The sequence below is a fragment of the Schistocerca nitens genome, chromosome 8 (assembly GCF_023898315.1).
Source record: "Schistocerca nitens isolate TAMUIC-IGC-003100 chromosome 8, iqSchNite1.1, whole genome shotgun sequence".
Lineage (NCBI taxonomy): Eukaryota > Metazoa > Arthropoda > Insecta > Orthoptera > Acrididae > Schistocerca > Schistocerca nitens.
In genome coordinates, this window is record NC_064621.1 from 607,347,869 (window position 1) to 607,636,226 (window position 288,358).

The following is a 288,358-nucleotide window of genomic DNA, read 5'->3' on the forward strand; positions in this document are numbered from 1 at the left end:
ACCGCTACGGTCGCAGGTTCGAATCCCGCCTCGGGCATGGATGTGTGTAATGTCCTTAGGTTAGTTAGGTTTAAGTAGTTCTAAGTTCTAGGGGGCTGATGACCTCAGAAGTTAAGTCCCATAGTGCTCAGAGCCATTTGACCCATTTTTGTATTATTTGAAAGGTAGTACATCGTATATATGAATACTTAAAGGAGACTGATATTATTCCATAAGATTTCGGGATTGCAGCCGGATCTCATCGACTTCTTTCCACGATATTTCGGCTGCCAACTTTACAGCCATCTTCAGGCGAGTGTTTGACACTGGAGATTGCTAGTGCAAGTCGATCTATTTATACTTAAAAGTGCCGCAGGCGCGCATGCGCAAGTTACCGTAGCATGCGCGCCACCTGTCGATTCCAAGGCCCTCTACAATATTACTGCATCTATGGAGCGCCAAGGAATGCATGAAAAAAGTAAAACATGCACACAGATGTGTCCAAAACAATAAAAGGAAAATTTCAATATTAAATTTAAAATTACTTGTCGCTCGACATGTCAGAAGCCATAAAAAGTTTTCTTTTGGTTGAAATTAAAGAAATCAATGGGTCCCAGGCCTTATTCAATAAAAAGCCGCAATCACGATTAATGAGATTTTCGGCTAAACGTATTTCGACGGATTCCTTCACAACTGAATCCCAGAAGGATCTCGATGGGGCCAAGATTTTCGTGGCCGAATAATCCATAGTATGTCCTGTGGATATACAATGTTCGGCTATGGCCGACTTACTGGGCTGTAAAAGGCGAGTGTGGCGCTCATGTTCAACGCAGCGGTCGTGTACTGTGCGTGTGGTTTGACCAATGTAGGCTTTCCCACACTCGCAAGGTATTTTATAAATTCCAGCCTTCCGTAATCCCAGATCATCCTTGGCTGAGCCCAGAAGAGCACGAGTCTTTGTAAGTGGCCGGAAGATTGCTTTCACACGATGTTTCTTTAAAATTCTGCCTACTTTCGATGAAATGTTCCCGACATATGGGAGAAATGCTCTGGACTTAAACACCTCCATATCCTCTTGATCTTGAGGGTGGTCACGATTTTTCCTCCTTAAAGCAGTACTGACCTGATGTTTTGGACACATCTGTGTGCATGTTTTACTTTTTCATGCATTCGTTGGCGCTCCATAGATGCAGTAATATTGTAGAGGGCCTTGGAATCGACAGGTGGCGCGCATGCTACGGTAACTTGCGCATGCGCGCCTGCGTCACTTTTAAGTATAAATAGATCGACTTGCACTAGCAATCTCCAGTGTCAAACACTCGCCTGAAGATGGCTGTAAGGTTGGCAGCCGAAATATCGTGGAAAGAAGTCGATGAGATCCGGCTGCAGTCCCGAAATCTTATGGAATATTCGATACGCCGGGAAAATTTCAAGAGAGACTGATATTGTCACATACGCCTTGTAAATAATTGTTAACGCTTATTGCGTGAAAGGTGACGGAGTGTCTTTATTATCATACTAGTAGGGGTTGGAACGACAGTGGAAATGGAAAGGCAGACAGAACTCAAGCCCTGGGTGGAAGGCCCACACAGGTGTGTTGCTCCTGCTTAAACACAGAAAAGAGCAAGACGGACGTCGTAGCACCTAAGCGCTGGAGCACAATAGAGTCGCGACCGGCCGGTGTTGTAGCCGAACCGGAAGGATTATACTTCGGAAACTACGAAAATCTTGGACGCAGGTGAGAGGAACGAAGAAGCGGCACCTCGGAAACCACGGAGGCTGGGTTATTTCCAAGGATTTTTACTCAGAAGCGTACCATTGTACGTCTATAGGTTTTTCAAAAAATGGTTCAAATGGCTCTGAGCACTATGGGACTTAACTTCTGAGGTCATCAGTCCCCTAGAACTTAGAACTACTTAATGCTAACTAACCTAAGGACATAACACACATCCATGACGGCGTTTGGAAGAATCTGTGGAAAGGGAGAATATTCCGTGGTTTCAGGAATATGATTCGTTTTTGGAATTACGGTGGTGGGGAGCCGAGCCTTGCTGGGATGCCAGCGGTGGAGAGAAGAAGTCTTCCGTTGTGAGCGCTCATGTGTGACGGTCGCTCGATATCAGCATTGTTGATACAGACAGACTTGCTGTCTTTGCTCTTAGGAGAGTTTATAGTTAGAACAGTTAGGCACTGTAATGTTGCGAACCTATACGGTTCTGGACTTCACCCCCCGGGTTGGAAGTCGTCATTGAGTACGCAGCGTTCAGCAATTGAGAGCACTTCCTCTGCCTATACTTACGTTGAGACGTTGTCTGAACTCCGTCCTTGTGGCTGGGAGTTCGCGTTTCTCGTCTGTAGAACACAGAGAGGAGAAGGCAGTATATTAGTCAGAGGACCGCCTTCTGCCGTCCTAGTGTTTGAAAGAGTTTATTTGTCGCCGGAGTTCTTCCATCTTCGCAGACGAGTACGAGAACCATCACCTTGACGCACCGGACGCAGTACATACGGTGATATCGCAAATAGCTTCGGCTTATTGGGGCTATAAAATCTAAACAGCTGTGATCACATTAGTTTATTTCCACTGAGGTTCCACATCACTGTAGTTCATATTTGAAAGTAGTGTCTTCTAGTGCTTGGTATGTAGATGATGTCAGTCATTTCGCGTTATTGTTATTAGACCGCGCAGTCATAATAAGGGACAGAGTTGGCAATTGATTAGTAATGTTACTTAGGAAATGAAAACTTCGTAATATAAAGCTTTATTAATCTACAATAAATATGTAAGCAGGAACAACGTTTATCATTTAGTAGGATTAGTTGCGTTCATCATTCATCTATGTTTAGATTGTAATTTATAGAATTAAGAGACCCTAACATTTGCTTCAGGGGGTAGTCAGAGAGGGCCAAATCATCATTTTAGCGTTTATTATTTTCCGTTGCGCACGTTCATTTTACACCCGCTGGGAGTAACATCTTTGATATGGCTTACCCCGCCAGGACCCTACTTAGAGTCTTCTAATAGTAGTCATAAAGTGGTTTGAAACCTCGGAAATTTTGAAAAACTTTTTAGCATTTAATGTTTAGGTGTTATTGATAGTGATCACCAGCTTACGTGTATAGTTTGCAGCGGTATAGTCACGCATTAGGCCCCTAATATTAAAAATAATATTTGTGCATTTTAACGTATTTCTTTTCAGAGGCGTTGCCCATCAGCCTGCTGGCTGCAATTTTTTGATATTTACGTTATATTGTGTGTCATTGTATTTGCTTGGATTGTAGCGACACTGCTCGTTCACGAAGTTGCCCTCAGTTTAGCTTCTTTGTTGTAGATATTTATCTTACGTGCCGTTACATGATAAAGGTGGCTATTGTAAATTGTGTGTATTTTAAGAGAGAATTGCTATCAGGTATCAGTCCATGTTAACCAGGGCGAAAGCACGCTTAGTAGCACAACAGAGAACGTGTTGTAATATAGAAATGGCAGATAAACGGGGTAGTCGAGAGAGTCTATGGGATGAGAAAGAGTTAGCTATGTCAGCAGCACAAGGCACTGGTGAGGGGAACACCGATCCAAGGGAATTTTGTGAGGATGATAGACACAGTCAAGTCCGTGGTGGGCAATCTGATAGCGAAGATGAGGAACAGAAACACACTGAGGCAGTCGTAAAGATACGGGAATATAATGCAGGGAGACCAAGTCAACGCAGAACAACTAAGAGTTGTGGTATATCGCCGTCACGAGGCAGCATATCAAGGGCACGCGGTAATGACTTTCTGAATACCAAGAAATGAAAAGGAAAAAGGGCAGAAGATCACCTAGGAGTAGAGAAAATGAAAGCCACCATAGGAGAGAAGATTTAGATAACGCAGGTGTGTTGGACATCCTTGCATACCTAAAAGAAATGGGAAATAAAATTCAAGGGGTCAGCTCTGAATTGGGAGAGAAAATAAAAAAGGGGAATGATGAAGTACGCGCTGAACAGGCAGATCAAATAAAAAGAGGGAATCATGAAATACGCTCTGAAATGGGAAGTAAAATTCAAAACGTTAGTGTCGAAATTCGGCCAATAAAACATGAAACGAGGGAAGTGAAAAATGAGGTAGGGACGCTCCGAGCCAAGCTAGAAAGAGAGATTGCGGAGGTCAGAAGAACCACGAACGAGGCACGATTACTAGCGAGGGGCGCAAAGCGGATTACTATTGAAACATTAGAGAAAACAGAAAATACGACAAAGATAGGTAGATGTGAATTAACGGAGTTGTAAATGTGCGTGAAACAAGAAGAAATAACGCAGCTGCAAAAGACGGAAATTGCACCAAATAAGGCACTGACCGAGGAGCTCTCCCAATTTAAACAGAACGCAGAGAGCGAAATTAAGCAATTATCTCAGGAAGTCAAGTCGCAACGAAGGAAAAATCACCTCTCAGAAAAGAAGTAGTAGGCGATTTGGAAACAACAGAAACCGAAAGAGCCAGTTCAAACTCTACACGACCATGTCCAAGCCCAGACGATATTAGGATGTGCTCGAATGTAAGAGTTGCTCGTCAACTACAGACTGAAAGCGTATCTGCAGAGCAACGAAATATCGCTAGAGATATGGTCCCCGTGTCTACACAAGGCACGACTGGATCACAAATTGCGAATACGGAGAACAGCAATGAAATATTTCATGTGCTTAGTTGTTATGCGAGAATGCGCACCACGGGACATTTTTCCAGACAGGAAAACGTGACAGGGAATAGAAGAGGGGATGTCCAAGGTAGCGGTAGACAGGGAACGTTAGCGCCAAGTGAGAATGTGATAGGCCGAGCGGGAAGAAACTCTAATGAAATTTTCGATTTTAAGCATTTTATCTCTGTACGAAAATTTCAGCATTACAAAGATGAGGGTAATGTTTTACACCCGAAAACTTTTATTGGTCAATTTGATTTATCATTACCTCCTCACTGGCCTCTGATGTACAAATTGTACTTCGTATGTTCACATATCGAGGGAACGACGGCCAGATGCATGCGAAACATTGCAAAAACGTGCACGTCATACAAAGAGTTTCGTGACGCATTTTGAAACAAATACTGGTCCAAGGAGACGCAGGATGGGATGAAGCAGGAAATAATGGTGGGTAGAGACTTGGAGAGTTCAGGGTTCCGTAGTCCAGCGAAGTTTTTCGAAAACTTAACCAAGAAAAAGCAGTATTAGGACGACCCATGCACACCGGTAGAGATCATAAGATTGTGTTACATGAAGTTGCCAGTTTCCTACCAGCAAACGCTCGTCGGCCGATGTGGAGGTGATGCAAAAAGATTCAAGGGTGTCGTAAGAGAGAGTTCGCTTTCAACCAGCAGTAGGCGCGAGAGAAACGTTGGCAGAGAGACGTGCAAGGTGAAAGAAGGGAGAACAACGGAGGGAATAATAGAGGCCATAATTGGCAAAACAATGTAAATCGTCCGCCTCACCAAAAAATGGACCAGAGAGATCGTATCGGGAATAATGGACAATGGAGGAACTATGGCAGAGAATATAGGCAACAAAATGACCAGAGATGGGAGCCACAAAATAATGGCGCATCATGGGGTAATAATAGAGAAAATAGTCAACGGTCTGATCAAGGATGGGGTGGAATGAATAGCAACAGGAATCGGGAACAATCAACCACCTAACCCTGGGAGAGTACGCCAAGGTAACATGGAAAATGAACAATGACTAAGCCAGACGACGGGCACTAGAGAAAATGCGCCCGTAAACCATCTCTGAAATAATAATATAAATCCAGAATGAGATTTTCACTCTGCAGCGGAGTGTGCGCTGATATGAAACTTCCTGGCAGATTAAAACTGTGTGCCCGACCGAGACTCGAACTCGGGACCTTTGCCTTTCGCGGGCAAGTGCTCTACCATCTGAGCTACCGAAGCACGACTCACGCCCGGTCCTCACAGCTTTACTTCTGCCAGTATCTCGTCTCCTACCTTCCAAACTTTACAGAAGCTCTCCTGCGAACCATGCAGAACTAGCACTCCTGAAAGAAAGGATATTGCGGAGACATGGCTTAGCCACAGCCTGGGGGATGTTTCCAGAATGAGATTTTCACTCTGCAGCGGAGTGTGCGCTGATATGAAACTTCCTGGCAGATTAAAACTGTTTTCAGGAGTGCTAGTTCTGCATGGTTCGCAGGAGAGCTTCTGTAAAGTTTGGAAGGTAGGAGACGAGATACTGGCAGAAGTAAAGCTGTGAAGACCGCGCGTGAGTCGTGCTTTGGTAGCTCAGATGGTAGAGCACTTGCCCGCGAAAGGCAAAGGTCCCGAGTTCGAGTCTCGGTCGGGCACACAGTTTTAATCTGCCAGGAAGTTTCAATAATATAAATATTTTAGAATATCAGGACATGAGGGATATATTAATTGAAGAAAAGGAAACGTTATCCAAACAGGACATCTATCCGGTGGTAAAAATACAAACTGGAGGAATTAGGGGTACTGCTGTAATAGACAGTGGAAGTGAGCTCTCAGATATTCCAGATAGGCTGTTCGCTAAATGCAAAGAGTCAATTAATCTACCAGTGCTCACAGCACAAAAAACAAAGGTATGAGATGCGTTAGTAGGAAAGGCTATGGAAATATCGCAACAAACACGTCTAGACTTTGATTGCCAAGGACACCGTATGACTGCGAATCTGTTCATAATGCCGAAACTAACAGCTGATATAATAATCGGTGTAGATTTTCTTTCAGTGCAGAAAGCTACCATCTATCTAGGAAGAGGGGAGTTAACGTTATGAAAAGAGACTAAAATAAAAATCAGATTTGAAGAGAAGGCAATAAAAACTCAAATTCCAGCGACCTGTTTACAACTACAGTTCACGGGCCAACATGCAGTTCAAAGGGAAGAGTGTAAAAAAGATAATGACAATAGAGCAGAGTTCAAGTCATAACGTGAACACATTAATGAAATTAATAGTAGGATTGATTCGAAACTTGAGAATCTGGATAACATAGATAATAAGGACAGAAATGGTTGGAGCTTGCACTAAAAAATAACTCAGAGATCTTCGTACCCAAAACCGGATGCAATAAGGGGTATCGATATAAATTTGAGGTAAAGAAACGTAGACCATTTCGGGTACCTCCTTATGCCATCCCATGGTCATACAGGGAAAGGGTTCTAAGTGAACTACGAAGAATGGCGGACGGAGGTGTAATTGAGGCCGCGAGATCTGAGTATAATAGACCACTACGCATAGTAGACAAAAAGGACGGTGGAATTCGACTGGTGTTAGACTCACGGCAAATAAATACCATTATTGAGCAGGAGACGGATCGCCCTTAAAGGCTTGAGGAGCTGCATCAAAGATTTCACTGGGGGTTTCGGTGTTTTCCTCACTTGATTTGCGCTCGAGCTTTTGGCAGATAGAGCTTCGATCCTGAATGCCGAAAATACACGACCTTTATTGCCTTCGGAAGGTGTTTTCAGTTCAAAAAGTTCCCTTTTGGATTGAATATATCTTCAGCTGCATTTATCGGGGTTTTTAGCAAAATATTGAGTCAAGAGCAAAAGACAAGCTCATGTGTTATGTAGACGATGTACTGGTAGCAGAAAAGACCTCGGAGAGACATAACAAACTCTTAGAGGAGGTGTTAAGCAGTTTTAAAAGATATAGGGTGCCCGCAGACATTGAGAAGTCTTGTTTTAGGAGCAGTAGGGTCAGCTTTCTGGGACACGTGATAACAGGAGAAGGGATTAGTCCCGACCCAGAGAGGATGGCAGCAATTGCAAAGTTTACCATTCCTACAACCAGAAAACAACTGAGAGGCTTTCTACGAATAAAAAATTTCTATAGGAAGTTTATCTATGTGGAAACATTAGCAAGTCCCCGACTCTGTCAATAAACAGGAAAAGGAACACCCTGGGTGTGGGATGAGTATGCAGACCGAGAATTCAATAATTTGAAGGCGGCACTCGTCAATGCCCCTATTTTATCACATCCTGATTTATCACAGGATTTTTGTATGCCCACTGACAGCGCGAAGACCGGTCTAGGAGTCATGGTGTTTCAGGAGTTTGAACAAGATGGCAAATTAGTACACAGAACAATCGCCTTTGGTAGCAGGGTACTATCCAAAAGTGAAAAAAATTACTCTGTTGCCGAACTTGAAGCCCTTTAAAAAGTTCAGATACTTTTTGTTTGGTAGAAAAACAAAAGTCTATACGGATAAAAGGCACCTAGAGTTTCTCCTAACCGCCAAACTTCCGCATGGAAGACTAGCGAGATGCGTAGCTGTGCTTCAGGAATACCAGTTTTCAGCGGTCTATGTACCTGGTCCGACAAACGTCAGCGCTGACGCCCTGTCCCGCTCACCTATTGGCATAACAGGAGAGACGGCTGAAGCATTAGAGCAAGAGCACTTTTCGTTGTTCTACCTCAAAGACGTGGCATTTGAAAACTTTGTTATTGGAACGATGCAGAATATCCAGAATGAGCAGGACAAGGACCCAGATTTAGTCAAAATAAAAGAAAAATGGAAGGATCGGACGCAGGCCCGCATAAGACAGCACTACCTTTTGAGAAAAGTGATTCTGTTTTATAGGGCAAACGTTAATGATTCGCTGTGGGTAGTGTGCATACCAAATGAGTTAATAAATAAGCTTTTATGGTACACACACCTAAGTTACGCACATTTCGGTCCACGAAAATGTTTTATGAAAATGAGGAGTGTCTGCTACTTTAAAAACATGGAGAAACGCATACAGAAAATACTAGCCATCTGTAAAAACTGCCAAAAGGCGAAATACATAACTGTAGGAACCCAGGCTCCTTTATACCCAGTTATTCCAGAGAAGCTAAGGCATATGGCAGCGACGGATTTAATGAGACCATTACCCAAGACACCGAGGGGCCATCAATATATATCGGTAATATTCGAGCTGACATCCAAATCTGTGACGCTAACACCACTAAAAAGGGCGACTGATGAAACTGTAAGTAGAGCTTTGTGTAGAGACTTCGTAAACCAAGTGGGAATTCTAGATTGTATTATCTCAGATAATGGACCCCAATATAAATCTGAGGTATGGAAAAGAACACTAAGGAGGTATAAGATAAAACCCATATTTATTAGTAGGTTTCACCAGAGTTCGAACCCCGTAGAGAGAACGATGAAAGATTTGAGCAATTTATGTAGATTATAATGTGGAAAGAATCATGCTAGTTGGGATGTGTTTCTTAAAGATTTTCAGGATGTGATAAACGAACGAGCTTCACCACAGTCCTACACTGATGTCACCTATGGTGGTGCTGAAGAATAGGGACTCTCCAGATAAAATTCGAGGACGGATCGATTTTCCACAAAGGACGTCCCAGCAGCATAAAGTCATAGTGGAGGAGGCTTTGAGCAATATTCGGGTCGCTGGTGAGAAGCGCAAGGTGCGCGCAGACCAAAAGGCGCATGTAAGGGAATTTGCCGTTGGACAAAAGGCCTTAGTTAAGTCTTATAGGTTGTCCAACAAACAAACGAAACTGTGTCAAAAGTTCTTCAAGAGATTCAGCGCCCCTGTACGTATAAGAAGACTCACACGCAAATGCGATTGAAGTTGAGTCTGTAAAAACAGGACAATCTTTGGGACTCCATCATGTGAGCCATCTCAAGCCATTTATAGAATAAGTAGGGAGAACTGAAGGGAGATTGTATGGCAAAAGTATAGTACTGTATATAGTTAGCAATTAAGTATTACACTGAAGGGATCTGTAGATTTATCAAATTTTCTCTAAGTTTTTCATGTTAAAAGAGGTACTACAGTACATAAAAGGGCAGCATGTCGTGGGTAAGAAAATTAGGGTACATTTCTTGGTAGGTTATAACTATGTGCACAGCAAGCTGAGCGTACAATTTCAGAAGATGTTTAGATTTTAAGATGTGCTATCTATCCATGAAGGAATAAAGTGAAATTGAGAGACGTGTGGTACCACAAAAATGTTGCAAAGATGTGTGAATAGATAAAAATTGTTAACCGGTTGAGGTGGAAAGTTTTAGGAGAGAAAGTCAGTAAAAAAAGTTTTAGAAATGAGAGTCTATTTTACATGTTTAGCAATAGGATCACAAATGAGTGACTTGCTAATAGAGTTTGCGGTGACACGCAGGTGTGTCGCCCAAGTATGATTTGTTTCCATTCAGAAAAACGGGAGTTCAATAGGTAGCCAGCTCCACGTGTCTACGCGAGAGCGCACCGTTATTTGTATGGGAAAGTTGTATTTATGCTGTCCAAAGAGACGGAATAATTGCGTACATGGTGGCCAGTTCTGCGGAATTCCGTATGAGCGCACCGAAATATTATTTGAATGTTAGAGGGACATGAAATGGAAAAGTAATGAGGGTATATAGACACGTAAAATGCAATAAAGGAAAAGTACGAAGCTTTACGTTCAAAGCACAGGACACAGAGGGTAATACAAAAGGGCATGGCAGTCGTGTTGATGAGCAGTGATTTTATATAATATACTAAAATCTTTATATTTCCAGGTGCCACTAATAAAATAAAATGTAACTTTATTAAGATGAAAAGAAGAGACCACTAGAGAAAGGTAACAGCAGCAGATCCGAAAAAGGGGGACAGAGAAGAGAAGGTATTACTGAGTAAAACCATGAGAAAAGGTACGTGAAAACGTGATTAAATAAAAATCCGTAATTGCACTAAACTTGCTATGTAGTATGATTCTCCACAGGAAGCACGCCAGGAGCATGAAATGAAGAAGAGGCACACCTAATCATTCGGTTGGGTATGTTTGTGTGTGCAGATGTGCAGTTTATTGTTCACAGATATTCACGACGACAGCCACGATGGAACCAAGAGCCATGAGATCGGACGATCTTGTGATAGCCACGACAGTGTAGTAGTTAGACTTATACAAACATCCTACTGGCCAGTAGTTAACAGTAGTTTAACAAGTAATTTAACAAATAGTTCAACAAGTAGTATTTGCAACTATTAACATTGGGATTTGGTGAGGGTTAATTCTATTATTGTATGAATAACTAATGAACATGTATTTTTATAGGTATACAGGTGCTGACAGACATTTAATAATTCATTGACGTAGGTAGAGGCGTATTCCTTCATAAGTAAGATTAACTTTGTACATAAAAAATAATTTATCAAAATAATAGTAAATACGTTAGTGTCTTGGATAATTATACAAATAGAACAACAATAAATGTAAAGGTAAATGACCTCACAAGTGAATGCATCTTAAAATTTTATTTTTCATAAATGTCAATAATGTTGTATTGTGTATTGTATAGTATTTGTTGTAAATCAGAAACTAATTGTGGGCGTTAGTGAGCACAGGACGCGCAAAAAAAGAGAAATTTTGCGAGACAGACTGGAAGGAACAGCATGGCGTGCGGACGGAACGGGAGGCTAACGGGAAACCATCTGTAAACCAAAGCCCGGTCGCGGATGTGGGCAATTCATCTGCTGCCTGAAGACCTCGGCCAACGACAACAGAGCTGGTATCAAGCGACCATCAACAGCAGTCCTTTTGATCGGGGCAAGATGGGTGTTTAAACGGCCACTAATGACTTGACTCCACTGTTGTACTACACGATGGAGACGAGATAAACCAACTGCACACATAATACAGTCAGTTAAGCCTACAGTGGAACTGCTAAGAGCTGTAGAGAACGGTGGACTACATTTGCTTTTCTTCTGTGGTCCTCCACCAGACAGAAGCAAAATCTATAGTAGTCAGTCACCTGGCACTGACTTCCGAGGAATCTGAGTCACACACAACGACTCAAGTTCCATGTATAGTGTCAGATAACCTACCTGTCCACAATTACCGATATCCTTATCCAAAATACAATAGTTATATCAAAAGAAAGAACTGAAATGAAGAACAGAAGAATAGGAACACAAACATAGTAAAAGAAGAAACACGAAGAACTGTAGACTAGGCACAATTACACTTCTCTTAGCCGACGCAGAAGAATTCTAGGTGGCCTATAACGATCTTACCTGACTCTACCTCCCTCATACTGTGTGCAAATTCGACGAAAACTTGGCTGTTTCAGATCATACACCCACTTTCCTGGCTGTATAATCCGAATTGGATTGATCTGGGGGGAAGAGACCAAACAGCGAGGTCATCAGCCTCATTGGATTAGGGAAGGATAGGGAAGGAAGTCGGTCGTGCCCTGTCAAAGAAATCATCCCGGCATTTTCCTGAAGCGATTTATGGAAATCACGGAAAACCTAAATCAGGATGGCTAGACGTGGGATTGAACTGTCGTCCTCCCGAATGCAAGTCCAGTGCGCTAACCACTGCGCCACCTCGCTCAGTGTATAATCCGAGGATCCTTCCACATCATCAATTCTGCGAGACACTGATAACCTGACAAGATCAAAAATCGGCTGAGGATCCAAAGACTGACTTGTAAAGGCAACATATCCCATCTCGAATATTCTTTGCGGCCTCAACTTCACAAAAAAACTGTAGCTTCCAACCCCGTACACAAATGAAGACAAAAGTGTGTCGTGAAATCCGAATCAGTGTGTGACTCTTGATCAAAAAGGTGCATAATGTCGTGAACACTGAACAGCTGCACCCATAAACTAACAGTTTCCTATATCTATCATCATGTAAACTTTTTGTACATATTTTTCAGGGTAGTCTTAAGAAAATATTTGTGTATGTATTCATTTAAAAATATTGTTTGACAGTATTTTTGATAATGATGCGATGTCCTTACTGTTTTTGTATATTTGTGTATTTTCAGAATGGTATTAGTGTATGTATTTATGTAACATTATTGTTTGTCATTACTTTGTTAAAGATGATATGGGTTTTTAATGTTTTTATGTATTACATTTAACACACTGTCAACAAACACATTAGTTAAAATTGGTGGTCGATCCGAACTGTTTATTAATTGTCACAGTAAATGTAAATGCAGGTCGTCAAAGAACGCTTTAGAACATAAGATTTTGTAAATATTTAAAGAGTATACACGTTAGGGTAACACTGGACTTGGTCAATCAGTTTGTGAGATGAGGTTTTTTTTTTTTTTTTGTACTATAGGCCAAGAACATAAATATGACCAGGTAAAAATTATGCAGAATGTTTCATAGAATTTTATATATTTGTATAATGAACAATAGATAACCTCTTGAATAATTGACATAACTGCTTGTCTTGCATATTAATGGCTAAGTGAAGCACATTTAATTTATTGGACAACCACTTTCAAAAGATTAGGATACTTTAATATTTGCTGCCTCAACCTACGTCTTAGGGATGCATGAATGACAGAGAGCGTGGGTCTTAAGTCTAAACAAAGATGGGAACTGCCATTTTTGAAAGAGCATAAAAAATTTTCTAATGTTAGATAATTTATTTTGATATTGTATATTCCAATTGTCATGTCTCAGAAAAATTACCAAACATAAAGGGTAGCCAGATTATAATAAACATGTAATAAGTAAATTTATGGCAGTAAACCCATGAATGAATGCAGAATGACTGTAGAACACATCATGATTCAAGTGTTCCTTTGACCTTGTATTCTTATTAGTTCGCTTCTACAGACAGTTGATGGTATATGATTTTGTACTGGATGAGATAATGCTATAAGAATTACCCTATCCTAATACAAAATAGTTCGTTACGTGGGGGTATTGTAAGGTGGCTATAATTTCGCACCTTACAAGCACTCATCCACATACTTTGCTATGATGTACAACCACATCAGGTATTATTTGATAAGTAGTACATCGTATATATGAATATTTAAAGGAGACTGACATAGTCATGGATGCCTTGTAAATAATTGTTAACTCTTATTGCACGAAAGGTGACGGAGTGTCTTTATTATCATACTAGTAGAGGTTGGAATGACAGTGGAAATGAAACGGCAGACAGAACTCAAGCCCCGGGAGGAAGGCCCACACAAGTGTGTTGGTAATGCTTAAACACAGGAAATAGCAAGACGGACGTCGTAGCAACTAACTGCTGGAGCACAATAGAGTCGCTACCGGCCGGTGTTGCAGCCGAACCAGAAGGATTATACATCGGAAACCACGAAAATCTTGGACGCAGGTAAGAGGGACGAAGAAGCGGCACCTCGGAAACAATGCGGGCTGGGTTATTTCCAACGATTTTTACTCAGAAGCGTACCATCGTACAAGTTTTTCCTCGCAAACTTTCAGCGCTGGACGACAAAAGACTAAAATATGGTTGGTCGGCATTCGGAAGAATCTCTAGAGAGGGAGAATATTCTGTGGTTTCGGGTATGTGATTCGTTTTAGGAATTACGATGGTGGGGAGCCGAGCCTTGCTGGGAGGCCAGTGGTGGAGAGAAGAAGTCTTCCGTTGCGAGCGCTCATGTGTGATGGTCGGCCGGTATCAGCTTTGTTGGTACAGACAGACTTGCTGTCTTTGCTCTCAGGCGAGTTTATAGTTAGAACAGTTAGGCACTGTACTGTTGCGGATTTATACGATTCCGGACTTCACCTCCGGGTTGGAAGTCGTCGTTGAGTAGCAGCATTCAGTAATTGAGAGCCCTACTTCTGCCTATACTTACGGTAATACGTTATCTGAACTCCGTCCTTGTGGCTGGGAGTTTGCGTTTCTCTTCTGTAGCACACAGAGAGGAGAAGACAGAGTACATTAGTCAGAGGACCGCCTTCTGCCGCCCTAGTGTTTGAAAGAGTTTATTTGTGGCTGGAGTTCTTCGATCGTCGCAGACGAGTACGAGAACCATCACTTCGACGCACCGGACGCAGTACACACGATGATACCGCAAATTGCTTCGGCTTATTGGGGCTATAAAAGCTAAACAGCTGTGATCACGTTAGTTTATTTCCACTGAGGTTCCACATCACTGTAGTTCATATTTGAAAGTAGTGTCTTCTAATGTTTGGTATGTAGATGATGTCAGTCATTTCGCGTTATTACTATTAGACAGCGCAGTCATAATAAGGGGCAGAGTTGGGAAATTGATCAGTAATTTTATTTATGAAATGAAAACTTTGTAATATAAAGTTTTTCTGTAATCTACAATAAGTATGTAAGCAGGAACAACGTTTATCATTTAGTAGGATCAGTTGCCTTCATCATTCATTTATGTTTAGATTGTAATTCATAGAATTAAGAGATCCTAAGATCTGCTTCAGGGGGTAGTCAGACATGGCCAAATCTTCATTTTAGCATTTTTTACTCTCCCTTGCGCTCGTTCATTTTACACTGGATGGGAGTAGCATCTTGGAATACCTAAAGTACACTCCTGGAAATTGAAACAAGAACACCGTGAATTCATTGTCCCAGGAAGGGGAAACTTTATTGACACATTCCTGGGGTCAGATACATCACATGATCACACTGACAGAACCACAGGCACATAGACACAGGGAACAGAGCATGCACAATGTCGGCACTAGTACAGTGTATATCCACCTTTCGCAGCAATGCAGGCTGCTATTCTCCCATGGAGACGATCGTAGAGATGCTGGATGTAGTCCTGTGGAACGGCTTGCCATGCAATTTCCACCTGGCGCCTCAGTTGGACCAGCGTTCGTGCTGGACGTGCAGACCGCGTGAGACGACGCTTCATCCAGTGCCAAACATACTCAATGGGGGACAGATCCGGAGATCTTGCTGGCCAGGGTAGTTGACTTACACCTTCTAGAGCACGTTGGGTGGCACGGGATACATGCGGACGTGCATTGTCCTGTTGGAACAGCAAGTTCCCTTGCCGGTCTAGGAATGGTAGAACGATGGGTTCGATGACGGTTTGGATGTACCGTGCACTATTCAGTGTCCCCTCGACGATCACCAGTGGTGTACGGCCAGTGTAGGAGATCGCTCCCCACACCATGATGCCGGGTGTTGGCCCTGTGTGCCTCGGTCGTATGCAGTCCTGATTGTGGCGCTCACCTGCACGGCGCCAAACACGCATACGACCATCATTGGCACCAAGGCAGAAGCGACTCTCATCGCTGAAGACGACACGTCTCCATTCGTCCCTCCATTCACGCCTGTCGCGACACCACTGGAGGCGGGCTGCACGATGTTGGGGCGTGAGCGGAAGACGGCCTAACGGTGTGCGGGACCGTAGCCCAGCTTCATGGAGACGGTTGCGAATGGTCCTCGCCGATACCCCAGGAGCAACAGTGTCCCTAATTTGCTGGGAAGTGGCGGTGCGGTCCCCTACGGCACTGCGTAGGATCCTACGGTCTTGGCGTGCATCCGTGCGTCGCTGCGGTCCGGTCCCAGGTCGACGGGCACGTGCACCTTCCGCCGACCACTGGCGACAACATCGATGTACTGTGGAGACCTCACGCCCCACGTGTTGAGCAATTCGGCGGTACGTCCACCCGGCCTCCCGGATGCCCACTATACGCCCTCGCTCAAAGTCCGTCAACTGCACATACGGTTCACGTCCACGCTGTCGCGGCATGCTACCAGTGTTAAAGACTGCGATGGAGCTCCGTATGCCACGGCAAACTGGCTGACACTGACGGCGGCGGTGCACAAATGCTGCGCAGCTAGCGCCATTCGACGGCCAACACCGCGGTTCCTGGTGTGTCCGCTGTGCCGTGCGTGTGATCATTGCTTGTACAGCCCTCTCGCAGTGTCCGGAGCAAGTATGGTGGGTCTGACACACCGGTGTCAATGTGTTCTTTTTTCCATTTCCAGGAGTGTATATATACACTGAAGCGCAAAAGAAACTGGTGTAGACGTGCGTATTCAAATAGAGGGATATGTAAACAGGCAGAATACGGCGATGCAGTCGGCCTGTATAAGACAATAAGTGTCTGGCGCATTTGTTAGATCGGTTCCAGCAGGACAGTGTGTCATTCCATACGTCCAGAATTGCTACAGGGTGGCTCCAGGAACACTCTTTTGAGTTTGAACACTTCTGCTGGCGACCAAGCTCCCCAGACATGAACGCTATTGACGTAATTGAGCATATCTGGGGCGGCTTGCAACGTGCTTCTGAGAAGAGGTCTCCACCCCCTCGTACTCTTACGGATTTATGGAGAGCCCTGCAGGATTCACGGTGTCAGTTCCCTCCAGCACTACTTCAGACATTACTCGAGTCCATGGCACGTCCCGTGCGGCACTTCTGTGAGGTGTTGCGTATCTTCACAACAATGAGATACAGGTTTTACTCAAGTCATGGATTATTTTCACCTCGCCTCCAGAAACCCTTTCAGTAAGATTCTGGGAAAGTACAATCAGTTGACAAACGATATCACACGTGTGACCCATTCTGGAATATTGCTCAAGTCTGAGTGTGACGAGTACCAGCAGGACTAAGACAAAATGTTGAATACCTACAGAGGAGAGCAGCACGAATCGTCACAGGACTGTTTCGTCCACAGGGGATCGTCACGGGCGTGCTGGAGTGTGTCAACTGTAAGACGCTTTGTGACTTGGGGGCCTACTTATAAAATTTGAAGAATCTCTTTAAAGTTATGAATATAGGAATCTACTACAGTGTATCTCTCCAGTACGGACGGGGACGGCAAGATCGAACTGATTACAACGCGCACAGAGGCGTTCTGGCAGACATTCGCGTAAAATACGCGACGGGTGGAGTGAGAACATCTCCTGATGCGTGATTGAATCTGAAGTACCCACTGACATCTGCTTCAACGGTTTGGCGATAGTGGATATACAGCGTGAAAAGCATTTAAACCGACAAACACAGGGAGGTTGTAGGAGACATCAAAATATTTTTCCCTAATGTCATTTTTTCCTACGAGGAGTATTTAAACCAGTAGAGGAAGATTTCTCTGGCGGCAAATTAATTAAACCTGTGGTGTCACCGCCAGACACCACACTTGCTAGGTGGTAGCTTAAATCGGCCGCGGTCCATTAGTACATGTCGGACCCGCGTGTCGCCACTGTCAGGATCGCAGACCGAGCGCCACCACAAGGCAGGTCTCGAGAGACGTACTAGCACTCGCCCCAGTTGTACGGACGACATTGCTAGCGACTACACGTACGAAGCGTTTCTCTCATTTGCCGAGAGACAGTTACAATAGCCTTCAGCTAAGTCCATGGCTACGACCTAGCAAGGCGCATTAACCATATCTGGAGAGAGTCTCACTTGTATTATCAAGAGAAATGTACCAAAATGAATTAAAGTTAAGTATACGAGAAGCTCCGTTCTTTTCTTTATAGCTTTCATCACGTATCCTGTTTCAGACTTAACGCCAGTCGGCGTGTGTGTACGCGTGCCTTTCGGTTACCCGTCACTGTGGACTGGCTGCCTTGTCAGTCCACTACAAAACCAACAAACACTTTTCCATTTTTTTATGACCAAGGGACAACACATTAAGACAACCCAATTTCAGTTACAGTAGATTTTCAAAAATGCCTCCATTGACACGTAAAGGATGGTTACACCATCGGATCTTGTTCTGTCTGACATGGGCAAAAACCCCAGGAGTATCCTGAATTGTTCCTGCTGCTTCTACTATCCGGGTAACCAGATCCTCTTCTGATGCAACAGGAGTTGCGTAAACAGGGTTGCGCATCTCTTCTCACACAAAAAGTCCAGAGGGGACATATCTGGGGATCGAGCAGGCCATGGTACTGGACCACCTCTGCCAATCCACATTTCTGGGAACCGTCGGTCCAGGAATCTACGCACACGACGACTGAAATGTGCCAGCGCCCCGTCATGCTGGAACCACATGTGTTGTCTTGTAGGGAGCGGATCGTCTTCCAGAAATTCTGGCAATGCTCTGGCGAAAAAACTGTAATATTGCCTGCCATTTTATGACCTAGGTAGCAGATACGGCCCAATTAAACAGTCCCCATCAACACCGACCCACACATTAACGAAGAACGGCACTTGATGAGCGCTAGTAACTGAGGCATGTGGATTATCCACACTCCATCACGCCCGAACGTTGCTTCATCGGTAAACAACACAGAGGATGGAAATGTAGGATGCATTTCACTCTGTTCCAAGTACCACTGCGAAAACTGTGGTCTGGGTGCATAATCAACTGGTTCCAGGTTGTGGACACGCTGTAAATGAAATGGACGTAACAGTTGCTCTCGAAGGACTGTTCTTACATTCGTCTGATTCGTCTCCATGTTACGTGCAATTGCACGAGTGCTGATTGAAGGCTTCCGCTCCACATGCTGTAAGATAGCGTCCTCAAATTGCAGCGTTCTTACCGTGCGACGGCGTCCATGTCCAGGAAATCTGCTAAATGACCCGTTCTCACGCAGACATTCGTACACAGCAGCAAAGGTCGTATGATGCGGGATACAGCGATTAGGATATTGTTGTTGATAAACCCGCTGTGCAGCTCGTCCGTTGTGGTGAGCTATGTAGTACGCACCAACCATATCAGTGTACTCACTCCAGGTGTATCGCTCCATTACTAAACAGAGACAATGCGCTACTACACTGGTGGACAGCAGTTGCCTACAACTGAACGTAATATCCCCTCTAAGAACTGAAGATCGTAATACGGCCTCCACCGGTTTAAATAATCCTCATAGGAAAAAATTACATTAGGGAACAACCTCCCTGAGTTTGTCGGTTTAAATACTTTTCACCCTGTAGATGCAGAGACAGACGGGAAATGAATAAGTCAGGAATAGAAATAATGAAACAAATAGTAAGAGAGACAGAAGAAAGCGCCAGATAGAGGAGCGGGTGAGGAATGCGCTACGTCGTCAGATTAACGGACATGCTGCTTCGCCGTCCTGTCCGAGACAGCTGCCTGCCACAGGCCGAGAGGCCCTTTCGCAGGCTACCCTTCCCCGTAGGAGTGGGGCAAAGTTGGGGAAGGTGGACTTTCTTGCCGCCGAGATTCTGGGGCATCAGTCACGTGTTGGGTAACGACTTCCGTACATCTGCATCATACTCCGCCAGCCACCAAACGGTTTGTGGCGGAGGGCAGTTCTGGTAACACTAACTGATCCACCCATTCCTGTTCCACTCGCCAATCTCGCGTGGGAAGAATGATTGTCGGTAAGCCTCCAGTTTTTCGAATTTTATCGTCGTGATCATTTCGGGAGATGTATGTAGGAGTGTGTGTGTGTGTGTGTGTGTGTGTGTGTGTGTTCCAACATGTGCAAAGGAAATGACGATGTCCAGTCCTAAGGAAGGTGTGGATTTGACGCGGAATACTGTGACAGCAAACGGAAGAGTATGTCAAGTCATAAGAATGGTACGGGTATTTCTGTTTCCAGAGTCACAGCCGTCAGCAGGGTGTATTTCCGGTATTTCGCTCATTGTCGAATGTCATTCACTTGAGACCGCAGTCGTAACATTTAATTGTAACCGTAGCGATCAAATATATGTGTGGCCAGTTTCCTAGGAGGATTCTCATTCTATCTGTGTGTGCTTGGCGCACAGCGACGGAGGCCTTTGGCAGTATTCACGTATTCACGTTTCCCGCTAACAGCAGGAGCTGTCCGAATGGAGAGGCCTGCCGAGATGCAGGAATGTAGTTGACTTAACCGTGTCGTCCTCTAGACGGCGGAATAGCGAACTAATAGTTAGTATGTGTTGGATAGCTTTCGTGACTGCGTGGAAATTTGAGAAGATTTAATATCGAATTGTGTTTCCGCTGGACCATTATTCCCTCCCACGTAAATTGTCTGGTTGACCTTCACATTTCCTATATTTATTTGTTTGAGAGAACATCGATTGTGGTGTGCGCATCTAGCAAGTTAAAGGTGGCTGGAAGACACATTTGCTGGTTCTCTAGACATGAGAAACACCTTAGTTGACTTTGCATATTACAAGGATGATTTGGGATCTGTTATATCACCGACATTGGGCTTCGCAAGTGGAAATATCAGTTTCCTCTATTTTTTTTAGAGACGATATCAGTTTGTAGTTACTCTGTGGTTTACAACACTCTCCATCTCGCTAAAATTTCAGGTTCTAGAGAAATAATTTCCAGTCTATATCTTCCAAATTTTGTTGCACAAGCGATCGGTAGCATACTCCCATGTGCTTGATATAGAGAAGTATCGCGAGAATGGTATGATATTCTGGCAAGGCATGTGAAGTTAGATATGTTCCTGTAATCCCAGAGTCTGGTGGCTGGTGTAGGAAACAAGCAAGCAAGCAAATAGGTCAGGACCAGAAACACTGACGCCTTTGTGCTGAGATGAACAGACCCAGCCTTTGTACAAAAGTCTTTGCGGTATGTGTACGAGTGTCCGGTGATCGCCACTGCGTGTCCTATCATGAGGGAGGTATAGATTCAACACGTTGATAGCCGTAAGGGAAATCAAAGTTTTTTTTTTTTTTCTTTTACGGAAAATTATGAGCATGCGCGGCCCAGAGGCGTCTCACATATGGGACCGGCGTGAGCGAGCCACCTGGCATGCTCGCCTTACAGTTCTGTAGGGGGCAGTTCGCTAATATGTCGCTGTTGACGACAGTTCGAAAGAGTTTTATTACGTGTGCAATGAGTGTTTGTGCACTGCATTATTTTCAGCTGTTTAAGTGTTGTGAGCGTGTTTGCACGGTGTTACACATACTTTATCTTTTGACAATTTACTGGTTGTTTTCGTGTCTGTTGCCTTATTTTGTGAACAGGTGCCCAGGCTGTGCAATGCATGATTTAGACAGTTGACAATTAGTAAGAGTGTTTGCAGAGCCTTTTCCATGCATTATTTTGACAATTTACGAGTTGTTTGCGTTTCTGTACATCAGTGTACTGCATTATTTTGGTGATTTACGAGTAGTTTGCAGTTCTGTAGGTTGTTCATTGCATTATTTCGACAGTTTACAATTAGCAAGCTTGTTAGCAGAGCATTATACATGCATTATTTAGACAATTTACTGGTTGTTCGCGCGTCTGTACATCAGTGTATTGCATTACTTTGGTGATTTATGGGTAGTTTGCAGATCTGTAGGCTGTGTATTGTGACCCCAAGCATGTCAGAGCGAGTGTTTTGTTTCAGTGTAATAAATAAACTATGTGAAATCCGTCCCTAAATGATTTGTTACAAAATAAATAAAGTACACTCCTTCCTCTCTCCAGCAGACCAGCACAGGCTGAGTTCTTTTTCCGCCATTCCCTCCCCCCCCCCCCCACCTCTCCCTTCAGACCGCCATCTTGGATTATGTCACAGGAGGGACGACAGTGCTCTTTGGTGACAGTATTGTGCACTAGGTCAGTTGGACTCCGTACCTCATAGTGAACACACTGGATGAAGCTACTGCCTCAAATTATTTAAATAAACACTGCATGCAAAATAAAGACTGACATCCATCCTATCCAGCACAGGCTGAGTCCTTTCCCTCCAATTCCTAGGAAGAGGTGGCGGTTGGATGAGTTAGGTTAGCGGAGATTGCCCAAGAGTCCTTTTTCCCCACCATTTTCTTACGTTAGTGGGGGTAGCTGTGGTGTGTTGCTTTCCCTTGCTGGAATCTGGTTTCCTGCCATTTCCTGAGGAAGGGGAGGGGGAGGGTTTAGGTTAGTACAGGCAGCCCAATTGACCTATTTTCCCACCAAATTAAAACTTCCCACCATGACGTCATTGTGACATTTCCATATCTGTCGCCGCCATATTGGATCCGCCATACATTTACATCTGTAGATTTTTTTTCGTTAAGAGCGACGTGTCTATCTGAAAGGAACTCTTAAATCCAGTCTCTAATCTGGTCTGGTACTCTGAAATCTCGTGTTTTTTTCACTAAACGCCAGTGCAGGACTGTTTTAAAAGTCTTTGTTTGCGGACGTACTGATTTTTATAGACGAGATTTTCGCTCGTCAGAAATATCATAATTCTGAGCATAAACATGTTCCATAATTCTACAACAAACTGACGTCAACCAAATCCACTTATGATTATGTGCCTCTGTCCTACGACCCTTCTTAAAAACGGGAATGACCCAAGTTTTTTATTTTCCTGTGGCTAGGTACCCTTTGTTGCTCCAGCGATCTACGATAAATTGCTGCTAGAGAGGGAGCAAGTTCTTTCGCATTAGCTTCGTAGACATATCTCATGTGATCCTGATGCTTTTCCGCTACTAGACGATTGTAGTTGCTCTTCTATTCCGCGATCGACTACCTCAATATCTGTCATTTCGGCTTTCGTACGATGACTGACAGGAAGGACCATGTTACTATCTTCCGCGGTGAAAAAATTTCGGCATTCAGTATTTCAGCCGTGTCTCTGTTATCTTCCGTTTCGGTGACAGTATGGTCACTATGAATAGAGGATTTCGAAACACTTACTGATTTTACGTAACGTCAAAACGTCTTAGGTTTTTACTCATATCGGCTGACAAAATTTTACTTTAAAAGTCATTGGACGCTTCTATCATTGCTCTCCTTACGCTCATTTTCGCTTCGTCCAGCTTAAGTTTGTCAGTTTGTAACACCATAGCTCTAATGCTGTGCTGATTTATTTTGCTTTTGTTTCATTTAATGTTACATTGCTGTGCTTCTGTAAATGTGTTTGTTTGAATAGATAACACAAAACTGTATACTTCTTTCTTTGTTAAAACTTTGATGTCATGATTTGATTGTATGCTGTGTAGCATATCTTTCATTTATATTCTTTGTCCCATTTGGAGGGAACAAAACTTACTATATATAATTGTAATTTCTGTGTGAATAATTTTTTGTAGAAATGTCTATATGTGCAAATGTTCTGTTTTGTTTAAAATGATTGTTTGCTGTTATGTAAACTGCTGATCCTCACTTAGGGTTCTTAGTTAGTTTGTATGTAAAAGGTGTAGTGGTTCCCCTCGGGAAAGAAACTGTGTAGCGCGCGCAAATTGTGGTTGGCCTAGGTAGAAAAGGTGGAACTGATAGTCAGTCGGGGACGAGCTACGAGTCCGTGCACTGCCATGTAAAACATGCATATTGTGCTGGTTCCGAGAGAGGCTTTTCCTGCCGCTTTCCAATGCCTCGGAAGAATGGATAAATAGCTGGAAATATTCTGGGATTGGTATCAATCATCGCCACCAAGAAATGACAGAGTCCAGCATTTCTACCTGCGATTCCACCGACCAACATGCAGTTGCCACCACATTGCGCAATCATTGCATCAGAATACTATAATGATGTACAGTGAAGGATCAGCTTAATGCATGTGTTAGTGTGTTCAAATATAAGGTAATTTATATCTAAATTTATATACCAACCTTGATTTTTCTCCTCATCATAACACCTCTCAGGTTCCTCTCCGTTTGAACTATAGTGATTTCTGAGTGTCCTTATTTTTTTGAAAGAAATTAAAGCCTAGAGTCTTGCTAATTGATGCCTCTTGAACATAGTAAAAAGAAAGTTAAAATTAATGTGGCAAGAGAGTGGGTTAAAGTTAATGATGCTTGCTGAAAATAATTTTCCTAGTAAAACTGTTTATTAATGTGTTGTTGCCTACTTCAAAATTAAAAGTTCTTAAGATTGAGGCTTATAAAGTTTTGCTTAATGAATGATCACATTACTGCCTGTTGTAAATCGCAGAAGGTGAGTCAGTATCTTACATATATGTTAACTTTGTGTTTCACTGTAATAAAAATGGAAAACTGCAGTTGTGAAACATTATATACTCATGTTTGCTAAGTGTATGTTTCTCTTGTGTATAGGAAGTGCATATTAATAATATAACAGGATCCACTGTTTGTCTATTGTATTAATGCTGGGAAATTAGTAACGGAAAGACCACTAATTATAAAAAACCATAATTTCTTTAAAGCCTGAAAGTAATAGGATGTTTCGGTATCTCTTATAATTTTGCAAATAGTTTCTGCTGCTCTAACTGTTAGTTTCAGTCTTACCGTAAACATATGTATGTGTCAGAGTTCATTGCACTCGCGTGTGACAAAGTATAGGTTGTGTTTATTCGTTAAAATTACTAATAACTATTTTCTTAAACGAGAATGTTAATCATTCTCTTGCCTAGTTAGGCTGGCGACCGTTTTCTTTATCAGTTGAACAGTACAGATAGGCAAAATTTTGTTCGTACTGTTCAAATATTTACGTAATTCTGACTTTCATCTACATCTACATCTACATCTATACTCCGCGAGCCACCTTACGGTGTGTGGCGGAGGGTACTTATTGTACCACTATCTGATCCCCCCTTCCCTGTTCCATTCACGAATTGTGCGTGGGAAGAACGACTGCTTGTAAGTCTCCGTATTTGCTCTAATTTCTCGGATCTTTTCGTTGTGATCATTACGCGAGATATATGTGGGCGGTAGTAATATGTTGCCCATCTCTTCCCGGAATGTGCTCTCTCGTAATTTCGATAATAAACCTCTCCGTATTGCGTAACGCCTTTCTTGAAGTGTCCGCCACTGGAGCTTGTTCAGCATCTCCGTAACGCTCTCGCGCTGACTAAATGTCCCCATGACGAATCGCGCTGCTTTTCGCTGGATCATGTCTATCTCTTCTATTAATCCAACCTGGTAAGGGTCCCATACTGATGAGCAATACTCAAGAATCGGACGAACAAGCGTTTTGTAAGCTACTTCTTTCGTCGATGAGTCACATTTTCTTAGAATTCTTCCTATGAATCTCAACCTGGCGCCTGCTTTTCCCACTATTTGTTTTATGTGATCATTCCACTTCAGATCGCTCCGGATAGTAACTCCTAAGTATTTTACGGTCGTTACCGCTTCCAATGATTTACCACCTATGGCATAATCGTACTGGAATGGATTTCTGCCCCTATGTATGCGCATTATATTACATTTATCTACGTTTAGGGAAAGCTGCCAGCTGTCGCACCATTCATTAATCCTCTGCAGGTCTTCCTGGAGTACGTACGAGTCTTCTGATGTTGCTACTTTCTTGTAGACAACCGTGTCATCTGCAAATAGCCTCACGGAGCTACCGATGTTGTCAACTAAGTCATTTATGTATATTGTAAACAATAAAGGTCCTATCACGCTTCCTTGCGGTACTCCCGAAATTACCTCTACATCTGCAGATTTTGAACCGTTAAGAATGACATGTTGTGTTCTTTCTTCTAGGAAATCCTGAATCCAATCACAAACCTGGTCCGATATTCCGTAAGCTCGTATTTTTTTCACTAAACGTAAGTGCGGAACCGTATCAAATGCCTTCCTGAAGACCAGGAATACGGCATCAATCTGCTCGCCAGTGTCTACGGCACTGTGAATTTCTTGGACAAATAGGGCGAGCTGAGTTTCACATGATCTCTGTTTGCGGAATCCATGTTGGTTATGATGAAGGAGATTTGTATTATCTAAGAACGTCATAATACGAGAACATAAAACATGTTCCATTATTCTACAACAGATTGACGTAAGCGAAATAGGCCTATAATTATTCGCATCTGATTTATGACCCTTCTTGAAAATGGGAACGACCTGCGCTTTCTTCCAGTCGCTAGGTACTTTACGTTCTTCCAGAGATCTACGATAAATTGCTGATAGAAAGGGGGCAAGTTCTTTAGCATAATCACTGTAGAATCTTACGGGTATCTCGTCTGGTCCGGATGCTTTTCCGCTACTAAGTGATAGCAGTTGTTTTTCAATTCCGATATCGTTTATTTCAATATTTTCCATTTTGGCGTCCGTGCGACGGCTGAAGTCAGGGACCGTGTTACGATTTTCCGCAGTGAAACAGTTTCGGAACACTGAATTCAGTATTTCTGCCTTTCTTCGGTCGTCCTCTGTTTCGGTGCCATCGTGGTCAACGAGTGACTGAATAGGGGATTTAGATCCGCTTACCGATTTTACATATGACCAAAACTTTTTAGGGTTCTTGTTTAGATTGTTTGCCAATGTTTTATGTTCGAATTCGTTGAATGCTTCTCTCATTGCTCTCTTTACGCTCTTTTTCGCTTCGTTCAGCTTTTCCTTATCAGCTATGATTCGACTACTCTTAAACCTATGATGAAGCTTTCTTTGTTTTCGTAGTACCTTTCGTACATGATTGTTATACCACGGTGGATCTTTCCCCTCGCTTTGGACCTTAGTCGGTACGAACTTATCTAAGGCGTACTGGACGATGTTTCTGAATTTTTTCCATTTTTGTTCCACATCCTCTTCCTCAGAAATGAACGTTTGATGGTGGTCACTCAGATATTCTGCGATTTGTGCCCTATCACTCTTGCTAAGCAAATATATTTTCCTTCCTTTCTTGGCATTTCTTATTACACTTGTAGTCATTGATGCAACCACTGACTTATGATCACTGATACCCTCTTCTACATTCACGGAGTCGAAAAGTTCCGGTCTATTTGTTGCTATGAGGTCTAAAACGTTAGCTTCACGAGTTGGTTCTCTAACTATCTGCTCGAAGTAATTCTCGGACAAGGCAGTCAGGATAATGTCACAAGAGTCTCTGTCCCTGGCTCCAGTTCTGATTGTGTGACTATCCCATTCTATACCTGGTAGATTGAAGTCTCCCCCTATTACAATAGTATGATCACGAAACTTCTTCACGACGTTCTGCAGGTTCTCTCTGAGGCGCTCAACTACTACGGTTGCTGATGCAGGTGGTCTATAGAAGCATCCGACTATCATATCTGACCCCACCTTTGATACTTAACTTAACCCAGATTATTTCACATTCGCATTCGCTAATAACTTCACTGGATATTATTGAATTCTTTACTGCTATAAATACTCCTCCACCATTGGCGTTTATCCTATCCTTGCGGTATATATTCCATTCTGTGTCTAGGATTTCGTTACTGTTCACTTCCGGTTTTAACCAACTTTCCGTTCCTAATACTATATGCGCACTATTTCCTTCAATAAGCGATACTAATTCAGGAACCTTGCCCTGGATACTCCTGCAGTTTACCAATATTACGTTAACTTTTCCTGCTTTTGGTCTCTGAGGACGGACGTTCTTTATCAACGATGCTGATGTTCTCTCTGGTAAGCCGTCAGGTATTTTATCGTTTCGCCCAAGGGGGGGTCCCTCTAACCTAAAAAACCCCCGTGTGCACGCCACACGTACTCTGCTACCCTAGTAGCTGCTTCCGGTGTGTAGTGCACCCCTGACCTGTCTAGGGGGGCCCTACAGTTCTCCACCCAATAACGGAGGTCGATGAATTTGCAACCATTATAGTCGCAGAGTCGTCTGAGCCTCTGGTTTAGACCCTCCACACGGCTCCAAACCAGAGGACCGCGATCGACTCTGGGCACTATGCTGCAGATATTAAGCTCAGCTTGCACTCCGCGTGCGATGCTGGTTGTCTTCACCAAATCAGCCAGCCGCCGGAAGGAACCAAGGATGGCCTCAGAACCCAAGCGGCAGGCGTCATTCGTTCCGACATGTGCTACTATCTGCAGCCGGTCACACCCAGTGCGTTCAATAGCTGCCGGAAGGGCCTCCTCCACATTACGGACGAGACCCCCCGGCAAGCACACCGAGTGCACACTGGCATTCTTCCCCGACCTACCCGCTATTTTCCTGAGGGGCTCCATAACCCGCCTAACGTTGGAGCTCCCTATAACTAATAGGCCCGCCCTCTGTGACTGTCGGGACCTTGCCGGAGAATCGGCCACTGGCCCAACAGGCGAGGCATCCTGTGGTGGCTCGGAAACGATGTCATCACCACTAGGAAGCACCCCGTACCTGTTGGAAAGGGGTAAGGCAGCTGCCACGCGGCCAGATCCCACCTTCGCCTTTCGGCCAGGCACGCGCGAGCCCACCACTGTCCGCCATTCACCCTGGAGTGATGGCTGACCGGTAAGATGCTCACTACCGGAAGACGCAGCGACATCAGGGGTTCCATGCGATTCCACGGCCACCGAAGTAGGCATAGGTCTCACCACAGTTGCCCCAACGCCACTACGAGCCGACGCCTGCGCCTCGAGCTCGATGAGCCTAACAGACAAAGCCTCCACCTGCCCCCGAAGAGTGGCCAATTCTCCTTGCGTCCGCTCACAACAACCACAGTCCCTACACATGACTATGTTTACCCTACTCTATACGGTGACAAATTCCCAAGATAATCTTCTGATGAGCTACTCTGATAATCAAGAAACACTCACTGAAATACGAGACGCGAAAACTACGCTAGGTTTTCCCAGAAAAACTATTTAAAAGCTAAGCGCAGCAAATAAGTACAAAATAAATTTCTCTCCTAACGATCAAGAACTGTTAGTTTCTATGTAGAGCAGATAAACACAAATAGAATCCCTTCCTTAGTGGAAGGTCGTAAACAAAATGCAAAATAAACGCTTTATACAAACAGTACTCGCTGCTGCTGGTGCTCTCGCTCTGGCTGTCACAAGACAACTGCTGATTCAAGTGACTAGTGGCTAACGGCCGCGAAACAAACAAAAGACGGTTTTAGGGCGCTTTCTGTTCCAAACGATCAAGAAAACACTAAGAAATCTAACACGAAAACTACGTAAAGTTTTATCAAGAACTGTTAGTTACTATGCAGAGCAGATAAATACTAATAGAATCCCTTCCTTAGTGGAAGGTCGTAAACAAAATGCAAAATAAACGCTTTATACAAACAGTACTCGCTGCTGCTGGTGCTCTCGCTCTGGCTGTCACAAGACAACTTTCATTTTCGATAAGCCAGTCCCGTTAGGTACAGCACGGTCAACCTAGCAAAATTCCTCTCAGAGGGTAACACTGCTCTGTTGCGTTATACCATAATTACTTTAACATAATAATTCTGTTTGCAAACTGCCTCCAGTTTCGAGGTTATGGTATAGCAGTAGCAGACGGTAGTGTTATAAGTTGGGATCTGACTTCCCTTGAATCTGCGATGAAGCTCTCTTTGTTTATGGAGCAATTTTATAAACCACGGTGCGTCTTTCCCATCCCTTAAGACCACGCTCCGAACATTGAACGATGCTTTTGAATTTTTACCATTTGTGCCCCACATCTTCATCCTCAGCATTGAATACTTGATTATGACTACTCAGACACTTTTCAGTTTGTATCCTTTCAGTCTTGCTAAGCAATTATATTTTCCTACCTTTCTAAACACTCTTCATAAAACCCGAAGACATAGTTACTATCACGGTCATATAATCACCCATACCCTCCTCTACATTAATTAATTCGAGATGTCCAGGTCCGTTGTTGATAGGAGGTCTAAGACGTTACCTTCTCTACATAGTTTCCTAATTATCTGCTCGAAATAATATTTGGACAAGACATTCACGATAATGTCACACGATTCACTGTCTCTGGCACCAGTTTTGATGACATGACTCTCCCAGTCTATACCTGACAAGTTGAAGTCACCCACTTTTACAACGGCATGATCAGGAAAGTTATTAATGATATTCTGCAAGTTCCCTCTGTCACTAGCTCCCAGGTGGTGTGTAGGTGCCACATATCTCTCTTCGTAATTCTGTGTGATGTTGCTGCTCATCTTTTCGTCATCAGGCATATTTTGAACAGCGCGTGAACATTAAGTTGTCTTTCAAGTTGCAAAAAGTAGCAAAGAAACTCATGAAATTTTGCAGTTGGTGTATGGCGATAATTCTGTAACTCTGAACACTGTTTACAGTTTTTATGAGCGATTTAAAAGCGGAAATGAGTCGGTAGAAGACGGGGAAACTTCGGGACATCCATTAACCTCAAAAAAGAAGCAAACGTGCAAAAATTGTTCACTCAAACAGGAAAATAACTATTCGAGAGCTTACCGAAAAACTTAGCATTTTGCACGGGTCCATGAACAGCATTTTAACCCATAATTTGCAAATGAGGTGAGTGAGTGCAAAATTTATTCCCAGACTTTTGAGTGATGAACAGAAGGAAAATTGCGTGTCTATTTGCACGGAGTTGTAGGACCATCTTCATTTAGATCCAGACTTCATATCCAGAATTGTAACTGGAGATAAACCTGGGTCTATGGGTATGACCCTGAGACGACAACTCTGAGTTCTCATTGGAAAACCGAGCGAGGTGGCGCAGTGGTTAGCACACTGGACTCGCATTCGGGAGGACGACGGTTCAATCCCGTCTCCGGCCATCCTGATTTAGGTTTTCCGTGATTTCCCTAAATCGTTTCAGGCAAATGCCGGGATGGTTCCTTTGAAAGGGCACGGCCGATTCCCTTCCCCGTCCTTCCCTAACCCGAGCTTGCGCTCCGTCTCTAATGACCTCGTTGTCGACGGGACGTTAAACATTAATCTCCTCCTCCTCCTCAATGGAAAACCAGTCTTTTGGCCCTAAGAATGCACGTCAGTCAAAATCGAATAACAGAGTCATGCTCAGTGTTTTCATCGTTATTCAGGACAAAGTGCTATCAGAGCTCGTTCCAAGGGGAACAACTGTAAACGCGAAATTTTACAACGGCTTACTGCAATGTTTGCGAAACGGTATACAGAGAAAGAAGCCAGAAAAATTGGCCAATGGCTTCTTTCTTCATCGCGACAACGAGCTGTGCCACATCCCTCTTTTGATTCGCGAGTTTCTGCCCCGAAAAAGTGTTCGGGTCTGTCTACATACTTTCTGATCACCAGATATAGTACCTTGCGAGTTCTGGCTCTTCCCAAAAATTAAAAACCGTGCTTAAAGGAAAATGTTTTCATATCATTCCTGGCATTGAGAGGGCGATGACACAGCAGCTAAACGCCCTTCCAAAAGAAGCCTTCCAGAAACGCTTCCGGTCATGGATTCAGCATTAGGATACGTGCATTGTTAGTCAGGGACAACACTTAAGGAGATTAAATCAAAATCTGTGTAAGCTTATTACGTTGTTCTTGGAGGTACGTACCGTATATGCAGCCAAGTGAAGGCAAGTTGTATGTTGCCATACGCGTTTCGCTTCACTTGTTTGAGAAGTATCATCAGTGGCCTGTAATACATGTTTCCTTGTTTTACATACAATACACACTTGTCAAATCGCATATATCACTCGCATTTTCCATTTTGTGATCAACGTATGTGTTTTTTCGGTGTGTAGTGTTGCTAACTGTTGTGTGTTTGTCTTTCTTTTGTTTGTATTGTGGTTTGATAATTTTTTTCTATTGTGTGTGTGTGTGTGTGTGTATTTCCTGTGTGTAATTGTGTAATTCTTTCCTGAGAGGGTGATTTTTTTATATTTTTTGTGTCTGTGCGTGTGTGAGTGTGTGTGTGTAAATGTTATTTATTTTATTTACTTTTGTATTTGTGTATTTATTTTTTAATATATATATATATATATATATATATATATATATGTATATATATATATATGCCTTCATGTGTGTGTAGGTGGGGGGGGGAGGGGGGGGGGAGAGAGAAGGAGGAAAAGTAGATTCATTAATTATTTCTCCTGGTTACATTTCGGTTTGTCATTGTTCTGGTGGCTAGCATGATCAGAGAGTTATTACTTATATGGATTTGGTCGTTGAGTACCTTCTTTTCCATTGCAATGGCTCTTTGTATGTGAAAGGTTTCTTGCAATGTCAGGAGCATTTTGTTGTGATTATTCACTCAGGTAACTATCACGTCACACTCCATGTTGGATGGTTCATGTCCATGTGTTATTGGGTGTCTGGCGAAGGTAGTATGGCTATTTTCATATTTCCAACTTCTTATATGTTCTTTATATCTGGTTTTGAATTTCCCACTTGTTATCCCCAGATATACTGATTTTCATTCTTGGCACTCTAGCTGGTATCTACCTGCTCCTTGGTATATACCTGGTTTGTCTGTTGTTTTTAAATGTGACTGGATTGTCTTTCATGTTCTGTAAGCAATGTGTAGTCTCTGTTCCTTTAGCATATTTGCTGTCTTGTGTGTTTCTTTGTGTTTGTATGTAAGATTGTACCATCTGTTTTCTGTTATTCATGTTATAAGTGTTATTGTTTTGTGTTTCCGTATGTGATGTAGTGTGTGTGGGGTTCTTCGGTGTCTGTGTTCTCTGCTTGTTTTGATTTTACTTTAGTTGTATTTTAATTTTTTGATTGAGTTTTTGTACTATGAGTGTTGTAACCATTGTTTGTGCCTATGACTTGAATTGTTTCTAATTCTTTTTCATAGTTTTCTTTGCTGAATGGGATGTTATTTAGTCTGTGTAGCGTGTGTCGTAGTGCCTGTAATTTTTCATTTCGCAGATGTCTGGATGAAGCATGTATAATTAAGTCTGTGGCTGTTAGCTTTCTGAAGACGTCAAATGTGTGTTTATTGTTGTTTCTCTTTATTGTTATATCAAAGAAATGTATTTGATTTTGTGTTTCTTTTTCCATGGTGAACTGAATATTTTTATGTATGTTGTTTATGTTCGTTTGAAGTTTATCAATTCTCTCTGTTGGTTCATCTGCCATGCAGATTACGTCATTCACATATCTGTACCAGTAAACAATTTTGTATCCTTGATATATGCGATGTGACAAGCGTGGGTGAAGAAACGCCCAAAATCGGCCAGCTGGAGTATGGAAAGTAACGAATACATCTCCAGGACCATACACAGGAGTTAACAGCGCTGAAAATCGTAAGTAACACCGAACGATAAGTTCACATTACGAACTTTGTGCTACGAAAGTTGATTTTCATCTAAAAAACAAGAGAAAGACACCACAAAATGTAATATATAGCAGCATATTGTATCTACCACATTATACGTTTATTGTATGTAAAAAAAGGAAACATGTATTACAGGCCACTGATGATCCTTCCCAAATAAATGAAGCGCAACGCGTATGGCAAACAAACAAACTGCCTTCAATTGGTTGCATAGACGGTATATATCTCCAACAAGTTAAAGCAACTAAAGGAAAGACGGAAAACAGAAAAAAATGACGAGTATTACTTTGTTTCTAATAAAACTATCCATCGTATTTTTTGATCACACCTCCTGTTTCGATGTCCTACAATGACCTAGCGGGCCTGTAGAATTTCCCTAACAGTGCACACACTGTCGTTTCACATCACATCTCCTGGCACCATCTATAGTGACCAGCAGAAAGAGTCGCTGCCCAAGCGCCCTTGTAGGAGGAATCATACAGGTATTCATCGGAAAATGATTCAGAAACCCTTTGGAGGCGTGTAAGCCTGCTAATAGAAATCCCTCTACCACACAAGTCTATTACGAGTATGTTTCACATATCGCTCACATCTTGAGATTCCTCAACTGTCATCATTTAGAAATCTGCTGAAAATGCTAGATTTCTTATTTATACTGTAAAACACTTACAATACATATGGGTAACCTTCTAAAATCACTTAAAATGCAATTCTGGCGCAGAAATTAGATTACTTTCTGTTTACAGGAAGGGTTATTGGAGATATTGTTTCGTTTAGATCGATATCAAATTTCCATCATTTCAAGGCATAGCTTACCTACAGCGAAAATGAGTGTTTGTTAAGGAATAATGCTGTCAATAATCAACTACTGTGTGGTTTTTGTGGTATGGCTAGATGATAATCTTTGATATGAATCTGCTGCTACAACTAGTTGGGAACCCTTTCCAGTAGGAATCTACTGCGACTACCTTAGCAAATTCGCCATGGGACCTACTGCTTGAACTTATGGAATGAATGTAATAACTAAAGCAACAACCACTGGTACTCTACGAGCTGAGCCACATCGACCACATGCCTTTAAGAATTCGCTTATAATTGACTGTGGTATAAGACACAAACGTGCTATCGTGGTTTGACGTGCATTCGCGTTGATGTCTTAGCCATCAAAGTCGTCTACTCTGAATGCAATGGGACGCTATTGGACACTAGCCCTACACCTCCACTTTGTGGAAGTTGTGTGTAAATGAAACCGGTCTAGAACTGATTCGTCTTCATGCTATATCAGCCAACAATTGTAAGCTTGCATGTGGCATGTAAAGTAAATTGTAAAAGCAGGCCTCTCTATCATGTCTGTTTGCAACTTTAGTCTGCAAGATATCCAACACAAGTGTTTTGTTGAAGGAACCACACCCTCATTCGTCAGAAATGGTTTAAAAATCCTGTGGATACATGCGATGTATATGTCTCACAGTTAACTCACTGGGATAGCTCCAAACGAGTGTAGTGTGCTACCGTCTGTCTTCGGTACTTGTCACCGTTCATCTAGTACGTAGCAAGACGAGATTATCATCAATCCAGAGGATTGCTCTTTCAAATCTAGAGCTATTTGCAGCACTTGTGGCTGCAAGAGTTTGATGTTACTTCTGTCAAACTGGAAACTGTGATCTTAGACAGTACTCATCAGGAATAATTTAGAAACCCCATCGAAACGTTCGATGTCTATGTGTGTCGTGTACATATACTGAGATTCCGGACATTCGCAGACTGGTATAGCGAACCGTCTTCCAGCAGGATGAGTATCTGCGATACAAGGAGCAATTCGTGCTGCTGTTGTAGTCTGCTACATGCAGTCATCGCAATTCTGCTACCCGCTATGTTAAATGTTTGCTATTCGATGTAGAGTGTTGCAATTATTTATAGAAGAGCAACAGGGAATGCTCTATTGTGAAAAGCTGTATCAGATTCTCAAGCCGGCTGGGGTGGCCGATCGGTTCTAGGCGCTACAGTCTGGAACCGCGCGACCCCTACGGTCGCAGGTTCGAATCCTGCCTCGGGCATGGATGTGTGTGATGTCCTTAGGTTAGTTAGGTTTAAGTAGTTCTAAGTTCTGGGGGACTGATGATAAGTCCCATAGGGCTCGGAGCCATTTGAACCATTTCAGATTCCCAAACAATCTTCTCTGTAACACCTGGCATACTTGCGGGGAGTTGAGGTATAAATCGAGTCATTCAGTTCCATAGTTACAACAATTCTGAGTAGGGGACTGGGATTTGGTGAGATTCTGTCAGCACTATTCGCACATTTCTCCACCTGTATGCAATTCACTTGCAGGCCTCTGGTCCTGCGTTGATACATTTAAGTCTTGAGCATATAGTGTGAGAGGACTCACTGCCCTCTCCTTGTTTCCACTCATAATAATTAGACAGAAGACAAGCTTTTTGACATACAAACACTTTATCACATACTACATTACAGTTGATATTCAGCAATATCTGACAAGCGCACGAGGTGCCCGTGAGCTGTGGCCCTTGGCTGGACGATCTACATCTACATTTATACTCCGCAAGCGACCCAACGGTGTGTGGCGGAGGGCACTTTAGGTGCCACTGTCATTACCTCCCTTTCCTGTTCCAGTTGCGTATGGTTCGCGGCAAGAACGACTGCCGGAAAGCCTCCGTGCGCGCTCGAATCTCTCTAATTTTACATTCGTGATCTCCTCGGGAGGTATAAGTAGGGGGAAGCAATATATTCGATACCTCATCCAGAAACGCACCCTCTCGAAACCTGGCGAGCAAGCTACACCGCGATGCAGAGCGCCTCTCTTGCAGAGTCTGCCACTTGAGTTTATTAAACATCTCCGTAACGCTATCACGGTTACCAAATAACCCTGTGACGAAACGCGCCGCTCTTCTTTGGATCTTCTCTACCTCCTCCGTCAACCCGATCTGGTACGGATCCCACACTGATGAGCAATACTCAAGTATAGGTCGAACGAGTGTTTTGTAAGCCACCTCCTTTGTTGATGGACTACATTTTCTAAGCACTCTCCCAATGAATCTCAACCTGGTACCCGCCTTACCAACAATTAATTTTATGTGATCATTGTTCCGCTATCATATAATCATACAATAAAGGATCCTTCTTTCCGTGTATTCGCAATACATTGCATTTATCAATGTTAAGGGTCAGTTGCCAGTCCCTGCAGCAAGTGCCTATCCGCTGCAGATCTTCCTGCATTTCGCTGCAATTTTGTAATGCTGCAACTTCTCTGTATACTACAGCATCATCCGCGAAAAGCCGCTCGGAACTTCCGACACTATCTACTAGGTCATTTATATATATTGTGAAAAGCAATGGTCCCATAACACTCCCCTGTGGCACGCCAGAGGTTACTTTAACGTCTGTAGACGTCTCTCCATTGATAACAACATGCTGTGTTCTGTTTGCTAAAAACTCTTCAATCCAGCCACACAGTTGGTCTGATATTCCGTAGGCTCTTACTTTGTTTATCAGGCGACAGTGTGGAACTGTATCGAACGCCTCTCGGAAGTCAAGAAAAATAGCATCTACCTGGGAGCCTGTATCTAATATTTTCTGGGTCTCATGAATAAAGCGAGTTGGGTCTCACACGATCGCTGTTTCCGGAATCCATGTTGATTCCTACATAGCAAATTCTGGGTTTCCAAAACCGACATGATACTCGAGCAAAAAACATGTTCTAAAATTCTACAACAGATCGACGTCAGAGATATAGGTCTATAGTTTTGCGCATCTGCTCGACGACCCTTCTTGAAGACTGGGACTACCTGTGCTCTTTTCCAATCATTTGGAACCCTCCGTTCCTCTAGAGACTTGCGGTACAGGGCTGTTAGAAGGGGGGCAAGTTCTTTCGCGTACTCTGTGTAGAATCGAATTGGTATCCCGTCAGGTCCAGTGGACTTTCCTCTGTTGAGTGATTCCAGTTGCTTTTCTATTCCTTGGACACACATTTCGATACATACAATACGTCTGCTCGCTGCAGTGTTTGCGGGCTACCTGCTGGCCCCTTACAACAACCGACCACTTGACCTGCTTGCACAAAAGGACCTGAGGAGTCCACTGCCGCATACACAGTTATAATGTTTCCCGGACAGTCTGACCTGCCCAGTATGCAAACTGCCGCTAGATGGCTCTTACAGTGGCACGTGAGTTATGGAACTCAATACCACCAATGATTGGCTGCATTCACTCATTGTCATGCAAGAACGGAGAGCTGAAATAAGGATCTTGTGTGCTCGTCAAACAGCCCTGGAAAGTTTTGCCTGTGTATTTGCCACGAGAAATCGTCAGAAATATGCCTTGCCATCAAATAGAAGTTCCTCATCCCGTCAAATGATTATGATCAGTGACAGGTGAGTGCAACCCGTACCAGTCCTCCCACCTAGGAAGAGTTCCTGGCGGTATGGGGAATCGAATACAGGTCCTCTGTGTAAGAGCTGTCTGCGCTGGCCGCTCTGCTACGCTGTAATGCATACCGACATAGTACTAACAAGGGAACCTCCCCATCGCACCCCCCTCAGATTTAGTTATAAGTTGGCACAGCGGATAGGCCTTGTAAAACTGAACACAGATCAATCGAGAAAATAAGAAGAAGTTATATGGAACTATGAAAAAATTAAGCAAAATATACAAACTGAGTAGTCCATCAGAAGATAGGCAACATCAAGGGTAATCTGAGCCCTGGAGCGCCGTGGTCCCGTGGTAAGCGTGAGCAGCTGCGGAACGAGAGGTCCTTGGTTCAAGCCTTCCCTCGAGCGAAAAGTTTTAATTTTTTATTTTCAGACAATTATTATCTGTCCGTCCGATGCGACCAATTTTTTGGGAGTGATTATCAGATCGACAAGAAAACCTAAATCGGGCAAGGTAGAAGAATTTTTTCCCATTCGCCAAGTGTACAAGTTAGGTGGGTCGACAACATATTTCTGTCATGTGACGCACATGCCGTCACCAGTGTCGTATAGAATATATCAGACGTGTTTTTCTGTGGAGGAATCGGTTGACCTATGACCTTGCGATCAAATGTTTTCGGTTCCCATTAGAGAGGCACGTCGTTTCGTCTACTAATCGCACGGTTTTGCGGTGCGGTTGCAAACCACAGACACTAAACTTATTACAGTGAACAGAGACGTCAATGAACGAACGGACAGATCATAACTTTTCGAAAATAAAGAAACTAAAATTTTCACTCGAGGGAAGACTTGAACCAAGGACCTCTCGTTCCGCACCTGTTCACGCTAACCACGTGGCCACGGCACTCCTGATCTAGTATTATCGCTGTATTCGTTATGTTGCCCATGGACTACTCAGTTTGTATATTTTGCTAATTTTTTTCATAGTTCCACACAACTTCTTCCTGTTTTCTCGATTGACCTGTGTTCAGTTTTTCGAGGCCTATCCACTGTGCCAACTTATAACTAAATCTGAGGGGGGTGCGATGGGGAGGTTCCCTTGTCAGACACACGCATGTTGGATGTAGTATCAGTGAGCGTGCTGTCCGTCTGTAGAATGGGGAAGGTGCGCGGTCTACCTAAGTTTGACTGAGGACAGATTGTGAGGGGCCAGAGGTTCCTCACAAGCATTTCGGAAACTGCACGACTTACCAGGTGTTCGAGGAATGCTGTGGCGAGTGTCTTCAACGCGTGGAGAAACCAGGGTGAAATCACGTCCAGAGGTTGTGGGTTGGGTGGCCATCCCTCTTTACAGATATCGGACATAGTAGGCTGGGCAGACTGGTAAAACAGGACAGGCGGCGAACTGTAGCGGAACTGACATCACACTTGAATGCTGGGCAGAGTACAAGTGTGTGAACACACAGTACACGGAATACTGTTAACAATGGGGCTCTGCAGCCGAAGACCGGTGCATATGCCAATGTTAACACCACGGCATCGGCAACTGCGACTGAAATGGGCACGTGACCATCGGTACTGGATGTTGGCGCAGTGGTAGAGCCTTGCACGGTCTCATGAATCCCAATACCTTCTTCATCATGTAAATGGGGGTGCGCGAATCCGTCATCTTCCAGGGCAACAACTCCGTGACACCTGTACTGTGGGACGGAGACAAACTGGCGGCAGCTCCATTATGCTCTGGGAAGCATTCAAGTGGACATCCATGGGTCCAGTGGAGCTCGCGCAAGGCACCACGACAGCCAAGCAGTATCACACACTGGTTGCAGACCACGTACACTCCCTTATTACGATCACGTTTCCCGATGGCAGTGGCATTTTTCAACAAGATAATGTGCTATGTCACAAGGCCATGAGTGTGATGGAGTGGTTTGAACACAGTGACGAATTCCAATTGATGTGCTGGCCATCCAACTCGCCAGATCTGAACCCAATCGAACACATCTGGGATGTGATTGAAGGTGGTGCCAGAACTCACTGCCCTCCCCCCTCCCCCCTCGCCCGGAATTTACGGGAATTAGGTGACTAGTGTGTGCAGAAGTGGTGCTAGTCCACTCCAGCGAGCTACCAAGGCTTCATTGATTCCATGCCATGACGAGTGGCAAAGGAGGGCATACCCACTATTAGGTAGGTGGTCGTAATGTTCTGGCTGATTAGTGTATGTGCATCTTCAAGAGATACATGTGGTACTGTCTGGCTGGTATTACAGGGTGATTCAAAAAGAACACCACAACTTTAAAAATGTGTATTTAATGAAAGAAACATAATATAACCTTCTGTTATACATCATTACAAAGAGTATTTAAAAAGGTTTTTTTTCACTCAAAAACAAGTTCAGAGATGTTCAATATGGCCCCCTCCAGACACTCGAGAAATATCAACCAGATACTCCAACTCGTTCCACACTCTCTGTAGCATATCAGGCGTAACAGATTGGATAGCTGCTGTTATTTCTCGTTTCAAATCATCAATGGTGGCTGGGAGAGGTGGCCGAAACACCATATCCTTAACATACCCCCATAAGAAAAAATCGCAGGGGGTAAGATCAGGGCTTCTTGGAGGCCAGTGATGAAGTGCTCTGTCACGGGCTCCCTGGCGGCCGATCCATCGCCTCGGGTAGTTGACGTTCAGGTAGTTACGGACAGATAAGTGCCAATGTGGTGGCGCTCCATCCTGCTGAAATATGAATTGTTGTGCTTCTTATTCGAGCTGAGGGAACAGCCAATTCTCTAACATCTCCAGATACTGTAATCCAGCGGTCGCCATCTTAGCATCAACTGACGCTGACGCCTAGTCAACAGCGCCTCAAGCGAACAAATGTACAACTAAATGAAACTTTATAGCTCCCTTAATTCGCCGACAGATAGTGCTTAGCTCTACCTTTTGTCGTTGCAGAGTTTTAAATTGCTAAAGTTGTGGTATTCTTTTTGAATCACCCTGTACTTTAAAATATGTACGTATGGACTGCAGGATTATGCTAAATCATTGCCTCTTTCAAGTTCCTAGCTCGTATTAAAAATCACAATTGACGAAGCGTAATCGGACGTGAATTTTCTAAACATTTGTCTTTATATACCTCCGGAAACCTAACAAGAGCTTGTGCCACACAGCCCAGCTTGCGCCCGTCTGGCCCTGTGCACCATCCACCTGCGATGGGGTGTGGCGTGAGCGGCGGTCACCACAGGCAGCCCCAGGCCCGTCTGAATCAGGACATCTTTGTTCAGCACCCAGTATCTAGATGGGGCTGCACTGTGTCACTTGTGATAGCTGCGTTCACCTCCCATCGGCTCGCACTGTGTTCTCCTGCAGATAGAGCAACGGATTTCTGTCATGAAATGTCTTGCTTAATTAAGTGACCGAGCTCTACTCTTGTAAAAATGTCATTATCTTTTAAATATAGGTGTATTTGAGAGTTTTTGAGGGTTACTATTCGACTTGTAAATAGGAGTAAGCATGCTTCATTCTCAAATGTGCTTGATACATGAGGGTCAATCAATGTAAAGTGATCCAATGAGGGTTGCTTGACCATTTTGACTTTTGTACATGTGATTATCCTATAGTTGACAAGTTCAAAACAGTTTTTAAAAAAATTACCTTGCATCATTACTGAATGGCGGCATTTTTATTTGTAAGCTCACGACGGTTTTACAATTTGGAGAATATCTCTGCTCTGGGTCAAGTTACTACATTGCAATTGACTTGATTCCTTTCAGAAATGTCAACTCTACAACGTTGTTTATTACCCAACATACCCTAAATTCAAAAATAACTATTCAAAATGACCTCTAAAGTTTGGTATTGACAACTTAGAAAATTCACTTTTTAGACCCAAAAATAACAACGAAGTAGAGTTTTAACACAGTGTATTTTTTTCTCTAGTTAGATATCATAAACTACTAGCCTTATATAGAGGAAGAGCACTGTCAAATGTTTTCTTAATTTTTTATAAATTTTTGAAATTTGAAAATCTTTATATTTCGTCAAGTTTGGGGCTAGTTATCTCTGGTGCTACTGAATACAAAAAAATACACTCTGGTAAACCACTCCTTAGTTGTTATTTTTTGGGTCTAAAAAGTGGATTTTCTGAGTTGTCAATACCAAACTTTAGAGGAAATTTTCACTGGTTATTTTTGAATTTAGGGTATTTTGGGTAATAAAAAATTCTCTACAAGGAATCATGTCAGTTGCAATGTTGTAGCTCGAAGCAGTGCAGAGGTATTCAAATTAACACTAACGTCCAAACAATCGTGCATTTAAAAATAAAAAAGGCTGCCATTCAGTAAAGGTGCAAGACAATTTTTTTTTTAAAACTGTTTTGAGCTTTTCAGTTTAGGGTAATACCAAAATATTTAAAAATGGTCAAGCAACGAACTTACTTTTTATTGGATCACTTTATTTGGATTGACCCATGACTGCTGATTATAGAACGATTAGTTTATACCAGAACTGTACCCATAAGCCCGGCGCTACCCACCCTGTAGTTTCCCCGCTGCCCACTGATCCTGGTAGTCTGCCGCACATCTGCCACCACGTTCCCCCGACACGACACCTCCATACTTTCCGCATCCTCTCCCAACGGAACTTTAATTGCCTTCTCTTACCTGGCCATGAAATATGCCCTGGTACATACCCATCTTACCAGATCTAGCAGGTCCCTATCATCCACCCGTCATCAGGGCCCCCTTCCCCTCCAAACTTCTCCACTGACTTCCTAAGTCTTGGTTCAGAACTGCATCCATCTCCTCTCTTTCGCCACCCCTTCTCCAAATATCCACCTACAGACCCCATCCTACGCACAACCTTCAAATGCTTCGTTCCCCTGATATCCTTCTTCTTGGAGTGTTTCCACTCATCTCTTCACTCATCGATGTATCTCTTTTAATAAGTTAGACATCGGCCTTTCTATTTTACTTTGTGCAGCTGTCTATCTGTTTTTATATCTTCGTGTATGACACTCATATTCTATTCATTTATACATACTATAATTAATTACCGAATCAACCATTTATATTTAACTTATGCAACAGACGATTTGTCTTTTTATTGTACAAAACGTTTATTTTTGTCAAACGCCATGATCAGTTTTGGTATTATGTTTTTTAAAATTTTCATCTCATGTGGCTGAAAAGCGGCAAATCGTATCCGCTGGCAGCCCATTCCCTGCCTATATGGCGTGGATGGGATGAATTAACATTAAGGGAAAAAAAATAGTAGAACTTCAACTGGTGTGGCAGGATATGACCATAGCTTCCATCATAGTTGCCATCCATCGCACACGCAAATTTTGTATGGTGAATTTTAAAAGCATTGTACCTCAAACTACACTCCTGGAAATTGAAATAAGAACACCGTGAATTCATTGTCCCAGGAAGGGGAAACTTTATTGACACATTCCTGGGGTCAGATACATCACATGATCACACTGACAGAACCACAGGCACATAGACACAGGCAACAGAGCATGCACAATGTCGGCACTAGTACAGTGTATATCCACCTTTCGCAGCAATGCAGGCTGATATTCTCCCATGGAGACGATCGTACAGATGCTGGATGTAGTCCTGTGGAACGGCTTGCCATGCCATTTCCACCTGGCGCCTCAGTTGGACCAGCGTTCGTGCCGGACGTGCAGACCGCGTGAGACGACGCTTCATCCAGTCCCAAACATGCTCAATGGGGGACAGATCCGGAGATCTTGCTGGCCAGGGTAGTTGACTTACACCTTCTAGAGCACGTTGGGTGGCACGGGATACATGCGGACGTGCATTGTCCTGTTGGAACAGCAAGTTCCCTTGCCGGTCTAGGAATGGTAGAACGATGGGTTCGATGACGGTTTGGATGTACCGTGCACTATTCAGTGTCCCCTCAACGATCACCAGTGGTGTACGGCCAGTGTAGGAGATCGCTCCCCACTCCATGATGCCGGGTGTTGGCCCTGTGTGCCTCGGTCGTATGCAGTCCTGATTGTGGCGCTCACCTGCACGGCGCCAAACACGCATACGACCATCATTGGCACCAAGGCAGAAGCGACTCTCATCGCTGAAGACGACACGTCTCCATTCGTCCCTCCATTCACGCCTGTCGCGACACCACAGGAGGCGGGCTGCACGATGTTGGGGCGTGAGCGGAAGACGGCCTAACGGTGTGCGGGACCGTAGCCCAGCTTCATGGAGACGGTTGCGAATGGTCCTCGCCGATACCCCAGGAGCAACAGTGTCCCTAATTTGCTGGGAAGTGGCGGTGCGGTCCCCTACGGCACTGCGTAGGATCCTACGGTCTTGGCGTGCATCCGTGCGTCGCTGCGGTCCGGTCCCAGGTCGACAGGCACGTGCACCTTCCGCCGACCACTGGCGACAACACCGATGTACTGTGGAGACCTCACGCCCCACGTGTTGAGCAATTCGGCGGTACGCCCACCCGGCCTCCCGCATGCCCACTATACGCCCTCGCTCAAAGTCCGTCAACTGCACATACGGTTCACGTCCACACTGTCGCGGCATGCTACCAGTGTTAAAGACTGCGATGGAGCTCCATATGCCACGGCAAACTGGCTGACACTGACGGCGGCGGTGCACAAATGCTGCGCAGCTAGCGCCATTCGACGGCCAACACCGCGGTTCCTGGTGTGTCCGCTGTGCCGTGCGTGTGATCATTGCTTGTACAGCCCTCTCGCAGTGTCCGGAGCAAGTATGGTGGGTCTGACACACCGGTGTCAATGTGTTCTTTTTTCCATTTCCAGGAGTGTATTTTTCTGGTTCATGAGCCACTATACAGGTCTCCCTCCAGGAGGACAAACAAGCATCTGTAACTTTTCGAATTTTCCAGCAGAATCTCAGTGTGGGCTAAAGATCACATTCAATTTCCCGCCAATTTTCAATGCGAATTAAGGTCCAAGTGTGCCGCTTGCATTTTCAGATTTCCCCACTATTTAAACTTAGACCACGTGGGCTGTGGCTACAGTGCTATTACAAACAGCACACCAGTTGTGGGAATCAGAACGACTGCTCTCCAATTCATGCCAGACAGCTGAATGTGTCATGTAGTGTCTCTGCGTACTCACCTGTCACCGGAAAGGACCCGGTGCTCTGGCCTCCAACTCTGCAGTGGTGTGGGTGAGTTAACTGCACACTGGCACCTCTGAGCTCCCTGCTGGGCTCCGGCCTCCGGTAACAGCACATGTGAATGGGGGTGGTGGCTTTACAGGAAAAGGCCTTTCCCTGCAAGGCATTTATTTAAATAAAGGCAGAACTGTTACTATTTTATCCCAGCAGTTGTTTAAGCATGACACAAGCGGATGTAAATTTAGGGCAAGTGAACTGTAACGTCAGAGGAATGCGGAATGTGTAAATAACCCTGCAGGTCCCTAAACGTCTATTTGAATAATAGTTTAGGATTCCATACTTAGCACACATGATCTGGTAGCTGTACAGGCTGCATCCACGTCCCCAGGCTCACCACCTTGAACTCTGATGTCATAAGGGTGGGGAAATAGGACAATCATTCAGACCGCACTCATACTGTACATGTTACCATTTCAAATTCAGACATCATAGGGCTGCACTTGTGTTCCACAGGACTTCTATTCTTAATTTTTTTTAATTTCACACCATATTGGATTTTTTAATTTCCCACCAATATACAGGGTGTTACAAAAAGGTACGGCCAAACTTTCAGGAAACATTCCTCACACACAAAGAAAGAAATATGTTATGTGGGCATGTGTCCAGAAACGCTTACTTTCCATGTTAGAGCTCATTTTATTACTTCTCTTCAAATCACATTAATCAGGGAATGGAAACACACAGCAACAGAACGTACCAGCGTGACTTCAAACACTGTGTTACAGGAAATGTTCAAAATGTCCTCCGTTAGCGAGGATACATGCATCCACCCTCCGTCGCATGGAATCCCTGATGCGCTGATGCAGCCCTGGAGAATGGCGTATTGTATCACAGCCGTCCACAATACGAGCACGAAGAGTCTCCACATTTGATACCGGGGTTGCGTAGACAAGAGCTTTCAAATGCCCCCATAAATGAAAGTCAAGAGGGTTGAGGTCAGGAGAGCGTGGAGGCCACGGAATTGGTCCGCCTCTACCAATCCATCGGTCACCGAATCTGTTGTTGAGAAGCGTACGAACACTTCGACTGAAATGTGCAGGAGCTCCATCGTGCATGAACCACATCGTACTTGTAAAGGCACATGTTCTAGCAGCACAGGTAGAGTATCCCGTATGAAATCATGATAACGTGCTCCATTGAGCGTAGGTGGAAGAACATGGGGCCCAATCAAGACATCACCAACAATGCCTGCCCAAACGTTCACACAAAATCTGTGTTGATGACGTGATTGCACAATTGCGTGCGGATTCTCGTCAGCTCACACATGTTGATTGTGAAAATTTACAATTTGATCACGTTGGAATGAAGCCTCATCCGTAAAGAGAACATTTGCACTGAAATGAGGATTGACACATTGTTGGATGAACCATTCGCAGAAGTGTACCCGTGGAGGCCAATCAGCTGCTGATAGTGCCTGCACACGCTGTACAAGGTACGGAAACAACTACAGTAGTTCTCCCGTAGCACTCTCCATACAGTGACGTGGTCAACGTTACCTTGTACAGCAGCAACTTCTCTGACGCCGACATTAGGGTTATCGTCAACTGCACGAAGAATTGCCTCGTCCATTGCAGGTGTCCTCGTCGTTCTAGGTCTTCCCCAGTCGCGAGTCATAGGCTGGAATGTTACGTGCTTCCTAAGACGCCGATCAATTGCTTCGAATGTCTTCCTGTCGGGACACCTTCGTTCTGAAAATCTGTCTCGATACAAACGTACCACGCCACGGCTATTGCCCCGTGCTAATCCATACATCAAATGGGCATCTGCCAACTCCGCATTTGTAAACATTGCACTGACTGCAAAACCACGTTCGTGATGAACACTAACCTGTTGATGCTATGTACTGATGTGCTTGATGCTAGTACTGTAGAGCAATGAGTCGCATGTCAACACAAGCACCGAAGTCAACATTACCTTCCTTCAATTGGGCCAACTGGCGGTGAATCGAGGGAGTACAGTACATACTAACGAAACTAAAATGAGCTCTAACATGGACACATGTCCACATAACATCTTTTCTTTATTTGTGTGTGAGGAATGTTTCCTGAAAGTTTGGCCGTACCTTTTTGTAACACCCTGTATATTTTGGACAAGAGCACTAATTCCTTGTTGACAAGACATGAAGCTTGTTCATCAAAAGCCACCCATAGCATCTGAAGATGGCCACTGAAGGCCAGAACCGATTCTGATTGTATCATAAAAATTCCTTGTGTAAAAAGATGATGATGATAATAATAATAATACTTGCAATAAGTCTAACACCATCTCCACACATGGAATGTCGTTTTCCCGAATTCCATAATTCCAACACTGACATAATAGCAGTGGACGAGAAACCTGTACCATAATTGATCTATTTTGAATTTCCTGTCATTTTTTTTTTAATTTCTCGAGATATTATTCATAGGGCGGTTGGCCCACCGTCAGAGGGGGTGGGAAATCTGACAATAGTGCGGAGGCCGGCCGAAGTGGCCGAGCGGTTCTAGGTGCTACAGTCTGGAACTGCACGACCGCTATGGTCGCAGGTTCGAATCCTGCCTCGGGCATGGATGTGTGTGATGTCCTAGGTTAGTTAGGTTTAAGTAGTTCTAAGTTGTAGGGGACTGATGACCAAAGAAGTTAAGTCCCATAGTGCTCAGAGCCATTTGAACTATTTGATCAGTGCGGAGTGGGCTCGAACTCTGCTTGTTACACTACTGTTGTGTTAAGCATTACTAACTTATGGGACAGTAATTTCCTTGTGCAGCTGCAGTTAGGCTGTGTGGGATGAGAAAGAATGTTCCAGGGGATCCAGTACCTGTTCTGAGATGGCAGGTGGAGATGTGAAGTGTTGATCTACGTCTATATCTACATGGATACTCTGCAAATAACACTTAAGTACCTGGCAGAGGGTTCATCGAATCACCTTCACAATAATTCTCTGTTATTCTACTCTCAAACATCGGGGGGGGGGGGGGGGGGGGGAAACGAAGACGTATAACTTCCCGTGCGAACTCGGATTTGCCTTATTTTATTACGACGATCGTTTCTCCCTCTGTATATCGGCGTCAACAAAATATTTTCTCATTCGGTGGAGAAAGATGTTGACTGAAATTCTGTGACAAGATTCCGCCACAGCGAAAAACGCCGTTCTATTAATGACGTCCATTCCAAATCCTGTACCATGTCAGTGACACACTCTCACCTATCTCTCCATAATACAAAACGTGCTGCCCTTCTTTGAACTTTCTCGATGTACTCTGTTAATCCTATCTGGTAAGGATCCCACACTGCGCAGTAGTACTCCAGAAGAGGACGGAAAAACGTAGTGCTGGCAGTTTCTGTAGTAGATCTGTTGTATCTTCTAAGTGTTGAGCCAATAAAATACGGTCTTTGGTTGGCCTTCACCGCAACATTTTCCTTGTGTTATTTCCAACTTAAGTTGTTCGTACTTGTAATTCCTAGATATTTAGTGGAATTTGCAGCCTTGTGATGTGTTTGCACACGATATGGCGGACTTTTCCTATAGTGGTTAGACGCGGACAACTGCGAACCGTCCGTCTGGTATCCACACAGTCCAGTGTCGGGCCAGCGTCACGTCCGAAGGCCCCACAAATCTGAGTATTGTAGAAGACAGGATCCCGATATTGCACCAGACCGGCCAAATGAGGACCCACAGTGAGTCCCCCTTCAGCCTCTGTCAGCTGCTGATAAACGCCGTGTCGCACGATTGCGTATAATCTCCGAGTGCTACACAGTGATCGCGCGACATCTGTCACTCCACACCTTTACATACACTGCCACTAAATATCAGCGGTACTGACCCAATCTGGTGGCTGCCCTAGCTGGCACGCCTATAGCGTGTACGTTATGTGTACGATGTCACAGTACCATCACACCATTTCTCCTTAGTGCTTCGCATTATTTGTCCGGTAGTATAATCGTTTAATCCAGAATATCGAATTGTTTTTCAACAGCAGTATATCCTGCGTAGCTGGCTGATTAGTCTACTTCGAAAGCTGCCCTCTGTTTCAGTGGTAAAGGCTCTTTCACACATCCAGTTGTTGGTGACAAAACGTTCGCCAATTCTCCACGCGGGAATAGGAACGATTTTCCCTCATTTTTATGTTTCCTGGATACTCTTAAATATCCATATTGTTGGTGTACAGTAATTTGTCGCCAGTGATCACTTCGCACTTCTTTCTACAACGCAGTGGACAATATTTTTAAACATATCGTCATTCACAAACCTCCTCCTCCTCCTCCTCCTTCTTCTTCTTCTTCTGCTTCTCCTCCACTTCCGTACGAGTTTACTAACATCCAGAAGGAAACAGTGTTCTCTCATTATTAGAAACGTTACAAAGGTACTGATAATCTTCGTCACCGTGCAAACTAAACCGCCAGTGCTGATTTATATACATTATTCGTGTAAAACGAGAAAACCTGTTTGTGATCGGGCTAGGAAAAAAATGTTCAAATGTTTGTGAAATCTTATGGGACTTAACTGCTAAGGTCATAAGTCCCTAAGCTTACACACTACTTAACCTAAATTATCCTAAGGACACACACACACCCATGCCCGAGGGAGGACTCGAACCTCCGCCGGGACCAACTCACAGTCCATGACTGTAGCGCCTTAGACCACTCGGCTAATCGCGCGCGGCATCGGGCTAGAAAAATGGACCGAGACCTATAACGTGTAAAAACGACACCATAGACATCGGATTCCGAGTTCAATTTTCTGCAACTTGTGTCTCACCTAAAGGTGGAGCGTATTGAAAGATTGAAATTAAAAACGGAGATAAGTGTAGCTACATGTGTTTTATTACTTCTGTAATAGGCTTTAGGGATTGTAGAGGGGAAATAGTAGGTAAGTTTTCGTAAGGACCACGAGTCTGGGAATGTATTGTTTGGGTGTGAGATAAGTCTGAAGCCTCCCGCTCCACGGTACGCGCACATCGGAGACAAGGAGCTCAGACCCCGTGTGCCCTACACGAGTCGTTGCCTCCGGCACTTGTCGTCGTGTTCTCTTCTACGCGCCGGAGGGCGTCCGCCCTTCTTCAGAGTCGTGAGCGCGTCGCCAGTCAGCCCTCGTAGCTAGAGATGTGTCGTTCGCGAACTAACGGGTCTAAAGGAACGGTTCAGCAAGATGAAAGGAAGGAGCGAGGAATGAATTCTAAGGAACGGTCTTTTATAGTTCACTTCGGTCGCGGCTGTCTACTTATAGTTTCCGGGAACGGCAAACGGTCCGTCTCCTTCCCGCACCGAGCCGTCGGCCGGTCTCGTTCCAGCCTCAGTCGCGTACCCGTCTCTCTCTCTCGCTCTCCGTCTCCCTGTCCTTCTTCGCGTGGCCACTCGTCGCAGTTTCACTAACAACTGCTGACAATTCGTTCAGTATACGAGTTGTTGTTCGTTTCGTTCGCTGTGCACACTCGCGACACTCACTGCTGTAACAGTTGTTACCGTTTAACAGATGGAGCGACACTAGCGCTCCAAGCGGCGAGTAAGGTGAACATCAGACGCGTCGTAAGCATAACTTTTGTTTTGCATCCATTTCCTACGTAATTTACGAAATATTTGAGTTATTTTCTTGCCTCTAAGGGTTTGTGTAGTATCAGAAGGCATACATATTTCTAAAAGTGATTCTAAAATAAGCGCAAGTATGGACAAAAACCATGAATCGAGTTGCTAGCTACAACACATTCGTGAAAAACACTTGTGACGTTGGATAGAATTGCAGCTTACCTCGTTGATATCAAAAGAATATAAACACACAGATTCACACGTAAGAAGCACAGATATGTATCTCTACATGCAAAAGTGATCGACAGCTCATTTATCATTCGGTAGGCCTACTGTGTTTGTCATTGTCGCCTGTTGCCACAAGTACGACCTTCATATTATTCTAAGTGGGACAAGCAACTGCCAAATAGTGGGTGAAATACGTTGAAAACATTATAATGAGCTGATTACATTACATTTCAAGCAAAACCAAATATTTTAATAATTTTTAAACAATGTGTCAGTGAACAAGGTGCTAACAAAATAATGTCATCACACGAAGGAAGCAAGGAAAATTAAGTGACTAACAACAGAAGTGAATGAAATACATACCAAACATTACACTTTTGTAAGACACGAATAACTGCACTTAATCTAACAACTTCATCGTCAAAGCAGGTCTGTGTTGATTCACACGAATCTGGCACTGATACATGGATAGCTAAACTGGCTGCTTCTGTGTCACAGTACTGTTTTACAGCTTTGGATGGATTGTCGAATCTTTGTGGCAGTTTCCTCTTCATCGTCAGTTGAGGTGGCTTATTTGGGATGTCAAACAGTGTGGGTACTGCGTTCCACACGAGTTTATTACTGTCTGCGTTCATGGTTTTGTTCGAAATGTAGCGAACGAAACCTAATATTATTATTCAGGTAAGCTGGGTCTTTTTTCATAAGGTCTTCTCGTCTGCTATTAACTATCCATTTTCTGCTCCTAAAACGAAACATTAATCATTAATGCACATGTAGTTTGCAAGTTAATCCTAACGATACAGTTTAGTAACATGATGGTATATACCTCTCAGGATCCTTAGGAAACCTAAAAAAAGACAGCTGTGGAGTCTTCTTCCTGCTGTTGCTGCAATTTATTGTGCTACAAACTGTCCCACTTGTAAAAACCATTGTAGAAATCAAAATAAACAACCACTATTTGCTTTCACGATCGCGCCAAACCCACAGTTCAAGTTACTGGCCGCTTGGAGCGCTGCTGCGGCGGTAGGCAACAAAATCGAGACGAAGTGTCGCGACTGTTATGATAGACTGTGGCTCGCACGCCCATTCTAGATCTGTTTCAAACCTTTCTTGAACTCTGGACGCCTGATTCTTTCCGTATTCTATTCAGCGTCCACGACTGGTAATTAAAATGTATTTTGTAATTACGTAAATTACATAAAAATTACGTTGTATGTAATACATGCATCTTTTCAGGTAACAAAAGGGCATATCAGCTTACTTCATTATTTCGATAAACAGCAGAAGACATAGTTATAAAAAGGCAATTTTTTTTCGTTATTACACATGTAAAGAAAGTCGGTACGCCACACACGAGTGGCCATTTTCCATCCTTTTTGATCCAAGGTAAAACAGCATGTTCATTGTTGTGGAAGGCAGACCGACTTACAACCGTCTCAAATTTTGTAAAGAGAATATGATAACTTCTACAATATTATTTCAGTGGCACAGGGTGGCGGACGAAAAATCGGCCCGAGTACTAGACTGCTCACTGCCGCCCACCAATCGTCATCTATTATTTCGAAATTTTTGTTTGCATTAGTTTATTTGTTATTTCTTTACTGCCTAATTATTACATGTTTATCTATTCTGCTAGTATCGGTCAACAAATCGTGTGTAATTGGCGACCAGTCTGGACTCGGAGCCGGTTTTCGTGCGCCACCTTGTATTATTTCACTGCGATCAGCCACATAATGCTGCAGTTGGCTAAACGAGAGGTTTTGCAGAATCACGGAAATTACTTCTACTGTCAGTAGACTGTTTAGGTTTTTATGTTGGTAAAGGCACGTAGTGTGAAAGGTCTCTCTTGGATTCCTTTCATGTTAATTTCTTAAATCTGTTGTCATTTACGGCATAAATTCCTCTTCTAAATTTACTGTGGCGTTTCTGACTATCTGGGAGGAGACTGAGTAGTGAAACGTGTTACTTTTACACATAAACAAGAACGATCTGTCACACTACTACACTTTAAAACACAGTTTATATGTAATTCATGTCACACAGTCTCATACGGAACCTACATCCGCTTTCTTTTATATACTGTATATGATAAGATACTGTCATCCCCCTTCCCTTCTGTGTGAGAGGATGAATGAGCAAATGTATTTCTAGTTGCATGCTTGAGGGTAGCAGACAAGCCTGTCTGCTAGAGAACAGTAGAACCAACGTCAGAACAGGTAGCTACGCTTTCTAAAAGCAGAGAGGTTTCTATTCTTAGTATGGTCCTGTCCGTCCCTTGTCATGTTGGTATAGGAAGCTGCCCCTCTGGCCACTTCCGTTTGTATTTGTGAGCCACCCTCAGGAAGGGACCACGGCAGTCTGTCCGCGGCGAGCGTCTGAAGTGGTAAGATCTCCGTTAAGCGCGTGTCTGCTAAGTCCGTAGGACAATGGATTTCTTAAGTTCAGCCTAACTGAAAATTTAATCACCTTTATTTCAGGTTTAGCTCTAAAATATCTAATGTTATCTTAAATTGCAACGCAGTGTGATTCGAGTGTACAGTTCAGAATATCTTCCAGTAGTTGCTTTGTCACTACTTTGTGAGTAAAGTGGAACCATGCGTTGATCAGTAACTCTAACTAAGATCATCAATTCTAAATGCGAATGTTCGTGAGATTATAACGTCTCGTCTTGACAATATTTTTCAATATAGCAACTTTTCTTTATGTTCAACCCACGTGGGGTGTACTTTGTGAGACCAGTACCACGTGCTTCTACAATTGTTTGACACATCAGGTTAATAGTAAGAGGATAGTAACCAGTTCGAGGTTTTTCTTTTGTAAATTGTTTTTCGGCCTAATTTATTTTAATTATCAAAATTATTGTGGAGTTCCACTCTTTGTGTAAACCAAGTTGAACACGTGAAGCAGGTGGCGTTATCATAAAAGTAGCCCTCAGCTATGCTTTTCGGGAAGATTTCGGGAAGATTACCAGTGTGTGGTAATCACATGACGGACAGGATTGTGCTACGAACGTAACTTCTTTGGGTGAAAATTGAATCGGTTGGTTGTGGTTAATTTCCTCTTGCATATGTTTCAACGTTCTTCGTGTGTTATTTTATGAATGCAGTGTTGTATGCAGTGTGGTGTCACCGCCAGACACCACACTTGCTAGGTGGTAGCTTAAATCGGCCGCGGTCCATTAGTACATGTCGGACCCGCGTGTCGCCACTGTCAGGATCGCAGATCGAGCGCCACCACACGGCAGGTCTCGAGAGACGTACTAGGACTCGCCCCAGTTGTACGACGACGTTGCTAGCGACTACACTGACGAAGCCTTTCTCTCATTTGCCGAGAGCCAGTTAGAATAGCCTTCAGCTAAGTTAATGGCTACGACCTAGCAAGGCGCCATTTGTACCATTGCATGTATCTCAAGATAGTCTCACTTGTATCATCAAGAATGCTGTATACCAAAGGACGAGATAAAAGTTAAGTGTTCTAGTAGCTACGTTCTTTTCTTTATCACATTCATTACGAATCCTGTTCCAGACTTCGCGCCAGTAGGCGTGTGTGTACGTGTGCCCTTTCGGCTACTTCACTGTGGACTGGCTGCCTTAACAGTCCACTACATGCAGTCTCCCAATCTTGGCTTCATATTTGATGTGTTCCGTAAGATTACAGACTCACATTCTCACAGTGCTAAATAAGGCACCAGCTTAGTTATGACTCAAGTTTAATGTGCTGAAATTTCAATGATCAATGTTAAAATAAATTTCCAAATATAACCTGATTTATTTTTTTTATTTAAATTCTCTTTTATATATATATATATATATATATATATATATATATATATATATATATTACCGGTTGTTGTATGACTATTAAAAGATTATAATTAATGTTAGTCTGGTTGGGAATTTGGTAAGCTAGACTGGATACCTGGTGAAACAGTTGCTCAGTAATGCAAGGTTAACTTCCCCAGACAACTCACAGCTTTTAATCCACTTTTATGGTCTTGAATAGCACCACCGCTTACATAACAAATTAAACCAAAAACATTACAAGTGCTCTATGAAAATCACTGACTGCGCTGTGTGCAGTCTGTGGCTGGTTGGACTCATTGTTAGAAATATTCGCTTGTGTTGTGTTGGCCAGTTGGACGTGAACAGCGCGTAGCGTTGGGCGATGGTGGATGTGGAGAGAGAGATGTCAGAGTTTTGATAGGTTACTATAAGCGGACGATATGGACGTGTGTCCGCCAGAAAAAAGAAAATTGTAAAGATGGATGTCATATATATATATATATATATATATATATATATATATATATATATATATATATATATATATGATGACTTTTGAACACTATTAAGGTAAGCACATTGTTTGTTCTCTATCAAATTCTTTCATTTGCGAACTATGCCTATCAGTAGTTAGTGCCTTCAGTCGTTAGAATCTTTTATTTAGCTGACAGTATTGGCGCTCGCTGTATACAATAGTTACAGTAACGAAGATTTTTGTGAGGTAAGTGATTCATGAAAGGTATAGGTTATTGTCAGTCAGGGCCATTCTTTTGTAGGGATTATTGAAAGTCAGATTGCGTTGCGCTAAAAATATTGTGTGTCGGTTTAGTGATGATCAGAATAAGTAAAGAGAAAACTGTTTGAGTACGTTGAGTTGTGCTCAGCTGTTTAAAAAGCAAATAACGTAGTTTACCAGCACAGTCATGCTTAATTGTTAAAAGGGGGTGTTTAACTACGTCCGCAGCTCGTGGTCGTGCGGTAGCGTTCTCGCTTCCCGCTTCCGGGTTCCCGGGTTCGATTCCCGGCGGGGTCAGGGATTTTCTCTGCCTCTTGATGACTGGGTGTTGTGTGCTGTCCTTTGGTTAGTTAGGTTTAAGTAGTTCTAAGTTCTAGGGAACTGATGACCATAGATGTTAAGTCCCATAGTGCTCAGAGCCATTTTTTTTTGCTTAACTACAAGTGTGTGAAAATTCTGAAATGAATAAAAACTCTGTACAGGGGGGAGGCAAGTGTCCTCTCTTGGCGCCTTCTACTCTTAAGTCACGTGTGGAACTAATTTTTAATTTTTCATAAGAACCATATACCGTGCACAAATGAACGGTGAACGAGTAAAAATGAACTGTTCCCAAAAACAGCGATCACCAGTGAACTAGTTCCCAAGGATGAACGAGTCTGCCCATCTCTACTCCTAGCTAGTTGCGATTGTGGCCAGTTTCTCGCAGCCGTCGTTGTAGGCGGGCGAAGACGGTATGTGACGTCATAATTACAACAGAGAGTGGTGGGAGGCGCTTTCTTTCCAGCCTGTGTGCGTACCGTGAAGAGCGAGATCTGAAACTGATTCGACCTTCAAACTTACTTTACACCCGAACGGTACATTCGCGGACGTTCGGCTTCCTTATCGGAACTTTGTGTACTGAGTCCCCTCTACAAGCTCCAGAAGCCTGTAATAGAAATTATGAAACGCCCGCTGTCAGTTACAGTCCATATGCGTCTCGGAAGTTTATAACTCCGCCATCAGGTGAATTTGTTTAAATTAACTTGACGCAGACAACTCGAACACGCGACGTTTTGGGCTACCTGCAGCACGTAACATTTTTGAAAGGTAAAGATAAAGGTACAGTTGTGATGACATCGCCATCCACAGTGCAAGTGAGGAACAATTACAGGCTATCGTTGAATGGAACTTGCAGTCTCTAATGAGTACAGGATATGGACTCAGAGTAAAATGGGAAAAGTCGAATGTAACGACGAGTAGCGGAAGCGAGATTAGCGATAAACTTGTGTGACGTCGGGTGGCATTCGTTGCGTCATATACAAAAGAAATTACATATACACTCCTGGAAATTGAAATAAGAACACCGTGAATTCATTGTCCCAGGAAGGGGAAACTTTATTGACACATTCCTGGGGTCAGATACATCACATGATCACACTGACAGAACCACAGGCACATAGACACAGGCAACAGAGCATGCACAATGTCGGCACTAGTACAGTGTATATCCACCTTTCGCAGCAATGCAGGCTGCTATTCTCCCATGGAGACAATCGTAGAGATGCTGGATGTAGTCCTGTGGAACGGCTTGCCATGCCATTTCCACCTGGCGCCTCAGTTGGACCAGCGTTCGTGCTGGACCTGCAGGCCGCGTGAGACGACGCTTCATCCAGTCCCAAACATGCTCAATGGGGGACAGATCCGGAGATCTTGCTGGCCAGGGTAGTTGACTTACACCTTCTAGAGCACGTTGGGTGGCACGGGATACATGCGGACGTGCATTGTCCTGTTGGAACAGCAAGTTCCCTTGCCGGTCTAGGAATGGTAGAACGATGGGTTCGATGACGGTTTGGATGTACCGTGCACTATTCAGTGTCCCCTCGACGATCACCAGTGGTGTACGGCCAGTGTAGGAGATCGCTTCCCACACCATGATGCCGGGTGTTGGCCCTGTGTGCCTCGGTCGTATGCAGTCCTGATTGTGGCGCTCACCTGCACGGCGCCAAACACGCATACGACCATCATTGGCACCAAGGCAGAAGCGACTCTCATCGCTGAAGACGACACGTCTCCATTCGTCCCTCCATTCACGCCTGTCGCGACACCACTAGAGGCGGGCTGCACGATGTTGGGGCGTGAGCGGAAGACGGCCTAACGGTGTGCGGGACCGTAGCCCAGCTTCATGGAGACGGTTGCGAATGGTCCTCGCCGATACCCCAGGAGCAACAGTGTCCCTGATTTGCTGGGAAGTGGCGGTGCGGTCCCCTACGGCACTGCGTAGGATCCTGCGGTCTTGGCGTGCATCCGTGCGTCGCTGCAGTCCGGTCCAAGGTCGACGGGCACGTGCACCTTCCGCCGACCACGGGCGACAACATCGATGTACTGTGGAGACCTCACGCCCCACGTGTTGAGCAATTCGGCGGTACGTCCACCCGGCCTCCCGCATGCCCACTATACGCCCTCGCTCAAAGTCCGTCAACTGCACATACGGTTCACGTCCACGCTGTCGCGGCATGCTACCAGTGTTAAAGACTGCGATGGAGCTCCGTATGCCACGGCAAACTGGCTGACACTGACGGCGGCGGTGCACAAATGCTGCGCAGCTAGCGCCATTCGACGGCCAACACCGCGGCTCCTGGTGTGTCCGCTGTGCCGTGCGTGTGATCATTGCTTGTACAGCCCTCTCGCAGTGTCCGGAGCAAGTATGGTGGGTCTGACACACCGGTGTCAATGTGTTCTTTTTTCCATTTCCAGGAGTGTATATTTTATATATTTGTATTTTTAATTTATCGGCTTGATTCTTTCTCTTAGGGATATTGTGTTTGCTTATCACTTTTACTTACGTGAATAAGTAAAGCCGGCCGCGGTGGCCGTGTGGTTCTGGCGCTGCAGTCCGGAACCGCGAGGCTGCTACGGTCGCAGGTTCGAATCCTGCCTCGGGCATGGGTGTGTGCGATGTCCTTAGGTTAGTTCGGTTTAAGTAGTTCTAAGTTCTAGGGGACTTATGACCTAAGATGTTGAGTCCCATAGTGCTCAGAGCCATTTGAATAAGTAAATATGAAACGGGTTCTTGAAGGGCCTCAGTTATTCGTGTACCAACTTTAGATTTTGAACATGATGACTAAAATATAGTTGCCGTTAACTGAATTGAATGTAATTTTGTTAATTGCTATTTATTGGTTGCAAAGCAAGGCTCGAGAGAATTTCGATTGTTGCTGTGGAGCGGCCAAGATAAAACTTACTGAACTCATGGAATCTGTATAATTTAAAAAAAACACGAACTTTAACGTAAATTAGTTATCTGTTGCAATTTAAAAAGGTTCTTATAACGAAATCTCTCGCATTTACAGTTACTGTTAACACTTTGAAAAGTAAATTAATACTTCGGCGCGTAATGGCCGACCAGAGGCTGCATCGGAAGATGAGCTTCTCGCAGCGCAAATTACTGAAAAAATGCTTATTAAATATAGTTAGCCACTGCGAGCATTTGAGGTGACAACTATTACAAAGAAATTCATTTCGTGATAATAATAACAATTTTATTTTAGTAATAAATACGAATAACTTACATAAAATATGTGTAGCCGCTCAATGGCTGCCTTCCGTATAGCGAAACAAAACAGTGTGTGTCCCATAAAATACGTCCTTCCTCCTCGGCAGTACAATCGCGTCTTTTTCGATCCTTTTTTATTTTCATAGACATTAAATAAAGATGCTACTCTTAAATTATCGCTGCATATCAGTTGTTTCAAGAACATTAACTGTATCTTTTATATTAATTATATTCATAAAATACGTAAACTACGGTTTATAACCGATAAAAATGTCAATAATTATGTGACGTACCGTCACACTTGACATAAAAATCTGGGAGAACGGTGTAGACGACAGAGGTCTGCTACGCTGGAAGAAAAATAACCTACCGGGGGCGAAGCAAGGAGGATATGGGAAGCAGACTGGCGCAGGCAAAAGAGGGCGTGGTTCGCTAAAATAAGGCTGTTAGTATCAAACGTAGAACTCAAATTGAGGAAGACATATCTGACACTGTGTGTCTGTAACACGAAATTGTATCAAAGAGTCACAGACTGCTGAAAAACTGGAAGAAAAGAGAGTCGAAGCGTTTCAGACGCGGTGTTACAGAAATAAGTTGAAAATTATGTGGAGTTGTAAGGAAAGAAGTGAAGATTTTCTCCACAAAATAGGCGGGGAAAGAAATGTGTGGAAAAGACTGAGTATTAAAGAAGGAACAGGATGCTGGGATACCAGGGACAGCTTCCACGGTACTAGAGGGAGGTTAGACGGCTAAAACTGTAGGGTTAGACAGAGACTGGAATATATCCTTCAAATAAACGAGGACGGCGGGTTGCAAGCGCCGCTCTGGGGTGAAGAGGCTGCCTCAGGACAGGCAGTCGAGGTGGGTGTATGGAACCAGTCAGGAGACTGGTTTTAAAGAAGCCACGCCGTCCAAATACAAGTACGAATCGATTTAATTTGCCTCTAATTGACTCCTGCCTGGCGATGAAGACGTGAAGGGAAAGCTGCCATCAACGCAGGGGTTGCTTTGGGCAGATCAGGGCCTCGCTGGACCCCCTCCAATCCTAAGTTGCACACCGCCGCCCCGCCTCCGGCTTTTGGAGTGACTTAGCCGCATGCCGGACATTTGCCACGCCGGACATTTGCCACGCCGGACCTTTGCCACACTTGCCCCTTCTGCAGGTAGCTTGAGTAGCGATCCCTCAGGTAAGGGACGCCCTTCCTCGTACTTCTTCTGTCCGCTTTCAAACCGCCGTCTCTACATCTTACTCGATACAACCAGTACGTAAGGGACCTTCTTCTTCGACATTTTGGCTAAGTACAGAGTTTCTTTTCCGAAATCGAAATATTTATAGCTTTTGGGAAACCGACGATTATGTCAGTATGTAATTAGTTCTGCCACGTATAAATATAGATCCCTCTGTCTGTACGGTAGCTTCCTTTCACGCTTACTGATTGCGATAGAAACAGTCCATCGCCATGGGAGCAACAAGAAAGGAACGATGTAACGAGAATGCGAATGTACGCTAATCATTTCTTTTTGCTCACTACTTTTGTGCCTACTTTAATTACTACAACTGCACGCCTAAAAGACAATAAGGAAAGAAGAAATTGGTATGTGAGTGTTCGAAAAGAAGAACGACATACTCCATATTAATTTATTCTCTAAAATCCGATATCCCTTGCGGCGAAACATTAGTTAATAGGGTGTAGCGGGACAATGTTGAAAACATGACTGAAAATACGTTCAGTAAATAGAGATAAGAACATTTATGATTGACATGTCATCTAAAGTCGACGTACAATTTTAAAATGTTAGAAATAATTAAATGAAGTAATACAGAATGCTATGCTTGTAACGTACGTTGTTGTTCTACATTGTTTAGCTCTGGTATTTACAGGGTCACAGAGAAAGTATCCTAGGTTTTGGAGGGAAAAGCCGTAATTGAAATGGTCTGCACTACAACAGAAACAAGAAGCACAACTTAAGGAAAAATAATGTAATGTGTGTTTCAGCTCACAAGCGACATTGAAGCAGATAGTTTCTGTGACTTAGTATGGGCAGAGGTTGTATTCGACAACCGGAATAAATTAATAACTGGCTCCTTTTACAGACACCCGGTCTCAGATGAAACAGTTGCTGAACAGTTCAAAGAAAACTTGAGTCTCATCACAAATAGGTACCCTACTCATACAATTACAGTTGGTAGTGACTTCAATCTACCTTCCGTATGTTGACAAAAATACTTTTTCAGGCACTATTGTAGATAGAAAACCGCTTCCGTAATTGTTCTAAATACTTTTTTTAAAGTTATTTTGAACAATTAGTTCACGTTTCCATTCCAATTGTAAATGGTTACGAAAACACACTTGACCTCTTAGCCACAAATAATCCTGAGCATAAAGACGGATACAGGGATTAGTTAACACACAGTCGTAGCGAGGCTCAATTCCATAACAAAGAAATTCACCAAAACTAAATATATCTGTTTATAAAAGTAACTAAAAATTCGGTTGGCGTCTTTCTAAGAGACAGTCTCCAATCCTTCCAAACTATGTAGGTGAAGAACATACGTGCTTAAGTTCAAAGAAATAGTATCACAGCACTCGAGAGATTCATACCAAATAAATGAATAAGATACGGAACTGATCTCCCATGGTACACAAAACATGACAGAAAGCTGCTACACGAGCACCGAAAAAGGCACGTATAATTTAGACGATCGCAGAATCTCCAAGATTAGCGAAGTTTTACTGAGGCTCGAAATTTGGTGCGGATTTCAGTGCGAGATGTAATTAATACACTCCTGGAAATGGAAAAAAGAACACATTGACACCGGTGTGTCAGACCCACCATACTTGATCCGGACACTGCGAGAGGGCTGTACAAGCAATGATCACACGCACGGCACAGCGGACACACCAGGACCCGCGGTGTTGGCCGTCGAATGGCGCTAGCTGCGCAGCATTTGTGCACCGCCGCCGTCAGTGTCAGCCAGTTTGCCGTGGCATACGGAGCTCCATCGCAGTCTTTAACACTGGTAGCATGCCGCGACAGCGTGGACGTGAACCGTATGTGCAGTTGACGGACTTTGAGCGAGGGCGTATAGTGGGCATGCGGGAGGCCGGGTGGACGTACCGCCGAATTGCTCAACACGTGGGGCGTGAGGTCTCCACAGTACATCGATGTTGTCGCCAGTGGTCGGCGGAAGGTGCACGTGCCCGTCGACCTGGGACCGGACCGCAGCGACGCACGGATACACGCCAAGACCGTAGGATCCTACGCAGTGCCGTACGGGACCGCACCGCCACTTCCCAGGAAATTAGGGACACTGTTGCTCCTGGGGTATCGGCGAGGACCATTCGCAACCGTCTCCATGAAGCTGGGCTACGGTCCCGCACACCGTTAGGCCGTCTTCCGCTCACGCCCCAACATCGTGCAGCCCGCCTCTAGTGGTGTCGCGACAGGCGTGAATGGAGGGACGAATGGAGACGTGTCGTCTTCAGCGATGAGAGTCGCTTCTGCCTTGGTGCCAATGATGGTCGTATGCGTGTTTGGCGCCGTGCAGGTGAGCGCCACAATCAGGACTGCATACGACCGAGGCACACAGGGCCAACACCCGGCATCATGGTGTGGGGAGCGATCTCCTACACTGGCCGTACACCACTGGTGATCGTCGAGGGGACACTGAATAGTGCACGGTACATCCAAACCGTCATCGAACCCATCGTTCTACCATTCCTAGACCGGCAAGGGAACTTGCTGTTCCAACAGGACAATGCACGTCCGCATGTATCCCGTGCCACCCAACGTGCTCTAGAAGGTGTAAGTCAACTACCCTGGCCAGCAAGATCTCCGGATCTGTCCCCCATTGAGCATGTTTGGGACTGGATGAAGCGTCGTCTCACGCGGTCTGCACGTCCAGCACGAACGCTGGTCCAACTGAGGCGCCAGGTGGAAATGGCATGGCAAGCCGTTCCACAGGACTACATCCAGCATCTCTACGATCGTCTCCATGGGAGAATAGCAGCCTGCATTGCTGCGAAAGGTGGGTATACACTGTACTAGTGCCGACATTGTGCATGCTCTGTTGCCTGTGTCTATGTGCCTGTGGTTCTGTCAGTGTGATCATGTGATGTATCTGAGCCCAGGAATGTGTCAATAAAGTTTCCCCTTCCTGGGACAATGAATTCACGGTGTTCTTATTTCAATTTCCAGGAGTGTAGTTTCCTCAACGGAATGAGGCGGAAAATCCAAAGAGATTCTGATCCCATGTTAAGTAAACCAACGGAAAGGCTCAGTAAGTACCTTTACTGCGCGACAGCGACGGTAATGTTACTGATGACAGTGCCACTAAAGTGGAGTTACTAAATGCAGTTCCAGTGGTCGGGCGGCGGGTAAGAGGAGGAGGAGGGGGAGACAAGGGACGCAACCCTTCGGGGCAGGTAAAATCGTGGCAGATGTCCGCACACCACTTAGCCACCCACTTACAGGAATTACAGGACCCGGAGTTAAATGCGTAATCACGGCCACGCTGCTGCTTCTCGGCAGTTTTCAGTTCAGCAAACTCTGACGGATTGGAAGGAAGAGGTAGGTGACAGATACACGGTAAAAAAAAAAAAATAAAGAGGCAATAATAACTGTCAGCTCACCTTGCTTGTTCCAATTTACAGACAGTGTATGTCACGTGAATACGTCTCGAGAGGTACCGGTGCTCACTGAAGTCTGCCGGTGTTTATCTTAGTGCTCAGCTTTGCAGTCAACAAGGCAACGGCTTTGCCGCAGTGGATACACCGGTTCCCGTGAGATCACCGAAGTTAAGCTCTGTCGCGTGTGGCTGGCACTTTTCGGGGTGCACTCAGCCTCCTGATGCCAATTGAGGAGCTCCTCGACCGAACAGTAGCGGCTCCGGTCACAGAAAACCATCATAACGACCAGGAGAGCGGTGTGCTGACCACACACCCCTCCTATCCGCATCTTCAACTGAGGATGACACGGCGGTCGGATGGTCTCGATGGGCCACTTGCGGCTTTTTGCAGCCAAAGCATCCGCACAACTTTTGGCTGTGAATTAAAATGCTTTATCTTCTCTGCTACCAGGCACTGTCAAAAGTTGCCCAGAAACCGATATATAGCTTCCTCCTTCTGGCATCTTGCGAAAAGACCACAATGGTCTCGGTTGGAGTCATTAAAACAAAGGCGTTTCTCGTTGCGGCGAGATATTTCAGTCACCAGCTTTCTCTTTCAAATACGAAAATATTTCGTTGACTCCCACCTACACAGGGAAAAATGATAATCGTAATAAAATAAGAGAAACCGGAGCTCGCATGGAAAGATTTAAGTGCTCTTAATTTCAATTTTAATAATCAACAGCCTCAGTTGCACAGTCTACCTAGAATTTACCTAGGTTTCAGTCGGGATAACCCTACCTTCTTCAGAATAACAGTAACTACCGTTTGTCCATAGTGGACACCGTCAAGCTAAAACTACAAATCCATAAATTACCTTCAGACTGTAAAAACTTATCTGAAAGTGACTCGGCCCCACTTCGCGACCGCGATGCGGCAACCACGAGTGTTGTACTGGATTTGTAGTTTTAGCTTGACGATATCCACTATGGACAAACGGTAGTTACTGTTATTCTGAAGAAGGTTGGGTTATCCCGACTGAAACCTAGGTAAATTCCAGGTAAACGGTGAAACTGAGGCTGTTGATTATTAAAATTAAAATTAATATTTATACATTTGGTGATACGGCCGCGAAATGTTGAAGATATTTAAATTTAAGTGCTCGTCGTTGCCGCGTGCTCTTCGAGAGTGGAACGGCAGAGAGATAATGTTCTGATTTGCAGAGCAATGTAGATGTAGCTGGTAAGACTAGAGAGAAGCGACCTGAGCCGGAAACCCGCCAGCAGTCAGTCGTTCTTCCCGCGGCCTGTTCGCGACTGGCACAGGGAAGGGGAGCAACTGACAGTCGTGCGCGAAGTGCCCCCCGCCACGCACTGCAAGGCGGCTTGTGGGACACAGATGTAGGTGCTGATTTAAGCGAGGCCTCCCCGGGACAGTTCTTCGAAACGCGAAACGGGAAGAGCAACTAAAGCAGTGGCTCCCAACCTTTCCTAGGCCGTTACTCCTCAGTGCAGCCACACATCCACACCGCCCTCTTCCCCACATTGTCACCAATTTTAGCATCTAACTGAACTGTAGAACGAAAGACTTTTTTCTTGGTACACTTTTATTTTTAAAATGATGAAATATGAATGATATTTAGCTTGTGTGTGTGTGTGTGTGTGTGTGTGTGTGTGTGTGTGTGTGTGTGTGTGTGTACGTGTGTGTTTTAGAATGAATGACAGAGGAATTTGTGGTACATCGCAGATGCTGTCCACAACTCTTTCTCAGATAAGAAAGTTAACTATCCACAGTGAATGTAGACACCTGTTACAAAACATACTTCCCCTGCATTACTCGTCTTTACTGTGGCACTTGCTTGACCTGCACGCTGCAACCCCATTTAAAATCAACCAAGTTCAAATTTGTTAACTATATCTACTATTCGTAAATAACTTCATTGCAGCACTTCTTACTTCTGAACTGGCAGAAAACAGCTGTTGATGCTTTCTGTCTGACCACAGCTTAGTAGTAGTAACAATAATAATAGTAATAATAATACTATGTACAGCAGTAGTGGACACCAGAAGATCCTGAGGAAGATCCCAGCAGTGGGGTTGAAACGTCGTTCATTTTAGAAGAAATATGACACAGCCTAATAACCCAGAAGATTTTTAACTTTAGAGTTACTTGTCTGTACTACCAAAAATGTGCGTCACCTCTAGTCTGGTGGCAGGTAATAGAACGCAGTTGCACGTCATTTGTGGAAAATCGGCACATACTGTCATCGAGATCTTTCGAGTTTCTTGTTCGTTTTACAGTTTGTCTTTCATTAGCTAAGTGATGCGAAATATTTGACTGCTGATGTGTACGACCTCAGCATTATGTAAGTAGGCTGTTTAGGTTTTTATGTTGGTAACGCCACGTAGCGCTCTGTATGAAAATCACTGGCTGTGCTATGTGCAGTCTGTGGCTGTTTAGAATTGTTGGAATATTCGCTATTGTAGTGTTGGGCAACTGGATGAGAAGAGCGAGTAGCGTTGCGCAGTTGGAGGTGAGCCGCCAGCAGTGGTGGATGTGGGGAGAGAGATGGCGGAGTTTTGAGAGCGGATGATCTGGACGTGTGTCCTCCAGAAAGAGTAAATTTGTAATACTGGATATCATGAACTGATATATATATATATAACTTTTGAACACTATTAAGGTAAATACATTGTTTGTTCTCTATCAAAATCTTTCATTTGCTGACTATGCCTATCAGTAGTTAGTGCCTTCTGTAGTTAGAATCTTTTATTTAGCTGGCAGTATTGGCGGTCGCTGTATTGCAGTAGTTCGAGTAACGAAGATTTTTGTGAGGTAAGTGATTTGTGAAAGGTATAGGTTAATGTTAGTCAGGGCCATTCTTTTGTAGGGATTATCGAAAGTCAGATTGCGTTGCGCTAAAAAATATTGTGTGCCAGTTTAGTGTTGATCAGAATAAGTAAAGAGAGTAATGTCTGAGTACGTTCAGTTTTGCTCAGCTGTTTGAAAATCAAATAACGTAGAGGTTTATAAGCACAGTAATTCATTAGTTTTTCAAAGGGGATGTTTCAATTATAGTACGAGGACTGGGAAGGTTTTTGTTGTGAGAGGAGTTCGTTTACTGGGCGCCTCTTGGCTTGTTGTGTACACAAGCGTGGCCGGGCTATCGTGTGATCCTTTATGTTGTTTACCTCTCTCCTCGCCTGTACGCCGTGGTGTGCTGTGAGGGAAACAGATTTCTCCTCCGAGAAAAGTCGTGGGGGATGAAGTGTGGGTGTGATAACGTGTTTATTTCGGGGACGCTGACACTCTGCTAACGCATTGGAAGAGTTGGCTTGTGGATACTGGCGGAAGAGGTCTGCAAGAATACCGATAGCTGTTTAGGTGTTCCACGACTGGATTTTTAGTTCAGAGGCGATTTGGAGAGAATCGCGGGAGAGTGAGGGGAAACGTTTGCGGGGCAGGATCTCGAATCATATGTGAAAATAAACACATAATATTCCAGATAAAAAATTCTGCGTGCCATATAGAAGGCATAACGCGACCGGAAATTAAATATTACACTCCTGGAAATTGAAATAAGAACACCGTGAATTCATTGTCCCAGGAAGGGGAAACTTTATTGACACATTCCTGGGGTCAGATACATCACATGATCACACTGACAGAACCACAGGCACATAGACACAGGCAACAGAGCATGCACAATGTCGGCACGAGTACAGTGTATATCCACCTTTCGCAGCAATGCAGGCTGCTATTCTCCCATGGAGACGATCGTAGAGATGCTGGATGTAGTCCTGTGGAACGGCTTGCCATGCCATTTCCACCTGGCGCCTCAGTTGGTACGTCCACCCGGCCTCCCGCATGCCCACTATACGCCCTCGCTCAAGGTCCGTCAACTGCACATACGGTTCACGTCCACGCTGTCGCGGCATGCTACCAGTGTTAAAGACTGCGATGGAGCTCCGTATGCCACGGCAAACTGGCTGACACTGTCGGCGGCGGTGCACAAATGCTGCGCAGCTAGCGCCATTCGACGGCCAACACCGCGGTTCCTGGTGTGTCCGCTGTGCCGTGCGTGTGATCATTGCTTGTACAGCCCTCTCGCAGTGTCCGGAGCAAGTATGGTGGGTCTGACACACCGGTGTCAATGTGTTCTTTTTTCCATTTCCAGGAGTGTATTTTGCAGCAAGGAAAGGGGTCTAATTTTATAAAACGGGCGTGTAAGTTCAAGTCTGTCATTGTTGGGCTTGGTTTATCCAGTCAAAGATTTTTGGTAAATCTCTTACAACAGCTGGGACCACAAAATACATCGCAAAAGAACGTCAGCACAACGTAAAGTATTTTATAGAGCGTCTCTTGTAACATATTTTTGACAAAGCTATTTTACAATCCAATTCGGGCCTTACGAAGAGCTGGCCGATGTGGCCGTGAGCTTCTAGGCGCTTGAGTCTGGAACCGCGCGACCGGTACGGTCGCAGGTTCGAATCGTGCCTCATGCATGGATGTGTGTGATGTCCTTAGGTTAGTTAGGTTTAAGTAGTTCTACGTTCTAGGGGACTGATGACCTCAGATGTTAGGTCCCATTGTGCTCAGAGCCATTTGAACCATTTTTGAGCCTTACGAAGATCAAGCGAGTACACACACGTAATGGTAGGCAGTCTCTTTAGGTCAGTCGTTCCCCAGAGGGGTAAAATGAAATTCTCTGGGGTGTAAAAACTAAACGATTCAGTTCTGTTTCAGCCAAGTAACTAAATTATTTTGAAAAGGTAATTACTGTATCAAAATTTTGTAAGACTATGAATAATTTTATAAATTATCGATATTACTTTTTGTCATTTAGTTGCCTTAATGCAATGGAATTTGCAGGTCCCTCGCATAGTTCAGCCATTACACACGTTTTGTGTTTTGTCCGTACATCGCTGATGTTGAAAATGACTCATGTAAATAACAAATGCTAAATATCTCAAGAAAATGTCATCTCCAAGTTGTAGATAGTACCTGCAATAATCCAGAAATCTAGCAGTAGGGGATACCAGAAGATCCTGAGGAAGATCTCAGCAGAGGGGTCGAAAAGTCGTTCATTTTAGAAGAAATATGACGCGGCCTAATAACCCAGGAGATTTTAACTTCACTGACAACGGCCACGTAAGCCTGCAGACTTACATACGTAATTCTAAGCTACATTATATTTATATCTAATTTATGACGTGACTTGTTCGAATCTATAACAATCACACGTAAGAACAGAATTGTAGTTTTCGACAAAGAAACCAACTTAAGATATGTTAATATAAAAGGTGCAACGTCGGTGATTACTCTCCAGTTTACACGTAAGTGTTTCCCGCTGTAATTCGCCTTCTCCATTTTTATAATCTTGCTGATTATTCCGCCAGTCGGTGCAGTAATTTACAAAACGGGTTTAATTATAAAGTCGCGTAATAATTCTCGCCGTGAAGGAGCGTTGAGACAATAGCAATATACACAAGTGGAGACTATGCCACAGAGTATTAATAAAATGTAAGTAACATTTAACACCAGACTGGCTGCAACAACGACAAAAGGCGCATACATTCGCGAGTGAGTGGGCTGTCTAATAACTGCTACATTTGGGAATGATGGTAAGAAATAAGGAGGGAAGATTAGGGTTTGATGTCCCGTCGACATCGTGGTTATTAGAGATGGAGCACAATCTCTGATTAGGGAAGAATGGGGAAGGATATCGGCCGGTATTTTCCTGAAGCGGTTTAGGGAAATCGCGGGAAACGTCAGTCTGGACGCCTGACTCACATTTGAACCGTCGTCCCCCAGAATGCGAGTGTCGCGTGCTGACCGCTACCTCAGTCATCTCGCTCGCTGCTTCCTTGGAGTACTTCTGAATACTTTCTGTTTCGGTAGATGACCAACTCGCAGTTACTACGATCTGTGGGCTTCCTGTTGGGAAATCACGAATCCAGTTGCACAAGTAAGACGTTACTTCAGAGGCACGCAATTTGATTAGAAGGTGCTTGCGAGGAACGATGTCAAAATGCTCCTGGGAGTCTAGAAAGACGGAATGTGTAACCTCCCCCTCGCTTATCGACCTTAATGACAGTGAAAAACTAAACCGCGTGTACCTAATGGAAATTTGGGAAAGGCAATCGTCACCGAAGTTAATTTGTCGGTAAAGAGGGAGGAAAGGGTTACATCTATTGAAAATAAAAATGCAAATGAAACTGGTGGAAATTAATTTTGAAAAGGGGTAAAGTTAATAAAGAAAGTAAATGTGCGGTCGTCGCGTTAACAATTAATTGGCGCTAATTAGATATTTGAGATTTGGGAGAAATTACGGTCGCCAGTCCTAAGGACAATTACTATAGTAACTGAAAAAGAAAGGTTAGTACACATAGAATTAGCACTAGGAGCGTGGCAACTGAAGGTTGACACGTGTAGTGTGAAAACTGAAAGTTTGTCAGAAGTAATAAATTTCGCTACACTTTGACTTAATTTAGCAAAAGAATTAATAAAACCGGAAAATCGAGAGTTAATTTAGTGACTAAAGTTAATAGTGAGCTTTCTTTCTGAAGCACATCGAAATTCAGTAAGATACGGTTAGTCTTGGACTACCTCAACAATCATTTCAAAAGCTACTTGAATCTACGCAATTTAGAAATAAGAGATTCAACTTTGAACTTGAATTAAATGATTCTGACCAATTAACAATAGTAAAATTTAGTACGTACCAAGCTGAGCTGCAGTCACAGGTAAGCTAAAATACGGTAACAAAACTCGCACTCTTAATTTGTGCTTGTGTAATCTAAATACTGTAGCCAGCTATGAATACCTTAACTGAACTTTGAAATTAAAGCAGTGAAATCGAATGATGCTGGCGTTCGAATTTCAACGACACTCGGGTTCATTCCGGAAAAGGAAGGGACCCTGCTTGGTAATGCAATTGGGACAATGAGCAACAAAGGTTCATGCTACGTTGCTGTAATTTTGTGATTTGAACAGTTTGTAAAGCTGAGGTCTGCCATACAGTTCTAAAACTTTACGTGCTTCCAGTCTTCCTCGTTGGTTGATTGAAGGTTTGAAGCCGTCGATGGAGGAGGTGGCGACAGTCACTCATTGTCGGCCGTCGCTGTTGCAGAAGCTGGATGTTGGCGCGCCTTCTTCTCGACACAGTCACCAGGCGAAACGGGCTCTTGATGTGCGCCAGCTAATGCTTCCCGTCCGCGACACCGTGTCAGAAACTATCATAGCAAGTCGAGCGCAATTACATGCTGCTCAACCCCGAAAGCGCGGCAACTCGCGGGAGCGTCACACAACACCCCTGCTCTTCTGCACTACCCCAGCCAGACTCCCCCTCTGCCCGCGCTCCACGCGACAGAGTTAACACTACCAAAGATCCTAAACACTTTGGTTCTCCACACGACCTATCGATGTATTCGTTCGATAGCATAGTTTTCCCTAGGGCAGACCCAGCGTATAAATACAAATAATATTCACAAAACAAACCAACATAAATGCATAAATATATATATATATATACAAACAGTAAAACAATTACAATATATAAAGAGACAGAAATGTCATATCTTCAGGTGACAAAATAAGGAAAAATCTATAGTACAATAGATGGAAATACACTCCTGGAAATGGAAAAAAGAACACATTGACACCGGTGTGTCAGACCCACCATACTTGCTCCGGACACTGCGAGAGGGCTGTACAAGCAATGATCACACGCACGGCACAGCGGACACACCAGGACCCGCGGTGTTGGCCGTCGAATGGCGCTAGCTGCGCAGCATTTGTGCACCGCCGCCGTCAGTGTCAGCCAGTTTGCCGTGGCATACGGAGCTCCATCGCAGCCTTTAACACTGGTAGCATGCCGCGACAGCGTGGACGTGAACCGTATGTGCAGTTGACGGACTTTGAGCGAGGGCGTATAGTGGGCATGCGGGAGGCCGGGTGGACGTACCGCCGAATTGCTCAACACGTGGGGCGTGAGGTCTCCACAGTACATCGATGTTGTCGCCAGTGGTCGGCGGAAAGTGCACGTGCCCGTCGACCTGGGACCGGACCGCAGCGACGCACGGATGCACGCCAAGACCGTGGGATCCTACGCAGTGCATTAGGGGACCGCACCGCCACTTCCCAGCAAATTAGGGACACTGTTGCTCCTGGGGTATCGGCGAGGACCATTCGCAACCGTCTCCATGAAGCTGGGCTACGGTCCCGCACACCGTTAGGCCGTCTTCCGCTCACGCCCCAACATCGTGCAGCCCGCCTCCAGTGGTGTCGCGACAGGCGTGAATGGAGGGACGAATGGAGACGTGTCGTCTTCAGCGATGAGAGTCGCTTCTGCCTTGGTGCCAATGATGGTCGTATGCGTGTTTGGCGCCGTGCAGGTGAGCGCCACAATCAGGACTGCATACGACCGAGACACACAGGGCCAACACCCGGCATCATGGTGTGGGGAGCGATCTCCTACACTGGCCGTACACCACTGGTGATCGTCGAGGGGACACTGAATAGTGCACGGTACATCCAAACCGTCATCGAACCCATCGTTCTACCATTCCTAGACCGGCAAGGGAACTTGCTGTTCCAACAGGACAATGCACGTCCGCATGTATCCCGTGCCACCCAACGTGCTCTAGAAGGTGTAAGTCAACTACCCTGGCCAGCAAGATCTCCGGATCTGTCCCCCATTGAGCATGTTTGGGACTGGATGAAGCGTCGTCTCACGCGGTCTGCACGTCCAGCACGAACGCTGGTCCAACTGAGGCGCCAGGTGGAAATGGCATGGCAAGCCGTTCCACAGGACTACATCCAGCATGTCTACGATCGTCTCCATGGGAGAATAGCAGCCTGCATTGCTGCGAAAGGTGGATATACACTGTACTAGTGCCGACATTGTGCATGCTCTGTTGCCTGTGTCTATGTGCCTGTGGTTCTGTCAGTGTGATCATGTGATGTATCTGACCCCAGGAATGTGTCAATAAAGTTTCCTCTTCCTGGGACAATGAATTCACGGTGTTCTTATTTCAATTTCCAGGAGTGTAGAAGGATATGCATTTCCGGCGTTACAAATGAACTTTATATTATAAACATTGTATTGTTAGTCAGAAGTGTCATTGATCATTTTACGGATTTTTTGTCGAATTGATGTGGAACGAGTCAGTTGACAAGATATGTATAAATAATTTGTTTGTACATTCATCAACTTGTACATAATTTTCAGTTGCAATTATGCAGCTTTTTACTGTCTACCAAGCTTTAAGTTAAAAATTCATCTTTGTAGTGGAAGGAGGTGTCCGGGTAGGAATGATTCCGCAGTGTTATATCTGGTGTTTAATAAACCACATGTGAGATTTTCTTGTTCTTTCGCGCGCTACGCACAAACTCTTAGTCCTACAAAAGAAATGAACAGGACATTTCTGTAGGAAATTTAGTGCAGTTACGTTTTGTATTAGGATACGTTTTCGCTGTATGCCGTACAGAGAGAAACGTACAAAAGTGACTTTCGAAAGCACGCCCACCCTCACACTCAGCCCCCACCGGCCAGGATGTCTGGTATGTTGTTCACCGGACTCCCTCCTACCACTGTACAAAAGTTTGCGTTAGCACCAATTACTTCCCACATTCGATCCTTTCTGGTCTCCATTGATTGGCCTTATTACTCCACCGGCTTAGTCGAGCACTTGCAAATTGTAAAATTGGCGTCTGTGTAAAATGTACCTACATGTTTTTTTTTTATTTGAACAGAATGAAATAAACAATTATGTCGTTGTATTCGCCAGACCTACTGACTACGAAACTACCGTATTTGTAAAGATTAAGGTTCAATAGAATTGTCAACGCAATTAGTTGTAGGCGCAATATTTACAAAAGTCGAATTATCTTTCATTATTCTCGTGTGCACGTTTACATTAATAATGTTAACGAATTAGACGACAATGGTGGTGCCGTAATAGCCCGGTCAATAGAGAAAAAGAGGGATCGAATACCGAGAATAGTTCGTGTAGTCGGAAGTTTCTCTACAGTGGTAGGAGAAAGTGTCACGAACGACGTACTGGAAATTCTGACTGGTGAGGGGTGAGTGTGGGGGATGGGGGTGCGTTTTTGCTTGAGTAACTCGAAAACTGTGGCCTCCAGCGAAAATGTATCCCAAAAAATGGTTCAAATGGCTCTGAGTTCTATGGGACTTAACATCTGAGGTCATCAGTCCCCTAGAACTTAGAACTACTTAAACCTAACTAACCTAAGGACATCACACACATCCATGCCCGAGGCAGGATTCGAACCTGCGACCGTAGCGGTCGCGCGGTTCCAGACTGAAGTGCCTAGAACTGCTCGGCCACAGTGGCCGGCAAAACGTATCCCAGTACGAAAATGAGCTACATTAAATTTGCTACATAAAACTTCCAGTTCATTTTTCTGTAGCACTAATAGTTTTTGCGTAGCGAGCGAGTGAATATGAAAATCTCGTGCGTGGTGTTTGAATGCCAGATATAACATTGCGGGTTGCACAGAACAACATCTGTAGAGGCAACTGTCACACTATGTACTGAGAAGATGCAGTTAAAATGTCTAACAGCTTAAGGAGGTACCTCGAAGACGACGACAGGTCAACACAACATACCACATATTATTTTTACTCTCGCTTCCGTGTAATCAGTACTTTCTTTCTAAGTGGTGAGTTACATTAGAAAATTTTTCAGTAATATATTGTTGTGTGGAAATAGGCTGTACAAAATATACTAAGAGGTCGATCTCGTTTTTCCAAGACTAGCAATCACACGAAACGTAGAAGGAACTGTACTTCTTACGGCAGCTCAGTAATATGCGTCTTCCAGTTCAATTTTTCGTCAGAATTTACACCGAAAAATTTGGAGCGTTCTACACTGTTTACTCACGCCTGTATAAGCGCTACATTAATTGTTGGTATGACACTATTTGTTGTACAGTGTGTTTTCTCAAAATTTTGGGAGACTTCATTCTCGCGGAACTACTTCAAACTTCTTTGTTAAACACGACTAAGAATTTCTTTTGTTGATTTCTCTCTCGAGAAATTTAGTATGACACTAGTACCGTCTGTCAAAAGTACCAACTCTGCCTGATGAGGTCATTCACATAGCTTATATAAAGAACCGGTAGGGACCCAAAACTGAATCCTGTGGGACTCCCTCTGTGATTTTTCCCCCATCACAGGCAAGGCGCTTACATGTATAAGACGAATGTACTGCTGCGGTAAGTGGCGACAGAAACACTCGTTAATCAGAAATGTTGGTATCGGAAGCAGACGCGTGGAACGGGTGTCGTGAACGCAGAGGGTCGCTGCGGGTCCGCGTCTGTCAGGAGAGGCTAGCGCCACACTAGGTGGACGTCTCCGGCAAAATCGAACGACACGTCGTGTCAGAGAGACGGCACTTGGCGCCCTGGAATGGAAGTGCGGTTCTCGGTCGGAACTGCCGCCGGGTATTGGCCCGGCAGATGTCGCCATTCCCACAGCAATAGCATGTTTTTATCGCAAGTCAACCACGAGGTTTGTCGAACTCTGTTTCGCCCATGTATCGTAATGTCTGACAACTCTGAAGTAGTTCTCATTTGAAGTATATTAGCAGTGATTAAACAATGAACATGAGTGAGTGACATAAGCTTGTTCTCCTGAAACAAATGAGTGCTGGTTCGCAGGAGAGCTTCTGTAAAGTTTGGAAGGTAGGAGACGAGGTTGTGGCAGAAGTAAAGCTGTGAGGACGGGGCGTGAGTCGTGCTTGGGTAGCTCAGTCGGAAACCATTTCTATGAATTTCTGGCGGCGCGGTTTGCCGGCACGGTAGCTCGGCGTGTGCGGTCAGAGAGCCGATTGGCATCTGTAATAAAAAAACTGAGTGGAAGGATCAACAAAATGCAGGCACGATAACTCAGCGTGTTCGGTCAGAGGGTCAGCTGTCCTCTGTAACAAAAAAAAAAAAAAGAAAAAACTGAGTTAATGGATCAACGACGAACTGAAACGAGTGTCAGGCGACGTCCGCCCCAAGCAGATACAAAGAACGAAGACGAACAAAATTAGATTAAAAAAAAAAAGTTGGCAGAGCAGTTGCCCGCGAAAGGCAAAGGTCCCGAGTTCGAGTCTTGGTCTGGCATACAGTTTTAATCTGCCAGGAAGTTTCATATCAGCGCACACTCCGCCGCAGAGTGAAAATCTCATTCTGGCTCTATAAACTTGTTAATTACACCCTGGTTAAGTTTATGTTATGGAATTACTTACTCTATTTAATAACAAAACTTAGTGCAGTGTTGCTGCAAGTTTTACCTTTGCACCAACATAAACAAGGAACTTTGTTTTTTTTTTTTTTTTTTTTTTTTCTTTTGTAAGTTAGTTCAAATGTGTGTGAATTCCTGAGGGACCAAACTGCTGAGGTCATCGGTTTCTAGACTTTCACACTACTTAAGCTAACATATGCTAAGAACAAAACACACACACCCATTCTCGAGGGAGGACTCGAATCTCCGGCGGGGTGTAAGTTAGTCTTAATATTCGAAGATAGTTAATCAGAAAACTTGGAGGGAAGTTACGGCTTATACAGGACACATTTTGACTAGTTTAGTTGTTATCCACGGTGTCTTACGTAACTGCTCTTCAGTTGTTCTCAGGAGCCACGAAAAAAAAAAAAAAGAAGAGCTGTAACAGCCGAAAGATGAATACTAGGTCGAAAGAAGACATACATAATCGGAAGTAATCAAAGAATTCAGCATATGATCCCTTACACGATTAAAAGTGTGTGGCAGACCGGGACTCAAACCTCGGAGCTTTGCATTTGTTGGGCGAGTGCGGTAGCGGTAAAAGTCGAGCTTGGCATAGACCATATATAACGTAGACCGCGCATGTCCCTATCTCTGCCGTGTTAATGCTTGAAACCAACATCTAAGTCACGTGACTCAGGGCAGGAAGCCGAGTTTCTGTCATTACCCGCTGTGTTACGTGGAGCTGGCAGTTACAGTTTCTGTCATTTATAGCTGAAATCAATGATTGATTTTGACAGTCAAAGAACTGTAATACTACTCTTACACATGCAGTAGTGCAGTTAACCTGCTTTCTCCGATATTCCTCGTAATAAAGCAGTTTTTTCCTTTCTTTTTCCACTATGAATTCATGTAGTTTATCGATTCCACAGAAGTGGAAGAGAAAATAACAATTTCGAACGTAGCATTAATTTTCTAACGATTCCACAAGAATATGTGTGAAATGTTTTAGTAAGCTTTCGTAAGTAAAGAAATTCGGTTATGTACATAATGTCAGGTATCTACACAAAATAAGTACGTATGTTTTCTGACTTTTGCTTAATGCAGTACATATACCGAAATGATATCAAGATAGGAAGCGAACGTTGATTATACTGGTGTAGTGAGCTAGATATTAACGATATGTCGGCACAAAATCTTAGTGAGTGACCAAGTTTTACGTCCAAGGACCAGTATCCATACTATCAACTTATGGAAATACTTCTGCAAGTATTTTAAAGTAATTCACTTAACGCCGCTGAGATTTTCGTCACTTTACCTAATATGTAGGATACAAAACAACTATCTTATCTGAGCATATGTGAAAGTTTTTACTTCTGCATCTAGTAAAAGGCTCAACATTTGATCTTTAACAAAAATGTCATAAACTGTGCACTATAAACGCATGATGACTTGCTCGACTTCATGCCCCGAGACACGTGACTGAGATGTTGGTTTCAGTAAAATGACGTCATGCGCAGTCCATGTTATCCATGGTCCATCGTGGTTGGGTAGCTCAGTCGGCAGAGGACTTGCCAGCGAAAAGAAAAGCTCACTGCTTCGAGTCCTGATATAGCACACAGTTTTAATACGTCACGAAATTTCAAACCTTTTTTTAAAAAATTAACATATTGCCAAATAGAAGTATGCGACCTTTGTAAATGTGTATATAGTAATTTATCACACGATCGCTTAGATGTATGAAATATAATCGTAGTGCCAGTTTCCGGAAGCAGTTGCGACTTCAGACGTGCTTAACTCGCTAAAAGATTCGTAAATATGTATAAACAAAGATAGTTGGCGCTTTGAACATCATAAGGCCTTTAACATTTTAAGTGCTTTAACTTAAATCTTTTTATACTGGGTTTTCACAAAAAAATCGGTACGCCTCATGCCCAAAATTCAAGTAACAATGAATTAACTGAAAAAGAATAGATAATAGCAACGTTAGCAACATGTAGTTATCCGTTTATAAGTGGTTGGCTTGGGCACCCATGCATCGCTGACTTTGTGTGATAACGTTACCGGCAAAACACAGTTATTATGCGTGCGTGATGTTGTTAACATCTCTAGCAATGTTCCGTTCAAGATCGTCTATTGTACGACGATTGTCAGCACACACTTTGCTCTTTAGGGTGCCCCATAAATAAAAGTCACAAGATTTTAAGTCCGGGGACCTTAAAGGCAAGAGACCTCTACTGACAAGTCTGTCTTCAGGGAAAACGTCGGTGATGTGGGCCGTACTTTTGGTTGGGTTTGTTAGCGGTTGCTCCATCTTGCTCGAATACTGCACACAGTTTCTCTGCCTCTGCTGATTGTGCATAGAAAGAGTCAAAGCTCTCTAGATATATGGCACCATTTAAGGCGCAATTGAAAAATATGGGGCCAATAATCTGCATGCTGGACAACGCACGCCAAGCACATATCTTCTCTGAGTGGAGAGGTTCCTCGTGCTGAATGAGCTGATGTCCTGTAACCTGGCCTATGAAGCCAGGCCTCGTCTGATATGAAGTTAAATAAGGGATCCAAGTAAGCGTTAGCAAGAGACGTTAACAGCCAGTAACAGCAATGAACTCTTTTATCATGATCCTCAATATCAACTCTTGCACAACACTCGCACGACAGGATTTTACTTTCACGTCTTCCAGTCCACGATGCCACGATGTACGAGATACACCGACCTCCTTATCGATGCGCGGGACTTGTCGTAACGTCCCTGTGAATACTGTCTGTAGTTTCAGGGATGCACACCGTCGGTCGCCAGTTCCTCTGCACGTTCTGAACAGATCCTGCAGACCTCCATTTCTTTTACAGATCCTGAACAGTCTTGGTCGTGGGGAGTTTCCTACCAGGATACTTCGCTTGAAACATCTACTTACATTCCTGGATGGAGCCTGTCTTATGTAACACTCCAAAATATCAATTCGCTGTTCTAATGCAAAGTGCATTTCTGTAACAACTCGAGAATACCAGCTTCCCGCACCAACTGACGCACGAGTACACAGCTGTACTCAAGTTTCCGATGAAAAGCAGTGTAGCCAACCTTCGAAACAGTGTTGACACTTCAACAAGCAATTCGACTAGAAATGATTATGTGAGACACTGTATATCTGAACGAAACTTTTCAATGGGTTATGCACATATGAAGACACCAACTACTTGCCGAAACCAGCAACGTGAACGTTTTTTATACGAGGGTAATCCCAAAAATAAGGTCTCCTATTTTTTTTATAATTACATAGACCTGTTTATTTCTACAATGGTTTACATCAGTATACAGCTTGAACATTTAGCTATTTTTCGACATAATCACCATTTCCGTCGATGCATTTTTGTAGACGCTGTGGCAGTTTTTGTATGCCCATCTAATACCAGCCCGCCGCCATGCTGTTCAGAAAGTTATGAACCTCTTCTTTCACCACGTCGTCGCAGCTGAATCGCTGGGACCACAATTAACGTTGACAGGTACTGTGAGGCTCTGAAAAAACTCAAACGGACAATTCAGAACCGGAGAAGAGGAATGTTGAGCAAGGGCGTACACCTTCTCCATGACAACGCTCGCCCACACATCGCTCGGCAGACCGTTGCTCTCCTGCAACAGTTTCAGTGGAACATAATCACCTATAGTCCTGACTTCGAGCCTAGTGACTATCACCTGTTCCCGAGGTTAAAAGAACATTTCGCCGGAAAGCGATTCAGCTCCGACGACAAGGTGAAAGAAGATGTTTATAACTTTCTGAACAGCATGGCGGCGAACTGGTATGACATGGGGATACAAAAACTGCCACAGCGTCTACAAAAATGCGTCGACAGAAATGGTGATTATGTCGAAAAGTAGCTAAATGTTCAAGCTGTAAACTGATGTAAACCATTGTAGAAATAAACAGGTCTATGTACTTATAAAAAATAGACCTTACTTTTGGGATTACCCTCGTACATCTACGCCATCGTAATAAATCATGACCGGAAAGTTTCAAACCGGTGCACACTCCGCTACAGGATGAAAATCCATTCTCCAATCCCTAGGCATCCTGATTAACAACAGGTTTTTTTTCTTCAATGTTAGTTATAATCCGCCTTGATTGAAAAATTTTTATTCATATGACCGGCTTCGTTTCATCTAGAACCACCTTCAGATCTGTAACGAGAATGATACTAATTTACTATTTCACGAATGCAAATCTTTTTCATCCTATCAAATCAACATCAAATGTACCAGAACGTACCAGATATTTCGGTTACAAGAGTAACCCGTCCAAATCCAGCAACTTTCACATGCTGTGTCACATAAAATTGGTTGGCAGAATGCACGTCATTTATATTAATTATAACACTACTACCGACAGGTGGAGTCTGTTACATTTGTTATATTACATATGCACTTACTGTATTCAGTAGATTTTTGTGATTAACTTTTATCTCCAAAAATACTTAATTAAAATCTGTAGATGTCAAGGTTAAAATCTGTAATTATCAAAATTAAAAAAACAGTAAGATTATCATTTTTATACGATATATATATATATATATATATATATATATATATATATATATATATATATATATATATATATATAATTTTGATAGGTACAGATTTTAACCTTGACATCTACAGATTTTAATTAAGTATTTTTGGAGATAAAAGTTAACCAAAAAAATCTACTGGATACAGTAAGTGCATATGTAATGTAACAAATGTAACAGACTCCACCTGTCGCTAGTAGTGTTATAATTAATATAAATGACGTGCATTTTGCGCAGCAATTTTATGTGACACAGCATGTGAAAGTTGCTGCATTTGGACGGGTTACTCCTGTAACCGAAAAATCATGTACTTTGGTACAGTTGATGTTGATTAGATAGGATGAAAAAGATTTGCACTCGTGAAATAGTAAATTACTGTCATTATCATTACAGATCTGAAGATGGTTCTAGATGAACCGAAACCGCTCATATGAATAAAAATTTTGGAATCAAGACGGATTATAAGTAACATTGTAAAATTCACTGATTGCTGCTATCCCATCAGACATTATGTCTCTTTTTGCAAAATTTCTTTCTTCACTTGGAACGACTTATCTTAGAAGAAAGATTAAGGAAAGGCAAACCTACGTTTCTATAATTTGTAGACTTAGAGAAAGCGTTTGACAGTGTTGACTGGAATACTCTCTTTCAAATTCTGAAGGTGGCAGGGGTAAAATTCAGGGAGCGAAAGGCTATTTACAATATGTACAGAAACCAGGTGGCAGTTGTAAGAGTCGAGGGACATGAAAGGGAAGCAGTGGTTGGGAAGGGAGTGAGACAGGGTTGTAGCCTCTCCCCAATTTTATTCAATTTGTATATTGAGCAAGCAGTAAAGGAAACAAAAGAAAAGTTCGGAGTATGTATTAAAATCCATGGAGAAGAAATAAAAACTTTGAGGTTCGCCGATGATATTGTAATTCTGTCAGAGACAGCAAAGGACTTGGAACAGCAGTTGAACGGAATGGACAGTGTCTTGAAAGGAGGGTATAAGATGAACATCAACAAAAGCAAAACGAGGATAATGGAATGTAGTCGAATTAAGTCGGGTGATGCTGAGGGAATTATATTAGGAAATGAGACACTTAAAGTAGTGAATGAGTTTTGCTATTTGGGGCGCAAAATAACTGATGATGGTCGAAGTAGAGGATATAAAATGTAGACTGGCAATGGCAAGGAAAGCGTTTCTGAAGAAGAGAAATTTGTTAACATCGAGTATTGATTTAAGTGTCAGGAAGTCGTTTCTCAAAGTATTTGTATGGAGTGTAGCCATGTATGGAAGTGAAACATGTACGATAAATAGTTTAGAGAAGAAGAGAATAGAAGCTTTCGAAATGTGGTGCTACAGAAGAATGTTGGAGATTAGATGGGGTAGATCACATAACTAATGAGGGGGTGTTGAATAGAATTGGGGAGAAGAGGAGTGCGTGGCACAACTTGACTAGAAGAAGGGATCGGTTGGTAGGACATGTTTTGAGGCATCAAGGGATTACTAATTTAGTTCTGGAGGGCAGCGTGGAGGGTAAAAATCGTAGAGGGAGACCAAGAGATGAATACACTAAGCAGATTCAGAAGGATATAAGGCTGCAGAAGGTACTGGGAGATGAAGAAGCTTGCACAGGATAGAGTAGCATGGAGAGCTGCATCAAACCAGTCTCAGGACTGAAGACCACAACAACACTTGGAATTCACGATAACTGGATAAATCCATCCTTTTCGTAAGCGTTCAGGTCTTCTACGATGACAAACAACGCACGATAATCTTCTGCTAAATATTAAAGCTCGGAATGACACCTCATCTCGGGAAGTGTCACGTAGGTTGGTTACAACTCAACTGTGAAACCCGCAGATTTGTTTCGCAAGGCTGTGATACTCGGTTTTTATTTTCGCGCCACTACATCCGCTGCGACGTCGTGCTTATAAGCGTTCCCAAGTCCGGTGCCCGTTCGGCGACTGTTTCAACAGCGTAAATTGTCGAACGGAGAAAAATGACCCGTAATGCGGCATTAGGCCGACGGCAGACGCGAGGCGGCGCGCAGCTGGGTGGTCTGCCTGCGGCCGGCGCGGCGCGGGCTGCGATTGGCAGCCGGGGGCGTGGCCCGCGCGCAGCCATGCTGGCGGCCGGCGCTCGCGGTTGGCCGCGGCGCCGGCGCGTCCCCGCCCACCGGCGGCCGCGGGTGGGGGGCGGGCGCCGGCCGCGGCCGCGGCGCGCGCAGTCGGGCAGTAGCCGTCAGAGCCCGAGCGAGAGTGGGCGTGTGCGCTGCCGCGGCCTCGCCGTCGACGTCGCCGTCGCCGTCGCCATGGTGTCGTACTACAACCCGCTGGCCATGTACCGCCACCACCAGCAGCCGCAGCCCGCGCCCGCGTCGCCCTCGCCGGCGCCCGCCCCCGCGCCGGCCGCGCTGCAGCACCAGGCCGCCGCCTCCTCGGCCGCCGCCGCCGCCACCGCGGGCTGGTACCCGTACCACCAGCACCACGCGCAGCAGCACCACCACCACCAGCAGCAGTTCCTGGGCTGCGTGCCCGCGCAGGACGACCAGGCCTGGCCGCCGCACCACCACCACCACCACCACCACCACGCCGTGTTCCAGCCCGCGCCCGACTGGGGGCCGCCGGACTTTGTGGGCGCCGCTGGGGCGGCGGGGGGCGGCGTGGTCGTGGTGGGCGACGCGGAAGCGCAGCTGCCGTCGCCGCCCATCACCGTCTCCAGCAGCGAGCTGTCCAGCCCCGGTGCCGTGGGCGGCGTGGGCGGCGGCGTGCCCGGCGGCGGCCTGTCGCCCCACCAGCACCAGCACCACCAGCAGCAGCACCAGCAGCAGCGGCCGCTGCCCGTGCGCAGCCCTTACGAGTGGATGAAGAAGCCTTCCTACCAGAGCCAGCCCAACCCAGGTAGGCCGACACTCCACCGTCCACTGCTTCCTGTCGCTAGAGAGGCTTTGGTGGCCGCTTCTTCACGTACTACCTCTCGACTTCTGTCTCGGGAATTTCGGCCGACATTTGTCTAACGATTTTTCTGACATAAGATCAGTGCTAGTGGCAGCCGCCTCCGTGGCCACCCGGCTCGGAGGCAAGACGTCTCGACCACTTGTGGCGGGTGAAATTTTCGCGGCCAGTATTTGACCGGCAGCGAAAGGAGAGGTGACGACGTGTAGTTTCTGATCACTACCCTTTGCGCCCATGTCCTGGATTAAGTTCCAGTCCTCTCCACAATGTCTCAGGAATGGAGGGCATGTGACGCTGTTGAAGGCGATCCGTCTGCAACACATGGGACAACAACTTAATAAACCACGGAATAATGTAGATAGAGAGGTAAAAACTGACACACATGCTTGGAATGACATGGGGTTTTATTAAAACCAAACAGGAAAACAAAGTTCACAAAATGTCCGACAGACGCGTCAAAGATCTCTTGCGCGCGTCGTTTGGTGATGATCGTGTGCTCGGCCGCCACTTTCGTCATGCTTGGCCTCCCAGGTCCCCAGACCTCAGTCCGTGCGATTATTGGCTTTGGGGTTACCTGAAGTCGCAAGTGTATGATCGACCAACATCTCTAGGGATGCTGAAAGACAACATCCGACGCCAGTGCCTCACCATAAGTCCGGACATGCTTTACAGTGCTGTTCACAACATTATTCCTCGACTACAGCTATTGTTGAGGAATGATGGTGGACATATTGAGCATTTCCTGTAAAGAACATCATCTTTGCTTTGTCTTACTTTGTTATGCTTATTATTGCTATTTGGTCAGATGAAGCGCCATCTGTCGGACATTTTTTTGAACGTTTGTATTTTTTTGGTTCTAATAAAACCGCATGTAATTCCAAGCATGTGTGTCAATTTGTACCTCTCTACCTACATTATTCCGTGATTTATTCAGTTTTCAAATTTATACTGACTTTTTGATCACCCAGTATATTACAGCCAACTGCACTCAACAGATACACTTGCACACACATTTCTCATGATTTGCGAAGGAAAAGTGCCTGCGGGAGCGAAGGACAGGGAAAACGTTTCCATTTGTTGCCTCAGATCGCCCTTCGCGGTCTCCCAGCTATTCTTGCAATACGACTTTACTCTTAGCGCCAGAGGCTGCCACGCGACTTCAGTTATAGCGCGAGTGCGACTACTGCAAAAGGCTCATCCTGCATTGCTGGTGGCTGGTCGTCTCTTGGACAGTGTCAATCACTCGTGCCAGCGAAATTTCAGAAAAGTCGTAAAACAAATATCATAAATTTAGACACCATTGTCTATGGAATGCAGCTATCTGGGGCTATACTTACATTAAAATCGACAGTCGAGATCGCAATAATATTTGTTTATTTACCGGTTTCGGCTTATGTACAAGCCATCTTCAGAAATTTTGGCTGCTGGCGGCTGGTCGGTTTTCTCGTGACACCACGTTCGTACACTGGTATCACGAGAAAACCAAAGAGCCGCCAGCACTAGCCACATGGGGCCAAAAATTCTGAAGATGGCTTGTACATAAGCCGAAACCGGTAAAGAAACAAATATCATTGCGATTTCGACTGTTGATTGTAACGTAAACAAATATCAGCCAAAGACTCCGAGAAAAGCGCCAACAAGCAATAAATACTCTCAAAAATATTTTACGTGCGACTGCAGCACAGCTTGAATACACTTAAGGAAACCATCGAACGACGCCCTTATAAAAATACCAGAAATAGTCATTAAAAAATATTTTATCCACTAGAAACGGTGAAACCAAAGGTTTTTGTATAACATTTCCGCGGCGTTACGGGTTTGCTTGATTTTTTTCTCCAGAACGCGTTGCAGGATATAAATCCTTCTCTCAGGAACGTTTTTCGTATGCTGTCGTGTTTTTAGCCACCGTGTTAGCCTTGCGCGAAATGCACTGTTATTCCGGTAACTTTATCATAATACGAGTATATATACTCAACATTTCGTTAATTAGTGCTGTATTTTTCTCTATAGATAATTACAAATTCGGAAGCAGGTTTTATTTGCACATTTCTTCTCATCTTACGCAGAAAGAAACACATATTAAATCAGTTATACAAGTGACGCTCCGCAGTACATATTACAATCAGAAAGATACCGTAACAACAGTCACGAAGGTATTTTACACATAGTCGACACAGATACTATTTTACACATCGTCCACAGAGTATGTACACTATTATTCGGTGCAGAGGATGTTTTTCGTATATAATTCAGATTATGTGGGAAAAATACGATGCGCACTGCGTAATTAAAATTTAGATAATGTACGAAAAATATCCCATTGTCTGAAGAATAGTGTGCATATTATTTTGGATGATCTGTCGCATCATATCTTTGTTAACAATACGTAAAATATCTTTTCGGCTGTATGTTTCTGTCAAGTTATGTTTGATTTGTGTGAATTTCCGCATAAGAGCAAAAAAGGTTTGTGTATCTGAAAGTAAATTTCCAAATTCGACATTATCTATAGAAAAAAATACATAATTAATTATAAAATTGCGCGCATTTGTATTTATATTACATTACTGTAAACACGACAACAATGCAGCGCATCACACATCGCAAAAATAACGCATAGGTATCCTCCTAATACATAAAAAATGCACTCGAAAGTGGGAAAATGCGTCGTTCAGGGATTTATTGCAAAACAATCATAGATTTTAATTGTCAACTCCAAAAGCTCAAGCTCTGACCATGAAACGTTGGAGGCATAAAACACAGAGCCACCAAAAGGTGTTGCAGCGATGCTTAATTCACAAAGGAGTTTGTCATGCGACCATCATCATCAAGTTTACGGAAGGTTCATCCGTATCAAATAAGTAATTGTTTTAGTTGCAGCATCTATCAAATACACACACGTGTATTCTCAGAAACATTTTCCATCAGTCGCCAAGAGCAAAAAAATGGCAATCGAATAGTGTTAAAAGTGTCTGCCGCCAGGAATCCTTCGTTAACCTTGCTATACTGTTAAGCCGTGACTTCAATGTCGTTACTTGCGCGAAATCACTCCTTTGGGAATAAATTTCCAGCACAACTGACACCGGAGGTTCCACAAAGCGGTACTTTCAGAACAACGCTGCGTTTTATGCTTCTAACGCATCAAGAAATAATACGCTATCAAATCAGCTACACCTAACACTTCAGTGACAGTTAAAGGCGATTCAAATAATCGAATTACTGCACAGGTTTTTTTTTCTTTTTGTTTTCACGCGTAGCACAATGCGCTTCGAGAATTTATTCGCGTCTTCGAGTGCCGTTGCAGTTTGCGTAAGAAGTGCGTACGATGACTGCATTCCGTTGTTCTGCATCTTTTCCCTGCAGTCGGCTTCTAATGTACTCGCTGCAGTTGGAAAATACAAATCTTGCAGGATGAATTGTTTTTTGTATATTTAAAGTCAGATTTTGTGTGTCCTTCGCCACAAAGAAATTCACATACACACGACACCTCATTCACAGTGTTTGTCTACTTAAATCATAACGCAAGGACAATAATTATGTTTGTACCACAACCAGCTGCAACGAATTTATTAGCGATTCGTTTCGAACTCTCCTAATCATTCTACTGAACGTAGGCCTACAGAAAACATCAAATTATCGATAATCTATTGTAGTTAACTACCAGTACCATAAATACTGTAACTGATTTCTGCGCCTTACCCCTGATGACGTGGGCTAGTGGCTATATGGCTTCTCTAATGAATGAATATCGTAAGGTAAATAAATACTGCGGTACACACATATAACTTACCGCAAGTATTATAGCGCAGTTACTGAAAACTAGTCTGCCATCATGGCCAACGATACTACGAGATAGGCTCATACCTGTAAGTAAATATAGAAAAAATTCTGTCCTACAACACCAGCATCTGAGTTCCAAGATTTCTATCTCCCAATTGCAGTCACAACGTAAAACGACAGCAGCGAAAGGGATGCAGCACAACAAGCATGCAGTCATCTCGCCACAGTACTCCACATTTGAAATAACTTCTAGAAACACGTTGTGCTGCATGTGAAAAAAAAAGTAGCTAACTGATGCAGCAACTAGTTCATCTGAATCATTACTGACAAAATGTATTCACTCTGCACCGAATTGTGTGCTGATATGAAACTTAATGGACTATTAAAACTGTGGGCCGGGCCGAGACTCGAAGTAGGGACTTATGCCTTTCGCGGGCAAGTGCTCTATCATCTGAGCTACTCAAGCACGACTCACGATCCGCCATCATAGCTTCAATTCTACCAGTACCTCGTCTCCTACCTTCCAAACTTCACAGAAGCTCTTCTGTGAACCTTGCAGAACTAGCACTCCTGAGAGAATGGATAATCTCCTTTCTTTGAGAAGTGCTAGTCCTGCAAGGTTCGTAGAAGAGCTGTGAAGTTTGGAAGGTAGGAGACGAGGTACTGGCAGAATGGAAGCTGTGAGGACAGGTCGTGAGTCGTGCTTGGGTAGCTCAGATAGTAGAGCACTTATCCTCGAAAGGTAAAGGTCCCGAGTTCGAGTCTCGGTCAGGCACACAGTTTCAATCTGCCAGGAAGTTTCATTATTGACAAGTTTCAGGTTTTCCAAAATCTTCGTTTATGGCGCATAAAATTAAGGTGGTTTTTTCGTGGGTTTAATGCCACCTGCGAAGCGACCAGAAAGTGGTCACTGGTGGTCGACTATTACCTCTACAGTCTACACGCACCTACAATGCGTGCTACACGTGTCGTCTGCTGTTTTCATATGACAGATGCTTTATCGTGCGTCGCGTCTCTTTGGATGCACAAAAATCGCGCTACAGAACGACTACGACGCCGAAAACTAAAGTTCCCTTAGTTAGGATATACCATTACCTTCGTAACTTGCGTTACCAACTATAACATACCCTGCGTCATTTCGTCACTTCCTATTCGTTCTCTTCATCGTTTAGTCCCCAGAAAACGTCGGCGAGGATAAGGTTTATTACATAATTCGCCTCTCTATAACTTTTTCATTATTATTACACAATTAATTATATAAATAACAAATGCGGAACACACTATTTTACACATTTTATGGATGAACGTCCGTCGACTGTCTGTACTTCGGATTTTAGATTTTCATTTCCGATACGTAGTTGAAAATGCAGTGTTTCCTCCGCTGTCGTGAGTTGACAATGTGAATGTGGAGAACCGAGATGACGGAACCTTCGCCTAAAAATACGTATAGGAAATAAAAATCAGAAAATCGAAATTCAGCCTGTTGACGGACTATTATTTATAAACTGTGTATGTTTTACTGTCTCTGAGTGCCACGTGAAACCATTATGGATTTATATCCTATTTTATCACTGATTTGCCGGCCGGAGTGGCCGTGCGGTTCTAGGCGCTACAGTCTGGAGCCGAGCGATCGCTACGGTCGCAGGTTCGAATTCGGCCTTGGGCATGGATGTGTGTGATGTCCTTAGGTTAGTTAGGTTTAATTAGTTCCAAGTTCTAGGCGACTGATGACCTCAGAAGTTAAGTCGCATAGTGCTCAGAGCCATTCTCTCACTGATTTCTCTATATTTGCGTTGTTACGATAGGCTAAAATTAATAATTTGTCTTGCTTCGTGTTTGAACTCTGCTAGCTAGTGAAAGAAGATGACATTAACTTTCCGTGCCGCGTCTCGAAGGTAACAAGTGAAGTAAAGATGCAATGCGGCTACTCACGAATCCAAACGAAAGGAGCTGAGGACCGTAACCGCAAGACGGCGCGTGGATAGACTACTTGACTCTGTGATCAAACTGTTCCTCGATTATCCACCGTGTGACGCTACCTGCAACAGCTGTAATAATTACTCACACATCAAGACAGAAGCCGACACTCCGTTACGTGTTGTACCATATAGCGAGATCGCATAGCTGTCCAAAAGGAGAAAAGAAATATACCCGTAAAATATACACCGTACTCTTGTCGATTCATTTAATTAGTCGTTGCACATGATTTGTACAATGACACTTCTACAACAAAACAAAGAAGTGTTTTACTTTTTATAATAATGACACGAACCATTTAACAATTTTTGTAACGCTTCTAAGTCTTCCTCCAGACAGAGGTACGCCAGAGGTCTTGTCAATAATTTAAAAACACGCATTTACGTAATAATTTGTTGGAGAGAAAAAACTTATATTATACATATTTATTGAACGCTAATAGGCACTTCGCTTCTTTCATTACCGAGCGAGCTGGCGCAGTGGTTAGTACGCTGGACTCGCATTCGGGAGGACGACGGTTCAAAGCCGCGTCCGGCCATCGTGATTTAGCTTTTGCCTGATTTCCCTAGATCGCTTCAGGCAAATTCCGGAATGGTTCCTCTGAAAGGGCACGGCCGATTTCCTTCCCTAACCCGAGCTTGTGATCCGTCTCTAATGACCTCGTTGTCGACTGGACGCGAAACATTAATCTTCTCAGTCTACTTTCATCCTAGAGGAGAACATCTACAACTGCATTCTGCATAGCCCGAAAACTAGCTAAGAGATAATAAATGCTTCATTTCACGAAATTGTGAATTTTTAAAGCGTATTCTTTGTTCTTTTGCTAAATTGCCGCAGCCTTCTGAAACAAAACAGTCGTAAAATGAATTGTTATGAATTGCTCACGCGGGACCGATACGAAATTAGCTTCCACGATTGTTTCAAACACTAAAACTGGCTTTCTAGAGTCGCAGTATAGGAGTTGTTAGCCTAGACAAGATTCTACATTTATTTAAAAAGGTTCCGCAGTGGATTTGAATTAGTCACATGGGGAAATTCATCAGGAAATTGATACTTTTCTTCAGCTTGAAGAACTATACAAGAACGCATTATTTCGTAATTCTAAAATAAGCTTCTTTTCAGGTAATGAAATCAAGGATCTGGTGATGTCCCCTACGGAACAAAACTTGACCACAAACACTTATGACGGTTGTTCGGATCTGTAGCTTGTGCTGTCCGATAAGCTGAGCGTAACGCTTAAGTTCCTGGTCTGCTTTTCGCAGTCTTATGCCGTTAATATTTTTTTCGATATTTCGTCTTGTCTCTGCTCAACTTGAGATCGACACATTTGAGCAATAAATCTGGCTCTGAGCACTGAGCACTATGGGACTTAACATTTGAGGTCATCAGTCCCCTAGAACTTAGAACTACTTAAACCTAACCAACCTAAGGACATCACACACATCCATGCCCGAGGCAGGATTCGAACCTGCGACCGTAGCGGTCGCGCGGTTCCAGACTGTAGCGCCTAGAACCGCTCCACCACCCCGGCCGGCGAGCACAAAATCTATCTTCCTTAATGGTTGACTCGTTTCTTTTTTATTTTTAGCCTTTTATTAATTCGTGTCTTGATGGCTGCACACGCGCGAGGAAAGTCCTGTTCTAAGCTGCTTCGTAGCACCGTGACTGTCGAAAATTTCAACAGTTTAAATCGTGTGTACTTCTTCTGACGTCGGTTTATAGATTTGCAGAGCAGTAGTTTCATAACAGTAGATGAGGCAGAGGAATACGCTAATACCAAGCGTCGCTATTCTTTGATCTGCATGCGTAACACTTCCGTCGAGTTTCTACTGGAACACAGACGTCCCTAAAGCTACTGTAAGGAATGGACACGTCCGTAACAAATTGAATTCTAGGGCGATTACTGGAATCAGTGGAGCCGCAGGAAGTCAGCAGGAGACAACACTCTCGTCAACTGCTAGCTGAGGCGATTTTTTTCGACTCTCAACAGCTGTTGACAGTCCTGTTCACAGAGGACGTCAATCTCTTCACGCTGGCGCTTTATTGTGAACTCGTTGGACTGTCGGATTGTCTTCCACGGTTGAACAACAATTATCCAGAAGGAGGAATGTTTTTGTGAGAAACCTAGTTGTGGTACGGCTATTACAACCGAACAAAATCTGTGAACTACTTCGGATATAGATAGCTTATGTTGAGTGAGTGATGACCAGAAAGTCCACGGTGGAACCCATTTATTCTTCAACTAAGTGAAGATCAGTAACTGTATAAGGAGAATTACGTGATTGTAGTAGCATAAATGCAAACGTTTGCAACGTAAGAATGAAACGAAACGTTCTTTAGAGACGATTTTGTGCACTGTACCTTGTGGCCTGCAGAGCGAAACATGATTTCCATGTGTGTATGTTTGCAGCTAAGTCAATGTCGTCGGTTTTTCCTTGCTCGGCGTTTTTCGCTCGGTTCTGAATTTCTGTTGGCTGTTCTTTTGTTTAATGGCGCACAGCTAGTCCCGTTCGCAGTCTGGTCGAGTTTAAACGGTGAGCGCCCTAGCGAGACAACTGAGGAAGCTGTCGGAATATCGCGCAAAGAGAAAAGTTAACTCTGCTGCGAGTCCGTGCGCTTGCAAATCGGCGCTCTCCCTTAAGCCTAGAAGCGTACACCAGGGTTACTTTGTGCCTGCGGTTCTATTTATTGGTTGTTTCCGTGCGTGCGCCACTGCACGTACACACACCGCTGCCACCAGTAGAGGACGGACGTTCCAAGTTGTGAGACACAGCTGTTTGATTAATTTTACAGAAATATGTTTTGATGGATCACTGTGGCCCTGGAGTACGCCCTGTGTTAAGTGTTCTGTTTGCTGAGTGCGAAGTACATTTATGTGAGAACGACACTTAGGAATGACGTTTTACTAACGGAAGATGCTACACGGCAAGCGTTGTTGGATAAACTCAGTCGTGAAACTTATGCAAGTGACTTTCGTGATGAAAGTGATTGCTAATCTGATGCTCCTGCAGCAGTTATGGACAGTGCCGAAATTGCTCAGTCTGCCGAGTATTCAGACAACTACGAAGAAAATAAAGTCGTCCACGGTAAAAAAATGTCAGTGGTGGAACACACAGCTGCTCCTAATAGAAGAGGTCTGCCAGTTGTCGATAAACTGTGTAGTCGATACTCCCAAGAGCGTGGAAATATTTGTGTAATATGTGCATTTCATTAAATGAATAGTATATTCACGTAATTAAACTGAAAATAAAGTGTTTGTATCCTGATCAGTTTCAAATTCCATCACTGAAAACCTTCCGTGACAGTTTTTACTTTTAAAACAATAAACTGGTAGCCAAGATCGCAGGAATTCTTTTTATTCCATGATTACCGGTTTAGGCGAAACTAAAGCCGCCATATCGGACCTTAGGACACGTACAGGTTACAACATCAAGGCAAACAATGGTGATTACAAGTGCAAGCTAGGTACTTGTATGTGATGGAGACACTTAACATTTATAATGTCACCTGTCTTATACGCCTATGTGCTACTTACGACAATTTTGTAAGGCCAGCGTGTTATAGGCAACTATTAATATCACCATTGTTTGCCTTGATGTTGTAACCTGTATGTGTCCTAAGATCCAATGATGGCGGCTTTAGTTTCGCCGAAACCGGTAATCATGGAATAAAAATAATTCCTGCGATCTTGGCTACCAGTATATTGTTTTACAAACATCTAGATCGCTCCCACATGAGCACAATGTGCTCCCTACAAATTTTTTGCTCTGTCTCGATTTTTGGATTTTTGAAGAAGTACATGACAGAGGTGAAGTAAATCGAGAAACAGTTTGACCACAGAGTCAAGTAGTCTACGCATGCGCGGTCTTGCGGTTACGTTCCTCCCCTCCTTCGTTTGGATTCGTGAGTAGCCGCATTGCGTCTTTACTTCACTTGTTACCTTGCATTGTAAAATATTCTGTGTTCAGGCAGTTTTCCCATCAGATAATTGAGGGTCAGTGCGCCCCTGGTACACAGTTCGTGTGGCAGTTTCAGGAGTGTGCTCTACTAGGGTTAACTGCGACGTTTGATTTCGGTACGACGTCGGAGCAGATGCATATGGAACACTCCGCAAAGTGATTATGAGATCCCCACAGAGATAAGTCACACAGACAGCTAACATCCAGCTGAGAAGCATCTGACAGCTGAGGTGAGGGCAAAAGCGAGTAAAGGCGGAGAACGCGACACAGCGAGGCAGAGAACGCACGGAGCAGCTGGACAACGAAACATTTTTTTCCCCTTGCCAACTGCACAATGTCAAAATTTATATGTCAGTTAATTTTATTAATCACAATCAGCAAACTCCAGTGGCAGACAAGAGATGCATTCTGCAGCACGGGGTTTATTGTTTAAGTTCCGACAACGTTTAACATGTGCATTTCACAACTGCCGTTTCAGCTGAGCGGGATGCGAACTGTTGATGTCTCCTGCTCAGTGTTTCCACTTAGGATGCTGATTTTACTCTACGGTAGTTTCTTTCGGAATTATCCCTAAAATACCCTCAAAAATCTTAAAAGTCCCTAAATTTAGGGCGTATAATTATAAGAAAGAAGAACATATTATTTTACGTACTTAATAACAAGAAATACTTCCACTACACTACACAAAAATTTCATAGATTTACAGGATCAGAAGCTGAAGCATTACTTTTACACAGTTTCCCTATATTTAACATGGCACTCTTGAGTTTTAAAATCGGGTAATTGTGTGCTAGCATTTACAACTTTGTATTAAGGAACTCATTAAGATTTTCATTGTTAAATCTATTTCTTTTGTCTCTTCATAGATTTTTAGGAACAACGAATAATCCTTCTATCTCAGTATTTGAAGATCTAACTGCTAATAAAGTGAAATTACCACTTCGAAATTTTCGTAAATAAGACTGCCATTATGATCTTTACAGCTTAGTGCCGGCCGCGGTGGTCTCGCGGTTCTAGGCGCGCAGTCCGGAACCGTGAGACTGCTACGGTCGCAGGTTCGAATCCTGCCTCGGGCATGGATGTGTGTGATGTCCTTAGGTTAGTTAGGTTTAAGTAGTTCTAAGTTCTAGGGGACTGATAACCACAGCAGTTGAGTCCCATAGTGCTCAGAGCCATTTGAACCATTTTTTACAGCTTAGTACCTTATTCTAGTAAATTTCATCTGGCAATTTATTTTTATTTGTTTCTTACCTTCAACCACAAAATGCTTGGCTTTGAAGAGAGCTTGATGTCTTCATTCACTGTTTGCTTTTTGCATGTTGCTTTTTGTCACCAAGAAGTTAAAGTGGTTTAACACGTATTTCACAGCCTGTTGCTCCATATTTCGTGCTACTTCAGAATCTACATATTTCAATAAATTGAAAGGTTTTTCATCGAAGTCGAACCGCCGTTGTATCTTCAGCATTATTTCCGTATGAAATTCCTGACAAGCTGCATAAAATTTGCTCATTTCTTCTTCTGGGTATGGAGTGTAGCATTACAACAGCCTTATTTTAGTTTCATATTCCTTCCTACGCCTCACTTCCGAAGGTGAGAGTCTGTGTAATACGAGTTCACAAAACCGTGTTATTACATGTGTTGTTTATTCCATGCCAGCTCATGGATACGAGGTGCACACGCTGAAAGTTGTAAGCCTGGAACACAAACACTAAAACATTTCCCTTCTCACGTCCCGACACCGGCAGTGGCTTAATATCAGCTTTTCCTGTATACTTATCACGCCCCTACGTAATCGATCAACTTTTCATGCTATTACTTTGGGTATAAGACGACTAACTTCTGATGTCGCCGTTAAGAACGGCAATACTACAATTAATATAGTAGGCTAAAATTAGATGGAGTGTAGTCAATAGGAGTTTGAGGAAATCTCCTTCAATAAATCGGTGGGGCCATGGAGGAAAGTAATACATTCAGTGGGGCCTACTGTAAATTCGTTCGATTTTACCCTAAATTTCCCTAAATAAACCACATATAATTTAAGACGTTTCATCTAAAACAAGAATAAAATTTCTAAAAGTGTAAACTTTGGTTCTGCTAATGGTCGTTTCGAATGGCGCACGAGCGGTATAACTACACTAATCAAAATGTAATACAGTTCCTGAACTGTACTTGGTATGCTGCAGCAGATAAAACAAACATACAATCTGTTACCACGTTCTTCTGCAGAAAAACAATCGAAATGAACAATAGGAAAATAAAACTGCTGTTTTACGGCCGCACAATGCAATAATGTGCAGACGACGACGGTACATTAGCTTTTAATATATCCTGCTACAGGAAAACGTAGGAAAAATTGGAAATTTGTGGTAAGGTCTTATGGGACCAAACTGCTGAGGTCATCGGTCCCTAAGCCTACACACTATTTAATCTGACTTACACTAACTTACGCTACAGACAACACACACACACACATACACACACACAGACACCCATGCCCGAGGGAGGACTCGAACCTCCGACGTGGGGAGGCGCACGGACCGTGACAAGGCGCCCCAGACCGCGCGGCTACCCCGTGCGGCTGGAAAACGTAGGAAACGAAAAAAAGAAAAAAAACTGGTATGTTACGACATAATAATCGAAGCGAACGTTTAATACATTTGCTATTAATACTGTCTTCAACAGAGAAGCATACAAAATTAAAATAAAACTGTTGTTTTACGGTCTATTAACAGAGTTGGGCGAGTAGCAAACAGAAATACATTCGGTATTAATACATTACTCTACAGGAAAGTGTAAGAAATGAAAATAAAATAGGAGATCTAGTAACTAATAAAGGCGAACAAACATAAAACTGCATTTGCTATTAACAAATTATTTTACAAAAAAATGGTTCAAATGTCTCTGAGCACTATGGGACTCAACTGCTGAGGTCATTAGTCCCCTAGAACTTAGAACTAGTTAAACCTAACTAACCTAAGGACATCACAAACATCCATGCCCGAGGCAGGATTCGAACCTGCGACCGTAGCGGTCTTGCGGCTCCAGACTGCAGCGCCTTTAACCGCACGGCCACTTCGGCCGGCTAATTATTTTACAGATACGCGCGGGAAATTAAATTTGCTTTATAATCAAATAGTTAATACGTAAAGCATTATGTGGCGAGATGGTGCATAATAAGCGTGCGCAGTACCTTTACTATCCCGCGTCCGGCCATCCTGATTTAGGTTTTCCGTGATTTCCCTAAATCGCTCCAGGCAAATGCCGGGATGGTCCTTTGAAAGGGCACGGCCGACTTCCTTCCCCATCCTTCCCTAACCCTATGAGACCGATAACCTCGCTGTTTGGTCTCTTCCCCCAAAACAACCAACCAAGTACCTTTACTCCATGTGTAAGGGCTGGACACCTAGTCCTTCTTCTCGCAATTCTGGCGCATCTGTGGGCTCGGTAGAGCTGTTGCTGATGTCCGAAACAGCGGTCTTTGTCCAGTCTGAATCTGCCTCGTCAGATACATCCTCAGAACTACGCGATGAAATTTCACTGTCACTGTATTATTCAAGATGAATAATTACGCCAAGCTTCGTCCATCAGTGCGTCTCTAGACCGGTATTCGTCTATAACAGTCTTCGTTTTGTCACAGGCCTTCTTCCAGTCGCCTTTTGTAATGCTCTGTACTGTAGTGTTAGTCATTTGTTTACGTTGGGAAAGGGTAACGCTGCTGGCATTGTTCGATGACACTCACTGTTTCACTGAATTCCAGATAACTTAGATGGGGGTTCAGATCACGGTTGTAGTATGGAAGGCGTAACTCTGTCAAGTTCTTTCCCGCCTTCTTTCAGTACTCTTTATTTGCTGTATATTATGACTCGGGTTTGTAACGTTTCACAACTTCTTAGGGCTCGTTCCGAGTTAAATCCGCACTGAACGGAATTTTGCGTTTAGTCAGCCATGACTGTATATCTGCTTTACGAGAATATGTGTTGGGCTCTTTATTTTCGTGTACACAATGGTAGGGTGCATTGTCTAGCACATTGTCTGTACCACAATACTTCCAGCTGGGATATCTGGTATTAGGCGCTCTTCCAACCATTTCATATAATTGTCACTATTCATTTCGTTTTGATGCTCTTCAGATGCACCCACACTGAACCATTTCTCCTCCCTCCTGAACCACTTTTCCTCTTTGTCCAGAACTTTTATTTTCCTCACACCCCGTACGTCACTATGCTGCCATCGTTTACTAACAGTATAATGTGTGTACACGACGGGTTTCGTCGCACATTTTTTCTTTTTCTGTCATTGTTCTAAGAAAGCATGCACGCCATGCTAACGTGTTATCGCTCTGAACCAGAAATATTGTTCTATTTTTACTTTTTTTTTTAAACGTATCCTTCAAAAATTTCCAAAATGTGATTCGTTTCTCTGTGACATTAATGTCTGTATCCTCCATTCACACAACTGTAAGGCTTTAGAAGAGTCGATATTTCACTTTTGACTATGCAATAGTTTAAGAACTTTCTTTTCACTAAACGCTTATCAAATTCGTAGAGACACTTTCTTTTCTTCTTCAATTTCTTCCTTGGAGACAACACTCCGCCTGGCTTCCCTAACTTTGTTCACAACAGTACGCGCTGTTCTTTACAACACTCCTTCCCACTGCGGCTGCTGCCTCTGCATAACTCTTTCTAAGGGTGTTAGCAAATATTTCCGTCTTTCTTCTCGGCAGAACTGAACTACGTTATTTATAAACACCTTTCCACCTGGGCGCACTTTTTTAGCATCATATATTTACGCAATGACTGTCCATTCCAAGAGACGCCAGGAACACACAGCAGATATACCGCACTACGACTGATCAAGAACTTGACTGCAGAATGCCTAGCCACGTGCCTCAGTCGTGTACTGTCGAGTGTTGTCGGTTGCCTTCGGTTCCGTCTGTAGGTAAACAAAGTTTAGTTCCGCGTTCCGCCGTCGGCAGTTGTGAAATGAACAGCTTAGCGTTCCTAGAAGAGTCAACAGATATACTGCTTCCTCCTGCGTATATCTCGCGAAAAATTCATGAAGATAGAAAGATTCGAGGCCACACGGAAGCCTACCGGCATTCCTTCTTCCCGCGAGCTATTCGTGACTGGAACAGGAAAAAAAGGGGTGGGGGAGTGACAGTGGCAGGCTTCCTCTTTCATTCCTTTCTACCAGTCCATATTCACCTGCTACTTTTTCTTCCCTCCCTTTTCCTACTATCGAATTCTAGTCACCCTTGGCTATTAAATTTTCGTCTCCCTTAACTATCTGAATAATATTATTATCTCATCATACATTTCTTCAATCTCTCCATCATCTGCGGAGCTAGTTAGTCTATAAAGCTGCACCACTGCGGTGGGTGTGCGCTTCCTATCTATCTTGGCTATAACAATGCGTTCACTACACTGTTCATAGTAGCTTATCAGCGTTCCCATTTTTTGATTCATTATTAAACCTGCTCCTGCATTACCTCTATTTGATTTTGTATTTGTAACCCTGTATTCACCTCACCAGAAGTCCTGTTTCTCCTATCACCGAACTTCACTAACTCCCACTATATCTAACTTTAACCTATCCAAAAAAAAAAAAAAAAATGGCTCTGAGCACTATGGGACTCAACTGCTGAGGTCATTAGTCCCCTAGAACTTAGAACTAGTTAAACCTAACTAACCTAAGGACATCACAAACATCCATGCCCGAGGCAGGATTCGAACCTGCGACCGTAGCGGTCTTGCGGTTCCAGACTGCAACGCCTTTAACCGCACGGCCACTTCGGCCGGCTAACCTATCCATTTCTCTTTTTAAATATTCTAACCTGACATTTCACGCTCCGATCTGTAGAACACCAGTTTTGTTTCTCCTAATAACGACATACTCCTGAGTAGTCTCCGCCCGGATATCCGAATAGGGAACTATTTTACATCCGGAATATCATTTAACCACAGAGTAGAGCTGCATATTTTCGGGAAAAATTACAACTTTAGTACCAGCACAGCAAGGCCGTTTTGGTTGATGTTACAAGGCCAGATCAGTCAATCATCGTGACTGTTGCGCGGCGGAATAAAGGTATAATTAAGAATACCAGTAGACGAATATATGGAACAGTAGTTAAAAGTACGGATAGGGCAGAATAAAAGGAAATTACAAACTGGAATAGAAAAAAGAGCAATGGAAATGGAAGGATTGGGTAAGAAGGTATGAGAAATGTAGCTGACTGTTGAGAAGACTGAAACGAAGCGGGTCAGACGGTATGGCATGGCTTTGGATATGTGGCTCGAGAGTATAGTAATGTTGGCGAAGTGATGGGAGAGGGAAATAGAGGACTACCTTGACAGAACTGCAGTATGTAAAATTGAACGAATGCACTTTATATTTCAAAGTCAAAGTGGTGCATTACTAACTTATTTCAAACCAACATATTTTAAATGTTTAGAAATGTAAAATTGTTCGCTTCACAAAACGAAAAACGTAGTTTCCTCTAACTATAATATGATCACAGCTGGAATTGGCCAACTCAAATATTTGGGTGTAGCACTATGTGCTGATATGAAGCCGAATGAGCACATAGGCTCAGTTATGGGTACAGCTGGTGGCAGACTTCGGTTTATTGGTGGACTAAACGCAGCCGGTCTACATAGATTTCTTACAAATCACTGGTGCAACCCATTCTAGAATACTGCTCAAGTGTGTGCGCTGCATACCAGGTACGGCACAAAACGGCAGCACGAATGGTCACGTGTTTGTTTGACCCGTGTGAGAGTGTAACAAACTGCTGAAGAAACTGAACTGGCAGACTCTTGAAGATAGACGTCAACTATTCCGAGAAACACTGCTTAAAATTTTTTTAACAGCCGGCTTTAAATGATGACTCTAGGAATATACTACAACCTCTTACGTATTGGACACGTAGGGATAGTGAGGACAACATGAGATTAGTTACAGCACGCACAGAGGCATTTAAATAATCGTTTCCCCCGAGCTCCGTACGTGGATGGAACAGGAAAATGGCGTAATCACTGGTGCAGTGGGGCGTACCCCACTTAACTGTCGTTCGCAGAGTATAGATGTAGTTGTAGATACAAGGGGCAGTCGTTTGAAAACGAGACAGATGGAACAATGTGAGTAAACTGTTTATCACTTCAAACGTAATCGCCATGATTCTAAATACATTTATCCCGTTCTCACACAAGACGGCCAGTGCCTTGATGGAAACGTGTTTTAGAGCCGTTGTAGTATCCAGGCGTGCACCTCTTCGTCCGAAGCAAATCGACGGCCACGAGTATCTTTTTTCAGTGCCGCTAAAGGATGGAAACCGCATGAGGAGAGATGGGAACCGTGTGGAGGATGTGTAAGGGATTACCAGCGAAACTTCTACATCTACACGAATACTCTGCAAATCACACTTAAGTGCCTGGCAGAAGGTTCATCGGACCTCCCTCACAATAATTCTCTATTATTCCACTCTTGAACAGCGCGCGGGAAAAAGAACACCTACAGTGTATCTTCCCGTATGACCTCTGAATATGACGATCGTTTCTCCCTATGTAGGTCGGCGTCAACAAAATATTTTTGCGTTCGGAGGAGAAAGGTGGTGATGGAAATTTCGTGAGAAGATTCCGCCGCAACGAAAAACACCTTTATTTTAATGGTGTGTGCCCCAAATCCTGTATCATGTCAGTGGCACTATCTCCTCTATTTCGCGATAGCGCGACCGCTACGGTCGCAGGTTCGAATCCTGCCTCGGGCATGGATGTGTGTGATGTCCTTAGGTTAGTTAGGTTTAAGTAGTAGGGGACTGATGACCTCTGATGTTAAGTCCCATAGTACTCAGAGCCATTTGAACCATTTCGCGATAATACAAAACACCCTGCCCTTCTTTGGACTTTCTCTATGTACTCTGTTAATCCTATCCGGTGAGGAACCCAGACCGCGCATCAGTACTCCAAAAGAGGACGGACAAGCAAAGTGCGGGCAGTCTCTTTACTAGATCTGCTGCATCGTCCAAGTGTTCTGCCATTAAAGCGGAGTCTTTGGTTCGCCTTTCCCAATTTTTTTTTGTGTTGACAAACTGCCTATTGGCTTCTGTCTCGGGTTCTTCGTGTTCTTTTCAAATTAAGATGTTTGTAATTGCAATTCCTAGGTACTTAGTTGAATTTGACTGATTTATCGTGTAACAGAAACTTAATGGATTCCTTTTAGCACTCATCTGGATGACCTCACATGTTCCCTTACTTGGGGTCGATTGCCAATTTTCGCAGCATTCAGATATCTTTTCTAAATCGTTTTGGAATTTGTTTTGATGTTCTAGTGAGTTTACTAGACGATAAACGACAGAATCGTCTGAAAACAACCTAAGACGGCTGCTCAGATCGTTTCCTACATCTTTACATACATAAGGAACAACAAAAGGCCTATAATACTAGCTTGGGGAACGCCAGAAATCCCTTCTGTTCCACTCGATGACTTTCCTTCAATTACTACGAACTGTGACCTCTCTGACAGGAAATCATGAATCGAGTCTTGTAACTGAGACGATATTCCATAAGCACGCTTTTCTGGTACAGTGTCAAAAGCCTTTTACCGAGCGAGGTGGCGCAGTGGTTAGCACACTGGACTCGCATTCGGGAGGACGACGGTTCAATCCCGCGTCCGGCCATCCTGATTTAGGTTTTCCGTGATTTCCCTAAATCGCTCCAGGCAAATGCCGGGATGGTTCCTTTGAAAGGGCACGGCCGACTTCCTTCCCTGTCCTTCCCTAATCCGATGAGACCGATGACCTCGCTGTTTGGTCTCTTCCCCCAAAACCAACCAACCAACCATCAAAAGCCTTTTAAAAATCTAGAAATACGGAATCAATGTGAAATCCCTTGTCAACAGCTCTCAGCGCTTCACGTGTGTAACGAGCTAGTTGCGTTTCACAAGAACGATGTTTTCTAAATCTGCGTTGACTGTGTGTCAATACACCGTTCTCTTCGAGGTAATTCATAATGTTCGAACACAATATATGTTGCAATACGCTGCTAAACATCGACGTTAATGACATGGGCCTGCAATTTAGTGGATTACTCCTACCTTCGTTCGCAGGAGAGCTTCTGTAAAGTTTGGAAGGTAGGATACGAGGTACTGGCAGAAGTAAAGCTGTGAGGACGGGGCGTGAGTCGTGCTTGGGTAGCTCAGTTGGCAGAGCACTTGCCCGCGAAAGGCAAAGGTCCCGAGTTCGAGTCTCGGTCCGGCACACAGTTTTAATCTGCCAGGAAGTTTCATATCAGGGCACACTCCGCTGCAGAGTGAAGATCTCATACTGAATGAGAACTTTCGTGGTCGTTGGATAGGACCAAATTCTGTCGCCAAATGGCCTGCGAGATCCTCCGATTTGACTCTTCTTGGGTCAACTGGCTCTAAGCACTATGGGACTTAACATCTGAGGTCATCAGTCCCCTAGACTTAGAACTACTTAAACCTAACTAACCTAAGGACATCACACACATCCATGCCCGAAGCAGGATTTGAACCTGCGACCGCAGCAGCAGCGCAGTTCCGGACTGAAGCGCCTAGAACCGCTCGGCCACCGCGGCCGGCGACTCTTCTTGGTTTCTTTCTTTGGGGAGCACTCAAAGATGCAGTCTGTGACGAAGCCCCAACTACGCCAGATGATACGTGTCGTCGAATGGTCAGTGCACGCTCTGTCATACAATCCATTGTAATTGCACCTGTTCATCGTTCTTTCGAACAACGGTTTCAAATGTGCCTTTCAGTCCATGGTCAACAGTTTGAACACATTCTTAAATAAGGGATAAGGCTATTTTTTGGAAGATAAAATTTATGTTATATGATTTGTGAGTTACTACACCACTGTTAGTAAATTGTTTATTTCATTTACATGTGTACAAAATTACATTGCAATGTCAAATAAGCCGACGGCGTGTATTGTACCTAGCTGCTGTCGTTGTCATTATGCGCTTACGTTCAGCATTTTCGACGTTTCGTTAAGAAGAATATTTATTTTGCGGTCTACAGATGGTCACCAAAGTATTTTTCAATAAAATGTTTATTTCGACGAATGTATCCCATATGATATAACTTAGAGCAGTGTAGGTAGACAGTTGTCCGGCAGCATGTATGTTACCTCTAAGAAGCGCACATTAACCAAACAAAAGCATACGTGCCCCTCGACTCTCTAACATTTGCCGAAAACCGCGTTTCGATATGTGTAACCGTTCACGAAAAAAAAAAGGGTGTTAGGTCTTACGTGTCTCACCCTGTTTATTGTATACAGGAACGGCCTTACCACACTTCCTTGTGGTACTCCTTAGCTTACTTTTAGAATTATCGATTGCGTTCCGTTAAGAGCGACGTGCTGAGTACCATCTGCAAGGAAGTCCTGACTCTAAGTCACAAATCTGTTCCGATACTCTTGCTAAGCTCGTATGTTATGGACAAAGAGAGTGACCTGAGTTTAGCGATATGTCTGTCTGCGAAATCCATGTTGATTTTTATGGAGGAGATTTTAGTTCTCTAAAAAGTCATAATACGTTAGCATAAAACATGTTCCATAATTTTACAACAGACTGACTTTAGCGATATAGGCCTGTATCTACGTGCATCTGTGTTACGGCTCTCCTAGAAAAGGAATGTCCTGCGCTTCTTTCCAGTCGGTAGGTACCCTTTGTCGCTCCAGTGACCTCCTCTCTGTAAATCTTACAGACACTGAAATTGCTTTTCTACTCCGAGAGTATTCCGCAAGCAATCATTTCAATATCTGCCATTTCAGAGTTCCTGCGATGATCGAAAGGAGGGACCGTATTGCAATCTTCCGCTGTGAAACAGTCGCGTAAGACCGAATTCAGTATTTCGGCCTTCTCTCTGAAATCTTCCGTTTTGGTGCCAGTGTGGTCGTTGAGTGTCTGATTACAGGATTTCGATCTTCTTACTGACTTTTACACAAGGCCAAAACTGCTTACGGTTTTTACTCAGATCGGCTGGGAAAGTTTTACTTTCAAGTTCGTTGAACGCTTGTCTCACTGCTCTCCTAACGCTTATTTTTGGTTCGTTCAGCTATCGTTTACCAACTTGAATTTGACTTCACGTAAATCTCTTTGTTTTCGTTGCAGTGTTCTACCACGACCATTGGACCACAGTGAGTCTTTCCCACCCCTAAAAAACCTTGCTCGGTACGTACTTGTCTAGTGCGTACTGAACTAGGCTTTTGAATTTTATCCGACTGTGCACATCTACGCCCTTAGAACTGAATATGTGACGTCGATTATATATAAACTCTGCATTTTTCGTGTTGTAACTCTTACTGAGCAAAACATATTTTCCTGCATTTCTTAACATTCCTTTAGCACCCGCAGTTACAAGTACCACGGCCTTACGATCACTGATGCACTGCCCCACATTAAAACAACTGATTAGAAAAGTTGAGGTCTGTTCGTCGCTAGGAGGTACAAGGCGTTACCGTGAAGAGTTGGTTCTCCAGCTGCTCTAAGAGCGACACCACCGTAAAACCGATGGGAGTGGCCATCCCCTGCGACGTGGAGGTCCACGTGAAACAAACTGAGGGAAATCACCTGCCAAGCTAAGCTCCACTGGAGAAATCCTAATGAAATAACTCATTCGCGAAATTAGTTGCTTACAAAACACTTGTTCGACCGGTTCTTGAATATTGCTGATGTGTCTAGGATAGGATCGAGAGAAGAGAGAGGGAGAGAGAGAGAAGATCCAACGAGAAGCGACGCGTTTAGTCACGGGCGAGGGCGTTCCAGAGATGCTCAACAGGCTCCAGTGGCATACGCTACAAGAGAGGCGCCGTGCGTCACGGAGAGGTCCAGTGTTGAAATGCCGAGGGAGAAGAGAACGTCAACACGTTACTTCCTGCCACATACGTCTTGCGAAATGAGCACAACGAGAAAATTCGCGAAATTTAGAGCCAATACAAGGGGTTACCGACAATCATTCTTTCCACGCCCGCTTCGCGAATGAAAGAAGGGCGGTGGAATCCGATAGTGATACCACACCGTAAATGAGTTGCGTAGTTGTGCATGAACGTACAGCTGTGGATGTTGTACACTTCTGCGCCGCATATTCCCTCAAGGTTATTAAGAGTGTAGTGAATAGTGTAATATGCAGTTCATTAACATAAACTGTTTCTTCGTTAAAGGCCATCTTAATTTGTGGCATGTCTTGAAAGCAGCAATCTGCTTGTACCGTGAACATTCATGAGAGCCGGTTGACGCGTCAACTCTGTTACGATAACAGTGTTTGTGGGAAGTTCGCCACAAACAGTGCAGTTTCAACAAGTCTGTGAGACAAGCACTGAGCGAGACAAAGCGATTTAAGCAGCCAAGAAAGTACTGCTGACATCCTCTTCTTGTTCTCTTTCTTCTTTTTCTTCTTCTTCCGCACACGGGAAAAGAGTAGTCAGACCACTCGGCTGGAGACGTCCACCGACGACGCCTGAAGCTGACCCTGACGACCCTCACCCTAGACAGTGAGCGGGGATGGCATGGCCTCACATCACCGGCGTGCTCGCTACTTCTACATTATTACTCTGCAGTTCACACGTAAGAGTTTGGCAGAGGATTCAGTCAATCACTTTATACACACTTCAAAAAAAAGTTTTGCATCAACCCGTTTCCCAGAACTCCTGAAGATAGACGTTGACTGTGGATATTGTACCACAGACACAGCCCTTTGACTGTTCAGAGATGTCACTAAACCTGCCCAGAGATGTAAACAACCATGCATGAACGGCGCCTATTAGACGGAGGGGGTCCGACAGCTGATCAGTTCCAGTCACTACACCAGGAAAGAGGTACACGGCTCGTGTTGTCTGTAATTCAACCATACCTAGACGGTCAACACCGCCGTTCGATCGCGTCCGCATTGTTACTTCGCGCCAGGAAGGGCTCTCAACAAGGGAAGTGTCCAACGTCTCGGAGTAAAGCAAAGTGATGATGTTAAGACACCGAGGAGATACAGAGAGACAGGAACTGCCGATGACATGGCTCGCTCAGGCCGCCCAAGGACTACTACTGCAGTGGATGACCGCTGCGTACGGATTATGGCTCGGAGGAACCCTGACAGCAACGCCACCATGTCGAATAATGCTTACGACCGATAGTGCAACCATATCGGCGGCATATTGGCGAGTCATTCGTCTTCGTGGACGACAATTCGCGCCCCCATCGTGCATTTCTTGTGAATGACTTGCTTCAGGATAACGACATCGCTCGGCTAGAGTGGCCAGCATGTTCTCCAGACATGAATCCTATCGAACATGCCTGGAATAGATCGAGAAGGGCTGTTTATGGACGACGTGACCAAGCAACCACTCTGAGGGATCTACGCCGAATCGCCGTTGAGGGGTGGGACAATCTGGACCAACAGTGCCTTGATGAAATTGTGGATAATATGCCACGACGCATACAAGCATGCATCAGTGAAAACGGACGTGCTACTAGGTATTAGAAGTACCGGTGTGTACACCAATCTAAGACCACCACCTCTGAAGGTCTCCCTGTATGGTGGTACAACATGCAGTGTGTGGTTTTCATGAGCAATAAACGGGGCGGAAATGACATTTATGTTGATCTCTACTCCAGTTTTCTTTGCAGGTTCCGGAACTCTCGGAACCGAGGTGATGCAAAACCTTTTTTTGATGTGTGTATTTCTCTACTGTTACAGTCTAGAACAGCACGTACGACAAACAAACACTTAGATCTTTCCGCGCAACTCTGACTTCTCGTACGTTATTACGATGACAATTTCTCTCTGTGCACATGTGAGTCAACGAAATATTTTCGCATTTCGAAGAGATAACTGGTCACTGAAATTTGGTGAGGAGATGTCGCCAAAGTGAAAAACGCCTTCGTTTCAATGATGGCCACCCCAACTCGGTTATCATATCCCCGACACTCTCTCCTCGATTTCGCGGTAATACAAGACGAGCTACACTTCCTTGAACGTTGCCGCCGTCGTTTTCAATCCTATCTGGCAAGGATCGCATACCGTACAACATTAATCAAGCAGAGAACGGACATGCCTAGTGTAGGCACTAAGTGTGAAAACGCAGTGCGTCGTTCTCCTTCCCCACACAATTTTCTATGTGATAGCTCCAATTTCACATGTTCTTAATTTTAATCCCTAGCTATTTAGTTGGACCAGTAACTCGAAAATTTGTGTGGCGTAACGTGTAAGCGAAATTTACGGAATTTTTGTGGTACTTGTGTGAAAGATTTCCCAATTTTTATTATCCAGGAAGAATTCTTCTTCTTCAGTAGCTCTACAGCCCTTGGTGAGCCTTGGCTTCTTCAACAATCTTCCTCCACACTTCTCGGTTATTTGCTGCTCTTTTCCACCCCCGGACTCCCATATTGCTGATATCCATTATTACCTCATCGATCCATCTTCTTCTAGGTCTCCCTTTTCGCCTAACTGAATGGATCATACCTTTCATTATTTTCTTTGGAATTCTATCCTCTGCCATTCTCTCCAAGTGTCGTACCCATCGTATTCGCTGAGATTTCACAAATTTTACTATGTCCCTGCCTTGTATTAACTCTTGTAATTCGGCATTGTAGCGTATTCTCCAGCCTTCTTCCTCCCTTATTGGCCCATAGATTTTGCGTAGTATTTTCCGCTCAATGCTTCTTAGAGCATTTTTATCGTGTTCTGTCAACGTCCATACCTCTGAGCCGTATGTGATAACTGGGCGGACTAGGGAATTATATATTAGCAGTTAATTTTTCTTGTAACAGGGCTATATTTGAAAAGCTGCATATTTGCGAAGTAAGCTCTGTTTCCTGCTTGTATTCTTTCCCTTATAGCCTTTCCAATACTGTTATCATTTGTTATTAGGGCTCCCAAGTAGTTAAAAGAGGACACTCCATTGAAGCATTTCCCATTGATGTTTAGGTTTTTAGGGGTTCTTCTGGCCTCAGATTGTGACATTACCATATATTTTGTTTTGTTTTCGTTTACTATGAGGCCAATTTTTAAGGCTTCTGTTTCCATTGCCCGGTATGTTTCTAGGAGTGTATTGGTATTTCTTCCTAATATAGCAATGTCATCAGCGTATGCACATATCTGGCTAGTTTTCATAAATATGGTGCCTCTTTTGTTGATTTTATTTACTGCACTATGCAGGGCTATGTTGAATAGGACAGTGGAGAGACTATCCCCTTGTTTCACACCTTTATTAAAGTCAAAGCTATCACTTGTTCTGCTAAGGACCTTTACTTTTGCTCTTGTCTCTGTCATTGTCATTCTGATTAGTCTTATTAATTTAGCACATATACCAACTTCTTTCAGTACTCTGTATAGTTCTTGCCGATTTATGCTGTCAAAGGCTTGTTTGAAATCGATGAATAAGAAATGCAGATCTATATCATATTCATAGAACTTTTCCATCATTTGCCTTATCACAAATATTTGATCCGTTGTTCCTCTGCCTGGTCGAAAGCCACACTGATATTCCCCTAGTATGCCTTCTGCACACTTCTGTATCCTTTCGTTTAATATACTTGTGAAGATCTTATAAGCTGTACTTAGGAATGTTACACTTCTATAGTTTTCACATGCTGTTCTGTCCATCCAGGAAGAATTACTCCTTTTATTACCACGCAGATTCTTGTGTAAATTATTTTGTAATTCGTTTTGATGTTCTGATAACTTTACGAGACGCCAGACGACGTATCATCTGTAAAGGTTTTAAGATTGCCTCCTAAATCGTTAATACAAATAAATAACAGAAGACGCCGTATAACGCTTCCTGCCGTTTCAGCAGATGACTTCCTTCAACTATCATCAACTGCGTCCTACCTGACAGAAAATCACAGATCAGTCGCATAACCCAGATGATACTCCGTATACACACAGTTTGGTTAGAATTCACTTGATAGGAATGGCGTGAAAAGCCTTCTCGAAATCAAGAAGTATGAAATCAACTTGCGATTCCCTGTCGATGGTACTCACTACTTCTCGTGTTTAAGACGTCAGCTGTATTAGACGAGAATAAGATTTTCTGAATTCCTGCTGGTTTTCTGACAATTCGAGGTATTTCATAATGTTGGGACACAGTTTATGTTGCAAAATGCTACCAGGAATCGATGTCAGTGATATATGTCTGTAATCCAGAGGATTACTTTTATCTGATGTTTTGTCTATTGGTGTTACCTGTGCAACATAGCAGACATGGTTTTCTGATCGAGCGAGTGGTTGCGTACGATCACTGGCAGTGGAGATATTTCATCAGCACACGCACACTCCGAAACAGGAGCTTCAGTTAGACAACATAGTTGTGCGGAGATAACAGCGATTAATTTACCAATAATCAATTATTCAAAATGACAGTCACACTCGCGTTATTTATTTTGCCACCAGCCAGTTTCAACCCGCGATGGGGTCATCTTCAGGGCAATTTACAGCATTTTGTCGCTCGCTGGAGTCGTCATCCCAGTTGCCAACCGTGCACAGGCAGGGTGACGACTCCAGCGAGCGACCAAATGGTGTAAATTGCCCTGAAGATGACCCCATCGCGGGTTGAAACTGGTTGGCGGCAAAATAAATAATGCGATTGTGACTGTCATTTTGAATAACTGATTATAGGAGCTTGAGTGCAGCCTCGGGTGCCCCAGGGTGAGTACATAGATGGGGGCCTTCCCCCTCACCCACCCCTCCCCATTTCCAGCTCAACACAACGTCGCCCACACATCGTCTCCCGCAGTCCCCCCCCCTCTCCCTCCCCCTCATATAAAACACACACACACCGCGTTAACATATTCCGCCGCCATTTCCCTCCCACACGAGGCAAAAAGAGAAGTTAGAAAAATTAAAAAAACAGTTTTAACCATTTTTGAACGATCTATCCATACACGAATCAGCTTTTCCACCGTATGTCATTGGACGTTACAAGGAAGTGTTATAGGCCCTATATTGTTCCTGATCTATATTAACGATATAGGAGACAATCTGAGTAGCCGTCTTAGATTGTTTGCAGATCATGCTCTCATTTACCGTCTTGTAAAGTCATCAGACGATCAAAACGACTTGCAAAATGATTTAGATAACATATCTGTATGGTGCGAAAAGTGGAAATTGACCCTGAATAAAGAAAAGTGTGAAGTTATTCACATGAGTACTGAAAGAAATCAGCTAAATTTAGATTACGCGATAAGTCACACAAACCTGAGGGCTATAAATTCAACTAAATACTTAGGGATTACAATTACAAATCACCTAAATTGGAACGTTCACATGGATAATATTGTGGGTAGAGCAAACCAAAGACTGCGATTCATTGCCAGAACACTTAGAAGGCGCAACAGGTCTACCAAAGAGACTGCTTACACTACGCTTGTCCGCCCTATTCTGGAGTATTGCTGTGCGGTGCGGGATCCGCATCAGGTGGGACTGGCGGATGACATTGAAAAAGTACAAAGAAGGGCAGCTCGTTTTGTATTATCGCGAAACAGGGGAGATAGTGTCACAGACATGATACGTGAATTGGAGTGGCAATCATTACAACAAAGGCGTTTTTCGTTGCGACGGGATTTTCTCATGAAATTTCAATCACCAGTTTTCTCCTCCGATTGCGAAAACATTCTGTTGGCACCCACCAACATAGGGAGAAATGATCGTCACGATAAAATAAGAGAAATCAGGGCTCGCACAGAAAAATTTAAGTGCTCGTTTTTCCCACGTGCCGTTCTAGAGTGGAACGGTAGAGAGACAGCATGGAGGTGGTTCATTGAACCCTCTGCCGGGCACTTTATTGTGAATAGCAGAGTAATCACGTAGATGTAGATGTAGATGCAGAAATACTGCACACTACTGAAGGTAGATTTTTATTAAACACACTCATGTTAGGGAAAAAAAAAACAGAACACCCCGAACGACTACGTATTCACAGGACATGTACATTACTATGTTTTGCAGAAATGATTAGTATTTCAGTCACCTCGGTTCAGCATGTGTCCTGTTGCCTAGAAGGTACAGGGTCAGACATGGGCCATGATAACATGTTCCATTTGTGATGGCATCGACGCGTATAAGGCGCGAATACCGTCCTGTGGTAATAGGCATCCATGCTGCCTTCACCAGGTTCCAAAGTTCACCTGTGATGGTTGGCACTGGGTCACAGCGCTGCAGCCGTCGGTTCACCACACCCCACACATTTTTGATTGGCGACAAGTCTGTTGATCTGGCGGGGAGGGCAAAAGGCTGACATCCTGTGACACAAAGAAGGCACGTGTTCGTGCGGCAACATGTGGCCGTGCGTTGTCTTGCTGAAAATGGCGTCTGGGGTTTTATACAGAAAGGATATGGCTACGAGTCCGAGGATATCATTCACGTAGGTCACACTGGTCACAGAGCCCAGGACACGGACCAACTATGAATTGTGGTTGTACCCGATAGCACACCTTATGGTCTTGAGTTGGTGCTGTATATCTTGTACGAATGCAGTCTGTGATGCCGCTCTCGCTGTCTGCGGCGAAACAAAACGAGGCCATCATATTCAGACAAACAGAAGCTGGCTTCGTCCGAAAACACCATCTGATGTCTTTCCTGTCCTCAGTGACGTCGTTCCACACAGGGGGGCGCAGAAAGCTATGCGCAGAAAGCAACGTGTTTTCTCAGTTGTGCGCATGACGTCACGGTGGAAGCAGCTGTGCCGAACAGTACACAGTTCGAATTGTGTGTGATTGTTTTTCTTATGTTGTTTTGTGTTTGAAGGAGTATTTTGACTGAGTTCTTTCTTCTGAGGTACTCAGTCAACAGCGGAAATATTCGGAATTCGGGAGTGTTAACGGTTTTTGCTGTAATTAATATTTGATTCGGAACTGAAATAGTTAGCGATAGTGGACAGCGGGATCAACATTGTGTTCGCCAGCTCTATAGTCTATGGTTCGTCCTGTGAAATTCTTATTGGAGAATCTACAAGTGAGTGAGAAAATTAATTTTTACAATGCCAGGCTGTGCTGTTACGGGCTGTTTTTCTTACAACCGGAGCAGAAAGGGAACTGATGTAATGTATAACAGTTTCCCGCGTAATGAAACATTACAAAAACTATGGTTGTCGAAATGTTGTAGGAAAGACAGTGTAAATGTTGCGCATGCACGAATATGTTCTCGCCATTTCGCAGAAACAGATTACTTAAGGGATTTACAGTCTGAATTGCTTAATTTGCTCCGAAAAAAATGCTCAAGCCAGATGCAGTTCCTTCGTGCAATTTGCCGTGCAGTAGTGCGACTGTCAATGTGTCACCCGCAACAGAAGACAGAACCAAACGGTATAAGAAACGAGAACTACATAAGAGATCCCTGGAAACTCTGGAAAAGCTGTCACCGAATAAGAAACATCGTAATAAGAGCACATGTACCGATAACAGTTTTTTTTTCAGACACAGATAAAGTTACTTTGATGAATACTATAGCGGCTTTAGAAAGAAGGAATGCTGTCCTAACAAACAAGTGTGTACATCTTCGAGCTCTTAAGTAAATTCATTTCAATGCGATTAAATGAATAGTTTCTGATTTATTTGAGCCGAGGTTTCGAATTTCAAGTGTGTGTCAGTGTGGTTGTGATCTGATATTTTACCGATGTGTGAGGCATAAACTGCGAAAGAATATAACTCATCAGTTTTAACTGTAATATTTTAGCAGCAGAAAAGCAGTTTAGACATCTCAGTTCTGGTATAAACAAAATCTTCCGCCAAAAACTTGACGTAAACGCGCATGCCGTGTCGTCTGCTTGTGAACGCTTGCTTCCACGCTGACGTCAGTAGGCCAGCCAATGGCAGAGCAGAGCGCTTACTGCCCAACCTTATTATTTAGTAACCTTGGTTCCACACACCGTTGCCGTCTAGGACTTTTCTGCACATTCGTCAAAGGTAGGCGGAGAAGTGGACGACGCGCACGTAACCCGTGCCGTAATAGATGACGACGGTCACCCCAGATAGTGTACGATGGATCAAACTATTCCACTGTTGCGCCAGAGCCGAGGAGAACACAGATCTGTCCTGCAATGCCATTCGGATGAGGTGCCGATCTTATCGGGGGATGGTCTGGTCGGTGCGACCTGACCCATCTCATCGTGGTGTACGGCCTCGCGTGAATCATTCTGCATAACACCCGTTGCACTGCCGTAACACTTTGTCCCACACGAGCAGCAGTTTCCCGGATGGATGCATCGCATTCTCTCATGCCAGCAATGCGCCCTCTTTCAAGCTCACTCATTTGACGGTACGGTTCGCGCATACGTCTGCAAGGCATCCTGCGCGTCTGCTTAATTCACACTGATCCATTACCTTCGGTTTGTAGCGACAACGAGAGCTGCAGGCACATTTTACCGGCAGGTGGTGTTGCGCTGCGATACCGATGTTGACCTCGAACCCGTGAGCGGACACGGTTCAAATGCTAATCATTTATGCAGAAGACACTAATGAACATGTTCTGTGAATATGAACGGCCTATCTCTAGTTGTTCAAAGCGTTCTGTATTTTCTGAACTTGAGCCTACAATAGCAAACTGTTTCTCAAGGGAATCAGTACTTAACTAGTAAGACAATCTTAATTAAAAATTAATTAATTAATTACAGCGTTCAATAAAGTCACAAAATGTGAAATAATATCTTATACAGAACTGCAAGACAAAACGAGAACGAATATACGTACAGTTTCAAAAAACTGGCTCAAATAAATTTAATGTTAACGTAAAACTGTAAAATATTAATGAACCGTGTGTGCTTTGTGATCTAGAATTCTAGTCTTACAGAAAGGATTATAAATGCAGGATTATACGGTCGGTACTGACGTCCTTGTGTGACTGGGCATTAGGCCGCGGTACGAATCACGTCCCTGTGCTCGACGTTTCGTCTCCAAACGCAGTAGACGTCGTCAGAGAGTATAAAGACTCGGGTAGCAGTTTCAAACAAACTTAGCAAGCCGGATATTTTACACGTATCCGTGCAACGGTGCAGCTCTGACGTCATCACACGACAGCCAAGATCGCGGATTCGCGCCGACGTGTGCTCGCTTTGGAATGATCCTTTCCTGTTAAAGGATTGCTTTCTGTTCTCGTTGTTTTTGTGCTTTTGAAGGATTGAAATCACACATGTTGTGGGTCCTAGCTCTAAGGCAAACCGTCTCAACCATTCTCCGTCACAAGCTTCGTAACACACATCGGCGCGGCTCATAGAGCTTAAACAGTTCGGATTGCTGAGGTGGCTTAAGTTTCTGAAACTGCTGTCTGAGTCTTCGTAGCCTCTGACGATATGCCCAGCGTTAGGAGACCAAACGTAAGGCATCGCAACATGCCGTGGACAGCCGCCTAAAGCCCAGAAAAAATCAGAGTTCCCTCGCTCTTGTATGTGCAAAATGGTCAATTATTTTAGAAAAGTCAATATTACGTGATCTTCCACTTTCTGCGTAAGTGTCTACACGTGAATCTTTATCTTTACTTTCGACTCACTGTAAACTACATGGCAGTGGAGGCTATTCACTGAACCTGTTCCACTCGCAAATGAGCATATAAAGAGCGACCCTGCGAAACAGCTACGTAAAGGGTCTGACTACTTTTGTCGTTTCTGCGTCGAAATACGAGTCTCGCAGTTTTCCACCGACGTTCTAGAGAGACGAACGGCGTCTTGTTTCGAGTTCCTCTGGGCTCTCTCAGCGGTCACACAAAGCTGCAACATATCTACATCTACATCTACATGGATACTCTACAGGGGAGTGTCATGGGACCGTTGCTGTTCACAATATACATAAATGACCTGGTGGATGACATCGGAAGTTCACTGAGGCTCTTTGCAGATGATGCTGTGGTGTATCGAGAGGTTGTAACAATGGAAAATTGTACTGAAATGCAGGAGGATCTGCAGCGAATTGACGCATGGTGCAGGGAATGGCAATTGAATCTCAATGTAGACAAGTGTAATGTGCTGCGAATACATAGAAAGATAGATCCATTATCATTTAGCTACAAAATAGCAGGTCAGCAACTGGAAGCAGTTAATTCCATAAATTATCTGGGAGTACGTATTAGGAGTGATTTAAAATGGAATCATCACATAAAGTTGATCGTCCGTAAAGCAGATGCCAGACTGAGATTCATTGGAAGAATCCTAAGGAAATGCAATCCGAAAACAAAGGAAGTAGGTTACAGTACGCTTGTTCGCCCACTGCTTGAATACTGCTCAGCAGTGTGGGATCCGTACCAGATAGGGCTGATAGAAGAGATAGAGAAGATCCAACGGAGAGCAGCGCGCTTCGTTACAGGATCATTTAGTAATCCCGAAAGCGTTACGGAGATGATAGATAAACTCCAGTGGCAGACTCTGCAGGAGAGACGCTCAGTAGCTCGGTACGGGATTTTGTTAAAGTTTCGAGAACATACCTTCACCGAAGAGTCCAGCAGTATATTGCTCCCTCCTACGTATATCTCGCGAAGAGACCATGAGGATAAAATCAGAGAGATTAGAGCCCACACAGAAACATACCGACAATCATTCTTTCCACGAACAATACGAGACTGGAATGGAAGGGAGAACCGATAGAGGTACTCAGGGTACCCTCCGCCACACACCGTCAGGTTGCTTTCGGAGTATGGATGTAGATGTAGATACTCTGCAAATCACATTTAAGTGCCTGGCACAGGGTTCATCGAACCACCTTCACAATTCTCTATTATTCCAATCTCGTATAGCACGCGGAAAGAACGAACACCTACATCTTTCCGTACCGAGCTCTGATTTCCCTTATTTTATCGTGGTGATCGTTTCTCCCTAATGGGTTGGTGTCAGCAAAATATTTTCGCATTCGAAGGAGAAAGTTGGTAATTCGAATTGACAAGATTCCGTCGCAACGAAAAACGCCTTTCTTTTAATGATGTCCAGCCCAAATCCTGTAGCATTTCTGTGGCACTCTCTCACATATTTCGCGATAATACAAAACGTGCTGCCTTTCTTTGAACTTTATCGATGTACTCCGTCAGTCCTATCTGGTAAGGATCCCACACCGCGCAGCAGTATTCTAATAGAGGACGGACAAGCGTAGTGTAGGCAGTCTCCTTAGTAGATCTGTTACATTTTCCAAGCGTCCTGCCAATAAAACGCAGTCTTTGGTTAGCCTTCTCCACAACATTTTCTATGTGTTCCTTCCAATTTAAGTTGTTCGTAATTGTAATACCTAGGTATTTAGTTGAATTTACGGCTTTTAGATTAGACTGATTCATCGTGTAACCGAAGCTGGCCTTTGTGACCGTGCGGTTCTAGGCGCTTCAGTGTGGAACCGCGTGACCGCTACGGTCGCAGGTTCGAATCCTGCCTCGGGCATGGATGTGTGTGATATCCTTAGGTTAGTTAGGTTTAAGTAGTTCTAAGTTCTAGGGGACTGATGACCACAGATGTTAAGTGCCATAGTCCTCAAAGCATTTTTTTTTTTGTTTAGCGAATTCCTTTTAGCACTCATCTGGATGACCTCACACTTTTCGTTATTCAGGGTCAACTGCCAATTTTCGCACCATTCAGATATCTTTTCTAAATCGTTTTGCAATTTGTTTTGATCTGCTGATGACTTTTTTAGTCGATAAACGACAGCGTCATCTGCAAACAACCTAAGACGGTCCTCAGATTGTCTCCCAAATTGTTTAGATAGATACGGAACAGCAAAGGGCCTATAACACTACCTTGAGGAACGCCAGAAACAATTAAATTTATATGATCATTCCACTTCAAATCGTTCCGTACGCATACTCCCAGATATTTTACAGAAGTAACTGCTACCAGTGTTTGTTCCGCTAACATATAATCATACAATAAAGGATCCTTCTTTCTACGTATTCGCAATACATTACATTTGTCTATGTTAATGGTCAATTGCCACTCCCTATACCAAGTGCCGATGCGCTGCAGATCTTCCTGCATTTCGCTGCAATTTTCTAATACTGCAACTTCTCTGTATACTACAGTATCATCCGCGAAAAGCCGCATGGAACTTCCGACACTATCTACTAGGTTATTTATATATATTGTGAAAAGCAATAGTCCCATAACACCCCTGTGGCACGCCAGAGGTTACTTTAACGTCTGTAGACGTCTCTCCATTGAGAACAACATGCTGTGTTCTGTTTGCTAAAAACTCTTCAATCCAGCCACACAGCTGGTCTGATATTCCGTAGGCTCTTACTTTGTTTATCAGGCGACAGTGCGGAACTGTATCGAACGCCTTCCAGAAGTCAAGGAAAATGGCATCTAAAAAATGGTTCAAATGGGTCTGAGCACTATGGGACTTAACTTCTGAGGTCATCAGTCCCGTAGAACTTAGAACTACTTAAACCTAACTAACCTAAGGGCATCGCAAACATCCATGCCCGAGGCAGGATTCGAACTTGCGATCGTAGCGGTCGCACGGTTCCAGACTGTAGCGCCTAGAACCCCTCGGCCACTCCGGCCGGCAAAATGGCATCTACCTGGGACTCTGTATCTAATATTTTCTGGGTCTCATAAACAAATAAAGCGAGTTGGGTCTCACACGATCACTGTTTCCAGAATCCATGTTGATTCCTACAGAGTAGATTCTGGGTTTCCAGAAATAACATGATACGCGAGCAAAAAACATGTTCTAAAATTGTACAACAGATCGATGTCAGAGATATAGGCCTATAGTTTTGCGCATCTGCTCGACGACCCTTCTTGAAAACTGGGACTACCTGTGATCTTTTCCAATCATTTGGAACCTTCCGTTCCTCTAGATACTTGCGGTACACGGCTGATAGAATGGGGGCAAGTTGTTTCACGTACTCTGTGTAGAATCGAATTGGTATCCCGTCAGGTCCAGTGGACTTTCCTCTGTTGAGTGATTTCAGTTGCTTTTCTATTCCTTGGACACACATTTCGATGTCAGCCATTTTTTCGTTCGTGCGAGGATTTAGAGAAGGAACTGCAGTGCGGTCTTCCTCTGTGAAACAGTTTTGGAAAAAGGTGTTTAGTATTTCAGCTTTACGCGTGTCATCCTTTGTTTGAATGCCATCATCATCCCAGAGTGTCTGGATATGCTGTGTCGATCCACTTACTAAGTTAACGTAAGACCAGAACTTCCTTGGATTTTCCTCAGTGTAAACGACATATATACGTCTATATCTATATAAGCACTCAGCAAGCCATCGTACGGTGCGTGGCGGAAGCTACTCTGTACCACTACTAATCATTTTCTTTTCTGTTCCTCTTGGAGACAGAGTGGGCGATAAACGACTGTCTGTATGCCTCCGTATAAGCCCTAATTTCTCGTGTCTTATCTTCGTGGTCCTTACGGGCAATGTATGTTGGCGGCAGTAGAATCGTTCGGCAGTCAGCTTCAAATGCTGATTCTGTAAAGTTTCTCAACAGTGTTCCTCGAAAAGAACGTCGCCTTCCCTCGAGGGATTTCTATTTGAGATTCCGAAACATCTCCGTAATATTTGCGCGTTGTTCGAACCCACCGGTAACAAATCTAGCAGCCCGCCTCTTAATGACTTCGATATCTTCCTTTTATCGGACCTGGTGCGGATCCTAAATACTTGAGCACTACTTCGGAATAGCTCGCACTAGCGTACTGCATGGGGTCTCCTTTACAGGTGAACCACACTTTCCCAAAATTCCCCCAATAAACCGGAGACGAGCATTCGCCTTCCCTGCTGCAATCCTTAGACACTTGTCCCATTTCATATCGCTTTGCAGCGTTACGCGCAGATATTTAAACGATGTGACTGTGTCAGTAGGATACAACTGACGCAGATCCGTAGATTACGGGTTTGTTTTCGCTACTCATCCGCATTGTCCACAATAGAGCTGGCTGCCATTCATCATACCAACATGAAATTCTATCAAAGCCATTTTGTATCCTCCTACAGTCACTGAACTTCGACACCTTCCCTTACACGACAGCAGCATCAGCAAACAACCGCATGTTGCCACTCACCACGTCCGCCAATGCATATAGAGAATAACCGCGGTCCTATCACACCTGTCTGTGGCACTCCTGACGACATCCTTGTCTCTGATGAATACTCGCCCCCGAGGACAACATAATTGGTTCTATTATTTAAGAAGTCCTTGAGCCACTCACGTATCTAGGAACGTATTCCATATGCTCGTATCTTCTTTACAGTGGGGCACTGTCTCATATGCTTTTCGGAAATGTAGAAGTATGGAATCTGACTGTTGCCCTTTTTCCACAGTTCGTAGTATATCATGTGAGAAAAGGGCAAGCTGAGTTTCGCACGAGCGATGCTTTCTAAGACCTTGCTAATTCGTGAACATAAGCTTCTCGGTCTCAAGAAAATTTATTACACATTAGAACTGAGAATTGATTCAAGAACTGCGCAGCAAACTGATGATAAGGATATTGGTTCAAATGGTTCAAATGGCTCTGAGGACTATGGGACTCAACATCTTAGGTCATAAGTCCCCTAGAACTTAGAACTACTTAAACCTAACTAACCTAAGGACATCACACACACCCATGCCCGAGGCAGGATTCGAACCTGCGACCGTAGCAGTCCCGCGGTTCCGGACTGCAGCGCCAGAACCGCTAGACCACCGCGGTCGGCGATAAGGATATTGGCCTATAACCTGACGGGTCCGTTTTGTTAGTCTTCTTATATAGTGCATTCACCTGCGTCTTTTTCCAGTCGTTTGAGACTTTGCTCTGGACGAGTGACATATATCGCGATGTGTCCAATTGTCAACAATAGAAGAGTGTTTGCATCGGGCCGTGCCGTTGCTTAGCATCAATGTGAGACGAGGTGACTGGCGAGCAACACGAATGTGTCCGTCCCCATGCAGCGAAGTCTTAAGAAATCCGTAAAATGCAACAGAAACGCGGAGCAGCGGTGAGCCATCAACAAACGTCTTATTCCTGCCGATACCACGCACCCAAAACTCAGGCGCCAAAGCGATTGCATTTTTCTGCGGACGCCTAACTGACAAAGGGACCCTCCATACTGTAAATCACGGATTCAGGTGCGCTTCAAGTATGTTGTAGAGGCACTTACCCCGAGTACCTGGCTATCCGGTTTCTTAGCGACGTGCCTTGGTTTTTGAGAAAATCGATTTTGAAGTTCAAAAATTCAAATGGTTCAAATGGCTCTGAGCGCTATGGGACTCAACTGCCGTGGTCATCAGTCCCCTAGAACTTAGAACTACTTAAACCTAACTAACCTAAGGACATCACAAACATCCATGCCCGAGGCAGGATTCGAACCTGCGACGTAGCGGTCGCACGGTTCCGGACTGCGCGCCTAGAACCGCGAGACCACCGCGGCCGGCCAATTTTTTTTTGAAGTTCATTGCGCACTTTGTATACCTGTAACATTAGACATATTTCGAGCAGGGCAGCGTAGCGCAGCGGTAAAGGTTCGCGGCAACCGCGCTGGAGGTACTGTATTCGAATCCTGCTCGTGCACTTTTTTTTTTTTTCAAAATCTACCCAATTTTATTTCAAAGAATATCAACAAACAGTGCAAGTTGTGCGAAATTATAAAAGATATATTCAGTTATTACTTTTTTCAAATATTCATTCCGTTTGTGGTTCACAGTTGGAGTTCCAAATTTTCGTACAGCGGTCGCTTCTTGTATTCTTGAAATCGATCTCCACCCATTATCGTCCCCTCTTCCGTGAATACCGTTAGCCGTAACGGGAACCCCAGCTCCTAGGCCAATGAGAATGCGAGCTGCTTTCCTTTACGTTCGCATCTAACTACAGCGTCAGTTGCTCGCAAAGCGTCTCTAGTGTCATGTGTTAGAAAAATTCTGTGAAATCGGAGAACCAAGTTTTTCTGCAGTAGTGCAGCCAGAAAAAGATCCACAAGTAGAGGAGTTGGACGAAGAATCAAAAGGCAAAATCACAAATGTCATTAAATACGCCGAAAGTCTATTCCGCGATTTGAATCTCGTAACGAGTACACCGCCTAGCGTGATCTCTGCCAATTCCGCTGCAATTGGCGAGCCGGCCGCGGTGGTCTAGCGGTTCTGGCGCTGCAGTCCGGAACCGCGGGACTGCTACGGTCGCAGGTTCGAATCCTGCCTCGGGCATGGGTGTGTGTGATGTCCTTAGGTTAGTTAGATTTAAGTAGTTCTAAGTTCTAGGGGACTTATGACCTAAGATGTTGAGTCCCATAGTGCTCAGAGCCATTTTTTTTTTTGCAATTGGCGATGAGATATGTATCGCAATACAGGATTTCTTTGCCGAAACACAGATCATTATTGATGATTAATTGGTAGATTTCAACGAAAAAGATGAATTGGGAGAATATTATGCGAACCACAAACGAAATGAATATTTGAAAAAACTACTAACTGAATATATCTTTTATAATTTCGCACGCCTTATACTGTTTGTTGATATTCTTTGAAATGAAATTGAAAAATTCGTTCGATTTTGAAAAAAAGTACACGAGCAGGATTCGAACACAGTACCTCCAGCGCGGTAGCCGTGAGCCTTTATCGCTGCGCTACGCTGACTTGCTACAAATACGTCTAATGTTAGGTTAGGTTAGTGGTATTTAACGTCCCGTCGACAACGAGGTCATTAGAGACGGAGCGCAAGCCCAGGTTAGGGAGGGATGGCGAAGGAAATCGGCCGTGCCCTTTCAAAGGAACCATCCCGGCATTTGCCTGAAACGATTTAGGGAAATCACGGAAAACCTAAATCAGGATGGCCGGAGACGGGATTGAACCGTCGTCCTCCCGAATGCGAGTCCAGTGTCGTCTAATGTTACAGGTATACAAACTGCGCAATGAACTTCAAAATCGATTTTCTCAAAAATCAAGGCACGTCGCTAAGAAACCGGATAGCCAGGTGCTCGGGGTAAGTGCCTCTACAACATATTTGAAGCCGAGCAGAATCCGTGATTTACGGTATGGAGGGTCCTCTTGTGAGATGAATACGGAAATTTTCCACACTGCAGTCATATTGACAGTTATTTAAGTTCGCGAACCAATCGTCGAGACTGTTTGTCACGGTTTGTTCCAGGCAGTTTGTGTTGGAGAAGCATGAAGTTATAAATGTTGGAATATATTACAGATAAACTGGAATATTACGAAGTATACGTTCCAGTACGAGGCCGCCGTGTCAGCTGCTCCCAGTATCCGCTCCTATAACCTAGATGTTCTTTGCCAAGTGGAATTTCTCACTGTAACGTCTTGAAACACGCATTCTCCATGCTCGTACAATAACGGATAGCACATTGTTATAAGAATTTCTAACGCATTATAGACAGATTCCGAGGATTACGGTGTATTTGTGTTACAAAATTAATTTGCTTTTTAAATAATAGTCTTCGTATAAACGGAACTAACTGCAGTAAAATTGCTGTTTCACGTTACGTATAATTGAATGAGGTTGTCGTCTTTATCGTTTCTGTGCCGGTGCAGAGTATGTTGATTCCCCTCGCTGCCAACTCTGGCAACCAAAGAGGCGGCAGATACACCAGATCTTTAATGTGTCCTCACAGCAAAAAGTCACACGGAGTGAGATCTGGTGATCGGGGAGGCCATTTCATGAAACAGCTGTCCCCTTCTGTAGCACGGCCGATCCATCGATGCGGCAGCTCCGTGTTCAGGCACCCACGAACTTCACGATGTAAATGGGGTGGAGCCCCTTCCTGCTGAAAGATGAACGCAGAGTCCGATTGCATTTGAGGCACTAGCATTGCTCCAACATGTCCAAGTGGGAATATCCAGTGACAGTACTCTCAGCGAAGAAGAATTGCCCGTGTAGTTTTCGACGTGACAAGGCACAGAAAACATTTACCTTTGGGGAATCACGAATTTGTTGTGCCAGTGGTGAATGGGTTTCCTTGTTGGTGGCTTCTTACCATTCTCGGTTCTAAACATCCGTTGAACAGCTGTAGCACACTTGTTTTTGTCGAACTCCAACACACAGAAAGCTCGTTCCGCATCTGAACTTGCCATGTTTGCGACTAGCGCTGACTATCGGCAAATGACCAAACTCAGCCGTGGCGGTATACACAAAATAAATAAATAAAAATTAAAAAAAAAAGATCAGGGTATCTCTTCAAAAATTACATATGTGTGATATCTGTACAATATTTGATTCTTATGCAATAAATAATTGAAAGTGTTCCCGGACTGTAAGTAAGCCCTGTACACGAGAAGAGTCCGACACATAAAAGGTAATATGTTGTTCGGCTACTGAGTAACTCTTAGTGTGCTGTTGACATATTTTGATAAAAAACAAACTCTTCAGTAATTCTTTTTAACACAGCATGTATTAGTACTTATGTCACTACAATGTATAAAGCAAGATTACGAATTCTGAAATTACAATATTTTAAGAAATAGACGTGACACATGTTAACAAGCAGGTACATTACGTAAAATGGTATGATAGTAGCTGATGAGATTACACAATTTTTTAAAAAAATATATTAAACATTCTTTAAAATTATATATTGAGTGGAAAGTATCTTGCAAGTGAACATTACTGTTAAAAGAAAACGCTGAACGTATTCAGCGAGTTGTATGGTGTAGATGTTCTCGCGTCCGATCGGCGGAGGGCACCGAGGCATTTTAATTTCGAGTTTACCTGAGTAACTTTTCCTTCAGTTTTTAAACTTATTTGTCTTCATGGTACCCGAAAGCGCTCATTCAATTACAAATAAAAGTGATTTAGTGCGGTATAATAAATTATTTTCAGAACAGTCAACCGCTGTGATCTTCAGCTCGACAGAAATGTCATTCTATTCAGAACGTTTACGTGTTGTCTCGTATTTGAATCATCTGTTCACGGAAAGAACCTATCGAACATGTGTACGTGTGAGGTTAATGTTCTACCGGTGTTTGGGAACTGGATTCTAAGCCCGCAGCCTGACTTGTTACGCAGACAGACAGGGGAAGTAGAGTCACTGTTGCGCATTTGCATTCTTCAATTTGTGCTTGCGCTCGCGAGCGACATCTGCGGCCCTGACCATGTACTTCTGTTTTGCACAGACCCGAGCGACTTTGCATACGAGCCACAAACCCCAGGGTGTGCAGACAGAGGCACGCTATACGATGGTGAGTGCCCACTCAGAATTTCTGCACGTACATTACACTTCATACCGCGGTCAATTGTGTTTTTGTCGGCTCCTCTTAATAGCGGTAGCACACTAACGTTTAGGACTGCATCTCATGTGTGATTCGTGCATCTTCATCGTATTTTGCATGACTTTCGTTAAGTCGACACTGGCAAATCTTCAAACAATACGCAAAGATAATACTGTCACGAAAAGTTGAAACGTCCCCTTAGAAATATTATACATGACTGTGTTTAAACTGACACGCAATATTTTTAGCACAACGCAATCTGACTTTCAAAAATCCCTACAAAAGGATGGCCCTGACTAACATTAACCTATAGCTTTCACAAATCACTTACGTCACCAAAAATCTTCGTTACTCGAACTACTGCAATACAGCGAGCGCCACTACTGCCAGCTAAATAAAAGATTCAAACTACTGAAGGCACTAACTACTGATAGGCATAGTTAGCAAATGAAAGATTTTGATAGAGAAAAAGCAATTTATTTACTTTACTAGTGTTCAAAAGTCATAATATATATAGCAGTTCATGACATCCAGTCTTACAAATTTCAAAACTCCGCCATTTCTCTCCCCACATCCACCACTGTTGGCGGCTCACCTCCAGGCTCCAACTGCGCCATGCTAGGCGCTATTAACATCCAGCTGTCCAACACTACAATGGCCAACAACAATGCAAACCAGCCACAGACTGCACACAGCACAGCCAGTGATTTTCAGAGCGCTACGTGGCGTTACCAATATAAAAACCTAAACAGCCTACTTACAAAGTATACCCCTATCGTTTCTATAGGCGAGAGCAACGATGAGAAGCTGTGTATCTACATCTACATCTACGTGGATACTCTGCAAATCACATTTAAGTGCCTGGCAGAGGGTTCATCGAACCACCTTCACAATTCTCTGTTATTCCAATCTCGTATAGCGCACGGGAAGAATGAACACCTATATATTTCCGTACGAGCTCTGATTTCCCTTATTTTATCGTGGTGATCGTTCCGCCCTATGTAGGTCGGTGTCAAAAAAAATATTTTCGCATTCGGAGGAGAAAGTTGGTGATTGGAATTTCGTGAGAAGATTCCGTCGCAACGACAAACGCCTTTCTTTTAATGATTTCCAGCCGAAATCCTGTATCATTTCTGTGACACTCTCATATTTCGCGATAATACAAAATGTGCTGCCTTTCTTTGAACTTTTTCGATGTTCTCCGTCAGTCCTATCTGGTAACGATCCCACACTGCGCAGGAGTATTCTAAAAGAGGTCGAACAAGCGTAGTGTAGGCAGTCTCCTTAGTAGGTCTGTTACATTTTCTAAGTGTCCTGCCACGAAAACGCAGCCTTTGGTTAGCCTTCCCCACAACATTTTCTATGTGTTCTTTCGAATTTAAGTTGTTCGTAATTGTAATATCTAGGTATTTAGTTGAATTTATGGCTTTTAGATTAGACTGATTTATCGTGTAACCGAAGTTCAACGAGATCCTTTTAGCACTCATGTGGATGACCTCACACGTTTCGTTATGTAGGGTCAACTGCCACTTTTCGCACCACTCAGATATTTTTTTAAATCGTTTTGCAGTTTTTTTATCTTCTGATGACTTTATTAGTCGATAAACAACCGAAGACGGCTGCTCGGATTTTCTCCCAAATCGTTTATATAGATAAGGAACAGCAAAGGACCTACAACACTACCTTGGGGAACGCCAGAAATCACTTCCGTTTTACTCGATGACTTTCCGTGCGTCTCTGTTAGTGGGGGTGGGGTTGGGGGGAGGGGTAGGGAAGACTGGAATAAGTAATACACGCAGCAGTTATGGTGGGGAACAGATTTTAATCCGAGTGATAGCATTAAACACGAACAATTTAGGATAAGCTTTTCTGTAACTGTTAACAAAACACATATTACGGGGTTGTTCAGTAAGTAATGCAACACACTTTTTTTCTGAATGCAGGTTGAGCATTCCAATACATCATATTATTCCCCACTCTTTGGGCTAGAAAACCGTATTTCTCAACACAATCTCCGTTCAATGCGACGGCCTTAAGTCCACCTTACTGGGAGGGCCTCTATGCCCGCATGGTACCACTCTACAAATCGACGTCAGACCCAGCGTCCTGCTGCGACATACCACTCTACTAATCGACGTCAGAGTCCACGTCTCAGTTGGTCAATAACCTCCCCATCATGCACGTACTGCTTCCGCGGAGTGCATCCTTCATTGAGCCAAACAGATGGAAGTCGGAGATGCGAGATCCGGCCTGAAGGATGGATGAGGAAGAACAGTCCACTCTGCCGTCGTCCGAACCACCTCTATACCACTTTCAACAGAAAAGTTTAATGAGGAGATAAATTTACTTAAAACCATAGCAGTCAATAATGAATGTACGCCTAACATAGTGGACGATGTCCTAAAAAAGAAAACTGCAAGAACTACCACGCTCAACACCCCATGCACTGAAATTAACCCAAAAAAACGTTTTTCTATTCCTTTCGTAGGACCCATTTCCTATCAGATTCAGCGCGTGCTTCGCAACAAATACAACTGCAATGTTGCCTTCTCTACTAATAATAATCTGAAGAGAAACTTCATTCATAATTTGAAGTCCATTCGCTCCCCTACAGAAAGTTCTGGCGTTTATAAGATCATCTGCGATACCTGCTCCTCCTATTATATAGGGCAAACTGGGCGTGCCTTCACCATCAGATATAAAGAACATCTTTTAAGAAAGAACGGCACCAGTCCACTAAATTCATCCTTTGCCGATCATCTCTTAATTACTGGGCACGTGCCTAAAGCCATAGGCGATAGCAATATTCTGCATACCGAAAAGAAGGGGCGTAGGTTAGATGTTTTAGAGGAATTGGAGATTTTCAAACATCTCTCTCGTCATGATGGCCTCATTCTCAACGAACAGCTGCAGCTGCGAAATAAAAACTTTTTCGACTGCGTAAAACCATTGCTTGATCTTTGATTCAGATTTCCTCGTGCAGTTTGCCGAAATGTTGTTTTCCTGTTACATCTTTGCTGTTTTCTTGTATGTCATAACTGACGTTTTTTTTTTTACGTTACAAAATGTATCTCCGTTTAAAGCAGATAAATGTGTAACTTCATCCTATTATTGTTAGATGAATCAGCTTCATCACCATTTCATGCGTCTAATTTTAAATGTACAGTAGCCTAGTCGTTTCTGCGGCTACTAGATGGCGCTCGTAGCAACTCCATGTTTACTTGCCCACACTTTCTAACGTGGGCACCTCAGTCTTGTTGCAACCCTTGTTCACTCAGGTACGAGCAGCCCTTAGCGGCTCGCCATCTTATTTACAACTATTCATGACGTCGCCTTTCCGGCTTAGATTTTTTAAAATGTGACTTGTAAGTACTGCATCTCTTTCCAGTCAGTACAAACTTTAATTTTATTAATGTACTATATACCTAATATGTTCTAGAACAGTTCATTTAATTCTGAAGACGACGCTCGTAGTAGCGTCGGAACCTGGTCAATTTTGACTTAATATTTGTGACCGAGGGCTTATTTGTTCTAATATGAAATTTTACGAGCTCCTCTCGGGTTCGCAGACTTGCGTTAGGCCTCGCATTGTCATGGAGGAGGAGAAGTTCATTTTCATTTTTGTGGCGACGAACAGGCTGAAGTCCAAACTCCAGGAGTCACAGCTGTGTGCGCGGTCGTCCGGCACGCGGGAAATCGGACAGGTTTGTGCGACCTTCTTGCGATAACAAACGCCTCGCCCAACGGATCACCGTGCTTTTGTTCACCATCAATGCTCCATAGACATTCTGCAAGCGCCTGTAAATAACTGCGATGGTCTGGTTTCCCGCCAAAAGAAACTCATTGACAGCTCTCTGATAGGGACGCACCTCAATTACAGACGGCAATTTTGAAGACTACGAGTTGCGCTGACACCTATTAGAACTACATGCAGCTATCGGGGTTGAAGCGGGAATATTCCACGATGTCCCACGACAAATTACTCGTTTTTTTTTTTTTTAAGCGAAACTGATCGAGAAAAAATGTGTCATGCTGCTTACTGAACACCCCTCGTAATAACCACTCACTAAGGACAGAACAATACACGTGACTGTCTACAGTAGTTTTGTATTTTTAGTTGACCAAGTGATACCATTCTGCTGCATGAATAAGGGGTTGGTTGGCTGGTTGTTGTTGTTGTTGTTGTTGTGGTGGTGGTGGTGGTGGTGGTGGTGGTGGTGGTGGTTGTCATCAGTCCGAAGATGGGTTTCACGCAGCTTAGCACCCCAGTCGCTTAGGCTGGAAGCATCAGCTGAGTTGCCTTTTTTACGCGACAAATCCTCGTTCATTCCCCCTGCATTTTCATTTTGTAAGAGAAAAAAGGAGCGCGTGAAATGCTTACCAGAACGCTTGCGGTAGGGAGCTGATGCTCACAAAATATTACCCTCGAAATTCCGAGATAATGCAACATGCTTTGGACTCCGTCTTCTTGGCTGTTCTTGTGGTCTTGAGTCCAAAGAACATTTATTTGGTGCAGTTTCCAACGCTAGTAAATCCTGGACAAGTCTGTTCATTTCTTCATAACAAGAGCAACTTGTATCGATTTGAATCAGCTTACTACATTCGAACCTAGGTGTTGCTCTACAATACCTATCTCCTCACATCACCTTCCACTACAAAATTAACTTATGCAGTGTCACATGCCGAAAGCATCTATTCTCTTCGTGGTCGCAATGTTTATTATGCATGTCTCTCTTCCGAACAGAAACTTCCAGAAAAAATTCCTAGCCTTAACTTGATTCCATTATCAAATCAGCTATTTTCATGGTCTCGGAATGTTTTGCATCAACTTATTGTTTCTTGTAATTCACTTTTCCCATGAAGTTATTTTCTCCCCAGTTAGATTCAGTACACCTTTGCCAGTTAACCGATCTTATTATTTAATTAGTCCGCATCTCGTGGTCGTGCGGTAGCGTTCTTGCTTCCCACGCCCGGGTTCCCGGGTTCGATTCCCGGCGGGGTCAGAGATTTTCTCTGCCTCGTGCTGACTGGGTGTTAAGTGCTGTCCTTAGGTTAGTTAGGTTTAAGTAGTTCTAAGTTCTAGGGGACTGATGACCACAGATGTTAAGTCCCATAGTGCTCAGAGCCATTTGAACCATTTTTTTGCTAACGCGTAAATTTATATACGCTGTTCAGTATCTCGTTTCCAGGAAACTTTTTCTCTTTATTGTCAGTCTGCATTTTATATCCTCTCTAATTCTACCAGTGTCGGTCCTTTCGCTGCCGAAGTAGCAAAACTTGTCAGTTACTTTTAGGCCTCATTTCCTAGCCTACTTTCCTCGTCAGGACATAATCAGACTGCAATGCATTACTCGTGTTTCAGTTTTATTGTTGGTATAAGACAGCTGCTGAAACATATGAATGTTACCAAACTGTCGCTTTAATAAGACACGGTTGAAAAATAATAATACAAATTATTTACGTAAGACTGGAAGAACCTCTGGGTAGGTCAGTGTGGGTTCGGGAGAAATGAGGCAACTCTCACCAGGCACGTTATCTTACAAAATACGTTAAAGACAGCCGAAGTTACGTTTATAGCATTTGTAGACTTAGTGTAAGCTTTTGACGATGTTTACTAGACTGCACTCTCCGAAACTCTGAAAAACAGCAGAGATAAAATAGAGGGAGAGAAAAGTTGTCTACAACTTGTACATAAATCAGACTACAGTTATAAGGGTTGCTAAAGAAAGGAAAGCAGTGATTGAGAATAGAGTTAGACAGGGTTGAAGTCCATTCAGTCTGCAGACTGAGCAAGCAGTAAACGAAACGAAGGAGAAACGAAAGAGAATTAAAATTCAAGGGGAAGAATTAAAAACTTCAAGGTTTGTCTATGACGTTGCAACCATATCAGAGACGGCAAAGGGCTTGGAAGAGCAGCTGGACGGAATAGACAGTGTCTGGGAAAGTGGTTGTAAGACAAATATTAACAAGAGTAAACCAAGGGTGGTGGTGTGTAGACGGATTAAATCAGCTGATGCTGAGGGAATTACATTAGAAAAAGGGAGGGTAAAAGCAGTCGGCGAGTTTTGCTATTTAGGCTGCAAAATAATAGACGATGGCATAAATAGAGAGGATATAAAATGCAATCTGGCAATAGCAACAAATTTGTTAACATCGTAAATAAATTTAATTGTTTGGAATTGTTGTCTTAAGGTACTTTGATCTGAGATATATCTCTGTACGGAAGTGGAACCTGGATAACGAACAGTTCGGATAAGAATAGAATTGATGCTTTTAAAATGTGAGGCTACAAAAGAACGTAGATTATATGGCTAGATCGGTTAGTTAATGAGGGGGTACTGAACATAATCGAGAAAAAAGTTAATTTATAGCCCAATGCGACTAAAAGAAGGGATCGATTGATGAGATACATCTTGAGGCATCAAGGAAATGTGAGTTTTGATAGCAGAGGGAAGTGAGGGTAAAAATTGTAGAAGGAAACCAAAATTTCAGTACAGCAAGCATGTTGAACCAGACGTTGGTTGCAGTAGTGGCACAGAGGTGAAGAGCCCCGCACACAGTAGACAACCGTTCATGCCCTCACCAGCTGGTCTTCGGACTGTGGAAGTACAGTAAGGGCAGGTGGCGCTACGGACTTAACGCTGTGCATTGGTCTGCAGTGTTAGGAGCCCCTGAACGTTAGCAGATTACTGTTCGTAGTTGCTTCTTGTTCTGAATTTCGGTCGTGTGCACGTACAGAGTAGATATTACAGCGTTATTCGTGAATAGCACAGTGTCAGGAAGGTATTTTCTGACATTTTTCTAGTCTTAAAGGCATATTTGATCCAGCAATAGGACACATATGGCTTTGTTAACGTAGCTTTCCTTTTGTTACACGTTTTGAATAACCAAAAAACTAAGTACGTGACGTTGGAAAGCTGCTTTCGTTGTCCAGCATCTTCCTTAACACTGAATGACGAAACTGCCATTCCGTCTGTGCTCTCTTCTCGCAAATGCTGAAAACATATTTTGCTTTGTATGGACGATTTGCAATATTTTCTTCTCACAGCGTCCAATCAGTATCATTACAAGTTCTAATGATACGAAATATAAGGTCAAATTACAGAAGGAAAAATAAACAACAGCGAAAGTAATCAGTGCAACTAAAATTCATGTATAATAAAAGGTAATATTGCTCGAACAAGTCCACGTACAAATGAAATGTAATTCCTTTACGCTTTACACTATAATGAAGACGACTACACTCCGATTAAAATAACTTGACAGTTGGCACTTCACCAGCTGGAACTGGTTTCCTCCAACCGAGCGCTCAACGTCACGCCCGAAGCGTTCGCCGTTGCAAAACTGCTGCAACTAGTTGGTTCACTTTCTATGGATTTCTTTCTTGTTGTGTTTGGATCCCAAATCCTGGTTCAAATGGCTCTGAGCACTATGGGACTCAACTTCTGAGGTCATTAGTCCCCTAGAACTTAGAACTACTTAAACCTAACTAACCTAAGGACATCACAAACATCCATGCCCGAGGCAGGATTCGAACCTGCGACCGTAGCGGTCTTGCGGTTCCAGACTGCAGCGCCTTTAACAGCACGGCCACTTCGGCCGGCCCCAAATCCTGGATTGGCCGTGTAATTTCGTATTTCATCACACGTGATAACCATAAAACAACACACACACACACACACACGCACATTCTGACACACAGCGATGCTAACGATATAAACGGGTTTCATACACAGCGCTAATCAAACACTAGTAGATCCTTCCCCACAAGATCCGATTCAGCGTCACATACACAGTTATTATAATTACAGAGATCGGCTGCATTATAAAAGTTTCGTACGACGTCATGTGAAGGCAAATTTTTGAAGGCTGCCATTCATCGTTGCTACTGGAATGTGAGTCGTAAATGTAACAACGTGGTAGTAATGTCATAGTGTAGTGGTTGGCGCATAAACTTGTCGTATAGTAAGTTGTAGATTAGAAATTCCTGAAGGACAGCGAATTTTTTTATTTTTAAATCTAATCAAAAGATTTTCATTATCGTATTTATTTTTCTTATTTGCTCTTATTTTTCTTCCCGCCATTCTTTTTTTTCGTTCGGAATCTGCCAGTGTCGTCTGTAATCTACAGCCAAGTGCGAAACAGGACTGCTTATCGGCTGGTAAAGTCGCGGTTCTCGTGGCCAGTGTAAGGATGGTTTTATGTAACCAATGAATAACAGCGAGAAATTACAGTTTGATTTTTAGCGCTGAAACTGAATTTTTTTTGTCTTGAATTTCCTCGTAGAGGTTGACTTTAACAGGCCGTGAACAAAGGGATAGTGATTTCAATTTTACCACGGACTATTGACTGCTGTTTTCTGGGATACATTGCACATCACGAGGTTGTGGTCGGGTCAGGACAAGGGTTTAAATTCAGGCCAACGAAACGCGTCGTCTGCCGCGGTTCACTCATCGGTCTCTTAAAATCAGTCGACAGAGCATCTCCCATTTGCGTCACAGTTCGCGGCGGCTGCTTCCAACATTGCTCCGCGTTACACATTGACGGCATTTTTTACGCGACCCGCCGGTTTCTGTGTCACTTATAGCCGAGCGGTAGCCGCCAACCGATGTGTCAACACTGCAGCGGCAAGCGCCAGACGTCAACTGTCGAGTAATTTTAACCAAACTATAGCAAACCTGTAACTGATGCAAGCTGGCATCTTTTTAACAAAACAATTCCACCAGAAGCTAATATTTGGCCGCACTAATATGGCGGTAGTCGGCTTCAAGTTTGTGACGTCATAACAACTCCCCTTATTATACTCGTACGTCCATGCCTTGGAACGAAGAACACAATACAACAACTAGAATGTGGTCACCACTTTTAGAGACGCTATTCGTTCCGTTCAGCTTTGCGTATTAGCGCCGTAGCAGAGCATAGTGATCAAGGTGTAGAGTACCGTGCAATGCCCCTGTCTGGGGGCTGGTCTCGTTTAGGGGGGTTCATTTCCTGATAGACGTCACGAGGATATGAGAAACGGCCTGTACACTTCATCCATTATGAAGGTCTTCGCCAAGCAGGGCAGTAAATTAAGTGCCTCTCGGAGGGATTTCCACCGGAATCGAAATCGCAGTACGGCCGACTGTCATGTAGGTGTTGTAGTCGGGGGCAGAACGGTACTTACGCAATTATCGTGTCTGAAGGACAAGAGCACTGCGTAAAATTGTTAGCTGTTTTATTTATGTAAAAAATCAATTTTATCGCAAAGCACTTTCGTAACTAACATTTACAATATATATTGGATGTACATGTTATTGAAGTAAAAAGAAAAACTGTTGTATGAATTAAATCAAACTGAAAATTTCTAAGAGCGGCAAGTTCTATTTCGTAAACGTCAACGTTGCATCGCTGTGATCTGTTTCTTAAGGTGTGGTACATTAAGCTCGTCCCACTGAAAGGTTACAAACTTGCCGCTGAACATGGCGGACAAAAGTGTACTGTCGTACTACAGGAAGAAACATTTGTGTTTACTTTCCACCAAGACAAACGAGCCATACGTCTTAATTTGTCGCAGTAAGCTTTTTCTTATCTACAGAGTTGTCTTTATCACCGCCAACGTCTCTGTTAATTGAAATACTTGACAAGAGAGATTGTAAGTGTTCAGAGCTAGATCTGGACTTAGTACTTTCTGCTGCACCAGCTGCCGAGACGATTCTGGCATCGTTCTTTATTCAGGCAGTGACGTGAGAACCTCCGGCTTGATTAAGATACCATCAAATTACATCGTTTTGCACCTTTTGTTTAACGGGTGCAGCGAAAAATGCCATTCTGTAATGTGGGCCTAAGAATGTTGCAAGCACAAAGAAATTATTACAATGCAGTTTAGCGAAAATTCTTAGGTAGTACTTTCTGTTAATGTTTTCAATTTTTCGTTTTTTTTCGACTTGTCACCTTCCAACTCCGGAATGTCTCTCGAAACGGGAATTACTGGACTCAGCGATGAGTAGGTCTCTAGAAGAACCTATCGTTCCAAAAGATTGGAAAAGGGCACAGGTCATCCCCGTTTTCAAGAAGGGACGTTGAACAGATGTGCAGAACTATAGACCTATATCTCTAACGTCCATCAGTTGTAGAATTTTGGAACACGTATTATGTTCGAGTATAATGACTTTTCTGGAGACTAGAAATCTACTCTGTAGGTATCAGCATGGGTTTCGAAAAAGACGATCGTGTGAAACCCAGCTCGCGCTATTCGTCCTCGAGACTCAGAGGGCCATAGACACGGGTTCCCAGGTAGATGCCGTGATTCTTGACTTCCGCAAGGCGTTCGATACAGTTCCCCACAGTCGTTTAATGAACAAAGTAAGAACATATGGACTACCAGACCAATTGTCTGATTGGATTGAAGAGTTCCTAGATAACGTAACGCAGCATGTCATTCTCAATGGAGAGAAGTCTTCCGAAGTAAGAGTGCTTTCAGGTGTGCCGCAGGGGAGTGTCGCAGAACCGTTGCTATTCACAATATACATAAATGACCTTGTGGATAACATCGGAAGTTCACTGACGCTTTTTGCGGATGATGCTGTAGTATAGCGAGAGGTTGTAACAATGGAAAGTTGTAGTGAAATGGAGGAGGATCTGCAACGAATTGACGCATGGTGCAGGGAATGGCAATTGAATCTCAATGTAGACAAGTGTAAAGTGCTGCAAATACACAGAAAGAAAGATCCTTTATCATTTAGCTACAATATAGCAGGTCAGCAACTGGAAGCAGTTAATTCCATACATTATCTGGGAGCAGGCATTAGGAGTGATTTAAAATGGAATGATCATATAAGGGTGATCGTCGGTAAAGCAGATGCCAGACTGAGATTCATTGGAAAAATCCTAAGGAAATGCAATCCGAAAACAAAGGAAGTAGGTTACAGTACGCTTGTTCACCCACTGCTTGAACACTGCTCGCCAGTGTGGGATCGGTACCAGATAGGGTTGATAGAAGAGATAGAGAAGATCCAACGGAGAGCAGGGCGCTTCATTACAGGATCATTTAGTAATCGCGAAAGCGTTACGGAGATGATAGATAAACTCCAGTGGAAGACTCTGCAGGAGAGACGCTCAGTAGCTCGGTACGCGCTTTTGTTGAAGTTTCGAGGACATACCTTTACCAAGGAGTCAAGCAGTATATTGCTCCCTCCTACGTATATCTCGCGAAGAGACCATGAGGATAAAATCAGAGAGATTAGAGCCCACACACAGGCATACCGACAATCTTTCTTTCCGCGAACAATACGAGACTGGAATAGAAGGGAGAGCCGATAGAGGTACCCTCCGCCACACACCGTCAGGTGGCTTGCGGAGTATGGATGTAGATGTAGATGTTATGGTCACTCCTATTTTTTGTGATTTTTTTTTTTCGGTACATTGTAAGGAATGAAGGAAGATTTTGGTGCGAGGGCGCGTCGATGGCAGTTGATTGGAGACGTGGCATAAGCGGTGATCGGGGAGGGGTAGGGCGCCCCTCTGTAGAGCGCCTGTGAGGAAATCACAGGAAACCTGAATCTGGCCTGACGGGGACTCGAAGCTCCGCCCCCAGCAGTGCGAGTCCAGCGCGCTGCCGACCACCGAGCGAACCACATCGCCCGGCCGAATGAATGGAGGAGCGCCGCTATCGCTTATCAGTTACTGGGGTGGGGCGTTGCGTTCTTCAGAGCTGATTTATGGGCTACTAGATTCATCAGAGATAGCTTTCGTGCTATTGCAAAAACAGCTTTAAAAAAGGAGTTTTTGGTATAAATAGTTTTATTATTTCTCGAAATATTTCCCTTTAAAATTCCTACATTTTTGTATGCATTCCATCCGATTCTGGAAACATTTATTTCCAATTAAATGTCGTCACGTCAAAAACCGTGATTCCCGAGGTGGTGAAAACCGCTGCCCGTCCATTCTTAACTTTTTACGCGAGACGACAAAAATAAGTCGTTTGGCAGTAAAGCAGACGGATAACGGCAGCGAGACGTCAATGTCATGCTTTTCTACGTTATATAAACAACTGCCTGCAGCTGCCGTGCTCTGTGAGAGTTGCCATGGTCATGGTGAAGAATGGCGCGGGATTTTTTATCTGTCGATTTATTTATTTGCCTATTCCACTGATGGCTTGTGGCAAACTAATATGGCGAAAGCGACACACACACACACACACACACACACACAGTGACCGCGCTAAGCCGGCCGGTGTGGCCGAGCGGTTCTTGAGTCTGCAGCCGCGCGACCGCTACGGGCGCAGGTTCGAATCCTGCCTCGGGCATGGATGTGCGTGATGTCGTTAGGTTAGTTAGGTTTAAGTAGTTCTAAGTTGTAGGGGACTGATGACCTCAGATGTTAAGTCCCATAGTACTCAGAGCCATTTGAACCATTTGACCGCGCTAACAGTAACCTGGCCGGCCGGGGTGGCCGAGCGGTTCTAGGCGCTACAGTCTGGATCCGCGCGACCGCTACGGTCGCGGGTTCGAATCCTGCCTCGGACATGGGTGTGTGTGATGTCCTTAGGTTGGTTAGGTTTAAGTAGTTCTAAGTTCTAGGGGACTAATGACCTCAGAAGTTAAGTCCCATAGTGCTCAGAGCCATTTGAACCTTTTGAACAGTGACCTGACACGGCTGTCCCTACAAGTATAGACTGTGTGTGGCGTTTTAGGGAGAACCGAAAGCGGCGAGGAGAGAACAACGAAACAAGCAAACAACTCAAATATACATTGGTCCGGGAACCAATGATTTCTTCGACACGAGGTATTACGACTGAGTACTGGAACACCCAAAGACGAGAGTCTCCGAGTATCCATACTGGAGATGTGCGCTTGAGCACAAACACGTTGCAACAGGCGTTCCATTCCAAGTGTGGACAGGTTTCGACATGACATGTCCGTCCTCGTTCAAAAGTCCTAGACATGTTCTGAATGCATTGACAACCACCCGCTATGCGCTCCAGGACTTCTTCGGCGCTTTAAACAGGGCTGGAATACACCAGCCCTTTTAAATATCCTAAACAAAAAAAGTAATACGGGTTCTAGTCGGACGCCAAGGTACTGGCGCGCCACGGGCAATACACTTGTCGTTGAAGATTCGTGCCACGTATTCCCGCACAGCGGGATGAGAGTTTGCAGTTGTACCCTCATGCATGTACCTCATACGCATTCTTTCACCATAAGCAGTATCATACAAAAGTAGCGTACGATTTTAACAGCGTGACTACACTCGTGCATAACTCATATCAGGGAAACTTATGTTTGTTAGGACTATTATTTCCTGTGCTAACGCCTTTCGTTTAATAGTCAGAAACCTTGTACGGTAAGTACTTAGTTATTTTACAACGAATTCGTTTTGACGTCTTGGGGGTCTACGTAAAACGCGCATATTCTTGCCTGTAACTCCATGAAGTCGAACAACTCGATTGAGAGGCACCCACATGCCTTGCTCATACTGTGGCATCAAGCAGTCAGGCCTGCAAGATGAGTGGTCTGCCAAGCGAGTGGATTCATTCTTATTTATCGAGTAACATGAACTCTGGTACTCACACTTAAGTTACAAGTTATCCTCCTATATGATTAATACGCAACGGAAACACGCATCTGACTATCAGTAATTTACAGAACTCTGACTGTACACTACGCACTGGCAATACCACATTTTCTTTCTTTTTTTATTTAACGGCTTTTGTCAACACGTGGCCACCGCACTGAATATGAATGGCGCACACATTATAAATTTGGGACATTATGACAACATACAATTCGAAGGAAAAGTCCACCAATCTTTTTCTTTTCACTATCTTATTTATTCCGATAAATTCTCTAACCTAAACACACAAATTCTATAACCTACAACAATAACACATGAGAAATTCCGCCCAGTGGGCATGGCTTTACATTGGTGAATCTCTATATTATGGTCTCGTAATTATTTAACGCTACAGTGCACTTTCTGGATAGGATGGTGGATCTTTTATTATTTCTCACACTTCGACTCTCACAATCATCATCACGAAACTATCCTCCAGACCGAGCGGTACCGAAGGAACAAGCATAACCCACTAATCTTTTGAAACTACCTTGCTACTCTCCCATGCAAACCACACATACCCAAATTACATGACATACATCACACTACAATATGAAATACAAAACACTAAATCGTCACAACACTATCACTTTCAGCTTTCCCACTTCAATTAATATTTATCCCAGTTTCACACGACACTGCCCCACTTCGTAATTCTACTTTCCTACTATGAACTCTGGAGATATATGCACGTCTTCCTGTGCAATGCAAGCCAAGTGGTGTTGCTGGATAGATGGCTGACTCACCTTGCTTCTCTCTCAGAGTATTATAGTTTGAATCAAGCGTCACACGGGAACATAACATGCAAAGTAATATTAAGAGCATATTCATCACACACGCGAGTCCTCAACTGATACCATGGACGAGTACTTCTCTTTATCCTTTGTCTCATACACAGTTTGAGACTCACACAGTACTCACCACGTGGAAGTACTCGTCTCTAATTTCCTTAAATATTTCAACTTATAGTACACACGCTAGTAATTCAGCTTAACTTAAGCACACGGAAGTATTTCAACTTATTGCTACACGTGGTTTCATTGTGACCGTTGGTCACTTCCGAAGATTACTACAATCCCATTAATATTACCTGCCTGACATTTAATTCTCCCCACAAAAGTTCCTGAAATAGAGAAATTATTATTTCAAACTACTCTTAAATATTCCACATGCATACCATGTCTCCACTCTTTTGTCATTACGGAGCACAACTAAAAAAGGTCTTAACAGCACAAGATCCAGCGGCAGAGTGCTGAAACATGGCCGTTCTCTAGGTCATCTCGCACCTCTGTCGAAATGGGGGAGCACCTTGCTACCGTATTGGTCAGCCACATCTCAGGCGCTCAAAGCTCAGGTAAATTTCATCTCTTTGGTCCCACCAAAGGTGGCCAAAGGATCGTCTCAAAGATGATGATATATTCACATTCACTATCTGCGGTTAGCAGACGACGATACATTCATTCATTTCACAGATCTCACCAAACTGGATGCAGGGATTTACTTTGTGGGAGTGCACATGTGATCAATTAAATAAATAAATTGTCATTCTTTCCCACACTGGTATCCGGCTTCGCTGTATTAATTGAAATTGAGTTATTTTACAAAAAAAAAGTGTTGTTCTGACAAAAATAATGAAGTATGTTGTACCTATTTTCAATGTCGGGCGGTACTGTACCCTTTCACGATTACGTATTAAATGACGTTTAGGTCGTCCGTCTGTCTCGACCCCCGAGTCTAGACGACGCCCTCACCTCTACACGTGGAGACATGCGTGCGTCTCCATATGTTTAGTTCGGCCGGTCAGTCGAGTCGCAGCGGCAAGGAGTGTGAATAAGTGGAATAGGGGGTCCCTCGTCCATGTTGGTTTATTGAGTGTGATTTAAGTTCCTTACTTACGTTAGCGTAGTGAGGCGCGGCCCCCGACAGAGGTGTGCGGAACAGTTTGCGAGAAACGACTTAGGGACGGGGTGGTAGAGAGCACCTTGGAAAGAATTTGCGACAGGCGCAGTAGGCAGCGGCGCAGCTGTCTCACAGCCGAAGCCCGCGCCCTCATCTCTCCTCCTTTCCCTGGCCTCTGTCCCGTGTCTTCACGGGGTCGGCGTGTTCGTTTTCGGACAAGGCGCAGCCCGGTGGGGGACACCCACCCTGCCGCCATCGGCTCCCACCAGGGCCGCAGATCGTGTCCCCCACTTGCGTGCGTCTCGTGTTATCCCACTTGAAAGTGCGTGGACGTTTTCTAAATCTTTGCGAACCGTGTAACCGTGGGGGGACAAAGCATACCGGCCCGGTATGCACCTGTTGGGATGTGGAAAACCGCCTAAAACGACACCCGGGCTGGCCTTCACGCCACCCTTCGCCGCTAGTCCGCCGCTATCCGGGATCGACGAGCCTCCACAAATCCCGGAAGCAGCGAGCTAACGCACGTCACTATCCGGGCAGCTCACGTGAAGTCCACGTGAAAAAGAAACACACACATCCCTTGTACGGGTTTTGTCACTGCAGCAGCAAACAACAAACGAAATTCCGTCAGTGTAACTACAGTATTAAAATGAAAACACACACGGTGTGGTCAGTCACACGTGGCGTGGTCAGTGTCTTAAAACTCGGGCACAGTAACAACAACCACATGAGTGTTGCGTTTTTTGTTCCTTTCGCGCTTGAACTTCACGCATGAGATAGTTGTGCCCGTAACTAGTATGGCTCTGCGAAACACTTGGCCCAAAACTACTGAGTGATCGAACTTGGACAGTACATCCCTCTATCGTGCCGGACACCTGCAAAACCTTGATCTTACCCATCACCTCCTATGCGTATGTTGTATGGATCGACGCTCCATCTAAATTCTGTCAATCCCGTCAAATTCTCGAATTTCGTGCTCTCCGATTTGCTTTCCGCATAGTTTTACCTTCCTGCACACGGATCCTATACCATCTCATTAAATTCGCACCTCTCCTCACTCACACTGGACATCATCAAACATGGTTCAAATGGCTCTGAGCACTATGGGACTTAACATCTGCAGTCATCAGTCGCCTAGAACTTGGAACTCCTTAAACCTAACTAACCAAAGGACATCACACACATCCATGCCCGATGCACGATTCGACCCTGCGTCCGTAGCCGTCGCGCGGTTCCAGACTGAAGCGCCTAGAACGGCTCGGCCACACCGGCCGGCCTGAACATCATCGATCAACCTACACCATGGGCAGACTTGACTTACTTTTTGTCCAGTTCATTTCAATATCCCCTCATTAGTTAACCGATCTACACATCCAACATGCGGCGTTCTTTCACAGCACCATATTTCAATAACTTCTTTTCTTGTCCGAACTGTTTATTGTTCACGTTTCGCTTTCGTACAAGGCTACATTCCACATAAATATGTCTTCAGATAAGTTTTCCAGAGATTTAAATTTATGTTGGACGTTAACAAATTTATATTTTTTACAAATGTTTATCTAGCTAATGCCAGTCTGCGTTTTGAATCGTCTCCACTTCTGCACCAGCAGTTATGCTCTAAGACAAATACAAACAAAAACCAAAAAACCCACAAAAACAAAAACTACGCACCACAAAGGCACTATCTGACTGCGAGAAAACTCGGTAGATGTGATCTGCATAAACGGAAAAAGGAATCATTACAATTTCAGAAAAACTGTATGATTTGTTTAAGAAAAAGAACTTCACAGATTCAGCAGGCCCTTACGCTCTGGCTCTTACGCTAGCAGTTATTCGGCTTGGCGCTTATTGACAGAGTTTTCGAATATCCTCCTCAGGGATATCGCGTCAAATTCTGTCCAGTTGGCGCGTTAGATGGCCAAATTCCGAGCTGACTGCAGGGCTCTGTCCATAACGCTCGAAACGTTATCAGTTGGGGAGATCCAACGACCTTGCTGGCCTAGGTAGGGTTTGGAAAGCTCGAAGACAGGTAGTAGAAACTCTCGCCGTGTGCGGGCGGACATTATTTTGCTAAAAAAAAATGTAAATTTCGTGTGACGAGGGCGTCCCATCGGGTAGACCGTTCGCCGGGTGCAAGTCTTTCGATTTGACTCCATCTGGCGACTTGCGCGTCGATGGGGATGAAACGATGATGATTGGGACGACACAACACCCAGTCCCTGAACGGAGAAAATCTCCGACCCAGCCGGGAATCGAACCCGGGCCCTTAGGATTGACATTCTGTCGCGCTGACCACTTGTTTTTTTTTTTTTTTTTCATTTTATTCGTTGTTGATCGTTGTGTTTGGTCGTTGCGGACGTCGCAAGACATCCTGTTCAAGTTCGGTGGTTGATCCTTCCACTCAGTTTTTTATTACAGAGGCCAAATCACTCAGCTACCGGGGGCGGACGTTATTTTGCTGAAATGTAAGCCCATGCTGGGTTCCCGAGGAGAGCAACAAAATGAGGCGTAGAATATGGCGACGTACCGCTGTACCGTAAGAGTAATGACAACCAAAGGGCTCCTGCCGCCATAGGAAATGCTACCCCAGACCACCACTCCCGGTTGTCGGGCCACGTGGCGAGCGACAGTCACGTAGGTATCCCACCGATATCCGGGGCCTCTCCAGACACGTCTTCGGCCTGGGATGTCATTGACTGGAGTAGAACTGTCTCCAGTGATCAGTGACGCTGATGACCAGGGAAGACGTGTCTGCAGGCGCTCCGGGCAGCGGTGAGCTACCACACTGGGTGGTCTCGGGTCCTATTTCATTCACTTCACAGCAGGACCGCTCTGGTTGGCATCTGCGGCGCCCTTACAGTACAGCGGAACGTCGACGGTATCCCACGCCCCGTTCTGTTGCCTTTCATCGCAAGCCATCCTGGGCTTACATTTCAGCAAGATAATGCCCGCCCGCACACAGTGAGAGTTTCTGTTGCTTGCCTTCGTGCTTGCCAAACCGTACCTTCTCCAGCAAGGTCGTCGGATATCGGCGGGCAGAGCCAGCTCGGGATTTTGACGATCTAACGCGCCAAGTGGACTGGGGTTGGCACGAAATCCTTCAAGAGGATATCCAGCAGCTCTGTCAGTCGGTGCCAAGCGGAGTGACTGCTTGCATCAGGGCCAGAGGTCGACGAAAGCGTTATTGACTTGCTCAGTTTGTGATGCTCTTTCTCTTGGAATAGATCAGATGTTCAGGTGTGTGTGAATTCCTAAGGGACCGAACTGCTAAGGTCATCGCTCCCTAGACCTACACACTACTTAAACTGTCCGCAGCTCGTGGTCGTGCGGCAGCGTTCTCGCTTCCCGCGCCCGGGTTCCCGGGTTCGATTCCCGGCAGGGTCAGGGATTTTCTCTGCCTCGTGATGACTGGGTGTTGTGGGATGTCCTTAGGTTAGTTAGGTAAAAGTAGTTCTAAGTTCTAGGAGACTGATGACCATAGATGTTAAGTCCGATAGTGCTCAGAGCCATTTTAACCATTTGAACTACTTAAACTAACGTATGCGAAGAACAACAGACACACACGCCCATGCCCGAGGGAGGACTCGAACCTCCGGCAGTAGGGGCCGCGCTATCTGTGACGTGGCGGCTTAGACACCGCAAGCACTCTAAGCGGCTCTTGGAATAGATCACCCAATTTTTTGGAATTGTAGTCATTTGCGTGTCTGCCCTGTACATCACCTATTTCCGTCCCGTTGGATTAATTCCTTCGTAGTGGGACTTTCTTTTTTTTTGTCTTACAGTGTGTTTTGATACCCAATTTACAAAATTTTTCGACTGCTTTTACTGTCTCTTTTCTAATGTAATTCCCTTAGCATGACCTGATTTAACTCCGCTGCTTACCACTATCCTTGGTTTACACTTCTTAATGCTCGTCGTTATAAGCTCTTCTCAAGACTCTATCAATTCCAGTTGCTCTTCCAAGTCCTTTGCCGTCTCTGACGGAGTATAATGCAATCGCCAAAACTTAATCTTTTTATTTCTTCCCCATAAACTTTAATTCCGTTTCTAAACTTCTCATTAGTTTCGTTTGCTGCTTGCTCAGTGTACAGAGTGAACAGACTTCAAACCCATCTTACTCTATTCTCACTCATGCTTCCCTTTCTTGTCCAAGTTTTATAACTGTGTCTGATTACCATACAAATTGCAGATAACTTTTCGCTTCCTGCATTTTATCTCTGCTCCATTAAGTGTTTTTGAGAGCGTAGTTAACACCGTAAAAAGCCTCCACTTAATCTACAAAGGCGATTAACGTAGCTTCGGCTTTCTTGCAAGATGAGTCGTCTGGTGTGATTGCCTAATTTCTCCCAAACTTGTACTGGCCTATCCGCAGGTTCTTCCAGTCTTATGCAAATAATTTGTCTTGTTGAAACTTCCTGGAAGATTAAAAGTGTGTGCCGCACCGAGACTCGAACTCGAGACCTTTGCCTTTCGCGGGCAAGTGCTCTGCCAACTGAGCTACCCAAGCACGACTCACGACGTCCGTCCTCACAGCATTCATTCCCCCAGTACCTCGTCTCATATCAGCACACACTCCGCTGTAGAGTGAAAATTTCATTCTAGAAACATCCCCCAGGCTGTGGCTAAGCCAAGTCTCCGCAATATCCTTTCTTCCAGGAGTGCCAGTTCTGCAAGGTTCGCAGGAGAGCTTCTGTGAAGTTTGGAAGGTAGGAGACGAGGTACTGGCGGAATGAAAGCTGTGAGGACGGAGCGTGAGTCGTGCTCGGGAAGCTCAGTTGGTAGAGCACTTGCCCGCGAAAGGCAAAGGTCCCGAGTTCGAGTCTCGGTGCGGCACACACTTTTAATCTTCCAGGAAGTTTCATATCAGCGCACACTCGGCTGTCGAGTGAAAATTTCATTCTAGATATTTGTGTTGTTGTTTATCAGCCATGTCTTATTGAAGCGACAGTTTGGTAATATTCGGCTGTCTTGTAGCATCAATACAACTGAAACAATGGTAGTGCATTCTGGTCTAATGATGTCATGATGAGGAAATGAGGCCTGAAACTAAATACCAAGTTTCGCTACGTCGGCAGCGAAAGAACCGACAGCGGGAAAACTAAGAGGGCATATAAAGTGCATACTGACAATAGAGAGAGTTTGCCGAAAGCGAGGTACTTTATTAACATCTAGTACGAATTTAGGCGTTATGAGGTTTATTGTGAAAGTATCTGTGTGGACGTGGATCTGTAGGCAGAGTTGGGGGAAAGAGAACAGAACCTGTAGCGATGCGGTGCCACAGAAAAAAGTGAGTCGGGCGCAACAGTTTATTTTGGCGGCTGCAGCGGCCTGCTGCGGTACGGCGAGGCCATCACTGAAGCGTGTACCGCGACTGTACGAGTATACACACAGTCAGATTTGCACCCAGCCAGAAATGTGTGAAATCTGAGCGCAGTGTGCCTCTCACCGCTGCTGCCCGAGTCCTCATTCAGCTGCTGCCGCCGTCGGCTGTGTGCCGTTTCCCTAGCCCTGTCCCTGCTGCGTCGAAGACCGAGGGGCAAGAGCGCCACCAGCTGTCCGCATAACGCTCTACGATATTCCGTCTTGTGTACGCTTATGACACTGGTTCTACCTGTTTTACTGCTTACATCCTACTTCTTCTTTTACGATGCATGTCTGCATCTACGTATATACCTCTACATTGCATCTACACGACTACTCTGCAGTTATGGTTCAAATGGCTCTGAGCACTATGGGACTTAATTTCTGACAAGGGAACCTCCCCACCGCACCCCCCTCAGATTTAGTTATAAGTTGGCACAGTGGATAGGCCTTGAAAAACTGAACACAGATCAATCGAGAAAACAGGAAGAAGTTGTGTGGAACTATGAAAAAATAAGCAAAATATACCAACTGAGTAGTCCATACGTATGATATACAACAACAAGGCTCACGTGAGCCCAGGAGCGCCGTGGTCCCGTGGTTAGCGTAAGCAGCTGCGGACCGAGAGGTCCTTGGTTCAAACCTACCCTTGGGTGAAAAGTTTAACTTATTATTTTCAGTTTATGTAACAAACGCTTATATTTTCATCAATTTTTGGGAGTGATTATCAAATCCACAAGAAAATCTAAATCGGGCAAGGTAGAAGAATCTTTTTAGCCATTCGCCAAGTGTACAAGTTAGGTGGGTAGACAACATATTCCTGTCATGTGACACACATGCCGTCACCAGTGTCGTATAGAATATATCAGACGTGTTTTCCTGTGGAGGAATCGGTTGACCTATAATCCTGCGATCAAATGTTTTCGGTTCCCATTGGAGAGACACGTCCTTTCGTCTACTAATCGCACGGTTTTGCGGTACGGTCGCAAAACACAGACACTAAACTTATTACAGTGAACAGAGACATGAATGAACGAACGGACAGATCATAACTTTGCGAAAATAAAGATACTAAAATTTTCAGTCGAGGGAAGACTTGAACCTACGACCTCTTATTTCGCAGCTACTCACGCTAACCACGGGACCACGGCGCTCCTTGAGTCCTATACTCATTGATGTTGCATATCTTCGCATGGACTACTCAGTTTGTATATTTTACTAATTTTTTTCATAGTTCCACACAACTTCTTCCTGTTTTCTCGATTGATCTGTGTTTAGTTTTTCAAGGCCTATCCACTGTGCCAACTTATAACTAAATCTGAGGGGGGTGCGATGCGGAGGTTCCCTTGTGAGATCAGTCCCCTAGAACTTAGAACTACTTCGAACCTGCGACCGTAGCGGTCGCGCGGGTCCGGAGTGAAGCGCCTAGAACCGCTCGGCCACTCCGGCCGGCTTACTCTGCAATTCACAATCTAGGTATCTACAAACGACGGGCTTATTTCAATAGTGGTACGAGTCCATTTTTGTTCATATTGAGATACAGAGTCCTAAATGGAGCGCTGAAAAATCTGCAGTTGAGATACCAGAAATATTCTAGCATATGGCTTCTTGCTAGAGATGAACCTTTCTCTCTGTTTCTTTGGCTCATTAATTTCAGAAGCATTATAAACAGAAAAGTGGAGGTAATGGACTTGTACCTTTATTGAAATAAGCCCTTCAAATATGCAATCAGTCTGAGCTCCACTGTCGATAGCAGTCATCACTTCTTGCGAATAATGATCTAGTTGTGTTTCACAACAACGATATTTTCTGAACCCGTGCTGACTATGTCTCAATGGATCCATTTCTCGGAGTTAGTTCATTATTCTCGAATACATTATAATTATGTTCCAAACTTCTACAAAAAGAGATTAAAATTCTTATGGGTATTATGCCGCGTCATTGCTAAAAACTAACAACAATAATAAACTAAAACCACAGGGCACGAGGAAGGCTGTTCCAATTCGGCCGAAACATCGGTTTTAGTTTATTATTGTTGTTAGCTTTTAGCAATGACGTGGCATAATACCCAGAAGAATTTTAAACACTATGACACCGGCCGCGGAAGCCTACGTTCTTATATCCTACAAATAGAGTCCGTGACATAGGTCTGTAATTAAGCGGATCACTCTCGAGTAGTCTGTAATTAAGCGGATCACTCTCGAGTATTGATGTTACCTGCGCAACTTCCCCGGTTTTTTTTTTTTTTTGTTTTTGTTTCTTTTGTATGGATCTTTCTTCGAGCGAGATGTTTTATATGGTACCTTAATATGGAGCCATTACACTAGTACACTGTGAATGGAACCCAATTAGTATACAGTTTGAACCGGAAGACTTGCCTTCGTTAACTGACACATGCTTTTCGCTACACCGAGGATATCTTGTTGTAAGTTACTCATGTTGGCAGCAGTTACTAACTTTCAAGAACCAGTTTCAAATGCTGAATCTAGGATTATACTACAACGCCATTACGTACATTATCGGCCATGTAGGGATAACGAGGACGGCCTAGACTAATAAGAGCGGCGTCTAAGGCGTTTCAGCAATCATTCTTTCCGCGTTCCGTACGCGGATGCAAAGCTAAGAAACTTAAATAACTGTTACAACGGAAAGTACCCTCTGCCACGTGGTTCACAGAGGTTTGCACAAAGATTTTCACTTGTTAGGAGGCACACTCGTGGATTGTCACACTCATACCGCAAACATTTTGTAAGATGTGTGTTGCTGCTTCGTTGTTTATTTCTAAGATCAGGCACTCGCAGTGCAGCCTCGGTAGGCCGGGCTTGAAAACGGACCTGTAATGTTCGAAACCAGTCGCCAAAATAAGTACAGCGACTGTTGACACATGCTTTAATAAACGCTTTATGAAGTTTAATAAAGTTGCTGATTCCCTGTCAACAAAATGTTGAAACTGGAAAAAGAGTTTGAATATTTTGGCACAAGGGAGCCGCAGCCTCCGGTTGTTCGTTACAGAGCAGTTGCATTTCGTGTGACTCCGTGTCCTGATTTGTGTTTCCATCTTATTGCACTGGACAAACGTAGGCGCTACGTACTTTTATCTTGCTTACATACTTCCATTCACTCGCAACAGCAGTGCCCACTTTACTCTTCGCCCTGAGGCTTGCAGTCAGTGGTGTTCTGTTCCGTCTCAGGTTCGTTTATCCGGCTGTATCAGCTGTACGTTAACAGGGAGACACACCAGTACTGTGGCCAGGTTTAGTGGTGGAGAGTTGTGTGTGTGTGTGTGTGTGTGTGTGTGTGTGTGTGTGTGTGTGTGTGTGTGTGCGTGTGTGTCGTCTAGCGGCTTCTGCACTATCTATTCTACAGCTGCACCTGCAGCTACACGATTACCCTACAATTTGCGATTAAGTGTCTGGGAGAGGGTTAATCGAACCATTTTCGAGCTGTTTCTCTACCGTTCCACTCTCGAACTGCGCGCGGGGAAAACGAACACACAAATCTTCCTGTGCGAGCTCTGATTTCCCTCACTGTATTATGATGATTATTTCTCCCTACGTAGGTGCCAGGCAACAAAATATTTTCGCAATCTGAGCAGAAACTTGATGACTGAAATTTCGCGAGAAGATCGTGCCGCAGTGAAAAACGCCTTTGTCTTAATGACTGCCATCCCAGTTCGCGTATCATATCTGTGGCCCTATTTCGCGACGATTCGAAACGAACTGCCCTTCTTTGAACTTTATCCACTCCGTTGATCCCATATGGTAAGGATCCTACACCGTGCACCAGCACTCCAAATGAGGACGGACATGTGTACTGTCGAGAGTCTCCTCAGCAGACCTGTTGCACTTCCTAAATATTCTGCCAAATCTTTGGTTTGCTTCCCCAGCAACATTATCTGTGTCATCGTTGCAGTTTAAGTTACTCGTAAATGTAATCCCCGAGTATTTAGTTGGATTGACAGATTTTACGTCTGTGTGATTTACTGTATGAATGAAGAGTCTCGCGGCGATAACATTGAATAAAATGTTCTCGGGTTTCCAGCCGCGTCAGTTGCTTAGAACTACCCGAGCTTTCGGCCAAGCACTCCTTGGCCATTGTCAAGTGGTATGACTGCCAGTGGGCTGTTGGTGCGCCCTTATATACGCTAGCTGCCGGCTGTGACGTCACTGGTGCCCGTGACATTGCCATATATGGGCACGTTTTGAGTCGGCGTTCGATGTGCCCTCTTCAACCGCGCGATCGCTGGATCCCACGCAGCGCTGAGCTGCGAGCCACCGTCTCTATTCAGTGTTTTTGCGGTGATTTACTCTATAACCGAAAAATAGCGAATATAGCGGGTTCCTTTTAGTGTTCACCTGAACGATTTCACACTCTATTAGGCCGTATACGCTCGCGAACATCAACCCTGTTGCTCGAAACCAGCAATAGATTAAGACGCTCTCAAGCGCACGAAAGGGGGCGCGCTTTCGAACATTTTGTGCACCCTCAATACACGGAAACAACCTTACCGGTCCCTGACTACCAGCTTCAGAAATAAGCCTGCACACCACCTCCGCCCCAGACCGCACAAACTCGCCTGCTGCACCATACCGGGACCACCGGCCGACTACTGGAATTCCCCAAGCCGCCCACAACTCCACAACGTTAGTTTCACCTGCCGACATTTCGGCCAGCCAGACAGCTGGGCAGACAGCTGGGCCGAGCTGATCCCACATTTCAGTACTCTACCACCTGTCTGGCGGTTACTCGACTGTTCTATCTTTTGTGTAGTACGTCCTGTTGACTGCATATTACACGCTTTCTCACTTTCCTGGACGTATATACACAGAAAGAAAGGTAACTGCTGTGACAGCCCGAATAGACCATAGTCGCATTAGCTTTTCTTCAGTCAGCCACTGGAGACAACCAACCGCTTTTGTCAAAATGATCAGAGAATACCCCTCAACAATCTCCGAAATTTTGTCGGTTAATTCCAGAGTCGTCGTTTGTATGTGCTTGTGCAATTCTAAGTACATACTGGTTTCTTAAATCTGTGTCCTGTAGTTCCCATTACTTTCTCAAATTATAAGGATTTTTTCACCAGTGGTCTAACGTGATAGCGTTACGGAGATGTTTAGTAAACTCAAGTGGCAGACTCTGCAAGAGAGGCGCTCTGCATCGCGGTGTAGCTTGGTGTCCAGGTTTCGAGAGGGTGCGTTTCTGCATGAGGTATCGAATATATTGCTTCCCCCTACTTATACCTCCAGAGGAGATCACTAAAATTACAGAGATTCGAGCGCGCACGGAGGCTTTTCGGCAGACGAACCATACGCGACTGGAACAGGAAAGGGAGGTAATGACAGTGGCACGTAAAGTGCCCTCCGCCACACACCGTTGGGTGGCTTGCGGAGTATAAATGTAGATGTAGATGTAGATCCACTGCCTTTATACACTCCTGGAAATTGAAATAAGAACACCGTGAATTCATTGTCCCAGGAAGGGGAAACTTTATTGACACATTCCTGGGGTCAGATACATCACATGATCACACTGACAGAACCACAGGCACATAGACACAGGCAACAGAGCATGCACAATGTCGGCACTAGTACAGTGTATATCCCCCTTTCGCAGCAATGCAGGCTGCTATTCTCCCATGGAGACGATCGTAGAGATGCTGGATGTAGTCCTGTGGAACGGCTTGCCATGCCATTTCCACCTGGCGCCTCAGTTGGACCAGCGTTCGTGCTGGACGTGCAGACCGCGTGAGACGACGCTTCATCCAGTCCCAAACATGCTCAATGGGGGACAGATCCGGAGATCTTGCTGGCCAGGGTAGTTGACTTACACCTTCTAGAGCACGTTGGGTGGCACGGGATACATGCGGACGTGCATTGTCCTGTTGGAACAGCAAGTTCCCTTGCCGGTCTAGGAATGGTAGAACGATGGGTTCGATGACGGTTTGGATGTACCGTGCACTATTCAGTGTCCCCTCGACGATCACCAGTGGTGTACGGCCAGTATAGGAGATCGCTCCCCACACCATGATGCCGGGTGTTGGCCCTGTGTGCCTCGGTCGTATGCAGTCCTGATTGTGGCGCTCACCTGCACGGCGCCAAACACGCATACGACCATCATTGGCACCAAGGCAGAAGCGACTCTCATCGCTGAAGACGACACGTCTCCATTCGTCCCTCCATTCACGCCTGTCGCGACACCACTGGAGGCGGGCTGCACGATGTTGGGGCGTGAGCGGAAGACGGCCTAACGGTGTGCGGGACCGTAGCCCAGCTTCATGGAGACGGTTGCGAATGGTCCTCGCCGATACCCCAGGAGCAACAGTGTCCCTAATTTGCTGGGAAGTGGCGGTGCGGTCCCCTACGGCACTGCGTAGGATCCTACGGTCTTGGCGTGCATCCGTGCGTCGCTGCGGTCCGGTCCCAGGTCGACGGGCACGTGCACCTTCCGCCGACCACTGGCGACAACATCGATGTACTGTGGAGACCTCACGCCCCACGTGTTGAGCAATTCGGCGGTACGTCCACCCGGCCTCCCGCGTGCCCACTATACGCCCTCGCTCAAAGTCCGTCAACTGCACATACGGTTCACGTCCCCGCTGTCGCGGCATGCTACCAGTGTTAAAGACTGCGATGGAGCTCCGTATGCCACGGCAAACTGGCTGACACTGACGGCGGCGGTGCACAAATGCTGCGCAGCTAGCGCCATTCGACGGCCAACTCCGCGGTTCCTGGTGTGTCCGCTGTGCCGTGCGTGTGATCATTGCTTGTACAGCCCTCTCGCAGTGTCCGGAGCCTTGTCCTCCGTTTCTACATTATTGGAAATTGCAGCAGACACTGGTAGGTAAAGAAACTACGGCCAGGACATATAGCTAAAATAGTGGTAGGTTAGGCTACTGGTACAGAACGCGAGGTAGGAATAAAAACATGGAGAACGGTCGGCCTCGGGACTTGCAGGCGGCCAACTGCTACATATTCACGACGACCGCTGGTCCCCGCAGGCTATATTTCAAACCTCAAACGCGAGGGCTCCACTTAATAGGGCACCGCCACACTCTAAATGACATTCACTGACAAGTCAGGCTCAGAGTCTAACAATATTTTTAGCCTAAACGCGAGCCGCCAGAGGTGTGAACCGTATTAGGACTCTGTTTAGCGAACTGTAAATGCGCCCACTTGTGAAGCGTGTTGTTGACATGACGGACTCGTTTGAAAGGGAAATAGTCAGTGAGCACAAACGAGAGAGAGAGAGAGAGAGAGAGTGAGAGAGAGCGTGAAAAATAAGAGTGCGTTACTAACAAGGGCAGTACTGAAGCCTAAAACCATACAGAAATGATGTCAGAGCACGCAGATTTAACTACAAAATGTCGGTTTGTGTACAATCAATGTTTGAAACCTACATAAACCTGCAGATGCGGAAGTCGCTGAAGAAACACTGCCTTCTAACAGAAAATTATCGCCAGCACACTGAGAACAGTCACTAATATACTGCTTGACTGAAGTGGTGTGAGGTGTGGCTACAAAATAACGGGACCGGTATTGTCATACAATCACAGCACATGTGCCAGAGGTGAACGAAAATAGCTGGGAAGCGCGAAAGCTTCTCAGTCGAATGCGGCTTCTCTGGCGTCTGTAGACAAAACTTGGAAAAACTGCTACTGAAAACTATCTTTTACTAAAAGAGGTGTATGGCGAAGAATGTTTATCACGTACGCGACTTTTTGAGTGGTTCAAGCATTTGGCAAGTGACCGAGAAGACGTTGAAGATGACTCACTCGTGAGTCGCCCTTTAATATAAAAAACGGATGAAAATATCGAAATAGGAGGTAATCTGTTTCGATTTTCCCGTTAGTTGGGTATTCAATTGGTTGCTGAAACAAAGGAATTGACAAGGAACGCCTAAGACAAATTTTACATAACCAATTTAACACGAGAAAAGTGTTTGCGAAACTGGTGGCGAAAATTCTCACGATCGAATAAAACGAAGCTCGTGAAAATGTTTGTACTGACACTCTGAATGCCACTGAAAATGATGCTAATTTATTCAAAAGATTGGTAACATATGAGGAATCTTCGGTTTACATTTATGAGCAAGGGAAAAAGGTCGAATGAGCAAATCAAGATTCAGAGCGGTGATGATTGGTCTTTCCGATATTCATGGAACTGTTTATCTTCACTAAGTTCTTGTTGGTCAAACTATTAATGAACATTATTACCTAGAGGTTCGTGCTCAACCTCATGAGAAAATGAGAAAAAAAACTAGCCGGTTCCCAGTATGACACCTATACTGAGGATTCCGTAGAAAATGAATTATGGTATATAACCGCTCCGGGAATAGAGGGTCTTGGCTATTTTTTTTTGCTGTTATCGACATTGATACTGCTCCAACATCAGTCACAGGGTTTCCAAGACTATCGGGGATGTTTTAGTGTCAATTTTCAAGTCAGATAACAAATGACAAAAGGAATATTTGTTTTTCGTGTGATATAATTACAAATTAGCAATTATTTGATTTTTTTCCTGTACTTGTATTGTGGATCCTTTCTTCTTGCCAAGGGGAAGCAAGATATAAGTTTTAATGAATGATAATTGGCGAATGACGTAACCAGCTACAAATAATTCTTAAATTTTTTATTTCAGTGCCGCTTTCGGGCTATCATGCCCATCATCAGATGGCTAGTATTTTTCGTTACATAGATGTTTAGATCAACGGCACGTCGTCTGCTCCACATTACACAAGAATATTAGAGTATTTAGTGCAACTTTATCAGTTGATTCATTAATAAAAATACGCTATATATATATATTTCTCCCGAAGAAACGTGCAGCGGAAGTGCAACCTCTTGCTTTCTTCTCTCAAAATCGCGAAAGCTATAATACTGTTTTCTCCATGCGGGAACTCCAACATGCACTCTCTTCTTCTCGCTCCTCCGCCCCAGGACCGGATGGTATCCACATCCAAATGTTGCTGCATTTATCAACCCATAGTCTGCGTTACCTCGTTCGCATTTATAATCGAACCGACAGTACTTTTCCCAGACGATGGCGGGAAGCTATCGTCGTTCCTGTTCCGAAACCTGGAAAGGACAAACATCTCCCCTCGAGCTATCGCCCCACGAGTAGTGTATGTAAGGTTTTGGAGCGTATGGTGAATTGCCGTTTAGCTTGGTGGCTGGAGTCCCGCAGTCTTTTAACACCTGCCCAATGCGGTTTCCGAAAGCATCGTTCTGCAGTTGACCATCTTGTTTCTCTCTCCACTTATATCATGAACAATTTTCTCCGGAAACGCCAAACAGTAGCAATATTTTTTGATCTGGAGAGAGCATACGATACCTGTTGGAGGACAGGCATCCTCCGCACACTGTTCTCTTGGGGCTTTCGAGGTCGGCTGCCACTATTTCTTCGCGAATTTATGGCAGAGCGCACATTTAGGGTGCGGGTGAACACTACTCTCTCCCGTACTTTCTCCCAAGAAAACGGGGTACCCCAGGGCTCCGTGCTAAGTGTTGTACTGTTTGCCATTGCCATAAATCCAATTATGGACTGTCTCCTTCCCGATGTCTCAGGCTCCCACTTTGTGGACGATTTTGCGATCTACTACAGCTCTCAAAGGACCAGCCTTCTTGAACGACGTCTTCAAGGCTGTCTCGATCGCCTCCACTCTTGGAGCATCGAAACAGGCTTCCGCTTTTCTCCCAGGAAGACCGTTTGTGTTAATTTTTGGCGTCGTACGGAGTTTCTTCCACCCTCCTTACATCTAGGACCTGTCAACCTTCCGTTTTCGGACGTCGCTAAATTCTTGGGTCTTATGTTTGACAGAAAACTGTGCTGGTCCTCCCACGTTTCCTATCTTTCGGCTCGCTGTCTGCGATCCCTCAACACCCTCCGTGTCCTGAATGGTACCTCCTGGGGAGCGGACCGAGTGGTCCTTCTCCGCCTCTATCGCTCGGCCGTCTATTCTTCGTCGTCTTGACTCTATCCACCACCGTGGATTACGTTTAGTGTCTGGAGCTTTTTACACCAGCCCTGTGGAAAGCCTTTATGCTGAGACTGCTGAACCTCCGCTGTCCAATCGGCGAGCAGTCCTTCTGAGTCGTTATGCTAGCCATCTGTCTTCCATGCCTGCTAATCCACCCCATGACATTTTTTTCGACGCCTCCTTTGATGTAGGGTATGCAGGCCGCCCCTCCTCCCTACTACCACCGGGAGTCCGCTTCCGTCAACTGCTCCATTCTCTTTCCTTTCGCTTTCCTAAAACCTTCTTGACAACTTGGGGTACAGCACCGCCTTGGCTCCGTCCCCGGATCTGCCTGCTCCGTGGCCTTTGTCAATTTCCCAAGGATGGTACCCCTTCACTTGTTTATCGTCGGGAATTTTCTGCTCTATGTGCACAAATGAAGGAAGCCACATTTATTTACACTGATGGCTCGGAAACATCGTTAGGTGTAGGGAGTGCCTATATTGTTGGCGACACCCCAAATCAATTTCGGCTTCCCGACCAGTGTTCGGTTTATACTGCGGAGCTTTACGCTGTTCTCCAGGCTGTCCACTACATCCGCCGCCATCAGCGGATACAGTATGTTATCTGCTCAGATTCTCTCAGCTCTCTCCTCAGTCTCCAAGCTCTTTACCCTGTCCACCCTCTGGTCCACCGGATTCAGGACTGTCTGCGCTTGCTCCACCTGGGGGGCGTCTCGGTGGTGTTCCTCTGGCTCCCGGGACACGTTGGTATCTGTGGAAATGAGGCGGCCGATATAGCGGCCAAGGCTGCTCTTCTTCGGCCAGCTTTTCAATCGATTCCCTTCACCGATCTACGGAGCGTTTTATGTCGTCGAGTTGTTCTTTTATGGCACGCACATTGGTCGACACTTCCCCATAATAAATTGCGGGACGTGAAAGCTCTTCCTTGTGCTTGGACCTCTTCCTTCTGAACGCGTCGTCGGGAGGAGGTAATTTTAACTAGACTCTGGATAGGGCACTGTCTTTTTAGCCATCGACATCTTTTAAGCGGCGATCCTCCCCCACTCTGTCCCCACTGCTCTCAGCTGTGGACGGTAAGACACCTTTTAATTGAGTGTCCCTATCTGTCGCCTGATCTATCGTCGATTTTAGCAGATGACACGCGCTCAGCCGACCGCGTTCTCCAGTTTATTAGTACCAGTGAAATGACGTCAGTGATTTGAAGTTTTTTTGGGGACCACCAACCCCTTTCTGTAGTGGATTTTTAAGCCTTCCTTCTGCTTTTAGTTTCTCCAATTTTTTGAGTTTCGTTCCCATTTCTGCTGGTTTCCATTTGCCGGCCGAAGTGGCCGTGCGGTTAAAGGCGCTGCAGTCTGGAACCGCAAGACCGCTACGGTCGCAGGTTCGAATCCTGCCTCGGGCATGGATGTTTGTGATGTCCTTAGGTTAGTTAGGTTTAACTAGTTCTAAGTTCTAGGGGACTAATGATCTCAGCAGTTGAGTCCCATAGTGCCCAGAGCCATTTGAACCATTTTTGGTTTCCATTTTCGGTTTTTGTTTCCTAAGTCACGGACCGGGCGCTAATGACCATAGCAGTTTTGCGCCCTAAAACAAAAGAAAAGATAGAGAGTATGATAACTTGTGAAAACATTGGATATAATTACGAATTAATGAAGTTTGGATATTTGCCTTTGGTTGTACTGTGAAACCTTGCTTCTTGGGAATTTTCATGATTCAAAGCCAACGGTAAGTACCCTGTAGCTTTTGATGAATAAGTTTTCGAGTATCAAAACCCGGGACATAAATGGCCGTAACTTTTGATCGCACTTACTTAGAAGCCAGCCGTTTATCATAGTATCAAGGGCTATAGACCTTAATGAGTACCGAGCGAGGTGGCGCAGTGGTTAGCACACTGGACTCGCATTCGGGAGGACGACGGTTCAATCCCGTCTCCGACCATCCTGATTTAGGTTTTCCGTGATTTCCCTAAATCGCTTCAGGCAAATGCCGGGATGGTTCCTTTGAAAGGGCACGGCCGATTTCCTTCCCCATCCTTCCCTCACCCGAGCTTGCGCTCCGTCTCTAATGACCTCGTTGTCGACGGGACGTTAAACACTAATCTCCTCCTCCTCCTCCTTAATGAGTGACGTCCACCCCTTTCTGAGAAAAACGGTTTGGAACAGTCGGAAACAGATAGACGGACCAACAGTGAAGTGATCCTACGATGGTTCCGTTTTTACCGACCCGAATTGTGGAAGAACAAGTCTTGGCTTCTGCATGAAGACAAGGCACCTGCTCATACCGCATTCTCTGTTACGAGGTTTCGAGCCAAGTATAGCATTCCAGTGTTAGGCCGCCCCACCTTATTCGCCTGACCTAGCACCATGTGACTTTTACATGTTCCCTAGGGTCAAATCTACATTAAAAGGAACAAGATTTCAGTCCGTTGAAGCAGTGAAAGAAAAAAGCGGCACGCGTTGTCAGGGCGACGTCACATGGAGACTTCCAGCACCGTTCCCATAAATGGCAAATTCGAATGGGGCGGTATAATGACAGAGGAGGCGAATATACTGAGGGTGATAATAACTAAATATGTACGTTTTTGAAATAAAATATTTTAGAGCAACAGTTCCGTTATTTTACAGTCAGACCACGTATTTATAAACACATAAAATACTTAGTCATATTTCTCAAAACTGAAGTAGTCCTGCAGTCATATTTCTCAAAATTGAAGTAGTCCTGTTGTCGTACTTTCTTCCCTTACTGCCGTTTTAATGAAAAGATTGTTAGTCCGTGGAATAGAACGGGTCGTGGCAAAGATTCAGGCAATATGGTCAGTGTGGCGCTTGACAACGGACGACTGGAGTTTGGATACAGCGAAAGTGATGCAGGATACGCACGCGTTGACCTTGACAAATGTAGGTACGTACCGTCGCAATTCGCTGTGTTTTGATCGCTCTCTCTGTCACAGCTCCATTGTTCAGTTGTTACGTGAGAACCCTGCTTCCGATGTCAACACGCCAGAAACGCGGATCTGTTTTAGTAACAGAGTACACTTAATTGCGAAACGGTGGTATAACATATATAGAATTACTGAAGGACACATGTAGATTATTCTTAAAATTTCTTTTATACCTACGTATTTTGATGTTGTATTTGACTACAGAATGTAGTAGTTCCCACATATGTTTATACTGTTATTGGAACACAAATTTAGGAAGATCACACTACAAGTTCAAAAGAACGTCGCAAACTGCAGGGATATTTCAGCGATAGAAAGATAATCAATAATATGTCTAGATGTTTTAACACAACTTAATCTTTAAATCAATATTTAAAAAAAATGGCTCTGCGCACTATGGGACTTAACATCTTAGGTCATCAGTCCCCTAGAACTTAGAACTACTTAAACCTAACTAACCTAAGGACATCACACACATCCATGCCCGAGGCAGGATTCGAACCTGCGACCGTAGCAGTCCCGCGGTTCCGGACTGCAGCGCCAGAACCGCACGGCCACCGCGGCCGGCAAATCAATATTTAGTTACGCTTTCCACAGAGAAAATAATGATATTGTCTTTTACTGTCAATAGTTGAAATTATACAAGGTGGTGCAGAAGGTCTCAATCATTTAATGTGTGAATTGTAAAACGACCAAGACAGATAATTAAAAAGATTTTCATTTCTGAACAGTGCATTCAGTGCCGTTTTATTTTCATTACGTTTTGAAAATTATATCATCCAGGTGACGACCTTGGCAAGGAATGCATATTCTGAGTCTTTCAAAAAAGATTTAGAAAACTCTTCTCGGCTTATCTGGCGTTATTCCAGCGATGTCATCTGCAATTACCCGCCGGCCGCTGTGACCGAGCGGTTCTAGGCGCTTCAGTCCGGAACCGCTCTGCTGCTATGGTCCCAGGTTCGAATCCTGCCTCGGGCATGGATGTGTGTGATGTCCTTAGGTTAGTTAGGTTTAAGTAGTTCTAAGTCTAGGGGACTGATGACCTCAGATGTTAAGTCCAATAGTGCTTGGACCCATTTGAACCATTTTTCAACAGAAAACAATCTAGCGTTTGGGTACCCAACTTTGTAGGAACGATGTTCAGACTGTGGGTTGCAGGGGTGGATTGTTAGTAGCGTTAGTGTCATGACTTGCCGTTGGCCGACGTAAGGTTGAAACGCAAGCACCAGTGTGTTTTGCAGTCGCAGACAGTCATCATGGGTCTGGACGAGGTGCACTGGAGTTGGCTCGCAAAGCTGTTTTATCAAAACGACAGAAATAGCGCTGTTGCCATTCGTGTTAAAGGAATACGGAGAAGTCCTGTTTCCACAACGGGGTTGAAGAGTATCAATCGGAAGTTCGAATTAACTGGCGATTTGGGAACTACTCCTGGAAGAGATGGTACGGTCTTTGTATTAATTACAGAATATCATGCATTTGAAAAAGTAGTTGTCTGCGATTGTACTAAACCGCAGATCCGGCGTTATCGAGCGCAATGCGAAAATCTGTCATAGTCACGAGCTTTACATGGTTTCCTTTTGTTTGTTTGTCGGGCACTTGTTGAATGGCGCAACATTCTGAAGTCATTTAATCAGTTCATTCTATTACTAAACACACATAAAATATCGTCCTTGTCACTGACTCACAGTCACACATGAAATGTACATATCAGTCTCAAACAGTCTCCTGTCTGCAATGGTTCTGTAACGTAAACTCTTTGGTTTTAAATTAATTCGAGGAAAAGTGTAACCTCTTTATTATATAACAACAACATTTCGTGACTGGTGTGCAATAGGAATCGATTGCGGTTTTCGGCGGCAGAATGCGGCACAAATAATACTTCACTTGTACTGTGAGTAGTTTCAAGATCCTCAGTGCGTCTGCTATATTATACTCGTATGTATAAGCTCTGTGGCTCAGTTATCAATAGCGCAAGCCACAAGATTACCTCTGGCCGACTCACAAACTGTTGCACAAAATCACCAATGGTGTCCACTTACAACAACCATGTAGAAGACACATTCCACCTGATGATGATGCGTAACCACTGATACGCGCAGTGGATAGCATAAATCTTCACGAATGACGCAGAATTATGTTTTTTCAGGTAAGAAAATATTCTAATTACAAAAAAAATTACATAAATATTAAACGTCTGAAATAGAATAAATTTTGCCTGCTTCCTGTTAAATTTAATTCTTACGAAACGGTACGTTCTCCAACTCGCATAATAAGTTACGTGAAAAATGACCATTTTAGAAACTCATCTCCTGCTGGATAAACGTCTGTGGACGCCCAATGTTATTTATTTATTTATTTTTATTTATTTATCTATTTAACCTGGCAAGATTAGGGCCATCAGGCCCTCTCTTACATCTAACCAGGCATTCTACTTATTTTACGTTCATATGTTTTAGTAGCCATGTTAAACTACATCTAGTACAAAAAGTGAAAGAAACAATTACAAAGGCACACTTGGAAAAATGCATACATATAGAGTTTATATTCGTAGATAAGTAATGTTATAATTAGACATTATGGAAGAGACAGATTTTAGATAGGAGTGCTAGCAGCAGGGAGTGTGAGGGAGACTGATGGTGAAGGGAGGAGAAGAATAGAGACATGATGAAGCATAATTAAGGAAATATAAACGAAACGAAGATTGCGTGGTTAGTAGAGATAGACGAAGAGGAAGAAGAGAAAGGAACAAGATAGGAGACACTAGCTCTCCTAGAGGAGAGGATTGGCCTTGTACATTAATTTTGTGGAAAACATTATGAGGATGATAGTAGGAAATGCTTCAACTTCTTCTTATAAATCAGCAGGGGATTGAATTTTGCGCAAGGTAAGGGGCAGTTTGTTCCAGAGGCGGACAGCGGCAACTGAGAAGGAGTTTGCAAAAGTTTTTGTTTTGTGAATGGGCACAGTTAGGATACCAAATAAGAGTGACTTCGTGTTACATTCCAGACAAATACTTTTGAAAAAATCTTTCCGACACTTGAATTAATATTCGACAAATACAGTACTCTTTTTCCGAATGTCCTTTATTATACGCATTTCGTCTGCATTACGTACCGACTTTACTTCTGCCATCGTGCGTTATCTCGTTCGCCAAGTAGCGAAGCTCCTATCCTGCTTCCAGCCTCTCATTTTCTAATCTGATTCGTTCAGCATCACCTGACTCTTATCTGCACTCTGTGATGATACCGAAAATAACGCCAGTCCTTGATCACAAGAAAACGCTAGGGACGCTTTCTTTACACGTTGTTAATGGCAAAAACCCGTTGCCGAGCTGCTGGTAAAGCCGTCGGCACACGGACCGTGCTGTCGAACTTTAACGTTGAGCGTGCAAAGTTCAACGTGCTGCTGAACGCTCAAGAACGATGCGACTTGTGCATACGGTACGTGGGCCCCAACGTGGTATACGCGATCGCAACGCACTCCAGCGGCAGTTGAGGGATGTTTCTAGTTCGTAAATCACACTGTTTACTCAACGGGCTCGCGTAAAATTCCCACGTTAGCTCTATTAAAACGCACATTTCCTCCATCGTCCACGAAAAGGAAAGTATCATGTCCAATCAATAAGGACACAGGCTTATAAAAGTTCCATTACAAACAGTGCGGTACAAATTTGGAATACTTCTCCACATAAGATAAACATTATTTCATCATTCCCACATTTTAGTAAAACTCCAAGGTCAGTCTTACTTGATCACTGTTCCTACCCAGTAGCAGAATCTTTGCAACATGTGAATTACGAAACGTAAAAGAAAAGGAGCAAAATATCTTTCTATAAATAGCGCAATCTGTTCTGTAGATTAAGCGAATCGAACAAAGTCACCCCTCAAAAAAAGGTGAACTTATATTTACATAACATCAAATATTATAGCATATACTTATATTAAACTAATAATAAAGTATGGCGAAAAACGCGAATCTTAGGAAAAAAAATTTGAAAGTATGATGACGCAATCATCACCCCAACATATACACAATACTGGACAGAGACGCTACTCATTACGCTAAACCAATAACAAGCTCTTCCTACATATTCATAAAAAATGGTTCAAATGGCTCTGAGCACTATGGGACTCGACTGCTGTGGTCATAAGTCCCCTAGAACTTAGAACTACTTAAACCGAACTAACCTAAGGACATCACACACATCCATGCCCGAGGCAGGTTTCGAACCTGCGACCGTAGCAGTCCCACGGTTCCGGACTGCGCGCCTAGAACCGCGAGACCAACGCGGCCGGCTTACATATTCATATTGTATTACGTCTTGCTAAAAACGTTATCGTATATAATTATGTTACTAATTGAAATTTAATTATTACAAATTGTACCAAGAACAATGCGTTTTGGGTGGATCTTCAGTGTTCCGCTGCCTTCGAATAGCCTACTCCCATAATACGCAAGTTGCAATAATTCTTTTGCCACGAATATGATGTTTCTCATTATCTTATTGGAACGAATCACACAACTAACAACGGGTTTTCCAGTGCTTCTCAAATTGCTGGTGCTCAGAAACGGCATATATACATATAAGCTTGAAATGACTGCCAATATGGCGCCTCACAACCGGCGTGCGTGTGACGTAGTGGCGTTGTGCCATCTCATTGGTCAACGCTCAGACGCACGCCCAGAATATCTGACAGGCCAGATATTGCTCTGCACGTTTGGAAAGACCCCCGAACGTGCTATTCCACGCTGTGGCGTCAGAAACTAGGCACGCTCAACGCTCAACGTTCGGATGCACGGTCCGTGTTCCGACGGCTTAAGTAAGGTATCAGGACAGCAGGGCCACAGCAAAGCCCCTGTATCCCCACCGTCCGCAGACACACACACGCGTACACACACACACACACACACACACACACACACACATACACACACACACACACGTGCGCGCGCGCGCGCGCGCACGTCCACGCACCCGACAGACCCCCAGCAATCTCCGCCAGCCCCACGGGACCCACTCCGCTCGCCCACACTGCCTCTCAGCGTCCTTTACCTTACGTAACTCACTCACACATAAGACAAGGCACGCCAGCACGGGCGCTATATATATATAGCGAGCTGCTTCTTTCCACTGCTCGAGCAGAGCAAACCGTCCCGAGGCGTCCATCGCTTGCTTGCAGCACTAGCTACTCTCCTGTTAAAAAACACACGCTTGTCTGAACCTCAGGTCTAAGTGGTGAAGCGTGCACGCAGATGTCGAGATCCGGACGTCCTCAACTGCACCACACGAAATCGTACATGGGACCAAAAGCGAGACTAGCTACCGCAGCAAGTAATCGGAGAGTGGCAAAGCTAGCTGGTCTGATTGCCAAAACTGAGCAATTGGAGTTTTTAGTCCCACGCTACAGGGAGCGAAAGGCTATTTACAATTTGAACACGAACCAGACGGCAGTTATAAGAGTCGAGGAGCATGAAAGGGAAGCAGTGGTTGGGAAGGGAGTGAGACAGGATTTTAGCCTCTCCCCCATGTTATTCAATCTGTATATTGACCAAGCAGTGAAGGAAACAAAAGAAAAATTCGGAGTAGGTATTAAAATCCATGGAGAAGAAATAAAAACTTTGAGGTTCGCCGATGAGATTGTAATTCTGTGAGAGACAACAAAGGACTTGGAAGAGCAGCTGAACGGAATGGACAGTGTCTTGAAAGGAGGATATAAGATGAACATCAGCAAAAGCAAGACGAGGATAATGGAATGTAGTCGAATTAAGTCGGGTGGTGCTGAGGGTATTAGATTAGGAAATGAGACACTTAAAGTAGTAAATGAGTTTTGCTATTTGGGGAGCAAAATAACCGATGATGGTCGAAGTAGAGTGTATATAAAATGTAGACTAGCAATGGCAAAGAAGGCGTTTCTGAAGAAGAGGAATTTGTTAACATCGAGTGTAGATTTGAGTGTCAGGAAGTCGTTTCTGAAAGTATTTGTGTGGAGTGTAGCCATGTATGGAGTGAAACATGGACGATAAATAGTTTAGACAAGAAGAGAATAGACGCTTTCGAAATGTGGTACTACAGAAGAATGCTGAAGATTGGATGGGTAGATCACATAACTAATGAGGAGGTACTGAATAGGATTGGGGAGAAGAGGAGTTTGTGGCTCAACTTGACAAAAAGAAGAGACCGGTTGGTAGGACATGTTCTGAGCATCAAGGGATCACCAATTTAGTATTGGAGGGCAGTGTGGAGGGTAAAAATCGTAGAGAGAGACCAAGAGATGAATACACCATGCAGATTCAGAAGGATGTAGGTTGCAGTAGGTACTGGGAGATGGAGAAGCTTGCACAAGATAGAGTAGCATGGAGAGCTGCATCAAACCAGTCTCAGGACTGAAGACGACAACAACAAAAGCCGAAACATTCGCAAATGACTGCCATCTGCTTTCTGTAAAAATTGTAAATAGCCCTTCGCTCCCTGTATTTTACCCGTGCCACCTTCAGAATTTGAAAGAGAGTATTCCAGTCAACATTGTCAAAAGCTTTCTCTAAGTCTACAAATGCTAGAAACGTAGGTTTGTCTTTCCTTAATCTATTTTCTAAGATAAGTCGTAGGGTCAGTATCGCCTCACGTGTTCCAACATTTCTACGGAATCCAAACTGATCTTCCCCAAGGTTGGCTTCTACCAGTTTTTCCATTCGTCTGTAAAGAATTCGTGTTAGTATTTAGCAGCTGTGGCTTATTAAACTGATTGTTCGGTAATTTTCACATCTGTCAACACCTGCTTTCTTTGGGATTGGAATTATTATATTCTTCTCGAAGTCTGAGGGTATTTCGCCTGTCTCATACATCTTGCTCACCAGATGGTGGAGTTTTGTCTGGACTGGCTCTCCCAAGGCCGTCAGTAGTTCTAATGGAACGTTGTCTACTCCCGGGGCCTTGTTTCGGCTCAGGTAATGATAATGTGGCCACTAAAATTTCGACACTGTCATACGGCACAGAGCGACTGGTATGGACGCAGTGGTCCACCACAGCGTGTTCTACAAAGAGTCGGGAACGCGTCGGCTGTCCCGTACACCTCTCACGGACTGCGTGTGAGATCTCACAGTCGCAGGATCTGGCAGTGCCGAGTCGTCCTGCCGCGAATGGTGGAGGGCGAGGAAGATGGTGGAAGGGCATAGAGAAGCAGTGTCAGTAGTTGGAAGCACTGAACGCGCCGCAGAAATGTACACTCCGTCGTTGGAAACACTGCCTGTGTTTTGAGTCTGCTCTGGACGTACTCGCATCACCTCGACTCCAGTACAGCTGCTAAACCAAAACGGTGACAATTTTCTGTGGACAGAGTCACGACCAAACATTCCCAAATCGTGCAGTGACTGCTAAGGCCACGCTGTTTCAGGTTGCGCCACGGAATCGCTGACAATCACCGTTAGAAGTGAGTGAGAATTTTGTAAAGAATTAATGTTCCGTACTCCCGTGTCCAGGAGGGAGATGGTGGCCCCTCTTCCGTTTCCCCACTTGCGGACGCACGTGATTACGTCTCACCGAGAAAGCGGTCCGAAGGAATGGCAACGAAAGTAGACGGGCAGACGGAACAGAAGCGGCGGCGAGCAGAACCCGTGGCGCAGAAGACGATGCGACGCGACGCGGCACGCGACCGAAGGCGCCGCCGCGGCCGCGGTCCGCCAGGTGGCGCGGGCTGGCCGGGTATTTGCGGACGCAGACACAACACGGCGGGCCTAAACAAACGGCGCCTCCAATCGGCGGCCGTTTATCGCTTTATGGGGCGAGTCGCCGCCGCAGCGCAGCGCAGCCGCTGCGTCACGCGCCACGCGACACAAATATAAACGCCGCGACTCATGTGGTCTGGCCGCGACGTAAACACTGCGAACCTCCTCGGGACCACCAAAATCTATACTCGGCAGGCCCCCTTACCGTGACCGCGTGTGTCCCGCACCTTGGTCCTCCTCTCCTGTTCCAGTCGCGAATCCTGCGCGGCAAGAACGACGGCCGGCAGCCCTGTGCGTTGTTGTGGTCTTCAGTCCGACCGGCCTGACGCTGCTGTCACCGCTACAACTTACAAGGGAACCTCCCCATCGCACCCCCCTCAGATTTAGTTATAAGTTGGCAGAGTGGATAGGCCTTGAAAAACTGAACACAGATCAATCGAGAAAACAGGAAGAAGTTGTGTGGAAGTATGAAAAAAATTAGCAAAATATACGAACTGAGTAGTCCACGTGCAACATATGCAACTTCAAGGGTGACAAGCAACCAGGAGTGCCGTGGTCTTGTGGTTAACGTGAGTAGCTGCTGAATTAGAGGTCCACGGTTCAAGTCTTCCCGCAACTGAAAATTTTAATTTTTTGTTTCCAGACAATTATTATCTGTCCTTCCGATGCGATCACTTTTTTGGGAGTGATAATCAAATCCACAAGAAATCCTAAATCGGGCAAGGTAGAAGAATCTTTTTACCCATTCGCCAAGTGTGCAAGTTAGGTGGGTCGACAACATATTACTGTCATGTGACGCACATGCCGTCAACAGTATCGTATAGAATATATCAGACGTGTTTTTCTGTGGAGGAATCGGTTGATCTATGACCTTGCGATGAAATGTTTTCAGTTCCCATTGGAGAAACACGTCCTTTCGTCTACTAATCGCACGGTTTTGCGGTGCGGTCGCAAAACACAAGACACTAAACTTATTACAGTGAACAGGGACGTCAATGAACGAACGGACAGACCATAACTTTGCGAAAATAAAGAAAGTAAGTTTTTCACTCGGGTGAGGACTTGAACCGTGGACCTCTTATTCCGCAGCTACTCACGCTAACCACAAGACCACGGCGCTCCTGGCTGCGCGTCAGCATTGAAGTTGCATATGTTGCACGTGGACTACTCATTTCGTATATTTTGCTAATTTTTTTCATAGTTCCACACAACTTCTTCCTGTTTTCTCGATTGATCTGTGTTCAGTTTTTCAAGGCCTATCCACTGTTCCAACTTATAGCTAAATCTGAGGGGGGTGCGATGGGGAGGTTCCCTTGTTAGAGAGATGCTTACTGTAGTCAAGCGTCCGTGTCTTTCGACACAACACACACACATACTTACGTCCATCACCAAATTCGCAATGCCTTTCTTCCTCAGGACGTGTCGCATCTACCTATCTCTTCCTTTAGTCAATTTCTGTCATATATTAGTCTCCTCACACCACACCACACCGGTGTTATTTATGTTTTAATGTCAGACCTTTTGAAGAACACTGTGTTTTTATTTTAATGTATGACTTGAGTAACTCGGCTCTTAAATCACTGTACATCTTGGACCATATGTTCTTCATGTAATTACCTTAACGTCTGATGAAGTCACCCTTAGAGGTGACGAAACCTGGTCAAGGTATATAGAAAACCTATGCAACCGATTGGCTGATTTTTACATATTTTTCAAATTTGTGTATACGGTTGCTGCAAACGTCAGCCATGTTCAAAGCTGTCATATATTTCAAAAATCGCTCTGAGCACTATGGGACTTAACATCTGAGGTCATCAGTCCCCTAGACTTAGAACTACTTAAACCTAACTAACCTAAGGACATCACACACATCCATGCCCGAGGCAGGATTCGAACCTGCGACCGTAGCAGCAGCGCGGTTCCGGACTGAAGCGCCTAGAACCGCTCGGCCACAGAGGCCGGCTGTCATATTTCCTTTTTCCTCAGTCCTCGTGGGGGTTGGGTCACAACCCTGTCTCACTACCTTCTCAAGTACTGCTCCCCTTCCATGGCTTTCGACTCTTATAAGCTCATTGTGGTGTCTATACAAGTAGTAGATAACCATTCTCTCATTTTATTTTATCGCAGCTAACTTCAGAATTTTCGATGAGTGTATTACAGCAAACACTATCGAAAACGTATTGTAAACCTACAAATTTTATAAACTTACTCGCACCTTTCTTCGCTCTGCCTTCTAAGATCAGAATTAGCTGTCGTGTTTACACGTATCTTTGGGGGCCCGAACTGATCCTCCCAAACCTCCGTACCAGCTTCAATTTCTCTCATTTTTTCGTTGCCGCTCGTTTCGGGTGACATGTTTCTGGTATAATATGTTTCCTGACGGTTACCACCAAATTAAAACTGCGTGTCGTGGCGGGACTCGAACTGGGAACCTCAGTGCTGTTGCCGGACGAGCTTCCACACCCTCAGTTGTGCGAATGGTGCGGGAGGTGGAGTGGGGAAGGGGGCTGGGGTTCGCTGCCGGGCAGCGACGCTGAGGCGGCCGTCGTGCGCCGACTGCCCAGCTGCTGACTGCACCGCCCGCCAGGACGAGCTCCCGGTCCGGCGCACAGTTCTAATCGGCCAGGAAGTTTCAGAACTACGCATACTATGCTGCAGAGTGATTAATGTACCTGAACATCTGTCAGTGGACACCAAAACGGGGTGTGTCCACCCTTCATGACAGCTCGAACTCTGCTGGGAGCACTTTGGACGAGATGTCTCAATGTCTGGAGGAATGGCAGCCCGTTCTTCCTCAGCAGCTGAAACTAGCGAAGAAAGAGATGTCAAGCGCTGGGAGCTGGAATGAAGTCGACGATCTAACGCGTACCACAGGTGTTCCATTACGTTCACGGCGGAACTCCGGGCAGGGCCGTCCAGTTCAGGAATGCTACTGTCCACAAACCGTTCCCTCACAGATGCTGGATCATGACATGATCCATGGAACGAGCAAGTGAGAGTTGTGGGAGCGGAAACGACTGGTCGACTTCGGTTTTTTGGAAGGATTTTGGGGCAGTGCGATTCAGCTGTAAAAGGGACCGTATATAGGGCGCTAGTGCGACGTACTCTTAAGTACTGCTCAAGTGTTTGGGATCCGCAACAGGTCGGTTTAAAGGAAGACATCGAAGTAGTTCAGAGGCGGCCTGCCACATTTGTTACCGGTAGGTTCGAACAACACACAAGTGCTAAGGAGGTGCTTCGGAAACTCAAACAGGAATCGCTGGAGGAAAGGCGATCTTCTTTATGAGGAACAATGAGAAGGAAAATTAGCGAACCGGCATTTCAAGCTGACTGCTGAACGATTCTACTGCCGCCAACATACATTTAGCGTAAGGACCACGACGACAACATACGAGAATTTAAAGTTCAAGTGGAGGCATACAGACATTCGCTTTCTCACGCTTTGTGAGCGATCGGAACAAGAAAGGAAATGACTAGCAGTGGTACAAAGTACCCTCCGTCGTGCACCGTACAGTACCTCGCGGAGTGTGTATGTAACTGTAGATGTGGACTGTCATGTTGATACAATCATTGCCTCTGAAATGTTCCTCTAATGACGCTATACACAATGCTGTAAAAGGTGTTCATGTGCTTCCGCATTTAGCTTTCTCTTAAGCACAGTAACGGGACCACACCCTAACCGAGAAAACCATCGCAGTATCTCCTCCGTACTTCACTGTTGGCCCTACGCGTGATGGTAGGTTACGTTCCCGAATCATTCGGGAAACCCGAACTGTTCCATCACATTGTAAAACGGTATGGCGTGACCCATCACTCCGTATCACTTGTTTCCCGTCGTCCACTGTCCAGTGGTGTCACCGTTCACACCACCACACGCGTCGTTAAGCACCGACTGCAGAAAAGTGTGGCTTATGAGAAACCGTTCGAGCACTGTACCGCACTGTTTTCGACTCCACACGCCCAGTCTAATTTTTCACAACCACCATGCGCCACGCTCGACGGTCCCTGTCCGGCTGATTGTCAGCTCTGCCTACACTCGTTCCTTCGCATTTACACTTCACAATCACATCAGCGTCTGTGGACTTGGGCGACTGTAAAAGGGCTTAAAAGTGCCTGATGCATTGCTTAGTCAGCGGACATACAGTGAGTGGTCCACGTTCGAAGTCCCTGAGTTCTCCTGCCGTTGCTGCATCTCTACTGACACCCCCTGTACTACGATGCCTTCTGTTGTACTGGCAGGACAGGGCCGTATGTCCAGTGGCACCTGGCGCTCAGTTCCTCCTCGTTACATAGGGTTGTCCGTATACTTCTGACCAGACAGCCCACGTCGCCCGAAGGTTCTCGGAACACACGCTCACGATATTCGAACACTAGCCCTGTCTGTGCTGCACGTCTGCTACTGGAGTTTGATGAACGTTCGCTCAATAAACACGCTGAACGTTCTCAGCACCGCCTATTGACGCCAACTGACAGGGGGTGCCAGATCGACGGGCTGTAGTGAAGAAGCGGTGGACCGAGTGTTTTGCGAACCGTCTCACTGCTGGATGAATTACGTCTGCATCCACGTACACGGCGCGGTAACAGGCGCTCGTGCAACTTCTAGTCACTCCTTCCCCCTTCCACTCACAGACGCAGCCAGGTAACAGTGGTTCTCCTGTATGTAGGGTCCTTTCGGGAGATGAATGTTGCAGGGAGTGTCATCCTTCTGCAGCCTGGCGCAAGTAGTGACTGTCTCAAAATCCTCAGTGGCGTTTTCCGAAAAGACCGTCCGTCTTCTTCCCTACGAGGATTCTCATCAAATCTCATGGAGCATTTCGTAATTCTGTCGTACTACTCGAACAACCGACTGTAGCAAATCTGGCAGCACGCCGCTTATGTGCTTCGGTGTCTTCCTTTAATCCGGCCCGACTGGAATCCCAAACACTAGAGCGGTTCTAAAGAATAACACGTGGAACCGTTCCACATTTATACCTAGCAGCACCTCATCCCCTCAAACAGAAATTCTTTCATCCTCTGTCCTCATACAGTTCTTTTACACCCGCTCGGCCTTGTACAGCAGCTTCATCCGCAGGCAGCCGCACGACTTTACGATGTAATCTACAACGGTATCACATTAGGAGTAACGGACTGTACGAACACAATACCAGGACTTGCCAGAGCTTTGCAACTCTTGGATAGAAAACAATTCGGCGCAAGCAAGAACGCCTACACAGAGGAAGGCCTGAAGAACGCCGTTGCGGGCAGTTCTCTCTCGGACTCGCAAAGAATGTAAGGCTTCGCCTCCAAAATGTGTGCATTACTGTCGAGTACAGGAATGTTCGCAAGTGAGATTAAGTTTCAGGGTGAAAGGGTATCTGTGATAAGATTAGCTGACGACATTGCTATCCTACGTAACGGTGAGAAATAACTGCAGCACCTGTTGAATACACTGAACAGTCTAGTAAGCACAGAAACAAACAGACTATGAGGGCTACGAGAAAACTAAAAAATGGGCGAAAGTTGCTAGGAATCGAAAAAATGAGGCTAGCCACGTACTTCATATCAAAAGACATTCAACTGATAACGAGGAGAGAGCGGAAGTCCGTTTTTGTTGCACCGTAGCACGTAATTGGTTTTTGATGAGGGCTGCTTTGGAGAATTCTCTCTGACTCACAATTCGCGATTGGTATTGAGAGGAAAATTCGGTAAGCGACTGTTACTTTTGGGAAAACATCACCAAGATAATGATCAAACGTTAATTTATATAATGCGACTGGTAAAATGTTTTTCGAGGGAACACTTCAAATATTCACTAAAATGAAGAATTTCAGAACCAAAACTTTCTTCATCGAGGTCACTTCGGTATTTTTCACGAAGTTTTGGCGTTTCCGTTAGTAATTTTTTAGCTTCTTGCTTCATTATATTGTTTGTTAAAAGTCGAAAGAGATCGACTATTTCGCAATACCTTATTCCTCGTTTTCTTACTTCTGCTTCTAGTTTACCAGCAGCTGTAATAAGTGCCACAGAAAATTCATCATATCCACTCAATTCTTCTAATTTTTCTCCAGCAGAGAATCTTCATCTTATTTTCGTTTCTTTTCGTCGCTAAATTCTTGGCACAAAGGCTCACTTAAGCTCCTACTTTGTTCGTCATATTCATTAAAATTTTCCCTAACACGGTTGAAAAACGGAAACAATGACTGCAAAGCTTGACATCCGCTAATTAAGTCCATTCAAAATACTTTTTGTTCTAATGTAGCTGTCTTCAGTTTCTTTAGCTTCTTCCGAAGCGGTTCGGCCTCATTTCTGGTGTCTGACTTTTCTTCTTTGTTCTTGGCAATTTCTTCAAGTTATACGTAAACGGCATCGAAAATCTGTCGAACAGCCGAAACTGCTTCCTCACGGCACGACTATCTAGTAGGTCTATCGGACAATGTCTTACGTCGCCCATTATTCTTCACAAGAATGTGTCAACGATGAGTAGAAGCTACAGAAAAGTCTTACAGTTCTTATCAAACTTGGAAGACATCTACTGATTCTAAGGATTCCTCTGCGCTGTTTCGGGCTAGGTAAGCGCGAAAGACAGGGCACAGAAATTGCTAATGAATTCAATTCCTTGGATGCGTTGTTTCAAAAATAGGTCAAAACGATTAATTAATCCAAGGAAACCTAAATAGTTACCATTATTTGGGCGAGCGAGGTGGCGCAGTGGTCAGCGCACTGGACTCGTATCCGGGAGGACGACGGTTCAGGTCCGCGCTGGCCATCCTGATTTAGGTTTCCCGTGATTTCCCTAAATAGCTTCAGGCAGATGCCGGGATGATTTCTTTGAAAGCGCACGGGCGACCTCCTTCCCCGTCCTTCCCTATCCCGATGAGACCAGTGACCTCCCTATTCGGTACCCGCTCCCCAAATAATCCAACCAACCATTATTTGGGGATACAAAAATTTCGCTATCACCGTGAAAAGCAACTATCCAAATGTTTAACTGCTCCTTCAACGCGCCGAAGCACTTCTTCCTCATGATCCTCCATTTTAATCATATGCAGCAGTTGACTATCTGTATGTCCCTCATTCTTCGATCGCAGATGTCATGCCACAGAATTTTTGCGATTATAAGTACTGTTTTCATGAGAAGTCACTTATTCTTTCCTCATTCTTTCAGTTAAAAAATCCACATGTTGAAAATGGAGTACGCATGTTGTTTAAGTCCATGCTGTCAGTGAATAATTTACAAGAAATACAAAACAGATTTGCTGTTTATTCAGAACACAGAAGCCATTTTCTTTCTTTTATCTCCGCATTTAGCAGTTTTCTAAAGAACCAGTTGTTGGCTGCGTACCTTTTTTATGATACGTAGACGCGGTCAGATATACTTACATCATCTCAATTGTTCTTAAAATAGTCTAAAACCTTTCGCGTTACAGTCCCACAAATTCGTTTTTAATAGTTTTCCATTTCGACGGATGTTTCCCGAATATTGGCGACTTCACTAATTCAGCGGACAGTACGTGTCACCGGTTTCTGTTTCACGATCGCCTAGTTTAACACCTGCATTCAACACTGCGTGACGGAGACAATACTGTTGCACAACAACATCAGATTCACCGGAACTTGTCAAAAATTCGTTAAAGAACGAGGCACACGTGCAGGAGATTCTGGTTCAGTACAAATTTCACTAACGTCACCAATGGAGTAGTCTTCTTCATAAAGTACGAAGTCATTTTTTGGCAGTTTCTTCAGAAATCCAGCTACTTTTTTTCTGTACTTTTCTTTTGCTGGCACCACTGGCAAACTTTCTGACACGGCGAGATTCCATTTCGAATCGTGAATATCAGAAATGAAACTCAAATATGAATTAGACACTAACTCATTATAATAAACCGTGTCACCCCACTTACTGACCACAGCCACTCTCCAAATATGCCGGCCGCGGTGGCAGAGCGGTACTAGGCGCTTCAGTCCGGAACCGCGCGACTGCTACGGTCGCAGGTTCGAATCCTGCCTCGGGCATAGATGTGTGTGATGTCCTTAGGGTAATTGGGTTTAAGTAGTTCTAAGTTCTAGGGGACTGATGACCTCAGATGTTAAGTCCCATAGTGCTCAGAGCCATTTGAACCATTTGAAGCTCCAAATACACTCCTGGAAATGGAAAAAAGAACACATTGACACCGGTGTGTCAGACCCACCATACTTGCTCCGGACACTGCGAGAGGGCTGTACAAGCAATGATCACACGCACGGCACAGCGGACACACCAGGAACCGCGGTGTTGGCCGTCGAATGGCGCTAGCTGCGCAGCATTTGTGCACCGCCGCCGTCAGTGTCAGCCAGTTTGCCGTGGCATACGGAGCTCCATCGCAGTCTTTAACACTGGTAGCATGCCGCGACAGCGTGGACGTGAACCGTATGTGCAGTTGACGGACTTTGAGCGAGGGCGTATAGTGGGCATGCGGGAGGCCGGGTGGACGTACCGCCGAATTGCTCAACACGTGGGGCGTGAGGTCTCCACAGTACATCGATGTTGTCGCCAGTGGTCGGCGGAAGGTGCACGTGCCCGTCGACCTGGGACCGGACCGCAGCGACGCACGGATGCACGCCAAGACCGTAGGATCCTACGCAGTGCCGTAGGGGACCGCACCGCCACTTCCCAGCAAATTAGGGACACTGTTGCTCCTGGGGTATCGGCGAGGACCATTCGCAACCGTCTCCATGAAGCTGGGCTACGGTCCCGCACACCGTTAGGCCGTCTTCCGCTCACGCCCCAACATCGTGCAGCCCGCCTCCAGTGGTGTCGCGACAGGCGTGAATGGAGGGACGAATGGAGACGTGTCGTCTTCAGCGATGAGAGTCGCTTCTGCCTTGGTGCCAATGATGGTCGTATGCGTGTTTGGCGCCGTGCAGGTGAGCGCCACAATCAGGACTGCATACGACCGAGGCACACAGGGCCAACACCCGGCATCATGGTGTGGGGAGCGATCTCCTACACCGGCCGTACACCACTGGTGATCGTCGAGGGGACACTGAATAGTGCACGGTACATCCAAACCGTCATCGAACCCATCGTTCTACCATTCCTAGACCGGCAAGGGAACTTGCTGTTCCAACAGGACAATGCACGTCCACATGTATCCCGTGCCATCCAACGTGTTCTAGAAGGTGTAAGTCAACTACCCTGGCCAGCAAGATCTCCGGATCTGTCCCCCATTGAGCATGTTTGGGACTGGATGAAGCATCGTCTCACGCGGTCTGCACGTCCAGCACGAACGCTGGTCCAACTGAGGCGCCAGGTGGAAATGGCATGGCAAGCCGTTCCACAGGACTACATCCAGTATCTCTACGATCGTCTCCATGGGAGAATAGCAGCCTGCATTGCTGCGAAAGGTGGATATACACTGTACTAGTGCCGACATTGTGCATGCTCTGTTGTCTGTGTCTATGTGCCTGTGGTTCTGTCAGTGTGATCATGTGATGTATCTGACCCCAGGAATGTGTCAATAAAGTTTCCCCTTCCTGGGACAATGAATTCACGGTGTTCTTATTTCAATTTCCAGGAATGTATACTGTACACTACTGCCGCGCGGGATTAGCCTAGCGGTCTTAGGCGCTGCAGTCATGGACTGTGCGACTGGTCCCGGCGGAGGTTCGAGTCCTCCCTCGGGTCTGGGTGTGTGTGTGTTTGTCCTTAGGATAACTTAGGTTAAGTAATGTATAAGCTTAGGGACTGATGACCTTAGCAGTTAAGTCCCATTAGATTTCACACACATTTGAACATTTGAACTGTACACTACAACGCTCTAAACAATACTGTCTCACGAATTGACAGCTCCAGTCCATAACAATAGACAAGCAATAAAAGCAGCGAGCAAAAGAAGGAAGGGGCGAGGGGTGCGTGTATCTCACAGCGCACGAATGTTTTTGAAGTAAACCACCTATTATAGTGCTCAAAAAAATTCTACGCGACTCCGCGTATACAGAGTTTATGAACAGACGGAACTTTTATGTCAAAAGGAACATAACGTATTGTGCATCTACGCAATGACTTAATTTTTCTGCTGGATTTGAAATGGATGTTCTATAATTACATGAGACCGCAGAACACTTCTGTTCAACGAGAAAATGTGAATCACGACACCCATCCGCTATATATGACCTTTTGGAAAGATGATTTATGCTGAAAGTTCCTGGCAGATTAAAACTGTGTGCCGGACCGAGACTCGAAGTCGGGACCATTGCCTTTCGCGGGCAAGTGCTCTACCACTGGGCTACCCAAGCACGACTCACGCCGCCCCGTCCTCACAGCTTTACTTCTGCCAGTACCTCGTCTCTCCTCGGAGGAGAGCTTCTGTAAAGTTTGGAAGGTAGGAGACGAGGTACTGGCAGAAGTAAAGCTGTGAGGACGGGGCGTGAGTCGTGCTTGGGTAGCTCAGATGGTAGAGCACTTGCCCGCGGAAGGCAAAGGTCCCGAGTTCGAGTCTCGGTACGGCACACAGCTTTAATCTGCCAGGAAGTTTCATATCAGCGCACACTCCGCTGCAGAGTGAAAATCTCATTCCTGATTTATGCTAATTTATTAAGACAGTGGATGTAACAAACTAAGAAATTTGTTTTCATATTTTCGGTCACATCTTATGATGATGAATGTACCTTGTATGATTCTTTTTAGACAGGCAGTTGAGATTTTGATGGGAGTGGAGCCCCGCCCCCGTCCCTCTGCAGGCCCCCTCACCCCCTCACCCCCTTACTGCGGCCCCTGGGTACGGTGGTATCGCAGCCACACCCACACACACACTGCTGTAGTCGACGCTGAACAACGCCTGACACGGTGCGAAGACTGACGGCGCTGGAGAGTGAGTGACGGGGAGCCAGAGACTGGAGTGATGACGAGTCACGCTGCACAGTGTCACAGTCTGTGACGTCACCCGCCAGCGTGCGTAGTTACAGCAGCGAAGTGCGGGGGACGAAGTGGCGTCGCGGCATGTGGAGGTGGTTTTCGCGGTTAGGCTGCGGTCGCGTTGTATTTGAGAAAACGCTCAGTGCGAAAGCGTGTCAACACATGTTACAGCACCGTGTATTGCGTACAGTAGAGGAACAGTTCGAAGACTGTGACTGCTTCTCGTATCGGCCTCACAACCTACCCTGGCTGTCATGAAGAAGCATTTGAAGGGCAATGCTCTGTATAAGTTACTTACATGGATCATCTGAACGATTAATCGTAGTGATGCGGAACGAGTCATTTTACGTTCACAGTGCACATTCTGGTCATTTACAACTTCTTTTCAAAATATATCTCTGACTTAGTAGTTGCTACCCAATACCTTTTACACATTACGAAAACATAAGTTCTTCTGCGCAATAGAAGGAGTTGTCAACGAGAAACATTTCAGTTTGTTTTCAAAATTACTTTTGTTGTCTGTCAGACATTTCATATCACTGGATAAGTAATCAAAAATTTTAATGACAGCATTCTGCACCCGTTGTTTGTGCTACAGACAGCTGTAATGCGGGGTAATGAATGCCATTTTTTTCTGGTGTTTGTAATTATGTACATCGCTGTTCCTTCTCAACTGCAGCGGATTATTTATAACAAATTTCATAGTGAATAAAAAATGTGAAGCAGTAGTGAAAATGCCCAAGTCCTGACCGCGTCCGGCCATCCTGATTTAGGTTTTCCGTGATTTCCCTAAATCGCTCCAGGCAAATGCCGGGATGGTTCCTTTCAAAGGGCACGGCCGACTTCCTTCCCTAACCCGATGAGATCCATGACCTCGCTGTCTGGTCTTTTTCCCCAAAAACAACCCAACTCAACCCCACGTCCTGAAAAACATGCCTACAAGATGATCATGGGTGAGTTGCAAGTACTATTCTTATAGCACGTTTTTAAGCAATGAAAACTTTTTTCTTAAAGATAAGTTACTTCACAACATTATTCCATATGATATTTTTAATGAAAACGCGCAAAATACGTCACCTTATTAATCTGTTCCTCCCCAGGATTTACAGTGATTCAAAAAAATTCTCATCAATATGGCCACTTCAAATTTTTGAAGCTTATATCCTAGTTATTTCGTCACCATGTCTCGCACTTACCTTCGGTGTAGTATCTATAGACGCGCAGAACGAAGTATGCTGTGTCTTTTTGAAACTGAGAGTCAGACCATTCGTAGAAAACCATTCAATAATATGTGTAAGAACATTATGTACCATTTTTCTATTGCTACAACCATATTTGGATTGACTGCATTACTAGAGACAACCTGAGAAATAACTAATTCTGCTTGTTGTATATTGCATGGGAGTTCGTTTACATATATGAGAAACAACAGTGGACCTAACATTGAGCCTCGTGGTTTCTCTCTAGTCAGAAGAATTTCCCCTGGTCACATTAGTTGATTTATTTTGGGTAAATTACTGCATTCTTACGTATACATTGCTTGGCTATACTATCAGTTCCATAAAATCCCAGTTTATGAAGATAAATGGTGATTTGCACGGTCTAATGCCTTAAATAGGCAATACAAAATACAACTGATGCTATTTTGGTATTTAGTGCTTGTAAAATTTAGTGAGTGAATGTGGAAATGGCAGTCTCACTTGAACAACTATTCTGCAGTCCAAGCTGTGTGGTTTACGTAGGATATTGTTCTTGCTCAGGTGGGAAACTATTCTACAATACATGACTATCTCAAAAATTTTGGAAAATGATCTCAACAGTGAAACGGATCAGTATTTTCGACATCTCTCCTATCATCTTTCTTATAAAGGGTTTTAACAATGACATATTCCAATCGATCTGGGAAAATGCCTTCACTTTGTGATGCGTTACATATTTCAGAAAAGACAGCGCTGATCACACGGGAACAGGTCTTTAGTGCTCGTCGGAAACACCATCAATGGTGGATCTTTAAGAGAATACGTAATTCTCGTCATTTCAGAAGGAAAATATGTTCAAATGTTTGTGAATGCCTAAGAAACCAAACTGCTGAGGTCATCGGTCAGTAGACGTACACACTACTTAAAGTAACTGATTTATGCTAACAAGGGAACCTCCCCACCGCACCCCCCTCAGATTTAGTTATAAGTTGGCACAGGGATAGGCCTTGAAAAACTGAACACAGATCAATCGAGAAAACAGGAAGAAGTTGTGTGGAACTATGAAAAAAATAAGCAAAATATACAAACTGAGCAGTCCATGCGCAAGGTAGGCAATATCAAGGAGACTGTTGCCTTACGAGCGCCGTGGTCCCGTGGTTAGCGTGAGCAGCTGTGGAGCGACAGGTCCTTGGTTCAAAGCTTCTCTCGGGTGAAAATTTTAATTTTTTATTTTCACATAATTATCAAAGTTCAGGCACTCACACATAATCAACTTCGCTCTCCAAAATTCCAGGACATGTTCATATTTGCTTGGACATATACAGAATTTGACGGTCTACGCACGGAAACATTTCAAAACGTAAAAAACATATGTTTTGACAGAGCACAGGAAAAACTGTGCGACTCTGAAACTGTTGCATTCATTTGATGCAGTTTATGTGACAAACTCTTATGTTTTCATCACTTTTTTTGGAGTGATTATCACATCCACAAGAAAACCTAAATCGGGCAAGGTAGAAGAACCTTTTTACCCATTCGCCAAGTGTGCAAGTTAGGTGGGTCGACAACATATCCCTGTAATGTGACGCACATGCCGTCACCAGTGTCGTAAAGAATATATCAGACGTGTTTTCCTGTGGAGGAATCGGTTGACCTATGACCTTGCGATCAAATGTTTTCGGTTCCTATTGGGGAGGGACGTCCTTTCGTCTACTAATCGCACGGTTTTGCGGTGCGGTCGCAAAACACAGACACTAAACTTATTACAGTGAACAGAGACGTCAATGAATGAACGGACAGATCGTAACTTTGCGAAAATAAAGTAAGTAAAATTTTTACTCGAGGGTGGACTTGAACAAAGGACCTCTCGTTCCGCAGTTGCTCACGCTAACCACGAGACCACGGCGCTCATTAGCTAACGTTGTCCTTTGTGTTGCCTATCTTGCACGTGGACTACTCAGTTTGTATATTTTGCTTATTTTTTCATAGTTCCACACAACTTGTTCCTGTTTTCTCGATTGATCTGTGTTCAGTTTTTCAAGGCCTATCCACTGTGTCAATTTATAACTAAATCTGAGGGGGGTGCGATGGGGAGGTTCCCTTGTAAGAACAACACACACACCCGTGCCCGAGGGAGGACTCGAACCTCCGGCGGGAGGGGCTGCGCAATCCGTGACATGGCGCCTCAATTTCAGGAGGAGAAGTGGATGAGTCATCCAGATGATTAAATTTCACGAGAGTTGCTTTTACCACATACTAATGTCATTTTTCTCTTGAACTGATTGTCCCTATACTTTACTACATTTGAGATGTGATTACTAAACGTACCTAGTACCTGTCAGCTTTTATTCAGAGATGATGTTACCCTGTTCTGTGGTCTGCTGTCCTGTCGCTTCACCACATTCCACACAGACTTGAACCGGTTGTCCGACATCATGTGCATATTGCTTGATTTTCAACAACTTTTCTTACAAGGGAACCTCCCCATCGCACCCCCCTCAGATTTAGTTATAAATTGACACAGTGGATAGGCCTTGAAAAAATGAATACAGATCAATCGAGAAAACAGGAAGAAGTTGTGTGGAACTATCAAAAAATAAGCAAAATATACAAACTGAGTAGTCAAAGTGTAAGATATGCAACATCAAGGACTATATAAGCTGCGGAGCGCCGTGGTCCCGTGGTTAGCGTGAGCAACTACGGAACGAGAGGTCCTTGGTTCAAGTCCTCCCTCGAGTAAAAATTTTACTTACTTTATTTTCGCAAAGTTACGATCTGACCGTTCATTCATTGACGTCTCTGTTCACTGTAATAAGTTTAGTGTCTGTGTTTTGCGACCGCACCCCAAAACCGTGCGATTAGTAGACGAAAGGACGTGCCTCTCCAATAGGAACCGAAAACATTTGATCGCAAATTCATAGACCAACCGATTCCTCCACAGGAAAACACGTCTGAAATATTCTATACGACACTGGTGACGGCATGTGCGTCACATTACAGGAATATGTTGTCGACCCACCTAACTTGCACACTTGGCGAATGGGTAAAAAGATTCTTCTGCCTTGCCCGATTTTGGTTTTCTTGTGGATGTGATAATCACTCCCAAAAAAGTGATGAAAAGATAAGAGTTTGTCACATAAACGGCAACAAATTAATGCAACAGTTTCACAGTCGCACAGTTTTCCCTGTGCTCTGTCAAAACATATGTTTTTAACGTTTTCAAGTTTTTCCGTGTGTAGACCGTCAAATCCTGCATGTGTCCAAGCAAATCTGAACATGTCCTGGAATTTTGGAGAGCGAAGTTGATCATGTCTGAGTGCATGAACTTTCATAATTGTCCGAAAATAAAAAATTAAAACTTTTCACTCGAGGGAGGGTTGAACTAGGGACCTTCCGTTCCGTAGCTGCTCGCGGTAACCACGGGACCACGGTGCTCCTCAGTGTACACGTACCTTGATGTGACTTATCTTGGACACGGACTACCCAGTTTGTATATTTTGCTTATTTTTTTCATAGTTCCATACAACTTCTTCCTGTTTTCTCGATTGATCTGTGTTCAGTTTTTCATGGCCTATCCCTGTGCCAACTTATAACTAAATCTGAGGGGGGTGCGATGGGGAGGTTCCGTTGTTAGAAATTTTGAATAATTTTTGTACTGTGTAGCTACTGAAAGATCTTTACTTGTTTTTGCCAACAGATACAGTTCCCTTTTCCTTTCATAAGATAGTGATGCAGGGTTTTTTACGAGGCTGTTTCATGTTCTATCTCGTTAGTTTATGCAGAAATCTATTTAAGATAAGATATGAATTTATGATGGAACAGACAAAATTTTTGTCTGCATCCGGTGTATACTAATTTTCATCCCAGGCCATCTCTCGTAAACTGTTCTTCAAAATACGATACTGCAGTTCCTCTGTTGTTAAGAACAACGCTGCAACGTTCCTTCAGATACGCCTGCGTCCGCAGCTCGTGGTCATGCGGTAGCGTTCTCGGTTCCCGCGCCCGGGTTCCCGGGTTCGATTTCCGGCGGGGTCAGGGATTTTCTCTGCCTCGTGATGGCTGGGTGTTGTGTGATGTCCTTAGGTTAGTTAGGTTTAAGTAGTTCTAAGTTCTAGGGGACTGATGACCGTAGATGTTAAGTCCAATAGTGCTCAGAGCCATTTTTTTGATACGCCTGCATGCAGTATCGTGTTTATCTGCGATAACTGGCAGCGACATTCGAGTAAAATGTCCTCCTCTGTAGGGGAATTACATAATGTGTGTAGGAGTAGAGGCTGAGACACAGCAACGACGACGTACGGCAAGTCTGGGACTGTCCGTGAGTCGCGCACGGAAAGCCAGAGCGCTTAAGGCGGCCGCGCGCGTAAATGGGGAAATACTGGTCGGTGTCCCACTTTGCCACAGAACTTTCAATGTCATCATTACCATATACAGCTGATGGTTTTTCGTATTCGCAACTGCGAATACATTTCATGTTTTCTTCAGAATATTTGTACTAGACTCCTCAATTAATCTCGCTCTTTTCCACTGAGCAGTGTTTATACTGCAAAGTGCTACCTTGTTCATCCCAACCAACTGTTTATCATGATCAGACGGAGCATTTGTTACTGGATATATAGCTATTATCTTGTTTTGAGCTGTATCACAGAACACATTATCAATTACGGTTCTACTGCCTTTCCCCACCCCTATTGGAAAATTAATTGCTGAGAACAAATTCTAGGATCACCCGCCAGGACAGCCGAGAGCGCTAGTTCGCCGGCGGACGGCGTGCAGGTAGGACGTAGTGTGGTGTGCGCTGCGCCGTCTGTGCTTCCGCGTGGTAAGTCTTGCGCTTGCTGCGGCTTAAACCTCTGTTGTAGAACGCTTCGAGAAGTAATGAGTAGCATGCAGTGATGGCTCAACCAAGTCGAAAAGATACGTTGAAACTTACTTTTGATCCTCGATATGCCAGACCCAAGTCGTTTGAAGTAGAAAATTGGTTAGAAGAAGATGTGAAGCTTTCCTTTAATGATGTAATTGGGATCCACCTGTCGATTGTAGCTTGTGTCGTGTTTGTTAAAATGCGTAGTTCCGAGTTGTGCGAGAAAATAGTTGAGTCTTCCGGAGGTGTCATGAAATTTAAGCACTCAGATGGAAACGTTGGTGAAGTCACCGTTGCACATGCTGGTTTTGGCATTCGCACGATTCGAACCTTCGAGTTACCCTTTGAGATTACAACAGACCAAATTAATGCTGTAATTTCGCCCTTCGGGAAAGTGCTTAGCAACTTTGCCGAGAAATGGTCAAGCGCGCATAAATTCCCAGTACTAAATGGCGTCCGGCAGCTTCGTGTAGAGTTACAAAAGCACATCCCGTCGTACATCAATGTCTGCGGATATAGAGGGATTGTAATTTATGACGACCAACCGCGAACCTGTGCCGCCTGTAACAAGCCTGGGCACGTTCGCGCAGAATGTATACAGCGGCGCGTTGCACAGCTGCCGGCCGGCGAGGCCGCCAGGCCACCGGCGATGACAACACTGCCGGGAACGTACGCCGCCGTGGCACGCGAACGGCCGACTGTCTCCTCAGCCCCTGAATCGTGTGCAAATACAAATTCTCCAAACACTGGAATTCCGATGGACGTCAGTGCCGTCAGAGCTGACGACTTACAAGAGTCCCGCCAATCTACGGAAACAGTTGAAGTTCCACCGACACAGGCGCCTGCAATTGTAAAGGCAGCAGATCCGCCGGAAGCTGAAGACCGACACACCTTGCAGGAAAGCGACACTAACTTGGATGCCGAAGAAAGTCCGTCGAGAGGCAATTCTCCGAAGAAAAATAAGAAACGCCGGCTGGCGCGCAAAGGTGCAGAGGAGACAGCTCCCATACTCCGACAAAAAGCGAAGGAAATAGGTAGTACCTTAAGCCAACAGATCTGTAGCAACACGAAAGTGACACCAGTTTCTGTGGAGCGTTCCCCTTCTGCGCTGGAACAACGAGACGTCCAAGGAAATCCAACAAAGAAAGCATCCAATCACCCTCAAGAAACGAGTCACTCTCATGAAGCTTCACTCGTCCCACCCACGACGACAACCTCAACCAGCTGGGCAGACGAAAGCGACCATAACAATCCCGACGCTGAAATGACAGAAATTTCAGAAACTAAGACAGACTGTAAGCTAGCCCCACAGGTGGCTGATATCTTCAACGACGACGTCTCCGCGAACGAACATTCTAAAGAACAAGGACACACCGCTGAAACATTTGCTACCGGTGAATATTATTAAGACGCGTTTTAAAGCTGACGTTTGCGAGACAAAACCGAAGAATCTTTTTTAAAGTTAGATCAAGTAGAACGAAGAATGTCTGACCTACAAGCATACAAAATCGCGACAGTAAACCTTAATAAGATTCATAGTTCCTTTAAACTACAGAACTTAAAAGATTTTATATACGCTTCTGACAGTGACATTATACTTTTACAAGAAGTGACAGACATTGAGCTTGGTAACGTACCTGGCTTCAACGCCATTACAAACCCAGGGCATGGAGCGGAAATGGGCACGGCTCTGCTCACAAAGGAGGGCATAGTAGTCCAAGATGTAGTAAAACTACCAAACAGTAAAGGCATAGCGGCCACAATAAACAAAATACGACTCATTAACGTGTATGCCCCTTCAGGATCCAGTAACAGGCACCGCAGAACAGAGTTCTATAAAGAAGAAATTGTCCCACTATTTGGAACTCGATATGAACACCTTATCGTAGGAGGGGATTTTAATTGTGTTTTGCATGCCAAAGACCAAACTCCCAATTTCAACAAGTGTACTGAACTGGAACGTATAGTTAATGACTTACGACTAATAGACTCATGGGAACATATGCACGGTGCAGCCCCTGGCTTCACCCACGCCACAAGTCACTCGGCGAGCCGTCTCGACAGGATATATGTAACGCACAATTTGAAACACCTTATTTTGCAGTCCGAAGTATGGCCTACCGTTTTTTCAGATCATGCTGCATACATATGCACAATCAATCTGATAAAACAAGGGACATTCAGAGGTAGAGGCACATGGAAGCTCAATGTGTCACATCTGGAAGACCATGCTTGTCAGGAGGCATTTCACAAGGTATGGAGAGAGAGTGAAAGCAAATTTAGCTCGTACAACTCTGGCACTGACTGGTGGCTGAAACATGCCAAACCTAAAATACGGAGGTTTTTCATAAACTACTCCAAAGACAAAAACTTTTGGTACAAATCAACTATAGAATTTTACTTTCAGTGTCTAAGGGATTTGTACAAGTGCGATGCAACAGTTGTGGACAACCACGAAAGAATTAACAAAATTAAAGCAAAAATTTTAGCACTACGGCGTAAACAACTGGAAGGCTACCAAATAAGGTCGCGTGCCCAGAACATAGCCCAGCATGAGGTTACTTCCATTTATCATGTCATTCGTGAAAGCAAAAGGGCGTCTCGCAAGATATTATCTGAAATAACAACTGATGATGGAAGGAAGCTGACGAAGCAAAGAGAGATTAAAGAGGCAATCGTACAGCATTTTGAATCCTTAATGTCTAGTCAGCCGGTTGACGAACAGCTTCAAGACGAGTTAATGATCAACCTCCAGGGCAAAGTATGCCACGCGGAAGCACAGACTCTCCTCTCGGAAGTGACTGAAGAAGATGTCGAAGAAGCTATATATGGAAGCACGAAAAATAAGGCTCCAGGGGCAGATGGAATTCCAGCAGAATTTTATCGCAGATTCAGTGGCCTCGTAAAAGGCAAGTTTACTCTCATCTGCAACGAACTGCTAAACCCTGCGAATGACATCCCGAAAGAATTTCGTGAGGGACTCGTAGTGCTAGTGCCAAAAACTACGAATACGAAATCTGTAAGCGCTCTGAGGCCAATTACGCTTTTAAACAGCGATTACAAAATCTTTGGCCGCATCCTCGCTCGCAGGCTGAAAACCACAATGACCAGCGTCACTGGCCCTTATCATACAAGTGTGGGCAAAGACAGAAGAATTCTCCAGACCCTCTGTGATTACAGGGACCTAATCTCAACGGCCGACGTCTGCAAAATAAAATGTGCAGTCATCTCACTCGACTTTGACAAAGCCTTCGATAGAGTTAACCATAGTTTTCTCCTTCGCACCATGGGCGCAATGGGCTTCCCACCTCGATTCATTGCGGTAATAAGAAATACATTAACAAACAATTCAGCTAGATTTGTCATCAATGGACACATTAGCCGTCCGATTGACGTCACCAGCTCCATTAGGCAAGGGTGTCCAATGTCAATGGCACTCTTCGCCATCGCCATCGAGCCCCTGCTTGCCTCCCTTATGAAACATCTACAAGGACTACAAATACATGGAGAAAAGATCGTGTGCAAGGCATACGCTGATGATGTTGGCTTCCTAGTCGTGAATGGCGCTGAAGTACAGAGCGCACTACGAATAGTAACAAAATATGAACAGGCATCTGGTGCAAAACTTAATAGAACAAAGTCGGGGATTTTCAACATCGGCCGTGGAATTGGGACGCAAACGCAGAATCTGTTACGCGAGCTTGTAACCATGAAATGTCTCGGCATAGATTTTAAAAGAAATATCAAGCACACTATTGCTGCGAATTATCGAAAATTACTTAACAGCATACGCGCCTCTGTACAAGCACATAGTATTAGGAAACTCGATGAACTTCAAAAAGTAACAGTGGCAAATGTATACATCACATCCAAAGTTAATTATGTAGCACAAGTTCTGCCACCACCTGCGACTTTGTTGAACAGCATCGCATCTGCACTAGGACACTTTGTGAGCCGCGGACGTATTTTCAAAGTCAAATATGACATTCTGATGCTCCCTACGAAATGTGGTGGGTTAAATCTTACCGATGTCAGCAAAAAAGCGCAAGCCTTATACCTTGCTACCACATACAAACACTGGAAAGAGCCAAGTGGTACCCTTGCTGCACATTTGTTAAACGAAATAGCTCCTGCTGACGTCATTGCACCTATAAATGTCCAACACATACCCAACGGACTATACCACTTGAAATACTTTTTCGTAGAATACAGCTATATACAGGCAAGGATTCCTGGGAAAGACATCATGAAAGTAAAAGACCTTTATAATAACTTGATGAAAGACAAACCCAGAAACGACATAGAACAAAAGTATCCTTGTTATAACTGGGAAACAATATGGGAAAATATTCACTGCCGGAACTTGCCAACGTATGTCAAATCGACCTGGTACTTTGCTGTAAACAGAAAAATTACGACGAACTCTAAACTTCACTCTATTCGATTGGCCGAGTCACCGCTGTGTCCATTATGTAAAATACCAGATACCGAAGAGCATAGATTGCTGTGTGACAGGGTAAAAGAAATATGGCTCTACATAAGACAAAAGATAGCGAGCATCGGCAGAACTACGCCCAACGCCGTTACGCCTGCTGAATTTTTAACCCCTGACGGTATACCTTACCCTAAAACAAAACGAAATGCAATTAACTGGTTGAAAGGCCAAACGATGCATTACGTCCTAACAAAAGAATCAAGCAATAGGGAGGACTTCTGGGTATACCTTACAACTGAGCACCACAAGTTGATGTGTACTACAAAATACAAAGAAAATTACGCAAACTTTTTAACTAAAACAATCCTGTAATCAATAGAAATGCGTAATTTACATTGCACATCCAAGCATTTCGTATATTAGACGAATGATTTTTGGTTAAAGTTTGTACTTCAAGTAGCAGGGGGACGATTTCCAACAGAATGTAGTCAGAGAAGATCATCAGTATAGACCAATTAAGCCTATGTGTATCTATTACTTTGGTTTCGGGGAAACAGTGATGAAACTGGTATACACCATTTATTTAGTTTCTGTCTTTCTTTCTTTTCTTTTCACAAGAGGACACATTTATGTTAATTAAGTGTAAAATCAAGCAGAAGAAGCCTATTTTACTTCATTACCTTCTGAAAAAGGAAATTATACTTATCAGGAATAATGAGTATGCTTCTTTCCGTTTTTCCACGCACGGAGAACGAAATTTACAGATGCAGTTACATTCCCACAACAATTATGAGACTGCCTTCTCCATGGAAATTACATTTATTTTTATTCAAGCCATGTTGCAAACAAAGGCAACAGAAGGGGCATACTTCGTTCGTCGTTCAGAAGAAGCGCGTTTCCACATCATCAAGTTACATTCATTCTTAAAGGCGGAGAAGCCGGGCCGAGAAGGCAACACTTGGCGAGCGTAAAGGATGGGTTGAAGGGGAGGAAGGAGACAAAAAAAAAAAAAAAAAAAAAAAAAAAAAAAAAAAAAAAAAAAAGAGCGCTAAAGCTCTGGTTCCTGGACTCGGGTAGGCGCACCGGCCCCCGATCGAACCCGCCCGGCGGATTAACAACGACGGCCGGTGTGCCGGCCAGCGTGGATGTGGTTTTTAGGCGGTTTTCCACATCCTACTAGGTGAATACCGGAGTGGTCCCCACGTCCCGCCTTAGTTACACGACTCGCAGACATTTGAAACACACTCACACTATTTCACGCTTTACTCTAGGCGCAGACAGCTGGGGTACACTATTTCCGTCCCAGGCGGTATGGGGTGGCGCAGGAAGGGCATCTGGCCACCCCTTAAAATTAACCGTGCCAAATCCGTACTTAACCCTACCGACCCTGCGCACAATGTGGGATAAGGCAGCAGGGAAAAAAATTGTAGTATCCAATAAGATTTTTACGTAATTTTTTCTGTCAGAATCCCTTAGAAAATCTACATTAGGATCACCACATAACATTAGCTGCTTGCTGCTGTTTTGGCAGCTTAGTAGGGAATCCAGATGCTTGATACACAGTTCAAAATTTGTCATTGGGGTTCAATATAGAGTTACGATTAGAAGTGAACATTTTTCAGTATTAATTCATAAGCACACACTTCCATGTTAGCTCTACATAAATAAGATTCTAGAGCGTAATCATTTATATTTAATATTTACTTTCTCTAACCCTGTAGTTATGCGGTGCTCAGATACGCATAGCATGCATTTTTTTTTCAGAAGTCTTTTAATTTGGCAAACAGGTAAAGAACTTTCCTACCTTATTGCTCAATCTTCTAATATTCTGATGAAATAAGCTAACATTACTTTTCTTGCATTATTAAGTATTTTATCGCATTCTCCTGCACTAAAATTGTGTTTTATTCAGATGCTGTCAGACGGTCCACAAGTAAAAATTATCACTATACCGTAATTCGCCTGCTGTTTGAACTTCTTTCACCAGAGGATGCCTGATTCCTGACTCAAACCTAAACGGCAGTAAATGAAGCAGGCAAAAAGGAATACAAACGTCTCAAAAATGAGATCGACAGGAAGTGCAAAATGGCTAAGCAGGGATGGCTAGAGGACAAATGTAAGGATGTAGAGGCCTATCTCACTAGGGGTAAGATAGATACTGCCTACAGGAAAATTAAAGAGACCTTTGGAGAGAAGAGAACCACTTGTGTGAATATCAAGAGCTCAGATGGAAACCCAGTTCTAAGCAAAGAAGGGAAAGCAGAAAGGTGGAAGGAGTATATAGAGGGTCTATACAAGGGCGATGTACTTGAGGACAATATTATAGAAATGGAAGAGGATGTAGATGAAGATGAAATGGGAGATAAGATACTGCGTGAAGAGTTTGACAGAGCACTGAAAGACCTGAGTCGAAACAAGGCCCCCGGAGTAGACAACAATCCATTGGAACTACTGACGGCCTTGGGAGAGCCAGTCCTGACAAAACTCTACCATCTGGTGAGCAAGATGTATGAGACAGGCGAAATACCCTCAGACTTCAAGAAGAATATAATAATTCCAATCCCAAAGAAAGCAGGTGTTGACAGATGTGAGAATTACCGAACAATCAGTTTAATAAGCCACAGCTGCAAAATACTAACACGAATTCTTTACAGACGAATGGAAAAGCTAGTAGAAGCCGACCTCGGGGAAGATCAGTTTGGATTCCGTAGAAATACTGGAACACGTGAGGCAATACTGACCTTACGACTTATCTTAGAAGAAAGATTAAGGAAAGGCAAACCTACGTTTCTAGCATTTGTAGACTTAGAGAAAGCTTTTAACAATGTTGACTGGAATACTCTCTTTCAAATTCTAAAGGTGGTAGGGGTAAAATACAGGGAGCGAAAGGCTATTTACAATTTGTACAGAAACCAGATGGCAGTTATAAGAGTCGAGGGGCATGAAAGGGAAGCAGTGGTTCGGAAGGGAGTAAGACAGGGTTGTAGCCTATCCCCGATGTTATTCAATCTGTATATTGAGCAAGCAGTAAAGGAAACAAAAGAAAAATTCGGAGTAAGTATTAAAATCCATAGAGAAGAAATAAAAACTTTGAGGTTCGCCGATGACATTGTAATTCTGTCAGAGACAGCAAAGGACTTGGAAGAGCAGTTGAACGGAATGGATGGTGTCTTGAAGAGAGGATATAAGATGAACATCAACAAAAGCAAAACGAGGATAATGGAATGTAGTCGAATTAAGTCGGGTGATGTTGAGGGAACTAGATTAGGAAATGAGACACTTAATGTGGTAAAAGAGTTTTGCTAATTCGGGAGCAATATAACTGATGATGGTCGAAGTATAGAGGATATAAAATGTAGACTGGCAATGGCAAGGAAAGCGTTTCTGAAGAAGAGAAATTTGTTAACATCGAGTATAGATTTAAGTGTCAGGAAGTCTTTTCTGAAAGTATTTGTATGGAGTGTAGCCATGTATGGAAGTGAAAGATGGACGATAAATAGTTTGGACAAGAAGAGAATAAAAGCTTTCGAAATGTGGTGCTACAGAAGAATGCTGAAGATTAGATGGGTAGATGACATATCTAATGAGGAGGTACTGAATAGGATTGGGGAGAAGAGGAGTTTGTGGCACAACTTGACCAGAAGAAGGGATCGGTTGGTAGGACATATTCTGAGGCATCAAGGGATCACCAATTTAGTATTGGAGGGCAGCGTGGAGGGTAAAAATCGTAGGGGGAGACCAAGAGATGAATACACTAAACAGATTCAGAAGGATGTAGGTTGCAGTAGGTACTGGGAGATGAAGAAGCTTGCACAGGATAGAGTAGCATGGAGAGCTGCATCAAACCAGTCTCAGGACTGAAGACCACAACAACAACAACTCTGTGACGCCAGTGCGCAGTAACATTCCCGTAAAGGACTCACCTGCCCAGAGTCCTGATCTCAACGGAATGGGACGCTTCTGGGTCGAGTCAAAGCTCCGAGATCGCTCCATCGCCAAGAGCCCGACACTGCCGTCTCTGGTTCCAGACACGTACTGAGGAGAGAGAAAGCGGACGATGGACACGCCCTATATTAATGTCCACTAACAGGGGTCTGGGTAGTTTTGATCAGACAGTTAAAGAATTAATTTGAGGAAGAAATTTTGAGAATGTTCGTCCGGAGTTCAGCATTGTATGTAAGTGTGTCACGGACTGTGGAGAAAGTTAAAGAATAGAGGCGAAGTGCCTGAAGCGCGGTGCTGCGGAAGGGAGCCGAAAATTTGGTGCACTGCTGAGGAGATTCTCCGGTAAATCGACGAGGAAAGGTATATTTGCAAACACTCACTGGAAGTTAAATATCTTCAACATTTCGCGGCCCTTTCAGCAACTGTATAAATATTAATTTTAATTTTAACAATGAACAGCCTCAGTTGCACCGTTTACTTAGAATTTACCTGGGTTTCAGTCGGGATAACCCAACCTTCTTCAGAAGGAAGATACTGTTATTCTGAAGAAGGTTGGGTTATCCCGACTGAAACCTAGGTAAATTCTAGGTAAACGGTGCAACTGAGGCAGTTCATTATTAAAATTAATAAACTCACTGGAAGAATGAGTGAGATGACGGGACGCGTGTTACGACGTCAGGGAATATCATGCACCGTAACAGAAGGAGCTGCAGAGGGCGAGAACTGTAGGCGAGGGCTGATACATCAGAAAACTAGTGGAGAACGTTGGGTTTAAGCGCTGCTCTCAGGTAAAGAGTTTGGCACGCGAGACGAAAATGGAGCGGATCGAGTCGAACCAGTCACAAGTCTGGCGGTCCCCCACCCCTACATACAGTTATGAAGCAAACTTTCTGGCGAATTTGTTGATGATTGCTGACACAAACGCCATTGGAAAGAAGAAATTTGCGCTTTCTGCAGCTAATCTGGTTGCGTCCACGCACTAAATGATCCTAGGGGTACGATATTGCAGTACCTGCGCTATTCTGATGACGATGCATTGCGGCGACCACATCCGTTACTAAATACGTTAGATGAATTGTCAGTTGCGAACAATGACTATCACCTGTAGAGTGGACTGACGACAATGAAAATGTTTCCCTCTTTGCATGTTGTTCGTTGTTGATCGTTGTGTTTTGTCGTTGCGGACGTCACAGTGACATCCGTTCAAGTTCGTTTGTTGATCCTTCCACTCAGTTTTTTTATTGCAGAGGCCAACCGGCTCTCTGACCGACCACGCTGAGCTACCGTGCCGGCTGTACCATTTGGCTATCGGTGCACGATTCACGGTCAGACCCAAGCTTCCATACGTCGTCATTTCATTCTACAGCTGATGGTGACCATTATTCGCAATTGCGAATTAATCCAACGTGATCCTAGGGGTGTTCGCCCACTGCCTGTCAATAGAGACACCCTTACGCCAGAAAGGAGGCTCGTGACGTCATCGACTGCATGACATGCTGTGTGACAGGAAAAAAGAACGCCTCACGCTGTTGAATCGCTGACAACTTGGAATTAGTGTTTCAATCATGTTTATTACATTATGTCTGCGAACGAGTGAATAAATGCAGTTTAAATTTTTCCAGAAATTTTTACTCACAATTTACGGAGGCATCTTCAGTGGTTTGTGTCAAATTATAATTCCCCTGGTTTTTGTGTCCCTACTCGTTTATCGTTCAATAATTTGGAAGAACAATTGAACGGAATGTATAGTAACTTGAAAAGTCAGATAAACATCAAAACAAGGACAACAAGGATAATGGAATGTAGTCGTATTATATCAGGTCATGCTGAGTGAAATGAGAGAATAAAAGTAGTAGTTGAATATTCTGTTTGGGCTGCGAAATAACTGACGATGTCCGAAGTAGAGGGCATATCAAATGCAGGCCGTGGCAATAGAAACAAAAGTGTTCCTGAAGAAGAGAAATTTGTGATCACCATATATAAATTTAAGTTTTAGAAAATGTTTTGTGGAGGTATTTGTCTGGAGCGTAGATGTGTACGGAAGTAAAACGTGAACGGTAAACACTAGAGGTAAGAAGAAAGTAGAAGCTTTTGAAATGTGTTGCTGCAGAAGAATGCTGAACGTTTAACGGGTAGACTGGGTAACTAGTCAGGGGTACTGAATACAACGAGGAAAGAAAAGTTTTTTTGGCGCAGTTTCACCGGAAGAAGAGATGAGTTGCCAGAACACATCCTGCGGGGCCAAGGAATCGTCATGTTGGTAACGGACTGAAGTGTGGCGACCGAAAACCGTAGGTGGGAGGGCAAGGCTTGGCTGCAGTAAGCGGGCTCAGAGCGGATGTAGGCTGGCTAGGCACAGGCAGCGCCGAACTCCACAACAACAACAACAAAAACAACAACGGTGTTATCCAACGGCGGTGTGTTTGCTCACTAAATTATGCGCAATTAGTTACTTTCGTTTTGATTCACAGCTGACGTCCAATTCGGGAAGTAATCGTGGATACTCTAACAGGCGTTCTTGGATTTCCGTACAGTTTTCGGATGCTCTTGCAGGCGTTCTCGCATTTCCGTACAGTTTTCTGGCGCTGCTCCTCTTAGGCATCTTCATCGTTCGATTCACGGAACTTCCAGAGTTATGCACTATGTAACTGGTTTAGATTTCTCTCTAACTTTTTTTCACGTGTATTTATGACTACAGGGTGTTTCAAAAATGACCGGTATATTTGAAACGGCAATAAAAACTAAACGAGCAGCGATAGAAATACACCGTTTGTTGCAATATGCTTGGGACAACAGTACATTTTCAGGCGGACAAACTTTCGAAATTACAGTAGTTACAATTTTCAACAACAGATGGCGCTGCAAGTGATGTGAAAGATATAGAAGACAACGCAGTCTGTGGGTGCGCCATTCTGAACGTCGTCTTTCTGCTGTAAGCGTGTGCTGTTCACAACGTGCAAGTGTGCTGTAGACAACATGGTTTTTTCCTTAGAACAGAGGATTTTTCTGGTGTTGGAATTCCACCGCCTAGAACACAGTGTTGTTGAAACAAGACGAAGTTTTCAACGGAGGTTTAATGTAACCAAAGGACCGAAAAGCGATACAATAAAGGATCTGTTTGAAAAATTTCAACGGACTGGGAACGTGACGGATAAACGTGCTGGAAAGGTAGGGCGACGGCGTACGGCAACCACAGAGGGCAACGCGCAGCTAGTGCAGCAGGTGATCCAACAGCGACCTCGGGTTTCCGTTCGCCGTGTTGCAGCTGCGGTCCAAATGACGCCAACGTCCACGTATCGTCTCATGCGCCAGAGTTTACACCTCTATCCATACAAAATTCAAACGCGGCAACCCCTCAGCGCCGCTACCATTGCTGCACGAGAGACATTCGCTAACGATATAGTGCACAGGATTGATGACGGCGATATGCATGTGGGCAGCATTTGGTTTACTGACGAAGCTTATTTTTACCTGGACGGCTTCGTCAATAAACAGAACTGGCGCATATGGGGAACCGAAAAGCCCCATGTTGCAGTCCCATCGTCCCTGCATCCTCAAAAAGTACTGGTCTGGGCCGCCATGTCTTCCAAAGGAATCATTGGCCCATTTTTCAGATCCGGAACGATTACTGCATCACGCTATCTGGACATTCTTCGTGAATTTGTGGCGGTACAAACCGCCTTAGACGACACTGCGAACACCTCGTGGTTTATGCAAGATGGTGCCCGGCCACATCGCACGGCCGACGTCTTTAATTTCCTGAATGAATATTTCGATGATCGTGTGATTGCTTTGGGCTATCCGAAACATACAGGAGGCGGCGTGGATTGGCCTCCCTATTCGCCAGACATAAACCCCTGTGACTTCTTTCTGTGGGGACACTTGAAAGACCAGGTGTACCGCCAGAATCCAGAAACAATTGAACAGCTGAAGCAGTACATCTCATCTGCATGTGAAGCCATTCCGCCAGACACGTTGTCAAAGGTTTCGGGTAATTTCATTCAGAGACTACGCCATATTATTGCTACGCATGGTGGATATGTGGAAAATATCGTACTATAGAGTTTCCCAGACCGCAGTGCCATCTGTTGTTGAAAATTGTAACTACTGTAATTTCGAAAGTTTGTCTGCCTGAAAATGTACTGTTGTCCCAAGCATATTGCAACAAACGGTGTATTTCTATCACTGCTCGTTTAGTTTTTATTGCCGTTTCAAATATACCGGTCATTTTTGAAATACCCTGTATCTGCATGGCGCTCGTATATACAATTTCCAGTCTGGTCCGATACTCGGTAGCTTGTATTTTGCTCACTGAACAGCTGGAGATTAATTGCGAGAAGCATTATACACATTTTGTGTTTGAAACAATGGAGGTGGAAGAAAGAGAGCTCATCGTGCCAAGCGTCTCCGATTCGATGAGGCGAACCCATAGAGGCGGTTTTCACAGCATGTCCCGCAGAGTTGTGTAAAGTTGGCAGGGGAGCGGCGTAACTAGCGTCTCGAAAGGCAGGAGACGGCTGGCTGTAGAAACGGGAGCAATGTGGCAGAGCTCTTACAGTTCACGTTGTACTTAGGCCGAGCCGTTGCAATCTCAGAGTGCTCGAGTCGATAAGAGCAGCAGTGATATCCAGTTTGATGAGGACGAGATACAGACGCTGCGTAGTAGCTCTCAGCGCACAGAGGCGCGGAGGGGAGAGGCGTGCAGCAGTATCTGAAGGAGCTGATAGTCGGTCGCAACTGCAGAGTCGGCCGCGCGCGGAAACGTTGTGAGGCGCTGCGAAGTGACACACGGGCTGCACTGTAGCTGAAGCTAGCGGCGGCTTTTCATTTATTGGTACAAAACGATGTAACTCCGTTGTCCTTACGAGAGACGGCTGAAAAAGAGCTTGTTCTCGAAAGTAAAGTTCTATGTAAAATCCTAACAAATTTTGGTCTTATGTCAAAGAGGTGGGTGGATCAAACAAAACAAAAAATTCAGACACTCTGCGACCAAAATGGTACTGAAACAGAGGACTAAAAGCCGAAATACTAAATGTCTTTTTCCAAAGTTGTTTCAAAAATGGTTCAAATGGCTCGGAGCACTATGGGACTCAACTGCTGAGGTCATAAGTCCCCTAGAACTACTTAAACCTAACTAACCTAAGGACAACACACACATCCATGCCCGCGGCAGGAGTCGAACCTGCGACCGTAGCGGTCGCGCGGTTCCAGACTGTAGCGCCAGAACCGCTCGGCCACCAGCGGCCGGCAAAGTTGTTTCACAGAGGTAGACTGCACTGTAGTTCCTTCTCTAGATTGTCGCACAGATGACAAAATGGTAAATATCTAAATAGATGACAGGGGGATAGAAAAACAATTAAAATCGCTAAAAAGAGGAAAGGCCGCTGGACCTGATGGGATACCAGTTCGATTTTACATAGAGTACGCGAAGGAACTTGCCCCCCTTCTTGTAGCGGTGTACCGTAGGTCGCTAGAAGAGTGTAGCGCTCCAAACGATTGGAAAAGGGCACAGGTCATCCCCGTTTTCAAGAAGGGACGTCGAACAGATGTGCAGAACTACAGGCCTATATCTCTAACGTCGATCAGTTTTAGAATTTTGGAACGCGTATTATGTTCGAGTATAATGACTTTCTGGAGACTACAAATCTACTCTGTAGGAATCAGCACGGGTTTCGAAAAAGACGATCGTGTGAAACCCAGCTCGCGCTATTTGTCCACGAGACTCGGAGGGCCGTAGACAGGGGTTCACAGGTAGATGCCGTGTTTCTTGACTTCCGCAAGGCGTTCGATACAGTTCCCTACAGTCGTTTAATGGACAAAGTAAGAGCATATGGACTATCAGACCAATTGTGTGATTGGTTTGAAGAGTTCCTAGATAACAGAACGCAGCATGTCATTCTCAATGGAGAGAAGTCTTCCGAAGTAAGAGTGATTTGAGGTGTGCCGCAGGGGAGTGTCGTAGGACCATTGCTGTTCATAGTATACATAAATGACCTTGTGGATGACATCGGAAGTTCACTGAGGCTTTTTGCAGATGATGCTGTGGTGTATCGAGAGGTTGTAACAATGGAAAATTGTACTGAGATGCAGCAGGATCTGCAGCGAATTGACGCATGGTGCAGGGAATGGCAATTGAATCTCAATGTAGACAAGTGTAATGTGCTGCGAATACATAGAAAGATAGATCCCCTATCATTTAGCTACAAAATAGCAGGTCAGCAACTGGAAGCAGTTAATTCCATAAATTATCTAGGAGTACGCATTAGGAGTGATTTAAAATGGAATGATCACATAAAGTTGATCGGCGGTAAAGCAGATGCCAGACTGAGATTCATTGGAAGAATCCTAAGGAAATGCAATCCGAAAACAAAGGAAGTAGGTTACAGTACGCTTGTTCGCCCACTGCTTGAATACTGCTCAGCGGTGTGGGATCCGTACCAGATAGGGTTGATAGAAGAGATAGAGAAGATCCAACGGAGAGCAGCGCGCTTCGTTACAGGATCATTTAGTAATCGCGAAAGCGTTACGGAGATGATAGATAAACTCCAGTAGAAGACTCTGCAGGAGAGACGCTCAGTAGTTCGGTACGGGCTTTTGTTAAAGTTTCGAGAACATACCTTCACCGAAGAGTCAAGCAGTATATTGCTCCCTCCTACGTATATCTCGCGAAGAGACCATGAGGATAAAATCAGAGAGATTAGAGCCCTCACAGAGGCATACCGACAATCTTTCTTTTCACGAACAATACGAGACAGGAATAGAAGGGAGAACCGGTAGGCACTCAAACTACCCTCCGCCACACACCGTCAGGTGGCTTGCGGAGTATGGATGCAGATGTAGAGATGTAGATTACTGTCACGGCGTGTGGGTTACACACCGTATCAGGTCACATTTACAGGAGACAGACATAAAATACCTAACATCTGGAAGAGAGAACCTTGCATACAATATGAAGCCAGTTCTTCTGGAAATATCTATGCTACTCATTCACGTATAGCTTTTGTAGCTGCACGTACTACCAATTATTGATTATATTAAATTTACATCTACTTGTTTACTCCGCAAGCCAATGACCAGCGTATGGTGGAAGATTCTTCACACGCACGTAGTTGCAGTTTTCTTTACTATTCCATGCAAGTACTGAGCGAGGGAAAAGTGCCAGTGTATAGGGCTACGCGCGTGTACGCGCCGTAATCCCTCTTATCTTGTTCTCGCGCTCCGTACGCGAGGTTGGAGGCGTAAAGGCCGCTGCGCGGGTACAAGACTCTCTAAATACAGACAACAGGGTTCCGCGACGGCTGTGCCGCCTCAGTTCCACACGTCCCCATTTGTGTTCCCCGTCCATACTTCGATATGGGCCACACCGACCTGTTACGATCGTAGCATCGCGTCTCTCAGTTCGTTCCATTTGTCTGTTCTCATGTCCGCTCGATAATGATTCCAAACGCTCCTGCTGTAGCCCACAACTGGCCCCACCGCGTCAAGTTTGCGGTTTCCATTACTGATGCGCCACACTTTCCTACAACTCTTACAACTAATCCAAGTTTTGCCTTCAGCTTCAGTAACACTGATTATTCGTACTTTTAGTATTATGCTTAAATGACGTGCTCAAGATGTTCACCACTAATTTTATACCACTCTTTACTGTCTACAGCTACATCTACGTGATTACTCTGCTATTCACAATAAAGTGCCTGGCAGAGGGTTCAATGAACCACCTTCAAGCTGTCTCTCTACCGTTCCACTCTCGAGCGTTACGCGGGAATAACGAGCACTTAAATTTTTCCGTGCGAGCCCTGATTTCTCTTATTTTATCGTGATGGTCATTTCTCCCAATGTAGGTGGCTGCCAACAGAATGTTTTCGCAAGCGGAGGAGAAAACTGGTGATTGAAATTTCATGAGAAGATCCCGTCGCAACGAAAAAGGCCTTTGTTTTTAATGATTGCCACTCCATTTCACGTATCATGTCTGTGACACTATCTCCCCTATTTCGCGATAATACAAAACCAGCTGCCCTTCCGTGTACTTTTTCGATGTCATCCGTCAGTCCCACCTGATGCGGATCCCACACCGCACAGCAATACTCCGGAATAGGGCGGACAAGCGCGGTGTAAGCAGTCTCTTTAGTAGACCTGTTGCAGCTTCTAAGTGTTCTGCCAATGAATCGCAGTCTTTGGTTTGCTCTACCCACAATATTATCTATGTGATCGTTCCAATTTAGCCGGCCGGTGTGGCCGAGCGGTTCTAGGCGCTACAGTCTGGAACCGCGCGACCGTTATGGTCGCAGATTCGAATCCTGCCTCGGGCATGGGTGTGTGTGCTGTCCTTAGGTTAGTTAGGTTTAATTAGTTCTAAGTTCTAGGCGACTGATGACCTCAGAAGTTAAGTCGCATAGTGCTCAGAACCATTTGAACCATTTTTTTAAATAACTTCACACCTTTCCTTATTCAGGGTCAATTGCCGCTTTTCGCATCATACAGATATCTTACCTAAATCATTTTGCAAGTCGTAGTCATTATCTGGCATTTATTCACATTTATAGAGTCCTGCCATTCACTACAATGTGTGTAATTTCTCACCATTATCCTAAGAAGATACTTTCTTATAGACAACCAGCACTGTCACCGAACAGTCAGCTGCTGCTGCTGCTTCTGCTTCAGACACACCTTTTGCAGGTATAGTTTTTATGTCGTCTCGTCGTCCCTGTAAAACTGTGCCATAGGAAGCAAGGAGAGGGTGGTGTTTGGTGGCCGGTATCCTCTTTCTGTAACACAAACTGCACGCAGCTATTAACTGGGTTCTTTATTAACATAAAGAGCTACTTAACTTAACCTTCCATGTGCTGTGGTACATTTACATCTACGTTTACATGATTACTCTGCAATTCACATTTAAGTGCTTGGCAGAGGGTTCATCGAACCACAATCATACTATCTCTCTACCATTCCACTCCCGAACAGCGCGCGGGGAAAACGAACACCTAAACCTTTCTGTTCGAGCTCTGATTTCTCTTATTTTATTTTGATAATCATTCCTACCTATGTAGGTTGGGCTCAACAAAATATTTTCGCTTTCGGAAGAGAAAGTTGGTGACTGAAATTTCGTAAATAGATCTCGCCACGACGAAAAACGTCTTTGCTTTAATGACTTCCATCCCAACTTGCGTATCATATCTACCACACTCTCTCCCCTATTACGTGATAATACAAAACGAGCTACCCTTTTTTGCACCCTTTCGATGTCCTCCGCCAATCCCACCTGGTAAGGATCCCACACCGCGCAGCAATATTCTAACGGAAGACGAACGAGTGTAGTGTAAGCTGTCTCTTTAGGGGACCTGTTGCATCTTCTAAGTGTCCTGCCAATGAAACGCAACTTTTGGCTCGCCATCCCCACAATATTATCTATGTGGTCTTTCCAACTGAAGTTGTTCGTAATTTTAACACCCAGGTACTTCTACATCTACATCCATACTCCGCAAGCCACCTCACGGTGTGTGGCGGAGGGTACCCTGAGTACCTCTATCGGTTCTCGCTTCTATTCCAGTCTCGTATTCTTCGTGGAAAGAAGGATTGTCGGTATGCTTCTGTGTGGGCTCTAATCTCTCTGATTTTATCCTCATGGTCTCTTCGCGAGATATACGTAGGAGGGAGCAATATACTGCTTGACTCGTCGGTGAAGGTATGTTCTCGAAACTTTAACAAAAGCCCATACCGAGCTACTGAGCGTCTCTCCTGCAGAGTCTTCCACTGGAGTTTATTTATCATCTCCGTAACGCTTTCGCGATTACTAAATGATCCTGTAACGAAGCGCGCTGCTCTCCGTTAGATCTTCTCTAGCTCTTCCATCAACCCTATCTGGTACGGATCCCACACTGCTGAGCAGTATTCAAGCAGTGGGCGAACAAGCGTACTGTAACCTACTTCCTTTGTTTTCGGATTGCATTTCCTTAGGATTCTTCCAGTGAATGTCAGTCTGGCATCTGCTTTACCGACGATCAACTTTATATGATCATTCCATTTTAAATCATTCCTAATGCGTACTCCTAGATAATTTATGGAATTAACTACTTCCAGTTGCTGACCTGCTATATTGTAGCTAAATGATAAGGCATCTATCTTTCTATGTATTCGCAGCACATTACACTTGTCTACATTGAGATTCAACTGCCATTCCCTGCACCATGCGTCAATTCGCTGCAGATCCTCCTGCATTTCAGTACAATTTACCATTGTTACAACCTCTCGATATACCACAGCATCATCCGCAAGAAGCCACAGTGAACTTCCGATGTCACCCACAAGGTCATTTATGTATATTGTGAATAGCAACGGTCCTACGACACTCCCCTGCGGCACACCTCAAATCACTCTTACTTCGGAAGACTTCTCTCCATTGAGAATGACATGCTGCGTTATGTTATCTAGGAACTCTTCAATCCAATCACACAATTGGTCTGATAGTCCATATGCTCTTACTTTGTTCATTAAACGACTGTGGGGAACTGTATCGAACGCCTTGCGGAAGACAAGAGACACGGCATCTACCTGGGAACCCGTGTCTATGGCCCTCTGAGTCTCGTGGACGAATAGCGCGATCTGGGTTTCACACGATCGTCTTTTTCGAAACCCATGCTGATACCTACAGAGTAGTTTTCTAGTCTCCAGAGAAGTCATTATACTCGAACATAATACGCGTTCCAAAATTCTACAACTGATCGACGTTAGAGATATAGGTCTATAGTTCTGCACATCTGTTCAACGTCCCTTCTTGAAAACGGGGATGACCTGTGCCCTTTTCCAATCTTTAGAAACGCTACTCTCTTCTAGAGACCTACGGTACACCGCTGCAAGAAGGGGGGCAATTTCCTTCGCGTACTCTTTGTAAAATCGACCTGGTATCACATCACGTCCAGCGGCCTTTCCTCTTTTGAGCGATTTTAATTGTTTCTCTATCCCTCTGTCGTCTATTTCGATATCTACCATTTTGTCCTCTGTGAAACAGCTTTGGAAAAAGACATTTAGTATTTCGGCCTTTAGTCTGTCATCCTCTGTTTCAGTAGCATTTTGGTCACAGAGTGTCTGGATATTTTGTTTTGATCCACCTACCACTTTGATATAAGACCAAAATTTCTTAGGATTTTCTGCCAAGTCAGCTCTACAAGTACACAATCCACAAAAATCTCAGATACCCGCAGGAAAAAGGGCATCGTGCGCTGCGGAAACACAACGCTATTCTACTCGGCGGCTGAACAGTGTCGTGCGACTTTAGTTCTTCCATGTGGGCAGCCAGACGCCTATCTGCCATGACACCCCGCATGATCCTGTCTCGCTTGGCAGTCGACGATTTGGGACAGTATTAAAAGCCTTTCGGAAATCTAGCGTGACACAACACTGCCTTCGGATCTGTAGGACGTCGTGTACGAATAAATCAGACTGTGTGGTTCTTCCTGGATCCGTGACGGCTTCGCGGGAGAAATGTTATTGTTCTCCTCCAGCAACATCGTACCGCCAGAACTCAGAATGTGCCCTAGCATCCTGTGACAGACTGGCATCGGCGATACTTGTCTATAGTTCCCTGCGAACGATGAGGTCTTCTTCTTATTCCTTCAATGACTTCTCCCTGAGTACCGGTTTCCAGCACATGAACATTCGCTTTGCCAGCTATTAATATATTATGCCTGTGTCTTTTTAATTTGGGCTATTACGTTGTGGATGTCTCACGCCACAGAGCGAATGTTAGGAGCGTCTACGCCCGAAGGCGTGCGCTGGTTTATTCTGTTCGCACTGTAACGATGTCAACACAAACCAGGACGTACCACTACTTTTTCTTTACAAGAAGTTTCGGAGACGACGACACCTATGTCTCATCTTAACTGGATCTCGTTTTAGTTCCGAAAGTCCGTAAGTGTGAAGACGGAGCTGTACAGGCTGTACAGCTGGGCAGAACGTTTTCCGTCGCGATGTAAGTCTCTGGTCTGTTTGTATAAATTTGAACCATCAGTCGTTTTATTTTACACCCAAACATCTACCGGTTTCGGTCTTGGACCATCTTCACGCATGCTATCCAAAGATACAAATAATAACACATTGTGTGATCAAAAGTATCCGGACGCCCCCAAAAACATAAGTTTTTCATATTAGTCATTCTGTTGTCACCTACAGCCAGGTATTCCATATCAGCGACCTCAGTAGTCATTAGACAACGCGAGAGAGCAGAATGGGGCGCTCCGCAGAACTCACGGACTTCGAACGTGGTCAGGTGATTGGGTGTCACTTGCGTCATACCTCTGCACGCGAGATTTCCACACTCCTCTACGTCCACTGTTTCCGATGTGATGGCGAAGTGGAAGCGTTAAGGGACACGTGCAGCACAAAACCGTACAGGCCGACCTCGTCTGTTGACTGACAGAGACCGCCGACAGTTGAAGAGGGTCGTAATGTGTAATAGGCAGACATCCATCCAGACCATAACATAGGAATTCCAGACTGCATCAGGATCCACTGCAAGTACTATGGCAGTTAGGCGGCAGGTGAGAAAACTTGGCTTCCACTGTCGAGCGGCTGCTCATAAGGCACACATCACGCCGGTAATGCCAAACGACGCCTCGCTTGGTGTAAGGAACGTAAACATTGGAAGATTGAACAGTGGAAAAACGTTGTGTGGAGTGACGAATCACGGTACACAATGTGGTGATCCGACGGCAGGGTGTGGGTATGGCGAATGTCCGGTGAACGCCATCTGCCAGCGTGTGTAGTGCCAACAGTAAAATTCGGAGGCGGTGGTGTTCTGGTGTGTAGGTCGTGTTTTTCGTGGAGGGGGCTTGCAACCCTTATTGTTTTGCGTGGCGCTATCACAGCACGGGCCCACAATGATATTTTAAGCACCTTGTTGCTTCCTACTGCTGAAGAGCAATTCGGGGATGACAATTGCATCTTTCAACACGATCGAGCACCTGTTCATAATGCACAGCCTGTGGCGGAGTGGTTACACGACAGTAACATCACCTAATGGACTGGTCTGCACAGAGCCCTGACCTAAATCCCATAGAACAACTTTGGGATGTTTTGGAACGCCGACTTCGTGCCAGGCCTCACCGACCGACATCGACGCCTCTCCTCAGTGCAGCACTCCGTGAAGAATGGGCTGCCATTCCTCAAGAAACCTCCCAGCACCTGATTGAACGTATGCCTGCGGGAGTGGAAGCTGTCACCAAGGCTAACGGTGGGCCAACACCATACTGAATTCCAGAATTACCAATGGAGGGCGCCACGAACTTGTAAGTTATTTTCAGCCAGGTGTCCGGATACATTTGATCTCATAGTGTATGTAGTATACAGGAATACATTCTTGACAAAGAAGTGCAAAATGACAACAACACTTACACGGGTTAAATTGGTTTAAGCCACCATATTGCATTAGTCATTACTTAAAACGTGTTGTCCGTGCCATAAATGTAAATAGTATATGACACAGGACTTGAAAAGCAAACTTACGAACACTAAATGTATGCAGAGCAGTAATGAAGAGAAGATTAGATCTGTAAGCTTTACTTATACAAAATACTGAGAAGTTGATCAAACATGTTTAAAAGAATATTTTTCTATCGTTGGAATCGAAAAATCACCTTGCTTGTCTGGTGTGGCAGTGTTTTAAACATTTTTGTTTTGGTCTCTTTCCCTCGCTAGTTGTAATGAAAATGAAATGTCGTGTGACGAGGGCCTCCCATCGCGTAGACCGTTCGCCTGGTGCAAGTCTTTCGATTTGACGCCACTTCGGCGACTTACGCGTCGATGGGGATGAAATGATGATGATTGGGACAACACAACACCCAGTCCCTGAGCGGAGAAAATCTCCGACCCAGCCGTGAATCGAACCCGGGCCCTTTGGATTGACATTCCGTCACGCTGACCTCTCAGCTACCGGGGCCAACAGTTACAATGACATACACCGTTTGTCCCACTTTTATCAGTTCCCTCTTACCTTATTTCACACATTTTCAACACAGAAACAAGAGTCGGAGAAGATTGTGTCGCCAAACTTATCGACAGATGCTATGTTATTGTCGCCTTCCTCGGAGTGAAGAATGCCAGTTTTAATTCGCTAACAGAGGACGAAACAAAAGTTTTCCAGAGGCGAACACTGGCCGCGGGAGCTTTGATTGTCCGCTGCTCCATCGCGTTCACTTGGGAACACGACAGCCTCGAATACTTGGCCGACAACAGAAGCGGGGCCAGCTAAACTGTTAATCGGTGTGTGCATGATGACCCCCGAACAGTGGAGTGACCGCAGCGCCGGCGTAGGGAGACGACGGAGTGGCCCGGGGGTGCGGCGGCTCGCCCACGTCACGCCGCGTGTTCAGCCTCCCACTGGGGCCGCTGTTCTCCGCGACGAGGCCGAGCGCCGTGAACCAAATTGATCACATCGCTTATTGAATTGCTCTTTTATCAAATTCGTCTAATTACACAGAAAGACAAGTGATCGCAAGAGCACAACAGCAATAGAAATAATAGTCATTCAACTGTCTAATCATCACCTTTGGAATGTGGTAACCGATGAGGCATTTTAATTGATTCAAATGTGGGTTATCGTTGACACGTTGTATATTAAACTTCCTAGAAGATTAAATCTGTGTGCCGGACCGAGACTCGAACTCGGGACCTTTGCCTTTCGCGGGCAAGTGCTCTATATTGGCCTACTAACTAAACAAAACACCTTTTTATTCTTGTTTCACAAACTTGATTATTACTAGACATCCTAGATTTCGGGTCGTAAGCCCGCTGTCTAGTACACAGCTGATCGCAAAGATGGGAACCAAGCAAAGATAAAAGCGTCAACTTGTTAATCTACCGATTCTTGACTTAAACTATAAAAGTTATCTCTGTTGACAGTTTTGACATGACTGGGTATTTATTTTACAAAATTCGTTAGCACAGCGTTCAAAATAACGATGACTAAACCTATCTGGGCGAGGAATTCCCGTTTCTTTGTAAACCCCTTTTAGTATAAAATGTTATTATGCAGGCTGGTAGCTACGTTACTTCGTACCAGTTGTTGGAATCAGTCTTTGGAATTCATGTTTACATGGTTTCATAGTCGCAGTCGAGTTTTAATTTATAACCACGGAAGGTAAGAACGGTCATAGTCATTGAGGAGCGCTTAGTTAGAAGCGTGTGGGTGCAGGAACGGCAATATACCGGGCAGACAACGAGACAATTTACGGGAGCGTTACAAGAAATATTTAATAAGGTTCCGCCGCGAAAGGCAGCAGATCTGGATGGGGAAGGACGTGCTTTTGCTTTTGGCAGTGTTAAGGACAGTCCGGGGAGTGACAGGAAGAAGACACGAGAAGAAACGCACTGCTCAACAAACGTTTCGAATAGTGTCTTGAAACTTAGTCTACGATACTAGAAATTCTCATTGACCTAGGCACTTCACGCATTATTCCCTCTGACACTGTTTACCACTGGCATGCTTTGTGGCCGTTTCCCAGTCCTGTAGATTAAGCCAATCGAACTAACAAGGGGAGGCCGCCAATTGTGAAATTCAGATTCGATTCATACTGCGCATAATAAAAGCTCATGGCCACAGGTGTAATGTGGCAAAGCACCAAGATGCACTTCTCAGCCGTTGTCGAGAAAATCGACAGTTAAAAGAAACCGTTGCGGTGAAATACTCTCTACGATTAATAATTTTCTACAGCGTCGTGGCGCAGCGGTACGCGCTCGGGTTCTTAATCCGAAGGTCGCCGGATCGAATCTCGCGCCATGCAACTTGAATTGCTTATGCATGTTGGTGAAGGCGGATCGCTCTCCAATTGTACCGCCTCCACTTTTCCGTTTGTTTAACAGGGTGTACCAAAGCTCTCACGTCCGCACTGATTTTCGACGATGTTATAAGTTGCGCTAGGGACCGCATCTACCTTCCTTCGAAGTTAGCAGGCAACTACGCTGTTATGCGGCGGCTCGTTTCGGCCCATTCAACATCTGTCCTTCAAGTGTAACGAGCGAGTAACGGAGTTTATATTTCATACCTGCCACAGCAAATTTGTGTTCGTGGGGTTTCTATTCCAATTCGAACGTTTGACTTACGCTATACGTATTAGTTTTGGAATATCTTTTCTACGTCTTCCGTTAACTATACGTGGTTAACATTATGAGGACAATTAATAACATTTGTGAAATACAACTTTGTTTGCGGAAAACATAATGATGTTCGAAGTTGCCAGTTTTTCCACGACAAACGACTTTCAACAACTTATTATATGCATAACTGTTGCAACTGATTGCCGGGAATATATATATATATATATATATATATATATATATATATATATATTGTGTGCGTGTGTGTGTACACACACATTTGAATTACAAAAAACAAATACTAAAAGAAAAAAAGTTTGCATGGCGCGAGATTCGATCCGGCGACCTTCGGATTACGAACCCGAGCGCTTACCGCTGCGCCACGACGCTGTAGAAATGTATTAATCATAGAGAGTATGTCACCCCAACGGTTTGTTTTAACTGTCGATTTTCTCGACAACGGCTGAGAAGTGCATCTTGGTGCTTTACCACATTACACCTCTGGCCATGAGCTTTTATTATGCGCAGTATGAGACATCAGGTGCTTTTATTTGTAAACCCAGATATCAACCAATTTCAGTCTTGGACCATCTTCACGGATAAGGGCTTAAAATGGTTTAAGCCACCACATTATATTATTCATTACTTAAATAAAGTGTAGTGCATGCCATTATTTAAATAATCACTAATGTAATGTGGTATCTTAAACCATTTTAAACCCTTCTACGTGAAGATGGTCCAAGACTTAAAGCGGTTGATATTTGGGTTAAAAAATAAAAGCGGCTGATGGTTCAAATATGCATTTTATACGATACTTAACGGCTGTTGATGGTCACCTTCCAAAAATGTTTAAAACTTACGAGAGAGCCTGCCTTGTTTTGTAATGATTTTTTGTAACTAAACAAAATCGATCTTGCTTTCAGAAGGAATTCGTTTATTTTGTTAAAAAGATACTGTACTATAAGAAGTCATTGTAGTAAACTCTATGATATTCCAGACTTTTGTTGAGGTGTGTTTGTGCCGTAGTCTCTACTTCGACAGAACAGTCTACTGTGAAGTCGACGCATAAAAGTGCTTCGGAACTCTCTACACCGAAGCCAACAAAGTGAGATCACTTGAAAGAAGACATTAACATTAGACCTTTTCGAGCGACGTTCGTAAACGAGCCATCGGATGCAGACCGTAATGAGCGCGTTTCAGCATGCCGTGCTTTGTTAACTCAATTTCCAAATGCAGTCAGCCGCGCCAAGGTTACGTTTCAGATGAATGTGCCATCTATCGCAGCGAATGCCGGACATTTGCCATGCCGGACATTTGCCACGCCAGACATTTGCCCCACTTGCCCCTTCGCCAGGTAGCTTGAGTAGCGATCCCTCAGGTAAGGGACGCCCTTCCCCGCACTACCTCTGTCCGCTTTCAAACCGTCGTCTCCACATCTTACTCGATACAACCAGTACGTAAGGGACCTTCTTCTTCGACATCTTGGCCAAATACAGAGCTTCTTTTCCGAAATCGAAATATTTATAACTTTTGGGAAACAAAAGCAATACCGACGATTATGTCAGTATGTAATTAGTTCTGCCAAGTATAAATATAGATTCCTCTGTCTATACGGTAGCTTCCTTTCACGATGAAACGAGAATGCGAATGTACGCTAATCATTTGAGATCACTGCATTTGTGCCTACTTTAATTAGTACAACTGCATACCCAAAAGACAATAGGGAAAGAATAAATGGGTTTGTGGATGTTTGAAAAGAAGAACGACGTACTCCATGTTAATTTACTCTCTAAAAACATTAGTTAATGAAGTGTAGCGGGACAATGTTGAAAACGTAACTGAAAACACGTTCACTAAATAGAGATAAGAACATCTATGATTGACATGTCATCTAAAGTCGACTTACAATTTTAAAATGTTAGAAATAAGGAAATGAAGTAATACAGAATGCTACGCTTGTAACGTATATTGTTGTTCTACATTGTTTAGCTCTGGTATTCACAGGGTCACAGAGAAAGCACCTTTGTAATGAGCAGGAGGTCTGCCCTTGTTTGTTGTAATATCTTCCATGCTGACGTCACGTTCGGAAGTTCGAAAGAAAACTGGGCGGCCGGGTGAGGAGGAGGAGGAGAAGGGGGGGGGGGACAAGGGACCCGACCCTTCGAAGCAGGTAAAACCGTGGCAAATGTCCGGTGTGGCAAATGTCCGGACACCATCGCAGCTCACGTGCTAGAAATATTGCCGTCTGGCTCACAGAGAATCCTCATTACACAGTCGAGTTAGAAAAAAACCGGCCTCAGGCAATGATAAGGGCAGCGATGACATCACAACATCCTCTTGGACCGTACTTTTTTGAGGGGACTGTGAATGGCGAAAATTACTTACACATGACACACACAAGTAAACACTTCAGTATGAGGAACGGGGCCTCACAGAACGCATACGGTTGCAGTAAGACCGAGCGTCTCCTTACTACACGGTTGCAGTGCGCGAGTTCCTAAATCAACACCTTCCAGGACGGTGGGCTGGTCGTGGTTCGTCAGCGACACCAGCTCCCTTGGAGGGGCCACCAACACGTCCTGAACCCACCACGCCTGACAACTCGTAAAGGAGAGTAAGTCTGGCGCCTGTATCTGCACGTCGTTATGCTACATACGAAGAACTGCGCAATGCTGTTGAGGACACATTTCACACTATAACACCGGACGTGCTCAAAAAGAACATGAAGGCGTATGGAAATGTGTTAATTTGGAAGTGTCTTTCGGATGACGAAAACAAATATTTTCCTTGCACCAGCCACACCTGTGACAAAAGAGAGATTAATGGATTGAGCCGCTTCACAATTATTACTAGGTTTACTTATACAGAACTGGAATGATGTAAGAGATAGTCGTGACCGTTGATCTCCATATTGTGCTGCGTACGAGACATACTTGACCAAATTCGTAAAATGTGGTGAAGCAAAGTGACACCGCAGAAAAGACTGAATTTTAAGAATACTGTTCCGCTTGAAATGACAAAGACTGTATGGGAAATCATACTGCCTGATAATTTTCTGAAAAATGCTTTACACTGTTGATTTTTTTAATCGAGAGGCTGAATCACACTACCAGTTCTAGTGCAATAGGAACTGCACTAACATGTTTTGTCATCCTCTAAGGACAGAGGTGTTTTATGTGTAGGCCTGGAGTACAACAAAAACAGTTATTTTCTGCGAACGGTAAGAAGACGTTTCGGATGTCAAACTCAAAATTCCCATTTTTCCATGTTTTGCTATATAGATTACAAGATTTTTGCAAGTAAGTACTTCTTTTTCTTAATTTTTGCCCTACTTTACCTTGATGTTCCCGAAGACAGATACAAAGTTGCAGAAACAATAATTCACCGATACTTATCACTGACATTTTTATGTGTCCTAGCATTCATCTACTGCAGTAGCGGCTCTGCCTGTTTTTTCACTCGAAATGATAAAGTACAAAAGCTGAATGATTGGCTTGATACGCAGCGACCAAGTGGAAAACGAGAAGCGTCGTTTTGACGTCAGCTACTAATTTCTCTTAATTATTACCTGTTAATGAGGTTTCCTCTACACTATTCTGGAGGTATGCCTTCGTAATATTACGATCTCCTTTTCGTGTAATTTCCAGAAACTGTTTAACAAGGCCGAAGGAGCCTGGAAATCTGTCACGTTCCTCTCGCTTGTAATTCCGAGCACCCAGCCTAGTGGCTCGCTCTCGGTAACAGCGCACCGACTCTCACCGGCAGTTGTGAATCTTTCGAACAGCTTTTCATTCACACTATTGTGAGTTTCATTTTGGCGCACACTTCGTACTTCATGGAAATCTTTCTTCCGTGTATTTAATTCACTTTCAGAATTTGCTAAGCGAAACCGTCTTTGCATACTGCTTAAGTTTGAGCGTTTTCTCGGCCCTTCGCTTAATAAAAACATTTACGGCCTTTTCTTTGTCACTGAAATATGCTGCTGCCCATGTTTTCTGTGGGCTCGGGAGGTTGTGTTTGGTCTGGACTTCAACTAGCACAACAATTATCGTTCGAACTACAATTCGTGGAATCATCTGCGTTACATCCTATTTTTTGTAATGCTAGTATTTCCAAAGTTTCTAACGAATGGCCAAGGAATTAACTAATAGATAACATATGCGTAGGTCTTCACGAGAAGTAGATGATTTCGATTGCACACCGTGTCCTTCATATTTCATCTTCGCAAGATTGCACACATTAGTTTGATTGATTACACATTAATCTACTGCGAAGCTCTGGAGCCTGCACAAAGAGAGCCGGCCGCTGTGGCCGAGCGGTTCTAGGCGATTCAGTCTGGAACCGTGTGACCGCTACGGTCGCAGGTTCGAATCCTGCCTCGGCCATGGATGTGTGTGATGTCCTTAGGTTAGTTACGTTTAAGTAGTTCTAGGTTCTAGGGGACTGATGACCTCAGATGCTAAGTCCCATAGTGCTCAGAGCATTTTTTTTTTTTCACAAAGAGAGGTGCTATTAGCAACGACTGCTATTCACTGTGGATATTAATTGATTTGCCGATTCGACGGAGAAGTAACTGTGAAGAATTGTGTCAGAGAAACTATCAGCGGTAGCTGACATTCGCTTTACATATTACGATCGCTTTGTGCTGTGTTATCTGTTTACCTATGTGCCATCAACCAAGATATATGTCCACCCTGTTGCGCATGCGCCGTCTGCTGTAACTACTGTAGGGGTACACCACATCTCTCCAGGCGCCTGCCGAGCTCCGAAAATGACAAACTTCAACACGTAAAAAAAGTAAACAAATAAATAAATTGCAGTGTGTCTTGGGAGTTAAATTCTGGCACTGTGTTTCTGTCGGTGTAGTTTTCCTGTATAAAAAATGTCAGAGCAGGTTTCGCCATGTCGCGCACGGGCGTGCTGCCCCCGCGACGCTCGCCAAGCAACGACGCCCAGCCAGCTGCTCTGTGTCTGTGCGGCCACCGCCGCCAGTCGAGAAACTTGTGCTGTGAGTGGCTGCCAGCACACAACTGCACCTCACTTACGCATCTGCTCGCACACCGTAGCGTACTTACACATCTCCGTCCACTTCCATACTCTGCAGACCACAGTCAGCTGGATGGCGGGGGGTGCTTGCCAGTAGGGATTCTTCCTGTTCCATTCTCGTAAGGACAGCGGGAAGAATGACTTCTTAAATGCCTGCATGCGTGCTGTAATTAGTTTAACCTCGTCTTTGCGATCATTTTAAGAGCTACACGTATGTGGTTGTAGTAGTTAACATCCCTACATTCTTCACTTGATAGTGGTACCTGAAACACTGTAAGCAGTCTTACGAGAAAGTATCATACAGCTGAGACTTTTCTGCACTCCAGTGGAGCCCTCTCGTACATCAAACAAACTCGACACCATTGGCGCTGCCCCTGTTTATACAGGGTGGTCCATTGAACGTGACCGGGCCAAATATCTCACGAAATAAGCGTCGAACGAAAAAACTACAAAGTACGAAACTAATCTAGCTTGACGGGGGAAACCAGATGGCGCTATGGTTGCCCCGCTAGAAGGTGCTGCCATGGATCAAACGGACATCAACTGCGTTTTTTTAAAAGAGGAACCCCCATTTTTTATTACATATTCGTGTAGTACGCAAAGACAAGTTTCGTTCTTTGTAGTTTTTTCGTTTGACGCTTATTTCGTGAGATATTTGGCCCGGTCACGATCAATGGACCACCCTGTATACGTTCAGTATCCGCTGGTAGTCCTGCTTAGCACAAATCCTACACAGTTGGGCAGTACTCTACGATGGTGTCCTCTAAGGAAGCTCCTCCGTAGACTGACTGCATTCTCCCACTATGTAACCGCCCTACGCAGACAGTAATGTTGTTGTGCAATTGCGGGATAATCTCAAGACAGGTTTAAACTGGCACTTACCTTAGCCACTTCATGGCGGGTAATTTTTGTTTGATAATTTTTGGAACTTAGTTCCTCTATTTTACCTAATTCATCGTTTTCTTTTCATGGGTAGAATCCGAGTTCAGAGATGGCTCTGAGTACTATGGGACTTAACTTCTGAAGCCATCAGTCCCCTAGAACTTAGAACTATTTAAATCTAACTAACCTAAGGACATCACACACACACACCCATGCCCGAGGCAGGAGTCGAACCTGCGACCGTAGCGGTCGCGCGGTTCCAGACTGTAGCGCCTAGAACCTCTCGGGCACCCCGACCGGCGATCCGAGTTCGAAAATGTAAAACTGACAGATCTAGTGCAAGAAGTAGATACACACAAAAACTGACGAATTAGTTTTTCAGAATATGCAGGCCTCGAAATAGCTCTTCCGCAGAAATTACATTAATATTGTTGGATCGAATCTACATATTTTCAACCATTCTGGTTCAGTAACATTTAAAACAAACTTGAAAACTTGTTGTGACATTCACAACTGCCTGAAGAAGTGGTCTGGACAATATCTGAGCTGTTGCTAGAACTGCTGTAAGTTTCTGCAGTGTCTAGATTCAAAGGGCGTACCGATGCCTCTTCTTCTTTCTCGTTTTAAATAGCCACATTTTTTGTTTGTGCGGATCACTATTACGTCGCCAGACGACGCCGAGAATATCGTTTTCGCCTCACACTCGCTGTAGGTAAGCCAGTCAGCTAGCGGTGTGTGTTAAGAATCTCTGCGGGAAGCGCGGCTCCCGTGCGATCGGCGATGTCCCGGCGGGAACGCTGCAGCGAGTAGCGAGGGCTCAGCAGCGCAGCGCGGCTGCAGCTGGCGTCCGGGTCAGATAGGCACTCGTCCGGAGCCGGGCGGGCAGCGGCGGCGCCCACTGAGGGCGCACGCTTCATTTGAATATTATCGATTGGGCGTCCGCGGCAAGATGGCGGCGCCGCCGGCCAATGGCGCGCCGCGGGGGGCGGGGCCCGGCGCCGCGCGGACGGCGGGCTGGCGCACGTGGCGCCGCGGGCGGCCGCCGCCGCAGGCGCGCAACCCCCGCGCTCCCCCACACTCACACGTTCGTGACTGTCTTCGCTGTTCTCTTACATTTCATCCGCAGGTAATGCAAATGATTATCACTACCGGTTTCCACTTATTAGTTGAGTTGCGTGCTCGAAGGTTAGCGTCTTTGGCTAGTAATCGAAACATCGTTGCTCCCGAAACCCAAAACACTAGTCAAAAACTGAACAAAAGTCGTCACCAACACCAGTGAAAACTTCTGGTACATGATAGAACATGTGTTTTGCTCGCGTATCATGTCGTTTTTGGAAACCCAGAATCTACTCTGTAGGAATCAACATGGTTTCCGGAAACAGCGATCGTGTGAGACCCAACGCGCTTTACTTGTTCATGAGACCCAGAAAATATTAGATACAGGCTCCCAGGTAGATGCTATTTTCCTTGACTTCCGGAAGGTGTTCGATACAGTTCCGCACTATCGCCTGATAAACAAAGTAAGAGCCTACGGAATATCGGACCAGCTGTGTGGCTGGATTGAAGAGTTTTTAGCAAACAGAGCACAGCATGTTGTTCTCAATGGAGAGACGTCTACAGACGTTAAAGTAACCTCTGGCGTGCCACAGGGGAGTGTTATGGGACCATTGCTTTTCACAATATAGATAAATGACCTAGTAGATAGTGTCGGAAGTTCCGTACGGCTTTTCGCGGATGATGCTGTAGTATACAGAGAAGTTGCAGCATTAGAAAATTGTAGCGAAATGCAGGAAGATCTGCAGCGGATAGGCACTTGGTGCAGGGAGTGGCAACTGACCCTTAACATAGACAAAAGGGTCCTTTATTGTGGGATTATATGATAGCGGAACAAACACTGATAGCAGTTACTTCTTTAAAATATCTGGAAGTATGCGTACGGAACGATTTGAAGTGGAATGATCATTTAAAATTAATTGTTGGTAAGGCGGGTACCAGGTTGAGATTCATTGGGAGAGTCCTTAGAAAATGTAGTCCACCAACAAAGGAGGTGGCTTACAAAACACTCGTTCGACCTATACTTGAGTATTGCTCATCAGTGTGGGATCCGCACCAGGTCGGGTTGACGGAGGAGATACAGAAGATCCAAAGAAGTGCGGCGCGTTTCGTCACAGGGTTATTTGGTAACCGTGATAGCGTTACGGAGACTCAGGTGGCAGACTCTGCAAGAGAGGCGCTCTGCATCGCGGTGTAGCTTGCTGTCCAGGTTTCGAGAGCGTGCGTTTCTGCATGAGGTATCGAATATATTGCTCCCCCCTACTTATACCTCCCGAGGAGATCACGAATGTAAAATTAGAGAGATTCGAGCACGCACGGAGGCTTTCCGGCAGTCGTTCTTCCCGCGAACCATACGCGACTGGAACAGAAAAGGAAGGCAATGACAGTGGCACGTAAACTGCCCTCCGCCACACGCCGTTGGGTGGCTTGCGGAGTATAAATGTAGATGTAGATGTAGAAGCAATCTCAATGGTTCTGTCGACGGCTTTGTACCAGATGGCGGACGAGTGGACAAGAGTTTCAGGGCAACACCGGGATGGGATACTGCCCCCAAAAAGCAGAAGAATCAGGAGTTGTAGGGAGTATGAGGATGCAGAAGGCAACGGAAGTCACTGCATAAGTGAATATACGGTAAAAAATGATATAACTGGTGTAGGATACGCCACGAAAAGGAAACTAGGGCAGAGAATGAGTTGCTGCGAACAGTTCGAGCCGGCCGAAGTGGCCGTGCGGTTAAAGGCGCTGCAGTCTGGAACCGCAAGACCGCTACGGTCGCAGGTTCGAATCCTGCCTCGGGCATGGATGTTTGTGATGTCCTTAGGTTAGTTAGGTTTAACTAGTTCTAAGTTCTAGGGGACTAATGACCTCAGCAGTTGAGTCCCATAGTGCTCAGAGCCATTTTTTTTTGAACAGTTCGATGAGAGGGATGTTCTCACCAGAATCGACATAAAACCAGTGTCAATAACAACAGTTTATGTATACATACCGACGTCAGATGCAGAATATGAAAAGGATTCAATATGTAAAGGGAGAAGATAATCTAATTATCATACCGGAATGGAATGCATCAGTAGAAGCATGAACGGAGGAAAGTTGCAGGAGAATATGGGCTCGGCAGCAGGAATCATAGAAGAAAGACTGAATATTGCGGTGAATTTTTGTTCGTAATAGCGAGTACACTGTTTAGGAATCACAAGAGCATGAGGTATAGTTAACTCGAGAAAGCCCCAGAGACACGGGAAAATTCGAGCTGTCGTCACAGTCGGACACTGATGCCGAAATCAGATACTGGAGTACATCCAGGAGCAAATAAAGACTCGGACCAGAATTAGTAATACCGAACAGTAGACGGGCATAAGTTTTGAAGAATCGCTCGGAAGAATAAGAGTAGAAAGAAATGAGATAGTAAACTACTCAGAAATCGTGGCGTGCGTTTGAAATTGTCTAAAGCTATGGATACTGCGATAATGAATACTACGGCAGTCAGTTCAGTTGAAGAGAAATGGGAAAATCTAAAAGGACAATTATCGAAACTGAAGAGACAAACATAGTTTCAGTGGAGAGAAGTACGAAGAAACCGTAGATAACAGAAGAAGTACTTCAGTTCAAATTCAAATGGCTCTAACCACTATGGGACTTAACATTTGAGGTCATCAATCCCCTAGAACTTAGAACTACTTAAACCTAACTAACCTAAGGACAGCACACACATCCATGCTCGAGGCAGGATTCGAACCTGCGACCGTAGCAACAGCGCGGTCCCGGTCTGAAGCGCCTAGAACCGCTCGGCCACAGCGGCCGGGTGTACTTCAGTTGGTCGACGAAACAAAGAAGTACGAAAACAGATTTCTTGTGGTGGCCATTTTTGAACCAGATACATGTATCAGATTTCTTATGGTGCCCATTTTCGAACCATATATATTTATATGTATTGTAGTAGTTATAAAGAAAAACGCCTTTTGCACTCAACGTCCTCTTGTGTTACCTCTCGTGCTACACTATCATAGCTCAATTTTTCAACAGGACAATGCTCGTCCACCCCTGGCACATATCTGTGTGAAGCGTCAGGTGCTGTGGTCGGCGGGGTCCTGACGTTCCCCGGTAGGCCACGGGTGGGGCCTGCTTCGCCCCAGTGCCAGTATCCAAGATATGAAGGATCAAACTGCCTATTGGCTTCTGTCTCGGGTTCTTCGGCCGACGTTCATCTAATGATTTTACTGGCGTTTCGGCAGCACGAGTGGCTGGCATTGTCAAAGCTTCACCCTCCATTGCCGGTGGTGAACTGGAGCCGAGCTTTTTTTTAAAATAGAGATGGGGCCCCTCCACGCCCGCACCAACGTGGTGACCAAACCAAAAGTTCTACTGTCACCTCCGTAAACATGTTAGTTATCTAGTAAGTGGATCACAGGATGCTGGGCTGTGATGTTGTCCGTGCGTCTGGGTAAGACTACGCATTAACACGGTCCATCAGGTGATAGATAGTGGACGAAACGCGAGTGAGGGTAGCGATTTGAAGAGCAGAGGGAAAAAAGTGCCATGGCTCGTGCTGTGGGAAAAAACCTCTGCGACAGTGGGATGGGTAGTAAGAGCAGTAGTGGCTTACTAGCTGCGATAGCTCATGCAAGGTTGGATTTGTTAGTATGGGTATCATGCATCATTACCGTGACAAGCGATGGCGATGTGTCCCAGTGGCTGCAGCTGCTACATTCCTGGAACAATCAAGAACGTTATACAGTAGTGGGAGATCGGCCATAGATCGTCTCACTGTGTGGGGGATGTGTGGAGCTTGTTTGCATGCAGTGTACGGTACGGCTTCCCTATGTGGTGCCAGTTATTCGGCAGTATATTTCAGCTGGATATCCAGTAATGGCGTCTGATTAACAGGGGCTCGCCTGTGCCGTTATGTTTGCGTATGCTTGGCCATAGATGTTATGCCCTTACAAGTATGTCTTTTGGTCTTTTATGTTTCCATCTATGGTTGTGGTCGTAGTTCCCCAGATTCAGAATAAACGGGTTCTGCGAATGTCTGGAGTTTCTGTATAGTCTTGTGGTGAGTTTGTGGATTACCTCCGTGAGAGTCTCAAGTCGGTATTCCCGGTGAAGGTCCGCGATGCGTGTGTATCGTGGAGCATTGCTTATGATTTTGAGTACTTTGTTTTGTATGAGCTGCAGACGGCGCAGGCGTGTAGGCGCAGCGTATCCCCAGACAGGAGCTGCGTACGTCATCAGGGGTCGGATAAGTGTCATGTACATGGACCTCGACACCCTTCTGTTCAGTGTGCTACGCCTGTTGAGCATAGGATAGAGCTGTTTGAGCCTCGCGCTAGCTCGGTTGGTCATGTGTTGTATGTGGTCCCCCAGAGTAATTTCCGGTCCAGCCAGACACCGAGGTATTTGACTTTCGCGCGGAAACGTATTGGACGTGCATGTAGAGTTATTCGTCTGCAATAGCGGTGTTTGCGCAGTTGCTTCGGTCTTCTAGTAAACAGAACGGCCTCGCACTTGTCGACGTTTACTCTAACACGCCATTTCTCCAACCAAGGCTCGGCCACTCTGAGTGCAGTCTGTAGGCGTGACGTAATGTTTGATGGTTTCCAATCTTGCGCAAGGATGGCTGTGTCATCCGCGTAGATTGCCATCATTGTGTTGTGTGTGGTTGCGAGATCGTTTATGTAGAGGTTAAACAGTAGGGGCCCTAGGATGCTTCCCTGGGGTACTCCCGCGTGTATACCGTGTCGTGTTGATTGTTTTCCCTGCACGTCAGTGTTGAAACTCCTGTCTGTGAGGTATGAGTGTATTAGACGCAGCAGCCCGTCGGGGAATCCCGCGTCGCTGAGTTTGCGGATGAGGCCGTTGTGCCATAGACGGTCGAAAGCCTTTTCGATGTCCAGGAACACTGCCCCTGTAGCTTTGTTTATGTTGAAGCCATGTGTTATATGTTCAACGACCCATAGGAGTTGTTGTGTTGTGGAGTGGTGATTCCTGAAGCCGAATTGCTCCGGTCTCAGGATGTCATTTGTTATGCAGTGCCTAGTGATGCGTTTGAGAATCACCTTCTCAACAATCTTACTGAGCGAGCTCAGAAGGGTCGGTAATTTTGTGGGAGGCTGTGGTCTTTCCCCGGCTTCCTGAACATCAGGACCTTGGCCGTCTTCCAAAAGGCGGGGAAGTGTTGGTGTTTTAGTATGGCATTCGTTATGTGTGTTAGGTACTCAGTTGCTTTATCCGTGAACTCCTGGAGGACACGGTTTTGAATGCCATCATGACCAGGGGCTTTCCTAGCGGCGGAATGCATTATAGCCCAGGAGACTTCGGCTGTGCTAGCATGTCGAATGTCGTCGCGCGATGGTTGGGCTAGAATGCGTGTAACCTCTTGGTCAGAAGCAAGTGTGAACACTGGATCTGATGGTACCAGGTTCGGTGTGAATGACGCTGCAAGTGTTCGGGCCATTAGTTCTGCTTTCTCTTCCGCTGAGTATGCAGGTCCGTCGGGCCCTTGAAGCGTTGGGGTGTATATTTTCTCCCTGGTGAAGTGTCGGGCTAGTTGCCACACGCCAGGTCGTGTGGTGTCCAGCCCTTCGAGTTTTTGGTTCCACTGTTGTGTTCTATGTGTTTGTATTTTATCGTGTATGATGCCCTGTAGTCCGTTAATGTGCCGTTTGAAGTACGGACGCCTGGTGCGCTGCCATTGTCTCCTGAGGCGATTCCTCATTGAGATTAGGCCCAGGATTTCCTGGGGCAGGGCCGCACTGCGTTGTTATGAGGTGCGATCAGGTATGGTGCCTGCCATTGCGTCCTGGACGGCGTTAGTGAGGGTTTCTACTGCCTCGTCAATTTGTGCTGTTTCATTAATTTCGTGTATAGGCGGGATGTGGCTTTCGAGCGTTTGCTTGAACCTTGTCCAATTCGCGCGCCCGTAGTCCAACATCTTGCGTTGTTCCACGTGCTGCAGTGTTTCCTCAATGTATAGTATTACAGGTTGGTGGTTTGAGGGCAGATCGTTTTCAACGGCAACGTTGAGTGTCGTTGTAATGCCCTTGATGAGGGCCATGTCTATCACGTCTGGCCTGTGTCCCCTCTGATAGGGAATGTGCGTCGGTTCAGTCGGCGCTAGTATAGTTTCTGCCAAGTGAATGTTCGTACAGTTTTTGCCGTTGGGATTTCGTATACGTGAATTCCATTCTGGGTGTTTTGCGTTCAGATCTCCAGCGACTATTACTCGCGGTGAAATGTTGAGTAATGTGCTGATATCGCGTGTTGAGATGCCTACAGGGCTGTTGTATACCGATATCAGTGTGGTGTAGGCTCCGTTGAACTTGACTCTGACGGCCGTAGCCTCGATTTTTTCCAGTTCAGGGAGCTCTATGTTTGTGTGCTCAATGTCTTTGTGTATGACGATTGCAGTTCCACCTGCCACGGCGTCGCCCGGTCGGTCGGTACGATAGACACAGTAGCCAGGAAAGTTTAATTGTTTGTGCGGTTTAAGTTTAGTCTCGCTCAGTAGCGCGACAAGGATTCCCTTGCGCTCCATGAACGCGGCAAATTCTGCCCTTTTGTTGTGGATCGAGTCTGCATTCCAGAACAGGATCCGTGATAGTGTGTGCGGGTCTGCGTTATGGGCCGGGTGTGGCGTATTATTCATGTAAGAGTGTGAAAGAGTGTTGTGATGGCGGTGTGTATGACAGCCCAGTATTGCCCGGGTTCGGCGCTCATGAGCTGGGTGATGAGTGTAGTGACGGCCATCAGCACCTTGGTAAGGATTTCAATGGTCGTGCGTCGGGGGAATAGTGTTTCCAGTATTCCCCCAGGTGATGTGTTGGTGTTGGGTGTGGCAGCCTGAGGTGCTGTTGTGGGGTTAGCGGCCGCTTGTGCGGGTATTGGTGTGTTGTTTGGGGCGGCATTTGTGTTTTGTGGCAGAGGTTGTGGCGCCTGTGAAACTTCTGTGGTGAGGGGGATGGTAGTGTGAGTTACAGTCTCGGTGTCTTGTTGACTGTTTTCCTGTGTCTTGCTGTTCTGTTGTTGCTGCGTGGCCTGTTGTGGTGCTTTCGTGTTCCCCGCCCTGTGTTTGCGAGTACGTCTATTCCTCCTCTGGGCTTGGGGTTCGGGGGGTTCTTGTGTGGATGTGTTTTCCTGTATATGGTGCGTTTCTTCGCAGCTCGTGATTTCCGGGAGTGGGGTCGTGTTGTTTGGGGGCATAGGTGTTGGTACCGATGCTTGATGGGTTTCATGTGTTGTCTGTGGCTGTTGTGTGGCTGTTGCAGCGGTTGTTTCACGTGTGTGTGTAGGGCGCTGAGGTTCCGCAGCCTGTACCGTTCCGCCAGGGCGTGCAACCGTGGCAAACGTTACGCCGTTCCTTACTGGGTTCGGCGCTGGCCTTGGGCGTGGTATGTCGTACAGTACCCTGCTTTTGTCTTGTTTTCGCTTCAGCGCCTCTTTGTATGAGTTGCACTGTCTGAAGTTGGCCGCATGGGGCCCTCCGCAGTTGGCACAGCGTCGCTGGTTTGGTTGTGTTTGTGTGCAAGTATTGGATCTGTGGTTGCCAGCGCATCCGCGGCAGCGAGTTGCCAGGCCGCAGCGGAGGGCCGAGTGGCCGAACCGCTGGCAGTTGTTGCATTGTTGGGGGACGTTGGGTGGTTCATAAAGTTCTACACGTACGTCCATCCGCAGAAAGCTCTTTATCTGCAGGATGGCGCGGGAATCAGCCGTGTCGGCTAACTCAACCATGTAGTGTGGTAGCGGTGCGTGTGTACGGAACCCTGTCATCCGGGAGGCACTTTTACAGTCGAATCCCAGATAACAAAGGGCCGCATGTACTGTCTCGTTGGGGGTGCTGGGGTCCACTCCCTTGATCACGTACTGCTGGGTTCTCTCGTCCAGCGTTCTGTACGTGTAATGTTCGATCTTCCGATCTTTGAGGAAGGTCAGAAGATCTTTGTATTCATTGTCTGTGGCAACGTACAGTGAGGCCCTATCCCCCGAGTACTTTGCATGTAATGTGCTGCTTATGTGCCTCTCCGCGAATGCAGTGTTAAGGGCACTAAGGTTCCCGTAGTTTTGTATAACAACTGGGGGGAAACCAGTCTTGTGTTGTGTGGGCACTGTTGTGGCTTTGTGTGCTTTGTTGTTGTTCGCCACAACTGTGTTTGCGTTTTGTTGTGTGTTAATGTTGCTAGCCTGAGGTGAGCTAGTGGGTGTAGGCAACAGCGCCTTTCGGTTGCCTAGCGAGTTTGGTTGCTCGCTTGTTTGTGCTGGTGTTTTTTTGGGTCTGCGTTTTGGGCCCTCCACCTGCCAGGGCTCTGTGCAGTAGTTTTCTGTGTCCACATCCGCCGTCACTGCCTCGATCTCTTGAGACTGCGGCGTCGGTGGGAGAATGGTGCATGACTGTCCAGTGACAGGTGAGTGTAACGTGATGCTAAGTGTACTTGTTTTTGTGGGAGAGACGTCCGCCCCGAAAAGTTCGGTGATTAGCCGGCGCGACTCGAGCTGCTTTTGCGCTTTCGCGCCAAGCTGTCGAGCGTCGCCAGCCGCTCCCTTGCCTTCGGTAGCGGGCGGGGCGCGAGTTTCGGCGGGTGCAGTCGATCCTCGCGCCTCTTGTGTTGCAGTCTTGCTGCGGGTGATAGCAGGGGAAGTGCTAGTAGCGTCCGCCATCTCGCACTTAGGATTATATTGGGTGGGAAGGGGGGAACGACAATTTTACTTTTCTCGAAAGGCGAGAGAAGTGTTACTTGTTCCCTATGGAAGTGGGTGGTCCCTACTTGACGCTAACATGCGCTGTTCGGGCTGGAGCCGAGCTCGCGGGCGCAGACTATATGTACCTGGCGCGCCAACGTCCGAGGGCTTTTCCGCGGTCATTTCCGGTGCTGTTCTAATCTTGCTACCTGCGACGGTCGTTCGCTGCAGTACGGGAAGCCAGGATCCGTTTACCTCGAGGCTTTTTTCTTTCTTGTTGAAACTGTTCGCGTGTTTTTGTATCTCTACAGCTTCTCTGAACAAGCGCGTGTGATAGTGCTTCTCTACAGCCAGAACTTCCGTGTCGGCGAATTTTATTACGTGGTTGGTCTCACTCAGTACGTGCTCTGCCACGGCCGATTTCTTCACCTGCCCCAACCTACAATGTCGCTTATGTTCTTTGATCCTGGTGTTGACTGATCGTCCAGTCATTCCGACATAAACTTTTCCGCATGTGCATGGTATACGGTATATTCCCGACATTGCAAGTGGGTCTCTTTTCTCCTTCGCCGATCTGACACTCTTTGATCTTCCTCGTCGGTTTGAAAATCGTCTTTACGCCGTGTTTGCGCAATATACGGCCGATTCTGTCCGTCACTCTGGAAATGTAGGGCAGAAAGACCGTACCCGACATTTCTTTTTCTGGTTCCTTACTTCGCCGAGTGTTTGGCTCTGTTACACTTCTAAAATAACTTGCGGAGTACCCATTGCTCCTCAGAACACTTTCCAGGTGTTGCATTTCACGTCTGAGGTGTTGCGACTCACATATTCGTCCTGCTCGCGTTACGAGCGTATTAATCATGCCTGTTTCCTGGCTCGGGTGGTGGTTTGACAGTTTGTACAGGTATCGGTCCGTGTGTGTCGGTTTTCGATACACGGTCTGTCCCAGTAAAATCATTAGATGAACGTCGGCCGAAGAATCCTATATAGAAGCCAATATGCAGTTTGTCAACAAGTGGCCACGGAAGCCTTAACAATTTTGTGTGAAGGATCAGTTACAACAGCTTGTCACAGCAGAGGTTACAATAGCTTCCCGACACAATCATGGCACACATGAAGGCCAGAGCGGGGGCAACGTTATACTATTAAGTTCGTTCATGAATTTGAATATTGTAATCACTGGAGTAACATCACATACCCTCTCAACGCTGAAGATTAAAAAATGGTTCAAATGGCTCTGAGCACCATGGGACTTAACTTCTAAGGTCATCAGTCCCCTAGAACTTAGAACTATTTAAACCTATCTAACCTAAGGACATCACACACATCCATGCCCGAGGCAGGATTCGAACCTGCGACCGTAGCGGTCGCGCGGTTCCAGACTGTAGCGCCTAGAACCGCTCGGCCAACCAAGCCGGCCGCTGAAGATTCGTTTCGTTTCTTCCTACTCTTCTGGGTGCTTCACCTTTGTTCTCAGGTAATGCAAACGGGAAGGGCAGGGAAGCCGAAGTGAAAGGGCTATAGGAAAAATGCGAAGAAATCGAAAACAAAGGGGTTGTCAGAAGGACTGATTCAACGTGTAGGGAAGTCTTAAGAACGTTAGATCAAATAAGAACCGTTTGTGGTGACATTACGAGTGCAACTGAACACTTTTAAACAAAGAGATAACAGCGGATAGGTGCAAAGAGTACACCGATGGCTTCTGCGAAGATGAGGAACTGTCTCATGACGTGGTAGAAGAACGAATAGATGTCGGTATGGAAGAGACAGAGGATCCAGTATTAGCGTCAGAATTTAACAGAGCTTTGGAAGACGTGATGTCAAATAAGGCAGAAGGTAAACGTAACATTCCTTCGGAATATGTAACATTACTGGGGGAATTGAAACCAAACAATGGTTCAAGGTGGTTTGTAGAATTTATGAGTCTGTAGAGACACCATCAGACTTTCTCAAAAATATCATCCACATAATTCCGAAGATAGCCAGAGCGGATAACTACGAGAGCTGTCGCAGAATCAGCTTAACAGCTCATCCATCCAAGCTCCCGACGAGAATTGTATACGGAAGCATTGGAAAGGAAATTGACGGTCCGTTAGATGACTATGAGTTTGGCTGTAGGGAAGGTTATGATATTGCGTTTGATAACGGAAACGAGACTTCAGGAATGTTCATACGATTTGTCTACTTAGAATAAGCGTTCGAGAATGTGAAATGGCGCAAGATGTGCCAAATTCCGAGAAAAATGGGAATAAGCTATAGGAAAAGACGTGTAGTATGCTATAGGAAAAGACGGGTAATGTACAACATGTACGAGGGCCAGCCGGAAAGTTGTGCCTCCGAATTTTTTATTACGTTCTCAATATCATATGGGATATTAAACGTCATAATATTACTACGTCGACTTTCCCGCTTAGCTGTATTAAGTTGGCACCCTCTGCCGCTACAGGCAGCGTGTAACCTGGCAGCGTGTAAAGTAACTATGTAGGTGCGTGAGAAACCCACAGAAAACAGAAAGCACGAATTGGGAGAGTTCTCCCACGCACGGTGCTCCCTCTCCAGCCAGACCACACACGAGCTCTGCGACAATCCGACACCTTGGGCTGACTGCCATCGGTCATTCTTCTAACAACCCTACCACAACAAAGTTATTTTATATGGCAGGTGTCATTAAAGCGCAGTTAATAAAGTCATTTCTTGAAATAATGGATAAACTAGGCACTCATCTATTCGTGTTTCCCACGCTGCTCTCATTGTGAACCCATGGCTCAATCGTCGAAAATCTAGGTAGTGATGATTCCAAACTCGGATGCAAAGAGGCCTAGGTGTTATTCTGCGATATTCAAAAGTTTTATAGATGTGTTTCATAAACCATTCTTGAAGATTAAACTTTTGCAAGTTAGGACAATGGTGATGTAAAAAAGTAATCAGCACTCCGAATTTAAGTTACACTTCTTTTTTATTACTTTTGTTGCAATATCACGTAACTCGTTCCTAAATATCACTTCACAATATAAAACATACTTGAAAATATCTTCCTCACCGTTAAAGTTCACATTTCGTAAACTGACAATTTGCGTCATTTTAACATGACGACCAAAGCTTGACTCTCTAATAACCGCTTACGCGCCCAAAAATCAGAGTTACAAGCACGTCAAAGGTCATAGTGACAAAAGAAAGAATACACATAAGAATAACATCATTGCAATATATACATATCGATGTATCGAAGTACCTCTACATTAATGAAATCAAATCTGAGTGTTGTCACAGAAATATGTTAACTATTTTACAGAAACACAGTAGAATATTGTTGGTTTCGAGAGGTTGAGATGAGGTGCCGTAATGGTTACGTAATTCAAGTACCATTACATCCTCCATACAGTTTTCACGTCTTTCCAAAAGTTAAAGAAGACATTCGAGGACTTCACTTTGGTAGTAATGCACCGGTGTAATCAGACGTGAGGTGGTGGCTCCGTCAAAAAAAATAAAACATTCTACAGTGACGGTATCAACAAACTGGGATCTCGCTGGCAGAAATGTATTCGTCGCCAGTGCAACTAGTTGAGCAATAAACATGTAGACATGACGAATAAAGGTGCAAAATGTTGATAAAACTTGGTTTAATTTAATAAGCTGTAAGAGTTTTCGTAAAAAAAAATTGGAGGTATTAATCTTCAGCACGCTTTCGTACAAGAAGCAAGAGGGAACAACACGATTGCAAGACCAAGAACTAACTGCGCGCATTAAAAAGTGTATAAGGCAGAGATGCAGTGTCTCGCCACAACTGTACCGTACATATATAGAAGAAGCAATAACGCAAATAGACGATAAGTTCAAGAGTGTGATTAAAATTCAGGGTGAAAGGATATCAATGATAAGATTCGCTGATGGCATTGCTATCCTCAGTGAAAGTGAAGAAGAATTACAGGATCTGTTGAATGGAATGGATAGTCTAATGGGTACAGAATATGGATTCAGAGTAAACAGAAAAAAGACAAAAGTAATGGCAAATATCTGAAATGAGAATAGTGAGAAACTTAATATCAAAATTTGTGGTCACGGACTGGACGAAGTTAAGGGCTTCTGGTACCTTGGAAGCAAAATAACCCATGATGGATGGAGCAAGGACAACTTTTTAAAATTATAATTGGGGTTATTATCTTCGTTTGTTAGGGTTGCGCGTACGTGTGTGTGTGTGTGTGTGTGTGTGTAGGAAGCTGACATATCCCCGCTCCTGCTTGTGTAAGTTATTGCTTTATTAACGTACAGTGGTGGATGATTACGGGTGAGGATATTGTCTAGTTTGTCATATCACTTTGTGGTGTCTATAGGGGTTGTTCCTTTTCAATAATATGTTTTATGAGTTTAAATAGCGTCTGGTTTCTGTTGCCTGTCTGGTCATTTACTATGATTTTCATCTGTATTATTGCTTCCTGAATTTGGAAGTTTTCTTGTAGGTGTAGGTAATGTTTCTTTTTGCTGGCTCTGACTACTTTCGTGTCTTTCTCTATTGTGGTAGGATGGTCGTTTACTTTCCTTACGATTGACATACTTCGTCCTCAGTCACGGCCTAAAAATATCACTATTCGTCGAAATAGCATTAGGACACCCATGCGGATTCTGCGGTTCACGTAGTCGCTCTGAGAAAAACGAGGCCTGGGAACGAAACAGGTTGTTGTTGTTGTTGCTGTCCTCACTCCGAGAAGACGTTTGCTGCAACTGCCCACGTAGTTCTATCCCGAGCAAGTATCTGCACACGTCTGCTGCCACCTACATCCATTTAAGCCTGCTTAGTGCATTCAGGCCTTGTTCTCCCTCTAAAATTTTCATCTCACCTTACCACCCTTCACTAAAACTATTCCTCGAAGCCTCAGCTGTAGGTGCGTGATTAAGATTTGTTCTCTGCAATCTTCCAAAGCACCTCATTTCAGAAAGCTTCTTGTCACTGCTGTCTATCGTCCATGCTGGACTATCATGTAAGTCTTCTCCCCGCCAAATAATTTCACGAAAGACGCTTCCATCCCTAAGCCTGATTTCGACGTTAACGTGTTGCTCCATTCTGGGAACTCACAGCCTCCATTTTATTTGCTCTATACCCCAGCCATCAATAATAAGTGTCTCATCGCTTGGTCTCTAAGCAGAACGTAAATTAATTCGACAACATTCCATTACCGTTATTTTCTTTTACTGGTATTATCTTATAGCCGGTTTTCAAGGCACTATCCATCCGTTCGACTGGACTTAGAAACTGTTTGCCCTCTTTAATAGAACTACATCTTTGTCAAACTTCATATTGCTTAATATTTTGACCCCTTAATGTTCCAACATTCTCCTTTCCTTTACTGCTTGTGCTATGCAGAGATAAAATAAAGTGGGAGATGGGATACAACAATATTGCACTGCTTTGTCAAATACTGCCTCGTACTGTTGTCCTTTGAGCCTTAGAACTACAGTCTAATTTGTGTACACGATCAACAAATGCGTTGAATATATATATTTCGAATGGTTCGGATTACATTGTGGCTAGAGGAAGCCACGTGTTATAAGCCGAGTGTAGTGACATTCATCTCTACCGCTAACAAATGTGACATTACACATCGTGTTATTTTTGCCATTTGGGTTCTAAGCCTTTGCACTAGACGTTAAATCACGAGCACCTAACAGCAGTGTTAGCCACGCTGTGACGTAGTGAACTCTTTCAATAAGCGCTACTCACACCTCGCAGACTCAAACCTTATGTGAGTGAGTAAAGAACATCGTTATTCTTTACTTATCGTCATTATCTTGTGAACAACCACCGTCTGACAGTGAGTCTGCAGATACCTGCTAGTGCAATAGAAACTACATCTTGATCAACATCTATAGTCTGCAAGCGACGTCAAGGTGTGTGGTGGAGAATGTTGTGTGCACCACTGCTACTCCCCACTTCGGTGTCCTTGTCGCGAATGGTACGTGGGAGGAACATCATTTAGACACATTACTCGTGCAGAAAAAAAGGCCGTTCCGAAAACAGATTTTTGATGGGACTAGCAAGCAAAAACATTCCTGAAAAGTGTTGGAAGCTTGGTGTGGAACAAAGAAGACCCGTAAAAAAGCAAAAAAGTTACATATGGAAGTTACTACATCCCAATACTGACCTGTGCATCTGAAACGTCACTGATGAAGAGAAAGCAGATTACAGGAATATGAAATGAAGTTCCTCAGAAGTAGATAAGGAGTAACAAGAAGATGTAGGCTGAGGAATGACAGGGTAAAGGAATTAGTGAAAGAGGAACCCACTGCAGACAGCATAGAAACATCGAGGCTGAGATGGTATGGGCACTCAAAGAGAATGGGAAACAAGAGGATTGAAAAAAAGATACACGAACTGGAAATGCGAAGGATACGACCAAGAAGAAGACAAAGGGACAGATACCTGACAGGTGTGGAGGAGCGTGTTGAAGAAAGAGGTGAAGACTGTACTGGAGTGGTGGGAAAACAGGACTAGATGGCGACTCTTATTTATTTATTGATTTATTTAACCTGGCAAGATTACATCTAACCAGGCATTCTACTTATTTTCACTCATATGTTTTAGTTAGCATGTTAAACAACATCTAGTACAAAAAGTGAAATAAACAATTACTAAGGCACACTTGGAAAAATACATACATATAGAGTTTATATTCGTAGATGATAAGTAGTGTTATAATTAGACATTATGGAAGAGACAGATTTTAGATAGGAGTGCTAGCAGCAGGGAGTACGAGGGAGACTGATGGTGAAGTGAGGAGAAGAATAGAGAAGATGAAGAGGAAGAAGAAAAAGGAGCAAGATAGGAGACACTAGCTTTGCTATTTGACAGAGGACAGGATTAGCCTTGTACATTAACTTTGTGGAAAACGTTATGAGGATGACAGTAGGAAATGCTTCAACTTCTTCTTAAAGGCAGCAGGGGATTGAATTTTGCACAAGGTAAGGGGCAGTTCGTTCCAGAGGCGGACAGCGGTAACTGAAAAGGAGTTTGCAAAAGTTTTTGTTTTGTGAGTGAGCACAGTTAGGATACCAAATAAAAGTGACCTCGTGTTTCGATTATGATGGCACGAAAGGTGTTTAATCTCTGAAGGAAGGTACTGGGGTGCTTGCGCGACGAGGAGTCGGTGAAGTAGACATAGAGTGTGGTAGTCACGCAATTTGTCCGGCCGCAGCCTCCCTAGCTGGGAGTATGAAGAACTAACATGATCATATCGGCGAATGTTGCAGGTGTAACGCACACAGGCATTCACGGTTAGTTCTAACCGTCTTTTGTTTTCACTACTCATGCCTTGTTGCATTACATCGCAATAGCGGAGGCTCGGTTGAACGAGTGCTTGCATGAGCTGGCGTTTCAAGTCCCGCGGAAATACGTTCCGAAACTTTTTGAGAGCATTGATACCTTTGGAGAAAAGAGAACCACTTCTATGAATATCAAGAGCCCAGAAGGAAACCCAGTTCAAAGCAAAGGAGGGAAAGCAGAAAGGTGGAAGGAGTATATAGAGGGTCTATACAAGGGCGATGTACTTGAGGACAATATTATGGAAATGGAAGAGAATGTAGATGAAGATGAAATGGGAGATACGATACTGCGTGAAGAGTTTGACAGAGCACTGAAAGACCTGAGTCGAAACAAGGCCCCGGGACTAGACAGCATTCCATTAGAACTACTGACGGCCTTGGGAGAGCCAGTCCTGATAAAACTCTACCATCTGGTGAGCAAGATGTATGAGACAGGCGAAATATCCTCAGACTTCAAGAAGAATATAATAATTCCAATCCCAAAGAAAGCAGGTGTTGCCAGATGTGAAAATTACCGAACTATCAGTTTAATAAGTCACAGCTGCAAAAATACTAACGCGAATTCTTACAGACGAATGGAAAAACTGGTAGAAGCCGACCTAGGCGAAGATCAGTTTGGATTCCGTAGAAATATTGGAACACGTGAGGCAATACTTATCTTAGAAGATAGATTAAGGAAAGGCAAGGGGCAAAATACAGGGAGCTATTTACAATTTGTACAAAAAGCAGATGGCAGTTATAAGAGTCGAGGGGCATGAAGGGGAAGCAGTGGTTGGGAAGGGAGTGAGACAGCGTTTTAGCCTCTCCCCAATGTTATTCAATCTGTATATTGAGCAAGCAGTAAATGAAACAAAAGAAAAATTAGGAGTAGGTATTAAAATCCATGGAGAAGAAGTAAAAACTTTGAGGTTTGCCGATGACATTGTAATTCTGTCAGAGTCAGCAAAGGACTTGGAAGAGCAGTTGAACGGAATGGACAGTGTCGTGAAAGGAGGATATATGATGAACATCAACAAAAGCAAAACGAGGATAATGGAATGTAGTCGAATTAAGTCGGGTGATGCTGAGGGAATTAGATTAGGAAATGAGACACTTAAAGTAGTAAAGGGGTTTTGCTATTTGGGGAGCAAAATAACTGATGATGGTCGAAGTAGAGAGAATATAAAATGTAGACTGGAAATGGGAAGGAAAGCGTTTCTGAAGAAGAGAAATTTGTTAACATCGAGTATAGATTTAAGTGTCAGGAAGTCATTTCTGAAAGTATTTGTATGGAGTGTAGCCATGTATGTAAGTCAAACATGGACGGTAAATAGTTTGGACAAGAAGAGAATAGAAGCTTTCGAAATGTGGTGCTACAGAAGAATGCTGAAGATTAGATGGGTAGATCACATAACTAATGAGGAGGTATTGAATAGAATTGGGGAGAAGAGGAGTTTGTGGCACAACTTGACAAGAAGAAGGGACCAGTTGGTAGGACATGTTCTGAGGCATCAAGGGATCACAAATTTAGCATTGGAGGGCAGTGTGGAGGGTAAAAATCGTAGAGGGAGACCAAGAGATGAATACACTAAACAGATTCAGAAGGATGTAGGTTGCAGTAGGTACTGGGAGATGAAGAAGCTTGCACAGGATAGAGTAGCATGGAGAGCTGCATCAAACCAGTCTCAGGACTGAAGACCACAACGAGAACAAGAGAGAAGCGGACGTGTTCCGGCACACTGCGACTGTATGCTCCGCCCAGTTGAGATGCTCGTCCACAGTTACACCCAAGCTCTTAACCGTTTTCTGATATGGTCCTGGAATACCGTCGAGCAGAACAGGAGGCAGCCGTTCGCGGAAATCTGAACTTATTAATTTCTGATGCGCTATTAAGATTACTTGTGTTTTTTTTCCATTTAGTTTAAGCCCCAGGTTTTTCGCCCATGTCATTACTGAAGACAGATCATCATTCATCCGAGCGATTGCAGTGTTTACGTCTTCAGGTCTGACGCTTAGGTAGAGCTGGAGGTCGTCGGCATAGAAATGATATTTACAGGACAGAACCGACGAAAGAAACCCAGCCTGGAGCTGGAAACTGTTGGAGATGATGATGATCGGGCTGCCAAAATCGAGCACCCCTTTAACATGTAACCACAACAGCGACGCTGGGTTACAGAAAGCTCCACACTGGTGTTTCGCAAGCTGCGTGAAGGCAGTGCCCGGGGAGGCGGCGACAGGTGGTGGGAGCGTGCGGTGACCCCGCTACGGGTCGGGCGGGCATCGTCTGCCCACCTCCATTGTGAGTCGCAACAGGGCGCGCCCTTTCAGGCCCTGCCCGGCGGGGGCCGGCCTTCCCGGAAGGTGCCGGAAGCGGCGGGACCGCCGAACAGGTGTCCACATCAATCACCCGCCGGCAGCTGTCTGTCTCCCCTGGCAGTCGCTCGCTCCAAATTTGCCGCCGGCTCGTCACTCGCTGCCGTCGGAAAACTTGTAGGACGGACGTGGATATCACAGGAACGATCGTTCGGAGCACAACAGTCTAATCAAAAGCATTTGCTCGCGAAAGGCGAAGGTCCCGAGTTCAAGTTTCAGTCCAGCACAAAGCTTTAATCTGCCAGGAAGTTTCAGTCTAATCGAGACGGACTCTAAAATGCCCACCTTAGGAGCTGCGAGCACTTCTTAATCTTCATCCACATCTCTACATCTACATCCATACTCCGCAAGCCACGTGACGGTGTGTGGTGGAGGGTACCCTGAGTACCTCTATCGGTTCTCCCTTCTATTCCAGTCTCATATTGTTCGTGGAAAGAAGGATTGTCGGTATGCTTCTGTGTGGGATCTAATCTCTCTGATTTTATCCTCACGGTCTCTTCGCGAGATATACGTAGGAGGGAACAATACACTAAAGGCTTTCGTGGCCACTTGTTGACAAACTGCCTATTGGCTTCTGTCTCGGGTTCTTCGGCCGACGTTCATCTAATGATTTTTCTGACGTTTCGCCACCACGACTGGCTAGCCTTGTCAAAGCTTCACCCTCCATTGCCGGTTGTTAACTGGAGGCGAGCTTTTTTTTTTTTTTAATAAGAGATGGGGCCCCTCCACGCCCGCACCAACGTGGTGACCAAACCAAAAGTTCTACTGTCACCTCCGTAAAACATGTTAGTTATCTAGTAAGTGGATCACAGGATGCTGGGCTGTGATGTTGTCCGTGCGTCTGGGTAAGACTACGCATTAACACGGTCCATCAGGTGATAGATAGTGGACGAAACGCGAGTGAGGGTAGCGATTTGAAGAGCAGAGGGAAAAAAGTGCCATGGCTCGTGCCGTGGGAAAAAAACCTCTGCGACAGTGGGATGGGTAGTAAGAGCAGTAGTGGCTTACTAGCTGCGATAGCTCATGCAAGGTTGGATTTGTTAGTATGGGTATCATGCATCATTACCGTGACAAGCGATGGCGATGTATCCCAGTGGCTGCAGCTGCTACATTCCTGGAACAATCAAGATCGTTATACAGTAGTGGGAGATCGGCCATAGATCGTCTCACTGTGTGGGGGATGTGTGGAGCTTGTTTGCATGCGGTGTACGGTACGGCTTCCCTGTGTGGTGCCAGTTATTCGGCAGTGTATTTCAGCTGGATATCCAGTAATAGCGTCTGATTAACAGGGGCTCGCCTGTGCCGTTATGTTTGCGTATGCTTGGCCATAGATGTTATGCCCTTACAAGTATGTCTTTTGGTCTTTTATGTTTCCATCTATGGTTGTGATCGTAGTTCCCCAGATTCAGAATAAACGGGTTCTGCGAATGTCTGGAGTTTCTGTATAGTCTTGTGGTGAGTTTGTGGATTACCTCCGTGAGAGTCTCAAGTCGGTATTCCCGGTGAAGGTCCGCGATGCGTGTGTATCGTGGAGCATTGCTTATGATTTTGAGTACTTTGTTTTGTATGAGCTGCAGACGGCGCAGGCGTGTAGGCGCAGCGTATCCCCAGACAGGAGCTGCGTACGTCATCAGGGGTCGGATAAGTGTCATGTACATGGACCTCGACACCCTTCTGTTCAGTGTGCTACGCCTGTTGAGCATAGGATAGAGCTGTTTGAGCCTCGCGCTAGCTCGGTTGGTCATGTGTTGTATGTGGTCCCCCCAGAGTAATTTCCGGTCCAGCCAGACACCGAGGTATTCGACTTTCTCGCGGAAACGTATTGGACGTGCATGTAGGGTTATTGGTCTGCAGTAACGGTGTTTGTGCAGTTGCTTCGGTCTTCTAGTGAACAGAACGGCTTCGCACTTGTCGACGTTTACTCTAACACGCCATTTCTCCAACCAAGGCTCGGCCACTCTGAGTGCAGTATGTAGGCGTGACGTAATGTTTGATGGTTTCCAATCTTGCGCAAGGATGGCTGTGTCATCCGCGTAGATTGCCATCATTGTGTTGTGTGTGGTTGGGAGATCGTTTATGTAGAGGTTAAACAGTAGGGGCCCTAGGATGCTTCCCTGGGGTACTCCCGCGTGTATACCGTGTCGTGTTGATTGTTTTCCCTGCACATCAGTGTTGAAACTCCTGTCTGTGAGGTATGAGTGTATTAGACGCAGCAGCCCGTCGGGGAATCCCGCGTCGCTGAGTTTGCGGATGAGGCCGTTGTGCCATAGACGGTCGAAAGCCTTTTCGATGTCCAGGAACACTGCCCCTGTAGCTTTGTTTATGTTGAAACCATGTGTTATATGTTCAACGACCCGTAGGAGTTGTTGTGTTGTGGAGTGGTGATTCCTGAAGCCGAATTGCTCCGGTCTCAGGATGTCATTTGTTATGCAGTGCCTAGTGATGCGTTTGAGAATCACCTTCTCAACAATCTTACTGAGCGAGCTCAGAAGGGTCGGTAATTTTGTGGGAGGCTGTGGTCTTTCCCCGGCTTCCTGAACATCAGGACCTTGGCCGTCTTCCAAAAGGCGGGGAAGTGTTGGTGTTTTAGTATGGCATTCGTTATGTGTGTTAGGTACTCAGTTGCTTTATCCGTGAACTCCTGGAGGACACGGTTTTGAATGCCATCATGACCAGGGGCTTTCCTAGCGGCGGAATGCATTATAGCCCAGGAGACTTCGGCTGTGCTAGCATGTCGAATGTCGTCGCGCGATGGTTGGGCTAGAATGCGTGTAACCTCTTGGTCAGAAGCAAGTGTGAACACTGGATCTGATGGTACCAGGTTCGGTGTGAATGACGCTGCGAGTGTTCGGGCCATTAGTTCTGCTTTCTCTTCCGCTGAGTATGCAGGTCCGTCGGGCCCTTGAAGCGTTGGGGTGTATATTTTCTCCCTGGTGAAGTGTCGGGCTAGTTGCCACACGCCAGGTCGTGTGGTGTCCAGCCCTTCGAGTTTTTGGTTCCACTGTTGTGTTTGTATTTTATCGTGTATGATGCCCTGTAGTCTGTTAATGTGCCGTTTGAAGTACGGACGCCTGGTGCGCTGCCATTGTCTCCTGAGGCGATTCCTCATTGAGATTAGGCCCAGGATTTCCTGGGGCAGGGCCGCACTGCGTTGTTGTGAGGTGCGATCAGGTATGGTGCCTGCCATTGCGTCCTGGACGGCGTTAGTGAGGGTTTCTACTGCCTCGTCAATTTGTGCTGTTTCATTAATTTCGTGTTTAGGTGGGATGTGGCTATCGAGCGTTTGTTTGAACCTTGTCCAATTCGCACGCCCGTAGTCCAACATCTTGCGTTGTTCCATGTGCTGCAGTGTTTCCTCAATGTATAGTATTACAGGTTGGTGGTTTGAGGGCAGATCGTTTTCAACGGCAACGTTGAGTGTCGTTGTAATGCCCTTGATGAGGGCCATGTCTATCACGTCTGGCCTGAGTCCCCTCTGATAGGGAATGTGCGTCGGTTCAGTCGGCGCTAGTATAGTTTCTGCCAAGTGAATGTTCGTACAGTTTTTTGCCGTTGGGATTTCGTATGCGTGAATTCCATTCTGGGTGTTTTGCGTTCAGATCTCCAGCGACTATTACTCGCGGTGAGATGTTGAGTAATGTGCTGATATCGCGTGTTGAAATGCCTACAGGGCTGTTGTATACCGATATCAGGGTGGTGTAGGCTCCGTTGAACTTGACTCTGACGGCCGTAGCCTCGTTTTGTTCCAGTTCAGGGAGCTCTATGTTTGTGTGCTCAATGTCTTTGTGTATGACGATTGCAGTTCCACTTGCCACGGCGTCGCCCGGTCGGTCGGTACGATAGACACAGTAGCCAGGAAAGTTTAATTGTTTGTGCGGTTTAAGTTTAGTCTCGCTCAGTAGCGCGACAAGGATTCCCTTGCGCTCCATGAACGCGGCAAATTCTGCCCTTTTGTTGTGGATCGAGTCTGCATTCCAGAACAGGATCCGTGATAGTGTGTGCGGGTCTGCGTTATGGGCCAGGTGTGGTATATTATTCATGTAAGAGTGTGAAAGAGTGTTGTGATGGCAGTGTGTATGACAGCCCAGTATTGCCCGGGTTCGGCGCTCATGATCTGGGTGATGAGTGTAGTGACGGCCATCAGCACCTTGGTAAGGATTTCAATGGTGTGTGTCGGGGGAATAGTGTTTCCAGTATTCCCCCAGGTGATGTGTTGGTGTTGGGTGTAGCAGCCTGAGGTGCTGTTGTGGGGTTAGCGGCCGCTTGTGCGGGTATTGGTGTGTTGTTTGGGGCGGCATTTGTGTTTTGTGACAGAGGTTGTGGCGCCTGCGTTACTTCTGTGGTGAGGGGGATGGTAGTGTGAGTTACAGTCTCGGTGTCTTGTTGACTGTTTTCCTGTGTGTTGCTGTTCTGTTGTTGCTGCGTGGCCTGTTGTGGTGATTTCGTGTTCCCCGCCCTGTGTTTGCGTGTACGTCTATTCCTCCTCTGGGCTTGGGGTTCGGGGGGTTCTTGTGTGGATGTGTTTTCCTGTATATGGTGCGTTTCTTCGCAGCTCGTGATTTCCGGGAGTGGGGTCGTGTTGTTTGGGGGCATAGGTGTTGGTACCGATGCTTGATGGGTTTCATGTGTTGTCTGTGGCTGTTGCAGCGGTTGTTTCACGTGTGTGTGTAGGGCGCTGAGGTTCCGCAGCCTGTGCCGTTCCGCCAGGGCGTGCAACCGTGGCAAACGTTACGCCGTTCCTTACTGGGTTCGGCGCTGGCCTTGGGCGTGGTATGTCGTACAGTACCCTGCTTTTGTCTTGTTTTCGCTTCAGCGCCTGTTTGTATGAGTTGCACTGTCTGAAGTTGGCCGCATGGGGCCCACCGCAGTTGGCACAGCGTCGCTGGTTTGGTTGTGTTTGTGTGCAAGTGTTGGATCTGTGGTTGCCAGCGCATCCGCGGCAGCGAGTTGCCAGGCCGCAGCGGAGGGCCGAGTGGCCGAACCGCTGGCAGTTGTTGCATTGTTGGGGGACGTTGGGTGGTTCGTATAGTTCTACACGTACGTCCATCCGCAGAAAGCTCTTTATCTGCAGGATGGCGCGGGAATCAGCCGTGTCGGCTAACTCAACCATGTAGTGTGGTAGCGGTGCGTGTGTACGGAACCCTGTCATCCGGGAGGCACTTTTACAGTCGAATCCCAGATAACAAAGGGCCGCATGTACTGTCTCGTTGGGGGTGCTGGGGTCCACTCCCTTGATCACGTACTGCTGGGTTCTCTCGTCCAGCGTTCTGTACGTGTAATGTTCGATCTTCCGATCTTTGAGGAAGGTCAGAAGATCTTTGTATTCGTTGTCTGTGGCAACGTACAGTGAGGCCCTATCCCCCGAGTACTTTGCATGTAATGTGCCTCTCCGCGAATGCAGTGTTAAGGGCACTAAGGTTCCCGTAGTTTTGTATAACAACTGGGGGGAAACCAGTCTTGTGTTGTGTGGGCACTGTTGTGGCTTTGTGTGCTTTGTTGTTGTTCGCCACAACTGTGTTTGCGTTTTGTTGTGTGTTAATGTTGCTAGCCTGAGGTGAGCTAGTGGGTGTAGGCAACAGCGCCTTTCGGTTGCCTAGCGAGTTTGGTTGCTCGCTTGTTTGTGCTGGTGTTTTTTTGGGTCTGCGTTTTGGGACCTCCACCTGCCAGGGCTCTGTGTAATAGTTTTCTGTGTCCACATCCGCCGTCGCTGCCTCGATCTCTTGAGGCTGCGGCGTCGGTGGGAGAATGGTGCATGACTGTCCAGTGACAGGTGAGTGTATCGTGATGCTAAGTGTACTTGTTTTTGTGGGAGAGACGTCCGCCCCGAAAAGTTCGGTGATTAGCCGGCGCGACTCGAGCTGCTTTTGCGCTTTCGCGCCAAGCTGTCGAGCGTCGCCAGCCGCTCCCTTGCCTTCGGTAGCGGGCGGGGCGCGAGTTCCGGCGGGTGCAGTCGATCCTCGCGCCTCTTGTGTTGCGGTCTTGCTGCGGGTGACAGCGGGGGAAGTGCTAGTAGCGTTCGCCATCTCGCACTTAGGATTATTTATTGGGTGGGAAGGGGGAAACGACAATTTTACTTTTCTCGAAAGGCGAGAGAAGTGTTGCTTGTTCCCTATGGAAGTGGGTGGTCCCTACTTTACGCTAACATGCGCTGTTCGTGCAAGCGCGGCACCTAAAGGAGAGGCGAGCTCGCGGGCGCAGACTATATGTACCTGGCGCGCCAACGTCCGAGGGCTTCTCCGCGGTCATTTCCGGTGCGGTTCTCCTCTTGCTACCTGCGACGGTCGTTTGCTGCAGTACGGGAAGCCAGGATCCGTTTACCTTAAGGCTTTCCTCGTTCTTGTTGAAACTGTTCGCGTGTTTTTGGATTTCTACAGCTTCTCTGAACAAGCGCGTGTGATAGTGCTTCTCTACAGCCAGAACTACCGTGTCGGCGAATTTTATTACGTGGTCGGTCTCATTCAGTGCGTGCTCTGCCACGGCCGATTTCTCCACCTGTCCCAACCTGCAATGTCGCTTATGCTCTTTGATCCTGGTGTTAATGGATCGTCCAGTCATTCCGACATAAACTTTTCCGCATGTGCAAGGTATACGGTATGTTCCCGACATTGCAAGTGGGTCTCTTTTCTCCTTCGCCGATCTAAGACACTCTTTGATCTTCCTTGTCGGTTTGAAAATCGTCTTTACGCCGTGTTTGCGCAATATACGGCCGATTCTGTCCGTCACTCTGGGAATGTATGGCAGAAAGGACGTACCCGACATTTCTTTTTCTGGTTCCTTACTTCGCCAAGTGTTTGGCTCTGTTACACTTCCAATGTAATTTGTGGAGTACCCATTGCTCCTCAGAACAGTTTCCAGGTGTTGCATTTCTCGTTTGAGGTGTTGAGGCTCACATATTCGTCCTGCTCTCGTTACGAGCGTATTAATCATGCCTGTTTTCTGGCTCGGGTGGTGGTTTGACAGTTTGTGCAGGTATCGGTCCGTGTGTGTCGGTTTTCGATACACGCTGTGTCCCAGGTTTTCGCCGTCCCTTGTGACCAGCACAAATTGCATTAGAAGTGTAACAGAAACAAACACTCGGCGAAGTAAGGAACCAGAAAAAGAATTGTCGGGTACGGCCTTTCTGCCATACATTCCCAGAGTGACGGACAGAATCGGCCGTATATTGCGCAAACACGGCGTAAAGACGATTTTCAAACCGACAAGGAAGATCGAAGAGTGTCTTAGATCGGCGAAGGAGAAAAGAGACCCACTTGCAATGTCGGGAATATACCGTATACCTTGCACATGCGGAAAAGTTTGTCGGAATGACTGGACGATCCATTAACACCAGGATCAAAGAGCATAAGCGACATTGCAGGTTGGGGCAGGTGGAGAAATCGGCCGTGGCAGAGCACGCACTGAATGAGACCGACCACGTAATAAAATTCGCCGACACGGAAGTTCTGGCTGTAGAGAAACACTATCACACGCGCTTGTTCAGAGAAGCTGTAGAAATCCAAAAACACGCGAACAGTTTCAACAAGAAAGAGGAAAGCCTTAAGGTAAACGGATCCTGGCTTCCCGTACTGCAGCAAACGACCGTCGCAGGTAGCAAGAGGAGAACCGCACCGGAAATGACCGCGGAGAAGCCCTCGGACGTTGGCGCGCCAGGTACATATAGTCTGCGGCCGCGAGCTCGCCTCCCTGGGGAACTACGACCATAACCATAGATGGAAACATAAAAGACCAAAAGACATACTTGTAAGGGCATAACATCTATGGCCAAGCATACGCAAACATAACGGCACAGGCGAGCCCCTGTTAATCAGACGCTATTACTGGATATCCAGCTGAAATACACTGCCGAATAACTGGCACCACACAGGGAAGCCGTACCGTACACCGCATGCAAACAAGCTCCACACATCCCCCACACAGTGAGACGATCTATGGCCGATCTCCCACTACTGTACAACGATCTTGAATGTTCCAGGAATGTAGCAGCTGCAGCCACTGGGATACATCGCCATCGCTTGTCACGGTAATGATGCATGATACCCATACTAACAAATCCAACCTTGCATGAGCTATCGCAGCTAGTAAGCCACTACTGCTCTTACTACCCATCCCACTGTCGCAGAGGTTTTTTTCCCACGGCACGAGCCATGGCACTTTTTTCCCTCTGCTCTTCAAATCGCTACCCTCACTCGCATTTCGTCCACTATCTATCACCTGATGGACCGTGTTAATGCGTAGCCTTACCCAGACGCACGGACAACATCACAGCCCAGCATCCTGTGATCCACTTACTAGATAACTAACATGTTTTACGGAGGTGACAGTAGAACTTTTGGTTTGGTCACCACGTTGGTGCGGGCGTGGAGGGGCCCCATCTCTTATAAAAGCTCGCCTCCAGTTCACCACCGGCAATGGAGGATGAAGCTTTGACAATGCCAGCCACTCGTGGTGGCGAAACGTCAGAAAAATCATTAGATGAACGTCGGCCGAAGAACCCGAGACAGAAGCCAATAGGCAGTTTGTGAATAATACACTGCTTGACTCCTCGGTGAAGGTATGTTCTCGAAACCTCAACAAAGGCCGTACCGCGCTACTGAGCGTCTCTCTTGCAGAGTCTTCCACTGGAGTTTATATATCATCTCCGTAATGCTTTCGCGATTACTAAGTGATCATCTAACGAAGCGCGCTGCTCTCCGTTGGATATTCTCTATCTCTTCTATCAACCTTATCTGGTACGGATCCCACACTGGTGAGCAGTATTCAAGCAGTGGGCGAATAAGTGTACTGTAACCTACTTCCTTTGTTTTCGGGCCGGCCGGTGTGGCCGTGCGGTTAAAAGCGCTTGTCTGGAACCGCGTGACCGCTACGGTCGCAGGTTAGAATCCTGCCTCGGGCATGGATGTGTGTGATGTCATTAGGTTAGTTAGGTTTAATTAGTTCTAAGTTCTAGGCGACTGATGACCTCAGAAGTTAAGTCGCGTAGTGCTCAGAGCCATTTGAACCATTTGAACCTTTGTTTTCGGATTGCATTTCCTTGGGATTCTTCCAATGAATCTGTCTGGCATCTGCTTTACGGACGATCAACTTTATATGATCATTCCATTTTAAATCACTCCTAATGCCTACTCCCAGATAATGTATGGAATTAACTGCTTCCAGTTGCTGACCTGCTATATTGTAGCTAAATGATAAGGGATCTATCTTTCTATGTATCCGCACCATATTACACTTGTCTACATTGAGATTCAATTGCCATTCCCTGCACCATGTGTCAATTCGCTACAGATCCTCCTGCATTTCAGCACAATTGACCGTTGTTACAACCTCTCGATATACCACAGCATCATCCGCAAAAAGCCTCGGTGAACTTCCGATGTCATCCACCAGGTCATTTATGTATATTGTGAATAGCAACGGTCCTTCGACACTCCCCTGCGGCAGCCTGAAATCACTCTTTATTTCAGAAGACTTCTCTACATTGAGAATGACATGCCGCGTTCTGTTATCTAGGAACTCTTCAATCCAATCACACAATTGGTCTGATAGTCCATATGCTCTTACTTTGTTCATTAAACGACTGTGGGGAACTGTATCGAACGCCTTGCGGAAGTCAAGAAACACGGCATTACCTGTGAACCGGTGTCTATGGCCCTCTGAGTCTCGTCGACGAATAGCGCGAGCTTGATTTCACACGATCGTCTTTTTCGAAACCAGTGTTGTCAAAGAATGCTCTTCTACCGAATGTGTGCTCGTAGATCTTAAGGTGCGCATTTTAGAGCCCGTGTTTACTAGACTTTTCTTTCTTGTTTCGTTCCGTACTAGTACCTCCGCAAGTTGCGTCTCCTACAGTCCTAGCAGCAACAGTACCGGGATACGTATTCCACTGTCAGATGTATGAGGACGATTTTCGTTTCTAACTTCCGCCTCGGTCCGTTTCCCAATCACGACACCTTACCGCAAATTGATACATTCCTCCTTTTGCGACATCCATGAAAGTTTCTAACTTGATCACGGATTCACCGTGTGTGATCGGGGCACAGCTGGATCGTGGAATGATTCTAGCGACGGCAGGGGCCGTAAATAGGGAAATCCACCGACACGGGCGACTCTGGCAAGGGAGGGAGTGTGTTATGCCCTGAGCAGCTGCTCTGGAATTCGCGTGCCACTGTCGCGAGCGGCTATAAACAGAGGTCGAAGGGCGGCGCATTGCTTCTATGGTACCGATGCATGATACCCACCCACTAACGTAACCTTACCTAGCACGATCTGTCGCGGATAGCAAGAAACCTGTAACATTATGTGATTGCCTTATCATTTTAAATCATTCACTAATCGAGCAGTCGCTCGGCAACAGCTACAGTTAGCAAATAATGTTGTGAGAATGTAAAATGTGAATGACCTGTGACGTAACGTGTTTATTGTCGAAGCGTCGTCAGAGATGCACTGAGTTTGCCGCGGCGCGAAAAACGGACAGAAGAAGAACACTTTTACACATTCTTTTGATGTACGAGATATTCTCGATGAATAGTTACTCAGTTACTCATTTTTCTCTTGTCTTTTGTAACTTGTGTCGGTCGCGCATGTCTTGTCGCCGTATTATTATTGTTGTGTAGTTACTGCGTAGCAGTAGATTTATTATGCGACGTGTATGTGAAAACATCAAAGGAATTATTTTCATTACGAGAAGTGCCAGTCAAAACGGCATCCATGTTAAATCCTTCATTGCAGTGTAAGTTCATCTATTAATTGCCATAAATTCAGAGTTAAATGGAACTGGTGTATGGACTATTTATTTATTATAGAATCTATGTCTCACTCTTTCATGAATTTATTTAATTTACTTTATGTTTCTGCCAAATAGAGAGTTCACAGTCACGAATTCTTTCGTCGAGATTCGACGGAAGTTGCATGCAGCGAAATATTTTCTCCGCGCCATATTCTACTGGTAAATGCATGATAAACTACGGTCCCTTAGGAAATTCATGTTGAGCTATCCAAAAATAATTATATTTTGAATAGGCATTTACTCTCCTCTGCAATGCAACTTCCGACTGATCAGACGATCCAACAAGAAACAGCCGCACACGGTCGGCGTTCGCAAATATATTTCTACCGCTGATTATAGCTATATGTTACAGCACAAAAGTAAACATATTGTTAAAATTAGTGACTACGAACGGGGACTTTTATAACTGTATGTTTATGTATACACATTACGTAAACATATCGTTATAAACCGCTACTGCACTTACTACCCAACCTGACACTGTCGCAGAGGTTTTTTTCCCTTGGCACTTGCCTTGGCACTTTTTTCCCCTCTGCTCTTTACACCGTTCTTCTTTGGAGCTTCATTCTGTCAATCTTTTTCGACCATTTCTATCACCCACATGCGCACGTACTAATGGGTAATCTTACCCAGACGTACGGATAACACCGCAGTTCCTCGCTCCTGCGATCTCCTCGACTCTAAATACAAACAATGCAGAGGTGACAGCAGACCTTTTGAGTTGGTCACCATGCTTGTGCGAGCGTGGAAGGGCTCACACCTTAAAAACAAAAAAAAAAAATCGTGGAACGGCGAGTGGGCGAAAAGTTGCCGCGCGTCCGCGCCTCGTCATAGAACGTGCAGTTTGGAGGCTCGCCCGCTCTGCAATGAACGGTACGAGGTGGTCTGTCGCAGATCTGACGACAGAACACGACGCTGGTGCAGGCACACGTGTTCCAGAAGACAGTGCTCAGCGTGGGCTGTTGGAACGGGGCTATGCAGCAGTCAACGCCAACGTGTTTACAAGTTGGTCATTACGTACTGAAAGCGTTCATCGTCTAAAGAATTGATACTCTGATCAAAGACTGGAATAAAAAACATTTGACTGTATTGGATCACTGTTTGTATACGCGACTATGCCGCAGTTGGTGAAACTAGTGCCCTGTCTGGCTTACGACAGAGTCAAAAGCCTCTGTAAACTGAAGCGTAAAAAAGGTCTGACGGTGGTCATTACGGACTGAAACCGGTCATCGTCTAAAGAATTGATATTGTGGTCAAAGACTTAGGTAAAAAGCATATAACAGTTGACATAACGATAGCTTCAATAAGAACTGCAGTGGGCAAAACCGTGGATCAGTGGCAGTGTGTCGCGTGGTGTAATGTCGTGATTGGATACGCAGTCAGTTGCTCGAAACGTGCACCGCGGCCCCGTGGCGGCAATATTTACGCTATGGCGAACACCCACACGGGCTTCCGTAGGACCTGTGGCAGTAATCGAAGGCACCGAGGCAGCTGTGCACAACGTACACACTACTGGCCATTAAAATTGCTACACCAAGAAGAAATCCAGATGATAAACGGGTATTCATTGGACAAATATATTATACTAGAACTGACATGTGATTACATTTTCACACAATTTGGGTGGATAGATCCTGAGAAATCAGTACCCAGAACAACCACCTCTGGCCGTTCAAAATGGCTCTGAGCACTGTGGGACTTAACATCTATGGTCATCAGTCCCCTAGAACTTAGAACTACTTAAACCTAACTAACCTAAGGACATCACACAACACCCAGTCATCGCGAGGCAGAGAATTCCCTGACCCAGCCGGGAATCGAACCCGGGAACCTGGGCGCGGGAAGCGAGAACGCTCCCGCACGGCCACGAGCTGCGGACCTCTGTCCGTAATAACGGCCTTGATACGCGGGGGCATTGAGTCAAACAGAGCTTGGATGGCGTGTACAGATACAGCTGCCCATGCAGCTTCAACACGATACCACAGTTCATCAAGAGTAGTGACTGGCATATTGAGACGAGCTAGTTGCTTGGCCACCATTGACCAGACGTTTTCAGTTGGTGAGAGATCTGGAGACTGTGCTGTCCAGGGCAGCAGTCGAACATTTTCTGTATCTAGAAAGGCCCGTACAGGACCTGCAACATGCAGTCGTGCATTATCCTGCTGAAATGTAGGGTTTCGCATGGATCGAATGAAGGGTACAGCCACGGGTCTTATCACATCTGAAATGTAACGTCCACTGTTCAAAGTGCCGTCAATGCAAACAAGAGGTGACCGAGACGTGTAACCAATGGCACGCCATACCATCACGCCGGGTGATACGCCAGTATGGCGATGACGAATACACGCTTCCAATGTGCGTTCACCGCGATGTCGCCAAACACGGATGGAACCATCATGATGCTGTAAATAGAACCTGGATGCATCCGAAAAAATGACGTTTTGCCATTCGTGCACCCAGGTTCGTCGTTGAGTACACCGCCGCAGGTGCTCCTGTCAGCGATGCAGCGTCAAGGTTAACCGCAGCCATGGTCTCCGAGCTGATAGTCCATGCTGCTGCAAACGTCGTCGAACTGTTCGTGCAGATGGTTGTTGTCTTGCAAACGTTCCCATCTGTTGACTCAGGGATCGAGACGTGGCTGCACGATCCGTTACAGCCATGCGGATAAGATGCCTGTCATCTCGGCTGCTAGTGATACGAGGCCGTTGGGATCCAGCACGGCGTTCCTTATTACCCTCCTGAACCCACCGATTCCATATTCTGCCAACAGTCATTGGATCGAACAACGCGAGCAGTAATGTCGCGATACGATAAACCACAATCGCGATAGGCTACAATCCGACCTTTATCAAAGTTGGAAACGTGATGGTACGCATTTCTCCTCCTCACACGAGGCATCACAACAACGTTTCACCAGGCAACGCCGGTCAACTGCTTTTTGTGTATGAGAAATCGGTTGGAAACTTTCCTCATGCCAGCACGTTGTAGGTGTCGCCACCGGCGCCAACCTCGTGTGAATGCTCTGAAAAGCTAATAATTTGCATATCACAGCATCTTCTTCCTGTCGGTTAAATTTCGCGACTGTAGCACGTCATCTCCGTGGTGTAGCAATTTTAATGATCAGTAGTGTACATTATTGTGGTCCCAATGATGACGGCGTCTCGCAGCAAGATTCGCTGCCCCTATCACGAGGCCAGAATCGTGGCACACTGGTTGAGGAGCACCATGCTGAACTCACGTCGATGTGTTGGCCAACAAGCTGGCCCGATCTGAACCCGACAGACGTATCTGGGAGGCTACCGGGCGGCATCTCTGCACCCACAAACCACCACCGTCCGTAGTTTGCTGGAACAGCGTGACCTGTGGGTGTACGTCTGCTGCCACACAGCTGTGAAATGCTCCCAACGACGTGCCATTCAGAACATCTACTCTACTGCCTTCCAAAGTGGACCAACCCCCTACAAAGCGGGTGGTCTTAGTGTTTTGTATCTCATAGGCAAACTGAGTCATCCCGATTTTTCGGTCCGTGACAAACTGTTCCCATATCGATGCAGTCCTTTACTTTCCCCACTGCCTCCTCACTGTGTAAATTAATAGCCCCTCGCGCCTCTTCTTTTCCTGCCCCTTCTATCTTCTGACCGCTCCATTCTTCTCTTGCGGAACGGCTACTCTGTGACTTGGAAACATAACGGTTTCCACGACTTTAACAGCATTCTCAAGTGCTACGGCATCTGCAGCTCCTTGAAGATGGCATCGACTGTATACCGATTAGCATTTTAGTGCAGCCACCCTTGACATCCACACTGGAACGTGAAAACTGGCGTTTTCGTAGAAAACTTTGTACAGAGCTGAAACGGGAACGCCGGTTTAGATATGCCGACAACAGCTCTCACTCACATAAAACCAGTGCACACGTCGTGTCAGTGTTTCGACACAACGGAAACGTACAGGGTTATTACAAATGACTGAAGCGATTTCACAGCTCTACAATAACTTTATTATTTGAGATATATTCACAATGCTTTGCACACACATACAAAAACTCAAAACGTTTTTTTAGGCATTCACAAATGTTCGATATGTGCCCCTTTAGTGATTCGACAGACATCAAGCCGATAATCAAGTTCCTCCCACACTCGGTGCAGCATGTCCCCATCAATGAGTTCGAAAGCATCATTGATGCGAGCTCGCAGTTCTGGCACGTTTCTTGGTAAAGGAGGTTTAAACACTGAATCTTTCACATAACCACACAGAAAGAAATCGCATGGGGTTAAGTCGGGAGAGCGTGGACGCCATGACATGAATTGCTGATCATGATCTCCACCACGACCGATCCATCGGTTTTACAATCTCCTGTTTAAGAAATGCTGAACATCATGGTGGAAGTGCGGTGGAGCACCATCCTGTTGAAAGATGAAGTCGGCGCTGTCGGTCTCCAGTTGTGGCATGAGCCAATTTTCCAGCATGTCCACATACACGTGTCCTGTAACGTTTTTTTCGCAGAAGAAAAAGGGGCCGTAAACTTTAAACCGTGAGATTGCACAAAACACGTCAACTTTTGGTGAATTGCGAATTTGCTGCACGAATGCGTGAGGATTCTCTACCGCCCAGATTCGCACATTGTGTCTGTTCACTTAACCATTAAGAAAAAATGTTGCTTCATCTCTGAAAACAAGTTTCGCACTGAACGCATCCTCTTCCATGAGCTGTTGCAACCGCGCCGAAAATTCAAATCGTTTGAATTTGTCATCGGGTGTCAGGGCTTGTAGCAATTGTAAACGGTAAGTCTTCTGCTTTAGCCTTTTCCGTAAGATTTTCCAAACCGTTGGCTGTGGTACGTTTAGCTCCCTGCTTGCTTTATTCGTCGACTTCCGCGGGCTACGCGTGAAACTTGCCCGCACGCGTTCAACCGTTTCTTCTCTCACTGCAGGCCGACCCGTTGATTTCCCCTTACAGAGGCATCCACAAGCTTTAAACTGCGCATACCATCGCCGAATGGAGTTAGCAGTTGGTGGATCTTTGTTCAACTTCGTCCTGAAGTGTCGTTGCACTGTTATGACTGACTGATGCGAGTGCATTTCAAGCACGACATACGCTTTCTCGGCTCCTGTCGCCATTTTGTCTCACTGCGCTCTCGAGCGCTCTGGCGGCAGAAACCTGAAGTGCGGTTTCAGCCGAACAAAACTTGATGAGTTTTTCTACGTATCTGTAGTGTATCGTAACCATATGTCAATGAATGGAGCTACAGTGAATTTATGAAATCGCTTTAATCATTTGTAATAGCCCTGTATTATGCGTAGAAAAGAAACTACCTGCCGTTCTTCTGGCGTTCGTATCGACATTTTTTGAGCACTTCAGACAGTTACCTGTGAATACTGTGACGGAAATTTCAGCTGCGCCCCTGCAGAATACAGACGCAATGCTTCCACTTCTAAGTTTGTTTTAGCAATGAAACTGGAAGCGATGGGCTAGGAGGCTAAGTGAAAGCATTACGTATGGTGGGCAGTAGCCAGGTAAATGCAGAGAATTTGTCCAGGAAATGACACAGTCGCAGTGGCTGTCATTAAGTGCTCTCATCCTCAAATATCAGACGAATGTAGTCTGGACACTTTGCGCGCGCTGAGTTACACTGCCTCAGGACTTATATATGAGTTCCGACCTTAATACTATTTTTAATTTTTATATTCGGCCAATAATCTGAGTATGTATAAAAGGAAAGGTCCTGACTGACTGACTCACCATAGGGTTGATAGAAAAGATAGAGAAGATCCAACGGAGAGCAGCGCGCTTCGTTACAGCATCATTTAGTAATCGCGAAAGCGTTACGGAGATGATAGATAAAGTCCAGTGGATGACTCTGCAAGAGAGACGCTCAGTAGCTCGGTACGGGCTTTTGTTGAAGTTTCGAGAACATACGTTCACCAAGGAGTCAGGCAGTATATTGCTCCCTCCTACGTATATCTCGCGAAGAGACCATGAGGATAAAATCAGAGAGATTAGAGTCCACACAGAGGCATACCGACAATCTTTCTTTCCACGAACAATACGAGACTGGAATAGAGGGGAGAACCGATAGAGGTACTCAAAGTACCCTCCGCCACACACACCGTGGCTTGCGGAGTATGGATGTAGATGTAGATCCTATCGCAGACGTGATTCTTTTCGTCACGTAATTAACTTTTATTGTTACATGCTTCCTGGGTGTCGTCTAATTGGCCGTGGCTAGGTTCTCGTATTCGACTCACAGTCAGCTTCGCGTGTACTGAAGGCGAGACGCGAGTGGACGGCCACCAGCCACCCACCCTCGGCCCCTAGACGCGGCAGCTAAGCGGGGGCGTCGGCCTCGCGGCTCGTACCACTCCCCTTTCTCTGTGATGATGTCGTCGTCGAGGCTGGCAGACCTCGGACGCAGGCAAACCTCGCGTCCAGACTTGTTGCCACCGGTGGGAGGTAATTAAACGTCGCGCGTCCGACGGCGTGGGACGCGGCCGGTCGTAACGACGCAGAAAAAGGGAGGCGGATCAGACGGCCGGCCGCTTTACGGCCGCAGTAACTCAGTCGTCCGGCGCACCTGGGCGCCGCCGACATCGTCCGGGCGGCTGTTATGGAGTCGCGCCGTATATCTCAGTCTCCCTCAACACGTCCTCTGCGGCCCGCGGCCAGTTCGGTCCGTCCTTCGGCTCGTCGCTGTCGAGGCGCGCGGTCTCCACCAGACCGCTGAATCGGTGTCGCCGGGTGGGGGCGTCTGCGAGGCCGCTTCGCCCGACGTCGGCGGCGGCCACTGGGAACTGCCGGAGGAAAACACTCAGGTGTTCCGTTCCACTGCTCGAGGAGGATGCAGTTGCCATCTCGTGACGAGACCCTTTTATTCCAGTTCCCAACCTCGCCTGTTGTGATCGCTTTCGACTTCTTAAGAAGACGTCGTCAGTACATCTGCCCAAAGAAAAGAAAAAAGTATGATCGTAAAATACTACGAAACTGTGCTTATAATGTAGAATCCGTCGTTTGCTATCTTCTTTTGAACCAAACATGTTTCAAATATTGATATTAGCCACCATCAGTGTGTCCTTATCTACAGCCTACGCAAGAATCAATCAGTAAACGAAAAGAGAAGGAAAAGAAAAACTATGACATGGCGGGTCGAAGAAAATGGAGACATTCAGTTGCAAAATACAGATCATTTGTATTCTCTTCTTCACGATGAGGCAACGGCCTTGCCGCTTTGGATACACCGGTTCTCGTGAGATCACCGAAGTTAAGCGCTGTAGGGCGTGGTCGGCACTTGGATGGGTGACCATCCAGGCCGCGATGCGCTGTTGCCATTTTTCGGGGTGCACTCAGCCTCGTGATGCCAATTGAGGAGCTACTCGAGCGAATAGTAGCGGCTTCGGTCAAGAATACCATCATTCTGACCGGGGGAGCGGTCTGCTGACCCCACCCCCCTCCTATCCCCATCCTCCCCTGAGGATGAAACGGCGGTCGGATGGTCCCGATGGGTCACTTGTGGCCTGTGGACGGAGTGTTTCTTCTACACGATGAACACTAGCGATGTAGCTGCTGCGGAAGTTTGACTCGAAGTATTAACAAGTCTAGGAAAATAATTTACTAGCAAAGACTCCGCGCGGCCGGAACCGAAGGCTGCACTTGACTACGTAATACGATCAACTTGCCGACTCTCTAATCGCAAACATGTGATGATACATATACACAAAATAAAACTGATTGTGAGAAAAGGCCTCCTCAGCGCGAAAACTCGTGACAAATTACGCAAGTACTAGTCGAAAGAAGCTAGACACTGACTACATAGTCTGACTCGTAATTTAGATTTCTGCACTTCTACCATCCCTCATTTGGTGATAACACGCAACCGTTACTGATATACCATTACTTGGTGGAGCAATACATCCATGGTAGAGGCAGGCGACCATTCAGATTTTGCACAACTCTGAAACATAGAAAGGTTTTGATCGTACTCTTAATGAAGAATTGTGAGGTAAAGACCTTTCTATATTTCAGAGCTGTGGTAGTGATATTATTGGTGAGACTCGAGACTGAAACGCCCACACTCGTAAGGTTTCCTAATATCAGTAAAGAATAGTGATCGAGACTAAAGTACACGGCACCAATTACTGAACTATATGAAAAAAAAACGTAATCAGTTACAAACTACGACGTACACACACTTATTCAAAATGTTAAAGTCACTATAGATATTCCTGTGGTGTCACCGCAAGGCGCCACACTTGCCAGGTTGTAGGCTTCAAATCGGCCGCGGTCCGTCAGTACACATCGGACCCGCGAGTCGCCACTGTCGACGCTAGCAGACCGAGCGCCGCCACTCGGCTGGCCTTACGAGACAAGCTAGCGCTCTGGCCAGTTCTACAGCCGACTTCAATAGGAATGGTTCACTTGTTATAGCTTCAGAGATCTCATTTGCAGACACGCTAGTTAGCGTAGCCTTCAGCTAAGTCAGTAGCTACGACCTAGCCAGGCGCCACATACAGTTTATGCATTGACAATTGATCTATATGTGTGAAGCAATCAGAATTGTAAAGAAGTATTCGCAGTTCAGTCTATAACTGCACTTGCATATATTATTGTACAAAGTCAAGATCGACGTTTACCGCTGATTCTGAATTAAAGCTAAATATTTAATTGTATTCCCGTCTACTAACTTCTAAGCACCTAAGATGTTCCAGATACATGCCGCCAAGCATAGTTCATTGATCCTCACGTCAGCCTACGAGATCAACGCGTACAATAATGGCCACACCTTGTGATCAGACTAAGAGTCAAATTGCGTGACTCAGCCGGGTCACCCTTTTTACATGAGGCCCACAGTTCCGCCTTATAAACAATTCCGATTTACGTTATGACAGGTTCGATATTCCTGCAGTCATTGGCAATGATGTGGCGCAGACGAATAGCGAAATTCTGCATGACCCGATGAAGTGTCGGAACATCGGTGCTGTCAGCGACCTCCCGAATGGCTGTTTTCAGCTCAGCAATGGTTTTGGGATTATTGCTGTACTCCTTGCCTTTAATATAGCCCCACAAAAAGGAGCCGCATGTGTTCAGATGTGGAGAGTCTGGCGGCCAGTCAAGCATCATGCGAGTGGTCTGTGGGTACCCCACTGCCAAAATGCGGTCCCCACAGAGCTTCTCCAGGACACTCTACTGCTTGCGTGAACCACATCTTGTCGAAATCAATGTCATTTTGGACAATGGGAATGAAATCATCATCAAAAACTTTCACGTACCGTTCGGCAGTCACCGTGCCATCAAAGAATAGCTCCTCCCCCCTCCCCCCCCCCCACCGTCGGAGGTTCGAGTCCTCCCTCTGGAATGGGTATGTGTTTTGTCCTTAGCCTAAGTTAGATTAAGTAGTGTGTAAGCCTAGCGACCGATCACGTCAGCAGTTAGGTCCCGTAGGAACTTACCACAAATTTCCAAAAAAATCAAACAATATTGCATTGATTATTCCGTGACTGGACATTGCACACCACACAGTCACCTGTTGAGGGTAAACAGAGTTCCCTAAAAGCGCTAATTTTGCTTATTGACTTACCCATCCAAATGAAAGTGGCCTTCGTCCCTAAATGTGCATACTAATTCCCTTCCTGTCCCGCGGCCAACCGTCCAGTTCGAACGTCCTAACGCAAACCGTTCAGAAGTTATGACGATTTTATTTCATATGGTTCAATAATTCTCACCTCGTATTATCAGAGTGGAACAAAATGACTGAAACAAGTCATAAAGCATTTATGTAGCATATATACCTAATATAATAAAAGTCTACGATCTCGTTCCTTTACGTTGGCCTAAATTTTTCGGATCAACTGTTCAAGATATCAAGGCTGGTTAGCCGCTTAGATGTGTATTATCCCCTTCATGCTCTGCGGCCAACCGTGCAGTTTCAACGTCCTAACGCAAACCGTTCAGAAGTTATGACGATTTTATTTCATAAGGTTCAATAATTCTCACCTCGTATTATCAGAGTGGAACAAAATGACTGAAACATGTCATACAGCATTTATGTAGCATATATACCTAATATAATAAAAGTCTACGATCTCGTTCCTTTACGTTGGACTAAATTTTTCTGATCAACTGTTCAAGATATCAAGGCTGGTTAGCTGCTTAGATGTGTATTTGTCTTCTTGCAGGTATCATGAATAAGCGGAAATTGTTGGGAAATTATTTGTTACACAAACACAATAATTTTAACGTGTGATTGCCAAAACCATACCGTATTTAGGTTGCACCTGTGTCACAGTTCGAACTGCTGCGAGGAAAAAACGAACAGCAGTGATATTTGCAGTCATGAATGCGTCCTCCTGCTGCTGGTGGTTCTTTCGGGACACGTGCCATGAATCTATTTCTAGTAGTACTATGCACGTGTTTCATACTGTGCCAAATATTTTTCACAGGACTCTTATTTTCAGTGTAAGTCTACCACGTAGCAAACAATATAATTTCAAGTACGCATGAACCTATTACCTACAACTAAATTCCGCATTTGTGTGACTACAATTTTTACACAGTCGAGGTATTTCAAACCCGTCTTTACAACTGATGGTAAAATAAATACCCACTTTTAGTGGATGTAATGAAGATTTTGAAACACTGTAAGTAATTCTTAGCTACTTTTCAGTGTTATAGGCGTACATGTTTGTATATAATGTTTGTTTGACCTTTCATTTTGCCTCTACACTTATTCCTGTCTTTCGGCCAGCGTTAATTCGTTCACTATGTTGGGTTTCAACGAATCTACTTCATTGTACCGTAAAAACCGTCTATTACCTTCTCGGTAGTGTTTACACGTTATCTTTATGTTGCAATAAGAGGGGTTAGACTGTTTTGCAATGGGAAGCAAACCATATGCTGGTTATTTGACTGACTGCAGTCAATAGAATCGTGCTTTGATGTCGTGCCGTGCAAGAACCGTTACTGACATTAACTCATGACACCACACCACTGTCGCTCTTGTTTAATTGGTTTCTTTCATATAATTGTGAGTGAGCTCTTCAATTAAGTGTTGAAAAACAACATTGACTGAAAAATAGTATTTGACAAACCTCAGGGAATGCATAATCTTCGCTTTATTTTCACCTGTAATCGTTGGATACTCCTTTGACCACAGAAGTCCCGACGTAGACGTGAGAGTAGATTCGCATTCTCGATACATTTCAGTAGACAGCGTTGTTTTCCCAGACACGGTCTGTGCGGACAGTCGAACCTGACATACGCTTGGGAGGCTTACTTCAAAGTCAGACGGTGCCCGCATTGGCAATTTACAGCGAGACGGGCTTCAGAAAGGCCTGGGAAACTACCGGGAACACGAAGCAGTCGCAAAGCCCTAGAGCTCTGCCCTTCCTGCTGGTGACCTCTGCTCACAAACTGTGGCGCCCCCAGCAGAGTGCACCGGCTTTCTGGAGACTACTGCGAGGCCTGCGTCGACTCACACAGTGAGCAACCTCTGCGGCGTGTAGGCGCCCGTACAAACTTGACCAAGGCGCTCCACGAAGGTGCGTACGGGAACGCCTAGACTAGAACCAGAATGAGTGCCGTCGGGTTCTTTTCGCCGACCACCGCAGTATTTGTGTGGCGCCTTAGGAGTGTGGAGTCGGTTGGCTACCACTGCACGTCCCAAAAGTTCAGTCCCGTGGGTTTCGCAAGGGGCTGGACCAGCCGTGTTTCGGGTCGGTGTCCGCAGCTAGCGTTGCTGCCTCTGAATCACCGGGTCCCGGGTTCGATTCCCGGCCGGGTCAGGGATTTTCTCCGCCGGGGGACTGGGTGTTTGTGTTGTCCTCATCATCTCATAACCATCTCATCATCATTCGGGAAGTGGCGAGAGTGGAAATGGAAAGATTGGGAACTTGTAGGGGCGCTGATGACCACGCTGTTGAGCGCCCCACAAACCAATACCGTCATCATCATCATCATCATCATCATCGGGTCGGTGTGAGGTATGGTTGCCGGACGCCTGTCATGGCTACCGAGGCTGCTTTGAGGACTGGGCAGTACCTGGGCAACATCCTCCAGCCTACTGTACAGCGGTACGGTCGACATGTTCACCGACTCCGCCTGGAGTGGCCGAACGGTTCTAGGCGCCACAGCCTGGAACCGCGCAACCGCTACGGACGCAGGTTCGAATCCTGCCTCGGGCATGGATGTGTGTGATGTCCTTAGGTTAGTTAGGTTTCAGTAGTTCTAAGTTCTAGGGGACTGATGACCTCAGCAGTTGAGTCCCATAGTGCTCAGAGCCATTTTTTTGTTCACAGACAGGTTAACTTTTAGGACGATAACGCACAAGTGGACGGCGCTCTCCTCCTGAAGAGCTTACCACAGGTGACAGAAATCAGTCGAATGTAGTTGTTAGCAGCACGGCAGTCGTCGCAGCAGCTCCTCTCACATGCTGGCTTAGCCGGCCGCGGTGGTCTCGCGGTTCTAGGCGCGCAGTCCGGAACCGCGCGACTGCTTCGGTCGCAGGTTCGAATCCTGCCTCGGGCATGGATGTGTGTGATGTCCTTAGGTTAGTTAGGTTTAAGTAGTTCTAAGTTCTAGGGGACTGATGACCACGGCTGTTAAGTCCCATAGTGCTCAGAGCCATTTGAACCATTTTGAACATGCTGGCTTACCTCAGAGGCAGTGTTTCCTTTCGCAGATGGTCACTTTTCCGAAATTGACTGCCTTCACTTTTTTCTTCTGTTACTTTTATTCTACAGTTCAAATGGTTCAAATGGCTCTGAGCACTATGGGACTCAACTGCTGAGGTCATTAGTCCCCTAGAACTTAGAACTAGTTAAACCTAACTAACCTAAGGACATCACAAACATCCATGCCCGAGGCAGGATTCGAACCTGCGACCGTAGCGGTCTTGCGGTTCCAGACTGCAGCGCCTTTAACCGCACGGCCACTTCGGCCGGCCTCATATTCTACAGTAAAATGTTAACTAAGTATATGGGAACTCAGGATTTCTCCGAGTATCTCACAGATGAAATCTTCTCGGGCTACGAGCCGAGTTGCGCCTTCGTGTTGTCGCCACGCTTTCACGAGTTTCCTACTCGTCATCTTCAGGCGAAGTTTTACAGTTTCGTAAGACTTGTTGATTGATTTCCTGCTCCCCTTTAACTTACACCACGTACCTTTGCAAATGTACAGGTGGTGCAATACTTTTTCGTTACTTTGCGAGAAACGATTACAAATGTGAGATCCGCCGAGTAGCCGCAAGCAGCTCCCGGGACTGGAGGAGACGCGCCGGCCCCGCGTGGACCGACAGCGAGTGGTGGGCGGTCTGCCGGCCGGCCGGCCTCGCTGCGGCTTTTCGGTGGTCTCCCACTTCCCACCAGCTGAATACTGGGCCGACACCCTCGTCCCACCTCCGTTACACGATTCTCACAAACATTTCCAGCGCGCTCTCACGCTTTGGATAACACTAAATGCAGACAGTTGGGCTACAAAGACGCCGTCTCCTGAAGGGCGCAGTGTGGAGGAAGTGGGCAGAGGGCAGAGGAGATGGAGAGAGGAAGGGCGTCTCGACACGTGCTGACGCTAACACTACCGAAATGAATAATTAACATGACGAACTTGTGTAAATACGGGGAAAGGCCACGCAAAAGAAGAATAAGGTTTTAAATAAGGGTATATCGAAAGAAAGCCGGCCGGGGTGACAGAGCGGTTCTAGGCGCTACAGTCTGTAACCGCGCGACCGCTACGGTCGCAGTTTCGAATCCTGCCTGGGCCATGGATGTGTGTGATGTCCTTAGGTTAGTTAGGTTTGAATAGTTCTAAGTTCTAGGGGACAGATGACCTCAGAAGTTAAGTCCCATAGTGCTCAGAGCAATTCGAAAGAAAGAAAGAATAGAATAACGCGACTGATGGTGAACAGTATAACAGAATAGGTCTTTGCGGCGTTACTGACATTCACAGTGCTGCGTTTCTAACCTGAACAAATGTAAAAAATGGTTCAAATTGCTCTGAGCACTATGGGACTTAACATTTCAGGTCATCAGTCCTCCAGAACTTAGAACTACTTAAACCTAACTAACCTAAGGACATCACACACATCCATGCCCGAGGCAGGATTCGAACCTGCGACCGTAGCGGTCGTGCGGTTCCTGTCTGTAGCGCCTAGAACCGCTCGGCCACTCCGGCCATAATTGGCATGGAAGTAGTGATTCAGAACGAACTTTCTCAGCTTCCTTCCGTATTTTAATTCGGCAAAGAAGAAAAGTCAAGAAGAAACAAAGAGAGGAGAATGTAAGTAAAATGAACAACTGATAGTGCGTAACTTTAAACTCGCGAAATTAAAGTAAATGATTGGAATCGTTGCTTTTGCACAGGCCTGCCGCAGCATCCAAACTGCTGTCGAGATTGTACTACTGTAGTAACTGAAGATCCATGTAATTTGCCAGCTGAAGATGGGTGCAAACCGAAATGCATATTGGCATAAATAAAATGCATTAAAAAGTGGCTGGTTGCTGTATTTTTACAGTGAAATATCATTATCCACGGCCACGGAGCTCAACAGTCCAAATATAATGGAGAAATTGTTATGGTTCAGTAATGGTTCTATGCCAACATCCCAGAACTCTGGACCACAAACAGACGCCTGCGGGCAACCTTTGGTAATGTTTTTCACAACTTTCTTGCCAGGATATTCTAATTACACCCGCCTGTCTGTGCAATAATTTCGTAGACCGTTGTAGACACACATTGGACTGTCCATGGATTTCAGTCGGGCAGACCTGCACAAATTATCAAACGCCCTTGCAACATCAATTATTACGCCTATAACGTACTTATCTTCTGAAGTGTTCACAATATTTGGGTGGATTTCCCTTTCCTGAAACCATACTGCAGGGGCTCATGCCTAACAACTGTCTGCGGTCCCTCAGGCGGCGCCACAAAAGCTTTTCCTGTATTTTGGCAACAGCACTTACCAAGTAAATCGGCCTGTAATATTTCCTCTCTCTTTAGTCTTTCTTCCCCCCCCCCCCCCCCTTTTTTTTAGCATAATGATATTATAGATTTTCCAGATTCTGGACACCCGACCCTGTAAAGGACATTCGTTTAATAACACTGTTATACAGCATATGGCACAAATTGGTCCACTAGCTGGTGCAACACTTCTGTCGGGTTTCTCTGAGGTGCTGGGGCTTTCTTCTTCTTTAACTTCATTATTGCCAGTCTTACATCCTCATGGGGAAATGGAATCATAAAACTGTTATTGACATTCTGCTCTAGTAATTCAGAGCGAAGATGCTAATGGAACTCCGTGTCTTCCGTCGTTGTATCGTTCGGCAACAAAGTTATGAGTAGGTACTCATCTGACGTTTCCCAGTCGGTCGTCATCGTGCCCTAGGATCTTCTCAGGGTTGATAATACAGTGGGTGGGCGAACCTTATTTGTTGCAGATTTGTATGGAAAACCCCAAACATCTGTTACCATTTGGTCCTTAATGTAAGCCTCCTATTTTTCTATTCTTGTTTGATGTATTTGTTCTTTATATACAGGGTTATTACAAATGATTGAAGCGATTTCACAGCTCTACAATAACTTTATTATTTGAGATATTTTCACAATGCTTTGCACACACATACAAAAACTCAAAAAGTTTTTTTAGGCATTCACAAATGTTCGATATGTGCCCCTTTAGTGATTCGGCAGACATCAAGCCGATAATCAAGTTCCTCCCACACTCGGCGCAGCATGTCACCATCAATGAGTCCGAAAGCATCGTTGATGCGAGCTCGCAGTTCTGGCACGTTTCTTGGTAGATGAGGTTTAAACACTAAATCTTTCACATAACCCCACAGAAAGAAATCGCATGGGGTTAAGTCGGGAGAGCGTGGAGGCCATGATATGAATTGCTGATCATGATCTCCACCACGACCGATCCATCGGTTTTCCAATCTCCTGTTTAAGAAATGCCGAACATCATGATGGAATTGCTCCCTGCTTGCTTTATTCGTCGACTTCCGCGGGCTACGCGTGAAACTTGCCCGCACGCGTTCAACCGTTTCTTCGCTCACTGCAGGCCGACCCGTTGATTTCCCCTTACAGAGGCATCCAGAAGCTTTAAACTGCGCATACCATCGCCGAATGGAGTTAGCAGTTGGTGGATCTGTGTTCGTCCTGAAGTGTCGTTGCACTGTTATGACTGACTGATGTGAGTGCATTTCAAGCACGACATACGCTTTCTCGGCTCCTGTCGCCATTTTGTCTCACTGCGCTCTCGAGCGCTCTGGCGGCAGAAACCTGAAGTGCGGCTTCAGCCGAACAAAACTTTATGAGTTTTTCTACGTATCTGTAGTGTGTCGTGACCATATGTCAATGAATGGAGCTACAGTGAATTTATGAAATCGCTTCAATCATTTGTAATAGCCCTGTATTTGTTTGACTGTTCGATATATCAGATCTTTGATAGTATCTCCTTACCTACTTTGGTCTACGTCTTAAGATATATGTGGAGAGGTGGGAGGGGACTCTAGAGAATATTAAAGTTTTTTCACTTCCTAACATAGGCTGAGATCGCCTTGTCTTCCGCCATCTGCAGCTTTCGCACCAATTCGTCCAAATTGGCGTCAACATCAAATCCGCTTCCTTGCAGTGCTCGTATCTTCAATTCTGCCTTTAAAAGTTCCCAGCTCGATCAGCGTAGCTTGTATGGTCACTTGCGCTGGGTATTGGTATCTGTTATTATTTGCGTTTGTAATTGTGAAGGAAATACGATTATGGTAGCTTGTTGTAAGTCCATCACAGACCTTCCAATTGGCAGTGTGGTCACTGACTTTCGAGTTTGTGAGGGTGATATCGATGTTTGTTGCCGCACCTGCGCGATTTTGGAAAGTAGTTGACTTGATTGGCATGTTCACAACGTGAAGGTCAAGTTGTTGTATAGTGTCCTGAAGGCTGATTCCTCTTTCTTCCGTTACCCTGCTTTGCCACAATGCTGATTTCGCATTTGCGCCTATTATAAAAATATGTCTGCCATGTCGACCCAGTGTTGCTGCTGTTTTTAAGTTCTCTATGTGTGGTTGTATTGTAAATGTTGATCAATTCTGTAAAATATTCCTAAGGCAGTCTTTATTTCTACTGTCACCGCGTATTCGTCACAGCGTTGATGTACCTTTGTCACTGCTATGTCTTTATCTGGCACCCGAATCGCGGCTTTTGGATGCTGAACTGCTCCGCGCTGTAACTGGCCTGGGGGCAATGCCCCGTTTCCTGAATATGGCTCCTATATACATACTATGTGTAGGCCCAACTCCTCCAACACTTTCCCGAGTTCTTGCGTCACCGTGGAACTGCGCATCGCACTTACCTGTTCGGTTTTAATCACTGTTGCATTCCCGATGGGTGAGGCTTGATTGTAAGTGAATGCTACGGGAACCTAGTGAGCACACAGTTACAGGACGAGTGTAACATGTAATTATATACAACTGGGCCATATATCATCATTAATTGCCTGTACAGGTGCTCAATATCATCTGAAAACAATCTTAAGATGGCACCTCAGATTATCTCCTAAATCATTTGTATATATAAGGGCCTATAACACTACCTTGGGGAACACCGGAAATCACATCTGTTTTAACCGATTACTTTCAGTCAGTTACTACGAACTGTGACCTCTCTGACAGCGAAATCAGAAATGCAGTAGCATAAACGAGACGATATTCCATGAGCACGCAATTTGATTACAAGCCACTTATGAGGTAGGGTGTCGAAAAAATATGGCTCTGAGCATTATGGGACTTAACTTCTGAGGTCATCAGTCCCCTAGAACTTAGAACTACTTAAACCTAACTAACCTAAGGAGATCACACACATCCATGCCCGAGGCAGGATTCGAACCTGCGACCGTAGCGGTCGCGCGCTTCCGGACTGCAGCGCCTAGAACCGCACGGCCACTCCGGCCGGCAGGGTGTCGAAAGCCTTCTGGAAATATGGAATCAGTTTGAGGTCCCCTGTCGATAGCACTCATTACTTCGTGAGAATAGAGAGTTAGTTGTGTTTCAGAGAACGGTGTTTTCTAAATCCGAGCTCTGTATCGATAGGCCGTTCTCTTCGAGGTAATACATAATGTTAACGTAAGCTGGGTGTGTGAACAAACTCTGCAAGCCAGCAAGAGCAACAGGGGCGGCCGGAACAGAGTTAAAGAGCAGTGAGGACGAGACACGCGTGAGCAGGCAGGAGCAGGCCGCTACTGCCAACACACATTGTTCTGGGAGATTTCTGCAATCAATTAATTGTGCAATTCATTACACTTCTTAACAAATAGTGTACTCCTGAACTTAAATTTCCACCTGTTTTAAGGACTGACATACAAAAACAACTTCATGGTCCAGCAGCAACAGAATTCGTGCTTCTTTACCTTATTTGTAAATCTGAGGAAGTTACATTTGTACTGGGTTGCTTTTACAAGAAACTGAACATATTGGTGCTCTTCTTTAGGTATCTTGGTTGACTATGGGGTGAGGAGCACTGAATGTTAATGAAATATCTTGCGATTGTACACGCTGGGGGGAGGAGGTGGGGGGACAGAAGAAGAGGCAAAAGAGAGATACTTGTTTTATCAAATAAAAATTTTTTATCTTATAAAGTTTCTCCTTTCAGTTGCAAGAGGGGAATATTTATCTTTTCTAATGAGCATATTTAAAAAAGTTTAAGGTCAGCAGTATTTTCGATGTATGAAGCTATTTTGTTTCCTGTTTAGAATTCCTTTCGTTGATAACGACTGTAATCTAATGACTGGCAACAGTTGGACATTTACACATGTAAATTAGTTCACATTTCCAGTGACGATCTCAAACGAAAATAAATAAATAAATAAAAGAAACGAGTTAATTGTAAGGGGGTTGGGTTAAGTTTCGATAACAAAATGGATCAAGTAAATAAAGTTACTTGAATGTAAAAATGGTTCAAATGGCTCTGAGCACTATGGGACTTAACATCTGTGGTCATCAGTCCCCTAGAACTTAGAACCTAACTAACCTAAGGACATCATACACATCCATGCCCGAGGCAGGATTCGAACCTGCGACCGTAGCAGTCGCGCGGTTCCGGACTGAGCGCCTAGAACCGCTAGACCACCGCGGCCGGCACTTGAATGTAAAATTTCCGAAGCTTGCAATGGGGCAAAGCATCTTCTCATATTGATCTACGTTTGTTTCGACAGGATTCAGTAATACAGAACTATGATCTTCATTTGCAGCTTTACGATAGTAACAAAATCTTTCATCTAAATGAAACTTCAGAATCCAAAACAATACCAAACATTTTGTCCAAAAATAAGTGATTTATAGTGATAAGCACGCCCAGGCGTTTCTGCCTGCAACAGACCTGGCGTTCGCCGTGCCTATCTGACGTGACGTCACCAAAAAGCGCCGAGGCCTTTCTTTGAGTCGGTGTTGCTGCTGCTCGCGCCGACGACGGTGGTGACGTAATTCCAGCGAGAGAGCGCGTCGTTTAGCAGCCCCCAGTGCGCACAGTATTTACGTACCGGTCTTCGTTATACGATAATTGCGGAACGAGTTACGCGTGTCATCCGCGGTCGCGAAATCGGCGCTGTAATTGGCGCGTCTGTCGTAATTAATGTCTCTGCGTTCGCCGCTCGCTTATTGCGCGGGGAGTAATAACTGCCGGCGCGGTGCCTGCAGCCCCCCAAACAGCAGTGGGGCGGGGGGCCCAGCAGTCGCGGCAGCGCAGTAGGCCGGGCCGTACACACAGCTCGCCGCTGGACGACGCAACTCCCTGCGGCCTCGCCGCCCTCGTCTTTTTTTCGCAATAAACCGTTATGGAGCCGCGCGCGCCGCCCTGTGGTGTGTTGTGGTGTCGCAGGCGCGCTGCTCGCAGAATCCGTGAAAACTGAACCCAGTGACATTTGCTGCCAACCAGAAATCTGTGAAACCTGCGACCAGTACCTGGTCCCTTTGTCTCACGGCTTACCACTGCGCCCGGACCGTCGTAGTTAAACGAAACTACCTGCTCCCTAAACACAGCCGAACTGCGTTCCAATAGACCTTGTCTACCACAGTAGCCGAGTGTCTGAAAGAACAGCCCTAGTATCGCTCTAGGTATCCTAGAGTTAACGTCGAGCGACTTGTGTATTTCTGTCGCAATAGTTCCGATATACACTACCGGCAATTAAAATTTCTACACCACGAAGATGACGTGCTACAGACGCGAAATTTAACCGACAGGAAGAGGATGCTGTGATATGCAAATGATCAGCTTTACAGAGCATTCACACGAGGTTGGCGCCGGTGGCGACACCTACAACGTGCTGACATGAGCAAAGTTTCCAGCTGATTTCTCATACACAAATAGCAGTTGACCGACGTTGCCTGGTGAAACGTTGTTGTGATGCCTCGTGTAAGGAGGAGAAATGCGTACCATCACGTTTCCGACTTTGATAAAGGTCCGATTGTAGCCTATCGCGATTGCGGTTTATCGTATCGCGACATTGCTGCTCGCGTTGGTCGAGATCCAATGACTGTTAGCAGAATAGGGAATCGGTGCGTTCAGGAGGGTAATACGGAACGCCGTGCTGGATCCCAACGGCCTCGTATCACTAGCAGTCGAGATGACAGGCATCTTATTCGCATGGCTGTAACGGATCCTGCAGCCACGTCTCGATTTCCTTAGGATTCTTCCAATGAATCTCAGTCTGGCATCTGCTTTACCGACGATCAACTTTATATGATCATTCCATTTTATATCACTCCTAATGCCTACTCCCAGATAATTTATGGAATTAACTGCTTCCAGTTGCTGACCTGCTAATATTGTAGCTAAATAGGAATGGTTCTTTCTATCTGTGTATTAGTAGCACATTACACTTGTTTACATTGTGATTCAATTGCCATTCCCTGCACCATGCGTCAATCCGATGCAGGTCCTCCTGCATTTCAGTACAATTTTCCATTGTTACAGCCTCTCGATATACCTCAGCATCAACCGCAAAAAGCCTCAGTGAACTTCTGATGTTATCCACAAGGTCGCCAGCTGAAGTGACTGCACAAAAAAAGCAACTGCTGGTCACCATTTAACTGGCTGGCTGAGTCGGCTCAAAGACTGGAGCAACGCAATGGCCCCAGCAGGACTGCGGCCAGTAAAGCACTGCGGCGTTCAGAACGCCTTCCGGCGGCTTTATCTCTGCCTTAAGCGAAATGCATGTGCACAAAACATAATTCTAAATTTGTAACTGTTAAGAGAACTTCGAGCTTCAAGTCAATGGAAACAAATGAAACAAAATTGTAATAGCAACGAAATGACAGCGCAGAAGGGGATCTGACACCAAAACAAAAAGAAACTAGAAACATTTGATGAGTTTTCCTATGAAAGCTAGTTAAAAGAGGCAGCAAGCGCAGAATAGAAATCAGAATTTTTACCGCAACATGCCCTATTAATTTAAAAAAAGGAAGTTATGTCTGAGCAAATCGTTTAGATTAGAAAAAAAAGAAGAAATAAATAAAGAAAGGACGAGTTTGTGAAGACGTTCATCTGGATTGTGCTGCTGTGTGGCTGAGACAGCTGGAGGCAGGCAGAGAGCACTCAGAGGCGACGGGGAAGGACAGACAAGAAAGCCTGGAAGAAGTCTCATAGCAAGTGTTCTAGAATGGAAAACTATTTCGGGCATTTATTAATTTTTAACAAATGCATTTGACGAAACAAAATTGGGAGAAAGCGAAAGTTGAAGGCAAGAAAGAAAATAGTACAGAAGGTGTCTCGAAGACAACAAAACAGCCAAGAAATGAAAAGGACAGGACAAAGTAGTGAAGTGTTGTTCGTACAAGAAGGCGGAATATCATCGCGTGTCCTCTCAGTTCACTGGGCTTAACAAGGGTGGACGTTTTCTTGATGTCTTAACCGGAAGAGTTACGTGCATCGGGATGAGCCACCACACCACAAACAGTTGAATCACTGGAAGAAGGGATCTGAGGAGAGGTGTTCCAGCTGCCAACGACGGTGCCGCGGGACGTAAAGAGTAACTGCAAGGTTCGCCTGAAAGAATGTCTGCGCCTGAAGGGACGCCATCTTACTGGAGATATTTTTTAAACTTAGTTACATTTATTAATTTTCTTAAATGTTTTTTCGTGTTTAAGTGGATAAAAATACAATCAGAACAATTGACTGAAATTTTTTACAGCCTTTTCAGAATCGCTTTTTCCTCTGCCCCTCGCTGTACTTAGAGGCTCCAACAGAACAGTACCGGGAGGGGGCACCAGACTCTGCTGAAGCTACGCTCGTCTGCATTTCCTCCTGGTGTCAAAAGCTACGTTCAGGACGGAACTCAGACAACGCCGCGGTTCGCCTACGGTATAGCCGTCTCCCGATAGTCTGAGCTTCACCTTCCCTTAAACATACCTTCTTACCCTAACACATGAACACTCCGGTCAATTCTCTCTCTGCTTGACATGGCCGTACTTCGTCTAGAAGTTGAAAAAATAGGCCACGGAAGGTATTTGTTTTGCCTACTAACGAGTACAGAACGATTTCTGTTATAAAGCCAAATTATTATCGAGACGCCTACTACGTCTGAATGTGTATATTGCAGTGTCGTGTTGAGGTGACGTAGTCAGTGGTTGATACCAGACCGCAAGAACCGTCTCCGAGAAACCATAATGTCAGAACAAGCCTTCCCTAAGGGTTCATCTGAACTTTGTGGAAGTCAGTGAATTTATTAGCTTTACAGCGGCGAGCTCAAGAAAATCAATTGCTACAAATATCTTTTCTACCAATCGAGTCTTTCAACAAAAATGTCCGAAGGCGTAGAATACCGCTCCTGCCGTTATCAGGATGTTCGCACTGACAAGACCGACTATACAGCAACCGTATCGTCACCAGCGATCTGACGGTTTTATAAACTGAGAGGCGCGCGGTATACGCGTACTGTACTCACCGATGGGTCACGACAGGCCGGCCGGAGTGGCCGAGCGGTTCTAGGCGCTACAGTCTGGAACCGCGCGACCGCTACGGTCGCAGGTTCAAATCCTGCCTCGGGCATGGATGTGTTAGGTTTAAGTAGTTCTAAGTCCTAGGGGACTGATGACCTCAGATGTTAAGTCCCATAGTGCTCAGAGCCATTTGAACCATTTGGGTCACGATATTGTAACCATCAGCCCATCGCGTGGCTGTATGCCGCCTCCTGGCTATGGGGGCCAAGTGACGCGGTAAGCAACGTACGCGGGGCGTCCCTGGAGCAATAGTCTGTTTTCAGGAGTACGACAGGAACGATTGTTAGAAACAAAAATGTCTAGCAAACAATATGGCACTCTAAAGCCATTTCAACACAGCTTGCAAGTGGGAGAAAAGGTAGCGGAATGGGAGGTAGTTGACGGAAGTATCAACAGTCAGCGTTTTGTATCGTTCCCAATTCTGTGTCTCGCTTTTTCTGGCTTGACGCAAGGGGACGTGGCCACTACTTTGGTTCGGCTCAATTGGCGATTATGTTTCGACTGACGAAACGAAAAAAAAAAAAATCCCGACCTCACAGGTGAGGAAAATTGTCTGAGCGAAGGAAACAAAGTATATTATAAAGCTGGTTCGCGCGTTCGCTGCAACCAATACATCGAAGCGTTAACAGGACATCGGTTCAATTCGACGCGTCGATACTGTACATCGAGTGATTTTAATGACCCATGCACATTCCCCATCCGTTGGCACGGCACCCAAGACTGGGTTTTAGCTACGATGTAAGCGCTCTAATCGTGTGTTCGGTGAATGTCGGCTGTCAGGTTTTGGAATCCTGTGTTTTGTCAGGACGGCTCGCAGTGTCTGGGACGTGTGAGACTCTAATCGCTCGCCTCTGTTTGCAGCTACTAGCAGTGCTGCCGGAATGTTTCGGCCACGGATCAGGGCCGTGGCGCCTTCCACCGGCAGACGGAGCACGGCGTGAGTGCGTGGCAGCGGCACGGCCGGACGCCTCTATCGAGCCTCGCTCGGCACTCGGCACGGGCGGCGCCGTATACGGCCGACCACGTTTGGGTTGCCCGTCCTTTTCCTAAACCTCTCCGAGTCCCTTGTGCACCGCTGCCCGCTGGAAGTGCAACACCGTGAAGGCGCGACGTCAGATTGGCATAGGAGGTGCATTTCGGGTAGGTGGGCGTGACGGAATCTACAGTCACGGCACGAGGGAAGATGACGCAGTCCTCATTCAGAAATAGCATCTGAATGTTGTTTGTTTGTGAGAAGATCGTGTAGTGCCGCGTGTTACGAGGATAGACGTCTACCAGCCCGTGTCGGAAGTCGAGACGCACAATGGATGGCCTACCGGCACTGGGGTTTATTATTTCGCGGTATACCTGCTGTGTCGGTAGCGGGTCCAAGACTCGGTGCGAGTATGGACTACTCTACGCGAGCCAGGGTTTCAGCTGCCCGGGAGACTTGCGACGGCCGACCGGAGTGGCCAAGCGGTTCTAGGCGCTACAGTCTGGAACCGCGCTACCGCTACGGTCGCACGTTCGAATCCTGCCTCGGGCATGGATGTGTGTGATGTCCTTAGGTTAGTTAGGTTTAAGTAGTTCTAAGTTCTAGGGGACTGGTGACCTCAGAAGTTGAGTCCCATAGTGCTCAGAGCCATTTGAACCATTTTTAGACTTACGACGCCGCAGGAGAAAGGCATAGATGTTCGCTCGGCTGTGCAGGGTCGCTCAGTGCTACTGGATACCTCGAGCCGGGAAATGAGCTCGGCTTGCAGCACGCAGAAGGACAGCGTGGCTGTGTCTCCGACACCGCAGACGGTCAACGCGGCGGCAGAGGTGGGAACACTACAGCGAAGCTCGTATCCTAGCGTGGTACCTCCGAGGCGGACGAATGTTGCCCAGGCCCTCCACCTGGCTTGACGGTGTGGCGTGCCTCTGGCCACGCCGATAATCCGAGTAGCAGGCGTTCCGTATCGTACGCGTTACGACAGGAGGTTGCGCCCTGTCGTCGCGGTCTCCGCGATCTCGTCCTACGACGAGATGACGGAAGACCGCATGTTGCACGTGCCGTCCTCACTCTCCTCCGTACAGGGGAGGTTGGACTGTTGCCCTCCCAGGACGATCTCCAGATGTCTCACCCATTAAAGACACGTAATCACGGGTTGCCGATACACTGACACGCCCACGTTTGATGAACCGTGCACAGAGTTGTAGTACCACAGACCGAATTTCCCGTTATCTGTGATCCGAGCTAGGTTCGACTGAATGCCCAGCTGGGTTAGACCCCTTGCTGCTCCCAGTGGTGTTAGCTCTGTGTACTGACGTTCGCAACTCCAAGCACCTGCAAATGTAATCGTATATCTTTCTAAACATTTTTGGAAGGGTACTGTCAACAGCCGTCAAGGAATTTATAAAATGCGTATTTGAACCATCAGCTGTCTTTATTTTACACCCAAACATCTACCGGTTTCGGTCTTGGACCATCTTCAGGGACGAAGGGTTAATATGGTTTAAGCCACCGTATTGCGTTAGTCATTACTTAAAAAGTATAGTCTATGCCATCAATATAAATATATGACATAGGTGTTTAAAAGCAAATATACGAATACTAAATCTATACAGAGCAGTACTGTCTTCAGTACTGCACTGTGTACAATTAGTATTCGTATGTTTGCTTTTAATACTATTTAAAATACATTTAATACTAAATGTATACAGAGCAGTACTGTCTTCAGACTGCACTGTATGCAATTAGTATTCGTATGTTTGCTTTTAAAGTCCTGCGTCATATATTTACATTCATGGCGTGCACTACTAAACATTTTAAGCAATGACGTTGGCTTAAACCATTTTAATCCTTCCTCCGTGAAGATGGTCCAAGACCGAAACCGTTAGGTATTTGGGGCTAAGATAAAAAAAGCTGATGGTTCAAATTTGCGTTTTATACAATAGCGTCGATCGGGTGAGATGCCATACTTAAGGTTTGGAGGATCAAAAGGCAAGTTAGAATCGGAGATTTAGGGTCAGCACTGAAATATTGTTCACTGATGAGATTTTTCTATGTAAAGGCCAGTTGGCGTTACGAAACCATTACTAATTATATGCGTATTTAATTTTTTTATGAACAGTGTCGTTTAGGCATCTCACCCCAGGCATCGGGGTGAGAAGACAGTTACATTGCAAGGAGATTTCAGCACTAGTTTTGTGCATTTATGATACAACATAGTTACATAAGTAATTTAGAAAGCTAATTTATTACTTTTGTAAGGAGTAGAATACAAAACAAATATATAAATACATTTAAGAATAAGCGAATGACAAGAAAGCATCCAAATGAAATCAGAATTCCTTTGCACAGTTATTGCACATGTTTTCTTCCTCTGTACAGGTTTCATGCAACCATTTATTGCAAATGACACCCTGAATCCAATCCATTTGTGGTCCATTTTTATCATAGTAATTCTTGGCACACTCAGCACATTTGCTGAGTTACTTGGTTTGCTAAACTTATACCGACCTGGAGTTGATTTTTTGCCTTTAATTCGCTGTGACCTAACTCTTGCTGCTTCTTTTCGACGCCCTTCTGTGAGAACTTCAGCGGTTTTCTTTCTGCGCTTGGATGGTAATGGATCCAAGATAGGTATAGAAGTAATTTCTTCGAACCATGTTCCTGTCATCAGCTCATTATCAACCTGTTTTTCAAGTCTTCTATTGCCTTTCTGTGGGAGAACAACCTGAGCACATCCTCTACAGTCGGTGTTATATCCTTCATTCTTCTCTGTCACACCAGTAGCAACCAGATTAGAAATTTGAAATGCCTCCTCTGGAATTATTTCCAGGTTGTATTGGTACAAGCCACAAGCTTCAAACCCAGATTGAGCATTGGATGGAACTGCAGCTTTCTTCCAGGCTTCGATGAGGAAGTTTGGGAACTTGAGACTTTACGTCCAGGATGACACGATGTCCAGTTTCTCATTTTCCTGTAAAAAGCTTGTTTGAGTGATTTGAAAACACGCCTGTGAAGAGCCTGAAGGTAGTGTGTTGAATGCGGAGGTAAACAAATCATGATTACATCATTTTCTGTTGCAAGATCAAGCATATCTGAATCAGTAGAATGTGAGGTGGGCCCACCGAGAAGCAGAACTACTTGTCCTTGTTGTTTTCTGCGAATAATGTGCTCTTTCATCCATCACAAAGTGGAAAAAAGTGGTCCAACTAAAACATTCATTTTTATTTATGTACTACAAGAATATGCAATAAAAAAATGGGGGTTCCTATTTTAAAAAACGCAGTTGATATCCGTTTGACCTATGGCAGCGCCATCTAGCGGGCCAACCATAGCGCCATCTGGTTTCCCCCTTCAAGCTAGACAAGTTTCGTTCATTGTAGTTTTTTCGTTTGACGCTTATTTCGAGAGGTATTTGACCCGGTCGCTAACAATGGACCACCCTGTATACAGAACGAGCATCATTTCGTTACTTGCTACACTCTCTTTGCACTTTGACGAAAACTAAAATAAAAGTAATAAAATAGGCTGGAAATTGGCAGAAAGTGTAATTCGTCCACGAAAGAAGTGGTTTAAAAGACGATGGTACCATTCTTTAGTTCTCTGGCCTTCTTACCGGAATGGATTAATAGGAACAAACAAAGAAGATTCAACGAAGTGCTACACGTTTCATCACGCGATCGTTTAGTAAGCACGCGAGCGTGACGTTGATTCTCAACGAACTGAAGTGCCACAGATACAAGAGAAGCGTTGTGTGGCAAGCAGGGGACTCCTCTTGAAATTCCGATTGCCAACTTTCGGAGAAGAGTCGGACAATCTACTGTTTTCTCTCACACACACGTCTCGCGAAATGGCCACGACTAGAGAATCAGAGAAATTCGAGTTGATATGGAGGTTTGTCGATACTCGTCCCACTCACCATTCGCGAATGGAGTATGGGGCGGAGCGCGACGGGGAAATAACTAGTAGATCATATCTGATCACCTACTAGACTCCGTGCACCCGTCCTGTTCCGCCGAGGCGTGGACTTGGCCAGCCGCTTCACGGCTGGGATCCTACACGTCTGGGATTAGGGGGAGGGTGTGCCTTTTACCCGATTCTGACACTCGCCGGACTTGACATAGGACTTACAAGCGAACCTCCCCATGGCAACCCCCTCACATTTAGTTATAAGTTGGCACAGTGGATAGGCCTCGAAAAACTGAACACAGATCAATCGAGAAAACAGGAAGAAGTTGTGTGGAACTGAAGAAAATAAGCAAAATATACGAACTGAGTAATCCATGCCAAGGTTGGCATCATCAAGGAGAAAGTGAGCTTAGGAGCACCGTGGTCCCGTGGTTAGCGTGAGCAGCTGCGGAACGAGAGGTCCTTGGTTCAAGTCTTCCCTCGTGTGAAAAGTTTAATTTTTTATTTTCAGACAATTATTATCTGTCCGTCCGATGCGAGGTAACTGCGCCGTAGTATGAGGACGCTACACCTAAACAAACATCGAAACACACGACGTCACTCGACTACAGCGCACGGAAGAGAGAGTATTCCTGCTAACGAGGCTCCCTGGGTGGCAGTTGACTGTTAGCTGCTTTGGACGAGAGTGCATTAAATACGTGAGGTGTATTCCGTGGGCATTAAGAATGCAGCAAATATAGCTCGCGACTTCAATAATAATCGCACGGTTTTGCGGTGCGGTCGCAAAACACAGACACTAAACTTATTACAATGAACAGAGACGTCAATGAACGAACAGATCATAACTCTGTGAAAATAAAGAAAGTGAACTTTTCGCTCGAGGGAAGACTTGAACCAAGGACCTCTCGTTCCGCAGCTGCTCACGCTAACCACGGGACCACGGCGCTCCTGAGCTCACACAATCCTAGATGTTGCCTGTCAAGTGCATGGACTACTCAGTTTGGATATTTTGCTTATTTTTCCTGTTTTCTCGATTGATCTGTGTTCAGTTTTTCAAGGCCTATCCACTGTGCCAACTTATAACTAAATCTGAGGGGGGTGCGATGGGGATGTTCCCTTGTTAGTATGAAGTTAGATGTAGGATAAGCTGGGATAGTAACATTAGAGTAGTACTGCAGCGATTAAGTAGTCCGGGCCAGCGCGGTGCCAGGGGCATGCACACCGCGATTAGCTCGGTGACCACGGCCAACCAATGCAGGTTTAGGTACGCTGGCTCACCTGTAACGCTGCAGGTAAAGTAGCATAAGTAGTAGACATAGCAAATATTGGTAACCTTAGCAGTAGTGCCCATAGTGGAAGAGTAATAGTACTAACATTCATCGAACAAAAGGTGCAGTAGTAGTAATTGTATTAGTATCAAGTAGGACCCACTAATGTATTAGGTGGTGGGTTGCTTATGTACGAGGGCGGTTCAGAAAGTAACCTCCGATTGGTCACAGTGCGGGTTGTGGGGGGAGTAGCGACGCCATCTGTGCGTTCACGCACTCAACAGGTCAGTCGGCATCAAGCCGTGGTCGAGTGAATGTCGTACCTGCGCTAGTTTAGTTTTTGTGGCAGTTTGAAATGTGTGCTGCAATAGAAAACCCCGCCAAATGTGAAGTGTGTGCTGTCATAAGGTTTTTTACAGCCAAAGGATATTCTGCAGCAGCTATTCATCGTGAGCTTTGTGCCGTGTATGGACCAAGAGTTATGAGTGAAGGAGTTGTCCGTGAATGGGGACGTTTATTTAAAAGTGGACGAGAAAACGTTCATGATGAAGAGAGGAGTGGTAGACCATCATTGGTGACTGACGAACTCGTTCAGACAGTTGATGCAAAAGTTCGTGAAAATCGACGTTTCTCAATGTCGGAGTTGTCTACTGGTTTTCCACAGATTTCTAAGACTCTCTTATACGAGATAGTGACAGCAAGATTGGGTTACCGTAAGTTCTGTGCACGATGGGTGCCCAAAATTCTTACCGACCACCACAAAACTCAAAGAATCGCCTCTGCATTAGACTTTCTGCCACGTTATGAGGACGAAGGAGAACCATTGTTAAACAGAATCGTGACCAGTGACGAAACCTGGATTAAGTACGTGAACCCTGAGACAAAAGAACAATCAAAGATGTGGGCACATTCAAATTCGCCTACCAAACCAAGAAAAGCCTCGCAAGATTTTTCTGCCAGAAAACTGATGGCAACGGTGTTTTGGGATGCCAAAGGGGTGTTGTTGGTTGAATTCATGGAACGTGGTACGACCATTAATCAAGACGTGTACTGTGAAACAATAAAAAAAGTTACGACGGGCTATACAGAACAAACGCTGTGGTATGGTTCAAATGGCTCTGAGCACTATGGGACTCAACATCTTACGTCATAAGGCTCCTAGAACTTAGAACTACTTAAACCTAACTAACCTAAGGACATCACACACACCCATGCCCGAGGCAGGATTCGAACCTGCGACCGTAGCAGTCCCGCGGTTCCGGACTGCAGCGCCAGAACCGCTAGACCACCGCGGCCGGCAAACGCCGTGGTATGCTGACTTCCGGTATCGTTTTTTTGCACGATAACGCCCGTCCTCACTCTGCTCGCAGAACAACGGCCCTTCTTGAGTCCTTCAAGTGGGACGTTATCAACCATCCACCTTACAGCCCAGACCTGGCGCCAAGTGATTATCAGCTCTTCATGCATTTGAAGAAATGGCTCGGGTCACAGCGGTTTGATGACGACGTAGAGCTCAAAGATGCGGTCACAGGCTGGCTCCAGGCACAAGCGGGTGATTTTTATGCAGAAGGAATTTCAAAGCTTGTGAAGAGATACGATAAGTGCCTCAATCGCTATGGAGACTATGTAGAAAAATAGTGCAAAGATGTAGTTGTAAGATGTATATATTAAAATATTTTTATTTAACTTGGTGTATTTTTTTAAATCAACCGGAGGTTACTTTCTGAACGGTCCTCATATCATGTATTGATGAATAAAGATTTTTTTTAGAAAAAGAAAGAATAGACATATGTGCACGTCCCGAGACGCTACCGAACAGGTTCTTGGGTAACAGGTGGAAGTGTGCGGGGGAACCACCGCGCAGGACGACCAGTACTTGGCAGCGGTTCGCTCGGCTAAACAGATGTAGCGAGACAGGGTGGACTCGTAGTCCCCGGCTACCCGGAACGCGGTGACTTACTGCGCCTCCCCGGAGCAGTAGGCTACAGATAGCCGGCAATGCGTTACGCCCCGGCACTCGACCTCTAAACGCGCGGCGGAGGAGAGGGCGCGACGGGTGTATCGGTTTACCAGCGGGTAATTGCCAGCCATCCATCCAGCCGCAGATGCGTCCCCGGGGGCGCGTTCCGCTCGCTTCTGTAGCGCGGGCGGGGGCGGGGTGGAGGCGGAGGGAGGCGCTGGCAGCCAGCGGTCACAGCGGGCGTGAAGAGGCTGTGCAGCACTGCACGCTGCAGCTCTTGACGGCGGGATTCCGCCCGCTCCGGATGTATCTACCACTCGCGGCCGTGTGCAGTCGCCGCGAAACGCTGTGCAGAGCGACGTTGACCGGAAGACGAGTTTCACACGTTGCCGCTGGCAATCGGTTTCATACTCGACAGTAGTTGGTGCTACCAGCGAACCCGGGGGTGTGTTAAGTTTCCGAGCGAACATTGCGAAGGAAACTGTAAGCAGCGGACGTTGTAAGGTGTCAAGCAAATCCAACACCTTCCATGAAAACCCTGACATGATAGCAAATCCGGCAGTATGTCACATAGCTCCGAATTAATCCTGACATTAAATTAACCAAAGTAATACGATCAACGAGTGAGCAAATGGAATACCACAGACTAACACAAGAACGCCTAAATGCATGTCATACCTTCCCACCGCGAAACAGACGCAGTTCCAGGGGGAGAAACGAGAACAGAAGCCGAGAGCAGAGTCGTGTAGGCTAGGAGGCCCTACGATAAGGGACGGACATCCACGTCGCCAGCCGACCGCCAAGGCCACCCCTAGCCCATGTTAAAAGATAGAGCCCTCCACAAGAACAGTATAGATCTTACGATAACACTAAAAGGGCCACACCAGCTGCAAGTTTTAGCGTGAGACTAAACGCGTCTCTGTTACGTTGCAAACGTTAAAAACATTGCCCCACCACGAAAAGTATAACGTTTCTCATTGGATAGACAGAATTTTTGTAGCCGGAGCTTAAGGTTAACATTGAGACCCTGATTGGCCAGTTTAAAGCACAGCCAGATAGCTTTTTTTAAACCAACTTCGGTAAATTGTAGTAAGGAGAAGTTAGAAAGAGTTGCTTCCGAGACGGCGAGGTGTGCTGAGCTGCGGCGCCCGCTGCCCCCTGACGCTGACTAACCACCGACAAGGGAATGAACGCACGCGATGCCGCATAAGAGTCATAAGGCTTCACTCAGAAGTGCAGAAGTCTCATCTGTTACACCCCCTTTTTACGGAATACTAGTGTCCATCGTCAATTAAACTTCGTGGTATTCACATTTGCTATTAGAAGTTAAAATCTGAAACGCGATGATTTTTCTGTTATATAATTATTGAGAAGCCACATCAGCCACTGCAATTTACAAAAAGTTAAATAAGTAATTAAAGATAATTGAGGGTCACTGTAGACCATTTTGATAGTTTTCTCTTTTATGAAACTTAACTTAAACCTAAATTATAGATGTGATATGCCATAGGTCATCCTTCGATCCATTATAGAACTTGGAAACCCATTCAGGGAATATTCGTTCACATTTTTGTTGAACGCAGTTGGTTTTTATCATCCTGTATTAAAATATTTCCTTTTATCAATAGTGCAATTTATAAACAATGTTTTGTGAGTAGAATAAAAATTCCAATGGTAAACTTAACTGCTTTTTCGACGTTGTTTTACCAGCTAACTAAAAATAGGAAAGCCTTGAACCCCTTCCACTAAATTTAGTTAGTATTAAGATTCTTTTACAGGGAGTGCAGTGGAGCTGACACTGAAATCATTAAGTATTTGATTATATCATCGTTAGTCTCACTGAACTCTTCATGTCATGTGTGGTCTGGCGTCTCCTTACCAGCAACAGGTCCCAGGTTCAAACTAGTCCATTCCTTAAAAAAACACGCTCAAAGCGTCGTTGCGCGAAAGTGGTAGGGAGATACGACTTAGAACAGACACCACGCAGAATGTTAGAACATGTGGAGTCGAGTACTTCGCAAAAGGCCACATAACGAGCCAAACATCGCAGAAGTTGATCTGTAACTGACTGAGGGCTTCCAGTGTTGTTCGACGAGTCGCGAATTCGACCTTTTTTTTTTTTTTTTTTTTTTTTTTTTTTCAAATTACGCGACGCGTCGAGTGCAACGACAGCCCCCTGAGGCACAGTTTGTGTGTGTGTGTGTGTGTGTGTGTGTGTGTGTGTGTGTGTGTGTGTGTGTGTGTGTGTGTGTGTGTGGAGCGCACAGTTAAGGTGGTCCTGTGCTGCTTTAGCGAGGTTTGTTGTACCGTGACAGCCTGCCATGAACGTCAACCAGAATGTTTACCTCGACATTCTCGGTGGCCGAGCGGTTCTAGGCGCTTCAGTCTGGAACCGTTCGAATCCTGCCTCGGGCATGGATGTGTGAGATGTCCTTAGGTTAGTTAGGTTTAAGTAGTTCTAAGTTCTAGGCGACTGATGACCTCAGATGTTAAGTCCCATAGTACTTAGAACCATTTGAACCATTCTCGGTGACGTAGTATCCCTTTTGTTATACATCTTTATTAAGAGTATACTGCGTACCGAGTATAGATTGGGATGTCAATGGATTCATTGCGCGGATACTGACAGACAGTCATGCGAAATACGTAAAAAGCGAAGAAAAGACGCTCGCTGACATCTCAAAACACAGTGTCACTTTGTTGGGACAGAAAAGAGTAAGTTGGGATTGAGGCATAGATCGGCGCTGTGCTGTATAGTCCCGTGACGGATTTACCCTGGGCCTCCCGATGGCATTAGCGGCGCGGTTGTAGCCCCAAACATGGCGCCGACAATGTACGAGGGTCACTCCAAAAGAAATGCACACTATTTTTTTAAAATCCATCTTTTATTCCACATGTTTGAGAGCTTTCAGTGTGTAGATACATCCTTTAGGAACAATATTTCATTTCTCCGCATAATTTCCATCCCTCTCAACTGCCTTAGGCCATCTTGGAACCAGCGCCTGTATACCCGCACGGTAAAATTCTGGACCAACCTGTTGGAGCCACTGTTTGGCAGCTTGCACAAGGGAGTCATCATATTCAAACCTTGGTCCACAAAGAGAGTCTTTCAGTTTCCCAAAGAGATGATAGTCACATGGAGCCAGGTCAGGAACCGGCCGAAGTGGCCGTGCGGTTAAAGGCGCTGCAGTCTGGAACCGCAAGACCGCTACGGTCGCAGGTTCGAATCCTGCCTCGGGCATGGATGTTTGTGATGTCCTTAGGTTAGTTAGGTTTAACTAGTTCTAAGTTCTAGGGGACTAATGACCTCAGCAGTTGAGTCCCATAGTGCTCAGAGCCATTTGAACCAGGTCAGGACTGTAAGGCGGGTGTTTCAGTGTTGTCCATCCGAGATTTGTGATCGCTTCGATGATTTTTTGACTGACATGTGGCTGTGCATTGTCGTGCAACAGCAAAACATCCTGCTTTTGCCGATGTGGTCGAACACGACTCAAATGGCTCTGAGCACTATGGGACTTAACATCCATGGTCATCAGTCCCCTAGAACTTAGAACTACTTAAACCTAACTAACCTAAGGACATCACACAACACCCAGTCATCACGAGGCAGAGAAAATCCCTGACCCCGACGGGAATCGAACCCGGGAACGCGGGCGCGTGAAGCGAGAACGCTACCACACGACCACGAGCTGCGAACACGACTCAGTCGAGCTTTAAGTTTCTTCAGTGTCGTCACATATGCATCAGAATTTATGGTGGTTCCACTTGGCATGATGTCCACAACCAAGTGTACTTCGGAATCGAAAAACACCATAGCCATAACTTTTCCAGCAGAAGGTGTGGTTTTGAATGTTTTTTCTTGGGCGAATTTGCTTGATGCCATTCCATTGACCTCTGGTGAAAAATGATGAAGACATGTTTCATCACCTGTCACAATTCTTCCAAGAAATTCATCTCCACCATTCTCGTACTGTTCCAAAAGTACGCTGCGTACCGTTTTTCTTGTTTCTTTGTGAGCCACTGTCAACATCCTGGAAACCCACCTGGCACAAATCGTTATTAACGCCAACAATTTCAGTATTCTGCAAACACTTCCTTCCCCTATCACAACGTAGCGTGACAATTCGTTCACTGTGATGCGTCTGTCAGCAGTCACCAATTCGTTAACTGTCTGCACATTGTCTGGAGTGTGTGCAGTACGAGGCCTGCCGCTGCGAGGACAATCCTCAATATTGTCGTGCCCGCTTTCATCACGTAACCTGCTTACCCACCGACTAACTGTACTGCGATCGACAGCAGCATCTCCATACACCTTTTTCAACCTCTTGTGGATGTTTCCCACTGTCTCATTTTCACAGCACAGGAATTCTATGACAGCACGTTGCTTCTGACGAACGTCAAGTGTAGCAGCCATCTTGAAGACATACTGTGACGGCGCCACTCACGGGAACACGTTGAACTAAGTCTGAAAACAAACGGGAAGGATGTATCTACACACTGTAAAACTTTCACACATGCAGAATGAAAACTGTATTTTTACAAAAATAGTGTGCATTTCTTTTGGAGCGACCGTCGTACAACGGTCGTGCGTCCGAAGTGGTTGCACCGAATGAAGGCGACTGCTGCACTGAAGACGCGGTTGGTGCGTCATCCGTCCGCACGAACACCGAACACAGAGTACAACTGAAACTTGCTGGAGTAGCTTCGGAGACAGAGTTTATTAACAATGGCTCCATTGTCGGCCACTGTTGTGTCACACTCACCATATCTTACGAAGTAACATTTGTACTATTATCCTGGTCAGTTCTACACACTGTCTGCTATTGGACATCATGAGAACATTGAGTTGAGGCAGGTCCTGATGAAATCACAGTGTTACAGACGCGTGGAACGGCTGACGAAACAGCTGTCCTATCCAATGGCTGCATTGTTAATATGCAATAAGGCGACTGGTCGGTATTTTCCCTGTTATCGATAGTTGGGGTGACCAGTATCCCTCGTATAGGATAGGGAAATGTAGCAGTAATACACTGAACGCAATATATGGATATAAAGCTTTTATTTGCACATGACACACTCCAATGCGTACACTTGGAGCACACTGCCTCCCACAGTTACATTCCACTCTGCCTCACAATAACGCTGGTCAGCGATCCTATTTGTGGCATTGTCCCCACATCGTATGGCCGAGCGGTTCTAGGCGCTACAGTCTGGAACTACGCGACCGCTACGGTCGCAGGTTAGAATCCTGCCTCGGGCATGGATGTGTGTGATGTCCTTAGGTTAGTTAGGTTTAAGTAGTTCTAAGTTCTAGGGGACTGATGACCTTAGAAGTTAAATTCCATAATGCTCAGAGCCATTTGAACCATTTTGAACCCCACATCATAAACATGCACCATATCTACATACCCTCGTACAACGGTCGTGCGTCCGAAGTGGTTGCACCGAATGAAGGCGACTGCTGCACGGAAGACGCGGTTGCCGCGTTATCCGTCCGCACGAACACCGAACAGACAGTACCACTGAAACTTGTAGTGGGTGCGTGACATTTTACTTAGCGCGTCTACAAACACAGTTAACTGATACTTCTTTCTTTCTTTCTGATACTCTTAATTCCTTGCACTGCTTCACTCAAAACACACCATGGACAACGCCGAGTTCTACGGCCTAGTGTAATGGCACAAAGACATCCCGAACAAAGAGACTGAAAGCAAGGAGGTAGGTTGGGCTATAATAAAAGGCCAATATTAATTGGAATAGGGCACATGTCCGTATACAGGTTCTTGCTTCAAATGAGTGTTCCTTCTTGTCCCTGAATATTGGCCATTCCTCGTCGGGCACCCAGCACAGAAAAAAGAACAGTCCTATTTCAGTTCTCTGGGGCATTCCTGACGACATCCCCGGCTCTGATGAACACTCGCCGTCCAGGACGTTGTACTGGTCTGGATTACTTGAGCAGTCTTCGAACCAGCCAGACACATGACACCTATTCAGCATTATCGGACTTTTGTTAACAGTCTGCGGTGGAGCACCGTGTCAATGCTTTCTGGTAATCTAGGAACGTGCGAACTGCCCGCGGCTCTTCGTCCATAGATCGCAGGATATTGTGTGAGAAAAGGGATAAGCTGAGTTTCGTACGAGCGATGCTTACTAAATCCGTGCTGATTTGTGGACAAAAACTATCCCGTCTCAAGGAAGATTATCATATTCTACCTGAGAATATGGTCAAGAATTCTGCAGCAATCCGACGTTAAGCATACTGGTTGTAGCTTAGCTGGTCCATTCTTTTACCCTTCTTATAAGGAGGAGTCACCTGCCCTTTTTACTAGTGGCTTGAGATTTTGCAGGGGGAGTGATTCACTATAAATGTGAGCTAAGTAATAATAACATTCGGCTGGACCGTGTAGGGGAACGGCCGGTAGTATGGGCTAGATGGTGTTTCAACTATTCGCTACTAGGTAGCAGCACGGTATACAGTGTAATCTTTGCCGCCAGCGAGATTTCGCCATGTGCAGAGAGTTTGTTTCATTCCCAGTGTCATATCGTCTGTGAGTGATTATTGTTTGATTGTACTCTTACAAGTTGTTGCCTCGAATACTTTTTAACATCACTTAGTATCATTACAGCTAAGAATATACTTATGAAACTAGAGCTGTTATTACGTTTACTCTATTAATATAAGACAGTGACAATTGCATTTCGTTTCCGCTAACAATGTTTCGCTTACTACCATGTTTTCATTTAGTAAGAGTCGGGTAGCATGGCCCATCAACATACGGGTGGCATGGGCCACGGAACTCATTTGTTTTCTTTCTTTTTTTGTTTGATACTATGCCAACATTTAAGAAAAAAAAACTTCAGTATGCTTCCCAGGCAGAATCTACAATCACTCCTGGAGAGACCACCACTTCCTCCAATGCACTACACTCAACTCAACATTCTGATTTTGCAAGTGTTTTAAAAGAGGTGTCGCCTTCGCCCTCCTGTAGGGAAAGAGGTTGACATGTCGGAAAAGAAAGGCAGAGAGAACTCCAATAAACAATGTGCTGACAGACGAGAAAGATTCAGAAGAGCAGAAGGAAAAAGCACAATAGAAAAAGAGACAAATGAAATTTTCAGAACAAGAACGAACGATGATCAATAAGATGAAGAAAAATGAACAAATCAAAATTTTTCGTAATGACAGTCCTACACCAAGCACATCTCGAGACGTTGTAGATGTAAAATGTATTGTGTGTGGAGAAAGCTATGAGGAAAACTGCACTCACAAGGGGAGGCCGCCAATTGTGTAATTCAGATTCGATTCATGCTGCGCATAATAAAAGCTCATGGCCAGAGGTGTAATGTGGCAAAGCACCAAGATGCACTTCTCAGCCGTTGTCGAGAAAATCGACAGTTAAAAGAAACTGTTGCGGTGAAATACTCTCTACGATTAATTATTTTCTACAGCGTCGTGGCGCAGCGGTAAGCGCTCGGGTTCGGCTGAGAAGTGCATCTTGGTGCTTTGCCACATTACACCTCTGGCCATGAGCTTTTATTATGCGCAGTATGAATCGAATCTGAATTTCACAACTGGCGGCCTCCCCTTGTCAGTGCAACAAATGTGAAGACTGGGCACATGAGCTCTGTGCGGACATTGACGACTTACTTTTTCACTTTTGTGTGATCTCTATAAGCTAAATAAATCACATTGTGTATAGTATTAAATAATAAAACTTTTATTCAAAACAGTGTTTTTAATTTATAAACATAATCATATTGGTGTGGCCCATACGACCCGCAAATTTTTAAAATGCCCAAAATGCAAGGTTCATTCTAATTACATTTTGTTTTATGTTCCATTCATATATTGCTAAATATATTTTTATTACTTACAAGGAGACGGCACGAGCGTCGGGTCGGGGATTTGTCCGAAATTTTGTGTGGTGAAAGGGGACCCCTAACACCTCACGTGGTTAAAATATTAGGACGCACTACCCGGAAAATCCCGGGAAAAATCGATCCAAAGTTTCTTAGGTGCCTTATGAGTATAAAATGTTAGTCCACTGCCGAGCTGCCGTCTGGCCTTGATGTTTGGGGCTCGGACTCTTACGCCAGAGGTCTCGGGTTCTATTCCTCTGCTGGCACTTTTTTTTCTTCTGTTTCATTTTCTTTTGTTATTCCACCAATTATTCAGAAAGTTTCCCAAACCTACATTATCTTTAATAAATTAGTTACATTATTGAATAAAAATCATTTTCTTTTTGTCCAACAACACAATTCATGGCGGTGGGTTTTCCATTTTTCATTGTAAAGTATATAAGGAGAATCATTGGGTTTTTAATCAGAATAACAAATTCGATTGGGAGACATTCAATTTTTATACATATAATAATTATAAGCAAGAAATGCAGTGGTACTTATCGTAAAAACGAACAATGCAATAATTTTTGCGACATCTTGCGCAACATATAAAAGCGGATTTTTTACAATCACAGGGCGTTTCCAATACGTCTGTACAAAAATATGCCCCACTAACATTTACGAAAATGTTTTGAGTTTCTGATAATTTTGAGGCAAACCAGGCATATTGGATCATGTCTCGGAATATTGGTGACGATAACTGATGGTGAATTATAGAATGAATTTTTATACAGTCTTCCCGGGAATTAATTTCACGATTCTCCTGTAACAATGCGCTGCAATTTTGCAAGCAACAGAAGAAAAAAAAAAAGAAAGTGCCAGAGGAGGAATCGAACCCAAGACCTCCGGCGTAAGGGTCCGACCGCTAACCATGTAGGCCAGACGGCGGCTCGGCAGTGGACTAACATTTTACACTCATACGGCACCTAAGAAACTTTGGATCGATTTTTCTCGGGATTTTCCGAGTAGTGCGTCCTAACATTTTAACCACGTGAGGTGTTACGGGTCCTCTTTCACCACACAAAATTTCGGACAAATCCCGGACCCCACGGTCGCGCCGTCTCCTTGTTAGAGGAAAGAAGTTGAAAACATGATTTTTTTTCGCTCATAACTGAGTTAAGCTACAAATATATTTTGTAATTTACATTTTTCCGTAAATGGCCCCTAATACCCACCGTACCCGCACTTAGATGAGAGAGGGTGGGCAACCGGTGCCCGCCGTTGCGCGCCGCCACTGTTCCGGAATTGCTGTCTCCTACTCGGTACGCCCCCGGCTCTCTCTCCTCCGCCCCCGCTGTGTTACGCAGCTCCGCCGCGCCGCTACTCTGCCGCAGTGCTCCCCGCTAATGGAATTGGACGGCGCGGTCCCGCGGGGGCAGTTGCGCAACTTTTCACAACTCGGCGGCGACCGCGGTGCGGGGGAGTGCGCATGCGCCGCGCCCCCTTCCTCTGCCGGCGCAGACCGGGCGCTGCCACGCATTTGTCGCCTTGTCGGGCTCTCCTCACCCCGGCGCCACGGCGCCCATACAGATGCACACCTACCCACTCCCTGCGGAGCAACCACCGCTTCAGCGAAAATACCGCTCACTTGTCATCTCGTTATAATAGCGCGCCAGCGGCGATCAACACATGCTCCGGTTTCTTTTCCCTCGTATCGTGAGTAAACTCGTCTCGGATCGTGAGTAAATCCTCGCTGCGGTTCAACTCTTTAATGGGGCAAACGAAAGAGGGAGCAAGGTATGAGGTTGATGCACAATTGTAACAAAACGACGATAGCTGACACATTTTAGTAGTGAAATTGATCGTGTCTGTCAGTGGTGACCTAAGCTCGTTTTATTTAAAATGCCGTGGAAGGTCTGCTCCTTGCCATCGTGGCGGATATTTTATAGTTACGAAATCTTTTGTGATGGAGTCTGCCTACTGCTCCTGGGCTACGTTACTATCAATGACTGTACTAATGTAGTGTTCTGAAACTACTACACAAATAAGTTAGCTCAAGTAAAATAACTCGTAAGTCACTAAGTAGCTTGACGTGAGCTCTGGTACTCCGCTCTTTCACAAACGACAAACGTGGGCCGCATAAGTGCACCGGCTCACGCTACAGCGTTGCGTCACCGCTCGACATGTGCTGAAGGACATCTATATACTCGTGATCAGTCAAGAAACACGTACTTCCTTACTGATATGGGTTTAGATTTATGCATGGTGCCCCGACAGATGTTCGAACCGCACTCCAAAGCCTTTGGGTTGCAGCCCCATTCTGCTAATGACGCGTGCGTCTGCATACAAGACACTGTGGATCACGTCTCACAACACATGGACGAGCTATGCTGCCTTTGGACTTCCTACATCCCTGACGTTGCTGAACCTGTACTGGGGGATCGACTTTTTCTGCAGATTTCGTTTCTCTCCTGATCTTTATTCCACCATATAACACATCAGTCCGTCCCGAGGCTTTTCGCCCCGGTTTCACCACGGGCCGTGAACCAATGCTCGTGCCCGCCCGTGACCTACATCACTCCCCACCTCGACTGTTCTTCAATTCTTTACGAGTGCATTGCGACGTTGGAGACTTTAACCACAGTCCAGGAACTCTCCACATAGCCCAGTACGACTTGTAACTGCTCCGCCAACGACCACCTGCAACAACAGATACAAGTATCTCGAACTCGAGCATGCTCGCAACCAGCTCCGGTGGCTATCGCATGCTGTGGCTACATTTGTGCACAACAGAAACTTAGCCCGTGACAAGTTCACACCGCAGTTATGTCCAGAGATTAAGTGTTTAACAACAGTGCAGTGCTGGGGCTGTGCTGGTTCCAGTAACATCTCTGTTTATAACACGGTGTATTCCACTATAGCGCCCCTCAGACTCCACCACGCTGCAGATAACTTTTGACTGCGACTGTCAAATGTATAACACACCCTGTTGACTGTAGGCTGCTACTGCGGAAGGCGACTGACTGTGCAGCCCTCGGGCCACAGCCTATGACACCGTGTGGATTACTGCATTGTGTCTGCGTGATAAGCAGTCGATCTGTGAGCTAACAAGCCCATTACCCACTGGCCCTCCTGGCTGGATGACGTCATCGTTGTCTCTGGTTAGTATACGTTGTAGTTGTGGCAAAGTAGCGACCTCTGTTGAAGAGTCGCGGACACTTGCATCGGTTACTGCCTTGTCTATGTCGCAGGTAACCCGGAACACAGAAATGTAGAAAGCGATGTAACCAGAAGGAGTAGCTGGAGAATCCAAGATCCCTCCCAACCCAAGCGAAAGGGGCGCAAAAGTGCTTCTTCGTTGGCCACTGCTGTGGGTTGTGTACGCCATCCATTGGCATTGCAGCCACCGTATTGTCTCTTGACGGATTCCGTGTCTATTGGCTCAGTCGGTGCCAGGACGTCGGAGATGCAGGGCTGCTGCATTGTCAAAGCTCCCTTAACCTCCCCTTGGACGGGTATGCCACTGGTAGGTGTAACAGAAAATGAGTTATAATATGCTTCTATAAGTGATTGATGTGCTTTCGCCTTGGGTCACTATATATGATGTTACCCATTCAACACACTATGTTCTGGGCAACCATTCCTTCTTAACAAACCGTGTTTCCTCATATGTGGATTTGGCGCCGACAGTTAACTGCTACTTTCTGTTGCTGGTACCGGTACCCACAGGTTTGTCCCAGTGGCAAGCAGCCGTAAGGGGCAGGAGGGTCTGAATCTGTTAACTGTGCAACAATTCACCTGGAGAAGCGTCCTTTAGGGGAATGCTCCTGTAAGACGAGAGAAAATAGTGTTGCACCCTCCTCCCCCCCCCCCCCCCCTCGCATAGTTGGTTGCAATATTCCTCATTTGTTCTTCAATACCCTTATGCAGTGCTCAGTGATCCTGTTTCAATTGGGATAGAAGTGTGAGCTGTAGACGTCTGACAGTTCAGGACATCCTGGTACTGTGCTTTCATGCAACATCAGGATAGCTAATAGAGGAATCCACCAGGCCGAGGCAATCCGTCAAAAGGAAGGGATGTGCGAAGTCCAGCTGTAGCTGACTCCAAGCCTCCGTTGGATTAGGCCGGGAGAAATACTAACCTGGGGTCACTGCCATGAACTTGTTTCAAAGAGTCCATGCTCAAAGTAGGAGCTAAATAATTTCTCCAACTCCTGGCAGTACACATGTTGTCGAGACATATGCTTGGTCGCTACAACGCCCCAGCGGCGTCGATGGAGCCGCCTGAGAACATCCGCTTAACAACCGACACCTTGTCTCCCATAGGATGGGATGGAAGATGATCATTCCTTGGTAGAGTGATAGAACCATTCGGAGGTTCCAAAAATGTGCCAGTGTGGAGTGATTGGAGGTCGTCCTTGATACAGACCATTGAGTTTGCAACAAATGTTTGACCCATGAGACGACTGCATCATTCGCAGTAGCATCAGCGATGACCCTGCCGTCGTGCAGAAGTTCGGTCACAGCCAGGCTGGAGTGAGCGTCGACTCTGAAACAAAACTTGGAACATGCATTAAAAGTATCATCCTCGGTCCCCAGCAGCCTTGATAGAATGTAGGTTTTTCCATGGTTGGATGATGTCGGATCTTGATCACATAATTACAGGTCGGTAGAAAGACGATCAATATCACAGAATTTGGATTGTCTCATGAAAAAGCGTGACCAGGACTGTACGATCCGTATATAGCAGGAATTTACACCCGTGCATTTACATCTACATCATACTCCGCAAGCCACCTAATGGTGTGTGGCGGAGGATACTTTCGGTACCAATATCTGATCCCTCCAACCCTGTTCCACTCGCGAATAGTGCGTGGGAAGAATGATTGTCGGTAGGCCTCTGTATTGGCTCTAATTTCTCGAATTTTCTCCTCGTGGTCAATATGCGAGATATATGTGGGGCGAAGTAATATGTTGTTCGACTCCTCCTGAAAAGTTCTGTTCCGATATTTCAATAGCAAGTCTCTCCGTGATACACGACGTCTCTCTTGTAACGTTTTCCAGTGGAGTTGTTTAGCATCTCCGTAACACTCGCGCCAGCTAAACGATCCCGCGACGAAACGCGCCGCTCTTCGTTGGATCTTCTGCGTCTCATCCATCAGCCCTACCTGATAGGGACCCCAGATAGATGAACAATACTCAAGAATCGGGCGAACAAGCGCCTTATAAGCCACTTCTTTCGTGGATGAATTACATTTCCTTAAGATTCTTCCGATGAATCTGAGTCTGCTTTCCCACTATCTGTTTTATATGGTCATTCCACATAGTTACGCCTAGATACGAGGGTACCAACTTAAATAGTAGCAACTTTTTATTCACAACCGGTACAAAAGAGTTACATCTTTGCACCTGTTACTGTCCTGCAAAGTAGTCACCAGCGTTGTGTAGAACCCGTTGCCAGCGATGTGGGGGACGTAGTATACCGTTAGCAGAGCCTGTTCTATTGATGGTGCACATGGAGCAGTCTACTGCCTGTCGAATCTCTGGAACAATTCTGAAGCGAATGTCATGAAGTGGTTCTTTCATCTACGGAAGCAAATCAGACTCACAAGGACTTAAGTCCGGCGAATATGGTGGATGGTACAGTATTTCCCAGTCCCATCGACCGAACAGAGCAGCCACAGCTTGCGCTGTATGCGCCCGCACATTGTCGTGCAAAATGATGAATGGGTTGCGCAGAAAGTGTCGCCGCTTCTTTCGAAAAGGTAGTCGCAGGTGATGCTCCATAAACGAACAGTAATACTGTGCATTGACGATCTGCCGTGGAGGAACGTAAAACGTTAGGATAACACAGTCACACTCGTACACGAGAATCACCATAACTTTAGACTGTTCCATTCGCACCGTCAATAGAACAGGCTCTGCTAACGGTACACTGCGCCTTCCACACCGCTGGAAAAGGGTTCGCCGGCCGGTGTGGCCGTGCGGTTCTAGGCGCTTCAGTCTGGAACCGCGTGACCGCTAAGGTCGCAGGTTCGAATCCTGTCTCGGGCATGGATGTGTGTGATGTCCTTAGGTTAGTTAGGTTTAAGTAGTTCTAAGTTCTAGGGGACTGATGACCTCAGATGTTAAGTCCCATAGTGCTCAGAGCCATTTGAACCATTTTTGAAACGGGTTCTACACAACGCTGGTGACTACTTTGGATTTCTTTTGCTGTGCATATGTTACATTTATTTACGTTCAGGGTCAAGTGGCAGAGCAGCTTGCACCATTCATCAATTCTCTGTAGGTCGTTCTTCAAATTCTTGCTATCTTCTGGTGATGCTACTTTTGTATAGCAACTGAATCATCCGCGAATAGCCTTAAAGAGCATCCGACTCATTATCCTAGATCATTTATATATATTGTAAACAGCAACGGTCGTATCACACTTCTCTGTGGTACTCCGGATATTACCTTTAAATCTGTCGATTTAGTTCTGTTAAGAGCGACGTGTTGAGTTCTATCTACAAGAGAGTCTTGAGTCCAATCGCAGGTCTGCTCCGATA